General features: G+C 40.6%; 2 protein-coding genes across 5 annotated transcripts; one reads left to right on the top strand and one right to left on the bottom strand.

Moving 5' to 3' along the window:
- Positions 1-3,944: 3,944 nt before the first annotated feature.
- On the bottom strand, positions 3,945-206,607 carry NR3C2 (nuclear receptor subfamily 3 group C member 2). Of its 4 annotated transcripts, none has more exons than XM_080588624.1 (9): positions 205,988-206,607; positions 200,868-202,626; positions 95,905-96,044; positions 60,865-60,981; positions 38,640-38,978; positions 38,074-38,218; positions 21,173-21,303; positions 16,849-17,006; positions 3,945-7,600 (listed from the first exon to the last, which is right to left on the bottom strand). In XM_080588624.1, the coding sequence occupies exons 2-9, from the start codon at positions 202,622-202,624 to the stop codon at positions 7,445-7,447; spliced, it is 2,943 nt and encodes a 980-aa protein (XP_080444750.1). In that variant the 5' UTR covers positions 202,625-202,626; positions 205,988-206,607; the 3' UTR covers positions 3,945-7,444. The 4 variants fall into 4 exon arrangements, with proteins under 4 accessions (XP_080444750.1, XP_080444749.1, XP_080444752.1 ...); XM_080588623.1 differs by lacking the exon at positions 205,988-206,607 and adding an exon at positions 204,597-204,956; XM_080588626.1 differs by lacking the exon at positions 16,849-17,006 and having other exon boundaries at positions 7,449-7,600.
- LOC308194720 (uncharacterized protein) lies at positions 205,235-209,317 on the top strand (the record flags this gene model as incomplete). The annotated part of the gene is made up of 3 exons (XM_080590921.1): positions 205,235-205,238; positions 205,491-205,804; positions 206,480-209,317. 3 exons carry the CDS (start codon positions 205,235-205,237, stop codon positions 207,059-207,061), a joined length of 900 nt encoding a protein of 299 aa, XP_080447047.1. The 3' UTR covers positions 207,062-209,317.
- Positions 209,318-236,032: the final 26,715 nt, after the last annotated feature.

The raw sequence follows: 236,032 nt of genomic DNA, 5'->3' as shown, positions 1-236,032 counted from the left end.
TTAATGAGACTTCACAGTATCAGTCCTCAAGTAGCTGCCTCGGAATTTGTAGAACTATCTGAGTAGTAAGAGAGTTATCTGTGATTATAGAAAAAGCTTCCAGAAATCTTGTGGTGGATAAATCTGTGCCCTGTGATAAAAATGCTACGTGCAGTTTGTCATTAATCTTTGTATTTTACTCTCCTTCAACTAAGACCCTCTGGGAGGCAGAGGAGTGGATGCAGGAAAATCTGACAGGGTGGCATGTTAGTACAGGCTCAGATATTTGTTAGATTGGACTCCATGGATTTTGAGTCATTTACAGCAGATATTCACTTCACTTGCAAGTTTTTCTAACTAATGTGATTAGTAAATCAGTTAATGGCTAATGCTGCCTTAAGGTTGGGGTGTTTTTTTTCCCCTTAAGATTTAACTTCATACCATTATTTTGTTCCTCTGCCCAGACTGTATAGACCGTTGGAGTATGCAAAAATCATTTCCAGATGGAGCAATGGTGGGCCAAGTCAGTACTGCTCTCCAGCACTAAACCTCATAGCTTGGAGGAGTTTCATTTTGTGAATTCTCCTTGTATGCGAGCAGTGACTCTGTGCCATAGGCAATTCTTGTCTTGGCACAGTGGCTGAGTGACCCAAGCACGGAAGATGACTTCTGTAAAGGAGATCCAGTTTTATAATTTGCTTCTTGACACAGTATTAAGGAAATAGTTACAGCAATACATGCAGCAAGAGATTGCAGGTTTCCTTGCTCAGATTTGTTCACATGGCAAAGTGCTGTTTTGGCTGGTTATCATGTCGCCTGGGACTTGCATGGACTCATTTGTGACCTTAACAGAGTCATTCTGAAAGCAGGATGTTGTCTGTGTGGCCAAATTCAGTTTTCATTGCTACTAGTTAAAAATGTTTGACAGAACAGGGAGAGTGTAAATCCTCATTATTAGCCTAGTAGGTGTGGCAGCTAGGTATGCTGGCTCATCAGCTAGCGAAGCAGTGATAACTTAAAGCTTAGAGGCTTTATAAGTCACTTCCATTTGTTTTGCTGCTGTTTTAAACGTGCAGTGCATGTTAGCTCTTGTTCTGGTTGCTGTCTTCCAAAATACTCAATGTATTTCTCAGCTCTAGTTCTGTTTTACTGCATTTTTTTTTCTTTTAACTGAGGTGGTTAAAAAAGGCAGATATATAGAGAAGGAATAAAAGACATGCTCAGTGTCTCTTCAGTCCAGCCCTGTGACCCTATTTGCCTTTAGGTGAGATGTTTTGAGATTCCTGTTACTTCTGGAGCTACGCAGAACCCGAAGAAGGAAACTTCTCTACTGAGAAACGATACACTGAGCAAAGGTAAATACTATTTCAAACTTTCTCACATCCCAGACTTTGTCCGAAAGCAGTGGTGTGTGCTGAGCCAGATCTGATCTGGCTTTCAGGTTAACCACACTGCCTCTTAGGAATTTAGCTGTGGTCACTGCTACCCAGCATACGGTTTTGCACTTTGCCCTGGTCATACCAAGTCTGAGTACAGATTTGTGCAGCTGAGTAGCCATGGCACATCTCAGGCATCCTTCTCACTGTTGAATAGCTCTGCAAATGGTGCCCTTGCACTGACTATTTGGAAGTAGAGATTAAAGGATGCTAAGAAATAAAATTCATATTAAGAAAATCAGGCCCCTTTTACAGTCCTTTGAGATGGTTTTCTTTCCTGAACATGGGCTTTAGGGTATGCCTCTTGTCTTTCTTTTTCATGGTCTGGCAGATGTGGGAAGAACAGAGTTAACTTGAAGCAGGATGGAGGACAGGAAATCAGCTGTGGAGAAAGCCAGCTGAAGGGCTTTTCTCTTTTAGCCTGGCAGCAGGAGTGGTCATGCTCAGTGATTCTGGGCTGTCCCTGTCCTCCCGCAGGGAACTGCTCTCGTGTCACAACTGTGGGTACAGTTTCAGCTTAATCCGTGGGCAGGGTTCCTCTGCCCTTGCTATGCACTGGTTGCTGTGAGTAGGGGCATGTAGGGCTCAGTTTTCAAAAGCTGAGACTCCCTGTAGCAAATGGCTGGTGCAGGCTGCAAATCAAAGAGGGTGATTTAGGAGTAAACTGTTTTGTACATTTTATGCAAAGTAATGTTTTCTTTGTGGGATGTTTCTCTGTGGGAACAGAGATTGTACCCCTCTGCCTGGGGATTAAGGTCTAATGTGTGTTTGCCGAATAATTAATGAAAAAGCTGAGCCTCCAGCCTAGTTGGGATGAGTAGGAATTCGCAGTGTGTGTTACTCACTGGACAGCACTCAGCTCTGCTCCTTGGCCGGGCAGCATTTTCACTTCGCTGTTCTCCCTGGGGTTTTCAGACTGCTGAATGTTGTTAGTCAATGTCCTCCCTGGTCTTCATGGCAGGTTTCCTTCTGATGCCCAGCCTTTCATTGGAATTGAAAGAAGAATCTCAGGACTCATTTATCTGGCCTGTAATGAAGATAGGTGTTTCTGCTACATTGCTTATAGCTCTAGTTAGCTGAGCCTCTGTAATTGCATCATAGAAAAGACCTGGGGAGAATTTTGCCTTTCTCAGTGCTCTGTTCCTTCATGTCTTCTCTTAACCCATTTCACCATTCTTACCTGGTTTGCAATTTCATGAGAAAATTCCATCCACTGCTGACAGAGGGCTTGTGTGGTCTGTAAATGCACCAGAGCTAAATACGTTTAAGTGGAAATCTTCGCTGGAGTTTCACCTATTGGGCTGACTGTGCCTCAGGCATCGTTTTCTATGTGAGAATTCAGCATCGTGCCGTCATCTGCACTTCCAGTAACCACAGGTAAGCACCAAATAAAACTTCATCCTATTGACATTACATTTAAAGCGTTAACACCTTACAGTATCTGGCATGTTTTACCTAACAAAAATATTTGAAATGAAAGGGTATTTTTCACTACTTTCTATCTTATTATTAATATTGTACGCAACATAGACTCCCATTCTCTGCAGATACCTGAGAGAAAGCAGTGTCCCAGCTTGAGGTCAGAATGTAAGTTTAAGTAACTTTTCTTTTTAAGTAGTGATAGCATTTTATATTTCTAGAACAGCATATGACAGATACATCTGCTTCTAAACATATGGGAAATTTTTCTTAACTGCTGATCCTCTGCTATTCTTTCCTGGTGACGATTCAGCAAACAGAAGGCAGGTGCAAGGATTTTTGACAATAAAAGGTTTGTGTAATGTGCTATTAAAAAAAAAATGCAATTAAATGGTGGTCTTGCACCACGACTTAGTTTCATGCAGAAGTTTGCAGTAGATATTTAAGGGAGTGCCCAAAACGAACCAGCATAGCAAGAGTTTTATTTCCCTTTCTAACTTTCTTAATGTAATTGGAAGAGACCTGACTCTTGAGAAGGCAATTTGATTTATTAACTTGAGAAACCTTGTAACATAGTCAATCCGTATTTCCAGGGAAGAAATTCTACCTCTGGTCAGTAGGTAGAGCAGCTCTGGGTTACCTCAAGCCAAATTTGTCTGGTTAGTGAAGGCTGCTGGTTTTGTTTCTTTGAGCAGGATGTGGTTTTTGCATGTAACGGTGTCACCACTTCATCATTTGGAAAGCACAAGTACCCAGATTAAATGAACCAAACTCCTCAAGGTTGGGCATTTCTTACTATACAGTGCGAGCTGCTGCTGTCTGGCTGAAGCCATTGTATGTGCATTATAGTCCAAATTACTAGAGCTTGATAACAACAAATTGCTAGATGTCTGAAGATGTTATATTGCATTGTTAGTTACTTTTTGTTGTTTAATATTGTTTCCAAGCGCGCAGAAGCTTGTTTCTAAGGATATCACTGCACCAGCAGCTATCTGAGATTAAAATGCAAGAAATACTTGCAATCAAACCAGTTTAATTCATGTATATTTGTACAATTTGTATAAAAAAAAAAGAAAAAGAAAAATAGGTACTTGCAGACATTAACATAAAGACCAAACAATATTTTCTATTTATTTAAAAAGCTTTAAACATACAGAAGCAAACCCCTAATTATAAATGCATCATTATGCATAGATTTTACTGTTTACACCATACTGCTGGCTGCTTTTATTTTTTCATCCAGGAATCTATTTAAACTCCAAGAATTCTTAAACATTCCTCTGAGCTTCCTGGCCTCAGAACTGCTGTCTATCTTATCGAGTCATTGACCTCCAGCTGAAAACATTGCTCTAAAAAAAGAAAAAGTCAAATCTTTAATAAACAATTAAAAGTGCATTAACTGTAGAATTGTTTAATTTCATAAATGTTTAAACAAGTCAGTGAAAAACACCACCCTGTGAATTAGCTTTTTGCATTATTGATTGTAAAGTATCGTTTTAATAAGATTTTGCTATTGCAAACTTTAGTCTTTCTATTTTATTTTATGCAACTGGTCAGTCGCATGGTGTGTAGTATTCCTGAAATACCCACTGCAGTACATTAACACTATTTTACATTTTTAACTGTGTATACAATGCTCTTGCTGTATATCCCCGTTCGTTCTTACAACAAAATAATTTAGCTCAATGAACAGAAGCCCACTTTTAAAAGATGTTTTCGTTTGTCTTTTATTTTGCAGGAGACAAATGCCTATTTCATTCTAAACAAATTCAAAATAATGTAACTTCCTGGTAGCTAAAAACTGAAGGTTTTTTTGCTGTACACAGGTTTAGATTAAAAAAAAAAGTGATGGCTATTCTGCTTAAGTGTCCTTGATAAGAGAATACTGCCTCTTACAACATCTATATCCAATTGTATCTATTACTTCAATGATCTCTAGCAAAAAATAATAATCAATGAATGGTTTCATAAACAACAGGTGATTAAAGTAAAGGATTTATTATAATCTGCTTACAGTTGTTTGCAAAGACAGACATACGTTTTTGCATAAAGATATAAATTGCTTTTTAAAACTAATTTAGTGTGTTTAATTATATGAAGTTTCTGTGAATTATGAATTGTACCAAACCAAGATTAAAAGTAATAAGGTACAAAAATAGGAGCAAACAGACAACAATTTGGACTGGGACAGGCATTTAACAGTGAAGTGTAGAATATGGCTTTGCTATTTTATTCAAGCAAAGTTACTCTGAGACAGAAAAGGAGGCAGTAACTTTGTTAATATAAAAAGCTGCTGCAGACTGTATTCACCCAGAACCTGGCTTTGAAGTTTTTCTATTTTAGACTTTTTTTAAAAAAAAAGTAAATGAAAAGATGGATGTATGACTGTTTCTTTACTGTAAACAACCAGTCTGCATGCTGTGTGTCTCACATTGGAAGTTTGGCTTTCATATTGCTGTGCAGGTCAGTATTTAAAGATCTGCCTATGAATTAGACTTCCAAAATGCAAATAATATATGTATGTATATATTTATATATAAAAAACCTCTCTGAATACAGTCTTTACAGATTACCCATTGCATAAGGCAGGTGTCATTTAAAAAGACAAGTAGCACTGACTGTCTTCAGTGCACCTCAAAATTTGGAATCAGAAAGGGTGTATAATTCCTATTAGACCACCATTGGAAAGAAATGCTACATTCTGACCGGTCAGGGGACAAATTATAGCTCAAAAACATCAGTGTCACCCAGAGAGAACGCTATAGATTAGGACTCTGAAAAACTATTCTATTGAAATTAGCATATGGTAGCAACAGTTGAGCCTCAGAAAAGTTCACCTGTCCTCTATTCTACTCCAAAATTTCATATTTGCTTATAAATTGTGAAATAGTGAAAAATCACCTCAAAAAGTTTTTCTTTGCAGTCTTATTCTAGAGAAAACGTTTTTGAGACAAAATCAGACCAACTGAGTTGAACTTGTAGTGTGAATATCTTTCTTTCGTGTGTTCTGATTATTACAAAAATTCATACAAAATTAAATATGCTTGGAGTTTTTTCACTAGAAATTCTACTCAGCTAATCTGCCCGTATCAGTACCTTACCATCCCTCTCACCAGTACAAGTCTGTTCGATGTACTTACTGTAATGATCTGCATGTTCCTTTCATCATAATCAGAAATCATTCTCCCCAATCTGAAATAATAATCTGACCTTTTAAGATGTTTTACGTATCCAGTACTCAAAGGAAAACAAAAAAACAATTTGGGAAACCGTAATAAAAAAAGAAAAATCATTCAATGTCTTATTCACCTCTTCCCCTGAGAGAGAAAGGGAGTAGAGGGCAAGAACTTACTGTATCATTAAGCTGGCAAAAGCTTTGGAGAGACTGTAATTTGTCTTGTTAAATGAAACCTTCGTAAAGTGGCAAACACAACAAGTGTAGTTTCCTACAGAAATATGAAGCACGATTTCTAAGATGTGCTCGTCACGTATACTTGCAAGCGAGACAAAAGGGAGAAAAAATATAGAGGAAAATAGAAAGGCTTAAATACAACTGAAAAGGTTAAGTGTGGTTATTTACAACAGATATTGTAAGATGGTAAATTAGATATGATGCTAAAAAAGGCACAGCTTTCCCTTTCTTAAATACACTGTAAACGGTTCATTATGCATGCAGAACATTTCACTTTACAAAAAAATTACCTTGTTTGTTTAGACAAAGATAGTACTTAAATAGTCTCCAGCAAAATAGAGTTCTTTCAAAAATACTTTCCCATTCATCCTATTAACCATTAAAGATTTTTTTTTGTCTCATTTACAAAAGTTCCTTACACCTTATTTCAGGTCCTTCACAATTTATACATACAGCAATGTACAGTACAGCAAAAGACTGCAAAAAATTATTTGTAAAGCCAGCACAATAGATACTATAAATTGATACCAGGGCATTTGTTTTCGCATCTTATCCTTCTTAATTAAATAGTAAATGGACACTTAACACAGTGTATATCATCTATGAGGGGATAACATGGGATAACAAATGCCACAGGTGGGGATAACAGAGTATTCCACACCAAATGTTCTGTTATTACTTTACACATTAGGGTTTTGTGTGTGTGTGTGTATATATGTGTGTATATATATAGTTTTTGTTTGTTTTTATTTTTTTTACAAGAAAAGAATATTAATGCCCCATATTGACTTTACGTTTTATGTGCAAACCAAGGGTAAGCTTTAAAAAGTTCTCATTAGTTCTTGAACCCTTTTAAAACAAGCAAACAATACCAGAAACTACATGGCATATTTAAAACTCCATCTGTTAAAATATCAAAATCAAAGAGTTATTGACTAGATATGGCTTTTCATCCAGAGGAACAGGAACATTTTCTAAATGCTTTAGGGTTATGGGATAATTTCCAAACATCTAGGTCTTGCCAAATCCAAGTCAACTGTTTTTCATTCCCCAAACCCTTCGTATGATTTTAGACTATTCAGAGACTGCTGAACAAGTGTAAATAGCATGTTTAAAATATGGTTTCTTGGGTCCTTCATGGGTGTGGAATAACACAGGGAAACTTAAGGCAAAGTTCTTCCATTTAAGACATATTCTATCACTTCCTGTGAAAGTACAGGGGCTTGGCATTCCCAGATTCCACCTTTGGTAGCTGGTCACTGATGATTTCCACCAGCATGGCTGGAAACTCTACTTTCAGTGCCTGAGACTCTCGGAAGGTGTAGAAACAGAATTCCAGTAAGTCACTGACAAGCTGAAATACAGAAAGAAACAATACTTAGGAAGAATGCAGATAACTTTGCAGGCAAACAATAGCTTATTGATAATGACGGATTATCACCAGGAAATGGTACCTTATTCTGACTGGGTAGTCCGTTTCCAAACAAAAAAACAAAAGGCAAACAAAAATATTCAACTCCCAAAGTGCTACGGCATTGCTTAAAAATCAGCTAACATGGAGAAACCCAGATACCTCCACAGATCTGATTTTTCACCATTATTACACTTTGCATTTCACTAAACAGCAACTGGCCACTGTGTAAACTATTGGTACTCAATGTCTATGAAAAGAAAGCCTTCTGCCCACAGGGAAAAGATCAACCATAAACTGTTGTATCTTTCTTACATTTCAGCTGAATACACGTACATTAAGTCAAATTATTTGGTTAACTTCAGAGCACTTTCCAAGGGCCACAACTTAAAAACTGCCAGAGCAGCTGAACGAAACAAATGCCATGTCACACCAAGGCCTTCCAGGCTTTATAGCATCACAGTCCCTATGAGAGTGTTCATCTGATAAAACATTTCTATTCATATATAAATACATTTTAAATACATACACACTATACCTTTTTTTTCCTGCTTACTTCTCATTAAACTAGAGAGGCGGTAGTTTTTTTTTTTTCAGAAATAAAGTTCTCCATTTTTGGTAGCAGCACACTTTCTCTCAGTAAATTAAGCATAATATTGAGAATTGGAAAGATAAGATAAACATTTCTAAGGAGTCCTTCAATGACAGAGAAGGAAACTTTTTTCCTATAATACTTCAAGTACTGAGTTACTACTGTAGGACCACCAGCAGAACAAAGCTGTACCTTACGCTTAGCAGCAGCAGCCCTTCTGCTTACCCTGGGCAGCAGAGGTTTTCACACATGAAACCATACCATAGTTGTCCCAAATGGCAACAGACAGCTGTTCGTAATCCTAATAAAGATGGTCTCCAAGAGTAACAGGAATGCAAGTTAAAACACTAAATAGCATACAGATAGCATCAGCTTTTTAGTGTGGGGGAAAAAAACAACAATGAATGTCTTAAAAGCACCAATATAGTCTGGCTTCTACCTCATCTCCAGTTTTATTCTTCCCATTTGTCAGTTCCAGGTCTTTGTTTTGGTCTATACCTTATGGGAAATTTAACCACACCACATGAATCAAAGTTAATTTTTACTTTTCATTGTGTGTTGTTTTTTTCTGTCTGCCTCCACACGAAATTGCAAACTGATGTTTGAAAAGTCAAAAATGATGCAGTGCCTTCTGTCTTTACAAAGGATTTACACCATTTCTGCTTATGTAGTTTATCAAATACAAGTTTGTTGTTTCAATTCTGAACATGTAGAGTTGTACTCTGCAGTAAAGCCCCAGTTAAAGATGCAGCAAATAAAAGTGTACCTCAGCAAGGCTGAAAAAGAAATAAAAATATACAGGCAACAACAGACTACCTTCCTGTAGCTCCATACCTTACTCCTTAGTTTCAGGACTTTCACAGCTGTTCTGGCAAACATATAATCAGTTTATGAACACCACCAAGAAAGTGCTGGGACCACTCAAACACACAACCTTCTGCTATTGAGCACTACAAGAGTCTGTTTGCTATTGCGTAGTTCATTCCTGATGATCTGGCATGTCATGAGGCAATGCTAGTTAATTAAAACAGATGCATGCTAAATGAGCAGCATAGACATTATTTGGTTTTCAAGGAAAAATGCTGATGTTCAAGGGTTTAGCTTTAGCCATTACAAGTTTTTTTCTTGCCTATACTGTATGCAGAAAATAGGCCAAACACACACAAAAACAAAGTGAAGGAAACTCTTGGTATACAGCCACTGTATCTCCTGCCTGTGTCCTCAAACACCAGCACCCAGGCAAACCAAGCCTCACATCCCACAGCCTTGACCATGACTTGAACACAAGCACTTCATTCACATCACTGAACCTAAGAGAGGGGCTGGGGTCATTGCTGTCCCACTGCCAACCAGCTGTGCTGTGCCGATGGCTCACCTTCTGTCAGTTTAAGCTAATTCCTGCACCACACCAATTTGTGAAGATTTTTTTGTGATGCCTCTGAATGCAGTGGGATGGGTATCACAGAAAAGCCTACTTAGAAACTATTAATTCTGCCCTTCATACCTAGCTTTTAGCTGTAGTAAATTAAGTATACATGAATGGCTGGGGGGTATGTGGAATAAAGGCAAACTGAAAAATAATAACATCAAGAGAGCATAATCTGTTCTACACAATAAACAAGGTAGCTGTCCAGCGGGGAGCACAGAGGATACGATCACAGTTATCATAATCATAGCACATCATTGTCACCAGAGAGGGGAGGAAAGGTTAAATTACCCAGCAATGAGGACAAAAATCTATAACTCCCTATCATGTAATAATTTTTTTTGAGCCTCAAGAATAATATATTCTCTATCTAGTTAGTCCTCTAAAATTTTTGGTCCTCTATTTCCTTTCTTATGCAAAGTTATCAACTTTAACATATGTAATAACAATCAACCACAACAAAAGAAAACAGCAATAAGAACTCTGAGTTGAAGCATCTGTACCACGTGTAACAAGGACCACTGGACTCTGGTTAGAACAACTGCAGCTGTGTGGTTTGGGGGTCTAGCAGTAGGGGTGTTTTTTTTTTTTTTAAAAAAAAAAGCCAACAACAACAAAAGGAATTGATATGAGAGAATCATATAAGTAAAAATAAATACTGCAAGAGAATCAGGGGCATATAATAATATAATACGGAAAGGTCAGCTAGAGAAGGCTGCAGAAGTAGTAACTGAAGGAAGGGAGTAGCACGGCTGAGAACCAAGCAGCAAGCAGTGCTCTTTTCTGCATGCGTGTTCGCATGTGCTTTTAAATATTGCCAGCAGTCTTGATATGAAGATGCACTGAAGGGATGAAAAATTCAGGTTCCATAGGCAACATCAGTTTTGAAATTTCAGTAGCTACCTCTGCAGCATTCATCTGGTACTATATTGTAACAGTTAATGTGCTTTATAACAGGTAAATAAGTTAGCTAGTCTTTTGCTTTAAAACAGAAGCTCCCTCTTCTGTAAGGAACTGAAAAGTTTGCTTTCTTTTCCAAGATGTAAGCTCTGTCAGTGTGGTGACAGTGACTGATACACGAGAGGTTACAAGTGGTCTCTAAATTAGAAAGATACGCAAGCTGTCTGGCACCTCTACATTTGGCTTACGATTTTTCTAGCTCAAATATACTGCTGATTTTTCTTCTACAAAGCACTGTAAAATCCTGGTGTTCTGCGGGCTCCCGCCTGCCTTTTACCAAACCATTTTCACCCTCTGCTTCTGGCAGCTTGTGCAAGAAATGCTGACACCACCTCTACGACAGCAGCCCGAACGGCACCACTACAATTCAGCGGTGTGAACGAGAGCACCGCTGTTTTCACAACTGTTGTGAGTGACCAGAAACTTGCCTAATTTCACAGTCTTTGATTATTCCAGTTAGCGAAGCACGTTTTTAAGAGTTACAGCCTTAGCAGAGAGCAGTCAGTGCAGTTAAGACCACAACTAGAGTAACTCCCATTTCTTCAGGACGCAACCGGGACATCGCTCTTACCGCTTTGGTGTGTGGCTGTTCAACTCTCTGCGGAGACAGCAAGAACGCGCGGCAAGCCTCCCTCCCTCCGCACGTGGGACAGTCAGGGCAGCAGCTCTCGGGTGCCAGGCACCTCCAAGGACGGAGCCCCCACCACTGCTGCGCTAAGTGAGCTGGGCTGCAGGGGTGCGGACACGCGGCTGGGAATTGGTACGTCCCCATCCCTGTCACCCTGACTGCTCCAAGGCAGGACAGCTCGCTTCCAGGCACGTGGATCAGCTGCTGGCTACAGTCCTTCACCGCTTCACTCACTAACTGTTCCTCGTCCTGCCATCACTGCCCTACAGAGAGGGTGCTGCACTTCTACCAGATCTGCTGCAGCCTTGAAAAGGTTTTTCTGAGAGTTTTACTTAATCAAGTCTTTGCGTTTGTGTGCTGTATTAAATGCCTCTGAGAAACAGGAGTGTTAATCAAACTTCATTTTCTGTTACTAGGGTGGGGTTTCCATAAAATTAACTTTTTCCACCCATACTCTTCTTCGTAATTAGAAAAATGAATCTGTTAATGAAGTCCCTGAAGTTAATACAGTTACAGTGACCTTTGAGCACTTGCAGAATTTTTACAGCAAAAAGAATCGATTTGAGTTTGGCAATCTCACCATGCCCTTGTACTTCCAGAAGTGGTAAGAACGGTCTCATTTGCAAGGGTGCCCATTTCTGCGCTAAGTTTTCTGACTTCAGGATCTCTCCCAGTCTCTGAGCATGGTATGAAAGTCCACAGCACTTCCCTATCAGGAGCGTCTTTGCATTGAAGCCTACTGATACAGCAGTTAAGACAGCAGTAGGGTAACGACACAGTGCTGAGTAGTTTTTCCTGTTATTAGCTGCAGCTATTACTGACAAAACCCCAGCATTCTCCTACCAAAATGACACTCCAAAGACTTCCCAAAGAGGAAAACTTCCCACACAGTGCAGGGGGAAGGTGAGGCAAGTCCAAGGAAGCAAGCCTCTGCATCCAGCTATGCAGTGCGTTTGCCTCATGCCAGCAAAGAATAAAGGGAGGATAAAATGCACATGGATTAGGCACTAAAAGTATCTAACCAGAGCAGACCAGAATCCTGTTCTGCCTGGACAGCTGCATTTATCTCATTTAGGAACTGTACTCTTTTTTTTTTTCCTTTTTTTTTTTTTTTTTTCCCCCATAAACATCCACACAGAAACCACAGCACTTGCAGGTAGTCTAGCACTTGACAGCTGGACATGACATGGAGGAACCAGAGCTGAACTCAGGTTGCATAGCTGGAGGATGTGTGCAAACCCACAATATCATACACCACATGTCCCGAGCCCGTGGCCAGGGCAAATTGTGGGCCAAGTCTCCCTTGTTCTGTTGGGAACTGGGGGCTCTGCCCTCCAACCAACACCTAGTACCACAAAGGAGAAGAGACCCAACCACAAGAAGCAGAGCAAGACGACCCTGAGAGCAGCCCAGTTTCCATTAAGGATCTGGGAACGAATCTGTCACTTAACAGACGCTTATTAGCTACAACACGCGCACTCTTACATCGCTGCTGGTTTTGCAGTGGCCACACAAGGGACTGGAGATCAGCTCCTGCCTCTCAGTAAGCAGAGAAATGCCGATGCGCAGACTTTAGGAGCTGGAACTGAACAGCTCATCAGCAGCAGGGGACAGCTTTGGCAAGTCAGGAGCAAAAGTGCACCCAAAGGTGCTGGCAACAGCTGAGGGGCTCATCTGTGGCTCCGTATTTGCGGGATCGAGCACCTGCAGAGGCACATTTGCATCCACCACAGCGTGCCTTGCAAACCTGCCCCTTGAGGAGGTGCGCCCTTCTTCCCACTGTCAGCTTTCTCAGCGAGTGTAATCCTGGCTCTCTCAGCCTACGGAAAGATCCACCTCAGCTATAAAGTATTCCCTTCAGGAACCATAAAAAATTAATTATTCAGCAGCATGAGCCTTAAAGAATTTATTTTTGTTTGGCAGAAAATATCAACAAGCAAATGACAGTGCAGTGCTGCGCCTTGCCAAGACAAGGGGAAGGTTCACATTAGGGTTTAATGTCATGGCATCGAAACAAAAGCCCTCTTAACTCAAAGTCTGTTTAGTATCAGCCAGATTGAAACCAAACTCAGCTTTTGTTCTGCAAACCGCCTAACCATACACTAAACTCTCTATATGAAATGAGGCTTGCCATGCAAGATACAACCCTTCCTGCCAAAGCCAACAGGAGATGCTGAGGAGGATCCAAATGAAGTTTTTGATACCATGTGCAGTACATCTGTTTCTAATGTTCCTGCATGCCATTCGTCTGATCACATAATGCAGTTCACCTACGACCAAGCCCTGCACGCGTACCCCTCACTGAAATGTCCACAGCCCTCATGGGCACACAACTGAAACCTTTCTGTTCTGGGTAGAGACGGGCCGTCCCCACTACACAGCAGCTCTCAACACCTAACGTTGCTTCATGGAATGATGAAAGTGGGCCAGCCATGTCAGAAGAAACACAAGCCCTACACAAAGGAAAGAGGTTGATGGTGCTATTGCCCACAGCACTCCCAGACCCTACCCACGCCGTGTCCGTCCACGAAAGCATGGCTGAGCCATAGCACGATAGCAAGTAAATGGCAACAGCCTCACCTCCGTCATCTCGCGCTGAGGGAGGGGAAGGGCACACCGTGCGACCCGGCCAACGCTATCAGCTGGCACTGGCTGTGTCAGCAGCCACTGCTTGCACACAGCGCCACGCAGACACACGGTGATGCTGGGCACGCCGCAGCCTGCAGACATGCTCCTAGGGCTGAGCGTGGGCACACGCATGTGTGTGAGACCACGGTTGTCTCATCTGCTTGGGATGGATTTCCATCTCTTGCTACTTCAGTTTTGCTTTTGGCGCCTCGAGGCTCTATGGATCATTAGGTAAAGCTGCTGATCTTTTCCAATACTTCAGTGCCTACCTGGCCTTCTTGAAAATTTCTTTTTTCCTCACCTCAGCACTTTCTCACCTGCACATATGTTCGCTATGTGGATGAATGATTTAGAGCACAGAGCGATATAAAGCCATCTTTTTTTTTTCCCTTTTTTTTTTCTTTCTTCCTCATGTTATATAAGCCAAGAAGCCTGTAAGCCGATATTCCCATGTGATTCATTTCATGAAGCCCTCAGAAAGTCTATCTAAAAATAAGGTCGATAGAAGGAAGCGTGAAGGTGCAAAGAAGTAGTATTCCTTTATTGTCGGCTGCCTCGCTCAGGTAAAGTGAACTCCACAACGGCGAGATGCTGCCCTGCTCTGCTCTGCTGAAAAAGCTGGAGGCAGCGGGAGGACTGAATAAGCATGAACTGTGCACAAGTCCCTTCGGGCGTCTGCTGTAAATGCCAATGCTGTAGTTACAGCTGCATATAAACATGGGACTTCAGCTCCAGTTAGAATGCTCAGCACCAAATATATTCTGATTCTCTAAAATTATAATGGAGTAAGTTAAAAATACACAGGTGACGGCTGAAAAAGCATTCCTCCTATATGAAGGGACTGAGCAGAAAATTTGCATTTACATGGACAGAACGGAGAAATCCTGCACTACCTGGCAGTGGGGGGAGAGGAGCAATTCTCACTTCTCATTAATGTTATCACCTCTCTAAATGTATTCCGATGGATTTCAAACACCGAGAAGCGAAAAATCAGTTTTAGAGAGGAAAAATAAACAAGTGTCTTTGTTGAACATCTCAAATAACACCTCTGAAAGAAAGCACTGTTGTGTAGACAACTGGTCTTTTTAAAGGAGAATGCTGACAGTAGGACTTTCTTTACAAAGTCCTTTGTAATAGAGCGCTCTATTAAAACAAAAGTAACACAAAAATAGCTTAATTAAAGATTAAACAAAACACAAGAGCAATCTGAAGGAGCTTCTCCTCTGGCTAGTTCAGTTTCCAGTGGTTAATGCTGTGTTTTGGAAAATGTTTGTAGGACACTGTGGCATTCCCAGCCAGCGTGATTCTACCAGCCCGTCACCTTCACCACACAAACACATCCACCTAAAACCAAATCCTAGACACTACCTATTCTCAAGAGGGTTAGAAAACCACCTAAATGCAGGGGTTTGTTAACTGCCCTGAGGTTCAGATGTGAACATCTTGCAAATGATTTTATCACCCATCCCCTTTCTTTCCACTGAAACACTACAACTTCCTTTGCTGGCACAGAGCAAGTGAAACCCGATCTCCGAAGAATGAGCTGTTACTGCAGTACTAATAATACTCTCCCTGCCTCCCACCAAGATTTTCAATGTTTTAATGAACAACAGAACAATATTTGAAAAATAATTCCATATGTACATTCTGTAAACAGACCTCGGGCTCTTATACAGATTTGACCTGAAGTGCACTGTACTGTACTGTCTCTACAAAAATGAAATTTAAGTCGAGTACAAAGAAGTACATTTATATGCAGGCTCTGAAAGCAAGTGCTGTAGTTCCTTCACGCAGCAAATTTACTTTCCTGCCCACCCAGGATGGAGCAGACCAGTTTCTTCCTTTGCTGCCATTTACCAGTTGTTACTGGGAGGTCATCCCTGCGTGCTACCATGTTTCAGCCTCTGCTTGTTGGGACAACCCCTCTGTTGTACCCAGACCTGACTAAAGCTCCATCTCTGGCCCCAAGAGCCCCCCATCACTCGCTGCACCGTGGCACAGCTTCAGAGAGGATGTGCACTCACGTGGGGCACTGGAGACCCCTCAGGTTGGGGAGAACATCAGAGCTGGGCCACTGGCTTCCTCTGAAGGAGGGTGTGGGATGCTTCTCCACGCCTAGAGAAGCAACGTTCTGCACCTGCCACTTTATTGGCCAGAAACAGGTTGTTCCCAGCTCAACAGCTCAATGTTAGACACCTGCTCTGAAATCACGAGCTGGTCCCAAGCACCAGGCACCCACCACAACCCTTCCGAGTCGTTTTTTGCTGAAGCACTAATAGCCTTGTCATTTCGGGACTAAACTTTTAGTTTCCCATGTCATTAATTACATCTCACACCCGACGCATACAAAACAAACACCTCACACTGGAATGAGACAGGGCGGTAATAACAACCTAACAATACCGTGCATCTTATCCTTGAAAAGCTCAGTTAAAGCTTCAAATACACAAGATGGCTTCAAAGTCTAAAAATATCTTTTAAAGTCATCATTATTAGAATACCAGCTGTAAAAGATCAGCAAATTAATTCAACATTTATCAGCACACCAGGCATGTTAGATGCGTGACACACTAATCCAGCACCTTTCAGCGAGATGTGACTCAGGGATACTCTGCATGGTGCACTCGTACCGTGTCTAACTTTGGGCCAGAGCTAACACCATTTCTCCTGTTGAATAGCCTCTGACCTTCAGTGAATCACTGGAGAACACACTACCATTCAACAGAGGAGCAGGCAGCAGGACCCAGCCCTTAATGACTTATATTTTCTTATTTTACTTGGCAATTGTCCTTCAATTTGTCTGCTAACAACTTCTCTCAGATGTTCCTTTAAAAATGTGTTGCGGTTTCTATTTTTTTTTTTCTCCCTGTGAGTTAGCACAATTAAAATCTACTGGTTTACCTTAATGGAGAGATTTTTGCTTAACTTGTCTGCACTCCCTGAGGAGTTATACTTACATCATGCATGGAGTCAAGGAGTTTAGTCAGTTGGTAGAATCTCTGCCAGCTTTGCCCAGAGTTACTTGGACATTTAGTTACCATCTTCTTTAGTTCTTTAATGTAATTTGCCCTCATTTCTTCAAATGCAGCTTGGCTTTTGAGACCATCCTTGGGAACTGTCATTAAAAAGACAGTCTTATATTAATATTAACTGTATTGCTTATTCTTTTGATGTGCATACTTAAAAAGTTACACTAGTTAATGTATGAAAGAATTAAACCTTGAAGTAACGTCCATAATTTTACAGACATTGGTACGGAATCAACAACATCATGCAGATTTTCAAGTGATTCAGGCATCCTCTACAGAGCTGTGATTGCAGACTGCTTAGCTGAGGCACAGGACAGCATCTTAGAAATATGACACATGCTATCCTCATGCTGAACCTGTTTTTAATACAACCCAACCACACACACATACAACAACATAAAAAACCCAGATGGATCAAGAATACTTTTTTAGAATTTGAAGATGTGATTTATCATTCTTGAATGATTTCCCACACTTAGGGGAGGAGGGGAAGAATTACAGCCGTTACGTGTGGAAATGCTAGAACAAGTGACATCAAGTACCATCTAAAATTTCTTTGAGTGTTAGTAAGCGTCTGCATAACACCTAGAACAAACAGAGTCATTATTCTGCGTGAAACAGAAGACTATTTTCCAAACAGGCATCCTGACCCAGGGATTTACCAGACACACATTTGCAGCCTTTAACACAAGCATTTCTGGTGTCCTGTCAAAGTGTGCATCTGCAAAATGAATCATTTCACAAATGGGCTAAAACTAGAGTTTTGATACTTTCTACTACAGCTGATTTCAGCAATGCTAATTACAAAAGCAAATACATGGTTTCTTTACAGACTGCAAATACTCTTGCACTCTAGGGGGTTCTGCAAAAAAAGATGAATAGCTTATAGGATCAGGGCTCTAGGAAACTCCTCAAGAGGTTATTAATAACATTACACAAAATGTTCTGATGTTTTAATACCTGTATTGGTTGAGTATTGCTTAACCATCAAATATTTTTATACTCTATGTCTCTTAATTCTAGTCCAAGGAAGGAAAATTAAATAAAATACTACACTGGACAGGAGTGAGCTTATTTTCTAAGTGAACTGGAAAGCTATGTCAGAGTAAACTGAATGGGAACTTACTTATTAAAAAAGGAGAGGAAAAAGGGGTGATCTTCCAATTTAGCTTACTCTGACTTAACATCTTGGCAGAAATTGTCTTGATCGTCCATTCCCTTCTCTTTGAAATCCTGCAGACTGCCTTCTATCTCACTGTAATCACATAATAAGCATGTAACAACTACCCAAATTGCTCAAGTGGAGAGGCTTTAAGAAAAAGCACCAGTTGTCTTCTGTCACCAGTATCTACCAGAGCAATTTAGCAATGGGAAACAAGGAGGAGCTCTACCACCATGTGAGCAGCAAGGACTTGCGACCACCAAGTGCTCTACAGGGGCACAAGGAGGAATCTTTAGAAAAAGCCTAGGAGGTAACAGCTCCAACCTGCCCACCACTTGGTAAACACTGCCTTTGCTCTTTTCTGTTTAGATTTTAAATTCGAGATGCCAAATATCTCAGTCGCTCGGCTGACAGAAAAAAGAAACTGTCTGAAGCAGATGTGCCAATTCAGTTAAATCCAAATGAATATAGAGACATCAATCAAAATGAGTAAAGCCCTTGGAGCATACCGTGGCCCTTACACAAAATGCATGGGCTTTACAGTTCCTTTAACACAATTCTGTATTCCTAAATGCTGCTTAAGACTGCTACAGCCACTCTTTGTCTACTACTACGCATCTTAACTGCTCTGTCTGAAAATTATTATACCGTCACCCCAGCCAGATTATTAAGACAGAAAGAAAGACCACAAATAAAGAGAACTCAAGCAAAACATGAAATTCTGGAGGTTTGCCCAGTGTTTCTGATTTTACTTATTAAATGCAGCAATGCTTTTGGCAAGTTCCCAAAATCTATGGTCTGTGGAAAGCAAGAAAACAATTGAGTTGTAATGTGTGGTTTCTTCCACATGTAAATGGAGTGAAACTTCCTTGATGTGGTCATCATGAAAGTTTCAAAATAACTTGTACTCTGCTCATCACATGGTTCAATAAAAAATGAAAACGAACCTGGTGTTTTCTGTCATAATGTTATATCAAGGTGCAATCGTTAGAAACTAGGTTTGCTGCTCTTCACATGGCACTTTCTGGGTTTTATCACTGCCTTAATTTCTTTTGTTCTCCCCTCCTTCTCTCCCTCAACATAAATATCCCGATTCTCCCCAAACAAATTATTTTTAGTAGGTCTTCTAGTGACCATCGTGTGTGTTTCAAAGGGAACCAGCTAAACAAAGTTAATTGGCAAGGCTGATCTTGCCTAGCAGATTTCACAGAATAACTAAAGTCATTACTTAACACTCTCAAGAGGGCAGAATAATAAATACCTATCTTAAAGAAAGGATGCCACATTTTTAGAATGCCTTTAGGCTCTCTTTCTAAATATTCCCCCCTTTAGGGCTGGTTAACAAGTAGCAGGGCCACATCGCCAATCCACACGTGCTCTCAAGAACGTTTTGGGAGCTAAATCCCCCAAGCACATCAAGTTAAGCACTGATGAATGCTTCCTGAAAGACCGTCAGGTCCCAGAAGCTCCGTGTCAGCAGGGGGACATGGGGTCAGCCCTGCAGTGCCATCTCTCCCCTGCAGTCACTGCCCCACTCTGGGGAGCAGGAGTGGCTTCAGTGGGAGGGAGGGAGACAGACAGCCGAGCCGAGAAACTTACAGCCCCAGGAGGTTTCCGTTAGTGGATCCAAATCCCTTCCAGCCGGGACGGGAACTGTAGCTTCACGTCCTCCTTCAAAGGCAAGCACTTTAACCGCAGCGCTACTGGCAGGGTGGGACGGGCGAGGTCTGACGGAGAGGAGAAAGTGCCCGTCCTACCGCCTTGCCTGGAGGGGCTGCCACTCGTCCGGGCTGGATGCCACAGACCCCTTCACAGGCACCTAACTCCGCCTGCAGCCAATGTGCCCATGCCACTGCTGGGGCTTCAGGACACTCCTGGGTATCTGCATCAGCTGCTGCATCAACCCACTCTCAAGTCCTTTAGTGGTTTTGGCAACGAGAGCCTTCCAGCAGCGCGCCCTCCAGCGTCACTGACATCTGCCGCCTGAGATTTGTTTCTTCTGTCAGCTTGCTGGGGCGGACAGTGGGGTGACAACACGGTGGGAGAAGACAACAGGATCTCAGAGAGTGTGCTGGCCTCTGCTCACCGACAACTGGGAGCTGCTCCGTGCAGCCACAGCCCGGGCATCCCCTGGCCCTGCTGACGGCACCCTTGGGCTTGCTTCTCGCTGCTGATAGCTTGCAAGTGAAAGCAAGCGTAAGGGCAGCAACCCCTTTGATCTCCTGCTCTTCCCATCCCTGCTCAGGGCCACATCCAGCCTCACTCCCCCAGGGGAATGCTTGCCCGGTGAGCTCACTGAGGTGACATCACGAACGCCCCTCAGTCAGACTGATAGGTTGTCTCGTGGTGATGGCACTGAGTGAATCCCACAAAAAAAGGAACGTGATCATACGGACAGAAAATTTGTTTACACTAACTGGCTTTTTCATTGAGACTGATGGAAAAGTAGCATACAAACTGCCTGTGTATTTCTACAATTGTACTGGGACTGGGATTTTTTCAATATTTTTAGCATGAGAAGATCAAATGATCTGCTAATTGCTACACAGTGCTGTAATGAACACCGAGATGTAATTTCCTATCTTAAAAAACCTCAAAGCATGACACTCGAGAGAAAAATAAAGCGTGCACTGTCATTTATTAAACTTTCAGAGCACTGCAGAAGGGCTTACCACTCTCAATTCGGTACATCTTTTGATCTTGAAGGTGCTGTTAAGTCACCCAAACCAGTGGCTTTGAGTGTCGAGTCAGGGCTTATCCTGAATCCCCAGAGTGCAGGACAAGGCAGCAGTTGCATTTTCTTGGTATACCTGGCTGAATCGAGCCATTGCCATATAGAGAAGGGGGCCAAAGCCTTTTGTCCTGCCACTCCTGCCCTTCCAATCCACATGAGACATTCAAAGTACAAAGACCCTTCCCGTGCTAATGGATAGAGAGATCTGCTGGTAAATCTATGACATATACACAGGTTGTTCCTGCAGCCCTGCTGGAAACAATCTGGCTCTTTAGTTACACCATTTAAAACCACTGCACCTCTTTGTGAGTTGGAAAATTTTCAAGTATTCCCATGTAACTACGAATCTAACTTACCTGTGCTCAGCAGCAGCAAAACTTTCATTATGGTGTACTCCTCAAAGCTGAGCTGCAAGCGAACAAACTGCAGACTGATTTGGTGCATCCCCTGGCACAGCTCAAACATAGCAGACTGGCGCATCCGCTCCCTGCAGAGAGAAAAAAGATAAAATCCAGAGGATAAACACGTGAGGACAAAAAGGGTACGCGGCAGCCCGAGCATTAGGAAAGAGAGACGTGACCTGGAAACCAAGCACTGGTCACGGAGGTCAGCAAGACGAACTGCAGCCACAAAGTTCAGGTCAGGTCAGGTAAGGGAGCTGGGGACACAGCTGGAGTCACGCCAGCCCCGGGGAGCCGCCTGCTCCCGCACTGGCAGAAAACGCCACCGCACGTGGCTACGGTGTGCTGGAACTGCCAGCCTTTGCTCAGCTCTGCTCTGGCACATGGAGATGAGCCTGCTAGCGGGGTCAGAGCCAGTGCAACACGGGATCCTGCGCTCGTTTTTGATGAAACACCTCAGATCTGTCCACATATGGGTGGAAATGGGTGTTGGAAGTGTCTGGTGGGGAGATGAACTGGGGGACAAGAGTGGTGGAGGAGGGCTGACAGCCTCGGCCACAGCCACCAAGGATGCAGAAAGCTGCGCTGAGAACCCATGGTAAAGGGCTCCACTGGCTGATGCACGCCTGGTCCGCCAGCCAGCAGAGCTTGGCGATCCAGGTCGCCACCGTGCCAGCAGACAGCGCGACTCTCATCTGCCTGAACGACACAGTCCTGCAAAGATACAGCGGGTGGGTCTGGAAAATGGGGAAGTGTTTTAGCAAAAGCGAAGCACAACACATGACTTTGCATTACTGCCTTCATATCCACTGAGGAGGCTGAAGTCAAAAGCTATTGGGACGATCAGTGCATCAGCCAGCAGCACTCTCACAATCCTTCCCGAGAAACCTCTGTTCAAAATCTCTGATTACTATTTTGCCTGAAAATACATGAGGTCTAGCTGCAAGGACAAACATGCAGGAACAAGGAGAAATGATTTTCCAGCCACTGAAGTTTTTGTTAATGCACTACGCTGAACCGCCTTGAGGGAATTATTAGACAAATTATTGCAATAGTCTCGTATTCAAACACTGAAATGCAATAAAAATTGTGTATGATTTTTCCAAAATAATCATCTGAGTATGAATGAAGGAGTATATAATAAGATGATCTTGGCCATTAGTACAGGTTTCTACATGTCACATCATAAAATAATGAGGGTGCATGACTTGTATTCAGTTTACTTTTTTTTTTTTCTTTCAATATACTTTGATACATTTAGCTTCAGCTCTTAACTCTTCTCACGGGCAGCTCCAGCCCAACCTATCCAGCACAAATTTCAGGCAGAATTTGTTACTTTTAAATATGCTATCCCAAACCACAAGAGTTAAAGCAAAGAGTCACTGAGAATTGCCAGTCTCAGTCTGAAAGCAAGATATACATGTGGGTATTTAGATGAGGTGCTATAATTGCTCAGTGACCACTACTTTTTTTATTATTTTAATTGCTCAACAACAATTGTCTGTATTTCTGCAAACATTTTTTTCACATAATTGAGGAACTGGATGAAGTTCAGCTAATTATTTTAACCAAGCAACTGGCTTTTCAAATACACAAATTGGCTGGTGAAAGAGAAGAATCATACTGTGTGCAAACAAAGACTTACGTAATCTTCCTGGTGTTTTATTTCACTACTGCCAGAGCAGATTTTATTTTCCTCCTCAATACTAATAAAACGGACTCCCCATTGTTATATGGGCTCTACACTTTTCCCCCGCTCCACCCTTGTCTTGGGACTAAGAACTTCCAGCTTTTTTTTTTTTTAATAGTAGTAGTAAATGCCATGTTTATTTATTTTTATTGTGCATCATGGACTGCAGGGAAGAAAACAAATGGAAGAAAATAGCCTTTGAATGTTGACTGAAATACCACTTGGCCCTCAGTTTCAGAAGAGCAGCATCCGCTGCTGTTTCCACTGAGGCACAAGGAGAAAAGCCCCCGCTGCTGCTGCAGAGGACTTGCAGATGCCACTCGCACTCTTAATGCTGTTAACACGCAGTGAGACCCTGAAAGACCCCAGGGAGTGATCTCCTTGCTTCTGCTCCCCTCCCTCTGCTCAGAACAACCAAATCCAGCTCTGGGACACCGATACGCGTGGCTCCTAACTGACCTCTCCTGCGAGGCTCCAAAGGATGCACAGTGAGGCTGAAAGGCAAATGCCATAGGGACATTTGTATTTTATAAATATGGATGAATTTACACCTCAGAAGCCTAAGGACTAGCAGGATTCAAGACAACAACCACCGTTAATTTCCCGGGCACAGAAGACAGCTTCTCCGGCCTCAGAACGCGAAGCAGCTCCCACCACCTCTGCCTCCGTTTGACCTCCACGGACACGGGAAGCACCAGAGCTTTCAGCTGATACCACAAGCCACACAGCAAATAAAATGAAACATTTTGAGGTTTTGTCTCAGGTTTCTCATGCTTTCACTAAACAGTGAGGCAAAACACTCTCTGTGACAGCTAACCTAGAAGTCTCCTGACTCAAACCTTTTTTTTTTTTTTTTTTTTTTTACCTTGCACTGCACATTTTGTGACATTTTACATCTGATCGCTGATGTTTTTCTTTGTATTTGTTTTGCTTTTATGGGCGATGAGTGCTTAAACAGAAGAATTCTGGTAAAAGTCAGTTTTTATATGTTCGCGTGCTTTTTTGTTTGCCTTTTAAATGTTTAGTCCTTTATCTACTTGCAAATATTGATCTCTCTAGTCTACCCTCAAGGAAGACCTGATGGTATTTTTTGTAGAGAGATAAAATTATGCACAGAACTAGTTACTAAGCAGTTTATTTAGCATACATCAAAGCTGTAAAATTTCAAGTCAGTTTCCTTCCTGAAAATCAATTTAGTTGATTTATTACTTATTTACAAGTTATTACTAACTACAAATTATGTCGGTTTATGACTGTTTAACGTCAGATAAGCATTTTGTGGGATTTTACAGTATTTAACTTTGCATTAGATTTTAATCCACACAACGTAAAACAAGAGGGTGTAGAGCTTTTGGAAAATGTGGATGCTATCATCAGATAACCCAATACCATGAGGCTAACAACAACATACAGCCCAGAAACAGCTCATATATTAAGAGAGATGAAGCACACAGAAATCAGGGCACATTGACATAATATGAGCAAAGTTATTTCTTCCTTACTGAAGGCCTTATCTAAGAATAAATACCACCAAGTCACTGCAAATGCCCTTACAGCCGTGGGGAGAACATGAAGCAGAATCCTATATTGCCCTATTTCTAAAATCATACATATTTATTTAGTTAAGGGAAAAAACAAAACAAAACACAGATTTACCTCTGACACAGCATATTTACTCACAGAAAATGGAGCATGTGAACACCTGGAATACAGGGGCATGTATCTTTATGGGGACATTCAAGAAGGTAAGTACATTTAAGTAATAAAAGGCGTGGAGCCAAAGCTCTGAATCCGCTGTGTGGATACTCATTCAGAAGTGGTGTCATTAGCTCAGTTTAGCTTAATCCTCCTTCATAATAATATGATTTAAACTTTACACCTTAGGTTAATCCATCTTAAGTTCCCCGAGTGTCTCCTTACAGGCTTAATGTAATGCCTGGATTGCATCCTGCCTGACCTCTCCCGTGGCCTCAGCACTGGGGGCAGCGAGAGCGGCCACACACAACCGCAGCAACTCCCCTCATCTACCGCTTTGCCCTACCTCATGCTGCTTGTGCAGAGCCTCCTTGGTCACGAATACCCTGTATTAACCGGTCACAAAATGGCTCACCACGTCCCCGCTGGAATGGGAAGGCAGCTTCTTTTCCTTCCTTTCCACTGGAGGAAGATGAGGAAGGTGCCTCAGCGGGAGAAACCCTCCATGGCCAACGCCTCGGCAGGAAGAGGGAGGTTGTTGCTGTTGTTGGGTTTCTCCCAATGAACTGCAGCAAATGCTCCTAAGTAGAAAGTCCCAGGTACTTTCCCCATGCCATTTTGATTTCTGTTAAAGAGTTTGTCTTCTCCCTACCCACTTCATCTGCGATCTCTTCCTAACCACATGCCATCTGTACATCCCCTCTTCTCCCAGATCAGCTGCTCTCCATCCCATCATGACTCGAGATCTCCTATCTTCCTCCTGCAGGCAAGCTGTGCAGGAACCAACTTCCATGGTACTAGCCCAAAACCTAAGCCCAGTTCATCTCCATCTACCCACAGAGAGCTGAACACATGAATGAGAACACGGCAAATGAACCCAGCAGCTGCTTCTGAGCCCTGCTCCATGCAAACAGCTGTGCTTTTGCACAGGGGCAAGTGAATGGGTGAGCAGCTGACACAAATGGGACCGATGCCCCAGACTGCCTCAGGATGAGCCACCCGACTACAATGGAGACACTGGCCTTGAGCAGTCATGCTGGGAAGGAGGAGAAAATGATTTAAGGCATCCTAAATACCAAACCAGCCATATTATTAATGTCTTTATTAATGTCTTTATGCGACCTTCACCGAAACCCAAAAACCACACCAAGACCTGTGAAACTACAGGCACGCTGTACAGCTAGAACTTGTTATGAATAAATAACTTATAATTTATGAAGTCATCATAAAGATGAGTATTGTAAATCTCATTGAAGAGGGAAACTAACTCTACTGACTGTAACCAAATAGAAGAACCCCCACATCAAGGAATACTCACTAAAAAAGCAAAACTCAGCCCCAAACCACACGAAATCATGTTTTATTTACTTTCTCACAGACTCTATTCAAAACCACTGCACATCTTCCCAGTCAGGGAAGCAAAGAAAGCTGTGGAGGGTATTTTGAAGATTCATCAGTACTCAAGTGGCATGCTGATAATGCTGAGAAAAACTGGGCAAAGACATCCCCCTTTCACAGCACCTCAAAGGAACAAACATGCAGGCTGAGCTAGTCCCTTGGCCTCTGCTGCTCACAAAAGACTTACGAAAAGACCTAGTAACACTTGTAGCAAAAGCCTGATGTCAAAGATCACTTTGTGCTTCCTGATTTTACATTTTTTCCCTGTAGGAACTGTTTCCAATTTTATAATCAAGAGCCTTTCCTTTGCTAGACTAAAATGTACTCATTGGAAACTTGTCCATCATCTAAAATAGTTTCAGGAAAATCCAGACAGCACATTATACTGTAACAAAAGCAAGCAAACAAACAAGCAAAAGAAACCCAAGAAGAAAACCTGCCAAAGGCCTGAAGGTCAAAACAAGTTTGGAAACATCAGAAAGCAAGGTATGCTTTCCACCATGCCAGACAGGGTCAGTTTGAACTTGGCAGAGAGAGGAGTGAAACATCATCAGACACCCTCCTGGCGAGGCAGGCAAACTGCAGATAAATGGGAAAAAGACCAGGGACATAGTCTCACAGAGAGTCCCTTGTTCAGCTGCTCGAGCCACCTAATTAGAAAAGCCCTTGGACTGAATTATCTTACCTGCTTTTGGAGGGGTTCCCTTGTTTGGAAAATGTTTTGAGATTCTTGGGGTAAGAAAGGCAGAAACATATTATTATAACAGCAACTTATTATTTCTTGATGGACTATTTTACTTCAACAACTCCATCATGAGAATCAGTAGAAACAAAATGACACTACCTAGCACAAAATGAACCTATTCTTCCATGCAAAGGGTCAATCACTGCACTGCCTTGTGTACAGTGACACTGGCAAACACGCTGTGCATCATTCTGCTCAGTGGACTATGCCCAGACACCTGTTTCCCGTCTTGAAGCCATTATAAATGCAACCAAAGTCAGCAGTGCTGGAGCAGCATCCTTAAGTTATTGCACTGATCAAAATCCAAGCCAAAATACATGCAGAATTCAGACAAAATTCAATCATGACTTTTCATTCAGCACTTATTTCTTATTCAGCACTTTCTAGCCTTTGCTCACTCTGCAAGCCACAGCAGAAAGAGATGAAAACATTCCCTTCAACATCCTGCCTTCAACCCTTAGAGCTTTAGAGCCATCAGGAAGGAAAAGATGTGTTACCTTGCATTAACAACAAAAGCAGGCAACCAATCCTCTTAAAATTAATGTTTTGTCATCAGTTTCAACTGCACAGAAATTTGGGTTGTGCCCATTTTTCTGTTAACTTGCCAGTGAGCCAACAAAAATAAAACACCCCAACTTAGGTACTGTCAGTGGCCTCCCCCTCTGACCAAGAAGGCAGCCGATGCTCTCCCCTGGCTGTAAGAGTTCAGCTCTTACCCTGCAGTCGGCTAAACTGGCCATGGATAAATGTAAGCTGCAAGACCTGCCACCAAATGTCATCTCAGCCCCTCCCTCTGCCATGCCCTACCTGAGGAGGAGCCATGCTGAACGCTGGTGGACAAAGAAGGTCACTTCACATGAAGACAGCTCTACAGACATAGCCGGCCAGGAATACAAACTTGCCAGTTTTTACACTGAACTTAAAGGAGCCAATTCTGAAAATCAAAGTTTTCTGCTGAGAAACTCCTCCTGGTGCTCCTGGAGAATATAACCCCAGGTAACCGCTACAAAGGAGTCAGAGCTGCTTTAAAGGTTTAGCTAAGTGTTCCCCTGCTCTATGCCTATCAGCCAAGGAGCTGGCAACGGCTTAGTGGGTAATTATTGCAAAGGAAGAGCTTCAGCTCCAATCAATAACAGAAAACTTGTGTTAAAATCAAACTTAATAATCACCCAGTTATGTAACCCTACAATTCCAAACACATTAACAGCAAAAAAAGCCTCAAGTATCATCTGCAATTAACAGTTAATTATGCAGTTAATAGAACGCTGATACCAAATACTCTCTTTTGGTTTGCATTTGCCTTCTGAAAGAGACAAATCACAGTTTAAATGAGAAAATACATAATTATGCCTTTACCAAAATGCTTTTTCAAAACCACATTCAATAATAAGCGATGATAACACACACATGACAATAAATACTTTTAAAGTTCATCAGAGAAAGTTATCGTTAGCTAGAAATGGTACCCACTGGTATCGTTTCATACATCCATTATGCAAGGGCTCATTGTCACTTGCAGTGGTTCGTCAGCATAAATACTGTTCTATTCCACATGCAGCAGCAGTTCTCTTCTTGTACTGACAATGCCTGAGAAATCAAGACTTTGTTCAAGCTGTCACGCAAAGCCTGGTGTTTTCTTAGAAGTCAGCCAAAGCATGCCTTCCTCTCATACCAGTTTGCAGAAACTACTTTCTAATTTGCCTTTTCATCTGGAAGATAAATATTTAACTCTACCAGGGAAGTGATGAGGGGAAGCACTATGAATACGAAAGGCATTTAGAGATGCCACCAAGCAACTCACCAACCTGCAGAAAGATTGAAGCGGCATCACGTTCAGAGACTTGAAAGGGACAAACCTCTTCTCTATCCTAACCCTTCGTGCCAAGGACCTTAAGGGAACTGAAAAGACACCCTCCCAAAAGCCCTGTGGATGTCCTGAAGTCATGCTGAGACAAGACAGAGAGCGAGCATAATTATGCCAAGTTACATGTAAAATCACTGGGCAAGTCTTCGTGCTAAAGTCATAAAAACGAATAACCAAACTCTTTCAAACACATCACAAGCTGGAAACCTGCCAGGGCATCCACAGGGCCAACAGATGATCAGATGAAAAAGAAGTGTTTGAGAAAGATCAGGCCATAGCAGAAAAGTTAAATAAGACCTTTGCATCAGTGTTCTCCGTACAGGAGTCCAGGAGGGCTCTGCCCCAGTCTCCCTTTTCAGCAAGGGAGTGTGAGAACTAGTTTCAGATCGAAGCACAAGCGGAACAAGGCTTAGAAAAAAACACAGTAAAATGAGTAGTAATAAATCACCAAGACAAGATGGCATCCATCCACAAGCTGTAAAGTAACTTAAATATGGAATTGCTGAACTACTAACTGCGATGCACAGCTTATTGCGTAAATTGCCCTTATAAAAGGCATACAAGGTGACAAATGTGACTGATGTCTTAAAATGGACCTTGGAGTGGAGAGGGAGCACTCAAGAGACCCCAGGTTAGGAAGTGTCATTCCTGCATCCAGCAAAATGACCGAAGGAGGGGCACTAGTAGGTAAATAAAAACACTGTAATGGAGCAAAGTCAGTGCAGCTTTGGCGAAGGGAGGTCACGTCTCATTAATCTCTGCCAACAGCACAAGGATGCTTCGGTTGATGCAGGCAACACCTGCTTGACGGGAATGCTTCGCACACGCCAGGTCTAGCTGCATCCCACGTCCGTATGGGGTGAGACCTAAGCAAACACCAGCCCTCTGCTCCTCCTCTCCTCTGCCCTGGTTTCCACACAAAGGAAACTGGGGCACGCAGCTTGGGCACGGGCTGCAGTGCTGTCTGTCGGTGTGCCGGCACCGGTAACGACGGGTCTCGGTCCTCGGGCACACTGCGCTCTGCAGCAGGAGGTGAGTGGGGATGCAGTCACGGCAGAGGTGGATTTTAAAGCTGTTAAAAAGATATCCTGAAGGCTCTTAAAGAGAGCTTAGAGATAAGGGGGAGGGCTCTTCATGGATTATTAGCAGCTTAAAAATAGGAGGCAAAGGGTAATAATAAAAGGACATTTCTCACAGGTGATGGAGGCTATCAGGCAAGTCTCACAGAGCTCTGCACTGGGGCTCTGCTGAGAACTGTACTCATACATCATCTGAAAAAAATCAGACCTGTGGAAGTGGCAGAGTTTGCTGATGACTCCAGACAATGCATTTGGGAGCTGCCTGTGATGAAGTGCAGAAAAATCTTGCAAAACTGTGGCTGGCTGACAAAATGGAAGGTGAAAATCACTAATTGCAAGACAATGCAGACAGTATAATCATCTCTCACTATACATAAAGAATAATTGACTCTAAATTAACAAACATCACACAATAAGGAGACCCAGGTATAATTTGGAACAGGTTTTTTGAGTTTCTGTTCTTTGAAAATGCTTGCTCTGTGTTTATTAGTGGTCAAAAAAAAAAAAAAGAAGAATAAAGAAAAGAAACAGCAAAGGGTGAGAGAAGAAGAATCAAGAGCAAGACAGAAATCAAAATCTCACCACTGCATAAATCCACTGCATTCTGAACACAGCGTGTTATTCTGGTCTGTTCCCAAAATTCATACAGCATAAGTACTGAGGAAGAAGATGAGGATGGCCGGGGTAGCAAACAACTGACACACAAGGGGAGATTAAATTGACCAGCTGATTCTTCAGCTCATAGAAGAACTAACAGGACTTGACAGAGATCTATAAACGATAAATAGCATACACAGGATGAAAAGGAATATATCCACTATTTCTACAAAAAGAAGAATGAAGTGGTACTCCGTTAAATTATCAGGTATCTGCTTTAGAAACATCTCCAACAAACAAATATGCATAATTAAATTGCAGAAGTGATTGCCACAGAACGTTTTAGATGTCAGGATTATAAATGTATTCAAAAAGGTATGAGGCAAATTCACAGAACAAAGATACAGAAGGCTTATTAAGCACAACTGTCCAAATGCAATCTCCCATTCAGAAAGTACCTAAATCGCTGACTGCTGGAACAGGCAAATGAAGAATTATCATTTTATCCTTGTCCTGATCTCGCATTTTCTTTGCAACTGTTTTAGAGATTGAGAAACTGGGCTAGAAGGACCTTTCATCTGACAATTTTTTAATTGTTAGAGATCTCCTTAAAACAACCTTATCTCCTGTTTTCCTTTACAGTTTCATGGCTTTAACTAAAATCAGAAGCTTCTCATCCACCGATGTCTAAGCACTCTAAAAATTTAAGAATTGATTAGATAATGGCATTAAGGGCAAAGCTTTTACAAAGTTATACAATGAGGCTGCATTTACTGCTCTACCCAACCATTGACCTGTTTACAAATAAAAAGCAGAGTGAGACTAAAAAACTAGCTGAGGCAAAGTGAGACTTTTGAAAAAACAAGCTGAAGCAGGTTACATCTATCAGTAACAGGTATGACAGTAGTTTTTCAAATTTCTGTCTGTCTGCAACATTTTAGGATGTATACAGAACCAAATCCTCCAATATACACCTCTGGGTGGAAACTGAGCTGAACTTTACAAGAAAGTAAATAAAACTGACAATGTATATATAAAAATTACTGATAAAGATATCCACATCTCACTGCACTGACAGTTTAGAATGTATAAATGCAGGACTCCTCTTCAAAATAATATGTAAAAGCAAAAAACAGAGTATCAAGGAATGCTTGCTGACCTTTCAACAAGATCAACAATCACACACACACTTTATTAGCAAAGAACGAACATTGACAACTCATACCAACAATCACTGCAGCAATACTAATTAAAAATGAGGGACTTGGAGACTGCTAGATTGAAAAAATGACAAAAATCTACCTAAATTTAGACAGGTTAACAGATTGCAAAAGAGACCCAAATCAGTACCATTAGGGTTAACAGGCATCATCCTGCAAAATGGGAATGGGAAAAAGTCACCTTGTACACAATAAACGTTACTTACTGGCTTTGTCAACTCGCACAGAAGATCTAAAGAGTCATCCTCCTGGAGGTACATAAGGTTAAAAAACTCTGTTGTTCTTAAACATTCGGCTTTTTTTATTATATTGATTTTTCCTGGTGTTACTATAGAAATCAGAATACTTGAAAGACTCATGGGCTTTGGCACGGAAAGGTCACACAGAGGCAGCTGTCTCCTTGCACTTCATTACGCAACACAATACCCTAATGGTCTCAGCTTCCACAAGTATATTATGAGAGAATACTGAGAATGTAATGAAAATGCAATGAACATGCTCTTTACTAATAAAATATGCATAATTAATAAATGCAGATTTTAAATAAAATCTTATCTATTCAGCCATGCAACATCTTCACTCTTACTTTAATTTTATGATTTCCTTCAACATCACAAAATCCTCTGCCCATTCACATCCCAAGACAATGTCAGAACTGAATCTTCACAGACATCCCCACATCCTGAAGCTGTTTTTCTACCTCTCTCTACCTCATTTGCTATACATCAATGTTCTCATTTGAAAAATATATTCTCTATTTTTCCTCTATTGCTAGTATCAACCTCTCTCTGCTTCTAAATTTTTAAACTTCACAGTTGGAGGAATTACCAAAGGCATAGCAGGAAAGATCCTTGAAAAAATACATTTTTATAGACAGTTAAATTTTGTGCTTTAAAGGAAGGATTTATATTATTTTGTAATAACCTCTGTTAGTTTGTTAAACCGCATTACATACATAGGGCTGGGTTACATACATTAGGTTATTTAAAAATATCTGAAGGAGATGTTTTAATTTTACAATGAAAATGCCTTTGATACCACACTACAACCTAGAAAAGTAGCCAGTAGCACTACAATTGCCCAAAATGGCAATAATAAAAGGAACGACAGCCACTTCTTACCCCATAATCCATAACCTTAAGTTTTTCTTTATCAGTTAAAACCACCATCCAATATGTAAATCGGTATATTCTCCTCTTCACGTTTTGTCTGTAACATTCAATAAACTGCTGCCTCTGCTGAAAACTTTTTACTGTAAGGGATTGAACTGCATATGACACAATACAGTAATTTCAGAGATGAGGCTTGGGGGAAAGACACTGCTGATCTAAATGTTCATGAACACTATCCTCAGTTTTTAGACTTGGTTTTTCAAGTTCACTTTAATAATTTTGGGTACTTCATGCAGTGCCTAGTGCTATTTTTAATCAGGCAAGAACTCAAGTCCTTGAGAAATGTAAAAATCTGTAAAAATATTACGACAGAACAAAGTAAAATGGCTAGAAAATTCAAAACCTATATGCTTATGCACCTATGACTTACTCTTGGTGCTGCAAATGACAAACCAAGAAAATCAAAGGAGTAAGAAAACACACAACATTAGTCATTCAGTGCATTTGCAAAATACTGTTGAAATATTGATGCCGTACTTTTCTTCAACATACAACAATGTCTCATCATGGTGTCTCAGTATTACTGAACCCTTTCACATTATTCCACATCATTGCCATTTTACAGCTAGATAAGGCTGGAATGGTAAATATGACAATTTGAATAGATTTCTTAAAAATAGTAAAATATTTTGGAGCTTGAGTCCCTTCTTCAAAAGACCTCAAGAATTTAGAAGTCTACAAAGAGACTGTGTAAAACCTCAAATTGAAAGAAGCATAAAGAAGTGCAGCAGACCTTCAGCATCACACAGCAGGTCTGGTTTCTTTACACCAGCAGAACCCAACAAGCTGCAGTACAACATGCCAAAGAGGATGCATGGCCTGATCTTTAATATTCACCAGCAATGCCATCAGCAAGGATTTTTGCCCTGCGCAGACACAAAATGCCAACATTCCCTTCCTTAAGAAAAGAGGTGGGCAAGCTTGCTGTGAGCAATGCAGTTTCTGGCCTCTGGGACTTGTTGGGAGCATAAGTTGTGGCCCCAAAAGCAGCTCCCATCCCAGCACTACCAGTGGTTTTCCACATTATGGGAGGGAGGATCCCCGCCACACCATGTCTCAGCTCCTGCTGAGCTTCTGCTGGCAGTGCTGTACTTGTCAGTGCTATTTTTCCTTACTGAGCCTCTGAAAGTTTGCTAGCTGATGCCTTAACTTAATGTAGCGGTGAAGAGAAACTGCCCAAGCCCGTCACAGAAATGGCCACAAAAAGGAGCATCCCTTGCTTTTCTCTGGGATTTACGCATCTGACTTCTGCAGTACGAACTCCTACTATTTAAAGGTTTGGCTCATCAGATTTCTTCTAGGACCTATATACTGTTGTGCCATCTCTTTTCCAAAATGTTGGGGACTTCTCCTTCAAAAGGAAGCAGCCAGAGAAACGCTCTTTTAACTATTAGTTCAGTGATTAATTCATTCAGTAAGGGATATACCAAGGGAATTTGAAACCAACTTTCCCACCTTCCATGATCATGTCTTAAAAATAATGTTTTAGGCTGTTCCCCATAGGAAGCTGTTCATTTTAGAGTTAAAAAAAATATTTTGCTACATACATCTCTTGCTTCTCGCACCCGTTTCAAGCAGAACTCTTTTAGTTTCCTGCTTTCAGTTGTGTATAATTTTACTAATTTAATGTTCTGGACTGAAATTGACCATGCATATGCCTGCCTCAGGTTGAATTAGATTAGAAAACTTCAGCTAAAAGTCTTTGGTTAAGTCTTGAGAGAATTTTTTCCCCTTTGAGTTAAATAAACACTAGTAATTTATTTATTTATTTATTTATTTGGTGGGATTTCTGTTACTTTGCAGTAGGAACCTGAAATGTCTCATAACTTAGGGTCTTGGATCAGGCAGTCTTTTACCATGTCTTAAGAAAATCTTCCCAATTAATATCTCTCTGTTCTCCTGAATCCCTAGATCACTTCTTCAACTGCAACAAGTGAAGCAAAAATCCAAATCTCTCACTACATAATCCTCTTATCATCCCTACAACCCATCCAACCCGATCAATACAAAAGGAAGAAATCACATGGGAAAAATAAGGGATAACAACTTAAAGGTTTGGTTTTGGATACAGTTTTTAAAGCACGGACCCAAAGGGCTCAAATTACGATTTCATACAGACTATCTTAATTTTAGGATTTTGCAACTTTTAGAATTTAAGTTTGCAAGCTTAAGAACGTAATTGCAGCATCTTTTAAGTGTTATTACATATGCAACACTCATCCTATAAGAGTGTTTACCTGTCACAGGAATTATGTGGTGTCACATATATGACAGAGCTTTAAAGATTTATTTACCATGGATATAGCTTACTCAAGCTGTAACTATAGAATACTACCTTTGATTACAACTACTACGCCATGAAAGTAATGGATTAAAAAAACACATACGGTAACTTACACACAACATAAAATACATTGGTTTACTGTATACCCCCCTTCAGCCTGTTTTTTGGCATTTCTGCAATAAGCTGAACAGTTGAGTGGTTGCGTGGCCATTTTCTTATCCCTCAGTTCACATCTTGGCGTTTGCTTAAACCCAATTAAAGCAATGGAACATATGCATGATCCATGAAGACAAACAGTACACTTAATTAGATATATAACCTGACCAAATGAAGGTGGTCAAATATTTCCAGCCTTGCATATGCCTAACAGGAAGTCAAACTGTGTATTTATTGGGGAGGCATTTTGCTCTGCATTTACGCAATCAGAGGTGCCTTTAACTGCTATTAGCAGCAGAGATTCTCATTTGTTCCTCGTCTTGTTTACAGGCCTTCAGAACAAGAAAGAAAACAATATAATGTATCATGGCCTTCCAGAAACCTCATGGCTTCCTTTTATTCACAGTAGTTAAGAGTAAACGGAAAATTCATTTAATGCAAAACAAAGCAACATAATTCTGCTAATGCCAACCTCTACTTTCACTCTTTCTTAACTGTTCATTGAAGAAAAATGCTGAACCCCTATGGGTAGCATACTGGCAAGGGACCCTCCTAATTACTTCTTGCCCAGGGACGGGAAATGACCTCTCCAGACACAATATGAAGAAATAACACGAAAATCTTGGCCTAGTGTTAATAGAAACACGATTCTCTCAAGCCAGCAGAAGGGAAAGTAATTTTCAAGCATCTCCCTTTCATTCTGCATCAACTAATAGAAGTCCTAAAACGCCAGCGGGGATAAAATACTCAAAAAGTTATATCAAGTGAATTTTAGGGAGGTCTGATAAACCTTGTGGCACAGAAATAAAGGCCTGTGTAGGACCAGCCTTCAGCAATTCCAGAGCAAAGCTTCAAACCAGTATATTTTCACAAACGGGAATAGATGTAAAATGAAGCAGTAAGGTTAAACTCTACTACAGACAGACAAGGTAAATGCAGTGAAAAAAATGAGGTAACCTACTTCCTGAAGTAGTGATATTGAAGATGAAATAAAACTAAATGAAACATGGGCACTGAAAAATTGTACAAGATGCAATTGTACAATTGCACTTGTACAAGAATTGCACTGGAATTGTCATTGACTACTTATGCTTTTTGCCCTGCTTGTTTGAAAAACCGTTCTTAGAGTTGCTCATGTTTTACCGAGTTTGCTAGATTCAATCTTGTTTTGCTCACCTGAGAGATTAACCTGTCAAAATGACCCTGAATTCCATACAAGAATATTTATATATATATTTTAATACTGCATGACAGTTTTGTTCTCAATCTTCAATCTTTCAAAACTGTTTATTAGGTTTTGTGCTTACCTGAATGTTTTCTATACTGAACTGTATTGGTTGACATGTACAATTCCAGTAATTCTCCTCTGATCTTATGTCAAAACTGGGAAAGAGTTGCTTTTATTAAACTTAGAATCACAAAATAACTTATGTTGGAATGCATCTCTGGAGTTCTCAAGTCAGCCCCCTGCTTGCAGCAGGGCTAATGCCTGGAGCAATGCTGGAGGCTTGCTGCTCGGGGCTTTGCCCAGTCAAAATTTAGAGATCACCAAGGATAGAGACTCGCGTCAGTATAATTCTGCAGGCACCTACTTCAAGTCTTGCAAAACAAAACTCACAATTGGTCTCAAATTCTGGAAGCTGCTTCTAGCTGAAGTATCAAGACTACTAGCAATGTACATACACTTTTATTTCCAAGTGGGATTGACTTCCTTGTCCGATAAACCCTCCCCCCCAACTGATTTCTTCAGAAGAGGGAAAGCTAGTTCTGTGTTCAAACTTTTAGGTCTGCATTTTCCCAGAAGAACTGAACTCTTTAAAGTTCACGTTTTCAGTTAGCTTTAGCTACAGATACTTTTTTTCTGTGGTAATTCTTTAATGTCCCAAGTCATAGTGGAAATGCTTTCAACAAGGAAAATGGTCTGGCAATATATTTTCAACCACATGCAGTGAACTGTCAGTTCACTGAGGGGGGGAGGGAAGCAAACAACAAAAAATGAACAAACAAAAAAACCACTCACAAACAATCTTCCTGCTTTGGGACCACATCTTATATGCATTAATTATTTAGGAATTCTTATATGAAAGAAAAAATGTTAAAGATGGACAGAGACAAAGCATCTTCTCCAAGAAGTAAACACTTAAAAATGCTTCAGGAGATTGAGTGGTAAGTTATTTTTTTGTTCATTCTTGTTTTGTTTTGCTTTTCCTTCAAGAGCATCCATATCCTATTGATTGTGTCTCATTTTTACCTCTAGGAAAAATACCTTCTGGGATGAGCACATGACGTGACTGCAGTTTGACTGCCTGTGTATTCATTTACGTTATGACTTTACTGTCTTGGAATAAACACTAGGCGAATGGAACAGAAATTAAATTATACTCATCAAAGGCAAAGCACTAAAACATAAACTTAAAATATGAAGGAACACACATACTCAGAAGGAATGGTTCCTTGGTTGATCCTTCTTTTCTCTGAATGTATCATAAAAGAAGTTATGTTTCATTACTGAAAAAACATTTTGGCTTCTTTCATGATTGCAAAGAAGGGTAATTAAGACTGTCAAGAAAACTCATTGAACAGCTGTATATTCTTAACAAAAGCACTATTATATGACTGCTCTGAAAAAAACTGGCAATTTAAACATTCACATTTCCTTGAAGCTAGATATTTTTCCAAGCTCCAGTAGATACCAAAAAATGTTTTTTCTATAAATCTTGGTAGTGTATCAGTCATATTTCAAGCCAGCAACTTGTTCCCAGTTTGTGAATGCATCCATATACTTAAGAAGAGGATGGTGCTAACATAGCTTTGCCAACTGAAAACTGAGTCACTGAAAAATCTTTTTAGCTACTTCTTAAACTGGGATTAGCTGAAATTTTCTTAGACTGAAAACCAAATAAAGAAGAGTAATCCTTCAAGTTTGCATTGAAAAGGACCACTAAGGAATACTTACTCATCAAAGATCAGGTCTGGAGCAAAGTAGAGGAACTGGCTGTTTGTATGTTTATATGATCTCCAACTCAAGGCAAACGATGACAGACACATCCACGAATACTGAATTAAAGTAATTTGGTCCTCGAGAGGCAAGTTTCTAAATCCTAGAGATCAAACCAGAAAATACCCATGAACTATGTTGTGCTTTATAAGGGTTGGTGAAACCAGCACTGAAAATACATCACTTGGTATTTTTCTAGTATTAAAGTCAAGAACAAGAGCAACATTCCTACAAAGTACATTTCTGAAAAAATGAAAACATAATTTTTGATTCCAGTGACGAAACACGTTTTCTTCTTAAGAGGCTATTATTCAAAATGAAAGCTTTTAAAATATCAATCACAAACATATGAAACAAACATTACACAAATCAAAAAAACAACAATCTTCTCTTAGATGTTGATGTCATTCCCCCCATGAGGGTTTTCAACCAAGCCCACAGACTAAAGATGCAATTTGTCAGGCGAATAGTTCATTAATCTAGAAGACTTAATGGAAATTTCACCAAATACCTCATGGTCCTACCTGGAAGTATCTTTGCCCACTTTACCACCTGAATCATCTGCTTGCCAGCCAGGCGGTTTAAGGTGGAAAGCAGGTACTCTGCTGTGTCTGGTTTTGAACTGTCGTATCCTGCATACACAACCTCCGGTTCAATGCTTTCAAGGATTTTAACAGGAGAGGGAGTAAGTGCTGGTGAGATAGCAGACATGTGGGGGACAAGTGCTGTGTTTACAGAGGGCTCAGTTACTGGAGCGATGTACGTTGTCCCTTCCTCGGGGCTTTGGGGTGGCGGCTGCTGCCGCTGCTGTGGCTGTTCCTCGTGCATCCCTTTCAATTTCCCCAGTTTTTTGGACTTTCGGGCTGTGAAGATAAGCAGCACAAAAAACAAGTCAGTGTAGAAACTGTGAAAAGCCAGCATAAGCCTGTCTTGACAGGAAATCAAAGCAGAAGTAGCATCTCAAAAGTTTGCAAGTGAAATGTGCACAGAAATCACCAAGACCTTAGGAAATACCTCACTGCCTGCAGCATTGTTACGCTGGAAAAAGGAACAGAAGAAACATTTAAATTCTTTTTTTGTTGTTGTTGCTTTAGTGTGCATCTACAAGTGTCAGGGTCCAGTAACCTGCATTTCTATCTGTCTCTACACAGATATGCATAAAACACCCCAGTTACTGCAGTAGGTGCTGATTAAACATTTCAGAAGTTTATTTGTGCTACAGCTTAGATGAATCACTTATCACCTGCAGGTTTGCAATTCATGTTCTGCATTGCATTTGCTAATCAAAAGAAACCTCCCTGTCAATGCCTAAAATTAGCAGACCTGGAGCTCTCCTAAGCTTTTGAGTCCTTGTACACACCCTGGCTGCGCCTCAACTCGAAATGCAGTCAATCCATTTTGAACAACCTAATCTAGTCAAATCCCTTTGGCTTTGCTGCTTTGATACTTTCTTAATATCCTTGTCCTCTCTCTTGGCTAATTCTGAAACAATGCTACAAATATGCACTCAGTTAGACAAAAAACACGGAGCCTCATGCAACACTTCTCTTTCACTGCTATCAACATTTCTCTTAATGATTAGCCTTCCTCTTTTCTTTCTTTTTTTTTTTTTTTTTTAATTATTTTTCCCCTTTAAAGCTATCCCTCCCTACTTTTCTTTGCTGAGTATTCTTGGAAGACAACAACTCCAGCGTGCTTCCGCTCCTGGCAGAGATGCCAGCCGAACCCTGCGGGTTGCCTTCCCAACATTGCCACATGAAGCACAAATATCTAAGTAGGCAGAAAGTCCTGCTCCCAACCCAGCAAAACTATCCTACAGTGTGAGGAAAGAACAGAAAATAAAAGAATAAACGTAAGACAATTAAGTAAAAAAAAGAAAGGGAGAGGAGTCCATCACCCACTTCCTTCCAATAGTTCATTGACTGTTCTTAATTTTTTTGAAGTCTGAGCAGTATTTCCCACTGATTTCTATAGATAGTTAAAATATTTATTCATTTTATGTTCTGAACATATTTTAGGTTAAGCTTTTGTCCAGATAAAAATATATTTCTGCAAAATGCTTCTCTCCTGCTCAGTGTACGATATATCCAGCAGAGGCGGTGCAGGCTTGCTTCACATCACCTACCCTGATCCATTTGCTCCTTCACTTTCATGGTTTCTACCTGCAATCAGTGTCAACCCCAGAGGCTAAGCTCGCCTTAGCTGCGTTATGTGACACTGGAACAAACTCCCTTTTTGACTTTGGCTGTTTTCCATGCCCAGAGCTCACATCTGGAGAAACAGGAATTGTCAGCAGGGATATACGCTGAGGAAGAAGAGAATCTCCCAACAGCGGTGCTCCTTTTATCTCTGTTCCCAGCACCAACTAGGAGGAGAGAGACGGTGCCCTGCCCAGCAGCACAGCTTGGGGTTTTAGGGCAGACAGGATCCCTGTGATCGTGTGATTTGCCTCGAAACCAGCGCAGGTCATACATATCAGTTCCACATGAAACACAGTGCAATGTGGAGACAAAATAACAGCCTCGCATTTAAAACACTATGTAAGGTATCAGTTAACTGAAAGCTTTCCCTGTACATTCAGATGGACTGAACATGGAGCAATGACAAGGAAATGTTAAGTAAAATAATCTTTAAAGTCAATAAATAATGAATTAAATATAAATGATTGCAGCTCTTTCAGAGTAAGTTCTCTCAAATACATTTTCTTATCTATTTGTACACAGCTAAAACTCTTGTCTGGACTCTTAAACCCTTCTGTCTTAACTATTACAACATCCTTTTTGCTGGCATCAGTAAATACAAGTTTATCTCGGTTGTTCTTAAAACACCCATCTTAGTCCATCCCTCGTCCCAAGTCCATCTTCTCAAGTCTTTTTCCCCTCCATCATCAATTCCTATGCCTCTTTCCTTCAATATAGCTCCTTTACTGCAGTCTCAGGATCCTTTCTGAGCAGCCTCCACTTCACCTCACCTCTCTGCTCCATTATTGAAATGTTCACTTCCACTCCAGCTCAGCGCCCCGTGCTGCTCCCTCCTGGTAAGTGTTCAAAGCAAGCGCTCCCTGCTGCTTCTCACGGTGCCCCAGATTCCCCACAAAGACCCACAGAACTACCTCAGTACCCTTTTACAAACTCTTCAAAACCCAGAATTTAAGAAAAACCTTCCGAATGGCAGCACGGCTGCTGTCCTGAGACTGCTGCTGGTGCCGGGGGCCATTAGTGCTTGACTGTTTCCTTGAAATTGGGGCTGCCTGCCCAGACCCACCGGCTGTGCCTGAGCTCGTTGTGCTGCAAGGCAGGATACAGACGCCCAGCGCTCAGGACAATGCACACCCAAGCGCAACAATAGCCTGTTGTTTCCAACACTTCCTTACCGGCACGGTACCTTGAACTCTGAGGAGCTGGCTCATCCCAAGATCCAAAAGAAAAGCTTGTTTGTTAGGGAAAACCCAAGAGACCGCTACATAAAATAGCAGTGCTCCCACTCATATGCAGGATCTTGAGGGTGCCCTGTCAAACAGGTGCTCTTTGACTGTCATCGTCAAAACATGAACACAATCCTTTGCTGCTGCAGGAGGTATTGAATCCAGCAGGAAGTGCAGAATCTGAACATCAGTTTGGTGTCATTTCCATCATACAATGACGGAAGGTTTCTCCTGGCTGATTTCAGCATCGACACAGCCAGGAGATCTGCAGAGATCATCAGAGATCTTTGTGTAACTTTCATAACTTCTCCTTCAGAGAGCTGAACACCATTTCATTAACTCGTCTACAGCATGTATTTCTGTTTTCAATAATTTCTTAATTTATCTATGCCTGCAAATATCCATACCAACTGGTGAGGGTTGAATTTTTTAATAAAAGGATTATATATGCAAATAAAAATGTGCTAGAGCTAATAAAATTTAATTTAAAATTCTGTTGTTCAACTATGCACATATACTTTATAAAAACTTCCTAATTATCTGAAGTATTAGCACGGATTACATAGAGAAACACTGGAGTTACTATCATGAAGGTTATAAGGAAGAGGTGAGACAAATGTCTGTCAGGAGAGGTTTCACTAAAACTGCTTCTGTCTCAAGAGACAGGACAGATGAGAAGACCCTTCAGCCTCCCTTCCAATCCTATTTCTTACTTTTCTATTACTAAGCTCTTAAAAAAGCTCATTCAAACAATGAAACACGACTGAAGGATTTTTCATCCTCTGGTGCATCAAGTTACGTGGATGCTGACATCCATTCTTCGAGATGTAATTTCCGTTCTTAGTACCCAAAAAGCCATTTTACGATGTTGCAGCTGATCAGACATTTTGTTAAAAAGGCTTTTTCCTCACTCTGCAAAATAAAACGGGGGGAGTTTCAGACAGGCGATGCAGACAACCATGTTAAATTTAATTTTGAAAAGTAAGTGAAAATGCTGTTGTTCCCCATTTGGTGCAGTTGCACCTACAGGATGACGTACTGGTGAAATCACTGTGAGCGTTAAATATAGTTCACATTTATCTTAGAAAGGCAAAGCTGAACTTCCACATTTTTCAAAAAATAAAAATAAAAAAAATCCCCAAAGCAAAGCAACGATGGCCAAGTTCAGCAGAACACTTGACGAAGAGTTATCAGAGTTATTGGCCACTGAAAAGAGAGTTTAAAAATAAGCCAGAAGGAGTGAATAGAGATTAATGTTTGCTGTTGTTTTTCATTAAATTTTATCAGGCACTATGTTTTTTTCTGTTATCAAAACAGGACTAAAAATAAAGAACTTTACATATCTTTCATGTTTGCAGAGGCAAAAAAATGCATCCTCACTATAACTATACCAGAATAAGAAATGCATTGGCTTACCAACTCTATCAAGTATCTAGCAACACAGATAACTGATTACATATTTATTAAAACAGCATTTTCTATGTTCTATTCTCTAAGAGTTTTTCATTAAAAGAAAAAAGAAACAGCATTCTTCCATGTATAATACTGGCATAAAAATGTGTTTTAGTTTCATTTTCTTCCATTATAATGCCTTTAAAATGAAGCTGAGAAAAACATTACTGTTTGACAGTCATGTTTACAGTGAAGAAAACTGTATTTTTCATTTGGCTTCACGCCAGCACTCTAGCTCAACTGGTTTGGTAACTCCCACAGAAACCAACAAGTAAAGATTAAATACAAGCGCAGAGAAGTACGTACTCTGAGCCTGCCTTGTGAAAGTGTTTTTCACATTTGCTCTCTAATTGGAATACCAACTAGAAAACCGACAAAGCCACCTCTGAATCAGCGGGGAAAAGCCACGCTCATCAGGACTTCTGAGCAGAGACGTCTGAGAAGTTGCAGGGTCTCCATGCAGACCAGGGATGGGGCATTCACACTGCAGAGGTGAAACCTGTCAAGTACTTGGGGTTGGGATAAGACCTTCACTGAGATGGCAGTGCTGTCAGTGACTTCTTGCCCCTTCTGTCCAGCATTACTGCAGACATGATATCATAACCCCTGTGTTTTTAAGTAATCTGAGCTGGAGTAACAGCTGAAGAAAAACAAACAATAGTGAAAGACTAACTGCAGGTATACCTGAGGTTAACACCTTAAATATCCGACACATTTTTTGTTAAGTATTTTAGGAGGTCTTGCACATTACACTACAATCAGACACTGAAGTAAGGTGAAGCAGCTGAAAGGTCACGAAGTTGCACTTTGAACAGGCATGTCCAACAGACCTTCCCTGTAGCTCTACCAGTAAACTGTAGTATAACAGAGAAATAAGTAAGCAATAGGTCAGACTGAAAATAACACTCTCTGTTCCCCTGGAAGGAATAGGCAAACGTTTACCTGGATTTCATGAGCAGGCCTTTGCCCAACTTTGCCCAAGTCCAAAGGAAAGCCTTCAAATTCTGCAAAGCCATCTGTTGTTCCTCGTGCTCGAAAACCTCAGTGAGAGCACGCCTCACCTCGAGCATCGGTGTTCTTCATCCTCAGCATCAGTCCCACCTGCGTCCAAAGGGCCAGTGGTGCTCCCACAGAGGCACTGAGGAAGCCAGACGCTGCACAAAAATCACTGTAACACAGTCTTAAGCACTGGTAAGACTGTAAAGTAGATGGGTATCTTACTGCTGTCTCATACTTACAATCCAGCAAAAAGACTGGGCTTAATCATTTGAAAACAGCTATTGTCCGGGGACTAGGGTGGATTCAGATTTGAATCCACCAGATTCATCAGATTTGATGAATTTTATTCAAATCCATTCAGATTTGAATCCGCCAGACAGCTGGCTCCTGAGCATTGACCTTTCACTTGTTAGACTGCTGTCAGAAAGTCAAAGCTGGGAGTCCTATGGTTTTCTGATTGTGAGTTTTCAGGTGATCAGTAAAACATTCAGCAGTCTTCTGGTCATCTACAGCATTTATGCAGCTGCATATCACATAACAGGAGATTAACCGGATATTAACCTATTGTAAATTATTTTCTGAATAACATTGATGCAAACATCAGCTACAAATCCACAGCATTCCCAATTTTAAGAGGTTAAGTCTGAGGTTTTAGGTTAGTTACAAGACTGCTAAGCTACTACATGAGACCATAGTAAACTTACACGTGCTATAGAAGTTGGGTTTAGAGGGAGCTAATCTATTCCCTCTACCCCAAGGAGTATATGTGAATTAAATTATGAACTCCAAACAGCCCCAAATCTGATATCTACTCTTCATAGGCTCAAAATTAGTATTGTTAGTAAAGAAATGGGATCCAAAAATGCCAAAGAACAAAATGCTATCAATAGTAGATAAAAAAAAATAAATTATGATATAACTCAGCAGTTATTTAACAGGGTAACAGTAATTTAACAGTAGTTGCAGAATTGTAGTAGTGTTTGAATTTAGAAAACAATCTAAAATGATCCTTAATTTCAAACTGGTATCCAGAGCTCTAAAGCAAAATCAGAAGTTAAAAAATAAAAAAAAAATAAAAAAAATCATCTATAGTTCTGTGTAGGTATATGCGAATTACCATGCTTGCAACCGATAATTCCCTGGAACCAGATTTTTTTCTTTAAGAGATGATAGTCAGATCCTGCCTTTTGCCTATCAAAAAACAATTGTTATTTGTAAAGCTGAAGTCATGATACAGACAACTAAGCCAGAGCATTATTTATCATTTCTAAAGCTCTGCCAGTGCCAGGACCAAACTGATCCTGACCCAACTGATCTTAATTTCATCTATGTTGCAAAACATATTTGAGTCAGTAAGTGATACCAAGAACACATTACAAGACCATATGCTACCTCTGGTGGAAAGCAGAGAACATCAGCAGAAGGAAATGGGAAACCAAAAAGGACATGAAAGGACACAGCACAGAAAAAGATGGAGGTTTAAGAAAAATAAAATAAAAAGAGGTAAAGGAGACAAAAATCCATCAATTTTAGTAAATAGATATTTTAGTAAATAGATGTGAAAGACAAACAGAAAAAATGCATTAAATGCACTTCAAACAATGTAAGAGATCCTTTTTTCCCTGGTACAGTTTGTGATTATTTCAAAGTAATACCACTTGCATAGTACTACCAGTGATCTGGGCAGCGTGAGGACAGAAAGACGCTGCAGTCGAAACTCACTTTGAATATCATCAAAATCCTCCTCCTCACTCAAGCCCATCATCTATGACTGCCTTTGCCTGAGCCTGCTCCACACGCCTTGCCAGCAGTACCTGCATTTCACAGACTTGAGCTCCTCCACCCAGGACCCAGCTTCACTGCTCAAGCTCTGCACTTGAGCTACAACCACTGCCTCCTTCCCAGTCCCCAAACCCATCCTGCTTTGTCCCGCTGCCCTCACACCAAACGTCTCGGAGCTTTCCTGCACACCCCTCCCCTGCTGCCTGCTTCTCCCCTCCGAACACAACCTTGGGCACTGCTCTATACCAGCCACAAAAGGATCAAGCTGCTGAGTCTCCTTTGATGCAGCCGCAACAGCTTTTGGGAAGACTTTCCTGAGCCCTCACCAAGCATACGCACTTTATCGCTTGCTTCCACCTTTGCACAGATAAATGCGCCAACAAAATGCCACTTTTTCCTCCTTTGAAACTTTCCGTCATGTTTGCCTGGTGCCTTTGCCTCACTTGCTTCAGTGAGCTGACATCTGTTCTCATTAGCTATTTTACTGCTACCACAAATAGTGTGTCCCTTCCCCCAGTCTGCTGTATCTTGACATATATGAAAATTTTGAGCTATCTTGGTACAGACATATTTTTCACTTAAGTGTCTAGCACAATGGGTAAGAGATGTAGTTGAGCAAGTTCTAGATAATAATATAGACATTTTATATATATATATGCACACATGGAATAAAGTGAAAAGCAATAATCCAAACAAGATCGTACAGTATTAGTCCTACAAAAAGTGCATTCAGGCATGCACATTTTATTCTTCAAGAAACAAAGAAGGGAACAACAAGGACAGGATCTTAAAGCTTCCTTAAACTGATTACCAACTTTGGAAAGCAAACTATTACTTTTTAGTAGAGCTGTGGTTGATGAAGAACCTCTAAATGCGAACCTGAGTGTTGTCTTGAGCGTAAGAGGATTTGTACCTGGGTACAAATCTTGGAGACTCGCATGCCCAAGAGGATGAGTCACCAGTTTGACTGGGCAGACCAAGGGGAGAAAGCAAACTGAAAACAACAGCAGCAGGGGACAAGTTGTACAGGGACTGAAAAGAAGAGCACAAAATTACTTAAATTTGTCATGTATGACAGTACCAAACGGACACTGCACTTGCAAAGCAGTGGCCCTTCAAGGGTGGTTTCTGCAACAGCATTTGAGATACACTGAATGGACTACGCAGTTTATCTAAATATACAAAGAAAGGAAGACTGCAGCTAGTGAGAAAGAAGATAAAGGTCCCACCTTTACAGAAAAAAATAAATTTTAGAAGCTGTTTCTGACAGCTCTGTCCCCAAGGAGATACAAAGTGATAGAAAACTGCATCACTTGCTGTGAGCCTGAGGAATCAGTATACCGGTAGAATTTTTAACTTAAGTAACAAAGCTATGAAAAAATCCGAATACCTTTCTTATCCTCCACCAGCAGAAGCATGCTTTTAGTGGAGAGTAAGATCAGAGCCAATGACTGAATTCAGCAGAATGAAATGGTAGGCATAACGGAAATAATGACATAGTTTGGCATTGCCAACACCATTCACAACTGCTTACTAATTAATAAGTAACACTTTAATCTGACAGGATTGGACAGCTTAAAGACAAGGAATAAACGTGCATGAAGACTGATCTACGGCTATGTCACATTTTATTTGCCTTTGGCCAGACAAAAACATCCAAGCACATCTATAAATGCCAGCCACTCTTGCTCTTAGTTCACACTCAGTATACTCAAAAGGGAGGTAAAGTACAGGGAAAAGGAAAAGCTCCTAGAGTACATTTTAATCTGCATAATTGTACATTTTTTTCATTGTGTTCCTTTAAACATCTTTTCATTCTTTATTCTAGTTTGATTTAAACTACTAATAAAACTATCTGTAACTAAATAAATATTTACTGCTTCTTACTTTGCTTGCTTATATGTCAGTTTCAGAAATGTTTGCATTTTGCCTTGTTTGGAACAGATTCCAATATACAGCACGGTGTAACGCTGCCCCACTGCAGCGTTGCAGAGCACAGAGACAATGCATGTGAAGCAGTTTATCCTCTTGCTTTGAGCAGGATCATCAACTATACTCTGCCCAGCCCACTACGTTATTAATCTCCAACAAAGGCAATCTCACAATATCCCCCATCTTTCTCCAACATTTAACTACTCAGTTTTTCCCCAACATCTCTTATTCCAAATCATTTTTTCTGTACTGAAGTTGATTTCTCTTCATCATCCCCCCAGTGGCCATAAAAAACAAATTATCTTTCCCGTCCCATCCTTTATACCACTTTTTGAATTGAAAGTCTGAATATGTTTCTCTCTTCTACACTAACTTAAATTGTGTTTCTTCAACTCTTCCTTACAAATAATTTTTTTCCTAAGCTTATTATCCATGTTCCTTGTGCTGTCTCTAGTATACACCTGTATACAGTCTGTATACACCTTTCTCTAGACACAACATATGAAATTTCGTGAACAACTGGCTGATGGGTTAAGCTCAAATGGGGTTACAACGGGCTGGTGGCCAGTCAGTAGTGGGGTTCCACAGGGCTCTATTTTGGGGTCAGTTCTTCTTAATGTTTTTATAACTGATCTGAACGCAGGACTCAAATGCATACTAAGCAACTCTATAGATGATACTGAGTTAAGAGAAGCTGTTGACTCCCTCGAGGATGGAGAAGCCTTGCAGAGAGATCTTGACAGACAAGAGAGCTGGGCAATCACCAACTACACGAAATGGATCAAGAGCTAAGTGCTGGCTGCTGCACCTGCCTGCGATGGTGCAGTCCTGGACATCATATAAACTGGGGGATGAGAGGCTGGAGAGCAGCCCTGCAGAAAGGGATCCAAGGGTTTTGGGCAATGACAAGTTGAATGTGAGTCAACAGTGTGCCCTGGCAGCCAAAAGGGCTAGCATTACCCTGGGGTGCATCGAGCACGACATGGCTAGCTGGTCAAAGGGAGGGATTGTCCCGCTCTGCTCTACACTGGTGTGGCCTTACCTCGAGCACTGTGTGCAGTTTTGGGTGCCACAATATAAGAAGGACACAAAACTATTAGAGAGTGTCCAAAGAAGTTCTAGGAAGATAGCAAAGGGTTTAGAGGGGAGGAGCGGCTGAGGAGCCTGGGTTTGTTCAGCTCAGAGCAGAGGAGGCTGAGGGGAGGCCTCATGGCGGCCTGCAGCTCCCTCACGAGGGAAGTGGAGGGGCAGGCGCTGAGCTCTGCTCTCTGGGGACAGCGACAGGACCCGAGGGAACGGCATGGAGCTGGGACAGGGGAGGGTCAGGCTGGGGGTTAGGAAAAGGTTCTGCACCCAGAGGGTGGCCGGGCACTGGGACAGGCTCCCCAGGGCAATGGTCATGGCACTGTGCCTGACAGAGTTCAAGAAGCCTTTGGACAATGCTCTCAGACATAGGGTTTGGTTTTTGGGTGGTCTTGTGTGGAGCCAGGAGTTAAAATGTAAAGGTCTGTGAAAAACGGGAAAAGATTATCAAGGGAAACAACACAGAATTCCACACTGGAGATCTTAAAAAGAGATTAGACATACCCATCAGGAAGGACACAGGTACCACTAATCCTACCAACTGGAACAGGAAGGAAAGTGACCAATTCATGAGGTTGTCCCAGCCCCACCACCCTGACCAGCAGTACTGAAACCACAGTCAGCAGGCCCACGCTTGCCATCTCTGATGAGAAGGGAATAATACCTTTGTATCAGATTTGCCTATTTTACATTATTGACTCATTTAATGTTATGCAACCACAGTTCGCTCTTCTCAGCAGTTCTCAAAACAGCTGCTTTTTGTTATTTCATACTAGCATGCCTGAAATCTCAGTGTAACCCTCTGCACTTCACTGAAAATGCCACCGTGTTGATTTCAGAGACTAGCACCGAAAGCACTTTTGAATTCTGATTCTGTTCACAGAGGAGAACTTCCAAATCTGTAGTTACATATTTACTCTGTATTTTGTTATCCAAGTAATTAGTGAAGTTGTAGACCCAGAACTGACCCTCAACAGGACCCTACTTCAGACACCCTTCCAGTGTAATAGTAAACCATTCACAGCTACTTTCGGAGAATGTTATTTCAAATAATTACACACCCACTTAATGAGTATTCTTCGCAAAATTTGATGGTAATTCTACATTCCCTCCTTATTATAGTTATGGCTGGAGAAATCAAGCAGTGAAATACAAAAACCTACAGGGAGGTGGCACTTCATAACAACGCTTGCACATATCTTATGGAACAGACAAGTTCCTCTCATTGGCTCACTGCGTGCAGGATTCAGGACCGTGGATCCACAGCCACAGAGATCTGCTTGCAGGGCTGGTCTTTGGAGCACTGATAAAAGAAGCAGCCTTGCAAAGACAGCACAGAAGCTATCATAGCGGCCTCTCAGAAAAATTAAAGTGAAAGTCCAGATAAAATCTTGCATATTTTGAGGTCTGACCCAACGATGAAGCTCAGGTTATGTACTTGTCTGATGAGACAGTGATGTTGTCCCCAGCAATCAAGAAGAGAAGGCACTGGGGAAGGTTTAGGAAGAGAAGACAGGAGGAATTAATCCGTTTTTAAGCTACGCTGAGCTTCGGGCTATGCATTTATGAAGAGATAACGGACAAAAGCGACAAAAGAAAGCTGAGCTCCAAAGTGCATTTTACAGGAATATTTAGGTTGTCAGGGAAAATGTCTAACACATTTGCTTGTTTCTCAGCAATCCTCAAAGTGATAATTAATTGAAAAATAACAGTTTCATAGGGGTACTCCTCCCCGTGTGGGAACAACTTTTACCAAATGCCAATTAGTGGTTTCCTGTTAAAATCAAATCAAGCTGTTTTTGATAAAGATTTTTAATGAGAAATGTCTAAAGTATGAAAATTTCCCCCACATATATTTCATATAAAATCCCAAACTGACATAATACAGCCTCACAGCTAACATTTTTGGTACATAAAACTCCCTTTTGTGCTTCTTCATTAATTTCAAAAGAAACGTATTTACTAAATATTTAAATCATCCAATAAACAAAGCCTTAAAAAAAGCTTACAAAATAAAATTATAATTTTGATGATAGCCAATCTTAATCAGTCCTTTTCAGATACTCCCATAACTCATATTTTACTGATTATTTATTCATTCATCAAATGGATGGCAAATTCTATGATTTTTGAGCTGTTGTCTACTAAATGCATCGCTAGTTTCAACTATTCATCAAATAGATTTAAAGACTAGCAGTAAAATACCAATAAAGAATGCAAAGTATAAGTCACTTACAATTCCAGCACTTTTCACCTACAGCTCCAAAACACCTGCAGCAACAATACGATAGCAGTTTGAGCTGTTGGTATTGGTAATAATTTGGTTAAAAACAAAGTTAGGGAAACTTTGGAGAACAGATTTCAAAAATCTTCCAATGTACCAGACTGAATGCTCTTGGCTATGATCACTGGTTTCTGCCTTGTGCCAAGTGACAACCTCCCTCCCAAGATACCCATTCTCATCCAACCTTCTGCAGGCGTTCCTCATCCAAGTCTTCTCTCCTGATTTTATCTGGGTTGATACCCAATACCAAGCCTGTTCTGTGATTTATGTGCCCTTCACTCTGATCATAACACTAAGCCATCTCGATTGCTCCTGATACAGTCCTATAGACTTTTACTGTGTGTCAAATACCCTCTTTGTATCTACATTGGAGACACGGCTACTCAACAACACGTTCAGAGTTTTTCAAAATCATCAACAAGCAAACACTTTCACAGCACCTCTCATTCTGAATCTCGAGTGCTCATGCTTCCACTTCATGCTAAAGAGTGCACCATGCTTTAAATACTTCGTTTTCATTCCTTCACTACTACTACTAGAGCTCAACTTCGTAAGTGCTGCACTTCCCTTTGTGGTCTTTCTTGTTACTTCATTATGCACATCACCTCTGGTATTTTTCCCAAGCAGCAAAACTTTTTGAGACACGTCTCCTCACCTGCCTGATTTCCATATCCTCTGTTTTCATCAAGTCTCAAATGATTTCTCTCAAATGACCTTATTTCTTATAGATTCTACAGCTGCTGGTCTGTCCTTCATCTTCTAGAAATCCTCTGCCCTGCTTACCAGAACAGCAATCCTATCTGTGAAATACAAGCTGGATGCTTCTGCAATCGTATCAACAATATTTTTCATCAGTTCATGATTAGTCATAAAAAAGAATATAACCATGTTAATCACCTGCTTTACTAAATCACCCTGAACATTTGTAAAACGTCCCATATGTGCTACCTTGTGATATTAACAACCTTTCCAGGGAAAATGCAACTCTGCAAAATTACCCGTAAGTATGATTTGAATCATACGACCCGAGTATCTCTTCACAACTGACAGTGTGGCACATTTCTAAATTCTCCCAAAGCTGAAGTAGTTGTGTATGAAATGCCAATAATGACTAAAACTGACACACGCCTCTCTGAAGAGATATGTAAATGACATGCCTGGATGTGCTTGGGCCACCTGCAGACCCAGAAGTTACATACAAGTTTCCTCAGCTTGCTTTCTTTCCAGTATGACGACAGCATGGCTTTGAGGCATGAGAATCATCCCACATTGGTATCTCCTCTGTTCCTTACTGACCAATCTCCTCACTGGGGATGGACTGGTCTTGTAAGCTCATGTTTCACCATGTCTTCCTTCTCTTGCTCCTTCTGCAGGGATGTTATGCAGGGAAGAAGATTTCCATTACTCAAACATTACAGCACTGGAGGAAGGGGGAGAAGAGCTACCCAAGTTTACACCCAGAGCACATAAATCACCCACGTCAATTTGCAGGAAACTGTGTGGTACTGGGTGGCTCACAAACATTCTGACTGGTGCCTTCACTTTGTTTTCCTATTTGTTAAACACCACCTTCTTGCCTCTTGTGTACTTCTAAGACTTAAGTTTGCTCTAAATTTCCTTCAAAACCCACCGTGGATTGTTCCTTCTACTAACATCTAACTCCAAAGTCTGCTTTTTGAGCCAGGTATCCTTGCTACTTCTCACACTTGGTTTAGCAAAACATAGATACTAAAAATGGAAAGCCATGCACTTGGGAATTGGTGGAAAAAAAGAAAGAAACAGGATTCAAAACAAAATACAAGTTACTAAGGTAATTCTGAAGCAAACTACATATGTGAGAACAAGGAGAAAGAACAACAAATTCACGTGCTAAGGCACAATCTGTGATTGAATAATTTTCCCTGTGACATTACAGGAGTAAACCACAGCTCTAGAATCAAATTGAAACCTGTGAAGTGCCAAAGTAGCAGACAATCAAAAAAGCAACACAACGTCACAAGAAAGAGCACACAATTTGCAGAGTTTTAGCATCATTGCTTCTTCAAAACATGCTGTCACACAGAGGACAGAGATAGAGAATCTCAAATGTCTTTTTGTCACATGGAAGTAACATTTTCATATTTCTTTGATTTGCACACAAATTAGCTAACTTAGGTCCGCTTACCTAACATTAATCATAGTCTGGAAGAGACATAGGACAGCTGTACGATCCATCCTCTTTCTCAGACCAGGACCAGCTGCAGCCTCATCACTTCTGACAAATGTTTGTCTTAACTGATCTTTGAGACGCCCAGTGACAGACCTCACATCTTTCCCAGACTAACTATTCTAGTTTTCCATTTCCTCACTTCAATCTTCCTTGCTGCTCATTACTTCTTTCCCTGCCTTTCACAGACACAGAAAGCAGATCATCTCCTCCTCCTCTTCAGCAATACTTCATGTTTTTGAAAACACCTGTATCTTCCTTCTTTTCAACCTTCCCTTCAGTCTTTTTTTGGACTAAACAATGCTAAATAACTCAATTTGTCTCCACCAGTCAAGGTTTTAAGACTGCTGATCATTCTCATTGCTTTACATTAGGCTCTTCCAAATTGGCCCACAGCATGCCTGTAGGAAATTATTGAGGGTTTTAACAAAAACTGCTGCTTGGCACAGTGAGCCTAGTATAATTTGCCCAAGGTAGTGTCAGAAATGGCAAGTCAAACCTTCACATCTTTTTACTCAGGTGGAAACTCTCTGAAGCAATGGCTCAGCTGAAGCTAAAAGGACAAGTTCCTCTTGCTTCTACAGCTTTCTGCAGCGAAGGGGAAGCGAGAAATGGAAACACACCATCACAGACCGCAGGGTGAGGTTTCAGAAGGGCTCTGGCGATAACCAGCAGCTCTGGAAAGAGGAACGGGAGACACAAGCATACTTTCATAACAGGGACTACTGTTTTACTGTGGGGAAGAGTGAAAAGGAAATGGACTCACAACACTGCGGAAGGAAATGCAATAATTTGGTGATTCAGGAAAAAACAAAACATCAAGAGCTGTGCAAAGAGAATTTTGGAAATAGCTAAGGGGATTCTGGTCTGCTCCAGCATAATGAGACAGAAGAATAAACAGAAGTGTAATGGGCTTGCTTGCTTGCTTTTATGCATCTTTGTGAGTGACAAATATAAACAACAATTCATTTCAGGATCTGCTGGAGAACAGGTTGTTAAATTTAAATTCCCCACAAGGCAGAGAAGTACTATACCAGGATGCGGGTGAAAAGGGGAGTCAACTTTGGTGCAAGGGAGCCAAGAAGACACAGATGTCTTCTATCCTGAGAGCATTCGGGAGGTGAAGCCCTAATAACAGAAAAGTTTAAGAGCTCATGGGCACTGCAGTCTGAATCCACAGAAGACAGTCAGCCAACACCTGACAGATAGCACCCAAGCAGGATCCACTGCTTTGCTTCAGTTGCATCGCATAACATCGGCACAAAGGTTGGGGATTTTTCTTCACCTTTCCTGGGAGGACCTAAACCTTCTTCTGTGAAGGCTCTGATCGCCTCTCTTAGCCTTTTGGTTCTAACCGAAGCAAAATCCCAAGTGCACAACATGGCCAGCTCAGGACAGAGCACCCTTTGAGCCCATGCATCAAGAGAGGTATACTGCTGAAATCAGACAAAACGTCAGAGAGCCTGCATGCACAGGGCCGCCACGTGACACCAGGCAGGCCGGGGCACGTACTCCCAGCAGGAGACTTGAAAAGTTGCAACTCCTTTGCAAAGCTGGCAGCCAAGAGCGTTATGCCATGAATGGCATGATGGAGCACCCAGCAGATGAAACAGGGAAGTCTAGAGTTCAGCAGGCCTCTGCCAAAAGCCTGAAAGGCTGTTCCTGGAGGAAAGACAAACGGAGCTGGCAGCTGGACGCGAGTCAGAAGGCAGAGCTGAAACTAGCAAAACTTGAAAAAACAAAGAGGGACTGAGAACAGGAACCTGATTATGAGTTTGATTACGGACTGCTGCATGTGACTTGTGTGCTTTTGAACTGCTGCAGTGTGCCTTCTTGAGCTGACATCATTTATGAAACAAAATCGTCAGCAAAATGCAAAGTACAACAGTCTTTCAATACTGTTTTTTAATCAATGCCTGAGAGATTACCAGCTCTCTTCAAAATTCTGCATTTTTTCATCATTCCCAAAGTGTTTCTTAATTGTTGGTTCAAGTGACTGTTCAAATAGTTACCTAAACTATTCTTGAGGATGTTTCAGATGAAACCTTAGTGGGGGTCACATCAGGAGCAGGACAAGGGCAGTATCTTGTAACATGGATGAAAACAGATGCAGAAATAGGAAAAACTCATTGCTGAACAAATTAGTGTCTTACAAGATCCCAAAGGGGAAGATTGCTTTTTTTTTTTAATTTTTTTTTTTTGGTATCTTCACCAAATGCAAGGTGGGGAGGTGGTACAGCAACAGCACTGCCTTAAATGCAGCTGGCCCTCACCCAGGAAGAGCTCTTCTGAAGTCACCAACATGGACTCTGTGCAGCAACATGGATATTCCCCTTTGAACCATCTTAGGGCACAGGCAACATTTATGAGACCTAACAAAATCACAGTACAAGGCAGCATGGTTGCAGGCTACAACCTCTTACAGTTCTTTACTGACTTGGGCTCAATACACCAGACACTGCAAATAAAAGCAGGGAAATCAGTGGCACTTTCTCTGCTAGGAGAAAGCACAGATTTTAACACATTCTCATAATTTGAGGGATTTCTATCTAACACAAATGTTTTCTTAAACTGTAGCATCTAGAAAAGAAAGAATGCTCTTTGAAACAATAGTAGTGACAGCTGAAACAACAGTAGGTACCACAATCAGGTTGGTCCAGCTAAAATCCAAGAAAAATTGACAACATGAGGTTTGGCTTTACAAAAACCATGAACAACTTATTGCTGTATATTGGTAAAAGTCTCTCAAAAGAACTAACACGAACCCAGCTGAATTTTCAGGTTAAAAAAAAAAAAGACTTGATTCCCTAAGAGGAAAATGCTCCATAATAAACGCAAATAAAAATGCAGTTGAAGTTAATTGGCATTTCAAAATGCTTTGCAGTTAAATTTTAAATGAAAAATAAAAATTAACTATACATATACTCAAAATTGCTTTATGGTTTCTTACACATAGGATTTTTTTTTTCCTTTCAGATTTATGAAACCTTGGTTAGTTGTAAGTTGGTAGATCAAGAGGTGCTGTATTTAAGTTCTTCTTAGTTTTCATTTTTCCTATACTTGTATTTTTTTCTCTTCCTTTTCTCCCAACTGCTTTTTTTCTCTCAAAAAGATATTAAAAAATACAAACACATAAGCTGCAGTAACTGAAAATAATATCGTAGTTTCAAATCTCTACTAGTATAAGTTATTAAACAGAAAATGGAAAGCTGGCCAAAAAGGTGAAATACTGTATCTTATTACTGATTCTCTCATTTAATCTATTTTTCAGATTATTGAAATATTTTAATGTATAAAAAATAAGGAGATGTGCAAGCAAAGACTACAAATCACACACAGCATCTTGTGCATGAAGTGTCTTACATATGTAAATGTATGCAAAACCAAGATTCAGATTTCACAGGCAGTCTCTGCAGACAGAGCGATGAACTATGTAATTTGCAAGGTGAAATCTACTTTATTTCCCTTCAATATCTGAAGGGTACTTCAGCAAGCTCTCTGCTTACTGTTGTGGGAGGGCAGAGCTGCTAAGTCTCAGAACTGCTTTACATGGGAGCTGAGGCAGGAAGGGATTGTGGTCCTACACCAAAAAGGTGTTGACCTTTTTGTCCTGTAAGCATATATAACACATCATATAGCAGAAGAGGGACCTTCAGTGCTCACGCAGCAGCAGCAGGAGGGCTGCTTGGTCACTAGGTCACGCCAGAGGGGCGAGGACGAACCTGCCAGTAAAAGGGGCAGTGGTGGGATGGGGTCCTCTCAAGCCACACCACACAAAATTTCCCTTCTCCAGCTTTTCAGCACAGAGCAGGGTGTGCAGCAAGAGTGAAACCGGGAGGCTGCTGCCTTGCTGGGCACAGCTGGTGGTGTGCGAGAAGCCACGCTGAGCACCTGTGTGGGGCTACGGGGTCTGAGCACGACCCGCCTGGGCTGCTGTGGGGACGGGTGTGAGTAAGGAATGGCAGCGCGAGGTGGGAGTCGAACGAAAATGTCTCGTGCGGAAGTGAGAGACTCGACAAATCTGATCACAGCGTATGCTGGAAGAAACTTCACAACTCATGAAGTCATTCTGGTCCATAATTAACTGAAAATTAATTACAGAATCTTGAAAAGAGCATAAACCAAAAATGGGCCAGCATACCTTCATAGTGCAGTTGCTCACTCTGAATCTCTTCCAATAATTAAGTCTAGCATATGGCACTGGAGTTTAAAAAAAACAACAACCACACAACAAACAAACTATGCTTCCCAAAAAAGTTTTAGAGTCCTGCCTGCTGAAGGGATATGTCTGTCTGCAGTGCACAGGCATACTTTCTAGAAATGAGTAGGATGAATTAATTTGGTATTTGGCAACTTCAGCTTCGCAGAAATTACAGGTTGCAGATGCTTCTTATGAAATCAAAACAAAAATCGAGAAAAGAACGTAATTAGGTAAATTATTTGCTGACTTGATGAATAATTCTCTAAAGACTATTAGAGGATAAGAGCATGGAGAACTCTACAATTTTTCAACAAACAAAAGGAGAAGGTAAACAATAAAACTGCTACATTAATTTGGTTGAGCATTCATAAAAAGGTGTAGTTTGTAGCACTGAATTACACGTATTTTTGTAAAAGGTGCTTAAAGCATGGCATGCTGCCACACATCAAAATATTATTTTTTTGTATAGAAAAAATAGTTAGCATGCTGGGAAGTTCAAGATATCTGATCAAAACAAACCTGCAACACTTTGGCACAGTAAACAAAAGAAAGAACATTAAAAAAATTGAGAAAGAATATAACTGGGAAAAAAAACACCAAGAAAGACCAGTAGATTAGAGATTGAGCAAAAACGTGTTGCATGAAACATGGAAAAATCTTTCTGATTTCCAGTTTTCCACTACAGAGATGAGTAGCTTCAGTTACAGTAGGAAGACAATCAGAAATTTTCACATGACAAGATGTTTTCTCTTTGCTTTCTAAAACACCCTATTTTGGTAACTGGGAGCTGGGTGGCAGCCTGGGGTGCAACCTCCCCGTAGACAGAAAGGGATGCAAAAGAGAGTCAAATTTTTTTCCAGCCCATGGAAGACGGGAACTTGTCCTGTACAGCAACAGTTCTTCTGTATCAACTGCTTTATTCCCCCATCAAAGTGAGGACATAAATCACTGTAATCATCCAAAAGTAGAAAAGAAATGTCCATGGCTTCAGCAGCTTGCCCACTCCTCAGCCCTGAGCTACGCTTATGACCCTTTTGCATATCATCTTGCTATTTTTCCCATGAACCAGACACATAGGCATCTCAAATGCCGTTTGTTTTTTGTGTTTACCTTTGCTTCCATTTGGAGAGTGAGAGCTTAAATTAGATCTACCGTACAAAGAGCACAGCACTGTGCAGTGTGACTCAGCTAGAGAGTACTATGCTGCAAATAGGATTTAAACTAAATCACGTTTATAAATTCATTTTCCCCCAGCTCTTTACTGTTCACAATGCCTAACAAAATACTTGCATGTTTTTGTTATAAGTCCAAACTAGAAACAGGTAAAAGTCAATTTTTATTGGAGTAGTGTATATCCTTGGCAAAAGTAGGATGTCCACTGATGAAACTACAAGCTATCATGTATCTTCATAATAATATGAACACACACTGTATACTCAAGTTAATTATGAAAAATTGTTTCTTAGTACCAAACCTTGGAAATTTCTGTGAAAAGAAAATTACTGTTTTCAAATCTGCATTAATAACTATTCTTGCCACTTCAACCTCTTTTTTCACGATGATCTCCATCATAACAGAAACCCCTGGAACAGCACATGTAAGTTCCCAAAATTAAGTCTGAGATGCTGTGTTGCTCCTCCAAAGATGCCCAATGCAAAGTGCACCACTGTGGAAGGAGGACTTAAGTTGCTAATGGCTTTAAGCCATCAACGTTTCCTGCCAGACTGGGGCCAGCTGAAAGACTGAAAGGTCTGCTAGCATGATTTGGCAGCCCTGTCTCCGGGCTGCAGGCACCTTCTCTCTAGCAGTCCTCCCCCTGCCTCCAACCTGGCCTTTCTCTACTGGACCATGCACAAGGCACCATATTGCATCCCTATCCACAGCCATGTCCCTACCATCTCCTCCACTGCAATGATGGAAGGACTGTTTTATGCCATTTAAGTTCCCTTATGTAGCAGAAAGGGATTGAATCAGGAGTGAGAATTTCATCTTAGTTTCTCTAAGTGAAGGAAATCATCAAAACAGTTAAAATCACAAAGTTCATCTGCACACCTCTACAACTGCGTTGTAGAGATAGGCTCTGCCTCCTAAGTCATTAAATGAAGATCAGTAATTGTAAACAAATACCAGCAGACTACCAAGATCCAACAAAAGGGAAGATTTTTCCATGTATTCCTCATTTACAGCACTCTGGCAAGTGCAAAAAGCAACCCCATCAAACTAAGCTTATGCCCAGCAATTTGGCCTCTTCTTCTTTAGGAATCAGAAACAAGGGGCCTAGGGGGCAATGCAGCATCTCAAAACTGGCAGAGGGGGGTGAAAAAGGTCCTAATGGGAGAAAAAGGTAGGGCTACTCTCCACAAAGAGTGAGGAACAGCTTGCTTGAGAATTTCTGCCACAAGATAAGACACAAAAAAGAAGATGGGGAGGTAGAAAAGGCATCAGGAAGCACACATGAGCCTGCATTTTGCATAGAACCTATGAAAGACAAGCAGCTAAATGTGTCTATAGAACTAAACTAAACCAGTTCTAACAATAGGCCCAGGTGGATAACAAAAAATAATTGAGAGAGGAAAGAATTTGGAGGAATTATGTGACCATGTTATAACTTTCTGGAACAGTAAAAACATCCTAAGGAAATGGTTACTCTGTGTATCAGGGAAAGGACCTGTAGCAGTACCCAAACCCCCAGTCACAGACTATAATAAACCTGAGAGTTGGGGGAAAAAGTGATTTATAATACAATTTGCTCAGGGAGAGGACTCGTAACAAGATGCCTACTGAAGCACAGCCAGAATTGTGTAGACATTGTAATTGAAGAATTAAAACAATGGAAAAAACTATTATAAGTTTTGTTAAAATACAGTTTTCAAGATACTTTTAATTATTAAGAAAAGTTTTTGCCTTTTGTTATTGGCATATGAATGACGGAGTAACATCATCAAAGTAACTGCATATACAAATAGCTGCAGAAATGAATCAGTATAAATGTCGAATAAGCATCAACAAAAAAAGTTGAGAGGTTTCATTGCGTGTGCCTTTGTTTTTCATGATGGTATAAAATGTTTTTTAGTATTCTAGAGAATGCTCATCACCAAAAAAAATTATGCAAGCCTTGAAGCTTTAACACTTTTAGCTATATGAGATTCGAGTAAAATTACTGTCATCATAAAACACCCACTTTTCTTTTTTCTGAGCCATAGAATACATATCTCCAAAAGCTGATTTAGAATGACAATAGTTTATTAGCTATTAAGCACTTCTTCAGGATAATTCCACCTTAAACTTCTGAGATTATGCAGCTGCCAGAACTATAAAAAGGCTGCACATTTCCAATATTTTTGCCTAATCAAATTAAGAGACCAAACTATTAATATTCTACTTACCTCCTAGATTCATTCCAGCTTGCAGACATTTCTGTAATCGACAGGCTGGGCAGTTCTTCCTCCGAATCTTATCAATTATGCAGTCGTTCCTTCCCGCACACAGATAATTGTGCTGTCCTGAATGAACCAAAAACCAAAATGCTTTATTAGAGTATGTATTTAAATAATTTCCATTTCTTTTCCTCTCATTGTGCAGTCACTTTGGGTTTCTTATTAATGCAGAAATTCCCAATCCCATTCTTTGGTCTTCCCAATAACCTTGGTAACTTATCACGGGCCTTACTATGAGCTTTTATTCTGCTTAATTTGGGAAAGAGCTTTTTCTTCTAAGCAGGACTTCACTTTTTTTTTTTTTCTTCATACAACAAATGATTGGTTTGATCTTTTTCAAATATCCTTACATGTGCAGTACCACAAAGCAGCCCAGTACCTCTTTGTTATAAACCCAAGGGCCAGTCTCGTGTCAAAGAAGTTCACAACCTGAGGCAGAAACGCCAGGTGGAGGTTGATGTTCTGAATACACTCTGTTCTCTTTAACCAGTTCACAGAGTGCTTGATTTCTGATTTAATACCTTCCTCTATATAGCAGATTTCTGAAGGGTTTACCAAAGCAGGTTTAAATCACAACATATTACTTCAGTTCTGCAAAGCCCCACAGAAACACTCATGAAGAGACAGCAGGTATTTAATACACAACATTTAGCAGAAGGGAAATACATGGCAAGAAGGAAAATAGGCTGGCATTTAACAACTTGAAGACTCGAAAGGAGTTTTGCTTTGTGGGAGTAATGTAGGTAGCGCAAACGGATGCGGTGTGCCAGGCAAGGGCAGCACCACATACATGGACTTTTCAAAAGAAGGTGCTTGAATTGGATGTGGAAGAAAGGAAGCCACAAGGGGTTAGTGCAGCATGACAGGAAAAGAAAGAGGAAGATTATTTGAGCTGCCTGAATCCAGAGGTGGCACACTGGGATGCAGGGAGGCCACAACAAGCAGCTTGCAGCAGATGTGACAAAAAGTGATACAAAGAGCTTCCAGAAGGATGAAAGGAAAGGACACAGCTCACAGAAATACAACGCTGCAGGATTTGCCAGCACCTGAAATTTGAGAAAATAGTCCAGTGTAAAATACAACAGTATGCTGCAGGTGTACGTAGCTGGCACCGTAAGAACTACACCAAGCCCTGGGGAGAGGCATTTTAGAAAGAAGGTAAGAAACTCATTAGTCTGCAAACTAAACACAAGTTAGTAACAAAGACACACAAGACAGAGGAAGAAAATAGGATTGCAACTGCAGTTACACCAATGAGGAACAAAATAGAGAGACTCCTAAGCCAAAACCCAAATGAAGATGAGATGTGAAGAAAACCAAGAACTGGACAAAGAGCATGAATGTCCATGCCAACAACTGAAGCAAGTGACAGCGGTGCAAGAGGCTGGTGCATACAGGGAAGAGGAAGCAAAGACATAGGCTCAATAAGGGGACAAAGCTGCTGCAGAACAAGAGTTTTAAGATATTTTTGCCAAGACATTTTCCACAATACACAAATGCCTCCTCGGGGAAAGTCAAAGAGAATATTCATGGGACACAGGAGACCTGGCTTCTATTTTAGGTTCTTTCAGGAATTTGCCTTACAACTTCAGATAAGTAATTTTCTATCTCTACATCTGACTACCTTTCACCCCTAGCCAACGTTACCTATTTAGACAGTGAACTCAAATTTGGGCTATTTCTTGCATCTCTTCAGTGAGCATCTCACACAAAGATTGGTTCAACCTTATTTGAGTAAGCAAAGTGTTACTGTAATACCACAAAGTTATTGTCACTTAGATAATAACGTTTTAGATGTCTAACCACTGAGCAGATTGACAAGTCAGTGCTTTTATTAAGGGACTTCACCTAGCACCGTGGCACTGCCGAAAAACAATAAAACGTGGGCAAGATAATTCATGAAATGAAGCTCATGAAGTTATGCCAGACAAGTTCAAGATGAACGATAATTTAGTGACAGCATCAATATCCATCAGCTGCTCTTTAAGTAGGCCTGCTAAAATAATAAGATAAAATTCTTAGCTAATCACAGACTGAAAACCTGCTTATCACGTAATGTTTATAGTATGGAGTGATCTGTACAAAAACCAGATACACAAGAGAAGAATGTACTTAATTCCTATTTGCATTTTTGCTCTGTACTGAACACATCTCCTAAAGAAGCAGCAGCATGAAAGTGAAATTAAAGTGGAAAACACAAGTGTTTAAAATAATGATACACAGCATAAAGATGGTTTATATATCTTTACAAACACTGGTATCTGGATTCTTATACTGATTTTGTGGAGAGAAGGGAAAAACGGTTATTTTTTTGTGAGGAATGTAAGTACGATTGTTCAGTGCTCATACAATGTCCTTTGTACATCACAGAGTACTGCAATACCATTTTTAGGCTTTCACAGGCGGGTGCAGGCTATTAATACGACAAGTCAGCTCTAATGCTGCAAAATGAACCCCATTGCAGAATCTCCCTGAAGGCAGTTTGTTCTACAAAACTGTACACCTGTTAAGTCAACATTTTTCATTACTGCTTTCAAAAGCTAATGAGTTTAATAATAAGAGGTTAACATTTATGTACTCCATGATAATTACTTGGGTCACATTCTTAAATACTGTAGAAACGTTTGTTTGCCTCGATCACTGTCACATGGTGACTTCATAAGGAATCCTCCCACTATAGCTGAGTACTTCCATAAGTCACCCTTCAAATGGTTTAGGTAGCCTGTAATTATTACTTTCTAATCCATCAACTTTAGGCTAAATAATTTCAGAAAACATAATTTAGTAAAGGCTCCTCAGTTTTTGAATCGTGTATCTCTGAATACTAACATATGGTACAAAATCTGTAAGTAGTTTTTCTAGTAAGCAAATGTCTTTTGTAGATCAGAGAGATCATCAAATTTCTTTTATTTTCTTGTATTTATTGATTAGATAACCATGGCCATCTTAAAACTTACACTAATGAAAATAACTTGAAAACCCTTAAAAAAGAGAAGAGATCAGTATTTAGGCAAACCTTCTATGTATAGTATAGTATCACATAATAAAGAAAAAATTTTCACCTGGAAATGATTTTTTATCATCACTTATTATGAAAAAAAGCTTCAGATTTCCATGCAATCAAAATATTATTTCTGAAATAAAACTGATTCTGAAAAATAAGTTAGTAAAGCAGAGACTCTCATAATGAATCAGAATCTTCCATTCCTGTAGCATGATCCTCACTCATGCCCCTAAACTTCAAAATAAAACAAAACCAAACAAAACCTACACATCTGAGACTGATGCGACTCTCAAGACCTCCCGGGCTCTTCAGGTTCTCAATGAGGTGATGGAGATCATCCTGCAAGGAAGCTGTTGCTTTTGTGGTGCCTAGATCTCTAACCCTCTCAAGAAGCATATTGATCTTTCTGTGTAGCTTGTGCTTAGCTTAACCTAGTTATTCTTTTTATCCAGTTTAATCACCCACAAGTGGGCTGGAAAGCGACAGAGTAGATATCAAATTCTCATCTCCCATGTGCTAATGCATTAAGATGAAAGTGATTTTTATATATGCCCTCATTAAGTGCATTTATATGAGGTAATTCCTATTCCATTTAAAATACATAGATACAAAAGATGCCAGGAAAATTTCCTGTTCAAAATAAATAATGAATAGGTACTACACTGTTGCATACTAAGAAGAAATAAATATCTGTCATATTCATGGTACAGCTGAAGGAATATTTGAGTTTGCACTTTTCAGGTTACTATGTCACTATATCCCACAGGAAGACACAAAATAAACCACACACAAAAATATTTCACAGATGAGAGAACTGAAAAGCATTTAAAAGTCTTCGATTCCCTAATTTTATAGGACTATGAATGAAAACAAAGAGGAAGTACTCATGAACTTGAGTCTTGTCCTCTTAGTACATTTTCTTGAACAAGCAAAATTCAGGAGGGAGGAAAAAAAGCAGTTCTTATCTGGCCTATGAATTACTGCCCAAATAAGGCTGCAGCAGAAACCTGCAGCATCAGTTGTGCCTTTATCCACTTTAAAATTCCAGCATAATGACTGAACCACCAGTCCCAAAAAGTGACTTGCTCAGATGAGCTCATATATGCGGGCAGAGCGCTACTGCACTCTTCATGATACATCAAGCCATGCAAGTCCGCAGTAGGAACGGGGTCTAAATATTTCTTGCCAGTAATATTTCTGTTACTGTCTAAGGCAAAATTAGAAAATTACAGCAGTTTGTGAAATATTCCACATGTTCTCTCTGCTGCCTTTTTTTTTTTTCTTAAAGTTTTTCAAAGTCTAAGTCAGGAACTGCAAGTCATTACTAAGTCCTCTACATTTCTGCTGTCTTGTTAAAATAGCAACTACTATGATCAAATGTTAAACGTAAAAAAAAAAAAAAAGGAAAGAAAGAAAAAAGAAAGAAGAAAAAAGCGTAGTGCTGGAAGAGGATCCAAAGACTGTTTAATTCAAGCCCACTCATGGAAGCAAGATAAGACTAGCTTCATAGTTCAGGCAGATTTTTTTCACCCCTCTAAATTTGCCTACGAACCTTCTGAGGAAAGGTTTTCTGCAATTTCCCTGCAAACCATGTGACTAGGCCAGTGATTAGTGAGCCTTTAGGCTGTATTTTTTCCCTTTGCAGTTAACTTTAACAGGAATATTTTGCAACAGAGAGAGAAGTTAGCACTCCCCCCAAGACACACAGAGTAATAGACTGTGATCTCCTTTACAACAATCTCATGCTTATCAAAAAATGTATGTTCCCCATCTCTTTGCTAGACTAAACAAATCCAGTTCTCTCAATCTTTCCTCACAGGTCATGCTTCCTAAATCTGTCATCATTCCTCTTATTCTTCTCTGCTTTCTTTCATAAAACGTAGCGCCCAAAACTGGACGTGTTCTTCTCGCTGAGTTTCACCATCGCTAAGCACAATAACATGGTTACTTCCTGCACCTTGCACACAACACTCCTGCTAATAAAATCCTGCACCACATTTGTCTTTTGGCAACTGCATTGACTGGTTGACTCATGCTCGCTCGGGCTCTGCTCCGCCACCCAGCTCCTTTCCTGCAGCCCTGCTGCCTCGTTCCCTGCCTTGTGCCGGAGGCATTGCCCACCTTCACCCGGGAGCTGATGCTCTCTTTCCTCAGCTAGGGCTACTGCAGCATCCCCTGGGAAAGGCAAGGGGAAGGTCCGAAAGCCGGCCTCTGAAACAGCAGCGTGTTTTGGGACCCAAAACAAAGACACGATTGAGGAAGCCTCGCAAAAGGAGGGGAAAGTGAGAAAACAGGAGCGGCAGCTAATGAGCAAACAAAGCAGAACAAGCTTTAAAAAACCTCAACTTCTAAAATAGCATCTCACTGAAGCATATCAAAGCGCATGTGAAATTCACAAACTTTCCTTCTCCATCCACAAAGAGAATTAATGCATTAACTCATAAAACTAAGGCAAAGTTGCCTTCCTGTAGCAGAGGCCAGCCTAGGATTGAAGGAGCCAGAATTCCCCTCCAGCCCCACAGCCCGGAGCTGCCCATCAGGGCTACGATCCCTTTGGAGCCTCTGGGCTAGCACCAGGGCTAGGATGTCCCCATAGTCCCTTGCCCACGACGACAAGGACACAATAAAAGTCTTAGGGCTTTGAGTGCTGACCAACACCAGCTCGAGCAGGTGCACAGAGGTGTTAAATGCTATTACTGGCCTCCTCAGCACAGGGAAGCTCATCTAATGACCCTCCTGCTGCTTCTGTCAGCATTTGCTAGCATAATCACCCATTTTACCCATTATCCTACTGAATGACAGGAAGAAAAAAATCTGGGTTCAATATCTATACTTCTACACTATGAGCCCCTCAATTCCATAAGCATTTTTTACTGCTCATCTCCATCCTTCCTCTTTACCCACCAGCCCCTCGACGGCACAAGCCTGGCGCCTGCAACCACTTTTCTCTGCTGAAGGAAAGACAAAAAACCTGCGGCAGATAATCAGTAGGAGGAAAGGATGCCTCTCACCTCGGCAGTATCTGGTCAGCAAACAGAACTTTGTGTCGGGAATTCCTGCTTGCTGGCATAGCCCTAATGAAGGGGGTTGCCACCTGCAACACATATCCTGCACATCCCAGCCTCTTGTCCACGCTCTCGGGGCTATGTGATGTGCTCCTTTCAGCCAGCTCTGAGACCTTCGCATATTTTGTGAAACTGTTGTTACTACTGTAATCCACATAAGCTGTTGTAATTAATAAAAATAAACTGTTTCTTTTTATAGATCAAATGTAAATAAAATTCCTGCTAAAACTTGTCACAGTAATTTCCCATATGAAAAAAAGGATTTTCTCTTTCAAAGGAATTATATCGCACTTTGAAGAAACAAACGGCATATACCTGAGGTTTTTATTTCACAATCTGCAGTAGGTACTCTCAAATAAATCAGCATGATAAGTACAATAAAACGAATCTCTTTGAAAATTTTCAGTTTTCCCACAGCCTCTATTCCTTACAATTAAAAAAAAAAAAAAAAGTAAAGTAAAAAGCCTGCTATTCAATGGAAATCAGAATTGCATTTTCATTTAAAAGGTCCATTTGTTACACAGTTGAGGGTTTTTTTTTTTTTTTTTTTTTTTTTTTTTTTTTTTTTAGCAGTTGACAACTGCCCAGCAACAGCAGCCTATGTTTGCAGTCACTATTTTAGGCTACATCACATGTCAATTACATAACCTTGTTTTACTGCTCTTGAACTGGTTCGAACAACCTGGGAAACAGATTAGGGCAGTCCCTCCCGAGCTGCAGTCCCAGTGCAGCCGCAGCCCCCTCCTCCCCGCTGCAGCTCCCGGGGCTGCGGCCGCAGCGGGTTACTCATTGTTAGACCTACCTGAAGCATTTGGTAATTAACTTCCTCAGCTCTGCTTAAACCAGTCCGGTCTGACCACGGTAAACTAATAAACTCGGTTCCTCATGCTAAGATTTATGAGTAATGCAGAATAAGCTTATAAATGCCACAGACAAGGTACAGAACTGAGATATGAATATTGCCCCTTCGTTTTATACAGTGAATGCTCACGGTTTGTGTTTCAGATACTGATCTCAGGGCTTCCCAAAATTCAGACCCACTTCAGGGTCTATCTCCTTCATCACTCCACCGGTCTACTCTTCTGGCCGTACCACCCCAGACCAAATGCTTTTCGGCTGCAGACAAAAGTTGTATCTGTCAATTGCTCAAGACAACAATATCGACCCATTATGGTAATTATTACCAATTGTGCTTATTGCATAGGTATAGTCTACATCCTTCTCTGAAGCATGAATTTAGAGCTTTCCCTCCGTTAAGTTAAAGACTTGATTAAGATTTGTTTTGATTTTGGAAAAATATTCACCACATTGGGATATTCCCTGCTCGCTTCTCATTCTCCTCCTAGTTCTAGACCCCAAGACACCTCCCCATTCTTTTTTAGCCATTTATATTAGTGGATTCATTTATCTACATTTTTTATTATAATTTTGTAATTCTCCTTCCCCCGCCCTTTTTTTCTTTCCTTCAGTAAAGTTTATTTTGTCACCTATCCTTCTCCCTTATCTACTTTCATCTTTAGTGCTCTACCCCTCTCCTGTTCCACGACTGTTTCTTCAGGTTGTTCATTTCCTTCCAAATGCGTCATTTCCTCCATTCAACCTGTAACTAGTCATTTCATAGGGCGCTTTTACACTGCAGTCAAAGGTTACACCTCATTTCATACACCCAAGCAAAGTAGCGCAAAACCAGCTGGGATACGGATAAAAGCACAGCCTCAACAGCATCGCTCTCTGCGGGGTCTACAGAATCCAGCTAGGGCGCTTTTAAAAGCACAGGCACATCAGTTACTTGGTGCTCAAACAGTGAGAACAGTCTGTTAACTCCAGCAACACACTATTTTTCTAAATTTTCTATATGCTTTATACCTTGTGTTTAACTACTGTTTCTCATTACCATGTTATACAAGCTACCGACTGAAATACATGCTGCCAATTCTTTCCAAGCATCCCAGAGAAAGAGCTGCAGGTCGTTCTCAGGTGGGGATTACATTATCAAACACCCTGTGCATGGACTACCACGTTTCCTCCAGAAAGCTGAAGTTTGAAAGGAAAGATGAAATACCAGTGCTTCCACCCGCGGTGACTATGGATATAAAGCCAATTTCCTTTCTTTCTGGAAGTGAAGCAGGGAGTGCTGTGTCCCCTCCAGTGCTTTTTTTACAGCATCACAGCTGCCTATCGATAGAGACTACATGCAAACGTCTACTTTAAATCTCTGCAGCCAAAACAGGGAATATGCTTTCCCCAGGATTAGCCATCAGTGAATACCTAATGCAACAACTTGGGAAATATGATACGTGGAAGTTTTCAAGTTGCCATACTACTGTGCTCTCCCCATGCACATCAAAGAGGGCTGATTTCAGTGCTCTGGCTATTTTGATACGGAGACTGTCTCCTGCTGCTTCCCCCTCAGGAAACTTGCTTTCACACTGGGCTGAGACCAGGTTAACACAAACAATTGGTACGTCTGGTGATCCTGGCAAAGCAGATGAGAAGTTATAAAAATCATTCTCACTCACTATTTTAAGCAGACTGAAAGGGCATCGATGAGAGGGATCAAGGAGAGAGGAAATTTGGCAAGGGAGCCAGGGATGTAGCCTAAAAGAGGCTAGTGTTCTGCAGGAGAAACCATCCAGCAGAGATGAACTCTATTAACAACAGTGAGAAAAGTCAGAAAGAAAACACACATAAATTTATATTATTTGAGACACATGCATTTGCTTGTGTCACACTTAGAACATGCTGCACAACTTTGGAAAGCTTCTTAAAGTCTTTGCCTGGGAGTTCCAGCTGTCCTGTTATCCAGGGGGACTGAACCACTGGCACAAGATATGCCCCAGGCTGGAACTTGGAGAAAACCTGGGCCGCAACCAACCCTGGGGCTCCTCTGAGAGCTGGGCTGCGGGGTCGCACCTGCATCTCCATGATGGATGCAGAGTTTGCACCAAGCAGCCACGCCAACAGTTGGGTGAGGAGGAGAGCTGGAGCCTCCCGAAACCCAAAGCAGCCAACAAAGCTCTTGGCTCAGCATGATCAAAGTTTAAACCTGACCATGCAGCACGGTGGATACTCTGCAAAAGGAGCTTAACTACACGGTAATTCTCTTTTTATGCAGAAATGTTGAATCATACTAAATAGCACAGAAAAGGAAGAGGAAAAAAACCACCACCATATTTTATAGGCAAAGTATCTGATTCTTGCAAAGCATTTCAGATCCAGTGAAATCACACTGCATTGGAAATCTGGTTAGGAGGAAAACCAAGGAAAAATATCTACAAACACCAAAATATCCTGTTACAGAGCTAAATCATTTTGTGTCTGTTTTGAAGTCAGTTTTCAATTGTTTTTGATTTTAGATTATATTGGATACAGTAAGACAGAGTCACAATTAAAGGTTCAGATGATATTGTTTTGACAAACTCAGATATCTAATATTTTACAGCATTTTATTCTGCTGCAAGTTTCCAATTTCTCATTTTGGTTTGAATTTTAAATGAAGACTAATTCTGAAGTCTCTAAATTCTGTTATCTGCAGAGCAGTATGTATGGTAGATTTACAAGAGATCATGTTGCGTGCATGATGCCTACCACTGCTTTCCCATGCTAAAAATCTGATAAGGCATTCTTGACATACTACAAATTTTCATGCACTTTGATGGAAAATTTCAATGTACAAGACACGGTATTGAAGGACAGCAAATGCTTTTTTGCATGATGCTTATTTGAAAGCCAAACTGCAATCAAAATGTCCTTCCACTTTTACTGATACAAACTGTCAACTATGCTGCACTCACATACATGATGTTGTGTCTTGCTCTACAACTAGCTCACTAAGCTTCACTGTTACAACCAGATTTTAGGAAGTACACGCTGTGATATAAGATCTGTGTGAAATATGAAGTTCATTTAAGGGAAGGTTTAAGGAGGAGGAGGGGGCTGCATTCTGGAACATGCAGCACTGCTGCGTAACGTAAGGATGCGTAGCTGATGGTACGGCTCCCGGAGGTGAATACGCTACTGAAAATATTCACCTCCATAAAAATATTCATACTTCAAGCGTACGCAGGCCCTGGGAGTTGAATGGAGAGATTCTATCTCGAGCCACTTAGTCTGCCTCACGATCCTACTGATACACTCAGGCATGTATCAAACTGTCTTTGCAGCAATCATTTGAGAGGGCAAACTAAGAAAGAGCTTCTATTCTCACAGGGCAGACATGGAAAATCAAGGCACACAGTCAGTGTTAACCCTGGGTTTGTCAATTCCATTTTGTAATTTGGAATTCTGGGCGGACTCCTTCAATGAGATTCATGGTATTTATACAAGATACAGAAAAACAGGTAGTTTCTTTCCTGCAGTAAAACTTTTCCCAGCTCTCGATATCAGTGAAAATATTCTGTTAATATTTTTAAAGTAACTATCCAAATTGTTTGCAAAAAACAAAGAAGTTCAAGTCCGCTATGTTCTTGAAGTCAGCATGTTCAGCAGATTATCAATTTTATTCTGTGTGAATGACACATTATCTTCAAAGCATATTTTTCTCTTCCATTTTTCATGTACAGTTTACTACAGATCAGACTGGAAATATGCTAAATCCATAAAAATGAATATTATTATGAATAATGGCAACAATTTAAAATAAGGCCAGCACACACATTGACAGATCTTTTCCTCTGGAACCCTGGTCACTAATAATTCTCTTTTAAAGGCTGAAAGCAATACAGTCAGAGGCTTTTAACAGAATCTCTTGAGATCACAAACACAGAAACGTTGACCGAAGTACTATTAGATGCTCACTGAGGTGAATTTAACAGTTTTCTGGGTTTGTTTGCTTGTTTAAAAAGAAGCCTGCTTTATCCCTTTGAAATATGTAAAAGTATTCCTTGTTTATTTTCTCGATTTATCTATGCACTTATTTATCTTTACCAGGAACCTCAGCTCTTTGTTCTTCTGGGTAAGGCTAAAGAAATAGTCAGAAGAAAGAAGACGAGGGCATATCAGAGCATTTGATGATTATAATGAAATTTCCCAACATGTTTACTGTTAAACGTAAACCAGAAGTAGAATGAAGTACCAGAAAGGATATTACACTGATCACAATACCTGCTTTAATCTGTAAGGAGATGACTGGGTCTCTGCAAGAACCCCCTGCAGCCAGTGCAGAATTTCCAGGCTGCTGTACCAGAGAGCCATGGGTCCAAGGCCTCTCTCCCCCGAATTTAGGTCAAGCTTGCTGGGTAGCCCTACCTACAGTCATCATTCACAGCCCCCTGAAAAGCAGCTTCTGAATGGATCATGGCATCCCTCCCGTGGCCCTGGAAACTGCTACTTCACCCTCTGCTTATTCACCCCAGCCCGAGAGGCTGAGCAAGAATTCATTCACCAGTAAAAACACAGGCAAGGCTTTGATTCAAGCAATTATCCCAAATTTTAGCACAGCTCCCTTCATCTTGCTGGTGATGCTCCTGTGACCCCATTCAGCCAGCCAAGCTGGATCCGACTACAGCACCGGAATCAGTGAGCTGGGGGAAAGCTACAGGGAAAACACATTTCTGTGCTGAGGCAGCAAGTCCCGGTGTCACCCACTGGTGATGTTTTGCACAGGAATCATCTCAGGGCTTGAATAACTAAAACTATGGATAACTCAATTCACATGCTGTATCATTTTCAATGCCTATGAAGTCATTACTGAGTGTTAAAAAGGCATCTATTAAAGCATACCAAATCTTGCAGACAATTTGCACGCCAGAGTGGGATCTTAAAAGGGATCATGCCTTCCCTTCACAATAAGAAAAGGGATATTTAGGTAAAAACAAGTATGACAAATTTACGCCCGAATGACAGTGGCCACTGGAAACAAAACTGAAAAAACAGACCTAGACCAATAGGATAAAAGTCATCACAAGGCATAATTACAGCATCACCAAGGCATAAACTGAATTATTCCATTCTACTTTCAAAGATCATTCTGCCTAATTGACATAATTGCTGTTGCAAAATTTGTTTTGCTCAGTAAAAACTAAAGACCAATTAGAATTTAACTTATATCCAGAATTCACCCATGAATTAAGGTAGCTGCTCCTTCATGGTATATATTCTTACCCTTTGCATTCACATTTAAAACAAACAAAAAAAACAACAAAAGAAACCTCCTCAATCTATTCACATTTAACCTCACAGGAGTCATGTTTGAACACAGATTTTTACAGTTCTAATTCAATCTCAAGAATTAAAATTCCGGTAGTATTAAGCAGATTGAATTAATTTTTGTTTCTTGCAATGGGCTATTTAATAAAAACTCATGTGAACTGAGACATCATTGCTTAAAAAAAGAGAATGGACTGCATGAAAATCCTTTGGGTTAACCTTAATAAAATATAGTAATTTTCTTATTAAAATGAGATGCAGTTTAGTTTTTACCAAAGCCCAGTCTCTTTGGCAACAACCATCATCTCCAGCTGGTAAAGCGAGGTCAACAAAGCGAATAGATGATTGAGGGTGGTGGTCGTTTAGTACAAAGCCTTTGTACAAGCTTACCTCAGTTTCACTGGGCTGACAACGTATTTTTGTATGCAGCAAATGGCAGGTTTCACTAGCAGCATCAAAAGCAGTTGCTGTATCTTTGAAAAATGATAATGACTAAAGGCAAAATTCCACTTGTCTGGAGCATAAGTTGAAAGTAAAGGTGATAAAACTTGAATTTAAAAAAAAAAAAGAAGTTTTGAAAAGGTCACTAGCATCAAAAATCTGATCTGCTTTCTACTCATGCCAGATTTCAGTGTGATGTACTGAACTCCAATTTCTTATTATAAGAGGATAGTCCAGTCCTTTCCTTCTCCTAACGCATTCTGAGTTTCCAAGCTCCGTTTTGCCATCTTCAGAAGCAACTTTGAAACTGACAGGCAGCAGTATTAAAAGCCTCCCTGAAAAGGTACACTTGTGTCTGAAAACACACAAAGAAAAGATCAAAATGAAAATTAAAAGCAGATGCACTTTATGTACTAAAAGGTTTTTTCCACTTTGATAAGTGGATTATAATGAAGTGTGGCACCATGTTTCATACAATTTATTAATCCAGTCCCACTTATTTGCACTCCGAAGCAGCATAATGATTTCAAATGTTGGAGCACTGCCAAAACTCACATGCAGAAATAATTAAGAAATTACATGGAAAGATCGGTCATTGTTGGGTTTGGGGGTTTTCCAAGAGGCAGACGGACTTTTAGTTACCAGAAGACCAAGGTTAAAATAGTTCTAATAAAAGATAAAGTGCAGAAGTGAACTACTTTCTGAAACAGAATAGATACTACAAAAGGATAACTTGAACCTGACCTACCTTGCCATCACAGCTCCTCTAAGTCTGGAGAAAATGGTACAGAAGACCTCTGTTTTTTCCAGCCATCACCTATGCCCTGGTCTTGAGTTTATCTCATCAGCCACATAACCCAGAAAACACAGCAAGAGAATAAAACTTACAATGTTTGAGAAGCATGGAAAGCATGAGTTCAAGGAGAGCACAGAAAAACTGGAAAGCAGAGCACGTAGGTCGTGGTCAGGAGAGCATACAACTAGATGACACCTCCATGGTGCTTCTCCGTCCCCTGAGAGAGGCACACCATCAGCCCCACAGGCTTTCTTAGACCGCCTGAAGGTCCACGCTTTCTCCTGTGGTAGGCTTTTTAGCAACGCAGAGCTGAAACTAGAGCAGGAGTCCAAGGCCATTTATACCTGTACAAAGCAAGCATAAGGCTCTGCAGGATAGGAATGACAGTGCTTTACCTCGATTTTGCCCACGTGTAATTGTCTACACAAAGTAAAAGGGGAAATCAGGCCACAAGTGTAAAAAACCTGCTATTTCTTTGCAGAAAAAAAATAGTGCTGGCAGTTGCCTCTGGGCACAGCATCCTCTTTCTGCTTCTAGGAGCATCGGGACCCCTGTTATTTCTAAGGTAATAGTCCCTGAAGATGTTGAGCCAGCCAACAGATCAGAAATGCTTACTTTAGAGGGTGAAATACACAGATATGGAAATACTGTTGGAGATGCACTCATGCAAGAAATGTATTTTATTTATTCACTGATGCGCAATGCCCAGTTCATTTTATCCACTACATTTCCCATCCACTAAAGTCTAATTCCTCACCTGAAAAATACTGTTTATACAGTAAGCAAGAAATCTAACATCCAGTTAATTGATACTACTTGGCAAGATTTACTCGGTGAGGAGACCCTATATCAGTTTTGCCATTAAAAAAAAATTCTACAGCCAATTCCTACTGAGATTAAGACATCGCCAAATGCTGACAGTTTATCACATTGGGAAGACATCCTGTGGAGTATCAGAGGGACTACCGCTTATTTTGATCTTTTCATTGGAAGTAGGAAGAGAGGAGGAGGAGTTGCCAGCATTAAGTGTGGATAGAGAAATAATACAAAAGGCTATAGAGAAATTAGAAGCAAAGATGTGAAACAAGTAATAAAATTGCAGTTGGAAAAATGATACTGTATGCACCAAGGGAGTAATTCAAAATAAAGAGTGAACAATACAGCAAAATTTGGAAAGCAGCAACATTGAGAGACACCTAGATAACAGGACAATTTAGATGTAACAAGTAACGCAGAAGAGAACAAAACGCCTGTAACATCTCTGGTTCCTTCTGCAGGAGAATTGCACAACAGAGTAGGTTGGCATAACAGTGCTCTCTTTACGCATTTCTTCTGCAGCCACACCTGGAATATTGTATGCAGTTCAGGCACTTCATTACTGGAAGATATAAACAAACTGGAGGAAGTCCAGAGAAGTGGAACGGAAATGATTAGAAGCCGGAGGGAGTGATTTACCAAGAAAATTTAAAGTAGTCCTTTACCCGTCTGTAACTTCTCCGATAATTAAAAACGGGAAATGATAACAGCCGAGTTCAAGACTTTGATTCAGTCATGTGCCTGAAGCACTTACGCCTTGGGCACTTAAGCATGTGCCTACTTTTAAGAATAAAGAACACATGAAGATTTTGACCTGGTGCAGAGAATAAGATTAAGAAAGGGGAAAAAAAAAAAAAAAAAAAGAGATTGTATACCAGTGAAATCCTCCCAAGAATGAATTACGCCTAACAACTACCATAAAAGAAGGTTGTATTGCCTGCAATTTTACATTTTATTGCTGATAATAGAAAGACTTATTCAAGTGTCCAAAGTTCATTTTTCTGTGAGACAACAGGACTACTCAAAACAAACATGGGTATTCATGCATGTAAGTCTTAGCAGTCTTTGTCACAAACATATAGCACCAAGTGGTCCTATCAAGGTAAAGGGTCCTAAGTGAGCCTTTTTTCCCTGGACTGTGTAAACCAGGTGGAACGGTTCTGAAAATGAAGAGTGATAACCCAGCAGGAAAGTAACTGGATTCTCCTAGCTTCTCACACGCTGACATTGCTGAGAAGTGATTTTTAGAAAGGCAGCATTTTATATAACTGTTGAGCTGTCAGCGGGGCTCTACTGAAAGACACTTTAAAAGTCATGTAGACACTGTCAGAGGCTGATCGAGGGAACGGGTGATTACCATCCACAGAGGTTTTGCATGTAATCTCAACAAAAAAGCCCCAAGCCTCAGCTGCAGGCAGCCTGCAAACAAGCTCTGCTTGGATGTAGCTTGCTATCTAATCCCCAAACAACATACTAGGCCAATAGCCATGCTTGGGCATGTGGGATTCCCAAGCCCCTGTACCAACAGGTGAGGCCTCCCATAGATGTGATCTTAAGGATAACCATGTCCGCTCCCTGATCCTGGCCCCCTTCACCCACCTTGAGCTTAAACTCATTTCTTGTTGGTATTTCAAATAAACAAATTTTAGAGTTCCAGTCAGGAGAAATACCCTGGACAGATTTTTAGCTCAGAAACAGAAGAAAAACTATGGGAGAGGGAGAACTGGAACAAAACAGAAGTCTGGTGTTTACAGCAAAGTCCATATTTATTACTAAAATTGTTAGATATGCAAATCTGAATGGCATGCTGTCCTAGGCTTTTGTTTATGCAAGCTTTATGTTACAATTTCTGCAATATTTTTATAATTCAACATTTACCTGGAACCTACATTAAGATTTATGAGAATGAGATAAGAACTGGCATGAAGTCAACAGCTCTCAGCTTCAGTGCATCAGTGCCTTGATTTTATATTACTATTTTTTATGGACTTTCTGCGGTACAGTTTTAAAGGTTTGGCAGAAGGTAAAATGACTGCATGGTTGAACACTGCTTTCACTACTTGTAAGGTGGTATATATAAGCCTGAGAGTCCTACTCCAGGGACTTTTTTTTTCTTTTCTTTGTATAGTATATGCCAAAATGAATCTGCAAATTGGATGAAATCTGTCAAAAAACAGATTATCATCAGTGGGTCTTGTAGGACTACATGTAGTTAAGGTTGCCTGACACTTCTCGTTTTAAGACCTCATTTTCTATTGCCTATAACTTTACCACACAGTAGCAGTTAGGGCTGAAATTTTCCATGCTGGATGTCTGCCTCAGGCTGAATTTCATTTTGCGAGTTTAAGAAAGTATCAGCTAGAAGTACTAAGCTTAGTGCAAAGTAAGTTTGTGAATAAGGGTAGGGAGAAACATGTTGGTTTTCCCCCGTGTTACATTTTTCACAGACATATTTGAGAAGCTCAAGAGCCTTCACACTTTGAGACAGGCCCTTTGAAGCATCACTGCTCTGATACCACAGATGTGCCTTTTGCCATCTCATACATTATCACTTAAAATTATAACGGATCACAGTATAAAACACTGAAAAGTTGCAGTCTGTACGTGATACGATTTGCAAAGGTTTTGGTGAAGCCTGGCAGCCAACCTCCGAAGTTTCCTTCTGCAAAGAGCACAGACCAGGGCAGAAGGTCTGAGCAAAGCTCCAGCCATCTCTACCAGGCGCCAGGCGATGCCTCGGCACAGGGACTCCACACAGAAAACCTCCATCATGCTCTCGTGCAATGTAAAGGAAAAGTTCAGAGGGAAGGGGAATAAGGCACAGGTTGCAAGAGCAAAGAGCCACCAGGAGCTGAGAAGAGTGAGGAAAGGAGTTTGGGAAGGTAGTGGACTTGGAAAGAGAAAGCCTCCCCACAAAAGTAAAGCCAGGCAGTGGGACAATGGAGAATGGCCAGGAGAGTCTGACAGTGTGGGAGCCGATGACCGAAGGAGGACAAAATTACAGGGAAAAACAGAGGCAAGTGCTGGCTAGAAGCAGAAGGGACAGGATGCAGATGGCTGGTAACCAGATAAGCAGAAGCAGGTGAGAGGAAAACCACCTGGGGGCAGAAAGTCAAGAGAACACCTCTCTCTACACTGTTAAGGTTGAAACCAGGTAACCTAAAACTTAATCCCCCTAGAAGATGGCACAGCCGCCTCTACTTTACAGATTGGAAACTGAAGTCAAAAGAGAATAAGACCAAAAATATTAAAAGCCTCTACTAATGCACTGAGCCTGACCTGTCACTCCAGCTCTGCCCATGAGCTGTCACGGCACCTGGGACCTCCTCTGCTGAGGCTGCCTCAGGGGGTGAGCACGAAGCAGGCCTGCTGCCACCTCTGCTGCTCTCCTCAGACGTGGGGAAAATGGCTGGTGGCAGCCACAGAGGCTGACGGAAGCAAGAAAGACCCCCAAAATATACTGTTTGGTCCCCAGGTTGCTTTTACCAGATGGCTGTATTACCTGACAGTGATCGGTCAAGTACTTCACCTCTCCCCCGTCAGCCTCCCCTCCAGGGAGGGAGAACAGAAGTTGTGGCAGCAGCTCCGCAGCACCTGGTATGCTCCCTCATAACCCACAGCTCTTCCTCAGGAGTTTGAGTAAATATTTACCTCAGAAAACAGACAGCAGTGACTTCATTTACATTGCCTACCTCACTAAAGCTTTGCAGGGGGAGGAAAGGAGGCTTCAAGGTCCCAAGCGTGCTCCATGCTCCCACTCCCCAGGTGCCCCCCGGAGTCTCCACATGGTGAAGCTGGGGGCAGTGGGATGCCCACCTCACAGCCGGTGGGAGTCTGGCCGGTGCTGCCCATCCTGTTTGGGCAGGGGGTAGCCCAGGCCATCGCAGTGGCCACTAGCATGATTTCCCACACACATGGAGCTTACAGTGGTCAGAAGGGGTTACCAAATCATCACAAAAATGTTTTGTCTGGGGAGCTCCAGCACGGCAGCCACGCATCGCAGCTACCTTACGCTCCTAGAACAGACTGTGCCAAGCCTGGCAATGTCTTCCCGCACATATGACTACGTTGACTTTAATTGGCTGACTGGCTCAGTGGTTTTGGTTGTTTTGACTGGGTAAACCTGTGACATGGATTGATCTACAATTAAGATGAACTTTAAAGATAAGCGTTCATGTTAGGTGGTAAAGAGGGCACGTGCTGCTGCCTGCAGATGAGGGGGCAGACTCCGTGAAGAGGCAGCTTCTGTGTCGGTGGCGGGTTTGAGGCAAGTGACAAGAGAGGCTCTCTCTGCTCAGCCTGTGATTGCTGACCTCTGCTTTTCCTCATTAAAAGGAAGTGGTCAGTTCACCCTCATCATCAAGCAATAAAACATGACAGGGAGTGGTGATTAATGCGCTGCTCACAAATACAGTCAGGCACGAGGAGGCACCCGCAGCGTTGGGCTGCTGGCACTTGTAAAAGGCCATTAGTTATAGTTGTGCAAAATGAAATTAACCTAGCTAATCAAGCACTGAGAAGCCATGGTTTTGTTGAGGGTCAAGGGTTCCTAGCAAACGAAAGGTAGAGTATGCTTACAAACCATGAAAGGAGAGGAAAAAAAAAAAAGAAAAAAAAACCTGACAGGCTGATTAATGAAAATGGATACATACGATAAATCTGACCAAACAGTGAATAAACACAGTATCTGCAGTGCATATATTAAGAGAGAAAAGTTCACATCTTAAAGAAAGAAAGGGAAGCAACAGATTGACTTCAGTCATCACCAAGTTTATGAGCAGTCTACTAAAACGTGCTACAAAATAGCTGTTGCACTGCTGCAGGTTACCCTGTTTAGACCCCTTGTCCCCCGAATCCTTTTCGACTGCCCTCCTCTGGAGACAGGCTTGCTATTTTTACTCCTTTGCAGATCCAGCCACATGGCTCCCTATGTCCTTTAGACTGAATTTTGGCAGTGCCTGGCTTATCACGCATATTCCTCACATTCTCAGATGGGTTTGCTATTTGTAAACCCTTCTCCTACCAGACCCTTCAAGCCAGAAAGCTGAGGAAACGTGCAGAGCAAACGGTAAAAGCACAGGAGAAAAACACAAGCAAAACACACACAAGCACATGCCAGCACCTTCTGTGATGGGCCTGAACACCATGCGTCTTTCTGAACAAGTATCCTCCTCTTACTTTAAATCTAATCTTTCTTTACTGGTCTAGGCAAGTCTCACTTTAAGAAGTCACCTCCAGCTCCAGGAGAAACATGGGAGATAGGAGAAACACTTTTTGTGGCCTACTCTGTGCCCCTTTCTGGATGCTTGAGGCCAATCTCCTCTATGTTTCTGGTTTCAGCTGAAATCTTAGTTTGCCCCACATCTAGGTGGAAATAGTTTAAATTCTAAGCATATCCCTCACTTCCTTCAGTTGGCAGACAATCTTCATTTTAAGTGAAGCCTCCAAGAAATTCACGTGCATACTAACTTTTTGCATATGGACTTAATACCCCTACCCTACCTGTAAAGCAATACTTCAGCTCTGTCTTTACCTGCTGAATCTAAGCAGGCACTTTTGCTTGTAGAGGCACACATAGCATTTTCCACTTCTTTTCTTGGTGGCCTTTTATTCTTGCATGGTGAATTTGTTACTGAGGACTTCAAGGACAGAAAGAATGGTGACAATAGCAAGTACTTCCACCAATTCTTAGTAGAATGGCAATAGAAAACACAGTAAGAGCAAGAATAGCAATAGGAAGCGCTGATATGAAAGTCAGACATGATGTTGTCCATCAGTTCTCTATTTCTGCAACATTTTCTAACCTGTGGAAAAGTGGATGCTAAAGTGAAGCAAGGATCTCCAAATACTGTTCAAAAACCCTGTCATGTCTTATCACAAAACTCTTTGAGCATGTACTAGTACATATGTTTTGCTTGTGCTTTTATGTCCTTCACCTTTTCATAAGCTTTCCACAAATGATCTTTTATTATTAAACAGTCAAAGATCTCCTCGTCATACTTCCTCATCCTGCTTGTGAATGAATAATTAACATGGAATAATGGTAGGCGTTCTTTCTAGGCTTGGGATTGGATTCCTTCACAAAATAGAAGTGCAAGAAGGAAAGATGGAGCTCAGAGTAACCACTGTATCCAAGTGCTTACACTATTTTCCAGCACCCTAGTTTATATCATAAAGCTGTATGCAATGCTGCTGTATTGAAACATTCACATAATTGTATGCAATTGTACTACACATATCTGCTGTAACTGACAGACTGGATGCTGCCCTACATTCAGCACAGAGTACCTGCATGATGACACTGCAGAAGTGTGAGAATATAAAATATCAGTTCTAGTTCCAAGGCTCTATAAAGCACTTGAATATCTAGAATTCTAGAAGTGTGCAACTTGTAAGTTCTTAACAGTTGTCCTCTCCCCAGACAAATCAATGTACAACCTCAAGGAAAATTTCATTTTTGAATATGACACCATCATTGCAGGAATAATGTCATATTGTTATTACTAAAAAGACTGCAAGTAAAAGACATTACTGTTAAATAGGTTAGTGTCTTTTTTTTTTTTAATTTTATAAATAGTTTAGTATGCTAGTACACACAACATAAGAAGTACTTATTATTAATTTTTCCCAATAGTCCATCATTATCATTCTGTTGTATCAGAGAAAATTAGTACCTATCACTTACATAATTTCAAGCAGCATTGTTAAGAGTGGAATTTGCATGCATGATATGGTGTATAGGCTAACACAAGTCCATTTGCTAAGTCCACGTGGTAAAATGAATGAATAAATAATTGAATGCTTAGCTCCAAATATGTAATTACTTTTAGAAAAAAAATTAGAGCACAAGTCTGTGAAAATACATATAATAATACTCATCTACAGCTAAATACCAGAGACAAAAAACGTCCTTTCAGAAATGGAATGATACAGTTAGGTTCCTAAAATGTTTATAGAAAACTTACATAAAGGCCTGAGTTTTGAAAGTACAGGACTATTGCAATTCTTCCCCACAGGCATTAGCTTTAAATTACAGCTGTTGTCCCAGCCCAGTGAAGAAAAGCCTAAGCAGAGCACTTGTGCAGAGCATGCAAAAGGTTTGTAAACCTTCAAACTGCAGTTAAAATTATTCCTGTTAGAAGAAGTTACAGCTCCATTTTTCTGATCTGTTCCCACACACAGTATCATACAGTCTCTCCCTAAGAAAGTAACAATATCTTTTTTAATATCATCCATCACCCTGCTCTGTAATAAGCAGTGCTGTTCTGACGTTGCAAGAACTGTTTGCCATATGTCTACTTCCAGCACAGCTTTCTACCCCAATACATGAGTTGCATTATTTATTTGTTACATGTAAAGAAACGAGGGAGTGGGCTTTGCGACACTTAAGTATAAAACACCAAGTCCAGCGCTTTTCTTTATTAAAACGCAACAGAAATGAACTTCCAGATGAAGTAAAACGAATAGCTGGATACACATGAGAAAACTGCAGTCTAGCTCTTATGCCTGGTAATAGAATGACTGCAAATGACTGGAAATAAGTGGATATGGATTTCAGCAAGAATCAGAAAGAATTACAAGCAAATGAATTAATGCTGATAATAATTACATCTTTTTCAGGAAAAGGTATGAAACATTAAATTATATTCCACAATATTGTGTTTCTCAGAATAGTCAGCAACATCAACAACAATGACTTTTGTTAGCATCTTGCAAGAACAGTACCAAATGTTTCAAAGAATCCCAATTTTCTTGTAATGCAATGTTATACTGTTTTCTGCTTTGTGGGCATCAGGCTGTATTTTAAAACAATACATCTGCCATTATATTGCAGTGGTTATTTCCATTTTGGTACTTTTTCTCCCCCTGTGACTTTAAAGTCAGCCTACATTCTAAACTTGTAAAACAAATTTCTAAAATATAACCTTCCCACATTTATTTTCTGAGGCATTTATTTAGTACTGAATTTCTTCAGATAATCTTTACCAGGCAAGAGTCATTGAATAGTTTCAATAAACATAAAAGCCTACTGCCTAAAACAATAATTACATTATAGATTTCTGCTCTTATTACTGGTCATCTGATGTACCACTGAAGAAAATCTGTAGATGGATTTTATATATCTATATATATATATTTTTTTTTTAATCGGAAAAAAATATCTGTTAGGAGACTCAGGAGTCACTCTTGAGAGAGGCAGAATACCATTTAAACTTGACAGAGCCCTTTAGTCTTTTTCTCCCTTTTGCAACCACATATTAACTAGCTGAATGAGTCAGTTCAATAGATTCATGCAGAAGCTCGAGTTCCTCTTACAGTTAACTGGAGTAACTCTTGGCTGTTCCGCACTCACTTCCTTTGGACTGAGCCATTTACTTTTCTACTAAAAGACTACAAAGCCCATCAACAGAAAGCAAAACAATTTCACAGAGCAAAAATCCTTCAGAATCAGAGACATTTTCTAGATGAGAATCAACTAATTCCAAAGCAGATCCACTTGCTTTGAAAAGCAACAGTGGAGGGAAACTCTGGAGCAAGGCAGACTTGCCCTGGGAGGTATAGGATCAGCCTAGGGAACATCTAAATAGTCAGAACACCATGGGCTGCACCCATAAGCATCAAGAGAACTGTCTGGTATCATTAATAGTTTATCTGATTATCTTTGATGAAAGGTCACGGCAATCAAGTGATGCTCCCAAGGACTGGAAGGACGTAACCATTACTTCTTTCTTCTACATCTCCGTTTTTATGACGAGGTTGATCAAGCACTGGGACAGGTTGCCCAGAATGGCTGTGGAGTATCTATCCTTAGAGATGCTAAAAACCCAGCTGGACATGAAGCTGAGCAACCTGCTCTGAGCAGGAGGGTTGGACTCGATAATCTCCAGAGGTCCCATCCAACCTCAGTGATTCTACAATTACATGATAATGCTCTCTAATCTGGACAAAATTAATCCATGCAAAATGATGCTCTTTTCATAAACCTATGCACAGTCTCTTATGGTCCTACAGGCACAAAGTGATTAAGGTGCACCTTCCATATCAAAGAAATGATATACATGACAGTAAACGAAGTGTTACACAAGGAAGCTTGAAACAAAACAACAGAACACTCGGTACAGCTTCTAAAAAGAAAAAATGTACTGTGAAACATCTGCAACGTACTCATAAAAGACCCTAAGTTAACCGCATCTTACTAATGTGTTACAGTAACCTGTGCAAGCAACTTATACAGGGCAAAGATTAAACTGAAATATTAAACATGTTGGGATGTATGAACTGTATTAAACTGTGTGAACAAAAAAGATAAGGAAGGATTAGTCTGATGAACCCTACAATAAACTCCCTCTAATGCAAGTATCGGTATGTACTAGAGAAACTGGATTACATCTTCCCAGATTCACTTCCTTCAAACAGCTTAGCACAGTTCCTAAGACCTTGAGGAAACTTGCTACTACCTAGCTGCATGTAGCTTGCCTCAGGAGGAACCACCATCACTGATGCTTCTTGCACAAGACCACCATGTAAGAACCTCATTCAGGTTGCAGTTGCTGAACATGTAAGAAGTCCCAGACTTCTGAACACCACAAAACCTGAATTTTGATCACCACAATGGATTAACAGAAGTCTCTAACTACATTATGTTTTATGTTTATACCATTAAGTCTCTCTCACTTGCCAGACCTCTAGCATACCCTGTGGACAATGTGAATGATGACAGAGGATGAATCAGGACCACTAAGGCAAGAGGCCTCCTATCCTTCAAATCCATGTTTGTTTGCTAGTGGAAAAAAAAAAAAAGTACATAAAGTATTACAGAGATTTAAAGAAGAGACAGAAAGAGAGAGATGAGAAAAAGTCAATGCCTGAGGCAGTTGAATGGTGCCCTAGAGAACTGGATTGCGTCTCCTTCTTTGCTGTGGATTTATTTTGTAATAATAAGCAAGAAAATCATTAATTATATTATCCCTGAATTCATTTCCTGAATATCCAACCAGAGATCCAGAGTCTGATTTGCAGTAGTTTAAGCAATCATAGCTGCAACTAAAATCAATGTGAATTGCACTTTGGACATATTAAGTTCTATAAAATGCCATGTACTTCTGCCCCCTGTGGTTCTAGATATCATAAATCAGGAACCCCAAACCAGAGGATACATCGGGACTTAATCTGTATCTTAACTCCTTGACTGTAAAACAGGGGTAATAACCACTCATCTTATCTGGTATTGCAAGGACAAATTAAACAATATTTATGAGGCGCTGGGACACTATAGTGATGAGCACCATACAAAAGCTCTGTAAGAAATGAGCAATTAAGTCTTCTGAGCAAGGGATGAATAGCAATCAGCAGTGAAGGCACAGGACCATACATTGAGCAAGGAGAAGAATACAAACTATTGAAAAGCTGTTCATTAATTGAATGTTATCCAATCTGTTCAATAAGCAAGGCAGAGGTCTCATGGAAAGAGTTGTGTGTGATCATGTCATTAAGACTGAATTAGAAAGCATTACATGTGGTGCAGATGAATAAAGACCATGCAAGCCACTAGTATTCATTACTCTCACATTTAGTTGCAATTTTGCAACCCCCCCACCCCCCCAATGTATTTTTAAGAAGAAAATTGGAAAAGAGCAAGCAGCTCAAGAATTGAGAAACTTACCATTAGACCTCATATAGAAGCCCACACAGAGCTGCAGAGAAGGGTGGTAAAGGAGAGAACAACCTCCTGGTGCCCTCACACTCCCAACTGTGAAACAGGCAGAGAAAAGGTCTGCCCCTCAGCTCAGCAACCAAAGAGCAGGAAACGCAGGTGAACTCCTCTGCCCTGTGCGCACCAAACAGCCCCACCAGTTACACCTGCAGTAACCCAGCACACATGCAGCATTTATTAACGCACACACCACAACTGCAAAAGAATACACACAAGCTGCTGGTCCAGAATTACCTCTTATAAATTCTACTTATTTTCTTTGTAACACAGACTTTAGGCTTCGGCTGCACCCACTCTGCAGACACAAGCACAGCTGCATGCAGTGTACACACTAGTTCACGTACCGGCTGCTTCAATGGTTGTCCAAACCTCTGCAGCAGCTCTGCAGTCAGTTCAGAGCTCCCTGTCACAGTGCCAGCAGCTCCTGGCATCCTTTCACCTGACATTTGAGGAGGCTGACTGTAAGCCTGCTTGTTTATGCTTGCTCTTCTAGTGGGGACAAGGTGCATGCAAAAGCCCCGCATCATCATCACCCTTGAAATGGGTGGGAATGACCTGACTGACCCACATTCCCTTTCTTAGGGACTGGGGTTTGGCAAACTCAGCCATGAAAGACAGGACCAAACAATTGCATTAAAAACATATTAAAACAGGTAACAGAATTGTCTCCCTTTAAATAACAAACAGCTGTGGACTTCAAAGCTGACCATGTGTCATTGTCATTTCTAAAAAACTGACAAAGCTGCCTCAGACTGGGTGTACACTTCAAACCTAGCAGAGGCAGTTCCAACCTTCAACAGTCTAAAACTGTGCTATAAAAAAAAAAAAAAAAGGCTGAAATGCTGGCTTCTTTTAAGGCAATGGGAGATTTGCCATTACCTTTTCCCACTCTATTTATATCCAAGATGCTAGCAGATGCCTTGTTCCCTCTGTCTATACCAGACAGATCTGTATGTACATTTTATTTCACTTTTTTTTTTTTGGTCTGGAAATTGTTTTCCCACCCTCTTATTTAAAATGAGATTAGTAGATACAAAAAGATGCTTTGTTTCTGGCTTTATGCATTTTTATATTTATCTTGAGGTTTTACTTGCTTAGAATTTCTTTCAGCCACAACATTGCCAAATTTCTTATTTCTAACATTGTTTTGTTGAAGGTAGCTTGCAGGATCCCCTTTTGGCTCTTAACTACTTCACCTGGAAGAGCTTGTTCAGGCTCTAAAAAATTTCTGAACCTCAAGGGTTGCAGAAGAGAAGTGCTATTTGCTATAAAAGTGTGAATTATAACATTGCTTCGATAGACTGCCAAGGCAGGTAGATAACACCATTTTATAAAGTGGTATCTCTTCAGAAGCAGTACCATAGCTGTAAGGAGCTAAAACTTCTGACTGTTTTATGGTATTTGATATGCTTTATGCTGTTTGATATCAAGAATCTTGTACATGTATTTATGGCCTATTGCAAACCCCAATTTCAATGGTAGTTCATGCTTTCTGTTACCCGTTTACAGTCATATTGTACTTGAGGTTGCACGAACCAGCAGTACAATATCAAAGAACAGTGTCAGGCTAATCACAGAAGATTTCTCAATAGCCAGGCTCTCACTTGAGGGAATTATCAGCAAATAAAACCAAGCATGAGGCCACTTGACATCATCTACAGGTACCTGCAGAAGCTTAGCTGGATGGCACGGAACTGTCTCAAAAGGACTTTACTCTTGTGAGCTTGTTTGTGAACTCAAAATGAAAAAAGTTATCTCAGGAGACAGACATTCACCTGCTACTACAACGAGAAAGCAGCTCTGCCTTACACAGGATCTGAGCACTTTATATCAACTTTTAAAAACTGGAGTCCTGTACCCCTGTTAGGATCTGAGTATCCAACACCATTACAAGTGGAATATCCTACAATATATTAGTTGGTTCACCCTTTCCTTTGCTACTCCAATTTCTTTCATTTCTGCAGTCAGATCAACTCTCCAGCCTTACCAGGACACAATGGCAACTAGAAGAGACCTCTCTGGTTTATCCTTACTACCAAAGGTCACGTTATACAACAGGTACATCTCTTACACTCCATTTCAAAGCAGGCACTTAAATCCTACCACCTCCCTTTAGGAGAACGTCCCTAAATGTCCCTCTTTTTGACGGTTTGCAGCACTTGAAAATACCAAACTAGTTAATGTCAGTTTTACCCATTTGCTGTTATTTCAGTACAGTTCTTAGTTCAAAATAAATTCTTCTCCCTCTCAGTTGTCTATTCCTCCACTGTGAAATATTTATAGACAGCAATCATGTCCCAACCCAGACTCTTTTTGGGTAAGCTAAAAAAAGCTAAAAGCATTTAGTCACCTGACATAAAATAAATTTTTATTCCTCAGATCATTTCAGAAGCTCTCCTAATGTGTTTATCTGACTCTGAATCAAACTAACACACTGGTGACCACAGGCATACACAATACTCCATCATTTATACCATGACAGCGAATATTACAAAATGTGGATTTTGTATAAATATACTACACAAATGGCTCAGCCATCTTGGGACTACTGTTTAAAAGACAAAATTTCCAAGCAGTACTCTATCTACCTTCCCCATATGACCTACAGAAAAACAAACAAACAAACATTTTCTTGTTAAAGGAAAGGAAGCTGAAGTATTCAAGAAGGCACAAAGCTAATGGCTATGACATTTGATCTTCTATTAGCCAAAATATTTCTGGTTACCTTAAGCCACCATGCCTTCACAGGGCCACCCCACTTACAAAGACTCTGATCTACAATGATGGTACTCTGTGATGTGTTAAATAAATAAATACAAATTACTGCAACTCAGATCTTTGTTGTATCGTAAGAATGCCAAAATTACCCCTCTCTAATAAAGGCACAGAAAATAACTGCTTGAAAGACTGCATGATGCTTGGATTTGTGATGATGGAAGACCATTACCTAAGATGAACCAATCTTGCCACTGCATACATTTTCTGTTTACTGCAGACTGTGCCTGTGCAGGCTGGCTATAACATACTGACTATGGTACTTCATAGCTGAAACAGTCTAGAAATTAGTATTCATAAAACAAAGAACAAAAGACAAATGAAATTGTGCAGGAGCAGAAAAGTTGCACTCAGACCTACTAGCACTGTGTGTGCGTTTTTCAGCGTTAGACAGCAGCCAATATTTAAATTCTCATCCTTGTCCTTGTCCCTCCCTCTCTACAGGGAAGAGAGTTTTTGGAAAGGAGTATGTGCAGAGTTTTAGCTCTGTCTGTTGTAAAACTGTAAAACTGTTGTCTGTTGTAAAAACATTTTTTCAAAGCATTTTTCCAGCCATTAACCATCTTGTGGTTCTTTGTGGCACTGCAGCTGCTGACCTTATTCTTTGTTTTAAAACCAGGATGCTGTACCACCGAGATGGTCCCCAAACCTCTCACTTCCTTCCTGAAATGCTACCAGAATATGTTTGCTGTATTGGCATTACACTCCCCATTCAACACATCTCCAGTATTTATCCTTCAGCTTCAATCAGTTTGTCATGCAAGGGCACTTACTCGGAGAGCCACAAGGAAATCTCTTCCTCCCATTCCACCCCTCCCCACCTTGCAAATATTCAGTTATATGTTCTATCCTTAATTAATCCTTCTTAATTTCTGTGTGTGTGTGTCATACTTCTCTCTGCTTGCTTTTTTCCCCTTTTTGGGGTCCCAATGCAAATATTTCTAGCTCTTTCCTTCTACCAACCTCCTAAACTCTGAGCTCTTACTTACTAAAGTCAACCGCAAGAGCAGGAAATCAGACTGCATTTTACTGAGCAATACCGCCTGCCAGAGTGAAAAATAGGAAGAGTCCTTTTCATGTCTATGAGAGCACGGAAGGCTGGTGGCAGCTTCAAACCTATGATAACTTAATTATTTAAATTTTATTTTACACCTATTAACCATAGCATATCAAGTAGAGTAGCAGCTGCTACATGAATTTGACCAGCTCACTTGCCCTCAGCAGATCACCCATCTGCTTGCTCTGCACCTAATAGTTCTGTTTGATAGGTTGTAAAACAGATTCTTGCAACAGGTCAGGAACAAAGTCAACTTCAAATCCCACTTAGAAATCTCTATGAAAACATATGGACATCTATACTGAGTGATGTTGAATTTAGAGAGGTCACTGACCTTATGAAAGTGGATAAAAGGAAAATTGCAGCCTGTGACGGAAAAACACTGACTCCATTACAGTGAATGAACAGAAGAGTGGAGAGTGAAGAACTGTATGTATAATTAATTCTAGGGACACAGACGTACAAAATCCGTGGATTTACTGCAAAATGGTGGGGAAAATGCCTTTCTATAATGTATCAAATTCAGCTTCTGCAGCAAAAAAATACTGCTTCTTCATATTATCAATAAGATAGCCTCTCCTGTTCAGCAGTAATATTTTATAAAACTAACTAAATTAAGCAAATTATTCAAGAGCTACATATTCTAGCATTTAAATTTTCATACCTTGATTTTTTTCTGCCTCAATTCAAACGAAAAATTTTTGGAGACACACACAGAGGCTTTAGTTTCTCTGTATTTTCTAGCTAGAGGTGTAGAGCTCTGGGAAGTTCTTTCATGTACAGTGCATGGGAGAGCCAAGAGAAGATTACCTGTTTCTGAAAAAACATATTACGCATAACCTATCACTTTTCCTCTTGTGTGGCCTTTTGGAAACAGAGACTATAGAGCATTTCCAAAAAAAAAGACTATCCCTGGAATATCACACATCTGGCCCACTGCTAATTGGCTGCACAGTGCCTTGCTTGCCAAAAAACTGGATCTACCACTGAATTTTCAGGCTGGCGACAGCCTGCAATCCTTCGTGCTACGATGAGTCTGTGGAAGGCTGGTGGATCACTTCGGTTGTGGCAGTAAGACCAGCCTCGGTGCGTGGTACAGCAGACTCAGAGCTACCCCAGGTGACCGGTGGGCTGCACCCTCAATCCTGCGGCCCCAGCTGTTTTGTTCCTGTGTTTTCAAAGCAGCCGGGCACAAAGGGAGATAAGAATGCCGCTTCTTTTCCCTAACCTCAGCTTTGAGGCAACCTCAGCTCCCACAGCTGTGCAGAGTCTTTACAGATTGCTGCACACGACATTTCATCCCCTCTGGGGTTTCTTAGGAGGGTTTCTTAGTCACTAGGCTGCTCGCTGAGGTGCACAGCCCAGTCACTGCAGTCAGTAAGCTTTTAAGTAAGGTGTTAACAGCTTAGAATTTGAAAAATTTCCTTCAGCCAATTTTCCCTCTACTTTAAATAGGCAAATAATAAATGATCAGGTGAAAAATAAATGGAAGCCTAGAAACTTCTGTTGCTGTGACTACGTTTCTACCTCAGATATGGCAAGAGATCTACACATTTCTGACCTAAAATAGCAGAACTATGTCTAAGGCAAACCCTCTAGACAACAAAATCTGAAAATGACTGAAGAGATCACATCTTTCTATTCAAAAAAGTAAGGACAAGCTTCCCTATAACTAATAGGATGTAATTTGTTAATTCTTCCATTTTAAGTAGCCAAAAGTCTCTCAGCAAATATGCAAAATAACTGGATGACAGTCATTTTTGCTGTTGGCTTTACCACCATTTGGAGATGAAAAATGCCTTCCTTTTTTCTTACATTCAAGCCAAAGGAAGAATGAAAGATTAACTTTAGCAACTTAAGAAGTGATATAATTTTGATTTAGGACAGATTACCTCATACTTGTCTGGAACTTGAACAAATGAAGACTGAAAATGCAAAGCATACGCAAGAACAGCTGTGATTTCTGACTTCATGTCTTCTACTCTCCTTAGAGAAAGCTGGTTCAGTGGAAAATTAGAAGAGAAGACTGGCCAGGTGCTTGCTTTAGGTTCCCTCACAGTACAGTACATATTCAGCATATGACTTCGTTAATGAACATAAATCCAAGTTTAAATAACTCTATGATTGGCCCTATCTTCAAGTTAGAAAATCATACAGTGTAGTTATCCCATATGAACATGTATCATAAGTACACGTCTCAACCTTTACAGCAACAATTTATCAACATTTTTATTAGGGTTAAGGTGTTTTAGTGTTTGCAAGGCAGATCAAATTTATTTTAATAACACAATCACATTTCTTCATACCAGTCCAGAGTCCTGTTCATCAAGTAAGCCAGCAAAAAGTTCATGCTACTTGATATCAAAATTTTGCTCTTTGATAATTTATATCCCCATAATGAATTGCACCTGAAATTACTTTGGAACTTTCAGCAAAGAAGCCATTTTAGTATTTTTTTGGTCTATAGCTCTCTCTCTTTTTAATTCATTGCACTTTTCCTGTAAGTACCCCAAAATAAGATCGACTGGGAACCTGACTACCAGACTTATAATTGGAAATGTGAGCTTCAGCCTCTTTGTTGCTGTGGACTTTGTTTTAAATTTCAAGGCTTTTTTTTTTTTCCTATTATAATGCCTCTGTTTTATAGTATTTCTTAGCAGCACAAACCAATTGGCACTCAAAAGCTGTTCAAGGTGGGCTCACAACACTTCAGCAATTCCAGCTGAGACCATAAGAGCTGGATGGTGTGCCACATTCCCTTTCTCCAAATCTTCCTCCTCTCTGCTTCCATACTTTTTGACACATTTTGTCTCCCTGCCAGCTCTTTCACCTGAACACCAATTAGTCTCTCCCATGATTTCCACCCCACTACATCTTTTGAAGGACTGTAAGTATGTAACTTTTTAATCTAAACTAAGTAAAACTTTTGTTTATTCATTATAACCTAACAAACAAAAAGCCTCTTCCCTTTCAAGGAAAGAGTTACTCTATTCAAAGAGAGCAAAAACTGAAACAGAGGAGGTTCAGCTTCTGAACTTCTTCTTGCATGGGTGACACAGCACTGGCAGAGGTTGCCCAGACTCCCTTCCCAGAGATCTTCAAAAGCCACCTGGACACGGTCCTGGGCAACCTGCTCTAGGTGGCCCCTGCGGGAGCAGAGGGGTTGGACCAGATGATGTTGAGAGGTCTCTCTTCCAACCTCAGCCATTCTATGATTCTGTGAAAAATGCACCAGCCTTAGATACCATTTTTAATTAGAATTGGAGGTAATTTCTGGAAGAATACAATTCCTCATGCCACTTTCTACTGAAAAATGTTTAGTAGACCAAATAATAAATATGCATGCCTGTGTGTGCATGCATGTGTGGACATAAAATGTGTAAAATAACTGGAAAAATATACATAATTTTTTAAAAAGTCAATACACAGGATTACAGGGAAAGAGTGAATCAAAGTTGAGGAATCTCTTCTATTCTTTTACTATAATCTTTTAGAGAGGGAACAATTCATTTTTACTCAAATAAATAAGCCACAGTATTTATAAATATCCCAGAAAATTGTACCTATTTCTGTGTTCACAGAGGAAGTATTACTGTTTCTTTGTAATAAAGGCAAGGATGCAGGCACTTAAGGAAAGAACATAGCTGTAGCTCAGAGCTCAGACAAGTATGCCCAAGATCTACACTTAAGGTAGTGCTTCCACTTTGATTTATACCATGCACTGAATTATCATACTTTTAAAAACATCTTCATGAACTTTTGGTACACCACAGTAATTGTTACAAACATTCCAATTAAAATAGGGAACCTCAAGATGAGTGGTTTTATTGTCTGTGCACCCAACTGAAGAATTTAGGATGACTTTAACAAATATTTGTTGTTACAAACCTACCTGCACAAATTTTTATTCGTGTTGATAGTTTCAGGATGTTTACAGCTAAAATGTATATTCTGTTTTTGCTATGACCTCTTCTGACTAATACGCTACAACATACTTCTATGCACTTTTATATAAACATAGAAAGTACGAGACAAATTTGTAGTGTTTGCATAACAACGTTACTGGTAGCATCAAGAGCTCACAGTCATGTGCTTACCAAGCAGAAGTCCAGACAGTGTTCAGATACCACATGTAAGAACCCATATGGAAATATAATAATTCTAAAAATATATTCTAAAAATATATTTTATGGGAATTTAAATCTCCCATCTCCAGTCTTCAATGAAGACAAGTTTGTTCTGTCTTTTGTTTTTTTTGAGCTTTTTTTTTTGTTTGTTTAACTTATAAACTTTCAATAATTACTGATAACTACATTTTAAAAATGTGTTTTTTTTGTCTGATTACAGAGTAATCCTTTCCTAATAACCTGGGCTTCTTAGGATTGGAAATGCAGTCTCATTGCTTTGTTAAATCCTAATGGCGATCCCCCATAATTTTTCATAAATGTCTAAAATAGGATAGGGAGGATAGGGATATCCATCAAAATATGTCGGAAAGGACATCAAAAATGAGAGGTATGGTAATTGTAGATACACAGTGCCTTGAAATTACAGTGATTTTAGACTGGGAAGAAAGCTTTCTTGGAAGGCAGGAAAGGAGGAAGGAAGATAAGAAAAGGTTCTACCATTTCACACAGTAGGTGTATGCCAAAAAAAAAAACCAAACCACCACTGCCACCACAATAAAAAATGCCTTCACAATTCAAATTTCACAAACTTAGACCTGGATATGCAAATGTCCATCCATGATGTGGCATGGAAGCACACAGAGGAAATCATTTAGTGAAACTACATCAAATTTTCCAGTTCAAGTGCTACATTAAGGAACTAAAACTTCAAACAAGAAGTTAGAGAATGAAGACTTCAAGGTCAGCTACTGTACAACAGTAAGAGAAAATGCTTTCAGAAAGGGGGGATGTCTTTTCCATGTCCTTATAACTTTGGGAAGTTTATTTCAATCAAATTGACACCTTTTGATGATAGATGGAGAAACAGATTGATAGAGAGGCATTACATGAGGTCTTGACTTCAATGACGCACAAGCTCTCAAGGTCAACTTAACAGTGAGCTATATCCTCACAGCCACCAGCAGCAGATTCAGTGACAACAGAAGTAATTAATCACATGATACACTGCCTCACTCTTCTCAGCACAAGCTGGACACCATACTGAGAGTTTATTTTCTTCCTTCTAGGTTTTTCTTCATCAAAATAAATCAGTAATTAAAAACAGCTTGTTTCGTTAGTGGTTATAAGAACATCTACTATCAGTAATGATTTCAAAAAAAACCTATGCAGTATTTGTGTCCTTTGCATGCCATGAAGTCTTAATCAGGTACTAAAAACTTGATTTCTATCACTTGAAGAAATTGCTTACAAATTCTTTAAAGCTCTTACATATCCTAACAACCCAAGCCTACCAGAGATCCAGCAGCACTCTGAGTAATACCAACTTCTTTCTGTTAAGGTGCCCAGGAAAGACAAGCTACACCATAAATAACATAAAACAGGGAGAGGTCAGCTAAATACTTCTTTGATGACAAAGCTCTCAAAATACAGACTGCATGAAAAGTCCTAGTCCTTAATGAAGAAAACGACCATTGCAATGTCTAAGAAACGCATAATGATCAATTTGTGCACCCTCATCAATCTACCACAGTACTGTAAAGCTGCTTACTTCTCTTTTGCTGAAAGATAAAACATGATGCACTACTGAGTCCAAAGACCTGGAGGTACCCGAAGGTAGACAACTGACCTGAGTTGTACTGTCATATAAGGATGTCAAAATGATGAGACAATCCTATTCATCCTCCAGTACAGGAGATGCAGAAGTATGTTTACATCAATTGTGTTCATGTCTAATAGAAATTACAAAAAGCCACTTGGAGAACTGGAGGAGCTAAAGCTACAGCAGTAGCATAAAGTAAAACAATGCATTCTTTAAAAAATGGTGCAAAAAGGAAAAACATCCTGGCATATTCTACTTAAATTATATCACATGTAATTGGAGTCCATTCAACATTTTTTCTCAGATTAACACAGAAATTTATCAACAGCAGAAAACACATAGGAAAAACACGTATGTATATATATACACATATATTTCTATATAAAATTAACTGATGACATTTTACCTTGACTTTTTTTGCTCATGTTTTTTATTTTGCTTTCTTACCTTCTACTGCTCTCTTGAAGAAAACTTTACAGCTGCCACATGTAACTACCCCATAATGACAACCAGATGCTTCATCTCCGCACACCAAACACACTTTGGAAGGTCTCGAAGAACCAGTTGATACACTTCTCAATGAAGAGCTGGAGAAAAAAAAAGAAAAAAGAAAACAACAAACAAAACAAAACAGTTATGAATATTTCAAATCACACTGGCCACAATGCAAAGTTCAATTAAGAATTTATAACAGGTATATTTCTCAAGGCACCTAACAATTAGAAAACCACAACTCTTTCTTTCAGTGCCTGATTGAATACATGAGTTGCTTTAATTAGTAGATGAAATATTTTTATTGTCTGTTTTAAAACACCCATAATACATCAATGTTAATGTGAGAAGTTACCACAAGGGCAGTGGAATTTATTGGTAGCAGATGACTAAAACTGAAAATAAACAAACAAACCACTCTGGCAGTGCCCAGATAACTATAAATTTTCTTTCTGTTTGTTTCTTTGTCTCAAGCTCTTATAGCTAAGGTACACCTGTAATAAAACCGGTAAGACCATTTTATGAAGGAGCACAGCAAAATGGTATGCCCTTGCCTGATCACGTTGCTGCTTACCACTACAGTGGCCCTTGAGCCACTTACATTTCTGTAATTGAACAGCTTACTTCCAAAGTCGTTCTGAAGCCTTTTTATATTCTGCAAGTGTAAAATATCCTTCTATTTTACTGTAGGTGCCAGGAAAGCAGCCCTGGAGGTTTAAAAAGCATTCTGAAGTTTTGCAGACCAATGCATCTTGCAAACCCAGCTTTAACCATCTACCACATGCTTAAAACATGGGGCATTTTTGTTGTTGGGTTTTTCTCAACTGTGACTCTCTGAAAATATCTTTAGATAGTATTTTCCACTGGCAGCCCTAAAATACAGTGCTCTTCAAAACACAACTCAAATTTCATGATGCAGCCAGTCTCCTCCCTCCTTTCTTCCCTGGGGAACTGGAAATGCCACCCTAACATAATCGGCACGCTCAGAGAAACGTGCCAGATACCGGCGGAGATGAGAGCTTTGGATCCCTCCCACACCTCTGAAGGGCTGGGGAGAATCTTCCCTTCAATACCGTCTCTCTTCTCCAGGTAAACATGACCTCTTGCATTTCTTCACACGTTATCTCCCTGAAGCCTGTCAAGCAACTACAAAAACAACCCTGCAAAATTTTACACTGGTGGTGAAACAATCTGATCGTTCAAATTGCAGATCATGGGCTGTTTGTTGGTCAGCCACTGGGAAACAAAGTTCACAGGTAGTCTGAATTCAAACTTAAGATAACCAGCTCGCTTAAGAAAAATTCCAAGGATGCACCCTTTGCCTTTTTTCACTTTGTATCTTCCTTTAAAGAGCTATGCAGTGGCCAAACGATTTATCCAGGGGCACAGCAGGAATGTCACTCCAGATCAAGGACCCCAAGTCTTCTGGCCTGCAGCTTTACTTTAACATCCAAACCAAACAGCTTTTCAAATGACACCATACAGATGCTAATCAAAACGTTCCAAATAGTATTTCTTGTCTGCTTGCTAGTCTGTTAGGTTTACTAGTTTTATTCCTTGTGCTATTTATACTTTCATTACATAACTCAACACTACTTGATAATTGCTAGGTGATGGCATTAGCTCATCTGCCAGAGAGATAAAGGAAAGCCTCGCCAGATCTGCGTTACAGAAAGTTCTGTTTGCTCAAGTCCCAGGCAGATCTATGCACACGGGATGAGCATAGCTGGAAGGAAAGGCAGGTACTTCAGGATTTACCAAGACTGTGCTGCTATTCAACTCTGAATTTCAGCTCTGCATTTTGATTTGTTTAGGCAATGCATAGGACTCGGGTAAAAACTCCTTTCTCCCTCTAGCACTCTGCATGAAAAAATCAAGCCTTTCATTAAACAGAATTCTTCAGGAGGTGTCTGCTTTCGAGAGAAAATGTCAATAACCTGGAAAACTACCTCGTTGAAAATTCATTTTTCGCTCTTTCACTGCATCTGCGGTATTTTGTCTGAAAAAGGAAACATTTCAATTCTGACATACCACCAAAATATCTCAGGGCATTTGTAATTTTGCACGTTCGCATTTCTTCATAGGACTAGCAAAAATTTTCCAACCATATGACTACTGTGTTGTATAGTCCTACTACCCTGGACAAGGTCATGGTATTTTTGTTTCAATATCTAAAAAAGGTAATTCTGTTAGAGAGCTCTTATTGTGCAAAAACAGAGGATCCCACAGTATCACAGCAGTGTGTTTATACATGCACACATGACTGTATACACATACATATACGTGTCTTCTTTTCAGTTGAAAATAAATTGTGATGTAGGATTTGCAGAAGGTAGGAGAGGCTTTTTTTTTTTTTTAAGATACGAGCTGCCCCTTAAAATTCCACTTACACAGAATTAGTGGGTTTAAAAAAAAAAGCCAGTAGACACACTGAGACACCATTTGATCCATGACTATTATTAAATGCCTACCTAAGACATTATCTATAGAATATTTTATACAGTGCTTATCTAGACAAAGGGCTTGAATATAGCCGAAAGGTGAAGGTACAGCTTGAATGCAAAGCATGTATTCAGCTATTCAGCCACAGCACCACAGGTGGAAACTTAACATTCTGGAATAAAATTTAATTAATTCCCATACATCCTTTTAATCAGTTTAAAAGTGGAATAGGTTAAAACACAAATGAGGTATTTTCATTCTTAATAGGAGTATCCAACATGGAGCAATTCTCAAATACTCCACTGCAAAGGAACGTTGATATTAGCTGTCAGAACTCAAATTTCCTCCAATTTGTGCCAGCTTAAGCTATGATTGCCTTCTAATGCACAATGTTTTGCTTGTTTGGTTTTAAGATGTCTTATGTTCTCTTTCATCCACGCTACACCAAAATATTTCCTAATTTAAAATGTTGTTACATTATCTCATACAGGAGCTACAGTGGTGTTTGTACACACCTGAAAATAATAAAATACTGACTTCTGAAAATATGCTCAAATCATATTGCTAAACCTCAAATTAAATCATTCTCTCCATGGAAGCTATTTTTTTTTCTCAACAAAGTATGCATGGATGGTTACACCTTTTCCTCATGAATCTCTTACATTCACACTGTCATTCCTGTCTTAGAAACTTGACCACAATGAATAAGATTTGCATCAAGACCTGACTGGTGAGCAAATTCTCTCTCTGCCATCAATTCAAGGCCAGATATCCAGCTTTTATGACACTAACACACTTGATTCATTCTTTACTTTTATTACATGAATTACTTAATTAATCAGGATAGCTGTATATCTTTTAATTTGTATAGGGAGAAACACTAGACTAAAATAACCCCCTGCTTTGAAAATGCTTTTCACATATACTCTGAATTAAATATTTCCCTTTTCATTATTTTCTGCACTGAAACATCCCATAAGTTTCTATTAAGTAATGAGAACATAAATGAAATTTGGGAAAAGTTACTGGTAGGTAATGCTTAATAAATAAAAACCAGATGTTGATTATAACAGATATATGCATCAATATAAATCATTTTGGCTTTACTACTTTTTTTTTAAGCTCAATTTGAGTCTTAGCTCCAGATGAAAATCTTAGTTACAACGATCCAGACCATTTTGGAAATCTATCATTCTCTCTTTTGAAAATCCAACCAAGAACTGATACTATAAACGAAGACTGGGAACTTTACAACTGACTCCCTGGACAACAATTATCCTAGTGCCAAAAGTCTATTGGAATGACACCCTAAACCTAATGACACCTACGGGCCACAGCAGGATTGAGGCTTTTAGTGCTTGGAGCAAGTGAAAATGCTGCTTTTATACATTTGCACGAGTCCAAACTAGATACTAACACATATTGCTCTGCTAGTCACAGTTTTTTAAGCTTTCAGATAGTGGGCTACTGTTGACCTGGATTTCTTTCTGGTAGCCAGCAATCTATTTTTAATACAAAATGAAAACACAAGAAAGATGAGATGAGATGCCACATTGCTGGCTACTCATCATTGCTTTTAGAAGTCAGTGGTTTCCATAGTCTGATTAGGGGTTATTACTTTCATGCTGCTGTCACATTTCCAATGTGAAGAAGAATCAACCAAACAAAAAAAAAAAACCTACACAGCAGGATGCAGAGAAGAGATCTAACACAGCATACATATTTTATCACAACAATTTTACAGCCAAGGGCAGCATGGATCAGTTTAACAATGCCAAATGTATCTTCTAAATGATTTGTAAAATGGTCCCTTAGATGGCTCTGGTAACATTTGTCACGTTGTAGGGTATGTGATTAGGAATAAGCCTGATTTATTATCCTTAACAGTGCAAATGCTGGCAGTTAAATACTGACCTTGACTGGCCATTGCCATCAAGCTTATTTGTGTCTTTGCAAGTTGGCTTTAGGAATAGTTATATGGAGAATTAATTAGAACTAACAGATTTTGTAAAGAAGAGTCAATAAAACCACAGATAATCCAGCATTTTAAGAGCTGATTATATAGGTTATGATGCTTTTCAAACCAGATGTCATACTGGAGCACAGTTTAACCAAACGCCACCTTTCTGATGATAAAATGAAGTACTCCAAAGAAGCACAAGCCACAAAATGAATCCCAGACAAAAGTTTATGCTACGCTGTAGAGAGTATCTTTTTCTCCTTCCAAATATTCCCCTCAACCTTTCCTGGTCTCTACAGCTAGCATTGCATTCCTATGTGCTTGCTTTGACTCGTTGCTCCTCTGCTCAGCTCTCCTAGCCTCTTCGTTTCTGTAGCTCATCGTTCGCTCAGTCACCATAGCATGAGCACCTTCTCTTCCCATTCCCTCTGCTATTTTTGCGTGTGGTCACACAGACACAGTAATTTCATTGCCCAAGATAATTCCGGTAGTGATTTAGGAAATATTAAGCTGGTCAAAAGTTGTCCATGAGATTACTTGACCATCACACAAGGATGTTGACCACAACCTCCACCAGTGGCATGTACCATTCCCCGGATTTTGCTCCACACCGTTTTGTCAATACTGAGGTTTTACCAATGTAAGTTCTGCCTCGTGCAGCCTGATTTTCTTAAAAAGTTTCACTACAGGAATGTACCTTGGTTCTCTGCTCTAACTACTCACATAAAGCAGATTAGCAGACTGGAAAATGGTATTTCTTAAAATGTCAGACTACATAAACCAATCTTCTTGTCAGCAGACCAAGAAAGCATAGAGAAGGGAAAAGGTAGAGAGATGAAACAATCAGATTTTAGGAGGAGAAGGCAGTCACGTGGGACCTCGTGAATGTGGAGCTGAAGAAGGAACGCTGAAACCAAACCACCCCTAAGCCTCAGACCCAAACCTCAGAGCAACATTTACCCTCTACCTTTTGGCAGAGGCACACAAACTGCCAAATAACCTAGCTGCACATTCTGCTGAGTTTCTTGGGGCATTATCTTGCTCCTATGAAGATGAAGACAGACATTACAGAAGTTGTTATGTTTCCTTGGATAAAACAACAGGACCCATATGGCCACTACCAACCCTTACACCTTTATACCAATGCTTATACCTCTAAAAAAAGGTGAAGTATTTTTCTTTTAAGCCTTAGCTTTAAAAGAAATCAATGTCCTTTGAAGTCTCAGAAATCTCGAACAAGATGTAGATATTTTAGAGAAGGTAACTGTATTTTAGTGTGTATTAGGGATGATAGGCACCAAGCATAACATCTGAGGCAGTGCATGCTTGCTCTGACATCTGGAGTACTGTTTCAGTCCAGAAGTAATATGAGCAGCTAGGGAAAGACATTTATTTAAAATGTCTTCTCTTTACTAGGGTAACAAAGATAACAAAAACATTTTTCCATTCAAGTGAAATATTCAGGAAATTCAATTAAGGAAGAACAACAACCTGTAAAAACTAGTATCTGCTTGGCCTATAAATCAATTATTTTTGAAACCTCCTGGAATTCAGAATCTCAAAGCTCTTACACGGATTACCATTTATTCACATTTGTTTGTTTTGTTTTCACTAATGATGAAGAACTCATGCTATCCACTACTGCTTACCGCAGTTTAAAAAAAAGGATCAGTATCTCACCAAAATAAATGTGTTTTGCCACCTATGACTTGGAAGATGTATTTTTAAGAAACTTAAAAAGAACAGAAAACAAACAAAAACCCCAACAGCATCAGATAAATGCAGTAGCTGTTAAGCTACATTTAATTTAGCAGTTCATGTCAATCTCTTTTTCTAACACAGACACGCTCTGTTCCAATAGAAGAAATTTTCAATTGTTTTAACTTCAAATACTGCAACTCTAATACAAGGTATAGATTAAAAAAATAATCCAATATTTATACTTTTTTCCTCATAAATGCTTAGTATGATGAAACAGGTATCAGAGAGGAAAGCACATACAGTTAAGAGAAAGCTATGAGATCACAGGGTTTCTTCCCTCAGCAGCTCCAGCTTTCCCATCAAGTTACTTTATTTAGCAGTGCCTAGGGGTCAGAGATGACACTTTCCTACCTGGATCTTAATTATGCTAAAAAGTAAACTCTGATGTACAGTGATAACAGAAAAGGCTCCAACCTTTCTCCTAAGCTTGCAAATCTAGGAGTGACTCATGATTAAAAAATAAAATAAAAAAAAGAATTACAATATTTATTCTGCAGATAGAAGCTGATGGGTTCTCTTGTACTGTAGCCACCAGTGAATAGGTTCCTGTATTTAGCTTAACCTTAAGGCATATGTTGATTTTACAAAATGAAGCAAGTGTAGTAAGGCCCTTCAATTTCCATTTCCCTCAGTGGATGCTGACAGGACCCAGCGCTTTCCCCAATCCAGCTGTAAGCCTTTGACTTTTCCTTGACCTTCTCCTCTGAGACCTTTTGGTAGCAGCTACAGTCAGCTATCCAATTTTTACCTTAAAGTAATCTGTTGACTACAGAAAAATATAAACTTAAGCATAAATAAAAGCGTGTTCTGGTGGACTGAAACCAAGCAGCGCTTATCTCCTAGGGAAATAAATCTGCTTTTTGCCCACTGATCCAGTGATCAGAGCCATGTAATGTCCTCCACGTAGTCTTCTGAAAGGCACTTCTGCTCTAACTACTGTCGCAATGTAACAAGATCTAATGCCCCAAGGGAAATAAAACTCACTCGTTCTGCAGTTTTTCTGTACGTAAATATAGTTTTCTGTTGAAAAGGAATGGCTGACCTAGGTAGGGAGTTTACTCTTAGAAGCAAATCTCCACCTTTGGAAGCTGCAGACCAACATCAAGCAGCACGCTTGCTCTAACTTTTAATATTTGGTCCACTTATAGAATTAGTGCAGTTTAAATGCATGCAGTGTTCGTTTTTGTTCTGTTCATTATAAATTGCAATACATTGTATAGAAAGATAAGGCAGGAACGGTTTATCTGGCAAATGATCTAGTTAATTATTGAAAGTTTGGGGGGGGGGGGGGGCATTTAACCCTCTCTTTTCCTGTACCTGCTCACCTGTCATGATCAAAGGGAATGAAACAGCTTTGAAAATCCCATTTCTCATAGCACCATCTCATCTTCTGCCACTGAAAAATATTTCAACTAATTAAGCATCCTGATCACTCCTGTAGGAGAGCACAGTCGTGTTTACTTGGTAATGCTCTGCTGCCTTCTTGGTCAGCAATACTTTGTAAACTGCATAAAATGCAATGATTCAAGTGAATTTCTCCTGCTGATGCTGGCACCAGTGGGAAATCATTGCCATAAGGAATTACATGCAAGACAAGACTGCATGACAACTTTGCTCTGTTGCTGAGGACTCTTAAGACAAAGAAAAATTGAACAAACAAGAAGGAAGGAAAATATACCTAGAGGCCAGGGATGCAGGGAGATGCTCCCAGTAATAAGAACACCCTTTAATAAGAAGTCTCCCCTTTTCGAAGTAAAGCTCACTACTTTTTTCACATTCTTCCTTCAGAGTCTATCTAACCAAGCAATTCTCACACATACCTTCCTTTGCTTGAAAACCTTATTATATGAAACCCTTATGGCAGCAACCTGAAATGGCATTAAAGACCGGAGTATTGACCATTTTCACCCTGAAGAAGTGTCATTCTGTTGCCAAGTCAGAAATCTGACCAGTTCATCTGCCACCACACCCTTGGGCTTGGCACCTTAAGTCCTAAAAGAATACAAGTCTGAAGAATTTTATCAACAGTATTAACTTAAAACAGAAGCAGCTTGGTCCGATCACACTTACTCGCCTATTAGAAACTACGTGCTTTATCTGCCGAGTGCATGATATGCGTACAGAAAAAGCCACCGTGCCATTTATGACCTAACCAGGCAATATAAAAAGTTTACAAGAGTTCTGTATTCAAATAAAAGAGAAAAATTAATACTTCAGAATAGCAAAAAGTGAGCCGAACTGCCATCCCAGTCTAATGGGGATTAAAATACCACAATAGAAAAACCTCCAGAGCAACCATGAAACCATAGGGAAAAAATGCACCAAAGCACAAAAAAGGTTACCATGGGAACAAAGGCTATTTTCCAACTTGTCAAATAAAAGCCCCAGTATGGCAGACCTTTACTCCTAAGAGCAATCCCACAGGCTTCCAAAGGCAACACGTGTAATTATTACTTGAACTGAAAGACTCTAATGGGGGGGATTTTGCCCTTTCAGCTCCCTTTTGCCCCCACGACCAACAAGACAAAATTAGTACGTACATCGAAAGCATATTAGCATTCAGTGGCAGCATGTGCTAGAGTGTAATTCCACACAGGAACAGAAAATAGAGGTAGAGAAGTCTGCACAGCGATCCACGCTTCATACACAAGACCCAGGGGAAAGGCAAGGCAGCGGGCAGCTGGCAGGGTTGTGCAGTACGAGGTAGCAACGCAGAACTGAGTAAAAGGAACGCCTCTGATCCTCCTCTCGGGGGCTCAGGCCCTGGCATGAGCAGCCTCCGTGTGCCTTGCAGCGTGCTCCCAGCTCTTTGTGGGTTTGCAAAAGGAAGGCTGGAGAAAGAAACAGTCCTCTGGAGATGATCTTATTAGTCAAAAGGCACTAACCCTCAATAGGGTTAGTGCTTGATGTTGTACCAGAAGTGTCCCGCTTGGCACTTGTTTCAGGCAGTACAGCAAAAGCAGAACTCCAACTTTACAGCAACCTCTGATTAACAGGTGTTTTAATAGTCACTTTTTTTTCTTCTTCAGATATATCCTGCCACATCTAAAGTCCCTATTTAAAGTAATGAAGGCTTCATTTTAACCAATATATTTTCATTTTACGAAATGCAAGCTATTCATGCTGTTTTAATGCATACAATTATTACGTGATACAAGAAATAAGATGACTTGAAGCTCTAGGCTGGAGAACTACACAGCTTTTGGGGTAGTTTCTATGTTTGTATTTCCCACATTCCTGGCCTAATAACTCTAACAACACATCTCTTAAAACTAGAAGGTGGAAAAGCCAGGGTGATTTCTGCTTCTATCTCCTTTGCTATTCCCCATTCATCCCCTTTGTGGCCTTTTGGTACCTTTTAACAGGTAAAAGAAAAATAATATTATTTGACATAGAAAAGCCAGTCATGAATGTAGAGGACCATGCAAGGAATACGGTGAGCACAATGTGCCTGCACTGAGCAGGCAATACAGGGCAGGCATACGCGGGCCTCACACCCATCAGCTTCTTTCCTTTCTTCTTCCTAACTCTGACAGGTAAGTTGAACAACTTGGAGCCACTCATCTTTGTAGTGCCTTCGCCTCTTCATTTTCTTTCTTGCAAAAGAGCTTGTTTTGAAATGGATGCATAGAAAAAGATGTTTTGAACTTATCATCCCCTGTTAGAAAGACACTTGGGAAGACAGCACTGCTAAAGCAACTGACATCATATTCCAGCATATATGTAACCTGCCCTTGTAAATGCACAAACTGTACCCATGCTGTACAGCCTAAGAGTGAGTCACAATTTTTAATTTTACATACCTTGGATTTGCATAGAATTATACCTATTTTAGACACCGGGAGATCATGACAGAGGAGCGGTTCAGGTCATAAACCAGCACCAGAGCTCCTCACAAAAGTGAAGACTTTGGAGCAGAAGTACTACTGAGCACTGGAAGATAGAGGTTTTAGCAACCAAGTGCACAGCTAACTTCCAAGAATCCTTTTAAAATCCACAGTAATTACACAACAGGAAATCTCTGCTCCATTAACTAAGTAAGAACTCTATTGACAGTCAGTAGAGGTAGCAGATAAAATCAATTGTTAAGTGTAGTTTTAAAATATTCCCAAACCCAAGCCCTTTCAATCTTTCAATTCCCCTTTCCTTTTTTTTTTCCACAGAAAGTGTAACTGCTGACATGTAATACAGTTACACTGTATTAAATAACTGTAGTTTTTACTTTTAAATCAATTAAAATATCCCTCCATAATATGTCAAAGTGACAAGTAATAGCCTGATGAGTGCCATGGAAAATTTTGGTCAAATAGCAGATGAGGGTTGCAATCACTGACTGATACCTAGAGCAAAGACTTTTGGTAATTCTCCCACAAGCAATCACAATTGCTGACAAAGTTCAAATTTGTCTTGACAGGATTGTCAAGGCAAACTAGAAACGTTCACAATTGCAAGTCAAAGAATTCATTTTTATTCAGCTGAAATTCATTCTGCTGCTCCATACTAATGATACGCAATACTGTACCTACCACTCACTCTGGCTCATATAGCAAAGATAAGAAAATGGGAGCGTTAAACAAAACACAAACCAAGGAAGTTATGTTCTGCAACTAGCACAGCCACAGTGTGTCTCTAAAATCCCCTCTACATACATTCGAAACTCTTACAATATATAGTGGGCCTTGATTTTGGAAGGCAGCTTGCATTTAACTTCAGTGGGAATAAGAGCTGGTGCCATAATTAAAAATACCACCATTCTTCCCTTTCAGGAAAACTATGTTTAACTGTTTATGCACAGAAGCATGTTCCTTTAGAGGCAAACTGACAGTTGAGTGTGCATAATTATGTGCTTATGCATAAATTTACACAATTTACATAGTAATCAAGGTGTGTAGCAGACTGAACAAACATCGTTATTTGCGAAAGCATCACCCCCCCAGTCCTATTCATGGAGCCTATCTGTGGCACAGCCTTTCCATTTTCCATAGCAAGGACTGTGATATTTACATTCATTGTTAAAGCACAGCATCGCACACTGACACAACAGGTCCCACACGGAGTGCAATTAAAACCAAACAGAAAGAACCTGACGACACACATTCTTTGCTCCGTTAAACAATTTTTGCCTATTCTAAAACAATCTTTTTTTTTTTTTTTTAATCCTTCCCCTGCAGCCACTGAAATCATTTCTGCTATAAACAGGTGTACAATATGCAGAATAAGCACTTAGGGAAGAAAGGAGACAACTCAACAAAGAGCAACTTCTGAGGCTGCACAGTTTCAAACACCACAGCAGTCGCGGCGTAAGGCAGCTGCGTAACCTTGTGAAGGAGCCCAGGAAGCCCTGCTGCACCCCTTCCCAGTCCATAGCCCATGCAGGAGCCCACAGCTTTGGCACATGCTTGTAAATTGTGATGAGACTTAAAACATTTCCTTACTTACATATTTGCTTTCCATATTCCCAGTTGACAAACACAAAATATAGCCAGTGTATGTACAGCTCCAAAGTGTATGAACCAGTTAAAACTACGTGCTTTTTTTTCTTAAATAAAAAGATTAGTTGTTATTCTTACAGACCAACAAGTAGCAGGACTAATGAAACTCTGTATACTAAAGCCTTCTCCTTCACACTTGACATCTATGACATTTAGCAGGAGAAAAATGCAAGCAGCACCTTACAGTTAGGGGTGACACTACCTGGGCATCCCTCTTCCACCCCGTCACCTATTCTAATGGTAAAAGGTAACAGCAAAAAATAAAAAAAGGTAATAGCTGCCCCCTGTCAACCTTGGCTGAAGTTGGCTGATGTTCACAGCTTACTAGGCGGGGAACAGGTAGACAGCTCAGTTACATAAAACTTGATTTCCTTGGGAAGCCAGCCTCTGTCTCTGGTTCTGCTGGGGCTGTTATTATAACCAATAACTTGATAGCAAAAGGTGCTGGAAAAAGCTACCACTGCTTTAAAGCTTTGGTATCTCACACATACCTGGTTATTCAAAAAGCATTCCCTGCTTCATGAAAGCACACAACCCACCAGCAGCACCTGCTCACCCTGCACCCATCCATGCAGAGGCACAAACCCTGCAGCTCCTCTGGGCCCAGCACACCGCCGGCTGCCTACTTCTGCACGGCATCTGCATACCCATCCGTCTCCATTAACGCTGCCCATGGGCAGACTCCTGCCCCTCTGCTGGAAACCAGAAGACTGTGGCCCAGACAGACCAGGTACAGCCAAACACTGCTTTGTTTCGTACATTCTTTTTTTTTTCTTAATTCATCATGACTGAAGCCAAGTATCTACTTCTTCTGAAGCAGTAGCGTATTTGACAAGGCTTGTAAGAACCCAACACCTAAACCCTTTCCCAGGTCTTTTACACCAGCAACTGTGTACTCAAAGACTGCCCAAGAGGAACTGGTTAATGCTTGGAAGAAACAAGGCTGTTATCCAAATTTCATAGTCACACAGTGGAATGTTAATAAAAGTAAATGCATACCAAGCACTTGTTTGAAGTTCAGCGCTTCTTTCATTCCAGAAACACTGCTTTAATCTCCCAAATGCTGCTCTGCCTTTTGTTATTCTCTTTCGTGACTGTGTTGTCAAGCGCAGCACTCAGACAACTTGCTGCAGAAGGAGCAGAAATTGCCTACAAACGACAAGCCTGCGCCGCTCACGTTTTCTAGCAGAGGTTGAAGCAGAACCTCGGTTTTCCTTATGAAAGTGCTCAGGCCAAGCTGCTTGGCAGGGTGGCCAGGAGAGTCAGTTCCTCCTGGCTGTCAAGCTCTTGGGAACCAACACGCGGTTGCTGGCAGAGAGCCGGCTGCAGGTTATCAGCTGCATGACCTTGGCTTGACGGAAAACTGCGGAAAGCAGAAAATTCCACCAAGCATCTACCACAGAGTGCACTTTCCCCTGCCACAGACTTGAAACATGGCAAGAAGCAGCTCTGCTTATGTGATACCAAGGGTGGTGAGAGTGGGGATGAAGCCCTGCTTCATGCCCTTCCGACAGCCAAAAGCTCCGATGTTCTGCCTTCATCGGAAATGCTCGCCAAAGCTGCCAATTCACGAGTCTGCCTCAACAGCTGAATTTTGCTGAAGCCTGAAGAAACCCTTGAGATTAATGGTATTACAGGCTTTGGTTTACTTGACAAAGACAATACACAGGCCTTTATTCTCAGCTTTTCTGAGATTTCCTTGGCTGCAAAATTGCATTAACTGTTCCTCAACCAAACCAAACCACCGGGTCTGCTGGCCATTACCCCAGCAACAGCAGAAGTTTCTTTTTCCTGCAAGAAGTGACAGATTACACCAGTTCACAAAGCATGAGCTGTTAGAGAATGAATTGCATTCTTTCTGTAGAGTTGCGTGTCTGCATCCTTGAACTTCTGAGGAACCATCTTCTTGTCCTTGGTGGCCCTAAGCCTTGGTGCCCTGGTCAGGCCAGGTGGTGCCCTGTGACCCAGCGCTCCAGCAGGAGCACCTCAAGTGCCTGCTGCCCATCTCTGCAGTACTTACAGCACACATACAAGTGTTTGTGCTATTTTACTGCCAGCTGCTCTTCAGTGGGTAGCTGGAGAACTTCATTTAATGCTTCATCAGAGATGCCAGATGGACATTTTAATAAACTGAAGTATGCAAGCCACTGATTTAGGATTTCCTTGTAGTTGGCTCTCAACTTTTGACCATCTTGAGTATGGAACGACACAACACCACTGAATTTAAAGCCACAGACTAGTTTTAAGTAGTCATAGAAGCCTGCATAAATTCTCATGCCTTTTCTGCCAATGTAGCAACAGTGTAAACCACTGCCCACATTTTTGCAAAAACTGCTCATGCAGCCACTGCAAACTTATGGTGGCCATAGTCAACGCATAGCCGAGGAGCTTCTACCCTGCAGCCACAAACATAGGCTCAAGGGGGCTGCCTGTGGCCACTGTTCCAGCTCCCATAAACACTGGTCCCAACTGGCAGCAAAAGGTATAACAATAAAATAAAAAATACAGGAAAATAATAGAATAAAAAGGGCATTTGCAAGTACTGCAGATACTCGTTAGAGTTCTTCAAAATAAATAATGCAACTGGCTGAGCTTCTTAAGGCATCTACTACCTGTCTTAAAGTTACTATGGTTGCATGAAAAAAAAATATGATCTGAAGAGTCTAAGAAGTTTATGAATGAATATTGATAACCTGGCTGATGGTGATGTGCCATAATTATTCTTAGAGCATGAGGTCACAATCCTAAATTATGAAACTGCTGAAATAATATTTTTAAAGTTTCAGCTTTCCCTTATGCATAAAAATCTCTGCTAAGCCTGCAAAATATTGACCTCAAATTTAAGGACATTATGCTACTTTAATAAATTATATAGAAGGCTTGACTTGTGATCAAGAAAATATTAAGACTTAGGTTATTGTATTTTACATTATTTCTTTGCTCATTAAACCCGCAAAGTTTTCATTAAAAATACAGTAATTCATTTCACTGCCATATTATTAACAAAATATGATATGCATATTTAATTTCCAATGCTGTGAAACAGATGACAGGGACAAACTATATACTGAACAGCTGAAATCCAGACAATGCGAAAGAAACATAGGATCTTTTATATAAGCTTAAATCCATGTTTAATGTATTAGGTATCACGTCCTACAAAAATGTTTACAGAAAAAAAAATCTGGATTATTTTGGATACTTTTGTCTTAAGCAAATATGCTTCAGCTTTTTACTCAGTAAGAATGAAATTGGAAAGTCTGCTGGTGAGCCCCATTCCTCTTCAAAATTTGACATGCTGTTGCTGCTCCTGATAAAGCTGCAGTGCGTCTGTGTGTACGACTGAGAAGCTATCCATGAAGACTGTTACTCAAGTGCACAAGTATGGCTATCCTTCTAATTAACTATTTATGAACTGCTCCACTGCTCTAGAAAAAGTGCATTGCTATCAGAAAAGAATTGCTCATTAGAAACCAGCCTGTTAAGGTATTTTTGAATATAACAATGCAATTTCACTAGACATATGCACATTATTTTTTAAGGAGAAAAGGAACAGAAGCATTTTTACTCTGGAGCTGAGTGGTTTAAAATTTTAATGAACAAAGTATTTAAGATTGTATTATAGGCAACAACGTCTCATTGACAGAAACGTAGCTAAGATAGCCTTGCAGATCTTTCCCCTCTCTTATTGCCGTGACCTTGCACCCAGCACATGCATACGCTTCCACTTGCTTTTCGTACAGAAACGGGGTGCACTCTGACAGCTGGAAGGGAAGCATGGACTGGGTACTGCACTTCAAGGTGAATTTCTGTAAGACACAACCTTTGCCAAGACCTCCCTTTACATCCAAAATGCTGAGGGGAATAACTCGGTACTCCAAATCTGAAACTCCTGTATTTTTTTCTTTATTTCCCTCTGATAGGAGGAAAAAATTACTTTAAGTGAAGAAATGACAAACGATTCTCTTCTGATTACGCTAAGCAGAATGGAAACTAAGGTGGGGCGCAAACCTGTCCTGACCTATCCTTATTAACCAGTCACTTCTGAGGTGCTCTGGTTATTGCTGATAGTACAGAAAGTGATATACATCAATTTGCTATTACTGTAGCCCTCAAGCATTCCAAGAAATTCACATCTGCGAGTAAAACAATCACTTTTCCTTGAAGCTGTGCCCTTCACTCCCAATTTCTCACAAGTTCCTTAAGAGAAGTACCTAAAAAGCCATCTTATCTGATGCTGTACTTGACGGTGATATTTTGGACAAAGCGCAAAAATATTTCGTAACGAAATTATCAGATTGATGAGTGACACCAAGCCCTACCTGTCAAACTGTCATTGAACTTCACCTTCTAAATTACTCTCTACCCAGTTGTTTCCAATGCATATAGTTACGTTAGTCCAAATGAGCTTGTTGCTTAAAATACTACTGCATCCCACACATTTGTTCCTGGAAGATAGCACGATGGAGCCCATCTGAAACACCGTCTGGCATGCTTACCTGTCTCAAGCCCTCGCTTTACTTTGCAGCATTCTCCCCTGCTGCGAGATCATCAGAACAACATTTTAATGCAACAGAGCATGTGATTAATCACAGTCTACATGAGGACACATTACCCAAGAACCTTGTAAGTGCAAAACCTTGTTATAAATTACTAATACTCAGAAGTTAATTTACTGCTCACACTTGATCTTAACATTTACCCGCCCACACGTCCACATCTCCAAGAACAACTCTAATGATCCAATTCATGAGCCTAACTTTGGATATTGGTGGTTGGTCCAACAACCTTCCTTTCCCTCTCTGCTCCGCCCCTCCCTCTTCTTTATGCCCATAAAGAATGCCACCAAAAAATAAAATGATATGCAAGAATAACAAATGGTAATACTGAGACTTAGCCTGTTACCTCAGCCAGGGAACGATGCTTTTAGCTGTTATATGCTACTCACTCCGTTCCTCATAGGGCCAATACTATCCACTTCAAACCCATCTCAGATTAGATACAGAAAGGCAATTCTGAGCTGCTCTAGGGCTTTGTGGCAGAGGGGCTGCTGCCAGCCTGCAGAGGGGAGTGAACTGAGGAGAGGACAAGAGAGGCGCATGAAGAAGGATAATCCTCCCCTGCCACCCACCACAAACCTCTCTAATTCCCTACAAGGAGTGTATATGAAATACAGGAATAAGGAAATAGAGAATAGGTCATACAGATTCCCACTTAGAGAAAAAAAAAACCTCTCTTATGGTTTCCCAGCACAACAAAATTAGTGTTGAGATGTGTGATAAACTTTTTAACATTCTAACAGATGGTTTATTTATAAAGTTATTCTCTCCCTGTATTTTTCTGTAACTTTTCTCCTTTCTAACTTTTTGCCTTTCAGATGAAGGTAATTGCTTCACATTTTATGCATCACGGAGCCAGAATGAGTATCAATGTTTAACAATGATTCCCTGCAATCTCTGGGGAGAGGGGAAGGATAAGACAGGGAAGAAAGGAATTGAGGAGAGTATTTACTCCCATCTCTTGTCACTTTACAATAACATAGAGGGGGAGAGGGATAAGGAGAAAGTCTAATTTAGTGGTCTGAATGATATATTGGAAGCTCTACATACTTCCAAGGCAACTTCTAAAGAAAGTTTTGTGCATATGCAAGTCTGTTCCTGGAAAGGTACCATATGCTTATACTCATTTATCCTTTATACAATAAGTACTTCATGCAATTTGTATGGTCTTTTTTTTTTTTCCTTAACAGTGAGATTCTGAAAGGATGTTAAATACTAAATCTGTAAAAGTTCATGATAGTCTATGACAAAACTCCCATTCAGTTAGGATTAAATTTATTTGGGGCAATTCCAAATGCATGTCAGAAACGTGCAGACAACGCTGTTGGTTCCACGGGCTACACAGAAAAAGGGAGAGACCACTTGTGTGCTCTATTAAGACCTTTGTGTATAGACCAACAACAGTGCTACCCTGACACGCAGAATACTTCTGCAAGTGCTAAAAGTTGAATAACACTGCTCGGCTGAGAAAGAGACCAAATGTCTCACAAAAAGTTGTACAGCATTCCAAGAAGTGCTCGCAACTTTTGCTGGAAATGTATGTATGAATTGAAATGTATGAAAGCCACTCTTTTCACTGGATAGTTATGCATTTCATAGCTAATTTTCAAACAATCTGAGCAGAATTCACAGATCACAAACAATTCTTTGCTTTCTTTCCTTCTCCCTATCTATTATGTCTAAGAATGAATACACAAAATCTTTTAAGCCTTTTCTCTCCTCAGTCTTTGGTCAATATTCATTAATTACTTCATATTGAACTACCCATTCTGCCGTGTTATACTGCAACTCAGGTATTAAACTTCACTATGTTAGAGAGACTAGAAGTATTACACACATTTTTTACTTCTAAGCTTTCACTTCAAGAACTTTTCCCTTGTGACTACCTTAGTTTGTATTCCCTTCCTTATTTCCTCAAGCTTTTCTCTTAATATTCAGAGGTTTCTCCTTCTGCTCTTCCGCATGCTAAACACATCTTTAGGATTCAAAGGGCTCAGATGTCAGGTATGCAAACTATTTTTCCTTTAAGAGCAGAACTGGCATATTAGTCTATTCCAAAGATAAGTAAGTGTATTTGTGGCTGAGACTCACCCTCCAGTTTTGCTCTCTTCTATTAGCAATGCCATCTTGATAATATCGGTTATGGTGAAATTAGAAATGTTATATTCATTGGACAAAAAAACATTTTGCTACAGTGTGTCATCCTAAAGTTTGAATATACTATACTATACACTCATCTTTTTCTATATAATCCCACAGGCTTCATCTAGCTTTCTTCATAGCGTAATATGCAAAACAGGTAACTTGGCACTAGTTTTTCCTCTTCCCAACTCAGTCAGAAATCATATATGCAATGCTGACGCTGAAGTAAAAATACAGTCTTGGGCGTTTGTGGTATCTGATGAAACTTACTTCAGTGAATAACATGAAGCATTTTATCCTGGACCTTTATTCAAACTAAAGTGACTGTGTAATCATCCATAATTCAGAAGCGGCACCTGTTGGACTTGTGTTAACAACTTGATACTTAAGTAAAGAAAACTCTTTGGAGCTGGAGCTGAAAAAAACATCCTATACTAGCAAATGTTACACTGATCAAACTGAGACTGGTTTCAGTAAATTATGCCAACCTTTTCACTATCAGTAGAAGAATAAGAAATAGGACTATCTCCAGGCAAAATGATCAAAAGTTAAAACACATCAAATATTAAAAGATTAGTATGGAAAAGAAAAGTTAGGATATCGGTTTTCTGAATAGCGAAAAAGAACTCCTGCCCTCCATCATTTTTTCTCTTTCTAAACACTTTCTAAATTCCCAGCAGAGTACATCTAAAACCGATCTGGTCACCACAGTGGGCACTGTTTTTCACATAGCCACACAGAAAGTAGTATTTCTATCAGTATGCAATATTCGAGGTATTGTCAGTTCTTCACAATTCACATCTTTCAACGTTAAATGTAAATGTGCTGATGTACATATATCTCAAAAAATAGCTTGGATAGTTGGACATATTTTTCTTTGGGAATGAAGGCCGACACCTCAGTTTTCTGACACAAATCAAGGTCAAAATTTTGCACACTCGCATGCTAAAAAATAGTACTTGAAGATTCAGAAAACTAGAAAAATCAGTTCTGATGTCATCCCAACAACTCTGCAGTTAGCCACGCTAACATACAGTTTATTACTTGCAGTGCTTTTAGTTTAACAGCCCCTAACACAGTGAAGTCTGAATGTGCTGAAGAATTGTTAGCCAAATTTTCCAGCTGACTTCTTTAACGCAAGAGGGTAGCAAGGTAACTTTTAGTATCAGTTCTAATCACAAATTAAAGCCATCTCAAGCCTGCTGTAAGTTGTGGCAACTTAAAAGGCCATTCCAGAAGTTTAGGAGTCCCAGCTGGCAGAAGGATCATCAGGAGGGCTTTGCACTATCGGACACACGGGCTTGTGAAATGGTTCTGAGTGACCAGGCTGTCCTGGGTGCACTGCAGGCTGTGTCACCACAGTTTCTCAAGTCAAATACCCAGACTTAAATATGCATACATTTAAATAATTATTATTAAATCAAGACATACAGAAATAAATGTGTATAAAAGATACAAAACTGTATAGTACTTTTTTAAGCGCACAGTACAGTTTTATTTCTAGGTCTCCACTGAGTTAGGAAAATATAATACCAAAAAAAAGTAATTATGGAGACGGTTGAGACACAGCAATATTTCCTTTCTATTATTCATTTCCTTGAAGATAAATAGCGATAGAAGATAAATCACAATCCCTTAGAACAACACAATTCTCCACTATTTATAAATTTAATGCTTCCGTTTTGTAATTATATAAGTAATCATCAAATTAAGTGGCTATAAAATATAGGTCTGTTTCCTTTCTCAATTTTTAAGCCTCCATCTTGAACTAGAATGCACAGACATCAAACACAGAGAGAACAAAATGTCACATTACTGTAGGGAACTTGTATTTGCACAGAAACAACCATGCCCAGAAGAATTCATCTTTCTGAGGCAGGTAATAGATAACAGATAACCTGACAGTGAGGGGGAACATCTGACCACATACTAAAAATAAAAAGAATTAAAAACTAATATATGAAAAAAATCAATATGTTTTCACATTGGCTGTCTCAAGGGAGACAAACAGAAAAATTAACAAGGGAGAATGCTGCAGAAGTTAAAGATTTCCAGTTCAGGAGGAGATACTGCAAGCCAAAAAATGAATTTTATATATATATATATATAGACACACACATATATATATATGAAAATACACTCTTATTTCTTCATCACTTCTCAGTCTGTGCACTGAATAACCTGAAACAAAGATCTCATCCAGTGGCAGACACAGCCCAGATGCTGTAGAGAGCCACCTCATTTGCTACCTCCCTGATATGTTCTTGGAGACACAAAAATCAAAACCAGAAAGCCAAAACGATTGCAGGTCAGGGAGTGGTTCTGCCTTCTGAAGCACTTGTGAATTTTGAAGGAAGGACAATCCTCTTCAGAGGAGTTGTGCATCTAGCCTGAATGTGAGACTAGTTTAAGTACCATGAATGGAAGAAAGCAATTTTACAAGAAGCAGGGGAGTTGAGGGGGGGAAACAAAACCAAACATGCTAGCCTTTAAATTCCCAGGCTCAGACAGCACAATTTTTAAGAGCTCTATATCCATGAAAATCCAGAGGGCACATTTCTCGACCTGTCAGGGTTCACAAACTACAAAGCTAGAACATGACAAAAATACAAAAAATCATATGAAAAACTTTTGATGTAAGAAAAAGTACAACCTAAATATGAAGAATCAATTTCATTGAATTCAGCAAGCTGTGAGCATTAAGGTCTTGCTCTCATAGTCTCGAATAAGATCTGAGTCTCATTGAGAACAACAGTAAAGCACCTACTGATTTCAACTTGGGCCTGAAATTCACTTCATGATTTCTGTAGCAAGCCAAGGCAGCTACTGACCTGAGTTATCCTCACCTTAAACCAGTCCACAGAAAGTTTTAGCTGCAAAGCCAGAGAAAGAGAGCCTCAGTAACATTCATTCAAGCAGTTAGGACACGTGTACTTCTGGCAGAAGTTTTCTGCATGATCCAAGCATGGACTTTCCCCTAACCTTCTGGCTATCTAGGCAGACCACCTCCACCAAATACACAGCCGCTTCCTTAACCTTCGTGCACAATCTAAACTAGAGTGCCCTCACAAAAGAACACCAAACAAAGCCACCAAATCTGAACTAGCTGCAGGATATAGGTTTATTTAAAAGACACAATTCAATAGGATCTGAAACTAGGGAATAGTTAAGCTGTGATACTTACAGCATGCAGAGAAGAACCATAATAACTGTACATCTGGGCAGTGAATAAGGAAAGGCCAAGGGATGTTTTATTCCATCTACTCCACATCCCTGAAGGACATGGCAGCTTGCATGCGAGGACAGCAGCAAAGCAAGCACTTGCAGCGTGACAAAGCTTGAACATGAACTACATCTATGCCCTTTTTAAAATTATATGCATGTATACATATGCATGTATGAACACACACAGATACATCACCAAATCACAGTCTGCAGAGTTCACTCCTTCAGCGAAGGTGAAGGCTGTCACTGTTGGACGCCAGAAGCTAAATGTGATCGGTGCTCGGATGTTGACAAAACTCACCAAGACGCACGAGCTGCACGGGGGCTCTACTACAGGAGAATTACATAATGCTGTTACGAAACGCCACACAAGGTTATTACATTACAGAGTCACCCTTCACAAATCAGCAATTCCCCTGGTCACCCCTGTGCGGTTGACTGCCCTCCTGTGGATAGCATATGATACACTAGGGTCAGCTGAAAAGTATTCAAAGGAAAAAAAAAAAAATCAGCCTTCATGAAACTAACATCTGGTACATGTCCAGGATGACTACTGCTTCTATAGCTACAACTGAAAAATACCATAAAATGTTGAGGATAATAAATAAATTACTCCTGTAACCTGTTTTGCATTTTTTAATTCTGCGGCTAAGTTAAGTAACATCATTGGAATGTCAGCTACAACTAAAACTGCCCGGCACTCCGTCTGCAAGCAAGTGGAAATAAGTGTTGCTTTCTCTTTGTTGTTGTTGTTGGTGTTTTGTTGTTGTTTTTGCTTTAAACTAAACATTAACATTTTCCAGGATGGGTGTGTTTCAGTCTGAAAGAATTTGTTTTTCAGAAAAAGTGCTATAGCTGTTTTTAAAAAACCAAAGCAAGGGGAAAACATTGTTTTGACAGTTTTCAAATTTCCTACAATTGACCCTTTGCATACCACTATTTCCATGTCTTAGTGTCCAGACTTTGCCTTAACCTCAGAGTCAAAGGTGATGCTTTTTCCAGCCTGGGGAAACCAACTCCCTAAAAGCACTGTTTGTATGCGCTCACTAGAGGTTCACGGTATTTGGCAGCAGTATTCTTTTCACATTTTATCTGCACTGAGCAAACTGTAGATGGGGGTTGAACAAAGTTCATTTTTCTCCCTTCCCCTCTCCGTACAGTTGCTCGTTCTTGCTGCTGTGGACTGCTGCACCTGAACTGAGATTAAGGACACAGCACATATTGCTGCTACGCAGAATGGACACAAATGGAAGGTCCCAACACAAGGAGATCGGGATGCAATGAGCACATGTAAGTGGAGTGTTACAAGGACAAGGGGAGAACATGTCAGCCGAGACAGAGGACAGCAGAAGAATAAAGGAAGGGACAGACTATTGGGAAAAGCAGCAAAAAGGGCTGCAGCAATGTGGGCAGAAAGACAGGGTTGCTTAGACACAAGTCTGGAATTAGGCAGAGAGAAGACTCTGGGACAGTGCATACGTCCTGCTACACCTTACTACTTACAGCTTCTTTCTACAAGGCCTGTTAAAAATGGACCTTGCTCCTTTTGCTAAGGTTCAACAAGTTACATGGATGCCAACCCTGCGTCATGAAATAGCATTTATTTACATCACCGGTTTTAAGAGGTTCCTCAAGTATTTGTGACTGTACAGCTTTGTGACTGTGTGCAACCTTCTCGACTACAACTCTGCTTCCTGAGCAGGATAAGTGAAATGTGGGAATAGAATAGTTTCATTCGGAAGGGCAAAGATCATTCAGTCCAACTGCAACAGCAAAGGAGGAGCAGCAACTTCAAGAATACTCTGAGAAATTTGTAGTTATGGAGGACACTGTGCCTCCTGAACAAGGCCAAACAATTCACATAGAAAAAGACTGATCTGAGTTAAGGCAGTACAATGTCAGTATGTAGAACTGAATTTACCCTAACTTTTCTGCATGCTATATATTAGGTATTTTTCATAAAAACACACACTTTTGCCAGAGATCTCTCTCACTTTCATCTTTGAACTGCAAAAAAAAAAAACCACCAAAAGCTAAGCTAGCCAATAGCCCACATTTACGATGATTTGCAAACTGTGCTCCGAGTTCATTAATACTGACAGTTTAATGAACAATGTAGCCTTTGAATAGCCACATTGATTACAGCCTTCTGCAATTACAATCCATTTAGATAGTATGAAAACGCTTTCAGAAAACCCTATTTACACCTTTACGCCTTTGGAGTAATGAAATAGGTGGAGTCCAGAAGGATTTACGACTTGCTTACACCACCCTAAGCTGTTTAAAATACTCTGAACCACATTTTCTCCGGTTCTTACCCATATGTAAAAGGAGAAGCAAGAACGGAGTGGGCCAGAATAAACACTCTATTTACCATGAGGGCAGCACTAGGACAGGGAAGCACTTAGCTCCTGAACATCAGAGCACGCGAACAGTTCCCTCTGAGCGCCCATGTGATCTGCCATCAGATGGTAACAATTACAAGGCCATCGCTTCATTTCCACAGATGTGGCGACGTGCGCTCGGAAGAAATAAAGGGGCAGGGTGATGGAAGTTGGAGGAGAAAGACCATTACCTCCTTCCAAAGGAAATTCAGCTTGCTCATTTCCCTTCTCCTCCTGAAAGTTCAAAAGCATGTTCAGAAGAGGCTGCCTTGTCCTTACAAGGCACTATCTGTTAAATCCATCAATAAAGATCTTGCAAAAAAGATTCAAATGCATTAATGCTGATGTATGTATATGTAATTTTAAATATCTTTCAAACATTTAGTAATACAAGACTCTCCGTTGGACTCGTGTCTGTACTTTAAGTATTATGAAATATAAAATTAAGTTCACAATCTAGTATTTTTGTCATGGGAATGGTTCTCAAGTTCCTAGGCTTAGCAGATGGTCGATAACAGATTTCACTATTTCCTGTTTTTCCCCCATTTTCTTGGATTTCAGCAACAGAATAGATCTTTTCCTGAGCAATCTGTTCAGTTTGATTGCGTGTCTTTTCTGAATTATATCCAGTACTTATTTGTCTTTTGTAGCTCCCCACACCCCCCATCCCGCCATGTCCCTTCTCTGAACACTGAAACTTTTCTCTTAGGTTTGTAGTTGCTGGACGAGAATAAAAGTAAATCTCAGATGAAGCAGACAAAATGCATGTTATCTGCTCTGTTGCTTTTCTCAAGTTGTTTTTATTATGCAAATTATTCCCAACAAGTCACACACACACACTTCTTAACCTGTAATTTCGCTTTTGCAGAATCATAATTCACTTCTCTTACTCTTGGCTCCACCACATTTTCCAACTTTCAGAATTCCTCTGCAGACTTACTACTAATTATCTCCATACGCACACGTACATTACAGATAAGTGCCCTGTTCCTGTGTAACTCATTTCCAAATTCTCATATTCAGAACAAATCTGCCCACTGTCTTGAAACCACCTCCACCCCCAGAGGACTGATGTTTTTCCCCATCTTTCACAATTTTCACTTAGCGTCAAGGTATGTCTCCACTTTGTGGTTCAGTTCTGCTGTTCTTTACCACACAATCTAGATGTGATGGAGAGGAATACGTTCAGCAGATTTATAAAAAGTTTGAATTGCTCTTGAGAACGGAGTCATACGCTGGCCTCCCTGCTGCCATAAAGGGAAATGCTTACAGCAAAGCTACAGGAGAGGAAAATCCCAGGTTTGCTAGCTCTTCAAGCCAATGCAATAAATCAAGAGTTACATAAGTTCTTTCCTCCTAAAAATACATCCTTAGCTTGAAATATAATTAATAAGACTGAAAAATTAAAATGATGTTTCCACCGCTGTACTAGCTCTTAGACTGGAACAGGGAGGCCTTCGCAAGAAAGCTGCTCTGGGAAGCAAGGAGGGAACGTGGGCAGCAACATACCACCAGAAAGGAGAAGATGCACAGCATCAAGAGCTGACAAACCAGTGCTCTGGCCTCTATCTGAAATCCTGCCAGAACAGAGGCCACCGAACTGGGGTTTTTGACCTCCATAGGTTGGCACAAGCAGCACACTCAACTGAAGATCCAGGGAGAAGACGGGGTGACCCCGTAGCCAGGCTCCCGCTGCCCTTGGTGGGAAGGAACCAAAGGGGATGATCACCCCACCACCGGTGGCCAAGCGCAGCCGGAGGCCTCCCGGGTGCAGATGACTATTTCTGGCCAGTTGAGGCTGCTGTTGTCGGTCCCGGCTGGGATGAGTTGCAGGGCTTTGCTGCCATCCCCAGCAGGGGTGCTGCTCCTAAGCAGAGCTGGCACCACGCTGCTTTGTGCCCAGCCTGGCCACCATGGGACACCACTCATCCAGACCACACGAGAGCCCGCGTGCTCTGCCCTGTTACTGGCAAGGACAACCTTCAGCAGCACAAAGCTAGACCTCCTTGATCTACGGCACATCAGAAATCTTGAGGGTCTGTTTCTTGGATCAGAGGAGCTGTAATCTTTTTATAACTAGTTAAATGATGTCATACACTCATTAGCTTTCCAGACTCTATTTGGAAGGTAATTTTTTTTATTCTCTTGTTCTTTTTTTTTTTTGACTGCTTAGTTTTTATTCAGCACGAGTGCTCTGCTCTGAAAATACTGCCAAAGGTTTTCCACATTCTCTGCACAGCCCTTTAACTGCATTGCAGAAAAATAAGACTCTCATATACACATTCAACCTTGCTCCTCAAATATCTTTAAAAGTTTCCTCTTTAGAATTCAAGTTGCTACTGGAAAAAATAAGTTGATAATCTACCCAGAAATACAATTCTGCATGTTCCTGCACCCAGCCAAAACCACAGAATTTACTGCCACAGAAAACAGAGAAGTAAAATGAATGAAAAGAATCCATCATTTTCCCTCCAATCTATGCTGGGTCATTGCAGTAATCCAGGAAAAGAAATCTTCTGCAATCAAAACTTAAGCGTTAGATTCAGCTATGCTGCTTCAATACATAAGTAGTGCCTACTCACATACTGCCTTTGTAAAATTAGAAGCAATTATGAAATGATATAGAAATTACCTTGTTCAGTCTGGGATTAAAAGTATTAATCGTAAGTAGGAAGTTAAAAAAAATAGAACAATCATTAATCTATTTGGAAATTCTATTTAAATTCATTTGGGAGGTCTGTAAGTTTGTCCATTATGACTATTTGAAGGATTTTACTCTATGGCTTGCAAGTTGCATTTAGACATTAGACCACAAACATTTTTGCCCATAACTGAATTCTCTTCCACAAACTGACAAACCCTATTTCAAAACTAATCAAGTATTTTTATCTGAAGATTGCCTCTCCAATAACTAGAAGCCTTTAAATCTCCATGTTAAGTTTGTTCAACCCAAGCTATGGCACTCGTCCTTGTCCCAGTGTTATTCTTCACCTTAAAAATAGTAATTAACAAAATAAAATCACTTCTAACAATCCTTCCTCCAAAAGCCTTATTTTAATAACAAAGCAGCTCCCTGCCACACCCACCCCTATATTCTCTCAGCCTTCCTTTCCCTAAGACAGACACCGCATGCTTTACCAGTCTCCCTTTGTCAGCAGGCTGCTCTTCTCCTGAGCATGCACACAGGATGGGCTCTCCAGAGCTCTGAGCTCTGTTATTAAGCATCATACAATCCTTACCGTATGCTCCTAGTTGCTTTCAGAATGGTATCTATATGTGGTCTAACAGCATCCCAAGCCTTTGCTCTTTACATTTTCATAAAAACAGTAATGCTAAGACATGCTCCTTTAGCAGAGTGTTGAGGATCAGCCTGAGCACAGAGAAGGATCGGAGCTGTGCATAGGCACTGACTACCTAATTATAGAAGTGGGATGATGCTCAACGGTAGGAAACGCAAGATCGTGCATTTAGTTGTCCTCGACTTTAGCTGTTGCCATAAGCAGAAGAAAATGACAGAAGACAAAGACCAGTTGTTATCTACCAATAAGCATTCTCTGGCACAACTGATTTGTGTCTCCCCGTGAGACAGTCTCAATTCAACACCGAATTCATTTACTTATTTTTTTCTCTCTAGTTCAGAGACGTGTATTTTGTTTGCCACTCTGCCAAGGGCTCCACTGATATTTAACCTTAGTCTGGTACAGTTGACTCTTGGCAAACATTTTATTTTAATTGTTTTGCATCTACCTACTTTTCTGACAAATGTTATTCTGGTGCTTTGCACACTACTGATCGTAGACAAATACTGTAGCTCGAAGTTTAATATTTCCTGGTAAAGGTTCCCCATATTTGTTAATGAAATAAGCCTCTCCAGGAACTTGAAACCTCTGCTGCCCATCTGGGGCTGAATCAAAAATGGATCATGTCTACGGATTTTGGTGCAATATGAAGGCTTCTGCCAGCCAGGATTCCTAAAACTTTGTCAGGACAAATTAAAGAGCAGTCCTAGGAATTACCATAATTGATATTTCATTACTTCTTCAAAGAAAAATTTCATCCCCTGGAACTTTTGTTTCAAAGACAAGTAACAAAGACCATATTTGGAGATTACCTAAAAGCATACAAGGGCAACTGTTTCACTCCTAACTGCTACTGACCTAGGCAAGAAACACAACATTTTTTAAATTCTGTTCTCCAGTGAAGTAAGATCTGTGAATTGCACAGGAATTACTTCCCCAGCGAGACACTTTTTTTTTTTTTTAATTCCTTCCCCCCCACCCCCCCAAATGCAAATATTTAATATACCAGGTTCTGAAATCAGAATGAAAAACCATTGCAGGAAACAAGTTTTCAGACAGTGAATTCTGAACAGATGGTTTTCTAGTTCATACAAATAGCTGTGCTCATATGTCTTTTAAGAGATATGCAGCAATATGCATTATGCTCAGGAAAAGATGCAGTAAAAGATTCTATCACTTGACTGACTAAATTAACTCATGCCTGAGATTTGTTTACAAGCATTCAAACATTATTAACAATTGAAATTTAACAATGTAAGTATATGAGCTGCAGTATCTGAGTGGTAAAATGGCCATTTTTAGTTTTCTGTGCGGGACAGCACACTCAGCAGCAGAAACACCTTTAGGCTTCAAATGCAAGTCCTCTCACTTCCTATTTGGCACAGGATTTTCTTCTGCATATGATAAAATGTTTATGTTAAAAATATACTTGAAACTGGAAACAACAATTGTAAGAAATGAATAGGAATACAACATCTGACTATGAAGAGAGATAATGTTGAAGCACTAATATACTGCAAAACCTCCCCAAAATAATTCATTTCTCTATCAAAACCAAGAAGACCCATAGGTTCATTGTGTATAAAAAGCTGCATTACCTCATTCACAAGCAATGAAAGCAAGAATAAATTTGAGAGAAAGCAACTTTCTCTGCTTAGCAAACTTAGTGAACTTCCACCTTGGATCTTCATCAGTTGGTGCACAGATAGAAACCAGCCAGGTCTGCCTGGGCAATGTGCAATCCAAACAGTGCGGGATGCAGACTACTTGGTCTTTACGGCAGGTTTTAAATAAGTGACGATAAGGAAGTTCCTTTCTGAGAAAGGGAAAGGACAATGGCTAATAGTAAATTTCAAGGCAAACAAAAAAAAACATACAGCAGACTGATTATACATATGTGCCCTTCATACCTCGGAAGCGTCAGGGTTTGTATTAGATTCAGATGAGCAGGGGAATATTATGCCATGTTTTCTATCAAACTAGTAGCTACTTTCTGAACTATTAAAAGCAAATATTTATGTTTCCTTGGAAAAGACTCTGCAATATTCAGGAAAGAAAAAAAAAAGGCAGCAAATCAAAACTGAATTCATGAATACAAACCAATTCCTGGAGAGGCGTGTTCCCCCTCCCTCTCCCAACTATTTTTTATGAGCAGATTTGTAAAGGGGCCATTTGGCATTTTTTAGTATGAAATATTATAATCAGCTCCTTCTCTCTATCATACAACGCTATCACCCTGATGTATTTTTCTCACAGAGACATCACTTTGGGGACTACTCTATCATAAGGGCCACCATATTGCATTTGATGATCTGCACCAGATAAAATGAAGGGCATCTAAACAGGGACAAGGTCATTTAGACTTCCGAAACTTTACAGGGAGCATATAAATTGTGCTTTAAGTATAAAAAATGTACTGAAAACCAAGATCGCATGAAAAGTGCTTTAAGTTGGTATGATTTGGGATAAAATTAGCAAGAATTGCATCTCTGCCAAGTGCTATAAAACAGTGATGCAATAATTTTACCCTTTCAAGTTAGCACATGCATGGAAGTGATTAAAATGTTTCTTTTTTAAAATTGAAAAGGAAAACTGCAACAGGGGATATTAAATAACTTCTTTAAGTGTGGGCATGGAAAGGAGCAGTACAAACGCAGCCATTTATATCTCAAGATTAAGAGAAGGAGTGAGGTCTGCTGCTTTTCTTTACCGAAATCCACAGTCTACTGCTTTGCACTGGAGTACAGCATGCGTCTTCTGTATGCACCTCCAGTGGCAAGGAGTTCTCCAGCTATGGAGTAAGTTGTCTAGCTTGGACACTACGCCAAAGACAACAGCCGTGGCACAACAAACTATGTGTCGCATACAAAACAACGCTGCAGGAATTATCAAGTCTCTCCACACCCCTTCTCCATTTGGTTATACACTGATGCTGGAAGTCTGGCTAAAAGGGAAAACTAAATGAAAATCCTTGCTTTGGACAACAAGATTTGATACAAACAACACTACTGAAAAACAGTGGGATAATTCACAAAGCTACCAGTTCTGTCCTTCCTGTACATGTTAGGAGACACATACAATGTTTTACATGAAACCTGATTTTCTGTTTTACGTATGTGAATGAGTCAGTCACTCACTCGCTCTTGCACTTAGGCAGATCAGCCTGCTAACCACTTGCACACAGCACTGAGGTGTACCCAGTGGAGCCCGTGATCAAACTGTGCTGGAGAATGGATGTCATCGAATAAGCAGCCGTCAAATATGTGAAAAGAAAAAGAAATCTTCATATTTGAAGATTTATGCTGCAGGCCTCCTACAGCCTGTAACAAGTCGCCTGAGCTGCTAAATGCACAGGTTGCTTTCCCGTGCAAAAGCAAAGCAACTAAGTTACTGCACTATTAACTGGTAATCATCCACAGTAAACCAGGACCACACTGGGTATGGGAAGAGGCCATTTCCGAAGCAGTACCGTGTGCTCATGAATGCACACACACACAGAGCATACAAACTTACACTCAACTGACTGACATCTTCATAGCTTCCCCTCTATAATAAAACACTAAGGGGAGAGGTAAAAGTCTTTACAGCTGCCAATAGGTGCACTGGCGATTGCATCCCCTCAGCACTCATGTTTCTGCAGCTATCCACCTCCAGACAACATCAAACTGCTCCGTCCTCTGCGCCACCCAAATCCTACTGGCAGTCTAAACAAGACATTTCCCCATGTAATGCAGCTGTAGTGCTCAGCCAAGGCAATCTCCCCAGAACATCTGAGACTTGCTCTGACAAGCATCGTGCCCATGGCAGCAGTGCCAGTGGGCAAGTCATGAGAGGTGGGGAACCGGCTCGGCATTAGCTGGACAGGGTCTGCAATCCACATCTCTGCTTTGCAAACTAAGGCCCCAGACTTTGGGCAAAAGCCCACCCTCATCTAGCAAGAAATGAGAGGCCAAGCAGAAAAACAAAGAATACCCAGTAACAAATGATAAAACAAAAATGGGAAATTCATTAGGAAAAATAAAGACCAATTGGCCAATTTTCTCCAAATGATATGGTTTATAAACAAAAGTAGCAACAAGATTGGAAAGCCCAAGAAAACCCCAAAAGCAGAGACCCAAAGTTATCTGCTTGATAATTTTCTTAATAATTATGCAGAGAAGACAGAAACACTCAGCAAAAAAGCAGCAGATTACTTAGATTCAGAACGAGAGGCTTGCTTCATGGGAGGGTGATTAATAATTTCCAGCCCATTGGTTGTTTAAACATCCTCCTAATTTACGCCTATTAGGGATATGCATATTTAGATTAGCAAGTCTGAGTAGGCTGTAACAAGCTCATTTTCAGGAGTTTGATTGAATAAGAGATCTGGCCTGAAGAATACAGTTTTTAAATAAGTTCTGGAAAGAGCCAGTAAAAAGAAAGAAATGTAATGGAATCCTTTCAGACTGTTGGGAAGGCAAGCCTCAAAGTGCATGCACACAATCCATTAGCAATGTAGGCCGAGTTGAACTGACAAAAGGTCACGTGTAAACACGGACTTGAGATTTCTGCAAGGTTTCTTCTCTTATTCTTTGAGGTATTTTAAGTTAGACTATCAGTGTATAAACCAGAGAAACCAGAAAACAGACTAATAAGAGGCTGCTGTCTCTGAAAGCAGCTGCAGGTGAGGAAGCATCACTGCGTGGCGCTGCACCTGGCTCTGCAGGAGTCAGGTCCAGGCCTGGCACTGTGCTGTACTGTGTTTCAAATCACTAATATTTTTCTGAAGATTTGATTAGCCATGAATTTAAAGACTGGCAAATGGTACAGCATTAATAGGGCAGTGCTCTGGACTGGTAAACCCATTCGACAAACACCTTTTAAAAAACTTGCCTGTTGAAGTTTATCTAAGAAAGGAGATCAAGCCCATGGGAGCACCTCTCCTTCTGTAGCACTGCTGTCTTTTTCTAGGGTGGCTGCAATGGGCCAGAGCACGTACACAACTCAATGGGAGCTCACCATGAACTGCTGGAGTAAAACAGACTGAGGTAACCTTAAATGAATTCGTTTGGAGTACTGAATTATGAAACGAATGAAAGCAAACTAACATGCAATATGCAACACAAATGTCCACAAGCTAATAAATCTGTGGGAGAGGTGCAGAAAAGAATGATTCAAGGACCAAATATAACAGAAAATTTAAAAATAGGTCACTTCACTTTTCTTAAGAGAGACTGTGCATACTAAAAGGACTTAGAAAGAGGTTTTAAAAAAATGGCTGTGTTTGAATCAGGAGAAACACTTTTAACAGGCAGGGTAATAAACCACAGAAACAAGCTGGGTATGGAGGCTGTAGATCCTACATTTTGTATTATATTCTAAAAAAGACATACAGTCTCACTTGGAAGATACTTCAGATAAAGAAGTTATGCTTTAGTTGAGCACACAGCACTGAGTTCAGTTCACACCTCCTGTCCTGCTCCCAAATGCCTTCTGTTGGCAACTTGGTCTTGCGAGTTCACCATCTCGCTTCAGAAAGTTGACTTCCACAGCACTTAGAAACCCATTTAATATTACTGAGGCGACAGCTTCTTCTGGCTTAAGCTGCATGCACTGCAGCTTTACATATATATATATGTAAAAAAAAAAAAAGGCAACTCCTAATTTATTATTTACTTCGTTTATCCACTAGATGACTAAAGAAAAATGAATGCAGTATTGCTATTTCCACAGTCCTCATGCTTGAGGAAATCATATTACAGGACCATATTTAATGTTAATGTAATATTCAAGAAACTGAAGCAAATTACAAAAAATATTTATGCAGAGAAAAAACATTCTTAACTTTGCACTGCTGTTCACTGTTACTCGGTTTTCCAAAGACAGCATTAAGAAACGTGTTAAAAATGAGCTTATTTCACAATGCTAAAGGCAAACAGAAGGATATTCAAAAAGCATTTCTGAGTTCGGTGGAATCCCCACTATTGGCAGCGCTGCGGTGAACCCTCCATTCGAAACAAAACAGTTTTAATATGACTAGCAGCAGAAACTGCTCTGTAATCGTTCATTTAAATGGACTTACTTATTTTTCTCTTTAGCTAAGAAGGAAATTATGCCCAGCTATCTCAAACATAATTTATAACAATAAGCCAAAGCTTTCCACTGAAAAAAATCCACACAAAAACCACAACAAAAACACCCCTGAAGTTAGATTTCCTTAGTGGAAAGCCTTCCAGTTGTACCTGAGAACTTACCAAGTCTCACAGTGCCTCCCCTCTCTAATATCTAAGATTAAATATACAATAAATATGTACAAGCAAATAGCTAAAAATTTACAAAGTACTATCTCCTCCTGATTTTCTTCTGATTCCCCAAATCATCACAACGCTGTTTTACAGAAGCAAAGCCCTGTCACACAGAGGAATTTGTCTCACTGAACAATGTTTCATGTACATGCAACATCTCTTGATGCTGAACAAGAGGCATTCACACAGCCTTGCTCAAACCAGCCACCAGCTTGCAGCCAGCCCTATCAGTGCTCATGCCACGTGCAGAGCCTCAGTTTGTAAGCATCTTTACAGTAAATGGGATCAACATACAAATATTATCCCATTAGGGACAGATCTCTAAGTAGGAGTCCACAAGCTTTTCACAAAAACTTCTGTCCCACAGATAACCAGTACTCCTTCCCTCCTCACTCTGCCAACAGCTCCTGCAAGCCACAGTGGGTTAATCCCCTCCTCTGCGTGGCTGAGATCTGCTGGTGTTAGAGTATCAGCAAGTAACACTCGCAGCCAGTGCATAGTTGTTGCTGTAGAAGGAATATTTAACTGCTAATCTTTAATTTAAAGCCAACACTTTCTCAAAATAAAGCACATCTATATGCATTAAATAAGCACACATACATCAAATGTAGTACAGTCTCAGAAGTCTCACTTCGGGGAAAAACACCTTGAACCCAGCAACTCAGCTTCCTGGGGCACCACGATTTACATTGTTCACTAGTAGATTTAAAAGGGAATAATCCCAAAGACACCTCGTCTTTTTTTCTAGTTGGCCAATGCCATGTTGGGACTCTGGAAGACCATCACATCAAGAAGCCTGTTCATCATATCCAGATACCTGTTCAAATGCACGGATACTGAAGCTAGCAGGGTGGCACAGCGGGTCTCAGCCAGCCCAGTTGGAAGAGCAGAGGGCTGTGCAGATGTGACTTGGGACAAGACTCATCTACAGATTTTCTATTCCTGATGAAGCAGCACGATCTGCAGGATGGAAACTTGCCTTTCTGACCTCCGAATCAGATTGCAGCAAGAAAACAAAACAAAACAAAACAAAACATCTCCCAACTAGCTTAAGTTAGTGGAACCAAAATGAAAGAAACAGCTAACACTGCGTAGTTTCACTGGTCGTTTTCAAAGTGGAATTATGCTGGATTTTCACAGTGCTTACATGTATGTATAAAGCAAGAGCGAGCCCGTAAAAAAACCTTAATGTTAAGTGTTAAAGGTAGCCTAGGACATCCCAGCAAAGCATTCTGAGCACACAGAGCATGATCTACAGCTCGCATCACTTCTTTCACCAGCAGCAGACCCACCAGGCACTACTTCACCCTGACATCTCCCACTGCCCATCGCTTTTGCAAAACCTCAGTTCCACAGCGGAGGTGGAAACCTGGGTAGCACTTTGTGGAATTAGGAAAGGAAAGGCGCTTGTGAATGCCTGCTGCCTGCAACCCCCTCCTCCTCCTCAGCAAGGGAGAGCACGTCCCAGCCCCGCGGCACTGCCACGGGGTGGGTGGCCAGGCCATGGAAAAGCAGCTTGCTGTGGCATCGCGGGCGGAGCGGGGGAATGGCAGCTCCTGTGGCTCTGTGCGGTGCAGGGGAGAATGGCCCCGTGAATTTAAACCACAAAAGCTCTGGCTTGAAAAAGTGAGAACCCTTGCTCTTCACATTAAATTACACATTTGCTCAATAATCTGCAAGTTACATCACCATCATGCTCCGAGTCATGATGCTGACAGGTCATCTAAGGTGATGGCAGCAACAGAAAAAAATACTAAGCCTTTTTTTTTTTCTTTTTAAAGGAAAATATGTAAACCTTGGCAAGATAGTTTTAGTTTGGAGGATTTATTTGAACGTTGTATTCCATACAATAAGCATTCTAGTATCCAGCTGTTTAAAAAAAAAAAAGTTGAAAGAAAAATGACAAATTGTACCTTTTTCATTTGCCTTCTTCAGCCACTGAATATGGGAATGGGGAAATATAGGTCACTTACATACGCTTCGATGGCTTGAGGAGAACTTACTGTAGAAAAGATTAGAATGATGAGAAAGTCTCTCAAAAGGACAGAAGCATTTAAGGAGATGAATCATTAAATGTGAATTATCATTTTAGAATACACTATAAATAACTTAGTCAAATCCTCCTGTTGTGACCTGGACAAAATTTTATATTGCCTCAGTGTAAATTATTCTTTACTGCACAATCTGAGCAGTTTTGAACATCTGCTGTGGATATACATTTCTGCATTTATGAGAAATACAACTGACCGATATTTCACCTACCAACTGACATCAGTCAGTCACACAGAAAAAAAACACAGTAAGAGTTAACCACTGGCCACATGAGATATATTTATACAAAAGCCTTGGGAAGTTGAGAAAGCACAGGACAGCAGCGATGCTCTCTTCAGAGCTATAAAAATCTTTTAAGTAACATAAATTTCAATTTTGTCTGTGCCAGCAAATATACTTCAGAGACGCATGGTTAGCAGATGCAGGCATACCCCAAAACACCACCCTGAAACTTGCCGAGATGCCCACAATGTATTTTCTGCGTAGGCTCCTGCTTGGCAGGGTGGTTACATATCTGACTGGCATGGGAGCTATGGGAAACAATTCCTCACTATCAACTATGTTAATTAATATATTCTCTACCCCTTTAATATACTTCACATTAGCATAAATCAAGGCTGCAACAGACTTTTCTGAAGTCTTACAGCACCTTTCGCTTAGCTTTCCTCAGCACTCCAACCCTACCCCCAAAACACCTAGTCCTTGGAAAGCCCTTCAACTCCAGTGGTAAGGGACCAACTACGGCCTTTTAACTGGAGCAGGTACTTTAAATGGAAGAAACCTGCTTCAGATTTCAGAACAGAGACCTTGCAGGACACTGCACAATGTCAACTTTTGCTTTGTGGCATCCTCTTAGATTTCTGCTGTAGTTTCAGAGGCAGAATTGCAGCAGCTTGCAAGGGTTTGTCAGAGTCTGGACCACAGACTCACCTGGATATGAATGGCACCCAACAGACACAGCAAAATTATTTCTGTACCTCAGTGGAATTAACTTCTTCAGTAGGTAAACCTCATTTTAAAAACGTCAAATGATGGTGTCAATCCATTTTCAGCTTATTTCCAAAATTTAGCTGTTTGCAGTACAAAACTTTGAATGTTTGAGAGCTGTATGGAATATTTTAAGTGTCTCTTTCCACATACAGATAAAAAACAACCCATGTAAAAAAAATATTACCCAGGGATTTAGTGCTTGCTATACATACAGAAAACTACCTAAAAAATAGAACTATCTTTTTCCAATAGGAAATGCATATAAATATGGGGGGAAAAAAGTACCAAAATTCTTTCCTGGCCAGGACATCCAGTCAGTTCCCATCATCCTGAGTCTTAATCCTTACGCATTCCGTTCTATCAGCCTGAAGGCCCAATTCTGAACATGGAAAAGGGCACAGGGAAAGCTGCTGGAAAGTCCCCACGTACTGTAAAGGACTGTATAACTGTGCTTTACCACATCCAGTTCTGTAAAACTTAGAAACCTTCTGAGACAAAACAGTTGAAGAAATAATTGAAGGTACAGATGGTAACTTAAAACTTTTAAGAATACTACGCACTGCATTGCAAAATAATTAAGAAAGAAAACTTTGCTCAGCGTAGCAGGAAAGGCAGCTCCAAACTACATTTCTCAAGCCCATCCGCACCAGTACATTTGTGGAAAAAATTGAAGATAACAGAAAGTTTGACTGAAAAGTGTTACAAGATAAGAAAGGCAAAGTACTAATCATCATCACTATGAACAAAACAATAAAAAGGCTTGTTAAATTTTATTGGAACAAGAAAAGAGATCAATTATCATTAAAACTGTGAACTGTTGCTAATAATGAAGAAAAAAAGAAAAGCAGAGACATGCAACATATTTTTGTTCTGTATCTGAACAGTTAGACAATGTTAGACAACAGCTACTAAGATTTGACTAGTTAAGATTGCTAGGTCCAAATAACCCGTACCCAAAGTAACAAAAGCATCCACGAGTTTTACTCAAGTTAATAACTCTCCTTTTCTGCAATGCCTGGAACACTTGGGAAGCTCCAAAAGCCTGCAAGAGAATTGGGGTTGTGGCAATACATGGAATGAGTAATTGGGGAGATTAACTTTATGATAGCCTGTCATCTAGATACTGAGCCCATATAAACTAATGAGAAGTTTGATTTAGGATTGTATTAATAAAGACTTTAATTAATAAGCATCAAGTAATTAAAGCAATTAATATCAAACAAGCTCATGGAAAGTAAGCCCTGTCAAACTAATTAATTTTTTTTTTGACAGAACTTCAGTTTTTGATTTGTTTTTAGCTGCTAAGACAAGCGTTGATGAGATCTGCTACTTCTGTACGGAACTTGACTCAGTTCCGCACAACATCTTGATTAAGAAACTGGAAATATAAAAAAGCATCAGCAAACGTAAAGCAGACTGGGAAGCAGACTGAGAGGTGACGGGCAAGCCTGAGAACACAGCCATAACACAGGCCAGCTCTGAGAGGGTCTGTTTACAGTTGCTGCTTCTGAGAGGATCCTTACAGAACTGGTCATTGGTATAATACTAACACAAGGAACCAAAAGAGAGAAAAAGCTAATAGTTTGGCAAGAATACTGGGAACATAAACAGTTACAAGAGTGAATTAATAAAAGTGATCTGAAACACATGCGCAGACGGATCCAAGCATCTCATGTACCTTTACATTTGGATATCAAATTCTATGAGGAGGCAGAACTTGGCTACAGAGGTGTTTGTTTTACAAGTGTAGCAAAAATTCAGTGTCGGGAAGGTGTAAGATAATTCAGAGTAAAATTAAAGCACTTCTTGCTTTCCTTCAAAAAGCTTACAAGTTGCTTCCCTTATACTGGCATGAATTGTAACCAACTGGAGCATGGCTTCTGCAGCTTTTTCTTTGTTTTGTGGGTCTTCTGTATATATCGCCAGTGCAGTTTCGACTGTGTAGTAGCTACGCTTTTGTCTAGAAAACTCAATTTACAAAAAAAGCTGAAAATAAAATAAAAGACAAGAAAATTCCCTTTTACTTCTGCAACCGCATGTAATTGCCATTCTTATTTTCACAATATCCTCTAAACATACCTCAGAAGAAAATGTTGACTGAATTAAATATTAAATACCCAATCAACTCATCGGAATAATAATAATAAACCCAGCTTCCATCTTTCTGCATCTTGTCTTGCACTGCTTCTACATCTCCTTAACTGAGAACCTTAGTAACCTCCCTGATGGACAAAGGTTGCTTACAGTTTAGTGTTCAGTACAGTGACTGTACCATCCTGAAATCCTGCTTTTGCAACGACTTGTAAGGCCTCCCTCCCAAGGCAAGCGTTTGGAAATAGAAAGACAACTTCTTTGTTTAGTTGTAAACCTTCCTGCCCTTCTCCTCAATAAATAATAAAATAAAAGCCCAGACCTAGCAGCTTGGAGGATGGGGTGTTGGACATGAAACAAAGCCAAAAATGGACTTTTGGAGTCCAACTAACTTGTGATTTTCAAGTGGCAAAATGGTAACTTTTAAGCAAGAAGATTAAACACGCAAAAACAAAACTCAGAGGAGAGAAGCCAAGACAAACTGGAAAGGCCGAACAGTCAGGAATAAGGCAGAAATTATACTGCAAAAATTCAAAAGAAGCTTGAGGAACCTGCACACAAAATTACTGCATGGGGGTTAAAACAAAGTGAATGAGACCCTCTGCAACTTCACGTATATTCTGGTTTTCTAACTCTATGCTCGTTACCTGGTGGGTAAGTATATATCTGTCTTTCTCTTGCATTTTTTGAGTTCCAAAAATGTGACTAAATACCAACATAAATAGTAGCAAATTATACGCTGCCATGGTGTCTGAGCAGTATAATGGAACCCCCGCTAAAATACAACCTCCTCAGACTTTCATTTTATTAGGCGTCTTCATTATGCGTATTTTTGAAGTTTAAAGATCTCCAGCAATAACAGAATTGTTCTTAATACCTATAAAACATTCATTCCAGGTATACCCATAACACTTCAAGCAATACTGTGTATAACATTCTTCCAGCGCTAAAAGATACCTTGGAAAGGGGGGTCTAAGTACTCTTAAGTCATCTTGAGAAGTATTGCCAGAAGTAAAAGGTATCAGCTTAATTACTTTCTTTCCTACACAATGAATAATACACAGCGAAGCCTACTCAACCTTTTCACAGTTTTATTTCAAGGTGGAAGTGAAACTAAATTAGAATGCCAAAAATAATTACAACTTCACATACTTTGGCCAAACCCACAGGTGCTATAGAAACGATTGACATTACTATTTCAACAAACACTTGCATTGTGCCTAGGCAATTATTTTTGAAGGAGAGTAAAACAAGAAGTTAAATGAGAGGGGTAAATCATCAAGGGTTACCTGATGCAGACCACTTGTTACTGCCTTTTATAGGATCTTACAAGCTCTGTTCTTCCGTGTGCTGCTGAGCCTTTTAAGACCCCCTTATTTATGCTTTCCATTAATTTGCAAAGCGAAGCAGCCAAATGGACTGGGATGTACAAAGGCAAGTCCTTGGAAACAGAGTATAAAACTAATTTAAATATGCAACAAGAACCTAGGCATCAATAACTGAAAGAAAATAAATATGGGAGTAACAAGCCCAAAAAGCAGAAATTCTCTAAAAATGCAAAAATTTGCAGTGATTATTTAACAAATGGCCCAGCATAGATTTGAGGTAAGCTGTAGAATAAACATTTTTTTTGTGTTAAGATGACCTTTTCTTCCCCTTTTTATTCGGGACTGGTAAGGAACCCACCTCCCTCACCACAAAAACCACCTCACCCCGGTTAATCTCCAGCAGCACAAGCCTTTCAGATTTTCCTCCAGCACAAGAACGGAAAAAGCAAGCTCGCAGCCACTCCTCTGCACAACCTCTGCTGACGGTGCTCGCCTCTTCTGCGGTGGGGAGGTCTGTGCACCAGGGCTGACTCCTGGCCACTGCTGCAACACGCCGCTCTGGTGACCAGGTGCTAGCCACATGGGTACTGAGTACTTAGATTTATTCAATCCAGTTGTTTGCATGTTACACTTCAAGAAGCTCATTTTAAGTGCTTGTGAGCTTTGTCACGTTTGTTACGTAGGTAACAAATACTGATCTGAAAACAAACTACTTTTAGCATGGTGTCATTAGAGTATTTCTAATAAATCACTCTATTCCTCTAGCACGTCTTATTTTATATATTTCTATCAAACCAAACAAAGCTTGAATAAAATACCCCTGCTTTCAGAGATGTCAAAACAAAATAACTTTAAACAGAGAAAGAAAAGCAATTACATAATACTTTGTTTTCTTTTCATTTTTAATCCTCCCTTTCATTTTGGATTTGATGAAGACTGCTGCTGGCCTGTCAAGTAAAAAAAAAAAAAAAAGTCAATTCTACATTTTTTCTAACCAAAAATTCCAATTTACATTTTTCGTTCGTTTGTTTTTAAACTCCCTTTGTGACAGAGAACAAATGAAGAAGCTCTCCAACTTGGGCCAGCATTGGATGTTAACCCTGGCCAGTACTGGATTATCATTTATTTCTGTTAGCCTGTGCTACTGCCATGGCCAGAAAGCCCCGGAGCCATGCTCTCAGACCTTTTGCTGCTCTAATAGGGCCGCCTCTGCAGGGGCAGGAGCATCATTTCTAATTCCCATCCACTTGGCCTCCCAAACAACATTAAAACCTGAAGTTGGAGGTAGAGAGCACACAGAGATCTAGGTGGGAATAGCAGCTAGACCCGGCCAGCTCCCACCTTCGGTCCTACAGAGCCCCAGGCTGCACGCAGGCAGCACCAGGGGAAGCAGGAGGAACTGGGACGCAGGCAGGGGACCCAAACAGCCCCATGGAGCAGCAGAAGGGTGGGGGAGTGGAGTCACCATGCTCAGATCCATCATCTTTAAGGACAACCCTCCCGCAGGGCCCCAGAGCATAATGCCGATGCCTGACTCTTGCCCTGAGCGCTACATAAGCATCCCGATGCAACATGTTTCTACACCCCACATGCATAATAACGCATTCTTCTTACACAATTGTAATAACAAACTTTCATTCTTCATGCCAGGTTTTCTGCTGATACTCCTACTGGAGTCCTCTAAGGATGCTAAAAAGACTCAGAGAAGGACTTTGCATGTTACTCAAGCTTTCACCCAACCTTTCTGAATTTGATGAATCATCAGCAGGATTAACTACCCTCAGCCATAAGGCATGGTCCTCAGAGATTTCAGCCACCCCATTCTAAGGGGGCCATGGTGCATGGAAGATAGAGAATGCAAAGAGGGTAATGCTGCTTGCTTGTGACCCCTGCCAAAGTCTCCCTCAGGGTATCAAACAAGTGAGGCAGTGCAGGCTGGCTGCTCACAGCATCCCCTGGGCTCTCCGCAGCAGGACAGACTCCATGGAGTGGTCAAGAGGGGCTGAAAACGGCATGCACAGCATCTCCAAACCCAGGTGTATCTGCCTGGCTTTGCACACTGGTACAGGCTCACCCACAGGCTCTGAACGAGCCTGGCCTGGAGGCACCACCACCATGCCCCAACGCTGCTGTCCCCTCGCACCCACTGCTGCACCCCTTTTTGGCAGTCCCTACTCCCCATATTGACCCATATCCAGCAACAGCCCCAGCTCGCCCAACAGCCCCATGCTGACCTTGCTGAATGGTGGCAGCAAAGCCCTTGGGCCCTGGCTTTGGCACTGCAACATCCACTTAAAGCAATGACCCAAATCCAGATTTAAAAAAAAAAAAAGGGGGGGGGGGAAGGGGAAAAAAAAAGAAGGAAAAAAAAGCATTTGTACTCCAAGTAAAGTTTAACTTACTTTCACTGTGGCTGCTTTTCCCACTGGTTTTGAAGGTGTTTTTAAGATGCCAGGTGTAAAACAGAAAGCGACTGAGAAGACCAGGTGCTCCGCATTAAACATCCTGAACTATTCAGAGACAGTTCCTCAGACACAAACATGAAAGACTCCTCTATTTTCCAATCTCCGTGCATAAAATGATAAAGAATGCTTTTAATCCAGAAACCCACACAAGAAAGCTGGCCTCATCCCAGATGCTCTCCCACCCCTCCAGCAGATACAGACCCGAGCCAAAGACACTCTGCAACTCAACATAATGAACAAGCAATGTCTGACATCTGAGCACCTTTCCCAATAGCTCCAAAATAGATGTAGTGGTCAAATCTTTTTTAGCTGAAGTTTTCAATCCATTTGCAGTGTTGCGGACTTTTCTCCTAGAAATAATTTTGGTGAGACTCAGGCAGCAGACAGGGCTGCAGCTCCCTGCCTCCTGGTGCAGCACCCACACTGGGCCAGGTTTTCTAAGGCTTATGGGTGTCTGAAGATGCAGAGTCTGTAATTTTAAAATACCACTGCCTCTGCTGAAAGTCAGGAAAGACCAAAAAAAAAAAAAAGAAAGAAAGAAAGAAGTAAAGAAGTAGAATTATTGTGGGATAACAAGTTACCGTGAGTCAACTGACGAACACGGTAATTGCACATGCACACTCTTTAACTCAAGTGACCCTGCTTTTGCCAGGGGCTAATAATGCACATACAATTACCAGCTGATGAACTGTAACTTGTTTGTGCATCTGAAATGGTGGGTGTTTCTGGAAATCCTATCCTATGCCGAATTACATGCTCAGGCACCTTAATTACTTTTTCAACCCTGTTTCAGTTGCCTGTTTTTCCCCACACTTGGGCAGCCCAGCAAAGTCCCGTGACCTGTATTACTTCCACGTGCTCCATCACTCAGAGAAGTCCACAAGCACCACCACGAAGCTGCAGCAGCCGCAGTCACTCTCACAAGCCAGGCAGCCCCAAACCAGCCTCGTCACAGCTAACTTGTCAGAAGGAGGGGTGTACTTCCAAAAAGCTCGCTGTATCCTCGTGCTATTGACTCCTGCAGACCCTTAAAAGAAACATGTTTCTGTTTCTCCTGCTCAGGCCACAGAACTGAGTGCTTCTGGAAGTCCCGTGCTCTTGTATTCGCAACCAGGCTGAGCTTTCTCATCTAATTACACTGATGAATGGTCCTCCCCCTGCTTTCATACCAGTTTCTGGCTGGCTGACTGCTTTCCAGAGCACACCCAGTTGCAGAAGGGTTGTGTTTAAGTGAAGTTAAGTCAGGATTCCTGCTGTCAGGTTGGACATGTACCCTTTAGCTCGCTGCCACAGTGAGAAGCAAGACTGGGACCCCCAATGCAGGAAACACAGACTGAAGAAATAAGATATTACAAATCCAACAGTTCCCAAAGTGTTCCTGTGCATTTACACATGATTTTTCCACTACTTATTCTAAAAATACTGCAATGAGAAAAAACCTTTTGCCATTTTAAGAACTGACCTCCTGCCAGGAGGACAGGACTAAACACTCACCCAGACATAAGGCACATCACATGCAATAAGAGTAACTCTAGCCAACTTGCCTTTAGAAGTGTTTGCAGTGATTTAAAGCCCTGAATAGGTGTCACGCACTTTTTAAGCCCATTATTATAAACTGTGTCAAGAGGCGAATGTTACTTCATGACTCCAGCTCAAGACTGTCTACTGAAATGCTCTGCAATAACTGCACCGACATGTCAGCCTTCGCAAGATGGACTCACGGAGAATACTGGATGGGCTGACTCACCCGCTTTGTTTTCTGTCATGATCCAGCCACGATTTATTGGATGGAGCACACATTGCAGTGAAACAAACAGCTTATGAATTTACACCCATGAGAAACAGTGCCATCCTTCAGACAACAAGAAAATTAAATACCCAATGTTGAGGTCTTTTCTACTAACGGTAGAGCAAGTTTGCTGGCATTTCATACACGTGAAACCATTAACACATAATATTCCAAACTGTGAGTATTATTAAGTGCTGTGATGAGCCAAAAAACTGCAGATGCCAATGGTTTGTTCATTTTTTGGCTTAGGGAGGTCTTTTCAGATCCTTTGCAACATAATATAAATCATATTTACAAACTTAAAGACGTGAGTAGCCTTGTATGTCAAGCCACAGTGATTTATGTATACGTACATACTCTCGCTTTTTCAAGTATGTCATTAAGTGCCTCAGTGCTGAGTAAGAAATACAAAGAGGCAGACAATATCCCAAAGAGCTTATTTCTCTGTTTCCATTTTAAGTGCTGGACATACAGATTAAGACATTCACATTCATCTGCACATTAGCAGCTTTTCCTGGGTTTTCAACCTCCCTTCTTTTAACATGCCAGGGTACAGAAAAAAAAATTAAGAAATATAAGTTAAAGCTGCTTTAGCCACTGAAGAAGTGATACTGTAGAAGGGACTCTAAACAAAGATGTGAGCAGCCTAAGCGATGTGAGCAATCTATTGTTCACTGCTTCATTTCCTTGCATGAAAATCATACTTTTTGATCCATACATGCAAGGAGCACATGAATCAAAAAATACAAGATACCAAACAACATCTCCAAATTAGCATCACCGATGGAGAGAAGGAAACAGAATTGAAGGTTGTTTAGCAGATCAGCAAAGCAATAGTGGCTTCAATGAAACAGTGATTTAAAAAATAATTTGCGCTCACTACAGGTATTGTTCTGAGGCTGCTCACACTCCCCACGCAGCTCAAAGTATAACCAGGCCCAAACCTCTTGCCTAGCACCAGCGTCCTCCCATAGATCCAGCTATGGCACAACTCCTGACAGCAAAGCACGTACAATAACCAGGCTGATCACCACCAACATGCAAAACAGCCCAAGGGAAGAAATTCAGAAAGAAAAAGTGAGGCCCAATTATTGAGCAGAGGTTAATATTTTGGCACCAATGGGTGTAGTTAATCAAAATCCAAAGACCACAGCAGGTGTGGGGAAGGAGGGCAGCAGTTGCTGGCTGTACACACCTGCAGATGATTGAAAAATAAACAAAGGCAGAACCACAGAGACGGCAAGGAGGGGTGGGGGGAAAAGGCACTGTCATGGATGTACCGTGGAGGCCCTAGCATGCCAATTCAAACATCGCTTTATTATTTTAGCAGCCATGACCTCCTCCTGGTCCTCCTGCAGGATCAGGCCCTCACCTGCTTTTCTCAGTCTCAACCCACTGCCCTCAGGCAGCCTGGGGGTGAAGTAGTGGGGGGACTGACACAGAACAGAGCAAACAGTACAGCAGAAACCAACAGCATGGACAGGGCATAATTTTTGCCATTGTTCCAGTTATTTAATCACTGTCTGAAAAAACTGAAGTGATTTGGGAAAGTTTATCTACATAGATAGATGAAAGTGTCTTTGCTACATGAAGAACAGATGCAGTGCAAATAATCAGGTAGGCTTATCTCTCATCAGTAAAAGCTTTCAGCAGGTTAACAGAGAACGATAAGGCACCTCTAAACCAAAAATACAAGTTAAAAATTCTGTTAGTGTAGAGGCTGGTACAGAATAATCAAGTTTTTTTGTTGTCAGGTTACCGGAATTCAGTGACTTTCAAGTGTTATTTGTAATACAGTAGAGCCTGAGGCCCCTGAGTGAACTCAGTGCTATATTATGCCACATTCAATTTTGGTTTTCTATCTAAGAGCTTATAAAAAAAAAAAACACACAACTTTCTGTATCTTAAGCTCCCAACCAGAATAAAACATTAGCATAAGAGAATGTAAAGCACTACAAAGCGGTTCAGCATTGCTGCACAGCAGGGCCAGGAGCAAGCCTCACACCACAACCCAGTGCTATAGTCCCAGGTGCAATTTCTTCCACCTTTTGTTTAGCTTCCCCGCAGCATTTGCTGAGTGGATCAATACATCAATGCACTCACTTTTTAAACTGCTAAAAAAACCCTGGCCATATAATGCTGGAAGCTTCATTCTGATGGGAGATCATGCCACCTGCCACCCTAGAGAGAGGCAAAGCCGCTGCAGTGAGGGGGGACATGCTGCCACAGCTCCCAGATGAGGAGCTGCTCTCCACACAGGGGCAAGGTGCTTCATCTTCAGTGCTGACCATGCCAAGAGCTGACCAAAAATCTCACCTCCATCCCAGTTTGCCACATCACAGAACAGGGACTCAGTACAAGCAGAAGTAGTGGCAACTCCTGAGCCCCCAACACCTCAGATGGTGGCTTCAGCCTGACGGAGCCTCACCTGTGGCGTGGTGCATTCCCCGCTCGGTCAGACCACTGCTCTGTGGGCACCTGCTGCAGCCCAGAGAGACCCAAAATCATCTCAATGCCTTCCTTCAGAAAGCAGACCACTAACCTGACCTCCACCGCTCAGCAAGGCCCCTGGCAGCGCTCCTGCTCCCAGCCCCGCCGCCTGTTTCGGGTCCACAGGAGAGCTCCCTCCTTCCTCAGGCTCCATCCCAGAGCTGTGGTAACTGAGCCCAGGCCATCGCAGCCGCCCTCCTCCCAGCTGCAGCCGTGACCAGGCAGAGCCAGCCCACCCCTGACAGGGCACAGGCCAGCACTGAGGGCCTAGGAAAAGGCCTGCGGTGCCTGCAGCTAAAAGGAAAAGTTTAAAAAAATAAACATATCAAGCCCTTGGCAGAGAAGTGTAAGACATCTGTGAACGGGGTCCAGGAAAAAGTTATCTGAAGGCTAATGCAGGCTAAAATCACAAAATATTAGAGTTAAGTGATTTCATTAGTTGCACAATGTATGCAGATGGAAAAGGTCAGTAACCTCATAAGAGCCTAAACTAGGCTTAAATTCCAATTATGAGTACGTTTTTACCACCTGAAAATTAGAGTGGTACATTTTTCAAACAGTAGTAATCTGTTATTTCAACTTTTTTTTCTTCTCCAGTTAATAAATACAAGACAATGATTGATGCACATTAACTCTGAAGCTGTCCAAGATCTGAAATGCAATTTCTCCTAATAAACCTATCTGGGGATTTAAAACACATTCAACAACACAGAATCTAAATGGCAGTTTTAAAAAATGAATTAATGGACTTTAAGGTAACACAGTTTAGTTAGCAAATAGCACCTACCACCGAAAGACGTCATCAACTTTATTAAAAATAAAATAAATGAATAAAAAGGTTGATAATTTATTTTGGAGTGTTTAAAAATTATGCTAAATTTAAAACTGACTTAATAAGTAAAGCTGGATTTTTATTTATTTTTTACTTAATTTCTCCATCTACATCACCACTCATGTTTTTGTCATTTCCTGCCTCCATTCATACAATTTATTTCTTTTAGTTTGTTCCCCAGTCCCAGTAACTTAAAACCTTAAGGACTGAGTCTGCATTCTCCCAGAGAATACTACAATGTAACTGCCACAATTATGTCACCATTACACAGTTAATGTCTGAATCCTATTTATATTTAGCATCCTGTTTTTTCAAAAACTCCTCTTGGCCCCACTCCCACTCCACCCTGACTCTAATCTTGTGTCCATCATCCAATTACTGCCCACTCATGCATTCCTCACCGTCCCATCCTCATGATCACGCAGCTGGGGTTGCCCTTCAGCATGTGCTGCCTCATCTGTCTGGAATTCCCTTTCTCCAGCCTGTTTCTCTACTCAGTTCTTACCTTTATGTCTGTATGCATGAGTTTACAGTCACCACTAAACCCCATGAACCTTTTCTTTCTCCATTATGGTGTTTCTATCCTACCCTTTCTGAGATTATCACAGACTACAAGTAACTTTTTCGCTTTTGCATTTCATTTCTATTTTCCTGTATTCCATTCCTAGTATCTTTTTTTTTCCCTTTTTGCATATCTCTTTGTAGCCTTACACTTACATTCAACCTATGTCCACATTTTGCAAGTACACATAGAAACGTATCTACATGTTGCGAGACTGTATACCACACCAAATAGGGTAATTTCATGCATATTTCCCTAACACCGAATGATACACTGGTTTGGTATCATACTACAATGGTAGGACAATAACTTTAATAATACCACTGTATTGCTCCATTCTTCCTCTCATTCTTCTGCTGCTGAGCTCAAATAAGGAGCATATTGAACATTGCCAAGTTTGTCCTTGCACTTAAACAGCTCTCTTCTTTCACACACACCAAAAAAAATAATTCATTTATATATATATATATGTATATATAAAAGATTTGTAGAAACCACCTTCACACTTTTGTACCAAGCAGAATTACTTTCTGCAAAGTACAGAGATGCCATACTAAGCAGATGGGGGCAGCTAGACACGAAGCAGAACAAAGAAAAGCTCGTAGTCAGTCTCAGTGGCATATGAGGTGAATTTTGAACTGGGACAGAAAGGAAAAGGTTCTTTGCTAAACTTTTCTTCTTTATGATAAACTTAGAATGTAATGTTCAGAATTTTCTATAGAGTGCTTGTACTAAGAGGTGAACCACCCTCGGCAACTTTTACGCTTATTATAAATTCTTTTTACATGCAGTTTGTTGGACACTATGTACAGAAGCAAGAACTACTCTGGAAAACTTTGCATTTCAGGTGTTTTCCTTTCTCTTTCATAAAAACAAACCTGATGCAATTAAGTGTCCTCTCTCTAATATTGCTAGAATATAGCCAAATTTGGTATTTGCCTTTTAAAATCAAGCAGTTTTCATCAGTGCATTTTTAATTGGCACTGTAGAATGTAAAATCAAAAATGTTGCATGTATTTCTTCTATTCAGACCTACCTCTTAAATCTTCATCACACAAAGATGGCTATGTGCTTTTTTGGTCATTTTCCCCTCTTTTTATTTGAAGTGACTCATGTAGCTGTGAGCTTAATTGGCATCACTTAAAGTAGTCAGGAAAATGTCATACAGCTCAAAGTGAACGTGTTACTACTGTATCTGATTGAGATCTAAATAAATTCTACATTCGGCCCATTAAAGTAAAAGAGGTGAGATTTCCACCTGTTCCAGGAGAGAATAAATACAGCATTCTAAGATATTAGTAAAATAACGGTTTAAATCAGACTCCCTTCCCTATTACCCCTTGCTTTATTTCAAATAATATCAATACAACAGTAATTTCTGGGTAATTTTCCTTAGGCTAATTAAGCCTAAGATAGCTACCAGATAACTAAAGCCTACTTCTCTGGGGAATATTCTATTCATTTACAAGATGTGTAAGAGAAACGGTTACATGGCATGCAAATATTAAAGCAGAAGAGCATGGCTAGGAATTCAAATCAGCAATATTTCTTTATATTTTTCCATTAGTGTTTTTTATCACGGCACTATTTGCCTTTGGCATGAGCTCACAATGTAAAGAAAACAAAAGAAAAACACTCATTAAGGGTCTTCCGCAAATGAAACATTTCTACAGGCGTATATGAAAAGCATCTTTGTGATTTCAAAGAAAGCAGTCTTCACAATGCCCTCTTGTGATCTTGGACACGATACTGAGAGTTCATCGGGTACTTATTTGATGTCCTGCATACTGTTTTGTCTGCACTAATGCCACTATATGAGAAAGCACTCATATCCTGTAACAGGCCCTTGTTTTAATTTGGGGCAAATATACAAAAATACCAGCTTGCAAGGCACACTAAGACTAGAAGGGTGGGATGCTCTGATACTCATGACACACTTCACAAGCAAGCATTTCCTCAGCTGGAGCAGAGTAAACTTAATGAAGAAAGCATAGAAAATAAATGACTGGTATCTGCCTCCAAGGTGTAATTGTTTTATTTTAATCAAACCAGGAACATTAACCTTTCAAACTGCATATTTTTTTCATTACTGCATTATTACCAATAGCAAGGAAGCCACAAAACTACAGAACGAGTATCGTGAAATTGAAACCCTGAATAACTGCAATGTTTGGTAAGACCTAAAACCATACTGTGCTTTAAGTATAAACATACTGTTTCCAGCAACAGATACATCTTCATACTAAAAACAAAGACATTCCATCTATCTCAAATGTCCTTAACTCTGTATGTTTTCCTTCATTACAAGAAATAACAGCTGCATACAGAAAAACCAGCACTATTTATCAAAGTTCCCCAAGAGTTCAAGCCAATCTCCATTTGTATTCATGATTTTTATCCTGTAACATGCAAGCAAACAAGAAATCACATAATAATAACTCAATCTACACAATTTGCATGGGCACTCTCTTTTTCCCATGGAAAATTTAACAAAAAGACCTTCATCACCCTTATTTGAATTCAGGTAATCAGCCAAGTTTTTAAAACATGCTTCTAAATATTCCAAGTTCTTGAGTAGACAAAGAGATTATTGCAGGAAGAACATAAACCATAATGGGTAAGAGAAAAAAATATGACCTAACACCTTGCAAAACAGTTTACATGGCTTGAATTCCTCTATTGCATAAGAGCCAAATGAGTTAGCAGGAATGTTATTTTACATTATGCTGTACTACTTACCATGCTCTTTCTCCCTGTGTGAGCCACACTTTCAGAATTACATTGAACACAGCGCCCCCAGGACTAACTAGTCAAGTGCTAGGGAAGGATGACATGGTCTAGAAGAATAGGCAGGAGCTGAGGGTGTAACTCAGATCTCCTAAACCCAGACTCCCTTGCAACTTTGAACTCCTCATTTCCTCACCTCCCACTGCCTCACTTTCTCCAAAGACAGCATTCTTTTATTGTACACTGTAAAATGTTTTCTATTCTGATGATAATTAATATATTGCTAGTCATCATTACTTTAAGTTATGTCATTTTTTGGATGCATTAAACTGGAAGTACTCGCTTTGTTTTTGCATCCATATACCTGCAGTCCCTAACAGTAGTTTACATGATCTAATAAGGTTGCAAGAATATATATAAGAACCAAATTGGTCCAAAATGTTTAAATTGGCTCCAATCAGATATTAGTGAAATTTGTATTTGCATTTTCCAGTATGGAGTTTAAACTGCAAAGTTGTGGAAGCATGATTGATCTGTAACCTAGCCAGTCCTCCTTAAATCAGTTATTCAATACATCTGATGTTATCAATTCTTTATATGTACTTAATCTCCAACAATTAGATAAGGAATGTTAGATTAGTGACACTATGAAGGGAAAGACATTAAAAAGGCCTTTGTCTTCAGACAGAGAAGGTAAAAGCATTCCTTGATGCAATAAAAAGTGAGTATTTACATACTATGCCCTAATAAAGATTTTTTTCCTTTAATTTTACTGGCTGCACTGGAAGAACCATAAACATTTAGTAAAATAATCTCAATTTATATTGCTTTGTTCTATGCCTTCAAGTACCGTACATGGCTGTACTCCAGATCAAGTAGTTGTCCTCAAATGCCTTCCAATGAGCACTGCCAGATTCTGTGGTTCAGAAGTAATTTAAAGGCAGAAAGCTGTAGCAAATGAGACCTAATGGAAAACAGAGAATGCTTTAGTTCATCCTAACTGTTTGCAGAACAGAAATGGAAAACCACAAAGAAAGAAAGGAAAAAGAAAAGGAAGTGCCAAAATGTTGTATTTCTCTCTGCAGATGAAGCTAATGAATCACCAACATCATTACATGGCATGTACAGTGCCTTTTAATGATTTGAGAAATTTATGATATAAACCTGAAATAGAAAAATACTGTCCTTGTGGAACTATAACTTTGTTTTTAAACAGCTTTTTTCCATTTTTCCTTTTTTTCCCCTCCCTTCCTTAACATTGGTGTATTATTCTTCACTTTCAATCACCTGCATTGAATAAACTAATTCCTCCTGGTTAGAGCAGAGACCATCAACCACTGGTTGTTAAACACAGCCAACTGTTCATAACTCCAGCAGATGGTTCTCTTCTGCTGGCCAACAGAAACTTTATGGTCCTTTTCCTAATTTCTCTCAAGAGATACAGAAAACCTTTATTTAGAAAGCAATTGCTCCTGCAATACAGTGTCTCCCCTATGCAGTCTATTTTCAGTTAGCCACACTCTTTTCCCCCTCCTCTTCAAAGTATACTGAAAGCATCAAATAGAAATAGACTGACAGCAGACCTGATTTAAAGCCATCAGATGTAACAAGAAGTCCTTTCATCATTGTATACATCACAGACTTTCCTGCTTAAGCCTAATTAACACCATGGCAAACCACACTCCGTGCTCCAGGCTGCCCAGGGAAGTGGTGGAGTTCCCATTCCTGGAGGGATTTAAGAGATGTGTGGACGAGGCACTAAGGGACATGGTTTAGTGACAGGACTCAGTAAGTCAGGTTGATGACTGGACTTGGTGACCTTGAAGGTCTTTTCCAGCCTAGACGATTCTAGGATTCTGTTCCTACGCTGTCTGGTGCTCAGAGCACTGATGTGGTGTGGTTGTGCCTGAGGGTACTATCAAGGACATCAGCTTTCAAAAGAACCTTCATGGAGGAGGTGCCTAAATCCCATGGAAATTAATGCCACTTTTCCTGACTACATACAGTCATAAATGCAAGTCCTCTAAATATGTAAAAAAACAAACAAAAACAACAAAAACTATGGCTGGTTCAGGAAAGAAAAAGTTTTATTTGTTCATGTCTATTAAACTACTACATTTTCCTTGGATTCCTGAAGGTTTTTCCTGCATCCTTTCATGGCGGCACACAAAACAAGAAATGCTTGCAGTGAGGGGTCTCTCCTCACTGCTCTCAGCCCAAACAAGGCGGGATAAATTCATTTTAAACCCATGCTATGCAAAATGCTATTACCATTCCTGGCCTGTTCTGAAGACTGGAAATTAGGATTGATGGAGTGAGGGTCTGTCCCAAAACAGCTTCCAGAGAGCTTCCCTAGTGCGTAATGAAGCTCTGCCACATGCACTGCAGTGTTTCATCCCCAGCGCGTCCTCCCATCCCAGGAGGAATGGAGACTTCATGCTTTCATTTTTTTCTCTTGAAGCTTTCATTTACAGTGTTAAAAAGTCAAATCGATTACTTTATTCACAGAATATTGACACACATTTTTCTCAACCTTTCCCAAAATAATTATTTCTTGGGATGAATGCAAGCATAACAGTTTTCAAACTGAAAAGAATTCATCTGGCAAAGTACAGAGGAAAACAGTTATGTGGCTATTAAAAATACAGTTGAACTATAGCATATGCTACAAACACACAGGCATACACATGCATTTTAATAACTTAAAAGCGAAATATAGTCTAGCTGAGCTACTTTTGATTGCCAAGTAAAACTTTCGTAGGATACCGTTTATGACTTCTTATGACACAGTTTTTAGGGATAACTGTGAATTATGGCTTATTCAGGGTTCTAGTGCAACGTGCACAGTTTAGGAGAATGCAATGGTTTTAATAGGAAACAATTTTACATACTGCATTTAAATTACAGACATACACTCTTCAAAACAGTGACTTTATCCTCAAATAAAAACAGGTGCACAAAAGTTTAATGTTTCCAGTTATATATTTTGCTTTTGAATTTTTGGTAGTTTGTTAAACCGTCTGTACTATTTTAGGCAGCTAAGTTCAATACTGAACTTACAACATGACTTATTTACACTGCTCCTTAACATACACTAAGGGATCTGTCCAGAAGCAAAGCATGCCCTACTTTCAAGATGCTCATTCTTTAAGATACCTACCACAGCTATACATCTGGTTAACAGAAAACTAAGAGAAGTTGAAGGTATCTTCAAGAAAACTAAGGATAGACATTTTCAGATTACTGAGCTCTGCCCCAACCTTACTGTGTGCGCAGTTCTCTCATCTGCTGTGGGTAAAGGAGAGATGCCAGGCTCCCCATATTTCCCCAGAAATTGGTGCTCCCCTGTCTCAGCTTCTGCCTGAAAGTGGAAGGACACATACTCTCCACACTTCTGAAAAGAAAGGTTCTCAACTCCAAACACTCCTTGGTAATGCTTTTGATTGATACTCTGTGTTAGTGTTCTCAAAACTCCTTGTTGACACTCCGGCTGGAAATTCCTGGAGTTAGGATACTCTTTGGAGAATGGGAAGCAAACTCATTTGCACAACAGTCTGAAACACAACTGTGCATGGAATGAGGAACGACCTACAGCACTGCTGGTCAGAAAAGGAGGGTGCAAGAGCAGAAAGTTACTAAGATGCTCACCAGAGCAGAAAGGGAGGAAAAATAAAATACCTGAGAACACATCTCAAACTTCCCTAGGAATTGCAAAATCATGTATTTTCAAAAGTAAGCACCAAAGAAGCATTTTATTTAAATATGACATTTTTTCCATATTACCATGTGAAAGCAATTGGTACTTCTAAATGACATGACAGTGATAATATCTTAACAAGAAAAGACAACAGGAAATAAATTGTAGACAGCAAAAATGATTATTCTGTTGATATTCTCACTGAGACCAAACTTGACTGTTAAAACATTGTATTACTGTATTCCAGTACGATGCAGACAGCCTTCTCATATTGCCACAATGAAGACTTCTGAGGAAAGGCACATGTGGGTGCTCATCCTCATATAAAACTATACACAAATACATTAATTTCTGTATTTAGGAAAAAAACCACAACAACAAACAAAACAACAGTCATACTGCAAAGCCCATGCTTCTTGGCTGGGGAGCTGTTGTTAGAATACATCTTTGAAAGGGAGGAGTCAGATGAAATCAGTAGGCTGAGCTTCTGTCACAGTTCAAGCCTAGAGTTTCAATTTTGCCATGGTCATTTTCTCTTAATAAAGCTCATTTTGTAAATATGTATTGATTACTCCATAAATAGACTTTTAGTGACAGATAAAAACAATGCAAAAATAACTAACTTAGACTTGTTTATGGAATCTGTTCAGTTTTTGGTCCACTTTCTGTTGTGTTACAGGCAATTATTTCTGGTCAGACACAGATTTGTTGGCATCTCCTGGGCACACCGGTCCCCTTGCTCTAGCGTTGCTTGATGAGGTGTGTTCCCAGCTGCACAGCTAGTCACAGCTCCTGGGGTCCCTCCATGACAACCCACGACCCAGACAAATATCAGGGTCTTCAGAATTTTTGTAGAAATTTCCTTCTGAAGAAGAGATGTACTGTTCTATATAAAGCATACATAGTATAAATAAACATTTTCTGCACTAGTTGGATACTTTTGCTTTATTTTAAAGATTTCAGTAAGGTAGGTCTTTGAGTCAAAAGCAGTGGAGAAAGATGCAAAAATATTTGGTCTCAGTGGGGAAAAAAAGCAATTTTGACAGCTTTTACAATTAATTTCATTAAGCAGTTTTTTTAATGCACTGCAAATATTGTTAATCCAATGCCATATGTGCAAAACTATAGTGTTGAAATTCTGAATTCTACCCAATGATTTTCAGTACTATGTTTTTTCTATAGAGACTCAAGGATTTTATACCGTTGTCATTAAAAAAAAAACACAATGCACATTTGAAATATTTACCAAATTAATCACCTTCAGCCTAACTTACTTGGTCAGATAATGCTCATAACAAGAAGCATCACAACAACACATTCCTATTAAGCTGGGCGGAAGAGTTATATTTGTACACTGCAAAAACAAAGACAACTGCCACCTTATTTATCTGCTAGCACAAACACATACACAAAACATACTAAAAAGGCTGCTACTTTATACTGTGGCTTATCAAACAAAAAAGAAAATAGAAGTATTGTTTCTATGTCATGAGATCTGCCACATGGCCACCATGTGTAGGGAAATTCCATTAAAACAGTGTGCCATAAACTCCCCGAAACACAAGGAGGTCTGTATCAGCAGCAAAGATGGTGTTTATAGGTGTCAATAGCAAATTTATGCAGCTGGTTAAAATGGAGGAAGGAGGAAGGTCATAATCAGCTAATTAATTTATAATGTACTCTTAGTTGCTCTTTACAAATATGATTATCATTCAATAAATGGAGAAGCTCTACCTAAACAACATGGTGATGTTTATCTGGAACACTATCTGAATTAGCACTAATATCTCACATTTAAAATTATTTTTCTTAATCATTTATATGCCTAATTCTCTATATTCTAACATGTATTTCTCAAATTTTTTTACACAACTGTAAATAATATTGCTCTCAAGGGCTCCTAATGTAGTCAGTCTTCCAATCACTCAGTACAGATGTTAACAATAAAATTTGAATGGATTAGCACATCAGTACAAAAATCTACAAGGCTTTTAGCAAATACAGTTTCTACTTTTATTTTCATTGTGTGATTGATAAAACATTGCTATCTGTACAGCACATCTACTTTGAAATCCAACGAAAATAACTCTACAGTTTTTTTAAGCTACTTTTGAAGTTCACTCAGATTAATAATACTCACAGTTAACACTGCATGTTTATTTATATTTCTACGCTGCCAGGGAAGCGCATTTAAATATTGCCTCAGAAAAAGTTTACAGTATGCACTGTCTACTGCAAACCAAATTCATTTGGAGAACACTGATGTGGCAGACTTGAAACTACAAAAATACATTCAATTATGACTCATCAGGGCTGTTTTCCTAACTGTTCATAAAAACAAATAGGTAAAAGTCTTCAGAAAAACAACAACAAACTGGCATTTATCTGTTTTTAATAACATCAATATTAACTAATTCTGAGATTGTGCTGTAGGATAATGCATCTAATACAGACAAAAATGAACTCTAAGGTCCTAAACCTACAGTCCATTTCAGACAGACGAAGTCACAGAACTGCACTGAGACCCATTCATTTTATTAGAACTATTCATATTCTTAAAGTTATAAATGTGCTTAACTACGTACTGAATTAAGCTCAGGCTGGGGTAAAATATGCCTCAAATTCAATAGCAAGTTGTGGTCTCCCAACTAAATTTATGTTCAGACTAAAACATCCATTTCATATGGGGAGAGATTCATCTAGCCAACCTCACAAAATAAAGCCAAATCGGTTGGGAGGTACAAATACTGATGCAGTTCCTCATGGAAAATGAACTACGAAACAGATATTGGTTAGAAAGTTTAATGTGTTTCTACAGGGCCTCTTGGCCTGGATTTTCATTATTTTTTCAATACCTGAAAACATATATATAAGACATTAGCTAGATTAATAAAAACATCTAAGCAGGCCAGATGTTTAGCTATTAATGAGCCTACCTACACTGCATATGTACTGTTAAAGAGCTGGACCAGGAGACTATTGTCATCCGCTGCAGGTTTTGGCCTTGAAAACATAGATCCTATGGTTTCACCCCTGGATACAATGGTGATGAAGATTGCTTCAGAATCAATATAGAATGAGAAAGCAAACACCTTCAGCTGCCTGAGGTGGGCACATAATGAACAACACAATAAAAATAATAATAATTAATGATCTTGGTACGGTGCTAAGTTCCTCCTTCTTATGTGAAAATTATTTGTTTAATCATGTGAACAGAAATAAAACTAGCACACCCATATCAAAAAAATATTTTCTAACTAACACTTAAAAAGTATTTAATTGACACTTTCTAATCCATAGTACAGTAGAGGTAACTGTCCTACCTAAGATGAACTCATCAGCTACTCCCAATAGAGTAAGTCTGTGAATATGACTAAATCTTCTGTTCTCTCCATTGCATTGGGTTCACGCTACACCTCGGGCTGTGCCCTCCCGGCACAGGAACATGCCATGACAAAACCACCCTTTTTGTTTGTAGGAAGGTTCCCTCTAGTATGGGTCTCTAGGATAAGGAATGGAGTAGCTACCTATTCCTTCTTCCTGGTACAGCTGAGCTCCCTCCATGACTAGTTGACTTGTGCAAGCAACGCAGGAGCAAATTATTTCACTTCTTATTTTTGTCCAGCTCTCAGTATTTCATTATGTATTTATTATTTTTACTGGCCGCAGAAAAAGTCAGGGAAGAATTCTGACTCTAGGGTGAGTTAGATCAAAACATTTTTGGGAACTCCTCCTACAGCACCTTCCTGAAGGCTGCCACCAGACCAAAACTCCAGCCCTTAACTTCAAAGTTAAGAGACTCCTACTAAACACAGAGTGGCAGTTCTTTACATTAAATGCAGGAAAACTCCTCCTTTTGGTGGCTTGCCATTTTATGTTCCCTACAGCTGTTGTGCTAGAGACACGGAATGTAATGCATTACAATGTCCAGGTATTAAACAGAAAGAGAAAATACTCCTTGTTTCAATATATAATAATAGTATCAGAGCCTCAAGAATACTGCTGTGAACACACATTCTGGTACTCATAAGAATGCTATTTTATTTGTCTAATTAAAAAAGAACTAACCTGAAAGTCAACAACTTGACCTGTTGTAACAAGTCCTCCTTCTCTTTATTATTAATCTAAATTATTTTGTAATTAAGATTTATGATATTTAAAACAATCTTTCATACAATTAATACATTAATTAACAATTTGTCCTATTATCTCCCTTAGGCACTGAAAATAAATGTAGGAATGTGATTTTCAAATTCAAAACCAGGTCTTTATTGCTGAGGTCTGTCCTTTACAAATAGATTTACTATAATTTTGTGTGCACGCACACACACTATTGAAGGCAGTGGTATTACATTCTGCCACTAAACCACAAATGTAATTACAAGTTGGAATTTCTTGGCCCAATTTCAATATTAAACACATACTTAACAATGCCTAAGGAAATGCTACTAACCCCCATTTGTCCCCCTGCCCCCAAGCCTATAAAAACAAACTTTACACTAGTGATTCTGCATCATATCTCATGGGATTAGGCAGAGGAAACAGGACGAAAAAAAAGAAAATACTACAGGAGTATCTAAATTACATTTTGAAAAGTTAGAAATATTAACCAGATTAACAGCAGTATCTGTATGCCTAACACATACAGGGACCAAATGACACAAAAATGTTATACTGGTTGGTATTTTATCTCCATGACCTTCTTTTTCAGTTAAGTGTTTAATACAGCAATAAAACTAAACACATCAAGTATCTTTCTATATCTTTCTATTGATAAATATGTTTCAAAAGCAGATCCTAAGAAGCCAACCCTTTCAAAAGCATGTGCCTCCTTCGAAAAATTAAAAGACAAGTAAAACCTCAACTAACATGTTTTTTTTCCAGAGTTTGATGATTGACCTCAAATTTCTTCCTGCGATGAGTTTAAATATGACTTAACAGCTGGGAATCAGACTTCAGCCAAAGACCAGTATTATTTTGCCAACAAGTTCTCCTGTGAAGGTATATTGAACTTTTACAGCTTTCATCGCAGCTACTAAGTAACAGTGAACATGATTTAGAAGAGGTGAGACTTAACTACAAATCAAAACCTGAACTACAAGTAAGCTGATGTACACCAAAATAACTCATATGAAACCCAAGAATAGTGGTTGGTCCCTTATTTTTCAAAATATTTATTTCAACTTTAGCTTCTGCCATGAAAAATGAATCAGCCTTCAAGTATATCTTAAGTTCTCTTTGCTATGTGAAGAAAAAAATGGTTGGATTCTGTATAAAAGCTTTTACTGAAGTTGGGAGGAGCAAAACTGTATTTTCATTCATCTTAAGTTCAAGATTGGCTATTTTTATTATTTTCTCTCATTATCAAAGGATACCTGAGATCACACCATGTAAAAAAACACTATGAACTAATATCTTATCTATACTTTCACTAACCGTTATGTGATGTTTTCTTTGTAAAAACTTTTAAAGTTCTTAAAATAAAAACAGATATTGTGAATCTAATTGAAAATGTGTTAAATTGGCAACTAAAATACAATGGTGCAAATAATATTTTTCATCTTTTTGGTAAAAGGGTGATGACTGGCAACTGGAGAATTCAAGTATTTTCTTATCCTACACAGAAAAGTAGTATTTCCTATAATTTTGATTGTGCACCATATTTATGCATTTGTATTCTATTCATTTAAAAATATGGTATTAAATGGGATAAAGAACAAATACTAAAAGCTATACAAATGCATTTCATTATTAAGATCAACATTTTGGTCAATATTATGGACTTTTAAAACTTGAGATTCCAGTGAAATAAAAATAGTGCAAATACTGCTTAAAAGTTTTTATACCTATTTTATATACACAGCAGTATCACATCATATTGCTGCCTTTACTTGATGAGCACATGATTTATTCTTAACTCTGAAATGCATCAGTCTTGCATTCTTTGAAATGTGCATTTTTATCTTATTGCAGAAATCAATGAAATTACAAAAAATACGTATGAATATACAAGGATATACATAATACTAAAAAAACCCTCCAATCTACACCACTCAAAATACTTTTTTGTTGTTGTTAATTTCAAGGCAAAACTCAGCTCCTAACTTATCTCTAACTAAAAAAATAAAAAATAAAAATGAATGGATGAAGACTAATAAGCTAATGGAAAGAATCAAAGTCACTTAAAGTCAAAAACAAAACTTCCATTTGTGGGAAGTATTACTTTTATAGGGAAACCAACATTTTTTCCTTTGAAGTTTACATCTTATGTACAGAAAACCTAATAGAACCACGTCTATCAAACTGCATATCCTTGGTATTTCACTGACCATTAGAAGAATAAAATCTAGGAGCAAATACACATCCTTGGAAAACAGTAAGATAGAAAAATATATTTTAAAAGCCCCAAACCTTTTATTATGTAAAGTGAGGTGCAGTTAAGCTTTATTTCTACTGGCTGTTATCTGATTTAGATCTCTTTCTTGATCTTCCAAGTGATCCTTCTCTGCACTGGCAAGTCTTTCTCTACTGAGTATTTGCTGCGACAGTGAGTTACAAACTAATACGGGCAGAATATTTGGACAAATAGATGGAAAATGGCCTTTATAAATATTTGAAAATATCATTTTCCCTATAAAATCATGAAAATTCTTTCACTAACACCAAATGTACATTAATATGGATCAGATAGGGAATTTCAAAAACTCGTCCATTTTTCTCTCCAAAGAAATGCACTCCTCTCATGGACTTTCCCTATTTATATGTCTCTCTGGTGACAATATGGACCTGCTTCACAAAGGCAGGTAATCTTTCTCCTCTAGCTAGGATGGGACCTGACAGGTAATCAGGCCTGTCCTGTCATCCTTTTTATAAAATTAGATAAAACTCCATCTTAAAATCTATAAAGCCTTCTATCCCTCTGCCTATCAAAGGGCTACATTAAAACCTCATCAGTTACAAGCCAACAGACAACATTTTCTCAGTTATATTACGCAATAGTCCTTTCTGCCATTCACATTGAGAATAGGAAGTCATTCGAGAAACCACAATCTTCTACCCAAAAGTTTTATAATTTGCCTTATGGCAGACTTCTTTGTCCAATAGTCTGACTACTTCACCTGAGACTAGCACCATCTTGCTGTTTCATTTTGATAAAATTATGAATAATTACAGATATGCAGTCAGAGAGAAATCTGGATATTGAGAGAGTTATCATAAATAACACAGGCAGCATAAGGAGAGCATTACTTTGCGCTTGCATTTCTTTGGTAAGTATTTCTGGGTGGTCGGTGATGACAAAAGTTAGGCAGCATTAACCTGCTAGTTTAGCTAAACCAAACATAATAAGTGTATGTGTAAGAGGGGGAAAAATGGGCATTCTGCTAGATCCTGAAGGATCAGCACCAGGTTTCCACTGAAGTGCTGAAGCCACATTATTTATGTAGCCCTTGAAATGGATCTCAGCTGCCCAACTTTCCAAAACCTGCCTGTGGTCTGTAGTCTGTAGCCTGACTCTTCTAACACATTAATCCAAAATGACTACCTTAAACCATGTCATCCCCTCCATGGCTAGTTCTAAAAGCATCATGTAAGGCTTATACTTATCATACATTGCCACTGAACATATCACTTGATAACAGCAAGACTATTTGCAGACTCTTGTAATGTGTTTTCAGTGTTCATTTTTAGAAAGAGCAGCAAAATTGCAGTAGTCATATTACAAATGTCATATGGTCAGGCCAGTCAAGCATACTGCAAACAAAGAAATCAGTAGAGACATTGTTCCTGAAATCTACTATTTCCAAACTGATGCTAAATTATTTGGAGGATAATATCTCTCTATGTTGGCATCTGCCTGAAGTTTTTATTCTATACTTACTTAAAGGTTTCCAAGTGCCATATGGCCATATGCTACTGAAAATATTTAGTGTTGATAAAGAGCAACTCTATCAGTCTTATAAACTTCTCTATAGAGGAAGACTGCAGAGAAAGCAAGTGGATTGCAATCAAGTCTTTCCATCAGTAGCCAGACAGTACCAAACACAGACTTTACAAACTGTATACACTAGCACATCTGAATCTACTTCACATCTTGAGTGAAGGAGCTCTGTGTGGAAACAAATTTGGCACTTAGTTTTCAAGGAGCAGCAGCAGAATTCAAGACTCGGTTCATTAGTACACGACAGGGATGTAAAAGCGAAGCTGTGCTGGTTGTAGATCCAAAACGGAGTGAGATACCAACCCGACAGTCGCAGTATCAAAGCTCTAACAAGAAAAAAACCAACAGTATGAGAACAGCAACCTACACAGACCAGGCTGTGACTGAGCAAAGCTCTCTGTAGGTAGGATGCCAAACCCCACTGCTGAAAAGATGACTGTACTTTTAGAATTAAAAAGGAAGGGAAGGAATTTGCTCTCTCTTGATGGTGTCTGCACTGAAAAGAGAAACAAAGGCACCTGTGAATTATCCTTTGGCAGCACTTCTCTGCTTCTGTGGTTGAAGATAGAGACTGCAACAGCTGCATTGCTAACTTGGATGTCTCAGTTTACTCCAAAAATCCCTCTGTGGGATGAACACCAACCTTTAACATACCTATCTAAACATCTGTGTGCTACATGCAGAGCTAAACCAATTATTCTCAGTCAACTCTGGCATGGGGAGGGGGACATGACCAAAAGAACCCAACAAGAACAAAAAAACCCTCACAAATACTTGAAAACTTAGTTCTGAGTCTACAAACATTCATTCCACAAATCTGTGCGTTGACTCACTTTCTGCTACGCTTAGACCCAAACAAGAATCACTGTTTCTCAACAACGATGAAAAGCAGTGTCATCCAAAATCCTCCTTTACTCAAATACTACTTTTACAAAACATGCTATCCAACAGTTTTAGTGCACTGTGAGCTGTTCTGCATAATCAGATATAAACATCACCCACATGAACTTTTTTTTTTTGGTCAAATGCTATGCCTGAGTTTCAGCACTCAGAAATTCTCTGAAGTTAGGAAGTGAACAAAGGAGAGAATTCATTTACCTTAAAAAAGTAAAAGCAAATTCTTTCAGATAATAAAAGTCACATTTGATCCATTATCAAACTCACCCTGGTTTATATTAAAAATTTGAAGTACCAAGAAATATTCTAGGTAAGTGTGTATTCATGTGTGAGCAGTGATTAGCTAAGAATTTCAGACCAGCTAGTGGGGTGAAAGATGAGATCATCAACTTGAGTTCTTCAGCTCATTACCATCGCCACTATCCAAACCATTAAGTCACAACTGGAAATATATACCATTCATATTATAAAGGAGTTGCACTTGGGATTACTTGAAAATGACAGAAGACAGAAAAATAATGGATCTATGGACCATTTACTCACTGCTGAGTTATGAATATGGGACAAATTTTTTAAAAAATTATGCCATCACAATTCAAATATCTGAGCCACAAAAGAACCACATACAGAATTAACAAAATATTAAGGCTGAAGTGGACAAAGGTAGCATGGAGCTGTTCAGAATCATTCAAAGCCCAGCAGTCTCACATGCTTTGGCTTCATTTAATGTCTTGATTTTTTTCATGAGTAATATTAACTTCTACATGATAGCCAACACCAAACAGATCATGCCATGGATTTTACAGGCACAGTCTCATTTTGCTTTTCTAATGAAATGTACAAGTAATTAACCATCAACATTGATATAGTGCAGAAATTACAAGTCCCTATTAACTAAACAAATATAAAATGTTCAATTAGTGTCTGAGACTTCAAATAACTGTGGAGATCTGCAAGCATTCCCTGAAAGACCAGCACTTCTCTTGTCAAGGCTTGTAAATACATTCATTCACACGTGCCCAGTGCACAAATACCCTCCTTGGAAGCATCCATGAGAAATTTGGCATCCTGTGCATTGCACAATGACCCCTATTATGCAAAACGTAACTTTGGTTTTTGTCTTAAGTCTAGTCCTCATCTTTGCCCAGGTGACTCCTTTGGGCACTTCTTTTCCCTCAAAGTCCTACAAGCCAGAGAACACCTCTGCTACTCTTTTCTTTGTCAGGATGATCATACCATCCCACAATGGTGTCAACGCTTTTTCTTTCCCTATTCCTATGAAGACTTTTATAGATAATGGTGCAGTTCACATCCTCTTCCACTCAGGATACTTGAAGACTCTAAAGCTTTAACAGCTCTTGCTTTTTACTCCAAATACCGTGTTTATGGAGTTCATCACAGCAAATGTAGCACCATACAGTTTCTGTAGATCCTTTGCTTTCTTTCTGAGCGGACCTTTAATTCCCCATCATTTATGAAGTCTCAGCACAGTGCCTATCCCACTCCAGAAGCAGGTGAAGAAAGAAAGAAGAAATAAACCAAAACAGGAAGAAAAAAAAAAACACAACAAAACACCAGCACCTAATTTTTTATTTATTATTATTATTTTTTTTTTGCTTCTATGCTCACTGTGGAAGAGGTTAGGTGGATGATCCTCTGACTAGAATATCACCTTTTGGGGGTTGAGAACCAGTATGAAATTTAAGCATCAATGACAGAGGACACAGGAGAAATATGGGCAAAATGAAAGGTAACAGATCACAAGCATGAGATGACGTTCCCACAAGCTCTGCAGGAACTCACGTATGCATTGATGAGCTATTACTGCTCATGTTAATCTTGTTTAAACCCATCTCCATACCAGAAAAATGTGAGAGCGCAAACAATATCAATCTCTTAATAGGTCTCCCAGGGGGATCCATAGAACTACAAAACAATTAATTTGATGTACATATTGAGCAAATTGATAGGAACTGTTAGGAAGAATAGAATTCTTTAAACGCAGAGCTAGATACAACATGCTGGGGAGGAGTCAACATGGCATTTGTAGAATTGCCTCATAAATCTGTTAGCATTGCTAGCTAATCAATGTATGTGAGGACAAGCATGATCAATAAACTAGTCTGATCTCCAAACAAGCAAATAACTTGTTAACAGATGGGAAATAAAAGATGGCATTAAGCATTTGTTTTTTTCTTAATGAAAGCAGGTCGATATTGGTGTTCCACAGGAGTTTTGATGGGACACAGTTGAGTAAACGGGTTAGAAGAGGGGGAAGAATGACGTACAGAAGTCTGCTGCTGATACTAAGTTACTCATATCAATACAAAAAAAAAAGCTGTAAGAGAATTATGAATAATCTCACATAAGAAGGGAATAAATAGTAAAAATTTAAAATAAAATTCAGTGTTGATGGGTATAAAGAACTGCATGGAATGGCGGTGAGGATGGGTGGGGAAGAAACCAACCCTAACCCTATAATATATAATACAGGTTCTGGATATGCTTTCACCACCACAGAGAGCAATCTGACACTTATAAGGGTCCTATTTATGAAAATGTCAGCTTACTTTCAATAGCAGTCAAATATCAAATACTGTTAAAAATCATCAAGATCACAGAACAACACAGAACATACCATGTCAGCATTTAAATGACAGGCACTGCACACTATGTTGTCTAGTTTGCATGCATCCCTCCAGTCTCAAAATAAGATGTAGCAGAACTAGGAAAGGCAGAGAGAACAGCAAGTATGATCAAAGGTATAAAATGGCTCCTGTACAAAGAACTAAACAGATATGGATATTTCCAGCCTGGAAGACAAGCGACCAAGTTGGTATCAAAGCAATCTGTGATAAACAGAGCAGCGTTAACAGCAGTGGATAAAGAATCATTTGTCTCTTATAAGAACAAAGAAGCATCAAATGAAATTATCAGGTAGCAAGTTCAAAACAAAAGAAGGCACTTCTAACACATACATTGTTCTACTGTAGAACTCGCTGCACAGGATATTGTGGATGATAAAAGTGCACATGGATTTAAAAACAATCAGACAAACTAATGGAAGAAAAATCTATCAAGGGCTATTAAACCCAAGATACCATCTCTGTTTCAGGAAGTTTGTGAGATGCAGATTGCTGAAAGCTGGGAAAATATACTGGGAAAGCACTACTACGTGCTTGCCTTTTACAGTCTTCCCATGGCATCTGCTCCTGGTTGCTGGCAGAGACAGAATAGGTTACAACAACAGCAGCACAACGCTGTAGGAGTCAATCCAGAGAGCAAAACATACGCTAGTGAGGGCCCAATATCCATGTTTCGCTCAGATGGTGTCACTTTCAGCTGGAGCCAGTCTGATCCCACAGGCCAGATGGGTATTACCTATTTGAAAACATCTTTTGGTTTAGTGTCACCCAAAAAGAAGCCTGTTTGCATACTCGGAGGCCATTTTGCAACACACGGATGTCTGCAGGAGGCAGGGACAATGAGCCAACTTGCTTCTGAAACATGCTCCTGGCCTAAACCAAAATGCTCATGCAGATACATCTGTGCCCAACTGTTGGAGCACTTGCCTTGAGAACTTGATTGCTCTCCTGAATCACTGACCCTTCTAAATCCATCAGATGCACTTCTGAACATGAGGTGCCCCAATGGGTGACCGTGACCAAACTGAGCCTTGCTACAGGACTGGTCCTGCAGCATCCTCCCAGCTACATCCCACTCTACTTAATGCTCTCTTGGTACAATTAGGCCTTTAAGCATGAAGCTACCTACATTAGGAGGCTTTCTACTGCACATTTTAGGAAGCAGTTTTTCCAACTGTAGTTACTTTATCAAAGCAAAGAACCATTCACCTCACAAATATACATACATACTACTTTGTCATGGCTAATATACTGATACCAGCTTTTAGCTGTCTATATGCTAAAAAAATAGAACTGGTACCTTTCTAGTAATAAAAAATGTGCAATTCTACTCATAATTTTGAAAATAAAGACATTCATGCTACCTTTCAAGAAGTCAAAGTATAGCCAACCAATATATAACTCCAAGTTGTGGATATTTAGGCAGTTCATATACTTGCAAAATGTTTTACATTAGAAACTTTATTGAAATTCTCTCATCACAGCAGCTCAATTCCCACAAAGTAGTTAAACATAGTATTACACTGCAAATTTTCTTCATGGCAAACACTACTTCTATGACAATATACTGTCTTTAATATAAAGGTACCTTTTAAGTAAGATGACAAGCTGATTTTGCAGTTTACAGACAGGTCTGATATCTACCCAAAGCATATTATCCTGGAACAAACAATACATTTAAAACAAACAAAAACACAAAAAAATCACCCCTAAAACCCTCAAAATGCATCTGATTCTGACTTCTTTTATTTAATTTTCCATTTGTCTAATCATGTGATGTGGAAAACCTCAACTGCATATTAAATGGAAAGTCTTTACACATATAAAAAGCCTTTTGATTTACCTTGAATTCATCATTCTACCAGCTTAATCTTTCATGTAAGTCTTTTCCAAAGCAGACTACCACTTCCTTAAACAAAAGGTTGTGTGTTCGTTTTTGAAATACAATGACACTTTTGACCTTGACACAGAATATACAATTGATAGCAAAAGTCACTGCAGCAACTTCCAACAGATTAACATGACAGAGCTGAATCTTTGTGTTACCTGCCACCTAATCAAAAAGAAAGGTTCCCATCCCCAAAAGCTTTGTGCCCGGTGCTTATAATGAACTACTATGAAGTTCTGCATAACAGGTCCCAAGGGCATGAAAGCTATTTTTTCTGCAGCAGTAACTAACAATAAAGGACCAGAATCTTCCCTTCAGAAAGCCAAATAACAACTGTTAATGTACTTCAAAGATCTGTAAATACATATCAGACTTGTTACATTTAAACTGGATCTGAGAAAGAGAGAGAAATACTTTTTTTTTTTTCTCTCTCATCTTGGTCTGTCTCGTACAGACTAAAATAAAATCAGTTGCCCTGTGGAAAAGCCTTGTAAAGAACACTCAAATTCTATTTATTTATCCATTTTTCATCATGCTAGAGCAACAGAAGATAGGGTAATTTTGTCACAGTGCCAGATGGTAAAAGAACTGTAACAATCACCATTCTTCAACCCCAGGGACCATATTTACTGTACTGTAGATGAAGCAATACCTACCAATTCACAACATTATTTGACCTTTTGATTACTGCAATTAAAGAACATTATATTCCATCAATGATCATCCATAACCAAAAGTTGCATGCACAGTCTTCCTAAACTATGCACGAGGAGAATGAAAACTTTAGAGTAAGATCCCCCAAGTTTATTGTGTTAAATATAAATGTTTTTATCTTTGCCAGTAGAAAAATGCTGAGAATAGATCTTAAATCCTTCCTGTGTCTGGCAATATAGTCCATCTTAACAGTACACCCTTCCACTTAGGGTCGACATTTTATCCAATAGCTAATGCATGTCAAATATATGAATGCTCTTTGGAATAGGAACCGGAACGCATGAGTCACCTTCCTCATCGCGTGGCTAGAGCAAGCCTCTGTCTCTGCCTGAGATAAATGAAGATTTACTGGGTCAAAAGGAATTATTTTCAGCAAGGTGGCATGTACACTTGCTCTGGGATTGACTCTAGCCCCTGAACACTCAGCTGTGAAAAGATGATTGAATGTTCTAAAGCAAAGGCAGTAACTGGACCTCGGACCCCAAATACTATGCAACAATTCTTACTGTAGCATAGGTATGTTATCCCCCTTTTTTCAGTGATTTTTCTAAAGGAAGTAGCAACCTCAACAAATATGTTTATATGAAATCCAATCCAATGGATATGATGACTGAGCAATTCACAGAACAAAAAAACAACTCAGCAGTCAAAGAGGGACCAGTGTTGTTTGTTGAACACAACAACAAAAAAACAGAAACTAAAACACTTCTAGGTATTGTCATCTGGAATTTGGCAGAAGACTAACCTGCCAGTTCAGATCTCATTTTTATACCGCTGCTCCCAAGTCCTAACCACATCCCACCTTAAAATCTGATTTTGTTAACATGCTTTCATACTAGGTTTGGATCTTTTTCCCTGCAGAGCTTTGTCTAGGACATGAAGGATTGTAGATGTTCTCTGCTATTCATCATGAGCACACCTGATCTGAAGGTGGCTCAAGTACAACAGATACGTGTTCCATGCATGTACTCAAACAGTATTAGTGTGCTACAGAGCCACACCTGTAATAAACATAATAATTAACTGACATCCCTGTCACATAAGTGTCACAAAGCAAACTTCACATCGAAGAAAAGAGCATTTAAATTCTTTACAGATTTCAAGCTGTTGCATGCATACACGCTACTCCTTCATGTAGGGAAAGAATTTGTTAACTGGTTTGCAGCATAGGCCAACTTTGATGGATTTCTTTTGTCAATATATCTGGCAACATTTTTTTAAATAGATTTTGCGATTATCCTCCAGAAGTTGAGATGTTACTTTGCACCAAGTACACCAAAGCATCTTTTATGAACATTACCACAAACAGAACACTTCTATTTCTGTGTAAAAGTCAGAAAAGATTTCATGACCATATGATTTAAAGAAAGGTAATTAACTGTATTCGATGCCCATTGCCAAATTGGATGTTACTCAATTATGGCATGATTCAAATACTAGCAGGTCCCACCACCCAGAATTAAGAAAATGGCACTGTAGGTAGAGAAAGCAGATTTCCCCCAGATAGCTTTAATACTTCAAGATGAATTTACTCAACCCAAAACAAATTCTTCATAGCCATGGAAGGATTTGCTGAGACACAGGGTCACAGGAGGCTAATGGCACTGCAGCACACCTACTAAATCTTCTCTCACATGCTTAATGCAATAAAGAAAATCCCTTAGCGGCAGATACCACTGCAGGTGCGGCAGTGGAGGTGAGGAAGAGAGGAAGGTGAGGGTGCAGTAGAGGGCCGTGAGCTGCTGTCTGCTTAGGGTAACACCCAGCTCTGAGAAGGGAGCAAGGAGCTGGCCAGGACTGTGGTTGGTCTGAGCCCTGTTACAAAGGAGAAAATGAGATGCGACCTGGCAAAGGAAGTGAAAGAGTGAATACAATGTGGCCTCACCAGGGGGGATAAAAAGAGAGAGCAGCTTATGCCCTGACCTGTTGAGAGAGAGAAAGAGAGCAGATCAGTGGGACATTCCCCTTGTGGGCTAAGGAGATGGGGAACAAGGGTGGAAGATCTGCTGGTGAGGACAAACGCAGACTTACTGAAGGGAAGGAGGAAGACGCTCTTTTTTTCCACTCCTCCTCCAACTTACTTACTTGGTTTTACTTGGACAAATCAGAAATAACCCTTGTTAGGATGAGAGAAAGAATGAGACGCCAGCAGTATTTTTTCTTTTCAGAAGGGGCAGACACTTAAATGGCCTGTCTTGCTACTGATTTTGGACATGAGCCATCACTGGGGATTTTACCAGTAATTCTCACTGACATTAATTCACAGACTGTCTCCCTGATCAGAAAAGGTCCTGCTCTGGCCTGACCCATAAGGAGGAACCTCGGGTGGAGGGTTCATATGACTCATGATAATTGTCTTACTGGTGTATCAGATAAAAGGCAGCATCTGAGGCATCGGGTCTACAGCCAGACACAGAACCTGCAAGCTCCTGGCACACACTGCTACAGCCAAGGAAAATTGTTACTGTAAGGACTGACGATGTCAGTAAGAAGCAAGTGATAAAGCTGTCTTCTGCTTATTCCAAATATAAATTTAAAGCAGCTCAAAAATCTAGCTTTTCAGATCCACATGAGAAATACCTGAAAGTGGTAAGAGTCACTCTGCAGTCCTAACACTGTTCTTCGTTAAGCAAGTCACTGTAATATTTATATCAAGCACTTATTCCTGTATTTAAAATGTATACTGACATCTGCTAGCTATTCAAGATAATCTGCTCACGGTATCAAAGAAAATATATTAGCAGCGTACTCTAAAGTCACATGGCCGCATTATAACTCAAACTCTGTAGAGATATTTCTTAATTTTCCCCTAATGTGGGTGCTCAACAGGGATGAAAGTAATGTCACTTCCACTTAAAATAAACTACCACATTTACCAAAAACAAAGTCAGACTGTAAAGCACGACTGAAAACGAAATCATCAGCTACTTATTTTTCCTTCTAATGTCAGAGGTGCTTAAAGAATGAATTTTAGTTTTCATGCGACATGCTCCACTGAAACGGCAGCAAAACTGAAACTGTATTCAAGATAATTATGCATCTCATCCAGCAACCTTAAAATGGTAACAAGTTAGTGATAGCTTTACTTGTCATTTTTTCAATACATCTTCCTTACATATCTTGAATGATTTAGTTTCAAGATAAACGAAAAGTTAGAATGAGGGAAATTTCTGATGGCTATCACTGAGACGGGGGTTATTTCCTGATCCACGCTTTTGCAGGAGAGCTTTTTACATATTGTGCTTACAAATATTACTTTATTCTTTGGATCATCTCTTAAATTTAATTATCTTAAAATAGTTAATTTCATTAATTTTTGTTCCAAGATACCTGTACAAATATAAAAAAAATGTGCCATTCCTTTCATATTTGAAAAGAATTTACTCCAGAAATCAAGACTTGTCCTGCAAGTCTGAAAAAAAAAAATCTAACTAAAGGAAGGAAGGAACTAAAAGGAAGGAAACTTGTAAACTACTAAGTTTCGTGCATAAATATTTTCTGTGTCCCTCGTTTGGGCATTGCAGATTGGAAATTAAGCCTCAGAAATGCTCTGCTTCTAGGAGAACATACTCCAAACTCTCAAGTTAATGCAGTTTTTCAATTTTTCTTTTACATGAATCATTAATGTGAATACTTATACTGAACCCATTAAGTACCACTGCATTGTCTCACAAACATTCATGCATTTATCTTTACCATACTGCCATCTTTTAAGGAACAGGATTATCTTCATTTTACGAACGAAGAACTCAGGAAAAAAAAATAGCGATGACTTGACCAAGTTATTTCAAGAAATCTGGCAAATCAAGAAACTAAGTCCAGATTTCTTCTGTCACAGTCCACTGCTTTAAAAAACAAAAATATTCCTTTTAATTTCCAGAAACCTTAACTTTCAATTAACCATAAACTATAGAAGGTAAGAAACACAAATCCATGTTTTTCTTCGACAAAAGCTCGAATAGAGCTGTGCATACGTGACCTATATGGTATGCTCTAAGCTTCACCATGTCAGAAACAGATATACATTGATATAATAAATGTTTAATGTATTTTAAGATAGATAGACAGACCTCTGAATTAACCAGGATACATTTTGGGATTTAGAACATTTTGTTGCAGGCTGATCTTTCACATTAAATTAGTATTTAACAGCAACAGGAATTTTTAAATTTAATTTGACCTCCCATATCATTCATGTAGAAATGCATTTCTCTCCACATAAGTCATTAAAATGTGCACAATCTAAATATCACCATAATTACTTATCTTCTGCAAGGATAATTTTGCCAATAATTTAGCAATGCAATTGTCAGAAAAGCAATAATGCGGATTCTCTTTCTAGCATGAAAGCAAAACAGCTTTAAAGGCATGCCTTGTGTTTGAAAAGCAGCAGAAGGAACTCCACACCCCTCTCTACCACTTTTATATATAACAGCAAAACAAAAAACTCAGCAGCTATTTCAGGAAGCTCAGTTGTACGAATAAGAAAATACTTACAAGCCGAGGCTGGGGTACGCTTTACAAAAAAAGTATTTTCTAGAGACAAAGTACTCATTATTAACGCAAGTTTGGAAGAAATCATGAGGAAGTACATCTATGGATCAAATCAGCAGCAGCCCTGCAGATTATTTTAAACTACACATGATGGATGCATTCTGCTCTGTCCTCATTTCAAACTCTGCACAGACTTTTCACTGCTATAATCTATTCCAGATGAAGCAACTGATATTTCTAGTTTCACCAAAAAGAAATGGAAAAAGGAGGCAAAAGAAAAACAAGCTGATAACTCTTTGTAATTCAACGACTAATCAATATGAAACCTTCATTCAACATTTAACTTTCTCTTATTTACTGAACTCCTCAATACAGAAGGGAAAGTAAATAAAAGGAAGAACAGCGATTCTTGATTTCTTGCCAGTTTACAGTATTAAAAAAAGAATCTGCGCCACGGATTGGCAGACGGCCATATTTACAGTAAGCTATCTACTGTTTCACCCGGCAGGAAGGACAAAGGATTCAGTGTGGGGCTGCTGCTTTTCTCTGTGTCAAGCGTACCCTTCAAAATAGAGCACAGGAATATTAAACTGCGTGCAATTAAGACGGTATTTCTCATGGTCTTTCCTTCTTTTAGTGGATGTTTTTAAAAGCCCTTGAGCATGTTCAGAAAGAAAGCAAAGAAAGGAAATGGACGTGTTGGAGTCACAGTGTTAACATTTTAACTTATTAAATCAAGTTGCTCCAGCAGAAATATAAGGTACTAGGTCAAGTACTTCAGTTCATATTTACCCATGACACGAGTGCATATACTCTATTGTTTCATGCTCAAGAAGCTGTAGGAATGCCAGCAACCACTTACACAGGAGGGTTTCAAGAGGAGCTCAGGGATCCATGTCTTCTGGGGGCTCACTTCTAAGGTTTACTAGTATATGAAGGCAGTCACTTGCCAGCAAGTTACAATCAGGAAATCTGAAATCTGTATAGACTTCTAAGGGTAAGTTTCAGTGCATTTTCACATTCTACCCTACAGACATGGAAAATTCCCACACCTTCATCGCTCGAAAGCATCTGACCCAGTGGCAGGAGGCAGGAAGGATGGAGGAGCAGGAGGGAAGGGGGGGAATTAAGGGCTAGGGAGAAAAGGAAGGACAGGGTAAAACAAAGCAAGGAGAGGGAATTAGAATAGGCTAGGGTTAACAGAGAGCCAAAAGGAAGTGAATGAAAGCATGAAAGAAGAGGAAACAAGTTGTTAAAGGACAAAGAAAATTGCACGCATGTTTAAATACAGTGAATATGGAGGCGAGTCAGGGATCAACGATTGTAAGTACAGCCTGAGCAACCCTTCTGTAATTAAAACAAAAATAACAGGAACAGCAAGCCACCTACATGAAGTGAACATTCAGGTAATGTGCCTTCCTTTTATTACGTGGCCTTGCAACCTACTCTCAGTTTCTGACCACTTCTACCCTCCTCACTTTATGTTGGAAACATTCCATTATCCCCAGAAGCTTCAGGACATCTTCCAAAAAAATTTCTTCTTTCAGAAAAGGGTTCTCTTCTTTATCCAAACTGAAGTAATCTTTGACTTCTCATACTCCACACCCAGCTTCCAAAAATTAAACACTTAATTTAGTTCTATATTTGACAGTATTCAATCAGTTGAACTTTGATATCTTGTAGTCTCTCAACTCTAAAACTGTATTTTCAACGTATACAGAAGAAAACGGGGGCATTTGTAGCTTTCGAATAAACAGGCAGCTTTCCTTCCAGTCCTGGAAGGGCTTGAAACAGGCATTTTCAAGTTCTTGCCATTCTTTTTATTTTTTTACCCAGGTAAAATTGCCCAGAAATCAGAAACTACTGCAAATCAGAAACAGCCTCGTTTAAATGACCTTCACATCTTAATAAACTTCTCATGTTGGCTCCCAATCTTGAGTGAAGCCAGTGAAGATTGTACTTAGATGTACAGTTTGCCTATACTAGGCTCAGGCGAGATACTAAGATCACTGTTTGAAATGCATCTTGCTTTACAAAGTATTTTATTTTGGCAAATCTAGCATATAGGATAAGCATGCTTCCTTTTCACACCAAAAATTTAAGAAACTAACAGCAAGAATGCTTTAATACAGAGCATAAATTCTGAATATCATACGACCGATTCCCTCCCAGACCGCACAGGCAGACAACAACAACACAAATATTCCAGAACAAACAACCCCTAACATGGATAAAGGAGCCCGAGCAATGCTTTCCCCGGCTGGGATTTCTGAACCGACAACCGGACCCATCGTCTCCCCAGAGACCTGGCCGCCACGCATCTTCCAGGTGCGGGTGCACGCAGGCTGCTCGTGTGATTCCACCCCTAACCCGGAGCTCAGCCCAGGGTGGTTTCAGCAAAACCACTTCCCCGTCTCCATGTCTGCATTCACAGAATTGGAAAAAAACAGGAAGACCTCCTTCCTGGAAGTAGCATGTAAACAAAACATTTGGGGTATGTTTTTCAGGAGTCCCATACTGATTTGGAAGCACAACTTCCTTGCAGAGAAGGTCAGTTTTTACCTTTCAAATCTTCATCTATGCCACAGCCCACAGCACAAATTTTGATGCATTTACATACTCTTTTTATCCTTGGAGAGTTCAGGAAAGTAACTGGCATTAAAGATTTTCTGCATTTTCAAAAATTTTTCTATTCTATAATAACTTTATTGACAACATGACAATATTTTTATGTATGCAAAATTTTAGTTTAAAAGTAGTAAAATTGCTTGATGTTTTCCTAATGTCCGACAAATGTTTTAACTTCAGGTACAAAATGCAGCAAGCCCTAGTGAGTCTCATAACAAGACACCTGAGGAAAAAAAAAAGTCCGTTTTCAACATATGCATGAAAGAGTTGAAGCAGTCACCAATTTTTAAGCTTCATGGAAACGTTCTTGTATTTTATTTTTAAATGAGATAAGGGAGAGTAGGAGAGAAAGAGAAGTCAATAAAAAAAGTTATACCTTTAAGTTTAATACTTCCTACTTATAAACAGACTCTAAACATAAACGAAAGCTTTGATTAAAAGTTTTCTTTTTTTTTTTTAAGGAATAATAATAAAAAAAGAAAAAACGACCACATGCTTACATAAAGCTGAAAATTTGCAAAAACTAGCTCCAATTCTGCAAAACCCCTAAACACCCACCAACTTCAAGGAATGCAGACTTACAGCCACCATTTGCAAAAATGCATTAACTTCAGCATTGGAAATATTTATCTTTCCTAATCTGATTCCCCTCCCTGACAATTATAAAGCAATTATATGAGATAAGAACATATTTCTAGGCACCATTTTTACATATTTTGATTACTGTATCCAATTACAAATTTCCTTTGCTGCTTAAATCAAAAATAAAATAAATCTTGCTTATACTTTTTTTTTTTAATTACTCTGACACAGTGCTTGTCTCCAGCAAAGAAAGGAATTCACTAGAGCTCTGATCCAAAACATAGTAGAAATTAACAGCCGACTTCCAGTTAACTTCAGTGCGCTTCGGAAAACTGTCAGAAAACTGCCCTGCGTAGCCTCACGAACTGTACGTTAATTCATGCACGGTATCAGGGTGGGGTCTTTGTTTGTTTGTTGTTTGATTTTTAAACTCTTGCTGCTCTTTTCAAGGTTGGGATTCTTTAAAGTGCCATCAGCTATAACAGCACACTATTGTTTATACAAAAAAATAACCTACACAATAAATACTTCATCTTGCCAGCCTGCAATTTTCATTATCCCCCAACAGATTAAGCACCTCTCTTTTTGCCTGAGCCTTTTGCCAATTAAATGGAAGCGAACTGTTACTTTAATGGACAAAACACCAGAATATTTTTGTTCTGTCAAATTTCAAGTAATCAGTGTCCTCTATGAAAGCAAACTTTGTTTCTTAAGCTTTCTATCTATACTATATCTGAAACATGAAATATTTTGTGTTCAATTGTTTGCAAAACTTGTTTAAAAATAAAAAAGTTGTTCCAATCTGGTAATCTTTGTCCGTAGGATTCCAAGAAGGAATGCTAGAGTTTATTTAAAATATAGTAGTTGGAAACTTTAAATAATGAAGCAACTTTCACATTATTATACAACTGTACTATTATACAGTACAATAATGTATATTTTGCTATAGTAGAGTAGTTGTAGTATTCTACTATATATATAATTATTAACCAAGGAGAAGTTTTTTAGAACATTGACTCTTTTCCTACATCACTAATTATTACTGTTCATAAGATAATTTTTGAAATGCCATTCATTCCATCCTAGGCAATGAATTGCTATAAGTAAAAGTTTCCAAATTTTCGGTTGAATATACTCGTTAGGTTCTCTAGATAATTTGTTCTATGAAGTACATGAATATGCTGCACGGTGCCAGCAGCAACTACTTTTAAGGTATTTCTGTTATTTAAAAACTCATTTAAAATCAGCAAGTAAGCAATCAATGTTTTAAGGCACTAGCTGATTACAGATTCACAGATTTCTCTAGGTTGGAAGAGACCTCAAGATCATCGAGTCCAACCTCCGACCTAACACTAAGTACTCCACTAAACCATATCCCTAAGCTCTACATCTAATCTAATTAATACCCTAACTCACCCACGTCTTTTTGTCATTAAAACCATAGACTGAGATGGCGTGTCCCTCCAAAACTGAGGTGAAGCTCTCGCAGTCCTGAGGGGCTGGATCAGCACGCGCACCAACCAGCTGTGACCACGGAGGCAGAGCAGGACACGACCACGCTCCCTCACCAGGCAAGGTGGCTCCGTGAGCAGTCACCCTGCACGCTTCCCTGCTCTCACCTGAACCCCGCTCCCTACCAGCATCCACGTACAGAACTAGAAAATGGGGGGGGGGGGGGGGGGGGGGGGAAGGAAAGAAGAAAAAAAAAAGCAGCAGTAGAAGCATCAACTTCCAGCAAAATTTCCACAGCTTGGAGAGGAAGGATACCAAGCACGCAGGCCAGACACTCAGCTCTACTGCTATGAAAAAAAGAGTTCATAGAAGATTTTTTGTAGCCATTTATTGTCAATAACTGCTGCTTCTCCTCACTTTCTCACCAGTCCTTTCCATAGGAGTATCTTCCTGGGCCTGACACCACTCCCCACAGCTGCACAGCTCACATGGGCTGCACAGCTCCTCTGGGCCAGCAGCCATAGGCTGCATTTTTCTGGAAAGGCCCCTAAGAAAATACTGACCCGAACCATATTCCTCACTGACTGCCTCTGGCACAAAAAGCAAAACATGCTGGAAACACGTTGCTGATCGAGCAGAGCGTACTCTTGTCCCGAGGATGGGGTGAGGCACCATGGCAACTGCCACCCACCACAGACACCAAAGCACCCCGGCCAGCGGGGCATGGGGTTTGGGGGTGCCCACCAGGGGATGTGGGTGAGGAACTGTGGCACACGGGGAGGCCGTGGGATGCCAATCGGGGTAGCACCACAAAGCCAGCAGGCATCATTTCCAGCATGCATGGCGAGGAAGGAAGGAGCAATTTCTGACAATGGCAGGTTTTGTGCTCTCTCCCTGCTGGGCTGGCTCCTCCTGGGGCATGTAGACGTTCTAACCAATGCCACCATAGGCAGGGAGAACATTGCTCCTCTGCACCCCTCTTCCTTCTCTTCCTGCCACACCGGTGGGGATGCTCAGGGACCTTGCAGCCGAATATGGGACAAGGACCTGCCCGCTGCCCGGTAAAGGAGGTCAGCCGAGGTAGGGATGAGCCTAACTGATTAAAAAAAATAAGCTATCCAGTGTCACAGGGCTCTCTCAAGCACCCCTGCTGCCAACAGAGATGTATTTCATCTTGGCCCCAAGCCAGCCTTCAGACATCCCGTTTCAGTTCCTGATACTTCGGGCATTTGCTCTCCCTGCACCCACTTTACGGATACAAGCACAGGCAGGAAAATAAAAAAATAAAAAAGAGAAATTAAAAAAAAGAAAAACAATCACCTTGTGAACACCCAAGGCTCAAAATAAGGGGAATGCAAGAGACTGAGAATCAGCAACTTTGTGAAGAATTTGCTCTGCAGGCTACTCATATGCTGAAGAAATTCAAGCACATACTATGCACTCCAGAGAGGCAGCGGCTTCTTCCCTTGTCACACTGCATTTTGTCTGTGATTTATTAGAAGTCACTATTGGATTACACAAACAGGGAACAAACACATGTAACTCTATATACTGAAAAAAATCCTAAGTGCTACAGTACATAGATATACACACACAGACATTGGGTATCTATGTATACATATGTCTGCATGTATATAAGTAAACACTAGGATAGTTAATTTCATTTTATAAACAAATAATAAATTGTTTGCAAAAAAATGATAAAAGGGGATTATCCCTTTTATCCATCCTCTCAAACAGATTTCTATCCTCCTGTTAGACTGCAGCCACAAATTAAGCTGATTTATCACTAAGAGCAGGAGGGGGACAGAAATCGAAGAGTAGGCAGTAGGGAGCTGAACCAAGCTCAGAAGACAAATATAAGGGATAACCACCCTACAATGCCACAGGCAAAGAAGATACTGTGTAACAGCTCCAGTCAATACACAATTGGTGAATTTCTTCATTTTATATGAATACTATAACAGAAATTAATTGTAGTATGTTAAATCATGGTTTTGATTTTGCAATGCTTTTTGCAGCATTTGAGAAATAAATGCAAGCAGAGTAGAGAATGTCAACAGTCTAACTGAAGAATTTCACATGTAAAGGGGATTATTTTACATGTCAATAGGGCATTTTTACAGCTGTTGACTATTTTCTCAAGGTGTTTCCTCTCAGGTATCATTTATGGTGTTTTGGGTCTTTTTTTTTTTTTTTTAAGTGTTTTTTAATTTTACCTCCAAATAAATTCAACAGTCACATGGATTTTCATTGCTATAAAGTGCACTTCAAGTTAAGCAAGACATAAAGGCATACAAGTTCTCTATCACATACAAATCTATAATAAATTATTATCTTTATGCTTCTGGATTTTTGCAATAGTGTATTTCCTGCAAGTAATAAAGTAAAATATCTGCCAGTGTTTTCGAATTCACTGTTCTAGTACAAGTTGATTAACAGTGCTTCCTCTTAAGGAGTTAATACTATTTTTAATGCAATGATAGCTTTGATAATAATTATCATTGCTTCTAATCTACTGTTTTGCAGGGTGTATAACATGGTTAGACAACTCTTAATTTTGCCTGTGCTCTGAGACCGCATTCCTGATAATTCCTTTGGTTCATCATCATTATGGATGCTGCGCCATGCAGTATCCTTTCTTTGTCAACATAAGAATGTCTCCACAATATGTTATTCAAAACACTTGATTAATTTGGGTTCAAAGTCACGAGTTTATTTAAAGTCAGCATTTGGCTTCTTTTGAGGTGAATGTTCCAAAAAGAACATTTTCTGATGGACTCGCACATCCTTGTTTGAGCGTAACAATACACGTCATATTTAGATCATGACCACAACCCTGCTGAAGACAAAAAAAAACAGCAATAACAAAAGCTTGGATGGTATGACAAGTAATGTATACAAAGAGCAATGTAAGTCTTTACAGGGAGCTTATTACTTCCCAGTTCTTCCCCTTGTCCTCAGCTGCAGCCACTCGCTGTGACAGAAATGCATGATAGCAGACGGATGGTCTGCTGAACTCCCTGCAGCCCCCTGGGAGGTGGGACACCTTGAAAGGAGCTGGGAACCTGCATGGCCTCCACTACATGCAACATATTTCTGTGACTAAATGGCCTACCTTTCTCAAAAAAAATACAGCATATTGGTATCATTGCAAGCATTAATCCCTCCTTTGTCAGAGACCTCTGTAACTAACCGGGCTCATTTTGATCAGCATTGCCTCCTCTTCTAATATTATCAATAATTTTGATGGTCCAAAGGATTCTAGTCTTCCTCCTGACCATAAAGAAGCTATATGTGTGTATATACATATATTACCTGTGGTAAACATAAATGGAAAATCACTAAACTGGATGTAACTAAACAAAACAATTTACATGTTCAAATCAACTTCCTTTACTTGTGTACATATCTGAGCATTGGAAAACCCCAGCTTTGTTTCCCACCTGTGCCCCATGTCCCCTACATCCACCAAAACCCTTTGCACCAAAAACATGTGAAAAGGGGCAGACGCTACTTCAAACTTTGGGCAAGTGGAGAGGCCCCCCACTGCCAGGGGAATCACCAGCCAAGTTTATGTGCTTCAATTCTCCATGTTCACACTGCTCAATATATATTTGTGGGTGGCACAGCTACACCAATGGACCGCACCAGGCCCCCCTGGAAAAAAAAACACTATCACAGCTGCATTACTCCCTCAGCTACCTCGCAGGCTTTCATTAACTCATTATCTTTGGAATAATAATGCTAAAATATGTTTGATGGTTACCATCACAAGGCTTCTGTTTCCACTTACATTAATTGGAATAGTCTCCTGAAATAATATTTGGGGGAAAATGTTACAACTTTATTGACTTGGGAACACGGAGCTCCCTACAGAACACGGGGCTTACTCATGAGCATGAATGACAGACTTGATGCTGGTATCTCTTCACAAGGAGACAGAAAATGACATGCTGGATTTTCAATCATTAGAGCAGAGGAAGAATATTTTTAAGTGAAAATTATTGGGTCTACAGATTAGCAAAGGCAAAATGAATGTAATTCACAGCAATTATTATTATTTTTTTTTGATCTATAGGATGCCGCAGATTTAGAAAACCCAAATCATTTCCACAAAACAGAGCTGTTCATGAGGCTCATTAAGGGCACATCAGAATAAAAGAAATCAGGATTAGCTGGGAGAGTCCACTCCGCTCCCTGCCAGGGCTCTTCCTGATGTGCAACAGCCCAAACATGAGTGCGTGCCCAGGGAAGGACCCCAGCACCAAACACGCCGGGAGACGGCAGGGTATTTTCTGCAGTTGCCTCTCAGTCTTGCAGCCGTCTCTCTCCCCCCGTCACAGCAGTGCTAGCTGCCGGTGCTGGTCACCCTTATCTATCCATCTGAGTACACGCTCTGCTCACGGCCCTTCCTCTACTCCTTCCACCCTTTCCTTAGGAACCAGCCGGCCAGACCTGGGAGTCGTTTTTGCAGACTGCTGGCAGAGAGGTGCGCTGCATGCTGAAGCTCTCTGCCGCCCTGCATCCACGCATCTGCAGGCTTTTTGCTTTACATTATAAGCGGTGCAAGGTAAATTTTATCCTAAGAATTATTTATCGACTTCCTGCAAGTGACTGCCTACAGCACAGATTAACACAAGACAATAGCTCTGCTCATCTTCCGTCAGCAGCAACGTGAGCAATAAACACTTCTATCAGCAAACGTTTGAACAAACAACTGATCCCAGTTTGTTCTGAGCATCTTAGACTCAACAAATAATAATGGCAAGTGAGCTCAAAGAAAAGAAGTAATACACTGGCTTGCTTCTCTGCACCACCATTCACCTCTGAGTAGGCATATCTTCTGTCTGAAAAAAAGATGAATAATAAAACATCTACCTGGAGAAAATTTACTCTAAGACTTGTAAACTCAAATCCTGACAGTATTTGGTATTTGCCCAACACATATTTTTAGTGCCTACCTATGCAAACACTAAAATAGTAAAACAGAGTTACAGTATAAAACCAGCAAAATTTAGTAACACTTAATTCCTTGAATACAGGCCCCAGAGCCTCAGACACCACAGAGGTTCATCTCGGCACGGGAAAGCCTGCAGGCTCCCATGTAGATGCTTTCATGAATCATGCAAACGCGAAAAGCCGTTGTTTGTTCTTAGTATAAACAAATATTATTAGGAGCCAAAAAAATCATACCAAGACTTTACAGTAATACTTTTTTTTATTACAATGCAAAACCTGCCACAAAAATTTCACAGCAAAAACTGCTGACATCTGCTACTGTACTACCTACAGCCACTGTCCTGCAAGATTACAGTAGAATTGCTCTTTTAAGATATGATCTGAAAAATCACTAAATATGGAGAACAAATTCCTAAGAAAACAAACTCTTACCACATCAGCATTCTATAATATTAGGAAACTATTTGCATCATGCGGCTTGTGCTAAAATACTTAATGATCTCATCCTTACCATAACAAATTATCTGCCAGAAAAAGACCTTGAAGGTCAACACTGGCAACAATTAAAAAGTAATGAAAAACATTCATCCCTTAGGCAGAGTTACAATTTCTAAGTTTGAAGCAATGTGCTGTATATTTTATTAGCTATCACTTGTTTAATTATTCATTGGAGCTCCTCTTATGCTCCATAGAGCAACCTCACATTGTTAAGATTTCCATTTGAATGCTATTACCAATTCAAGGACAAATCTCGTCTAAACTTTGGCTTTTGTTTGTATTTTCCAAAACATAAATTATGTTCACAAACTAATGGCTCTGTCATACTTTTCATTTTCAATTCTGTTCACACAACCTCCAGCCTGGGACCCTCCACACCATCTCTCTACCGAAGGTATTCCAAGTGTCCACATTCATCTGCTCCAGCATTCACACAAACACACACAAGTTTTCAACCAACTGCATCTCTTTCTTGGCCAGCCAGAGTAATTTTTATTCCTGTCTCATTTGCAGTAGCAGCTCACTCTAACTCAGTATTTTCTTAAAGAAACTCACTGAGTTCAAACAAGGTGATGGCGCCATAAAATAACTTCTATGCTGTAACTGTCATTTAAGTACGCTTCCTGAATCGCTAGCAAATAAATAAAATTGTTCTTGGGGTTTAATGGAGAAATACAGAGCCGTAAGGAGAGGACAAGCTTAGATCGGTATTATCCACAGTTCTTATTTTTTTCTTCTGTGGGATCATAGACATTTATGTCCTGCTGTGGACTTGCAAAAACCATGGGGGAGGTTAACTAGAATAGTTTCTTGAAGTAAGAAAGACCCATTTACTATTTTGTGGCCAACAACTTGAGGAAGATTCCACATTTAAAACTTCATTAGTGAAAATATGCATGCGTATTGTACTGAGATGGTGGTAAAGAACAGGAATGAAAAAAAGAACAGAACAGATCTGAAATGATTTAGTATGTGCTCTATACACTTTTCATTTTTATTCTACCAAAATAATGAAAATTGATGTTTACCATTTTTTCACCTTTCTACTTCCCCTTGCAAAAATATACCCACTTCCTGAACTCTAGTTACAAACAGAAGAGTGTCATCTGTGATGCCAAGGATTATAAAAATCCAAAAAGGGTTGCCTTCATGGCAGAGAAAGAGCAGTAAGACAATGAAAAGACTACATATTAAAAATACATGCTAATTTTAAGGTACTTGGAGTTTATGACACATGGTAAACCTGAAGAAAAAATCAAAATGAGCATGCATTTCCTTATAATTAATAGGCAAACTCTTACCTAATGCTCTCAAAAAGTATTGATTTGACTAAATTAAACCTAGCAGCTCCTAAAAGAAAAAGACAACGCTGCTCTCTAATAGTCCTTGGATAGAAGGGAAAATAGACCTTGACTACCAAGAAAAATTGAAAACTACTGTGCAAGAAAATTTTTTCTACCACTCAGGCTTGGTTTTGTGGCACCGTCAGTATCACCAAAATTGCCAAGAAGAATTGTTTACATAATGGGCAAAATTATTTGCAAGCATTACCACGCTGACTTTATATAAGTAAAGGTGGAAGCAAAACCAATCTTAACCCACTCTAACTGAAAACTAAGTCCTAGGACACAACAAATGTTGATTTTATGATCTAACAACGTCTGGTTCAGTGGGAACTGAAGTTGTCTGCTTGCCACCTTAAAATTTCCATTTGCCATGCCTGGGGAAGTGCCAGGCTAACAGTGGCAGAAATGAGGTGCACTGACCTGGAGCGATTCTGCACAAGGGAATAGGGAGGGGAATGACCCCCACCCCAGGCCACCCCTGCCAAAAAAATCAGATAGGAACATCTCTCAAAGACATACACACTAAAGTAGAACCTCTTGCTATTTTTTTTTTTTTTAAACAAATAAATCACTTTTTTTGTATCCAGAATACTGAGGAGACTGAAAATCCAGCAAATGACCATAGGGGATCAAACAGACTTTCCAGTGGATTGGAGTGCTCTGCCCTTGCTGCTACTACAGCAATTAAATGTACAGAAGCTTGCTTTTGCTGCAGAGAAAGTCTTTTAAAGCCTTCCCAATGAGACCAGAAAATCTGGACAGACCTGTTCTTTGTTGGTCTTATTAAAAGGCCATCAGGATGCTAATCCAGTAGTGAAACCTGAAGGAACAACATGCAGGAACACACGCAATCTTAGCTGAAGATGACAATACAGGGACAGCATTCACAAAGTTCATATTTGGCCAAGCGGCCCTTTGCTTTCTTCCTTCATGCAGTAGAGGATACGGGCTCCTCCTGAGGGCATCTCTCAGCCACCAAAATTAAACTTCTGTTCTGAATAGCTCTCCTCTCCTTCTCTCCACTGACTCTAAATGAAAGAGACCAACATCCTTATGTTAAAAATCACTCTTCAGATATTTCCCACGGGTATTCTTCTCATTCAGGATGCTTGATGCAGCCCATATTGAGCCATCCTAAAAAATGCTCTTTCTCCAAGCACAGAAGCAGTGAACTGTTGCTTGGCCCTAACAGCATATATGACTGCAGTGTTGGCACCTAGGGGTTTTTGCCCATTTTCTGAAATTCTGATCTCCGTTAGGATTTCTTAACACAATGCAAGTGTAAAGAATACTTGGGCACAAGTACTCTCCAACAGTATCAAAATCAAATGGTAGTTTGTCACAGCTGCTTTGAACAGGGAGAAAGAAAAGTGAAATCCATGCAATGAGACAGGAACGAAAGGTAGATTTCCAGGATACAGATCAGAGAATACAGACTCCATTTCAGCGTGATTTATCCCAAGCTACTTACAGTCATTATCGACCTCAGACATCTGGTTTGCCCACTTCAGCCAAAACATGCTCAAATCCATCATCAAAAAGAAGCACAGTGCCTTCGCCTAGATTTAAATGACATCTTGCATGCCGAAAACAAGATCCGAATGCCACCTTCCAGACTCACTCTTTGTCTCTAGAGATTCTGCTTCCCCCAGAAGTAAGCTCCAAAAACCCCTCTGGGCATTCCAGAAGTTTTTTTAAGTAGCAGGTGAAGCAAACCCCCTTCTCACGTTTCCACAAGCCACTAACACCCTACAGCTAAAAAAATGCAACATTGTCCATTAATCCAAGCCCATCATCAGGACATTCTCATAGGTGCTGAGGATGAGGAGGGGGGTCCACCATTACCATGCAAGTTCCTTCAGCATGTCCATAGGTATGCCCCCCCATGAACTTGAGGAAGCACAGCCTGTTTCTAGATTTCCTACAAGAATGTTAAGCAGTAGACATTTGAAAATAGAAACAAACAAAATGCTATCATAACGAACGGCTAGCACCTCTTCCTAATTTCTCCAAATGGACTAATTTGACTTCTTTGAAGCAAACCTTAATACTTCCTGCCAATACTCAGTCTTTTTGCTCTCTTTCTGCAATCAACTTTGTTGCAAACCCCATGTAAGCAGTTAGTTCAGGATGCATACAAGTAGTGATGCTCTCCCAAGCTCCTGAGATAAGCAATCACCTAACAGTCACACAGAACTTCGGTTTTTGCAGTCTGCCTATCGTTTCTTACATGTTGGTGTGAGCCATTTAGCACTCCAAAGTAGGTCATCAAAAGCAGGAAAATACACATCAAATTAGGTACACAGGAACGCTAACGCCAAGAAGATGGCAGTAAATGTTTTTGTCGTTAAACACTTATAAGCAGCATACAATTTCTTCTCAGGCTTAGCTGCTGAAGTTGTAGATACATGAGGCCAGTTCCTTCAGTATTTGCATCCCAGGTGACAGGATTTTGTGAGAAAAACACTTTCTGCACTTTCTGTACAACTCAGACAGTTTTAAATGAACAAATGCTGAAAAACGTCAGACAAGCTATATAAGCTATGTCCATCTTAAAACTACTTTAGAACTTCCTGCTAACACACACAAAGTTATATAAATATGGACAAAACCACTGTTACCTACATAAGCCTGTAGTAAGAGTTTCTCATAATGCAACTTTCACAAATGAAGTGAAGAGCTGATTTGATCTGGTATACCACAGTAATTTGCTGTGCAGCTTCATGAAACTGCTACAAATAGCATTACAGCCAAAACCCAATTGTTGCTGAAATGCATTCAGTAAAATGGAAAACACAGAAATAAAACAAAGTAATTGTCTCTCAACCTACATTATATATTGCGTTTCTAAATTATATACTATTATATTTTTTTAGTTTTTAATATAGTTTCCCATGGAGGAATTGATAACACAAGAGACTTCTTCAACCTTTTCTGTCTGGATACCTAAATAATATACCACATGGATTTATAAACCAAATAAGTCTCTAGCCTTTTATTAGATCCCAATGGACAAAATCGGTTTTATAAAACCACCACATGTAGTTACGCATAAAATAGCTAACGCAAACTGCTTTCCTTGCTGTGCTATTTTCTCACCTGAATCACAATTTTCTCCTATACAGCTACAATTGTGGTTTATGAATTTACACGTATCTGAAAGACAAAATTGGACTTCTAGCAATTTAAAATCTGTACTGAACACCCTAATATAATAACAGACAATACAAACTATGATCCTGCACACCCACTGATTCGTACTTAATGGATTCAACACTCAGCATTGCTGTCTCTTGAAAGGTCTGACCCAAGCAATGGACGAAATAACTTATCAAGCTTTCTATTCCCCAGACATTGCAGAAAGTATTTAATGGATTTGTTCCAAATTTAGCAGGATGTTAAAAACCACACAGCCACCAGATAAGTAATTTGTGGGGCAGCTAAATCAAAAGCTAGGCAGATCCTTTAAAAGAGGCCTTTCAGGGATTTTGATTTGATAATGTTTGTATCTCTACAATTAATCACAAAATAATGAAGGATTCAAGCCATCACAGTCAGGGTTTGAAAGTGTGAAAAGATGCACGCTGTGCATGACACAAATCAAAGTGCCAGAACAACTCAGGAAAGAAAGCATAATATAAAACAGTTGATGTAAGTTAGAAACATTGAAAACTTTCAATCTGTAGAGGCTTAAGCAAAGCCTTTGTATATGGCCAGTCCCACTGATTCTAACGGGGCCGCTAGCACAAAGCCATCAGGGCTCTAACTGATCAAGTCCTTAGTTTAAAAGCACAACTGTGTGCTTCTGAAACTTTGAGCAGACCCTACTTCAGGAAATGTGGATGATACAGCAATGTTAAATCCAGAGCTGCAGCTTTTTGCGGAGGTAGGGGTGGGGTGGGGTATGACAAGCATCTTAAATGTTTTGCTTCTTTTCAAAGAAAAAATATCCTCTACCATGAGGTTTACTTACAGTCACCTTTTTAGATCTCTATTCTGATCTCATTCAAGATCAATTTGTCAAATAGGTTTGCATAATCTAAATTGTGAAGCGGCACAATTAATAGTTAACATGAATTTTGAGCTGCTTCCTCAAATGAGACTAATATTTCAGTAAAGTTTCCAAATACATGACAGAAAATGATCTGAAAAAGAAATAAAATATTAATAAGTTGTTTATCTTCCTTTTCCAATGCTTTGGTTTTTGACAAATGGTTTTGTAAGTTGAAATATTCCTGGAGCCTTACTGACACACATAGCTGATACTTTTTTTTTTTCCCCTCAAAACTTGGTGCATTATTCCAAGTTAAATCTACCTTGGCTGTATGTAAGTTTATTTTCCCCTCCTCCCTCCACAGATGAGATATTCCTCAACATTTCTCCAAGGCAACACACAGTCAGAATGAATTAGAGTTTTAATTCCCACAGTCATCCTCTGGTGAAATACCTATTGAAATACTAGTCCTACAGAAAGTGAGCAGAGAAGGGCCATCGATTCTAATGAGAGTAGATTTCAACCCCTGACAGATTTTCCTCCTTGTTGATTCAAATGTTAACAGCACAAGTTTTTGAAAGAGATGTTTCCCCACATCTTAATGAGATAAAATATTCGTTCATCATTTTTCCCCTTTTTTTTCAAGAACTGTCAATAACAAGATATTAATTAATATCATTTACTTAAAAAGAAAACACTTTTGTTGAGCATCTGAAGAAAGTTTTACCTATCACTTGCCCATTTAAAATTACTTAAGAATGTCTGAAATTCTACTGTTATGAATATTTGAATAAAAAACATTTAATAAGACAGTTGAGGATATCAGTTAGCTCAAGATCTTATCTTAATTAATATAAAGAAACTGAAGTACCTACTGATGCAACAGTTAATAGTGCCTTATAGGTTTCATGATTTATTACAAATATAAACAAAAGTTATTAAGAAATGTTTAAAAAACTTAAATACTGGTTTGACTTTATTTAATGTTTATGGAAATCTATAAGAAGCATTTCAGCATTTTACCGATATGTGATACCTACAGACATCAAAAGGCAGAATGGAACTCTTAGAAGCACTGACAATGCTCCATCCTTTCTCCTTCTGCCATACACATTCAATATAACCACTTTTCCCAATATCTGGAATATGATAAATGAAAACTGAGATGCCAACAAAGCCTAAACAGCAATACAGTTGTCATGTATGGTTTTATTTTCTGGTATTAGGTCAGTACTAAAAAAAAAATCTCATTTACTGTTAAGATAATTCCAGCTCCTATGAATTCAGATGAGCATCTATTCACATGTCAGAGTAGTCTGGTCCAATTTTCATGCATAACATTATTCATTTGACCACTTACAGCATGAAGGATCATCCTTCTGCAGTTATTGGGTGGGAAAAAGTTTTGCTTTTAGGTGGTTAGTTATAGTAAAAGATTATCTTTTACAGTAAAAGATAACCTTTTACTGTAACTACAAGAACCTTTAAAAATACTATAAAAATAATAAAAAAATGTTACCTATACTCTATTTATACAACGTAATTAAACCTCAATTCAGAGTATTTTTCAAGTATATAATTTATGTTTCCTAGAAAGCACCTTAAGTGTTTGAAAAACTCATAATGACTCCCTTAAATGTCTATTTCTGGTATCATAACATACTTCAACGAGTTTGCACATAAAATTATCAGCAGACATTTCTCTTTTCTATTTAAAAGAAAAGTCACAACTTACATGATAACTTAATCCTATTAACTTAAAATTCATCTTTTGCTTGCATTCTGCTGTTTCCCTTTATACAATGCATCTAATCCAGACAGAGGACAGACTGCACAAGCTGGACAATACAGCACAAAAGCCAGGTCTAATATACCACTTCCTTCTGCTTCCAGGTCGCTTTTAATGAGGCTGTGGTCCCAGCTTTTGAGCCACAGCCCCTTGCCGGGCTGCATGCAGACCCACCTCCCATGCTTGGAGAGCTTGGGAGCTCTCACGCAGCTACGGGCAGAGACACTGTATGAGTATGAACAGGCTGACACAGGCTGAAGAAAAATAAACTGAAGCCCAAATACAGGAGTTGTCCAATTTCTTGATTTCACTGGTGTCATTTGGTAGATTTTCAATAGGCCTCCTATCATACTTTTTTTTTTTTCCTCCTTATTCTGGGAGCACAGCCAATCCCCAGCACAGCAGCTGACTTTCCCCAGAACTAACTAGAAATATTCTGATAGACTCTATTTATAGACTCAAAAACTTAGGACTGGAAGCAGCCAACCAAATTTTTCCATTCCTTGCTCCCCTCCGCTATCTATCTATCTGTCCTGGGCTAACCTAAATTCCAGGCCTGCATGTGTCTCCAGGGGAAATCATTCTATCCAGAACAGGTCTGTCTTAGGTGGGTACACACCTTAAAATCCAAAGCACCTGTAGAGGTCCCTGCATGAAATTTACTAAACAGGCTAAAAGAATATGAATCCTTTGCTTTCATGTCACTTTAGAAAGTACTGGTGCTGATCTTCTCTCCTGTCATTACAAATCCAGTTTAGACCTGTATATCATGGCTTTGTTTACTTTGACAAAACCAACAATAAATAAGAACTTTTTTTTTTGGCAGGCTTGAACAGTGGAAGATATGTAGTGGGTTTTATTTTTATTATGTTATTTATACACACACAGCTAATACTTGCAGAACTCACATTAAGCTTAGCCCTCATTAGTTCTGCTGTGTATTTGTACTGTGCCTAAAGAAAATCTGTGTCCCAAAGTAAGAATAATATTTTAGGTGACGTGTCCTTGGACATATGACTCTCTGAAGTTCTTTATTTACAATACTAACAGATTTCATTGAGCATTTCATACTGCAGATAATGCACCAAAAGCAAAAATTTTGTAACAAAAAGTTTAGTGTGCTCTGGAAGCAATACCTGGCAAATTTGGTTTTTATTTAACCTTACAATTGTTGCTAGGAAACCCGACTCAATATTTACTTCAAGCCTCTAAAGAAACAGACTAATTCATCGTGCTACTGGTGGGAGCATTGAGGACTTGGCGGAGAAGTCCCAGCCTAAATTTACTCTTGTCATCTCCCCTTCTTAATCTGCAGACCTAACATAATACGTAAGGAACACGATTAAGCTGTGGCTATGTAGTTACCTTCCATTTGCAGAACCTGTATGAGCAGGTATTTTAGATGTTCCGTGCAGCGCAGACAAGGAAACAGAGAAGAACATAAAGTTCTGCTCTACTGTTTGTTTTTCTGCACACCTAATGAAAAAAATCATTAACGCAAGGTTTTCTAAAAGTGGCGGATGATAGTTACGTTTCTGTCCTTTGAACAACGGATTATTTAATGTATTCCATCATCAGCTCTCATAACCTCGTGCAGAGGTAGATGGCACCTTAGTCTGCCCGTGTGAAATGTCAGACAAAGGCTAGATTGTACTAAATGTGAAATGTGTGTATTTACTGCTGTCTTTCAACCTGATTATATGAAATATACCTATAAAATCAGTCAAATTATCCCATTTAAGCTGAAGTAATGAGATGTTGAATATTCTCAATTTTTAGTGCTGGTGACAAAACCGTAAGTTTTCCTAGGATCTGGTGCACAGTATTAAGCTTACATCATCTTGTACCAATACCTGTTTTTTTCCTTGCTCCTACAATCTTACTCTTCCTTTCCATTAAATTGTATTTCTTAACACTTCTGCATTCCTGATCTCAAGCTTGTTCCTGTTTTGTCCTGAATATTTTTTCTACTCAGCATGAAAATTGCATTCATTTCTACTGACTTACTGATGTGAGGCCAACATCAATACCACCTCAGAGTCTGGGGTACACTTCATGATGTTAAAAAAAAAAAAAAAGCTAATACCCATTAACTCTGATCAGGGGATAGACACTGCTGGGGCTGGCATAGAGAAGTCCCCATGAACACCCACCAACCCCCATATCACAACTACCACCCAAAAGCAGGGCTAGAGCTGACATCTCTTCAGGCCTCCAAACTCTGAACATCCATCTGGCAGACGGAAGACCTGTCTTCCACGCTGCACCAGAGTTAGCTTCATGCGCCTCGCTTGAGCCTTAGCAAGATCTCCCTTTTAATAAGCACAACATCAGGTGTATGTACTGAAGCAAGTAGAACCTGAAGTAACTTGAGATCGTGTAAAGGGCTAATACAGGTGGAAGGACAGGGATTAACACTGGAGGACATGAAGTATCTTGTTCATCATAGTACAGAGGGAATGAAAAAAAAAAAAGGAAGATCCTCTTAGTAAGGTGGTGAATGAGTTCAAAACTTATCTAGATCCTGGAATTATGGTACTGATTTATTTATCTTATAAACAGAGTTAATAGCTGTGAATCATTTACAAGCCACTAATACATCACCTATCTCTGTTAGCCTTATATTAAAATTAATTTATCAGACATCTGCAATATATAATTAGTTGCAAATCAAAAAGTTTGCTTTACATAAAAAAAGGAAAAAAAAAGATTTTTTCCTGAAACCGTAATTCTAACTTGTTAAATTAGTTTGCATAAGTTACAGTTGCTTGGAAGTACTTCACTAAACTGTCTACCATAAAAAAAAATTGCGTTTCCCTTTGCAGATTAGTATATAATAAATGAGAATATCTGCAGACCTTATCTAGATCTTCCAACGAATTCAAAAGAAGTGAAGTTCAGCAACAAACAAACAAAGCAAAACCAACACCAGGATAGAACTTCTTTGTCACTTCAGTCTCATTTCCTACTTCCTGGATTTAATTTACTTGTTTCTAAGATTTCTGGAGGGCTGAGAAGGAAGAGTAAGCAGGTATTCTGGTCATTCTGGATATAGCTCAGAAACATAAATACATCTGCTGAAAATAGTGCCTCCAACTCTTCTCTGGAATGATTTTCTCTGCCTGTAACTCAATCTTTTTTCAATTACAAATGCTTGAGTTAGCAGGTGAAAACCGCAATAAACACACCGTCGGCATCCCCATTACTAGACAGTATGGTGCAATACAAAGCTCTAGAGAGAGGAGAGGCTGGTGCCGAGCATCCTCCACCCACGCCACTCATGTTGCAGGATGGGGACCATGGCAGCTCCAGTAGGGTCCCACAGGCCGAAGCCATCAGGGGTTGGAGGGCCGTAAGCAATTCCTGAAGCACTTCTGTCAGGCACTGCTCTCTAAGAAGTCTCTCTTTTTTCACTCCACAGCCACCCCACACAAAATGGGGGCAACTGGAAGATTCACTTCAAAAGCACATTTCTGATCCGAATAAAAATGCGAACACGTGTCTAGCAAATTTGTTAACAGCCTTCTGCACACAGTTAACTCTTGTCCTTTAGAAAGGAAACACAGGACTGTTTGCAGACCTACAATGGCTGCAGTTGTGGTCCCAACAAAACCAAACCAAAACAAAAAATAACAACAGCAAATCAGCAACTTGCTCTTTTCACTTTGTGTTTCTATATAAATTAGCTCCTCTAATTTTTTCCCTTTTTTAAAATTATATGTCCATCCAAAACACTCATCTTTCTTGCGTCTTCCACCAAATGGGTTTAATATGAAGTGAGTAACAGTCCTTTATCTCATTATCTGCTTGTGCAGTTTGAAGTTGTCATTACTACATATTTAATCAGTCAAAAATTTCAATGCCTAATCTACTTTTTACTGTCAAATCTTGAAAAATATAAATTCCAAACAGTCTCAAGAAACAGAAAGGTTAGTTGGGAAACAAGTGCAAATCAAGTACATTGTTTCATTGCAACATTATCTTATGTCATTAGTTGGCAGCAGTCATAAAGCTCTGGACCGTTTCCAATATTTACTTCCATACGCTGAGTAGAAGCTGACATGTCTAACCCTCACTTTGTTCATCTTCCAGCTAGTTTACACGAATTCAGATTAAAATAAGAATTTAAAAATTCTAATTGAGTCCATTTAGATGATTCAATTTTCCTACAGTGCATCTGAAGGAAGAGTATGGTAACATCCTAAAGGGTTCGCAGAGCTAATCCAACAGAAATGTTTGTTTTACTTGATGCATTTTACAGCGGGACAGCCTACAACAAAGGTTCAGTGCTGAATTTTGACAAGCCAGTCACGTTTATTAATTCTATATAATCCTTAAGGAATGCTTATTTGCCAATATTTGTTTTTAACTATTAACTTAAGAAAGCCTTAGTGCCCAGAGATAAACAAACAAACAAATTTAAAGCAAAAGCAGAAAAGCAAAACATGCTGCAAGCCTTCCCCCCCGCTAAAGCCAAGCAGACAAGTGACCAACAGGGTGGCAGTCCCCAAGAACTGGGGGGACAATGCCCCCAGCATCCCTGTTGGCCTGGGGGGGTGCCTGGAGAGCCAAGGGACACCCCCTGGGCATGGCAACTCTCCCCCATCCACACAGGTGTCTCCAGAGGGCAGATCTACTGCCAAACATTCATGCGTGTACCGGCACGTAACGCAGGACTGTGCCCAGCTCTGGGACACCGGCTCCTGCCAGCTACGGAAAGAAACACCTACAGCATCCCCTGCCCAATGGGCCAGAACTGTGATGTGTGTTTATTTTCTATTCAAAAATTAAAACAAAACGAAAAAACACACAAAGAAATGGACCTTGATCCTTAGACACACCAACCTTAATCCTATATTTATTGTCTTCAAATGTGACTTGGTGTTTTTTTTTTTCCTGGAAGTTTTCACACATCCCAGGATGAACATCTGTGCAGTCTTTTTATTTTTATTATTATCAATAATTTTATTTATCCAAACAGCTTTGAAAAGTAATAAAGTGAGAGGCAGCAAAGTAGACCTTTACCTAACACTGGAGGAACAGCTCACTAACCACTCTCTCATACTGCACTCTTGAGCACAAATTTCATTTAATTTAAAACACCAAAACTGACAGGTCATAAAGCCTTCCTGGAAACAGGGCAAGTTTCCCACCCACCTTCATTTACAAGGTCCCTGGCACTACAGGCTTCAAAACACCTGACGTGCATGACCAGTTTCTGGAGATCAGCCTTCTGTGGTGCTGGAAGTGGGGCCTCCGGCCTTTTGGGGCAGCTACCTGAACTCAAGTCCCCATCTCGATGCCCCAACCTCAAGGCTTGCTTCCAGAGGCGACAGCTCTCCTTCTCCCAGTTTCAGGGTGTCCATGTGAGATGTATGCAGAAGGCTGGGTCTGGCCTCCAGCCTTGCTGGCCGAGGGTGCGCTGCTAACTGGGTGCCAAAGAGCCCCCTCCCCACTCCCTGACCCGCAGCAGTACCAACGGAGAGCCACGTACACAAACATGATTGATTCTCCATGGCCAGACGCTGCCAGAGTAAACCAGGACCCATGGGTTGCGAAACCCGAGTTCCCCAAGGGCTCCGGGAGCGCAGGACTGGGTGAGGACACGGCGGGGTGACGCAGTCACACAGGTACACGGCCGCGGCTGGCTTGCGCAAGCTCTGAGGGATGCACGCGGGTGCACGCAGCCGCCGGTGAGGCAGGGCAGTGCCGGCGGAGCTTAGCGGCTGCCCTGTCTCCTACGTGGCATCAACCTGCCACCGAGAAGCAAGGCACAGCCGAAAGGTCATTGAGCAAAGTGCTGCCTTGCCTGCTCAAACCGATTTGGGGGACTCATAATTCAACGCGTCATCTTCCTACCACAGACCCAGAAGTGCCCAGTTATTCAGATCTGTTACCATTAATTAATTAATTACACGGGAAGATTACCACCAGTTTAGCATCAAAATTCACTCACAGGCAACAGGCACACAGAACAGACCACCGCGACACGTGTGAAAATGGTAGTTTTATTTTTTTTAATCCCCTTTTCAGAAGCCAAATTGTGGGGAAAGTGGTTTATAAAGCTATCATTTTTCAAAACTTGGGGCACTACTTCTCAAAAACAGACAAGGAAAGAAAAGCAGAATAGAAAAGATGAATGTGATCATTCCAAATTTCAGTCTGAAAGTCCATTCAAAAACTTACTACACCTCCATATGCACGTAAAATGTATCATGTAGAAAAGAGAATGTAAATGAGTGAAGAGATACAAAAATCATCAGAAACATTCAGCAATTAGCCTGAAATTTACTTTTCAACCTCAGGGCTACAACTCTTTGATCTATTATTAATTATCACTAACCATAATCAGCTGCATTACCATGCATCTTCAGAGAGAATACAAATTCTTATATGTAAAATTACAAATACTGGATTAAGTTTCTGTTCAGATATTCCAACTGAAGCTTACTTTTTTTTTTCTCCTTTTAAAGAAATATCTTTATATATTAGCCCTAAGTTACCTCACCTCCAAATATGAAATGTAAGATTTTTTTTTCCTGAAGTAAATGCACAGCACTGCTGCTTACATACTGCAGAATCACAGAGATTTAATTTAGCAAGCAGCTAACAACACATTCTAATGTAATTGCAGGACTGTAATTCACAGTTTAAGATAAAGAAATAAAATTCAACTTCAACTTATTCTCTTGTGATCTACCTACAGTCTGGAAACTTCTGTTATAACACGACTCAATAAAGAAACACTGCCTTGAAAAATATTTTTCACATACTGAATAGATAAAACCAATGTTAGATATTCTTTTACGAATCCAGAATCACCATTTTATTTATTTATTTTTAATCCTACTTCAATAATTTCAGTAAAACAGAGGGAGACTACCCAGATCACATCCCTTCAGAAAACACATCGTTAAGCACTGGTAATTCTTGTTAATAAATCTCAGTTACAATAAATAAATATATATGTTAATCTAAACTTCCTATTTAAAGAGACAACTTACTTGAAAACTTTGTCCAGTAAGTACATTAACTCTTAAGAATTTGTAAAACAGCTCCTGAATAGATGCCTGCATATTATTAAAGATGTGCATGCACCCTGCTTCAAAGTGTTATGGGAAGTCCTCAGACAACTCCTAAGCACAGGCACAGCCCGGCACAAAGCCAAGAGCTGCTGCTATTGCTCCTACTAGTAGTGGTACTGAAGCAGACCACGTTGAGATCTGCTGGCATGGATCAGGGACTTTCTGGCCTATGAAGCCATTCCCCTGGGGCATAAATAAAATAAAAAAAACCATGCCTTCCTCCAAGGTCAGCATGTCTCCTCCAGCAGCAAAACCAACATGGTTCCAGCAGGAAAGGAAAGAAGGGGGCTGCAGCATAGCTCCAGTAAGCGGTGACCTTCCCCTGCATTGTGCACTACCAGGGCAGAAGTCAAGTCATGTAAGGGTCTGTTTAGGGTGCATTCAAATATGCCCAGTAACTGCTGCAGAGACTTGGACTGCTGCATGCAATGGAAATGCTCCTTGCTTTTTTTCCACAGATTATTCCACCTGGAGGAGACTGCAGCTGAAGTCAGGTAATTCATATGCTGAGCACCAAGCACTGCGTAGCGACACATGAGAGTGGATAAAATTACTAAACTTAGGCATAGTTAATACTTGTTTTTCATAGTCCCTTTTTAGTTCCCTTGTTGAGACATCTTTATCACTCTTACGCAGACCATATTGTCACACGTATTCGCCAGAGAACAAGTCAAGGTTCTATGTTCACCCTACACTGTAGCATTTTCTGACCTGTCAGGGCTTAAATCTGAAATCACAACACTCCACTGTTCTCCAAGGTTCTCCAAGGGATTTTGATTGAAATCAGTCCATTATAACTCCAGGTTCTACAACTATGTTCACAGACATTGATATATACAGACATCTATGGTTAAAAAACAGAAGCTATTTTTGAAAAGCATACCCTGAAAATACAAATGCTGAGATTACAGCATGACATCGCATTAACTTTGAGCAGCAACATGCACTTGTGATATTTCATAGGCACCTTTCCCTTTCTGTCCCTTGAGTTTGTTCTCATGCCTGTGTCACACCGCGCCACTCACCGAGGTGCATTGACCCGTCAGTTTTTAGACCTTCAGAGTGAACTGGATCAGGAAACCAATCTGGCTCTCGCATATAACACACACACCATGCCCAAATCAACGGCAAGAACAGCGTCAGACCAGACTAGACTCCAGGGCATTGCCCAACAGCATGTTTCGTCACTGAAAACAATATATTGGTCAACTGCAGATGACATCCAACAGCAATCTCTACTCAAGCCTAAGTTCAGCAAAGCACCAATACATACACAGAAATCTGATTCAACCGGGCAGAGCACTTGAGAGCACGTTTAAGTTCCATTAATGCTAAGTGCTTGTTGAATAAGGACAGGTTATTGAATCAGAACTTAACAATTTACTCCCTCTGCAGACAATATGAGTACTGCATGATTATTGATACCACTGCAACAATCTGTACGGATGCTCACCTGCATAACTGCAATGCAAATCCCATACAATAGAATGAGAACATTTCACTGTATGGTAATATTTCAGATATTAGTGTCTTCCAGTCCTCATTAAAAGCAATGAACCCATACTGTCAAAATACGGATAATCAAAATTTCTTCTTCTTGCTTATTTTAACACCTGTGCACAAAGATGATCCTACCTTCCCTTTTCCAGAGGACAGTCAAGAGATCATATCACAGTGATATTGTGTATCACCAAAAGTGATGTAAAAGCTAGTTTATTTTGATAATAGTTGGTAACTGTTTCCTATGACAAAACAATTTCTAACAGCCAAGTTTTGTAAAGTTCAGCAGTATCAACTGACCACATAAATGTTTCAGTAATATATAACATGATTTATGCCTCTCGCCCCCCAAACAACCAAACTGCAGATGATGGCACAGGGACTAAGAACAGAGCTCTTAGCCCCACAGATTTCAAAGATCTGCTCGTTTATGGAACAAGTTTTCCAGCAATGTGGACTTCTCTCTGCCATTAGGACAGAAGATAATTGATGTGTATAATTTAAGAGAAAAATAAAGCATCATTAGGAGTAACTTTAAAAGATACTTTATACAGATTTTGAACTCCTCACTAAGATGAGCAAATCAAAACAGAGCACCCTCAACAAAATAAGGATAAACAAAGCTGTAGGAAGTACAAGGCTGTTAAATGCATGCTGGTATGCTGAGGAGAACCTTTAGACCTTCTGGCTTGATTTATTAATGCAGGCTCATAATTTTTTAAGTGAGAAATAAAGACACATTTAGAGGTTCCTGTTATATCAAGATTACACCCAGAACTGTTAAAAATTACATAAAATTGTACATTAAACTACAAAAAACAAGTATTATGTTCTAAATTTAAAACAAGAAAAGTACAGATTTAAGGTTATAGTGTACAAGATAAAAGAAACACTGTTAAAAAGGTTGCACAGGAAACTTATGGGAAGCTAAAGGGGAAAACAACCCTACCAAAGCATGGAGAATATTTTAACAGCTTGGTCTTTTTCCCATAAAGTCCATCAGCAAATAAACAGAGGTGAAGGCCAATCATAAATTCTAAAAATAATATTTACCAGACCTTTATCTCTCTGGCAGGTATCATTCTGATAAGTGACTATTCTAGATAATTTTTAACACAAAAGTTTATTTACAGAAAATACTTGCAATAGCCTGAAATCTGATTTTAAATCGAATCACCCATTCAAGCCGGTGAGGTTTACGCATAAACGAAGGCTATGTTGTTGTTGTTATCTTTTTTTGAGCAGCAAATGTACCACCCAGCCCAGCCTGCAGGCTCTGGACCACACACCAAAGCCAAAAAAATGTCCTGATCCATGCGAATTGCTCAGGAACAGATAGGTGTAAGAAGTCCCTAAACACTGTCAACATTGATCAAAGATCGGACCGTAAACCCTAAGAAGTCAATGACAGTCTTTCAACTGATTTTAGCATATCTAAACTCTAGAATATCAATACATTATTTCACAATACCTCTTCGTCTGAATGATAACAGTTAAAACCTAACAACTAATAAGTATAGTAAATTTATTATTTAGCAACAACATGGTGTAAATGTGTGAATTATCCCACACTACATCACACCAGCGAACCTTTGCTGAAACAGTAACACCTCGTGACTCACCAGGATAAACAGGCTAGCAAACACAAACCACTGTTTAGGAACCTGTATAACTTTGTATCTTAAATTCCTTTCAGACTACCCAGGCTCCAGTCAGTTCAATTACGTGCTTAGATTTCAACTTTCAGTTCAATTCTTTGACCTGTCTACCAGCTAAGACATGTAGTTAAATGCCACCTTGGAAGAATAGGTTTGGGGGCATTTTTGTTTAGCTTCTAAATCAAAATCAGAAAGATTTACTATTATTACTAAAAACAGTAATAGGAAAAAAGATAGAAAACAAAACAAAGTATGTGCCAGATCAGCAAATGGTACAACATTCCCTACAGCCATCGGGGAAAAGGACTTAAAAAGAAAAAAAATAAAAAAAGCAATGTAAAAGTTTGGAAAGGTATTGAGCACAGCTGTTGCTGAATCATGAGAAAATAAAAAAGCACGTGATTCCCTTTCATCTGTCACCTGTCTCAGCAAGCAATACCTTGCATCTGCAGTGGCCCCCACATCACCATCACACATGGGAATAGGGAAAAAGTCTTCCCAGACCTCCCCAGCATGGAGATGCACCCATCTCCAGAGGTCCTCCCCTCCTTGGCAGGGACCCTACACCTGTTCCTGGCCTGGGAAGAAAGCAGATTTGGGGAAGATGCATGGCAAGGCTGCACAAGGAGACGTTAACAGGTAATGGCACCAAAGTGTCTGATTTCTAGCCAAATTTCAAAACTATCCAATTGCAACTGCCACAAAGACTCCACAGTAAGCACATCAGCCCTGGGTTTGCACCACAACTGCTGCGAAAAGCGAGTATGTACATGTACATACAAGAGTTAATATGGAAATTAGAGGGAAAAGGCACATTTGCAGAAAAAGCTTTAGGTAAGAACTAACGCAGCAGAAAGGTCATCCTCCTCAATTTATACTGTTGTTTCAAGCAACCATGACATTTTCCTGGGCCATTTTGAAAATTACATAATTGGCATGATCATGAGTCTCAGGCTCGTACCCTGATTCAGATAAGCAATCACCTTGAAGCAAAATCTTATTTGGATTCTTAGTGCAGATTTTCATCAATGACATCACATGATCTCACATACCTTATTTTTCAAGCCCACTTTGCTATTATTCGTTTTATAAACCAGTTTCTTAGAAATGTCATTCATTGAGGTTGGGGCGGGGGGATCTACATACACAGACACACAGGTATGATTCACCCTCTATTAAAAATAAAACATGTTCAGTCTTTCAAAGACAAAGATATGTTCTGCACGCATATTAGCATAGGAAACATGTCAAAAGAAATAGGGGAATGTGTTGTTTTTTTTTTTGCTTAAGAAGCTCTCCTTCCCCAAACATTGCAAATTGCAATGTTATAAACAAAGTTACCACCATCCACCTTAAAAATAACCATAACTGCCCACATCAAATAAAAGTAACGAAAAGGAGAAAAAAAAATAATGTTCCATTTTACAGTGGGTATTTGTTCAGTAAGATAACAAGACATTTTAAATGCCTAAACTATGTTTATTAGACAACTATCAGCAAATATAATTGACTCTAGAAAGCACCAATTTAATAACAGGTGATATTCTAATAGGAAAAGAGAATTATTTCTAGTAATGTTCTAAATATCCATTTTGAAAAACCTTCTTCACTCCTGGTCACCCAGGCCCTTCAACCATGTAAGCTGCAAGGCAGAAGTGTATCAAAAAGTGTACAATATCGAGGTTCAGATAATAATGCTGTCAAAATGAAATATATTCAATGTGGATCATCTATTGGCTTTAGAGAATCATGTAGCCTATTTTTTCCCCCTTCATCTTAGTGTTTGCTTATGGCAATTTATATTGTAGGATAAGCATAGCTGGTGGGGGGAAAAAAAAGAAGACAAAGTGACTTTATTGTCATCCCAATACCCTGTTGACATGGGACAGCTGAAATACATGCTGTAAACTATACATGTTTTGTTACAGCACTTTGGAGGATGAACAAACTTGAACATGATTTCCTTGGTTTTAGCTGGAACGCGGCACAGAAATAAGTAGAAAGGTGAAGATGAATTTGAGGCTCATTAGGAAGAGTGAGCTTTTACAAGCCTCTGTGACTTGTCAGTAGACAAATATCTGAACGGGCACCTACGCATTCAAATCTGTACTGCTAAGGTGACCTCTACATTAATTTATTTTGAAATATGAAAGGGTTTCGCACAGGTCCCCTGCTGCACCTGTTAGCAGAAAGCCATTGCCAAGCAGATTAACAGTAACATTTAGTAAAATAATGGGGCTGAGTTAGAGATTTGAAATGATGACACATGTCCTAATCTGAAACACAGATCAGGACGTCTGACGTGTTGCAACCTTGCAGATCACCACCACCTAAACAGAATTCCACACATGCAGTAATCGCTCTGAGCGCTAAAAATTTCAGGACTATAATCATGAAAAGCAACAACTACACTCAGCTGCATATCTTACTAAGGTATCAGCTTAGAAAACAAAGGTAGTAAAGTACAGTCACATCAAGCCTGATGACAGATTATCCATTTACTGGTCCAGAGGCAAACTAGATGAGAAGAGCTACCACGGAGTTATGTCAGATCAGAAGGTACTCCTTCAAAAGCCTTATGAGAAACTGCCATTAAAAACATAATTATTGATGACCTTGCTCCTACCAGTACTTCCCTGTTTACCGTGCAGCGACTGACATCCTGCAGCAGATGACAACCTTGACTCAACCTGAGCAGCACTTACTCATACGAGAGCTCTCACGTGCGGCAGGAGCTAGCTGCCCAAGTAACAGCGCTCATCCACAATGGCAATTAAACACTGGGCCTTTGTTTTCAGACAACCCATCAGTCTTCTGCTGAACTTTTCTCGCTATATAAATAATGCAATTTATGAAAATTTCATCAGGTAAAATAACTAGAAAACAATAACTTCATCTTCCTTCATCCAGAAAGTACATTTGATCCAAGCACAGATGATAACAAATATACAGCTATGTGCAAAGTTCAGCACGAAGGTGGGATACAACCCTTTCAATTTAAGAAAGGCGTATTAAAAAGTACATTCTCTACAGATGATATTTGAAATAGACAGAGAAAAAGTAAAGTACGGCTTGCAAATTGGTAAGCAGATTGCAGAGATACTGGACAGGTCTGAGAATAAAATGCAAATATTTAAAATATTTTTTTCCTCCTGTGAACTCTAGGTCAATAGATAGTCTTCCCTCCCCCAAAGCACCATTATTTTAGGTATTATGTTTTTCATTGTAACACTATTTTTTCCAGAAATACTTAAAATCATACAAAAATAGAGAAAGCTACTCATCCTCTTCGCCCCAATCCAAGAATAAGGTAGAAGCTGTGTTATCTTTCAAAGAGAAAAAAAATAAAAAAGACCTAGAAAGGTAAATGCAAATTCTGTTACCAGCTATTTCACTGAGCTTTAGCGCAAACCTTGGGTCAGCCAGTTTGACACATGAAGAGGCTATGTAGCTACTGTAACTCGGTCATGTTGCCAGATGCATTTAATAATTTGTAAAATTGACTGTGAAATTAAATAGCTTATGTAACTAAGTGTCCTTATAAAATACATGAACACCTGTTTGTTGGAGAAGTATGTGCTTCCACAAATCAGCCAAGAGATACAAAATCAAAGGACACTTGCATATTTCTTTCACCAAAAGTGAGGAGATCAGTTCATCCATTTATCCCTTTCAAATGCGTCAAGTTTTAACAGCCCTCCTCCTTCTGGAGGCATTTTTCTATATATACAAACCAAATGTTCCTACAGTTACAATACAGAAATAATACGTTGCCACAGGCTTGTAAGGTTTAGTTTTTAAACTTAACCAGTTGAAGCCTGGTGCAAATTTACAACCATGCATCCTTGAAAAAATGGATTCCTGACATTACCATCTCATACTCATCTCAACATTTCATCTGTGGTACAACACATTCGAGCACCAGCTAAGGAAGAATACCCTTTATGGGACACATGAGAGCAATTTTGCTAAGCTCTCATTATGGGAAAAGCAACATTTGTAGTAGTAAGAGCTCATAAACATACTAAAGCTACACTTTCAAACCTAATAACAATAGAATATAATATGTTCTTTTTAAATATTAAAGCGATCACTTTGTTTTTATTAAAGCCATAGTAAAATATAGCAAGCAACCAGCCAATCTAACAATAGGAATTGAAATGCAAACACAGAATTACACATCAGCCTGCGAAATACCACCCCAGCCCCCATTTTAATTCACATCTTGTTTAATTAACACGGAAACGTGTTAAAAAGCAGTAACTTGCTTGCTCACCTGGACACGTTTTCTGGAATGTACTCTAGAACTGGGTAGCCATCACTTCTTCTGGATGCCAGCTCCGAATGCGATTTCCAGGTCTCCACTAGCGTGCTGACGGAAGGAAATGAGCTCAAGTGCGGAAACGTCTGCTCTCTCGCAACCGGCCGCGACAAAGATATCGTGCCCTGGGCACCGATCCTGTAGTGAAAGGATTGTCCACCTGAATTTACACCAACAATGGCAGAGGATGGTATACTGTTGTCTTGGTAATAGCTGCCATCGTCAGGCTCCTGCTTAATCCCCACAGGGAGGCCTGGATTTGGAAAACCACTACCTTCACAATTTCCATCAAATGAAGAAACAGGTGGTCCTAAAATCCCAGAAAGAGAGTAGTAGTCTTTGTCATCCATAAAAGAAAAGTATGAGCCATCTGTAAATGGAAAAGGATTTACTGTTTGATTCCCTTTAAAAGAGGCACCGGAACAAGGATGTTTAGTGGACTCTTGCTTCACTGGTACTGAAAAAGGGGAATCGGGATTTATTTTACTGTTTTCTCCAATGCACGCGCTACCGAACGAACCGTCTGGCTCGGGTTTTATGAACTGAACGAGGTTCATCTGGCTGTTGTTTGAGATGGCATTCTCCATTTCCTCCATTTTGGGAAATGGGATTTCTTGAGCACCCTTATCTTTTGTTTCTGGACTGGGAACAGTCTCTTGGCTTCTGCTAGGTCCAGCCGGCGTGCTGGAAGCGGGGAATCCTAGAGAGCTGTTGATGGGGCTACAGATCGAAGATCCCACAGTGCTAACCGCTGGGCTGGAACGAGTGGACCTGTTGGCATTGGAAGGGCTGGCAATAGAGCTTCTTGAGTTCACGTTTGCAGGGCTGGACACAGAAGACCGCATAGTGATATTGTTAGGACTTGAGACGGGAGATTTCACGCTGCAATGACTGGGAGGACTAGAAATTGGTGATTTCATGCTACTTATAGGGCTAGAAAGTGGAGACCCTACGTTGCTAACATGTGCGGGACTGTGCAACATCGACCCCCGGTTTTCAACGTTAGGCGAGCGTGACAAAGGAGTTCCCTGGCCGATGGGGCTGTGCACGGCAAAGTTCCCAAAGTTAGCAGTAGTTGAGGACACAGAGTTAACGCCAGCAGGACTACACACTGAGGAAGTCATGTTCTGAGGACTGCAGCCCGAAGGGCTTTTCTCTTGACACATGATCGGGCTTTTGACAACAGCGTGCATGGCACCGCCATTCATAGTGCTTCCCGAGTCCGACATCAAGGACCTCAAGGGCCTACTGGCACCATGGAGGGGAGAGGAGCAGTGGCCATTCTCCTTGTAGAGCTTCACCAGCTGCTCCACATTCTGGTAGATCTTTCCTGGGCTGCCTTGGTTCTGCTGGTCGTAGGGGTAGTCAGCGTCTCGTATCGAATCCATATACAAACCCATAGATTCGGCCACTGTTGCTGACAGTTCCTTCGACTCTGTTTCGGTTTTGATGTCAGAGGGCAGAACACCAGGCTGACTGCCGTCTTGCTGCAGGCAAGAGAGGAGCTCGGGTTTTTCTTTGTTGTTTCCTGGAGTGCTGCTGTTCGCAAAAGCGCCAGCAGCACAGCTTACGTTTACTATCTCCATATAGTTACTGTCACGAGCCTGCTCTCCAGCACCTAGAGAAGAATACTCCACAGACTGAGAAACTTGACCCCACCGTCTCTCCATCTCTAAGCCTTCTGGGTAGCTGTGGTATCCTTTTGTCTCCATAACTAGCAAAGACATACACAAAAAAGTAAAATTAATAAGTGACAGGACAGTGCAATTTCCTAAGGAAATTTCCTAATTTCCTAAGGAAACAAGGCGTATCCGCTCACTCTGTCTATCCCCGTCTGTCTGCTTGCCAGTCCTGCTTCCCGCCCCATCAATCACTTCTCAACCATTTGTCCAGTTTCAATCAAACCAAGGGAGAAGGTGTCACAGATACAACAGTCCTATCGGTTCAGAGAGAAAACGAGCCAACAGACTGCAACGACCCCAATTCCTGCCCCCGCCTTGCCCCAAAAGGGGCAACTGGGCAGCACCAGCACAACCCTGCGGCCAGTGCCAGCGGCACCACCAAAGACCTCACACTGTCATGTTGTAGGGACAGCAAAGCAGGAAAGGCTGGTGATCTACAAGGGTTTCTCTTTATCCTTCAGTGCTAGAAATGATGCTTTGAAAGAAAGCAGCAGTTCTGCAGGGCTGGGCACAGACCTGCCCTTACACAGCCACGCAAGCTTGTTGCACGGTCGCCAGAGGGGACGCAGAAGGATGGGCTGAGCGGGGAGAAAAGCATCACAAAAGTTTCTTCCACAGAAGGAAGGGGATGTGGGACTAATAAACAGGTCCGTAATTGCACCAACCTCCATGGCAGACAGCAAGAGGAATACGTAAAGGAAAGTAAACCTTCTTATAAAAAAGGCCCTAAACAAGCTTCCCACCCACCACGCCACTCTCCCTAGGCAGGGAGCAAGATGCATGCCCATTTTCTAAGTGGTCACGCGTTACTTTGAAAATATTCTCCATTATTCTGAAAATTGTGTACAGGTAACAGCAACTTTTCTTTTTTCTTGAAAGGAATTAGTTCATCATCATATTGTTAAAACTGCAGAAACTTAACCGCCGTTATTTGCGATACCAACATTATGCAAAGATTTTTCCCCTTTCAAGAAGTATTAATTTTCTAATTTTAACAGCATTTCATTGCCTTAACACTACTTATAAATAATTTTTAAGTAAAACCGCAAAACAAAACAAAACAAAACAAAACCCTTAAAGAGAAAGACTGGAATAGTTCTTTGCCCTTACTTAGGGCTATATCCCTATACCTACGTTCCTCTCAGGGGCAAGTTTTATTAGAAGATGATCGTGTGTACCGAATCACATCCCTCTAGCCTAAAATTTTCAGCCAGAAGTGCCTGCTTTCACAGAAAGTCACTCCCGGATAATCACTTACCCCCGATTTAAGTGCTGAGCAAGCCTAATTCCTAGAGAAATCAACTGCCGCTGCGGGTGACCAGCATTTCTGAAAACCGGGGGACTCGGTTATAAGGCTTACGGGGAGGGTGCAAGTGGGTTTTAACCCTGACAGCCCCGGCAGCAGCTCGGTGCACGGGGTAGCTCCGGGGACAGGCCCAAGGCGACCCCGGTGCGTGAGCTCGGCAGCGCCCGGCGGGCGATCCCTCACGCAGCAGCAGCAAAGCTCAAACTTGACGCGGAGCCGAGCGGCAGGCACGCTTCGAAACTTTACCAGACCGAGATCTGGGTCACCCGCGGGAGGGAATTAAAAAAATCGCCCGGTCCCGTGCTGCCGGAGCGAGCGGCGCCGCTCGGCCAGCGCATCCCGGAGCGCCGGGAACCGGCCGGGAGAGCCTCGCGGGGCTCGGCTGGGCTCCGCACCCCGGCGATACGCGGGCGCAGCACGGCGGCTGCCGGGCACCGCTCGCCCCGTCCCCGGGCTGCCCCAGGGGGCAGCAGGGGGCTCCGCTGTGCTTCCCCCAGCCCCGAGCACGGCCCCACAGCCCCCGGCACCCCCCGAGGGCGGCCATTTGCGCTCCTACCCCGCCGGGAAGCCCGGCGGCCAGGACGCCACCAAAACCCAAACCCCCCCAAACCTCCCCGCCGGGGCTGCTCCCCTCACAGCCCGCGGCCGCGCTGCCCCGGGGGTCCCGCGGCCGGCCGAGCCCCCCGGGTTCGGTACCTGTTGCGGCGGGGCGCCTCCTCCTGCCAGGAGGGAGCGAGGGCGGAGCGGGGCGGGGCGGCTCCCCCGGCCCCGCTGCCTGCCCCGGTGCCTGCCCCGGTGCCGGTGCCGGTGCCTGCCCCGGCCCCTGCCGCTGCCCGGCCGGCCGAGGCGCGGCGCGCCGCCCGGTGACACGGCGCGGCAGCCGGGAGGGGACGGCCCCAGGTGCCAAGTCCTTTAAAAACATGTCACATGCCCAGATAAATTCAAGTTGACGTCCCGCCCGCCGCGCGCCCCCATTGGCCGCCCACCGCGCGGCGGGGGCCTGCCCGCCTCCCCATTGGCCGGCCGGCGCCGTCACTCAGCCGCCGGGCGACATGACTGATACAAAGTTGCTGCGACACAGGCGGCGCGGCGCGGCTCCTTAAAGCCGCAGGGGCGCCGCGGCCCCCGCCGGAGCCGTCCCCCCGCGCGGAGCCGCGCCCCCGGGGGGCGCCGCGGGGCGGGGGCGCGGGGCGGCCCCCCGCGGGCAGGTGGAGGTGCGCGGGGCGCGGCCGCCCCCGCCCGGTGCCCGCAGGGCCGGGCATCGCCTCTGCACCGGCCCTGGATTTCCGCGTTTGTCGGCAGCGCATGAATATGCATGCAGAGCCGGTGCGGGGATGGGTTAAAAGGGAGGGGGGAAAAAAAAAAAGGGAAAAAGGGGAAAAAAAAAAAAGCGCCGAGGTTCAAGGACTCGTCCTCTGCACGCCGCCGGGCTCGTCCCGCCGCGCTCCGCCGGCGAGGGGCTGCCGGCACCGGCACGGCGTCCCGCGGGCTGCGTGCCCCCTTACCGGGGAGAAGCGGGGAAAACAGAGAGAAAAAAAAAAAAAAACGAAAAAAAAAAAAAACCCCAAGGAGCGCCCAGCAAACTTTGAGCCCGCGGTCCCAACTCGCTCCGCGAGCCCTCGCCCCCGGCCCCCGCAGCGCCCCGCGCCCCCCGAGGAGGGCTCCGCGCCCCCGCGTCCCGCCCGGAGCCGGCGGCGGGGGCCGCGCATCGCCGCGGGGCTGCGCGCACCTCGGCCCCGGCTCGCATCCCCCGCGCATCCCCTGAGAGCAGCGAGGAACTCCGCTCGCCCTCGGTAGCGGCGGCGAAGGCGCGACCACGGCCGGGCTCGGGGCTCACGTGCCTCGCCCATCTCCGCGCCGTGCCCCGAAATCGGGCACCGGCCGAGGAGGACGAGGAGGAGGCGGTGAGACCCGCGGGGCTGCCTCCGCGCTTCCCCCGGCGAGCAATGGCCGTGCCCTTCCTGCGAAGTTTTCCCCGCCGGGGACGGGACCGGCCGTGACCTGGATCCGCCGGCTCGGGTGGCAGCCGCCCGGCCGGCCCCCGGCGCCCCGCTCCGCGCCCCGCGCAGGGTCCGCGCCGCACTCACCTCCTCTACGACATGGTGGCGCGGCGGGAGGAGGCACGGCCCCCGGCTACTGCCAGAGAACCATCCGGCAGCGAGCCTGCACCGGCACCGGGGAGAGAAAAAAAAAAAAAGGGGGGGGGGGGGGAAAGAGGGAGGGGGGAGAGAAAAAAAAAAGTGTGCGGAGGGAAATGGTGGGAGCGGGGCTGCGGCAGGCGGCGGGGTGCCCTCGGAGCGGCTCGGCTGGGCTCGGCGCGGCCGGGCGGACAGCTCCCACCATGGACGCCTAGGTGGGTGGGTGTTCCCGCGGGTCACACCCTCGCCCGCCGGCGGAGGGGAGCGGGGGGTGGATCCAGGAGCGGGGAAGGGGGGCGGGGGGTTCGAGGAAAGGAGAGAAAAAAAAAAAAAAAAGTGGTGGGGGGGGACGGGGGAGGGAGAGAGACACCCTCAAAGAAAAAAATAAAAAAGCCACGGGAGGGGAGAAAAAAAAAAAAAGCCAAACTTATGTCATTCCAGGTAAAACTCCCATCTGCGCCACCAAGGAAGAGGAGGGAGGAGAGTGGCGAGGGTGTAAACTTTTTCCTCCCCCCCCCTCTCCCCGGTGCTGCCCGGCCCCTCGCAGCGCCCGGCGGCCGCGCCGCCCCCTCCCGGGCCGCCCGGCCGGCCCGACGGCACTCGGCGGCTCCCGGCGGCTCCCGGCGGCTGCCGGCGGCTCCCGGCGGAGCGGCGCCGCGGGGTTTCTCACGCACGGAGCCCGCCGCCGCCGCCGCCGCCGCCGCGGTTCCTGGTTCGCGGAGCCGCCGGAGGAAGGGAAGGAGGGCGGGCGGCGGGGAGGCAGGGCGGGCGGCGGGGGAGGAGGAGTGTCTCCCCGCGCCCTTCCCCCGGCCGAGCGGCTCTCCCGGCCCCGGAGGCGGTGGCGGTGGCGGCGGCGGAGGAGCACACCCCCCCCCCCCCCCCCCCGCCGCGCTCGGTTCCCCCCCTCCGCCGGGCTGCCGGCAAACGCGGGGACCCCCCTTTCCTTGTCCCCCCCCTAGCGGCGTGCCCTCGGGGTCAGCCCGGGCAGCACCGAATCCGTCCCGATTTCGTAAACAAATGTGAAAAATGTGCACGTAAAAAAAAACGTTTCCCCGTTAATAAAAAAAAAATAACTAAAAAGCGCTAACATCGATACGGGTTCTTAAATTAATATTTCGCTTGTGGCTACGATGTCTGAATGCCGATTATTTTGAAGTTCGGGGCTTTAAATGTCTCTTCGTTGAAGCATCTTTAAAAAAAAATGAAGCGTCGGAGGGAGGGCAAGTTGGCCGTGTTTTAATACCCTCGGTGAAGTGTTTAAACATGCAAAAGGACCGCTCGCGGAGAGGGATCTCTACCTGTGCCAAAGCCTCGGTAGGACCGGGGCCTTAAAAAAGGCGATTATTTTATCAGCTGTTGTTTGCATCCGTCAAAGTTTGCGGGTAACTTGATAAATGTTAAATAGGGAAGCATAAAGTGCTGCTAAGGCCAGACTTCGAGATAACAGCGCATTCAGTAGCTTAATTTCACAATTAGTTTGCTATATTATTGGAAGCAAATCATATTTCACTGTGCCTACACTAGCGCTCTATTTTTAGCCAGAATGTAGCTAAAAAGGAGGAACCTACCGAGACGTATTATAACACAGAATGCGAACAATTCTCTTCTCTCTCCTTTTACTCCTTTCGTGTCATACAGCTGCTTTGGAACACAGATCATTTATTAATCCGGCAGAGCTGCCCCCGGTGGCGTGGAAGCTGCAGTCCCAGGGCAGAGGAAAGTTCCCCACAACTCCGCGCAAAGCAAATCCCAGGGGTGCCAAAAGCACCCGAGCACCTCGGCTGCTCTGAGAGCTGCCGTGCTGAGCACAATTACCTTATGGCAATTTATAGGAGCGGGGTGTTTGACTGATGGGTTGCGCTTCTTTTGTCTTACTCTTCCTGCTATTCTTGTGTGCTTGATTTATTTATTTTTCTTTTTTTTTTCAGGGCAAAGGTGTAAATGAAAAAGGCATCTGAAATGCTTGGAGGCAGTCTCAGCCTTAGTGTGGCATGATTATTATTATTGCTGATGAGCAGAAAGGAGAGTGAAAATAAAGTTTAGGGAATAAATCCAATATACCAAATGTTTGATTTTTTTTTTTTTCCCATTGTGTTACACCCAGAGATGGCTGCTGGAAGGATAAAGCACCCTTCCCAGCACATGCAAGATGCTCACGATGCTCACAGATTTTCCACAAATTCAGTAGAAACCTCATTTGTTTTCTGCTTGTGGTTCACAGGAGCACTTAGCTTTTTAGTGGTTGACACTAGATCTATTTTTAGCAGCATTTTAACAGCTGTCACTAACAACTAAGATCTCATCTTGAACGGGGAAGGGAGATTATCTGTTTTATTTAAAAAATCAAACTACATGATTGTCAGATTATAAAATGCAATTTGGATCTCTATCTGACAAAAGAAAAAGGCTATCTTTTCTCATTGTGCCAATTCCATAAAAAAAAAAAAAAAAAAAAGGACCTACAGTGGGCTCAATAAAATAACACACGGAATCTGTGAGGTTTGGAAATAATGCTGTTTAAGCACATACAAATGTGTGTATATGTATATATATATATATATATCGTGTTTTGAATTCTGCTCAAAGTGATCCCCTTGCTGCCTTCTGCAGCTGTGTCATGATGGGGAAAATGCAAAGAGTTTCAGTCGTGGTTTTCCAAGTAGGTCAAGAGGAACAGCGTGGACACCTCCGACGAGCAATTCTCTTCCCTCTCCTTGTATTTTAGACGAGGTTAACTCATGTCAGACACGTGGCACTGAAAGCAGCAGACAGACAAGTGTAAGCCACTCTGTAGCAGATGTCATCTCTGCTCCTAAAGATAGTGGCAAATTTGCTGTGGATAATGCATTACTAAACAAGATAAGGCTGGAGCTCGGCGAGTGTCAAATCTTACCTCCTCCCAAGCTTGGGAAAGTGAGCGAATTTGTATCAGGGGCTGCAGGAGCAGCGGTGTGTTGTAAAAGCAGCCTACTGTACTGTCTCGCTTAGAGGTCATGTGCCCTATTTTGAGAACTGAACCAAAGCGGATGAAGTTTTGAGTCGCTTCCAACTAAGGCAGCTGGGCATTTCCCACTGCACTCCAGCTCCAGCCTCGGAAAGCAGGCGACCACATGGGCAAATATCTAAGTCCTTTAACTGATGTTACGCACCGGAGATTTACGTTTTACGCTATTTGCCTCGCGTGCTTTTGATTACTATAGCTGACTGGGAGGTAACATTTTGGGAAGACCGCTGCTAACCTGGGGAAATGGTGGGCATGACAGGGCAGGGGTTACTTTCCCTGTTCAACAGGTGCGAGTTTTCTGAGAGAGGAGCCTACAGCCTCCCCTAACCCCCCAGTTAATAGCATCCCATCTTCCTGAGCAAAAGTCTTGAGAACGCTTTACAAGCCCTGGGAAAATGTAAGTAAATGTGTTTTCTGTATGGCATGCTCATGTTCTCCCAGACATCAATATTTTATCTGTTTGGACTAATTTTGAACAATTTTATTTTCTAATTATAGTTAAGTCTTTTAGCTGAGCAACAGAACATTTTCCCTTTTAACCTGGATTCTTTCTTTTCTTTCCTTTCCTTTTTTTTTTTTTTCTCTCTCTCTCTCTTTTTTTCCTCTCTCTCTCTCTCTTTTTTTTTTTTTTAATTTTTAATGCTTCTTAATGGCCCATGTTATAACCATGGTTGAACCACATCTAAGTATAGTACAATTGCATTTCTAATGCATATTGGCTTTAGCAACCACTTGCTTATGTAAAGGGCCAAGACATGCACTTGAAAGCACAGATTTCCAATACGTTTAAAATCACAGTTTTTATTGATGATCAGCACTGATTGTTTCATCTGGTTCAAAATGAAAACGTCTCACAAGGAATTATATGTCTTGAATCATGGGTCCCATTGACAATGGTAGGGTAAATGAAGCACAGGTAATAACAGGCAGGAATTTATATTTTTTGTAGCTTTAACATTGCTGTATCTATTTATGTTGTTTATATTCATCTTCTAGCTTGTTTACTACCTGCGCTATTGTTCGAAACTACAACCTGTAAAAAGCAGCACACTAGAAACATTGTCACTGCCATAGAACTCAGACTTACCTCGATATTAATGAATTCCAACAATAAAAGGTAGTGGCAGCTAATTGTATCTTAATATTTATCTACTACCTACTGGCATTCGTACAGTATCAAATGGTAACTCATACCGTAATCTGATTAAAATTTTGTAGTAACCATAATAGTACTGCACCTATGCCAAAAATCCAGACATTGTGTTTAACAGCAGTAAAAATAAGAGAGCAAAGAACACCCTCCAGCACTTAATAAACATATCAAATGCAAATTGGAGGAAATTATTTAATCACTCTATAGGCTAGTTAATTTTGATGATTATTCACAGTTCTTGTAGAAATACTTACCAAGGAACAAGTTAGTACCAAAATTGTCATGACATCAAGGTCGTAAGTAGAATTTGAAACTCGCTGTATAGAGGAAATTACCTTCTTGATTAAATGAAGGTGCAGCTTTAAATTTCTGATAGCAAAAGGAGAATCCTTCTGCAATTTTCCAGATTCTTCCATAATCCTGAAATTACCTGCTCTCAGATGTTATGCAGTGAAGGACAGTTTGGTATTTATCTGCATGATCATGTTCACTTTGAGACTTAAAAGACATTTGTTTTCTAAATTCTTAAAAACCTTTATTTCCTGCCTGGAAAAGAGAGATTTCTGGTGGGCTTTCCACGACACGTACAGTGAAGAGCCTGAAGAGAGCGATACAATGAAGCTGTGTTCTAAGAAAGTATCCTAACTCTGAGGACGAAGGTCATACCAGGATTTGTCTGGCCTAAACTAAGTGTCTGGTAACCCAGAGTAATGCATTGCAAAATTTTCCCACTGTGCCTTCTGATACTTGTCCCACAAGCCAGGACAGGGTTTCAGTATGACAGAAATTTTGCCATGTTTGATGGGTTGGTCTCTGATAGTCCCAGACACATGCAAATAAACCAAGTGATTCACCTGCCCATGAGAGCAGGTATCCTTACCAACGCAGTTGCATGGCTATGGTTTATTCTCTTTTGTGCAAGTGCAATGGTCACCAGAGTGGTTTCAAAAAACGGTGCTGTTGGTGTGTCCGTGCTTGTACAATCCTGGCTCCTGCAGCACCCAGTCACCGTGCAAATGTATTTCTTCCGAGTTTGGGAGAGAAGGGAAGCATTGTTCCCATTTCATAGGCAGGGAGAGGAGAAACAAAGGATTTATCTGAGGTCACCTCAGGAGGCAATGACAAAGCCTGGTGCTTCCCAAATCCCAGCTCCCTGCTTTTCATCACAGGACCAGATTTCCTTTTCAGCCATTGCCTTCCCATCCTTGCTGCATGAACACTAATGACGTATGGTTAAAACACATTTGGTTGTTGTCTGGGGAAGGCAAATGCACCGTGGTCTGTTTGAATGCATTCATTATCGAAATGAATTTAGAAAACCCACGTTGTCAGGGCTTTTTGCTGTACGGATTAGCAGCAGCCCCTGAAGATTGACATTACCTTGCCTGCTCGAGCCTTGTCAGAAGAGGCACATTCCACGAATGTGCAAGAATTTCTGGCATGAATTCTTGTACATGCACATTTACATTTTGGCTTCTGCGCGTGCTGTTCTTGCTCTTGCCACTTTGAACTCTGCTTTTCGTGAGTAATTCCAACAACAAAATTCAGTCCCTCATATATACATGGAAAGCAAACACAAAAGAGGCAGGAAGGGGGCCAAATTGAAGCAATTTAAAATGTTCTTCTTTATTTATTTATTTTGCATTACGTATGCAGCTCTGGCTAGACAGTCGCAAAGCAGAAATTATGTATCCTTCTCAAGACTTCTAAAGGAAGATCAGCCAGGACTCAAAGGAAATCTTGTTTATTTAGGAGTCGAAGTTGGTCCAGGGCAGGAATGATGGAGAGTTTAGCAAACCAGTACTGCTCTTCCAGCATGTTTCAGTTTTGTTCTCTATGCATGACTTAAAATTTGAAGAACTGAGCCAATCTGAAATCATTTGTGTTAGACAGCTATGCATAAGACGTGGCTACTTCTAAATGTAAGATTAGGTACTGATTTTTTCATCTACTTTCTTTGGTTCTCTTCCAGGCAAAGGACAGCTTCCACCATGATACTCTTCCTGCAGATGAGCTTCACTTTTCAAGTCCTGAGCATTGCTCTTTTCAGTAAGAGGAATGTATAAAATAATGAAAGGAAGCACAGGAATATTTAAGGAACTGAGATACTGAGCTGGACTGCAGCATTTATGCTACTTTTATATAATTGTAACAATAGTGATTGTAACATGATTTACATCGTTAAGACAGAAAGGATTAGGTCTTTTTTTTGCTGGGAGTCATCAAAAATGAATAAATGAACTAGTCATTTTTATGTCAAAGCCTATACCGAAGGGTGCCCAGTTCCAAGCAGGTGCTTCCTTGTAAACCCAGTGTGGAGAGTAAATGAGTCCCGGGGACTGTCGCTCCTTGTTGATCATCAGTGGGCGTAGATGCAGTAGATGTAAAGGTCTGTGACTCACTGAGCTTTCTGAGGTGAAACCAGAAAGGAGTAGATAATTGCACCATTATGAAAAGAATTATCACAGTTTGATTACAGAAGAAAATCCTCTAATGGTGCCATGCGTCTTGGGAACTTGAATAGGCAATGGGACCAAAAGTGAGGAGTTTATGTCAAGGAATGGCAGTGTCCCCTTTAACTGATCCATTTTAATCAAATGTGTCAGAAAGATGATCTGCAGGACTGAAGATGCAGTGGGTCAAAACAGCCTAAGGCACTTTGCCATGCCAATTCTGATTAAAATAAAGAAGAAGACAGATCTGAGAGATAAAGTGACACAGGCAAGACATTTCTGAATCCACAAATTACTGGAATAATTCCTAAAAGATATTATGTGACCTCCTGTCTTCTTACATATGAAAAAGATACTGAGTTCAAAATTACCCCATCTAGTTTGATAATCTGTAAAATGAAAATTGAGAAGGAGGGCTAACAGGTAATTCAGGTGTTGATTGATATGAGAACTTAAGAACTCAGAGCAGTATGGAGAAGGCATTTCCTTTTAAGGGACACTAAAAAATCATTTGGTGTTAAATAACCCAAAAAAACATGTATATAAAATGTAGTAAGTATTTGGGAAATTGAGAATTAAAAGCAGCTGTGGTATAAAACGATGGCCATCTATGATCTTTATAAAGTGCATGAAACTTGTCAGGATGGGTTTCATGCCAGTAATGACATTATAAGGTGACTACAATTTTGGGCTGTAGGGGTAAAATGGAGAAGGCAATGGATGCGGTCATGGAGAACAATGGTATCTCCTCGTTGACAGCAGTAAGGTGCAGAGGGACACTCATCCACCCATCTCAGCTGTATCAAAGCCTCGAAGTACACAAATGAAAGCCTGTCATTTTCTCTTTCCGTTTCAGTCTTTGTGGAGGATTTAGTGATGCTATCTACTGAGTAAGGTGGGCAGCAGTACTTGGGGAGGCACCACAAGTCTTTGGGAAATGGACCAATGAAATAGGGGACTTGGAGCACTCCCTCAGGAGGGAGAAACTGAGTTTTTTTAAAAAAAGAAGTTGGTGTGGGGAGACTCAGCACCCTGGCCAGGAGAGCAGGGAGGTGTCCGTGGTCTTCAGCTGGCCCCTCTCCCTGTGAGGCCCCTTCATCTGCAGCAGGTAGAGAGTCAATGGCGAGACACAGTTCTAGGGAGGCTGAGGGCTGAGGACAGTAATAGTGTATAAATAGGATAGAAATGGAACTGGAGAAAGAAGGCAGCAGAAATGTGTTTCATATGAAGCACCTCCTTCAATTTCCCCTTAGCTAGTTTGGGTTCTTGACTTCAGGGTTATGGTTTGGTGGGCAGAGACTGTTAGGAGTCTTTGACTTTTGCCTTCGAAATTGTTACAGGGGGGCAATCGTTCACAACTCTGATACTGAAATACATTTCTGTGAAGTTCGGAAAGGGCTGGCAAAGATGGATTGATCCCCGAGTGGAAAGGTGATGTGATACGGTACACATGAAGAGAGAGGAAGGTATTTCTTGTCAGGTGTCTTCATAGCCAGGATTGAAGCCCTCCCATATTATGTCCCAGTGGCCTTGGTAAGAAATAAGACATAACACTCTTGTTGTGGACCATTCAGGAGAGCTGTTCAGAGAAACCTTTGTTTGAAGTGACAGATAAAACAGTCCATCAAAACCATAGAAATATATCTCCTCCATCCTCCTTTTCCTCTGCTTCCCCAGTTCCCTGCACCTCTGTAAAATCTAAAAGGAAGAGGGAGGCTGCAGACACACGTTACAAATCTTATCCAAAGACCATCTGTAAATGACAGTGTATGCCTTCAAATGTGTTCAGTGGTTATTCCTTGTTTGATGCAGCAGTGGCCACATAATTATGTTGCTTCAGGGCTTGCTAGAATGTAATATTAAATCTGATTCCAGTTATTGCTGTGCATCCCTGCTATTTTTACTTGTTGGATTTAAAGTTAATAATACTTTGACATTATCCTTGGTTCAGGTGAATGCATATCTTCTTCTCAGAGACAACGGGTTTTCCATGAGAGAAAAAACAGGAGATTTGTCCCATAGCTAATGCCTGTACATTGAAATGGGCACTCTTCAAAGTGTTGCACATCACAGGAAAAAGCTTAATGCCACAAAGACATTGATAAAATCAATCAAAGACACAGTGGAAGTTACTGTACGGCAACAGCACAGGGTCACAGAACACCTAAGTTTGTACACAGATCCCATTGGGGTGCCTCATGCTATCAGGACTGTATACACATCTAGAAACAAGAAGCTTCGTTTTATTAGGATGGTAATGAAATGGAGGAACACTCTGCAAGTGTGAAACTGAGCAGGCTGACAGGCTTAAGGTTGGACTTGAAATTTTAACAAAGCATTAGGTAAATCCCACAGCTCAGGTGGATTAGGCTTTGGGGTGCATTATGAGGACAGGCAGTGACCCATAAAAACGCGTGGCCCAGAGAACTGGAAGACACCACTTCTCTGATTTTTCCCCTCAATATCAGCGTTAGTCCGCTGACACCATAATTTCTGTGAGTGATGGGTAGTGGTATGGATAGTGGCATTGTTGGTACCCAGCTGTGATTTGGGATGATGTACTTCAGGGTCTCTCACTCTTTACCTGCAGAGACCAACAAGTGATTTTGTGATCAGTGACATGACGGCTAAGCCCTGTCGTCTAGAGAAGTGCAGCCAAAAGCCACTGCCCCAGGAAGAGGGCTACTGTGGGCTTAGCCTCTCACTAAACACCAGGTGGTAAGACAGTGTCTCTGGCACGGTGTGCATGAGCTTCACTCACCCTTCAGGTCACCAACAGCTCTGGGCCTTTTGCTGCAGACAGGTAGGATTTCCTGCCTGGTGCAGGGGATTTCTGCTGAGGAAACTCTCAGGCAGATGATGTGCATGGATCTTCTTTGGAAATGTCCCCTGATGTGAGCTTCTCAGGTCTGAACAGCCACAAAGCTTACCCTGTCCCAGTGGTTGGCAGGCTTTCCTTGTGGTTTTCTGCTTTGTCTTTAACAACACGGTCAACCGAAGCTGCATGGCCCTTGCAAGCCATGTGTAAATATATATTCTTTGTGCACAGCTGGATTATAGCCACTGTAAAAGCAAGTAAAACAAGTTGGAGTACATACATCACAGATATGCGTATTAACTTATTTTACAGGTATGTTAACTCAGGAGGTACCATACTTTTGGTCCCTTACCTGGTTTCTGGAGATAGGTTAGCTATCTCTGCACTGCTCGTTATCATGCAATGCACACATGCAAAGTTTGTTATCTTCCTTGTAAAGATAGTCTGTAAAGACCAAGAAGAGAAGAAAAATTGGGCAGACTTCTGTCTGTTGCAGTGTAGGGGAGGAAACATTTTTAAGCCAACTGGTAATATAGATGGAAGAGCTGACCTGAGGCTGGGTAATGCATGCTGTTTCTAAAATCAAGACTAAGTTCTCCAAAAGAAGCTAAACAAGCACGTAGAAATCTTCTGGGTTTTTCCACAGCTTTGAGACTTGAAACTGATGTAGGTGAATAGGGGAAATAAGTTGGCCGAGGAGATAAATAATGACTTGGTAAGAGCTTCAGATTGCAAGAAAGAGGAATCTCACAAAATTCAAAGCCCAAGATCCTGAAGATTTATATTGACTGAAAGACACTATTTTTTTAGGGTTGTATGGTTGTTATGGTTGAAGCACACAACCACACATACATAGCCAAACAGAAGATAAACATCCAAACATAGCAAGATGCTTACTTTACTCTCTCTATGTATGTACAAATTCTTGACAAGGTTAGGTAATACTGTGAACCCACAGAGATAAATGTGGGGACAGAACAGACAGAGATTAACAAAAAAAAAAATTTACTTTGGGTCCAGTATTACATCAGGTGTGGTAGTACTTTGGCATGTCTTAGGATAGATTAACAATAGAAAAATATTATATTGATTATTAATAAATTTTACTGTTCTGCCACTGACTTTAGCTTTTATTTTGTTGCACATCATTCCATGTTTGATAAAGGCTTAATAAATCTATGTATACAATACTAAATGCTATGTTTTTAATAGTTTGAGCAATACATTTACTCAATGTACCCTCTTAAAAAAAGTATTTGTTTATTTGAGAGACAGTTTCAATAGCATGTGGCAGATTATTTTAATAAAACAAAGTGAGATAGATATCTTGAGAGCAAGATCAAATATCTTTAGGAAGGTGCTTGTATCCTAACCCTTTGTGTGTGATTTTAAATTCTGAAGAGGCGAGATAAATAAATGAGAATCACTGACTACAATTCCCTGGTTCACTTGGGTTCGGGAAGGGAAAGACTGTTTGAAATACGTATGACGAGGCTGGATTCTTCATAAGATAAGGTAGAAGAGATTAGTCAGTGAGCCCAAGAAAACAGTCTTTATGAAGGAGACTACCAAGAGGCTGCAGGTGATGTAAACAGATTATATTTCTTGGAGATTAAAGTGAGCTTTTTGACATTTGAGAGACCCTAATAAAAACTGGACTGTGCTTACTGTTGTCTGTGGATGATATTGGTTACTCAGCTGTTTACTCGTAAAAGGAATTCTTAGTGGTCAAATGATGTGGTTTTAGGAAAGGGAATGACCTCTGCAGGAGAGGGGTGAGTACACTTATAAATCATACCAAATGTGATTGAAACTCTCCCACAGGCAAGACAGAAAATCAAATTAACGCAAATATTGTATTAAAGGAGTTTCAGTGGATGCCTTGGAGAGCTCTGATTTTCATGTAAATGCTCATTTAGACTGAGGTTTACTGCCTCCTCAGAATAATGGAAAAGAAAAGAAAAGCATATTTAATTGGAAAGGGAGGGAATGCCAAGGAAATAGATGAATTGCAATTCACTTTCTAGATTTTGCCTCCAGATCTTGTGGCTATGATAACTTGCTGTCTTAAACCGTACAAAGGAAAACAGTAATTGAGCTTCTGTCCGTATAATTTGGGAAATCTTGCTTTTTTTCTTTATCACATCTTTTAGATTATTGCAGCTTCAGATAATTTCCCAGTCAGGTCCTTTTGCATGTCCTTGTGGGAATTGCCTAATGATTGACAGCTTTGATCTGGAAATTGTTGCAGCTAAACTGCTACAATTCATATAGAGACAACTGCCAAATAATTTGACAGATAGATGCCAAGAAATGACGTATCCGGATCTGTGAGCTGTCAGACAAACTTTTTTGAGGAACTGTTGTTTGAGTTTTGTTCCATAGTTATGGTGAACGCTGGGCACAGTCTGCTGGAGAGCCTGTTCCTGGTGGGCTGCAAGGAGCTGACCTTGCCAGTGCTCTGCAAAAGCGGTGTGCTGGGATGGGCGATGGCTGCCAGCAGTAGATCCCAACAAAATGATCATCAGAAACTATGTATTTTGTGGTCTTGGCACCAGCCCCCAGGCAAATAGTTACGTGCCTGGAAGAGTGTGAAATTGACGTAAAATGTTTCCTGAAACTGGATTCTTAATAAAAAGCCTGAGAGTAAATAAGATAATTTTAAATGAGCTCAGGATGAACCTAAGAGAACGCAAATATATAGTACTTTTGCAGCTGCTTTCCTTCACCCTCCCCTCCACATTTACACACACACACACATACACACACAAAAGAACCAAAAGGGAGAGTATTAAGATTTATCCTGGCAGTAAAAATCAACACAACTGCAAATGCTGTGGTATCATGTAGGCTATCAGGCAACTGAGGCTGCACATGTTCAAACTGAACTAAGTAAACACATTTTGTTTGCATTTAAGCTAATGCCTGAACACTGGAGTTAACCTCCTGATGCTACAGTCAGGGCAGGTGCAAGGTGGTTTTCCTAATCTAGCAACCTGAGGTGCTGACCGGGTAGTGTGAACAATTTCATTCTTAAGTATCCTTTTGCATTTGTCTATGTACTGCGACACTTAATGCAGTGGGGTACAGAAAATCTCTTCAAATTTAACAGAATAAACCTTAAAATGAGCTTTCATTGTTGCATGCTTTCATATTCTATAATGTGCAAAGTTACATAATGGTACATTAAGTAGGCTTTAAGTTGGAGAAAGTGACCTGGAGCCCAAAGGTGGCAATGCACTAATTAGGATACACAGGAGAAATGTTAAAGGAGAAGCTGTAAAGAGGGAGGGAAGGATGCTTGCCACTCCGTGCAGCAATACATGACTCTTCAGCCACCAAACCCAATCACAGGGGAGGAGGAATACATAAACAGGAAAAGAGAGCAAAGAAGTCATTTAATTGTGGGCTAGAGAAGAAAACATCTCTTGGGAGATTTATTCTGGACGGCTCGATGTCTGTGCTAGTGGGAGTAGGGAAGACGCAGCTAAGAGCTCTCTGGGTCCTGGCTGTCCTGGAGTAAGTCGGATATGCAGATTAACTGAAATGGTGAGGTGCTGTAGCAGTGAAGGAAACTAAGCACACTGTGCAACATATTAATAATATTTCCTGCTGTTTCATCCTTCTCGTAACTTTCTAAATCACCCTTCTGTCTTGACAGCATCCCAATCTGTGGTCTGCTCATTTCTGGTCCCTCCAGCAGCAGTCCCCAGTCTGCTGTCCCAGCCTCCATCGTTCCTGTGCCACAGCCCCTTGCCATCCCCAGCATGTGGCATCATCCTCCACTCAGTGTTTGTGTCCTGCACCAAATGCCGTCCAACTGACAGCAACCTCCCAGCTGTTCCCTCAGCCCAGACTTTCTTTCCCTTGGCAGCGGGGATTGGCGCATAGGTTGGCATACACCTTGCTTGTGCCCAGGTCCTGGCCTAGCACGCAGCTGCAATCCGCCCCCACTGGAGACCCGTAAAGCAGTCCCTCGCCCTGCAGATTAGGCACAGCCGTTAGCAGCTCCAGAGAGTAAGGCTTCTCTGGCTTTCATTTACAGCCTGGCCACAGTCCTTGTGAGGACAGCTTATTTTCATCAAAAGGTTCATTTCCATGGGGCTGGTATCCTCACAGATGGTATCTGTTAAAGGATAGCAAGTCTATACCGAGTGTGTTCAATTACAATTTTTATAAGGCTCATCCTCTAACCAAATGTTGGTGGACCTGCACAGAAACTGCATAGAGAAGCTGTTTTTTGGCACAGCTGCTTGCCCTTGCTCTAAAGTTATGGGAGGGCACTAGTTTTTTCAGCAGAAAGCTTATTCCTTAGTCTGCTTCTTAGAAACACCAGAGCTAATTCAGCTGAAATTAGTATTTTAAAACAAAAATGAAGTCAAGAATCCACTCGGTGTGGAAATGTTTTACAGTTTTTCCAAGTGTTATGAATAATTGGAAGTAGGATCTGCAAACTGGCTGGCAACCATACCAACACTTAAAACTACTGCTTGTGCTGATACTAATGGTGTGGGTAAGAATAACAAATCTAAATGCCTCCAAATGAGGGGGTTTATGGATGTTAACTGAACAAAGAGCTACATTTTGCTATTTGGAGCTTCGGAAAGTTCATGAAGTAAGCAAAATTTTCTCACCTGAGGTCCTGAGGTGCCTGATCAAGCTTTAAAGTTAGTTCTGCTTTGAGAAGGAGGTTGAACTAGATCAGCTTCCAAGGTTCCTTCCAACCAAAATTTTTCCATGGTTCATATTTTCACCATATGAACATTCAAGTGTTTTATATTCTAGTTTTCAGTATGGTTGTATTTCCAAATGATGGACCACTACTTTCTATTTAAAATGCTGCTTTTGAAGAACAGTTTTGACACACATTTTTAATCAGTGGACCTTGGTATGGAAGGCAGAGAAAGACGAGTAAAGAAGAACATTCTCCTATGTATCTGTAAAACTCTAGTACAAGTAAGTTGTGGTTATTTGTGGACTATGTTTGCCACCAAATTATTTAACTGTACTGTGAATTCTTGCTGTGATTTAAACTGCTCTGTATGAAGAGTGAATGCCATCATGATTCTAGCAAGAAGAGCAATCACAATAGTAATACTCTGCCATTTCTTAGAACTACAGAGTAAACCCTAATAAATAACAGGCTTAGTCTCAGAGCAATAAACATGCCAGGATATGAAAATCAGCCCTTCTCATAGATTTAGAAGTAAAGTGTGATTTAGTGTTTCATATATTAGGTGTATCAGTAACATCCTACCAGCAATCATCCACAGTAAACTATTACATTATTTCAAACTGCATATAATATTTAGTGTTGAGGAAGCAATGTATTTGAGAATAGTCAGGCTGAAAATCTGTTCACAACAAAGATTTTCCAAGTATCTTCATTCTTCATATATGCATATTGATTTTTGTTTCATATTTAGAATCACTTAGCAGTTAAACAAGTCAAGTGCTAACATGCCCCAGCTCTGCCCGCAAAATAGGGGTAAAATGGAGGCTACAGGTATGTTGTGACTCCCGCAGGAGGAGTATGTGGTAAAAGTAAGAGAATGCAGACTGTAACTGCCTGCTGCAAATCTCTGAATACACCCTGAGAAACTAAAGCATGCAAGAAATGTCTGGTTGCTAGTACAACTGGTTGCACAACATTGACTCCCCTTTGGTCTAGCAGACCTCAGATCTGTTGACCTGGACAATCTCTTTTAGTCGAAGTGGAGAAGTTACGAAAAGTACCTTCCCGTAAACCCTGAGCATAAGGGGAGATTCACTTAACATGCTTCTTTATGATTTTAGAAACATGTGTCTATGCCGTCAGAAGATCTTGCTCTCAGTAGTAGTTCCCGCGGGAACACATGATGATCTGAGCAAAGTGTCTTGTCCACAGCATTCAGAGCTAATCCCTAGAGCCTGAACCTGAGCCAGCCAGGTGTTACAAGCTTTTCTGTTTTGCCCAGTGATAAACATACTCCCTTTCTTTCCCGTTGCTTCTGTACGCTTCAGGCAGGGGGATGTGGTCCAGTAGACTTTGCACCACAGCATTAGCACTTGCAGAGCAGAATCAGTGACAGCAAAACATATGTGGTATTTCCTAACTACCTTCCTAGTCAATCAGTAATGAGGCTTCTTAGTGTGCAACAATTAGTCCTGATTGTGTTGGGAATCAGAGCAGATAAGTTATTAGCAAAACAGTTAAATTAGGAGAGTCAAATTATCTTTTTTTTTTTTTTTTTAATCACAATATTCTGCTTTCCAGGGCAGGATCTTTCATTCTCTTTATAGGCTGTGGAAAAAGAAGCAACATGGTTTCCTGTGTGCTCGTAAAGATATACTATAGGGTAATAAAGCTGAATAATATTCATTTCCATTTGTTATAATGATTGTAATAAATCTACAAGGCATAGATGAAAGCTGTTGTACTAGCCTTACATCTCACAGAAGATAAAAAAGCTTCTAAAAAGGACAGAATGGAGTGTTTATTATGTCTTCTTAACATTAAGTACATTTAAAAGAATTGCCATTTCCTTCTGTTGCCTCATTTACAAGCACCAAGTTAGGTGGTAATTATAAGATAATTCAGTAACACTCTAAAATAATGATTCAGCTAATTAATGCTGAATTACAGAGGCAGTCCTACACAGATACTTATAACACCCCCATTAACACTGACAGAGTTCATGATTATTCCAGCAAGCTCTGAAGGAACTGAATGCGATTAGACCATTTATTAAAAATGTTTACTGGATTTTTTTTTATTTTTATTTTTTATAAACCTTTGGCTTTTTATACAGTTCTCTGTAGTGCAGGTGTTTTAGTGTGGAAATGGGCCCTAGGAACCCTTTTATGTGTAGCAAGCAAGGTTGATTTTCATGAGGTCTCTAGAGCCTAAGTTGAAATATCGTTGTGCCCAGTGGAATAATGACTGCAGAAGGGTGTAGTCTTTTGGTTATGAGTTGTGGCCAAGGGGCATGTTGCCATCTGCAGTATCTTTGGCTGTGGCTGATGCTGATGTAGGGCAGAGGACAGGAAGAGCTTCTTGCTCAAGGTCAGCAGAGAGGTTTTGTTGCCTTAGCATTCCAGGGCTCAAGCACCTTTTTTTTTTTGTTTTTTTCATTTGCTTTGGAGAGTCAAAGTAATTCTGGGGCATAATTTTGTGTTTGCTCGAGTTTTGTGTTTTGTAAAGGCTATAGTATTTGTGTATGCTGCATTTGTGCCTCACTGTGGAAAATGGAAAGAGAATGAAAATGAAGAGAATGAAAGCTCTCAAAAAAATCAGCTGTTTTTTATTTTTAATTGGTCACTAAGATTATTAAAAAAGTGGCTTTGGTAATTTTATTTGCATGGAGAAAAACACAGATCAGAGTGATATAACATTGCTTAAGTATTTCAAGACAGCATGATCAGAAGTTCCAAGCAAACTTTGTTGTCTTCACTGCCTGTGAGTTGATGTCACCACTCTGAATGAAGTATCGCTCATCACTGACAAAGATGACTCTAGCAATGACATTGACCTGCCCAGTAACATCAGCTGCCTGGACATCACCACCCTGTGCACTGACACAGGCAGCATTTCCAAGACTTCTACAAAATCATAGTGCTTTTCTTCTGTAAAGATCTGTACACCCAAATGTCTGAGGGGAGAAAAGTTAGAAATTGTATATAAATGTATTGTGCAGCCAATGGGAAACTGAACTCAAACACTTCCAATTACGGTGTGTTGGCGAATACTTTTTTTGCCCCAAACTTGAGATTTTCATTTTTAAGTGGGAGTTCTGCAGAGGCTAACGTGTGAAAATTCCCACGGCGAAGCAGGCAGGGCCCCATGCATCACGGCAGAGCTCAGCCCTGGTTTCCGCTCCCGGTGGTGGAGAGCAGGCTCTCGGCGGAGGCAGGCCAGAAGCAGCACAGCATGAGATGGCAGCAGAGCTGCCTCAGCCCCACAGTTCTGGCTGCAAGATGGGAATAGTCTGGCGATGGTTCTTGCATCCCCACGGGGGGCAACGGGTGATGGATCTGCATGCTGGCACCGCGTCCGCAGCCCAATGATCTCCAGCTGTCAGAGATGGCAGCTGACTGTGTTATAGCCAGTTCAGAGCTGGGCTTTATGGTTTCTTTGGGTTACCAGAGCCCTTTTCATTATGGCCAGAAGAACTTCAAAAATGCAATGCTATGGATACAGAGGCAAATTCAGGCTTGGCAAAACAGAGCTGCTTTCACTTATGTAAGGGTTGAATCTGCCTCCTAGTGCTTTAGTGGCGAGTGACTTCCTCTCTCTTTGGTGTGAAAGTGTTGCTGATGCTGTCCCAGGCAGTTAGAGGTACTGCTGAAGCACGTCCATCCACCCCTTCAAGAACAGAAAGAGCTGGAATAGGTCTGGAGGGAAAAATTGAGAGATTCTTATGAGGGTACCAAGCTGGGGGGCCTGAGGCTCTGCTTTTGACTGTGCTGCAGACTTCAGAGGAATAATCCAATTTTTCCACTCTCTCACTTGTCTATCTGTAAAAAGGGATGACAATATTTTATTCATCCATCTCACCTATTCAGAGTAGAACATATATTGAAATATAAGCAGTGATAACAGAACATTAAGCAAATGGGCCTGGGAGTATAGAAGCTACAGAGGTGGTTAGATGGAATCAAAACAAATATCATGAGAAAGAGAGCAGAAATCACAAACACGGCTGGCTCACTGAAATTCCCTGCTTAGAAACGCAGCTGAGGGCAGGTTTTGGGTACTTCTTTTTTCTTTTTTCTTCTTTTTTTTTTTTCCCCTCCTTACTTGCTGAAATGGAGGTAGTGGGGAGGAGCTCATTCCCCTCCAAGAGCCAGAGATACAGCTCCTCTGTTGGCTATGGGTGGGAGGATCTTTGCTAAAAGGAGAAAAGCATGGGTGCACTGAGGGTGCTGCTCATGTGACACTGGGACACCCAAGGTGGCTGAGGCCTTAGAAATGCCTTTGGAAATTCACTGAGTGCTTACTGACTGTCCAAGAAAAGGATAAATTTATTCCCTGATGAATGAATTGTGGTCAGCCAAGGAAGAATTTCAGAGATCATATATCTGCTGTAGAGACTAGTGAAAGAGTGAAAGAAATGGGCCAATCTGGCCCGTGTAAAGATAAACAGTGATTAGAGAAAGGAAACAATCCAAGGAACAAGCTGGATTTGGCAAGAATACATCAGCACTGTGTTTTCCAACCCTGCAAGTGTACAGCCCCTAGGCAAGACCAACTCCAGTGGAAAGCTTCAGCAAGCAAACTGCAAACACTTAAAAAAACTGATGATAGGCTCTTTGGGAGCCTCGCTGGGAGGAGGATTCTTCTCTGGCAAAGTGACTTGCATACTTCTGGCACTAAACAAACCATGTCTAACTATGGTGCTTCTGTGGTCACCCATCGCCGCACTATTTTTGTGCCTCCCTGCATTAACCCGCTCCCCGCGCGCAGTCCCCACAGCAGAGGAGGGAGCTCTACACAGCTTGCCAACAGAAGGCAGAGTCTTAAATTTGGACTTGAGGAAGGACTCTTGATGAAATCCAGAATCGTAAACCAAAGTCCTCTTTTGGCTTACTCATATGAGTCAGGACCGCCAATCATCGCTACAGCTGCAAGGGCTGGGTAATGCTTTTGGGACTCTGGCAGCAACCCACACCACAGGAGCAGCACCCCTTCTCTCTTTTTGGGTGGCCCTCCAGTGGTCAGAATACTTGATGCGGAAAGCTTGGGCTCTGAGCATCCCATGTTTTAAGGAGACGAGGGTCCACAGCCTCGACCAGCCAGCGTGCTCTAGGGGAGGCTGCATTCCCTGTGGCCTTTGCCAAAGCAATGTGGTGGAGACAAAGATTTCCAACGTCCGTGAGGTCGGTTCTGAAGCCTTGTGTTTATTGGCATCCCTGGATTGGAAGGAAATCCTCATTCTCCTTCATTTAATGTGAAATGTGTCTAACTGGGCTGTCAGGGCAGCTGAGGAAAAGCTTGTGTGGGGTTTTGGAACGAGACATCGGCACTGCTGAAACAGTCCAGCGTTGCACTGTAACAGCACTTAAATGGTGGTGGGGCAGGGATTTGGGGATACAAGCATCTGAGACAGTCTTGCTCCTTGGTCCTGTGGGACAAGTGAGTGATTGGCCCATGATTTCTGAGGCAGTCTGTGACTGATAAGGAAACTGAGCCCCAAAGCGCCAGGTTCACAGCTGCTCCACTGGTACCTCATAGATACCATCACTCCGTCATGGTGCCAGTGGCCCACAGGCTTTGGTTTGCCATGAGAGTAACAGGATTTCTGCCCTTGGATATATACATGCTAAATAATGGAAATCTAACAAAATCCATGACTTTTCTTTTCAGTGCAGGATGGAGAAGTGAACTCCTGGAGAGAACTGCTGGAGGTGGGGCAGCACATACCATCAGTGGTGTGAGACAAGACCTCCCTTTCAAGCAGCTCCTTATCTTTCCATTGTGGAGTAAGTTTTTTCCCCATCTGTGTTATATGCCTGCTGTAGACTAACCTCTTTGCTGAACAGATCATTCTGCTGTTGAGCAAGGGCTGGGCCCTCACTGTGTGTGTTTGAAAATTATTAAATATGTGACCATTTTATCAAATTGACCCTTGCATGGATCCTCCTTAGGACAACACATGTGCCTGACTGGCACTGCCTGCTTTTGTCCCATTTCAAGACTTTGTGCCCTAACGCTATTACAAGCTTTTCTATAGATTGGCTGGAAACTATAAAGTGGCAACTTCTAGCTCGGTGTGATTTACCCTGTTGTTTTCTGCTGTGCAAAAACTGTTTGTCAGTGGAGCTGTGATTTCAGGAGGATGTTTGCACAGAAACATAATGAGCCTTGGCTGGTCCTCGGGAGCAGGAGCGATTTTGAATGGCTGCTGACCTCTTGGAGAATCTGGGCTGCGCTCAGGCAGAAACCACTGAGCCAGAAACAAAAACCTGGAGAAACTAAAGCAGGCTCTCCATCTCCTGCTCCGCTTTAGTAAAGAGAGGCTTTGTCCAGAGGCAAATGGTAGAAGACTCATTCATACCTTTTTTTTTATTTTATTTTTAACACTAATAAAAAAAAAGTCTGTGTTTTTCAATGTGTTTATATAAACTGCTCGCTTGCAAATGAGCTGGCCCTCTTGCTGGTTCTGTTCTTATGAGCAGCTTCGAGCTTGCTCTTTCTCCTGGGCTTGGGACCTGTGAGTTAGCTCCTTGCATAGGCTCTGTGAAGCAGTGGGATTCTTTTACACTCTTGAAATCACACAGAGCAAGATTGATTTGCTTTGTAGTCAGGTTTATTAGTTCCCTTTCTGCAACCAGCTGTATGGTGGTATCTTTTTGGCTTTTGCTATTGCACAATATAAAAAAGTAGAGGAAAATATAAGCAGGAGTTGTGTTTGAATAAGAAACTGGAAAAAAAAAAAACAGTATTTTTGTCCAATAGTACTTTTTTTTTTTTTTCTGACCTCTTTAAGCAATTAACTATCTTACAGTAATAAATCACATTTTGCACTTCAGGGATGTAAAGACTTGAACAAAAGAGCTGCGGGTTATAGAATTGCTCCTCACAGTGCTGCTCTGACCTCTTTCCAAAATCTGCTCTGCTCTCAAAAATGGAGGGCTTGCTTGTACTAAAAAAGAAAAAAGAAAAAAAAAAGAAAAAAAAAGAAAAAAAAGAGAGAGAGAGAGAGAGAGAAAGGAAAAAAGAAGAGTCGCCTTTGGCCAGAGATCAATCACGGAAAATTTCAGCCCCATCAGAGAATGTTTTGGAAACATATGAGGCTGTAAGCAGATGATCTGATCCTGATCCTACTTAGCTCACAGCTGTTTTACTCCTGTGGTAACGCCAGTGTCTGCAGTTGTTTTACCCATGATGTGCCACTGTAAGTGGAGATCAGGATCAGGCTGCGGGTTATAATGGCATCTGCTCCGCAGCCTCTGCGCTAGCAGTTGCTGATGGGGAAAGAGGCAGAGAAAGATGCTGTTACAGTCCTTGTTCTCGTGAGTGGTGGTAGTGAATGGAACTATTCATATGATTAAGGGCTGCAAGACCAGGCCCCACAGAGCTGTACTATAAATAGTGAGATACAAACCTCAAAAGATGTAGTGCTTTAATTCGCATGGAAATTCTGACTTTGAGGTGCTTATCTTGACCTTTGGACTGCAACATGCATTTTGTTTTGGTATTTCAGCACTTCAAGTGCTGGGTTGGATCCCCATGAAGTGCAAATATCAATTAAAATTATATGAAGCTGATTTGGCTAAAACATCTCTTCCTTCTTATAAGCATGAGACTTTTATAACCACTCAAGGCTCTTGCAAGAGGTGGTATTTGGAGAGCATGGAGTACTCTGACCAGTAGGACAAGCGCATTCAAGATACAAACACCTCCAAGACGAAGTCTTTTTTTGGGTTGCCTTGTGTCATTGTACCCATCACTGGCATTGCAAGTAACAGCACATTGCACCCTTCCTCTAACGGGTGCAGTTTTCTCATGTGCTCTAATGAGCCTGGAGAAAGAGCTGCAATTGCCTGTCTCTTAAAGGAGAGACCACAGTATCATGATCTTAGCCTCTGAAAGCAAAGAAAATAAGGAAAATTTTATAGTGAAGCCGATTTTTTAAATAATCATGTATCCACTTCAACCACTACCAATACAGCTGTACTTAATTTAAATTATGTGGATTACAGCATTCAGAATGACTCCTCTGCTTGTATATCTACTTCTCATGAATATTTCTGAGGGAAGAAATGTCCTCAAACGTGCTGCTCCAATACTTACTTTGAAGTGCAGAAATTCAGCAGCTGGTCTTGTAAAACAAAGTAGCACATCCATATACTTGAGCTGTTTCTTGTCTTTCTCTTCCCTGGGCATTCGCTAGATCAGCAGTTAGAGAAAGGCAGGATGTTGGGTGAGATGAATTTTTGGTCTCACCTGCAAAAACTGTTCTTCAGCCCAAATTTTTATAGGTGCAGTGCCTAGCACAGATATCCCACATAATGTGGTCCTCTTCTTACTCAACCTGCACTGTACAGTACTTTCATGTTATTAGAACTGCAAAATTAAATTATATTCTGGTATTTCAAATGCTCTGAAGAGGACTCCCTGTCAACATCTCTGTTGCTCTTATGTTACATTTGGGCAGATGCTGGCTCCACCTGTTGATGCATTTTCCCCATTGGTTGCTTAAGTGCAAGCAGCCTTTGAGGCACCTCATTCTGTTACAAACAAACCTTGAAATGAAAGGCAATTGTGTAACTGTAAAATGTATTCAATTTATACAATTCTATGTCTTGGTGAGGTGAATCAGACTGGTTCATGAGTGATTTACAACCTGCTGAAGATGCTACTTCTATCATGCAATTAGATGTGGCTGAATGGCTGGACTTATGCTGTTAAAAAGCATGGCAAAAAGTTACAAGTAGCTAATGAACCAACTTAACAATTGTCCTAAGTCCTATGTTATACTCAGTATTTCTCTGAAAAATGCTCAGCTGACAGATCTTTGTTTTATTATTGTCTTTGCCAAAGAGCGACTCAAAGTGAGTGTCAAATCTGATTTGGTAAACACCAAAGTCAATGGAAAAATGCAGGTTATAACAGAAATGAGAATGTAGAAGTTCTTATGATTTTATGGCTAATAAGTGTTGTCTAAAAGTATTAATCATATTTAATGCTTAAAACGTTAGTGATGAAGCCCCTAGCTCTAGCAGAGTTGTCGGTATATTACTGGCTGTGAAAAACTGCAAATGCCAGTAGTTCTTGCTGGTGAATTAAATCTTCAAAATTGCTCTACAGATGTCATATGTAAAAACCATTTAGTGACATGTCAAAGGTGGCATTTTTCTCTGGTTCTTTTCCTACAAAATCCCTTCCAAGAGTCATCTTTGGATCTTGCAGATTGTTGGTTCTGGGAAGTTCCAGGGCCAGACTTGACGTGTGTGCAGATCACTGCAGATTCGTCGAAGTCAAGGAGGAACACTTCTTTTCAATGACATTCTGTGGCCAGGACTTCCATCCATTAATCATGTGAAAAAGGACCTCCTTTAGTCAAAGCTGCCAATTTTTAATGTAATTGAATGTCACCTTATCCTTATATGACTACAGAAGAAAAGCAGAAGCTCTTGCTCAACATCCATTTGTTTTATGCCCTTACATATTTTTGTGGCAGTCAGAGTTTCATGTGTCTGATAAATGCAGGAAAAGGACATTTTTACCAGAAGTTGAGCTAGAGGTACCAGGAAGCAATTTTTTTTTTTTTTTTTTTTTTTTTCAGGTGGAAAACCTGAAGCTGAAGAGTTGCAACTGTTCCTGCAGGTAAAGGACTGGGATTCCACGTGTGAGGAGATGAGAAATCTTTATTGTGCATTGTAATGTTTGAAGTATTTTTTCTTCCTTCCTTTGGGAAATAAAATGAGTGAAAATAAATATTAGGAAGTATGCAAAATAAGCTTACATGTGTAAGTAAACATATGCTGCTTTAGGCCAGTTATGTAAAGCTGAATCTGACAGTTCCAATTCAGTAAATATTGATAAGCATTCAGAAAAACTATTCCTTTCAAAGTTTGGGCACTGAATCCAGGTGTCACCATGTTGATGACAGTGGGTTGATATCTTAACATAATCTCACAGAGGAGTTTGACTTACTGATGAGTAAAAGTGATAGGATCTGGCCCATGATCAAACTGCATTATGAATTCTACTTTTTTGTTTTTAGAATAACTCTGTCTTACAAGATGATGAACTGACAGTCACACAGGAAAAAAAATCAGACAGACACTTCTTTTCTGGATAGATTAAACTCTCTAGAGGCTGGTAAAAATGAAGCAAATCAAGTACATCATCTTTCATATTCACATCAACCCATCTATTGTTGAAAACATCAGAAGTCAGCGTGTTCTCATTCAGCTGAAATATTATTTCTGTGCTATTTCTAGAGCAAAAAGAGAAATATCTGAGAAGTGAACACATTTAATAATCAACAATACGAAAGAGAAAAACACTGAAAAAAACAGAGCACAAAGCCCTACTTTATGTCGGCAGATCCTGCCATGTTCATAGAAAGCCACCTGGAAGAATAAGTACCAGTTCCCATGAATAAGAGAGCTGAGATATTTCACCAGGGTCAGTTTCCTGTCTGTCTCAAACCTTTTGTTTTGTTTTGTTTTGTTGTTGATTTCTGCTTGTGGACTATTTTTTTTTTGGTTGATTTCTGCTCTACCTGAAGGAGCAGGTGACATGTTGCTTATGCTGACAGGTAGGTCATTGCCAGCGTGTGAACTTGAGTATTGAAGGCTTTCCAGAATGGGCTTTTCTTCAGTGAGCCACAAGCCATTTAGTGCAGTTGGTCATCGGCAGGCTAGAGCACATTTAGTAATGCACCTTTGCAAAGCAGCATGCACAGGTAGAAGGTGGAAAATGCTTTTGCTTAGTCATTATATCTTTACCAGTACCCAGCAATGATCTAACGGCTCTTGGGTAAACACCGGTACTTCAAAGAACGTGTGTGTTAATTTGGCTTTGGAAATGAGAGGACAGGTATCTAGGAAGCATGACCTCTGACGAGGCATCTTTTGATGTTCCACATTATCACTAGGTTTGATGATTGCTCATTTTAATTTCTCAGAAAGAATCCTCAGTAATGTCTTATTCTGCCCACCTGTGGGCTCTGTTTCTTACTTGGACTAGTGATTCCTGAGTGGAATACATTACAGAGTAATGCTGAGCCACTTTTTGCAATGCCATGAATGGGACATGGTAAGATGTACAAGATCTACAAGAGAAATCAGTTGTGCATTCACAGGTATCAGACGTGCTTGAAATACGTGAGCATGTCTCTTTGAGAAGTTTAGGTTAATGTAGCTAGGATGACCCAACTACATCTCTCCTTTGCATGTCTGCATTTATTAATGGTATGCTGGTGTGTGTGCCTGAAGTGCAAAGTATTAATATGTAATGATTCTCAGACTTGTGGGTCATCTATAGACATCAGTGGTAGTATCTCAGTAAACTTTCCAGCCTTGAATGTATTAGCACATAGCAAAATACTAGTATATAGTGAAATACTGTTTGGAAAGTGTGCATTGATTTTTCTCAGTGACATGATATCTCATTACAAGACAGAGCATAGCTGCCACAATGCACATATCTCATTCATATATGGTGAATCATTCTCTATTTTTCCTGTTAATGACTCAACATCTCATGAACTGGGAGTGACCACCTATTGTCTTTCTGATCTGCTAAATGGCATCTGGCAACAGCCACTCTTGTGCAACATATTTGGCCAGAGTGGGCTTGTTGATGACAGGAAGTCAGGGACGTAGATGGATGGCCAAAGAGACATGCCTCATTAGTGTGGCACACATGAAGTGCTACTATTTGCATACTGATGGGAGCACGGTGTAGACTTACCACAGAAGGAACTGCCAATCTAGTGATTATATTCTGTTGCAAGAGCCTGTGCAGGTGGCTGACCATGACTGTTGTGCTCATTTGACACCTTTTTGTGGCCATTTTCCTGAACAAAGCACGTAACTATGTAGGCTGTGTCAATCATCCCGTTTGATACAGCTTCTCACAGACTATCCTGAGGTACCACCGGTAACTGGCATACATTTTTCTCATCAGAACTGCTCATCCTTCAGCTTTCCACCTTCTGCAACTGCCTGACTGAATAAGTGGCTCTTCTTCCCATGCAAGCTCTGTCCCTTTTTCTATTGAAGGTAAATGGCTGTGTGGGTGAGCTGTTGACTGATCATTTAATGCTCTCTCAGCCAGAATTCAGTGGGTAGATCTTTGTGCAGCATTGCTTGCTGAGAGCTGCATTTCCAAGAACACCTCAACTTTTCATCTATTCATGTTCATGCACTTGCTTAGTCATGCTTATCCTTACCCTGACTCGTCAGTAGTTGATAAAGAATGTGTTTTTTCCCATGTACTTTTGTACTGGAGCTTGGTCCCTGCTGCAAATAAAACTGCTCGAATCAATCACAACTCTGTCATAAAATCCACAGCTTGGGTGGCTGTCCCTGTGTGGGGAAACCCTGTTGTGGTTTAACCCGGCTGGCAGCTAAACACCACACAGCCGTTCGCTCACCCTCCCCCCTCCCTCTCTGGGATGGGGGAGAGAAACGGGAAAGTGAAGCCGGTGAGTTGAGATAAAGACAGTTTATTAAGACAGGAATATAATAATATAAGGAATATAAGGAATATAAGGAATATAATAATAACAATAATAATAATAATAGTGATAATGATAATAGTATTAACAATAATAATGTGTACGAAACAAGTGATGCACAATGCAATTGCTCACCACCCGCTGACCGATGCCCAGCCTATTCCCGAGCAGCCGGCCCCCCACCCCGGCCAGCCACCCCTATATATTGTTTAGCATGACGTCAGATGGTATGGAATACCCCTTTGGCCAGTTTGGGTCAGCTGTCCTGGGTCTGTCCCCTCCCAGCTCCTGCTGCACCCCCAGCCTGCTCGCTGGCAGGACAGAGCGAGAAGCCGAAAAGTCCTTGGCCTGGTGTAAACACTGCTCTGCAACAATTAAAACATCAGCATGTTATCAGCGCTCTTCTCATCCTAATCCAAAACATAGCACCCTACCAGCTACTATGAGGGAAAATTAACTCTGTCCTAACTGGAACCAGGACACTCTGCATCCTGGTCCTTGAATGGAGTGAGGGTACCCAGCAGATAATTTTGCTACATTAGCTAGTATGTGTACGACTTGTACAACCAGCTTGGGAACAGTTATATCCTTCTTGTAGCTTCACACAGACCTTCTGTGTAGCAAGTGCTAGGGGGGGGCTGAAAATTGGGCTGCTGCAAAAAATTGTTTAATATGTTTACAGCCATAACAATCTTTTGCTGGTGTACTTTTTATCAGGCATGGAGGTATGTATACCCATACAGATATGACAGTATGCTAGAAATATTATTTACTTTCTGGAGTTTCAAAATTCAGATTTAGTGAAATTAAATTAACTAACTGTTACCCATGGAAAGATCTTTAAAGAAAGGAGTAGCTACCTATTACCTGTTCAATAAGATGTGCTTTGAAGGTGCATGTCAGAACAGAAAAAGGATTTTAGAAATGGAAAATCTTTCATTAGGTTCATTATTAATAAAATTCCAACAAGCTTTGCATTACAGAGATTAGACATGTAACTTCAGAAATTGAAACTAAGGAAATCCGTCTGTAAACATGGCATATATAAAGTATTTGTGCTCCGATAAGAAGATGACTGATTTTATTTTTTAGCCAGTAAAGGTCGTAGTGCACATCTCAGTGCCTCCATGGTTGGGGATCCACCACAGCAGTTCAGTGATCTGAATGCTATGAAACAATTTCATTCTTTGCATTGCTTGAGACATCCCACATGGCCTCAGGGAAGTCATTTAGCTTCTCTGTACCTCAGTTCCTCTTCTGTAAAATGGAGATAGCATTTCTACTCTTTGCAAGGGCATTATAAGAAAAAAAAAAAAGAAAAATCGTGATATGTTCAGGCAGCACAACATAGGACTCCAAATAAAATGTATTGTTCACTTGAATCTTATTCTGCATTAAAAATTTGCATAAAGCTTGCAAAGATGTAAAGTGTATGCTTACAAATACAAAAATATTTAGTTTTAGAAATAAGAGCCAGTCATAGTGACATTGCTATAATTGCTATTATGATGATTCATAGCATTATATTGACACCAACACTGCCTAATCAGGAGTAGGAGAAAGCCCCAGCCACTGTGGAGAGAGCTTGCAGAGTAAAAAGTCAAGACAGCTAAACTATAGCAGAGCAAGAATATGCCAGCCAAATATGAGGGTTTCATCACACATTTGTCTTGCAGTTTTTCCCTCCCTCACCTTCCCCACCACACCTTGCTGTGTTTCCTGCCTTCCTGCCTTTCCTCTCCTCCGTGTCCCCCAAAGACATGCTCTCGCTGGGGCCCGCAGTCAGTGCCTGCCCGCCGCCCCGCTGCTGCTCTTCGGCGGAGAACCTGCACTGCAAGTTTCAGCTCAAAACAAACATTCATGGCTGAGTTATGAACCCCCAGAGGGATAGATGGTGAAATGGATTAAAGCACTAACTCTTTGCCTTTGGCTCAAAGCCATGCTGGGACAAAAGTTAGAGTGAGCTTGAGAGTTAACTTTTTTTTTTTTTTTTGGTCAATATGACTTGGGTTTGGACATGGCAAAATAAGGCCGCGAATGAAATACTGCTGGTTAAGACACATCGGCAGGGTTTCAGGAAGAGCCAACGCAGTGCTCCAGCCAGTCCGACTTATTTGGTGATGACAAGCTTTGACAACCTTTCAGGAAACGTTTCAGCTTCCGAAGCAAAAGCCAACACCCATGGATGGCTGTCCAGAGCAGGGGCCTGTGGGAGGAGGAGACACCCAGCATGGCGGCTGCCCCATTAGGGAAAGTTCTCACAAGGAAACACTTGCACGCCTCCTGCACCATGTGGGCTGTGGCGGTGGAATGAGGACATTGAGGTAGGCCCTGTGACATCGCAGTGGCTGGGCTGTGTTCTTCATGAGTGGCTGTTTGCTTTCCCATGTCTTCAGGGGGGTGTCTCCTCAGGGTTCTTGGTACCTCCATGCTCTGCGGTGTCCTCTGCTGCTGAACTAGTTCTCCCATGCTTCATGGACCCTATGGGAAGTATCTAGAAAAAGACTCTGCTAGTAGTTTTTAGGCTTTGCCCCTGTGTGCTTGAATCAGAGATGATGAACAAATACTGTGGGTCAAGGGCTGGGTGGAAGGCTTCTGCCCTCCTCAAGTACCAGGTAGGGAAACAGGAGTGGTGCAGACTCAGACTTTTGTTTAAATCATCAAGACTTATAAAGGCTGAATAATGGGAGGCTGTTCTGATAAAATAAAAGTCGTGTCCTTATGAAGTATGTAGGTACAAGTCATTGTTTGTTCTTCCTCTCCCTCTCCGACAGATGTCTAAGGGTTTAATTCAGTTTTCTGTTTTTAAAGTGGCAAACAGAGGAACAAAAGCATTAAGGAAGGCTTACCTGAATAATAATAAATATTTTCCTAGTGATAAACAAAACTATTTTCAGTGTACAGGAGCATCTGAAAATATCCCACAGCCTTTCACTCATGCAAGGCTCTCAGGACATGGGGACTAGCCCAGGACCTGTGCTGGGGTGTCTGCAGCATCACTGGGGCCAATGCTGTCCCAGGAAGCCCCCAGAGTATCTGGACAAGGAGGAGGAGTGGCTGGGAAGGGGATGAGGCAGCAAGCTGGAGAGGGAGCCAAGAAGGAAGGCTCTCTAAATAACAGCTTATCTAGAGAGATTTATGATTATTCAAATATTATAAGCCACAGGGCAGGATGCATGGGTGCCCATGCTGGATGGGAGTGATGTTGTAGCTGTCCTGCACTGGATTGTGTTTTTGGCCTTTGGCAGTGATCCCCAGCCACCCCAAGTCCTGCAGGCTCAGTGGTGACCATGGGGCTGAAATAGCCCCAGCTTGAGTGCTGCTGTGGAAGCAGCATGGGACAAAGGTTTGTTATTGCTTCCTGGAGCTGAAGCAGTTTCTTCTAAATG

This window comes from Anser brachyrhynchus (genome assembly GCF_964034855.1).
Source record: "Anser brachyrhynchus genome assembly, chromosome: 4".
NCBI classification, from domain to species: Eukaryota; Metazoa; Chordata; class Aves; order Anseriformes; family Anatidae; genus Anser; species Anser brachyrhynchus.
The sequence above is the reverse complement of the archived record's forward strand: the minus strand, read 5'-3'. Positions and strand labels throughout refer to the sequence as shown.

Excerpts from the sequence above, each read along its gene's own strand:
- NR3C2 (XM_080588623.1), bottom strand. The coding sequence starts at position 204,822 with ATGTTTTTAAAGGACTTGGCACCTGGGGCCGTCCCCTCCCGGCTGCCG. Across the intron at positions 202,627-204,596 it reads GAGGCGCCCCGCCGCAACAG|TTATGGAGACAAAAGGATAC; the intron begins GTACCGAACCCG and ends TGTCTTTGCTAG. Across the intron at positions 21,304-38,073 it reads CCAGACCTGATCTTTGATGA|GGAGCGGATGCGCCAGTCTG; the intron begins GTAAGTATTCCT and ends TTCTCTCTGCAG.